General features: G+C 46.2%; 3 protein-coding genes and 3 long non-coding RNA genes across 21 annotated transcripts; 4 read left to right on the top strand and 2 right to left on the bottom strand.

Moving 5' to 3' along the window:
- The first annotated feature begins 13,748 nt into the window (after positions 1-13,748).
- WNK2 (WNK lysine deficient protein kinase 2) lies at positions 13,749-108,299 on the top strand. Of its 10 annotated transcripts, none has more exons than XM_064723816.1 (28): positions 13,749-14,912; positions 48,023-48,195; positions 49,177-49,397; positions 52,458-52,615; positions 59,640-59,728; positions 60,538-60,757; positions 63,184-63,472; positions 65,545-65,741; positions 66,307-66,450; positions 68,582-68,779; positions 69,788-70,291; positions 73,180-73,494; positions 76,236-76,285; positions 76,903-77,068; positions 77,149-77,265; positions 77,418-77,585; positions 77,795-77,840; positions 78,022-78,138; positions 78,583-79,538; positions 81,152-81,224; positions 81,636-81,691; positions 81,765-82,456; positions 82,947-83,161; positions 84,663-84,878; positions 85,791-85,889; positions 91,299-91,343; positions 92,830-93,083; positions 108,046-108,299. In XM_064723816.1, exons 1-28 carry the CDS (start codon positions 14,199-14,201, stop codon positions 108,151-108,153), a joined length of 6,600 nt encoding a protein of 2,199 aa, XP_064579886.1. In that variant the 5' UTR covers positions 13,749-14,198; the 3' UTR covers positions 108,154-108,299. The 10 variants fall into 10 exon arrangements, with proteins under 10 accessions (XP_064579886.1, XP_064579888.1, XP_064579879.1 ...); XM_064723818.1 differs by having other exon boundaries at positions 92,830-93,028; positions 108,046-108,147; XM_064723809.1 differs by lacking the exon at positions 108,046-108,299 and adding an exon at positions 100,075-102,448.
- Positions 108,300-119,438: 11,139 nt separating this feature from the next.
- On the bottom strand, positions 119,439-129,784 carry LOC135453113 (uncharacterized). 3 transcript variants are annotated; one of them, XR_010441772.1, is made up of 4 exons: positions 129,701-129,784; positions 127,310-127,400; positions 126,073-126,120; positions 119,439-121,906 (listed from the first exon to the last, which is right to left on the bottom strand). It is a non-coding gene; the product is annotated as an uncharacterized LOC135453113 (long non-coding RNA). The 3 variants fall into 3 exon arrangements; XR_010441773.1 differs by having other exon boundaries at positions 126,073-127,138; XR_010441774.1 differs by lacking the exon at positions 126,073-126,120.
- Positions 125,636-131,767, top strand: LOC135453114 (uncharacterized). Its single transcript, XR_010441775.1, has 5 exons — positions 125,636-125,885; positions 127,639-127,692; positions 127,999-128,089; positions 130,624-130,749; positions 131,114-131,767. It is a non-coding gene; the product is annotated as an uncharacterized LOC135453114 (long non-coding RNA).
- A 3,192-nt stretch (positions 131,768-134,959) lies between these two features.
- LOC135453438 (uncharacterized) lies at positions 134,960-140,336 on the bottom strand. 3 transcript variants are annotated; one of them, XR_010441860.1, is made up of 3 exons: positions 140,201-140,336; positions 137,428-137,589; positions 134,960-136,819 (listed from the first exon to the last, which is right to left on the bottom strand). It is a non-coding gene; the product is annotated as an uncharacterized LOC135453438 (long non-coding RNA). The 3 variants fall into 3 exon arrangements; XR_010441859.1 differs by having other exon boundaries at positions 136,911-137,589; XR_010441861.1 differs by lacking the exon at positions 140,201-140,336 and adding an exon at positions 139,284-139,688 and having other exon boundaries at positions 136,911-137,589.
- Positions 139,716-188,573, top strand: FAM120A (family with sequence similarity 120 member A). 2 transcript variants are annotated; one of them, XM_064724484.1, is made up of 18 exons: positions 139,716-140,675; positions 146,125-146,371; positions 151,036-151,118; positions 159,288-159,416; positions 159,886-159,982; positions 161,050-161,150; positions 161,442-161,725; positions 162,452-162,539; positions 165,777-166,001; positions 168,221-168,395; positions 173,948-174,197; positions 174,908-175,022; positions 176,575-176,784; positions 177,633-177,816; positions 178,672-178,809; positions 180,214-180,355; positions 184,113-184,209; positions 186,668-188,573. In XM_064724484.1, exons 1-18 carry the CDS (start codon positions 140,202-140,204, stop codon positions 186,977-186,979), a joined length of 3,351 nt encoding a protein of 1,116 aa, XP_064580554.1. In that variant the 5' UTR covers positions 139,716-140,201; the 3' UTR covers positions 186,980-188,573. The 2 variants fall into 2 exon arrangements, with proteins under 2 accessions (XP_064580554.1, XP_064580556.1); XM_064724486.1 differs by lacking the exon at positions 178,672-178,809.
- Positions 188,574-194,318: 5,745 nt separating this feature from the next.
- Positions 194,319-249,947, top strand: PHF2 (PHD finger protein 2). Of its 2 annotated transcripts, XM_064723958.1 has the most exons (22): positions 194,321-194,902; positions 219,117-219,202; positions 225,456-225,570; positions 227,902-228,062; positions 228,543-228,684; positions 230,998-231,184; positions 231,750-231,912; positions 232,763-232,850; positions 233,383-233,489; positions 233,782-233,873; positions 234,273-234,362; positions 235,107-235,469; positions 236,239-236,358; positions 236,957-237,075; positions 237,406-237,584; positions 237,787-237,860; positions 238,975-239,132; positions 243,412-243,689; positions 244,702-244,797; positions 245,677-245,786; positions 246,939-247,200; positions 248,906-249,947. In XM_064723958.1, exons 1-22 carry the CDS (start codon positions 194,805-194,807, stop codon positions 248,992-248,994), a joined length of 3,177 nt encoding a protein of 1,058 aa, XP_064580028.1. In that variant the 5' UTR covers positions 194,321-194,804; the 3' UTR covers positions 248,995-249,947. The 2 variants fall into 2 exon arrangements, with proteins under 2 accessions (XP_064580029.1, XP_064580028.1); XM_064723959.1 differs by lacking the exon at positions 246,939-247,200 and having other exon boundaries at positions 194,319-194,902.
- Positions 249,948-285,173: the final 35,226 nt, after the last annotated feature.

The raw sequence follows: 285,173 nt of genomic DNA on the forward strand, positions 1-285,173 counted from the left end.
GGTGGGGAGGCCCTGGTACAAATTGCCCAGAGCAGCTGTGGCTGCCCCTGGATCCCTAGCAGGGTCCAAGGCTGGATGGGGCTTGGAGCAGCCTGGATCAGTGAAAGGTGTCCCTGCCATGGCAGGGGTGGAACTGGATGGGCTTTAAGGTCCTTTCTAACCCAAGCCATTCTTGGTTCTGTGATACTTGTACCTTAAAGTAGCAGAAGAAGAATATGGGCTTAGGGCATGATAGGACCCTATCTTTTCTAGCTGTTTCTTCACTGTGACTTTGGTAATATGTGAAGGGCAGCACTCCTGGGCTGCAGAGTGTTTTCCCTTTGTTTAGCTTCTGCTATGGGATAGAAGCTGTAACACATAGTTCTGAAGAATCATGGGATATGGAATCATCAAGGTTGGAAAAGACCTCCAAGGTCAGCCAATCTTCAGTCAAAACCCAGCCTGGTCACTAAACCACATTGCAAAGTGCCATGTCTGCTATTATTTTGAACAGCCCTGGACTCCACCATGTTCCAGGGCTGTTCCAATACCTTGCCACTCTTTCAGTATTTTTTTTTTTTCCCTAATATCCAGCCTGAACTTCCCCTGGTGGGACATGAAGGTGTTGCCTCTCATCCTATCACTTTTTAGGTGGGAGAAGAGATTGAGAAACCCCCTGATTGCAGCCTCCTGTCAGGGAGCTCTGGAGAGCGAGAAGGGCCAGAGCTGCTGCCTGAGAAAGGCAGATGTCTATAAATAAAGTGCATCAGATGTAGCACCCGATAAGGAGAGAGGAAAGTGTGCTCTGTGACTCTGTGAGCCAAATGAAAACATATGGCTTAAGCTTGTGTTGTGTGTGCTGCAATTAACACTGTAAAGGTTATCTGAATATTTTCCTCCCATAGCAAGAACCTAAATTATCCCTTTTATCCCAGAATTAGCAGAAACAAGAAAAATATGGACTCTTCAGGAGGTGGTTTGCAGCCCAGTCCCCTGGGAGAGGAAGGGAGAGGGTGAGACACCCCTGACATTCAGCAGAGGAATCCCAGTTATGCCTCCTCTTTGCCAAGTCCAAATCTGTCTCTTGTGAGAATGCTGCTGGATTGGTAACATTCAGCATCAAGGAATTTGTGCTCAGCAAGGCACTGGCTCCCAAATGGAGGTGTCTGGGGTCTGATTTCTGGGGTCAAAGGGAAATGAAGAGCCTTTCTCTCCTCCACTAGCCCCTGATGCACAAAGACAACTTTTCCCCTAGAGCCATTTCTGCTTCACATTTGCCCCTAATCAAAGAAAAGGGACTCACATCCTTATTGGCCTGTGGAAGAAATCCCTGAGGCAGGTGCATGAATTCTCAAAGCAGTTGGGAGTGGGGTCATGGCTCCCTTTGCAAGGAACTATGTGTTAGAATTTTTCTGGGCAACTTTGGCTCCTCTGCCTAGAGATCCCATAATATGCAAACATTAAGGAGCCGCTAACAAGATCAGGTCCATGTATAGAGTATATTCCCTACAGCTTCAGAATGACATGTGCTATAAACAAGCTCAAGGAAGGTTTCCTACCTGTCCTAAGGCAACTCCAAAGCCTGTCCAGCCCTTGGCAGAGAGCTTTGTGTGCCAGTGATTGACTCCTGGCTTTGTGCTCTCTGTGGCACCTTGCAGGGTTCAGAGCTGGCACAGCTGGTGTGAGGCACCTTTATTAATGGGATGGGGCACTGTAGAACTGCTGTGAAATGAAGGAATCAAGATGTATTCTGCAACATTACAAATTAATTTCTCCTTGTAGGAACTGAGTAAATTGAAAGTAATGTTCTTTGAAGCTTCTCTAACTCAGTCTTGCAACCTGCTGTTGAAGGATGCATTAAAGCAAATGCTGTATCATAAAACCACAGACAGTGTGGTATCTCAGCTGCTTCTGCCTACCCTTGTGTTTGCAAAACTTCATTAGTATGTTTTTGCAGTAAATAAGTGAGAAAGAGATCACAAAAGAGCTCACATGTTGCTCGTAGATGCTGCTGTGTAGGCTGTTCACTAGCAGCCTGCCTCCTTGCAGTCAGGGCTGGAACAGCCTGACTTAGCAGGAAACTGATGGAAGGAAATCCCACTGCCCTCCCATTCCTCTGAGAGCAGCAAGTGCTCAGGGCAGAGTTCATGTCCTGTTAGGATCTGGATTATTTAGCCTTTGCACATTGTATGGTTCCTAATGCCACAAATTCTCAAATGTTCCTGGGAACTGTGAAAGCCAGAAGGGGCTGCACTTCCACCCAAGCTACAGACAGCTCAGTAGAGAGGCCCTGGCACAGATTCCCAGAGCAGCTGTGGCTGCCCCTGGATCCCTGGCAGTGCCCAAGGCCAGGCTGGACACTGGGGCTTGGGCAGCCTGGGAAAGTGGGAGGTGCCCCTGCCATGGCAGGATGGCACTGGATGTGCTCTAAGTGCCTTCCCACCCAAACCAGTCAGTGATTCTGTGATATCCACCCTTCAGTTGCTGAGAACCAGCTGCACCTCAGTGTGAGGAAGGCACTGTTCCCTCTGAGACTGTGCAACTTGTGTTTGATCCCTAAACATGCCTTTCTGCTGGTATCCCCTGCTTCCAGGGGAAGAGCAGTACCCACTACTGGTATTTCCAGTATTTTTTCATGTTGCCAGACAGACAGTTCTCTGTTTGCACTTTACAATCCTAGCATTTGGGCCCAATTCCTCCAATAAATAGTCAGGGGTGAAATTTTTTTTTCTCCTCTCAACCTTCACAAATTCCCCAGCATCCCATCTCCCTGTGAGTGCCCTCCCTCCCTTTGGTTTCTCCCATGGTTTCTCTCAGCACTTGGAGAGCCCTGATCATGAGAGGGGAACCCTGGATAGAGAGGGCAGCGGTCTGGTCAGGATCTGCTCCTGGGAAGAAGAACCTTCTGTCACAGACCTGAGTCTCCACACCCACACTCCAAAGGATTTTCCTCAAGACTTAGTGGCTTGGCATAACCTTTTGGATCATGATTCCCTTTTAAAGGAATTACAGGATAACCCTTACTCCCTTCCTTCTTCCTTTCCTTCTTCTTTTTTCCTTCTTCCTTTCCTCCTTCCTTTCCTCCTTCCTTTCCTCCTTCCTTCCTTTCCTCCTTCCTTTCCTTCTTCCTTCCTTTCTTCCTTCCTTTCCCCCTACCTTTCCTTCTTCCTTTCCCCCTACCTTTCCTTCTTCCTTTTCCCCTTCCTTTCCCCCTTCCTTTCCCCCTTCCTTTCCCCCTTTCTTTCCCCCTTTCTTTCCCCCTTCCTTTCCTTCACTTTCCCCTTTCCTTCTTCCCCAATCATATAAAAACCCCAGTTTGCTAAGCCATTTCCTGTGTTTATTTCTCTTGTGGGATGCAGTTCCTGATGTGGAAGGTGCTCCTGCTCCCTGTTCTTGCTCTGTGTTCATGCACACTGCTGGAGGATGTGATGCTGCAGGTGGGTAGGTGCTGGTGCGGGTCCAGGACCATCCTTCTGCTGCCCACAGCTCTCCAAACACAGATAAAAGGGCTGCCTAGTTTGGAGCATGTGCAGTCTAAGTAATGTGAGAGCCAGAATTACTCAGGAGACTGATACTCAGTGAGGGAAAAGGAGATGCCCCCTCAGAACACCAAAGAAAAGCAACAGATACACATCACTAGACAGGGGTGGGTAGATGTTTTCATGTGTAAGAGCAAAGTGGGAGACGGTGAGAGAGGAGCCTGGGGAGGGGAGACTGCTGCTCTGTAGTGCTGTGGAGGCAGGAATGGCAGCAGAGCACAGCGACTGCCTCAGATGGAGACAACGCTGAAAGCATCACTGCCTCTGGAACATGTTCTGGGCTCAGAACACAAGTTGCTAGGAAACTTTTATATTAAAAGTCATTCATCTTTAAACCCTGGGAACACAGTAATAGCTTCTCCTCTATGCTAGGGAAGCTGCTTTAATGTCAGTCCTGACATTACTGAGACAAGTAATATGTGAGAGAGAGAAAAATACCTTGAATTATCTTGAGCAAAGATTAAAATCTAACATTATTTTTAGATAGCTTGCAGGGTTTAACTGAGGTTTAGTCATTCTGGTGTGACTAGCAAGACACTGATGAAACACAGAATCACACAGCTGTAGAGTACCCCAAGCTGGAAGGAACCCACAAGGATCATCCAGTCCTGCAGTTTTTTCACTCTTTCGCTTTTGTTTGGGGCTGTTTTGTTTGGGCTGTTTTGTTGAGGGTTTTTTTCTCTCAGTTTTTCCTTCCTTTCCTCCCTGACTGGTGGTACAGCCATCCCAACAGTGCCAGACAGACGTGATTACCAGCCAGCAGCCTGAATGCCTGGTGGCTGCATTCTCCCTGTTACCCCACTGCATCACGCTGGTCCACTCAGGGAACTGCACAGTGCTTGCTGCTTTTATTTCCCCAGTGCTCTGGGCACACCAACGTATACCTGGCTTATTTCCCATGTCAAATTCACAATTTAAAACAACTTATATAACATGTAATGGTCCCCTAAAAAATAAACAAAGGGTAAAACATCCCCCAAACCACTGCTGATAACAGTACTGTGAGTAGTTGTAGTGGAGTTTTATTATTACTCTCACTATGGGACCTGTCCCAGGGTGTTGGCACCTTTCCCATAGTATGTTGAGCCTCTGTCGTTGCTCTGGGGGAGCACTGCAATTCTGAATGATTCACTGAGAGAGAGAACACCCTGCTGGGGTTGACATTAAACATGTTAAGGGATTCTAAAAGTAACATCCTTGGAGCTCTGTGCAATGAAGATTGTTGGGTGGTTTTTTTCTGGATGAAAATGATGGCCTTTATCACATCAGCTGATAGACCTGGAAAAAGCAGACATGTTTTTGAACTCAACCCAATTCTAACTTAAGACTTGTGTAATGACACCGGGGTGGAATTGGCAACCAGCAGTTCTGCATGAAAAACATTTACTACATGTTTGCCAAAATTACCTGTAACATGCAGGTGTTCTTAACATGTGGTTTTGAACTGAGAAGGTCACTGAAGTACTTGGCAGTAGAGCAAAGTAGACAAATATGCACTCTATTAACAAGGAACTTGTTATTTTTGTTCATATTTATTTGTAATACTTATCTAATGGTCTACATTTTAAAGGACATGATGTGTCCACAGCTCAAAATACAGACATACATGGAATTGGACTTTATGATCCTTATGGCTCCCTTTTAGCTCAGGGTATTCCATGATTCCGTGGATGAGTAGATCTGTACTGCAGGATCACAAGTTGAATAGTGGATAATAATTATATTGCAGGGAATCTCTCCCTCAGTGCTCTACACCTGCCACATAGGTGGCTGCAGACTGAATTATGGCAGCATAAAGAGAGATCAGTTCCTCTGAAACCATCCAATGCTTCAATGTTATGGCAACACCTTCTCTCTTATGCCACTTGGTGGTGCTTAGTGATTTTGGCTCTCACATACATAATTTTGTAAACTTACTCTTCAATTACACAACCAGTTGTCACTGTGGCTTGAAAACGGGCCAAATCCCTGCCCAGAAAGTAAACCATAAATTCTAATGAGCAAGGTGCTGGTGCCTAGCTGCTAATGACTTTGGTAATCATCTCTTCTTCTCAAAAGCAATAAAATATATAGTGTGCTTATTTCAAGGAAAAAGTTAAAATATGGGCTTAGAATCTTTGAATGTATGATATCTAGGATGAGAGATGGGTAGAATTGTGTCACATTTGGTTAATTTTTCAGATTAAAAATCATGTGTTAATTTCCCTTGCAGATTTTTGGGATGTATCTGGGTGGGAGACCCTCCATTCTTTTGAGCGCATGTTTTTACTCAACAAGCACATGCACAGTGAGCAGACACACAGTTAAACTAGGAAATTATTATATCACATGCTGATCCTGCCTTCATTTTAATCAATGGCCAGTCAGTGCCATTAAGCCAGAATTGGGACCTTGGCTCAGACACAGATCTTGTGTTTAGAGCCTACCTGGAAATTCAGGACATTGCACCAATTTCACTCTGTTGTCATCTAAACTATCTGTTGTTAAGTATAAATTAGTTGCTCTGCAAATCTTATGGAGTTCTATTTTTGTATTTTTGTCCAATGCTTATTCTAAATTATCAGACAAATACTACTAACCAATGAATGATATCTGATGTTTTGAAAACACTGAATTTTACCATCTGAACCTGAGCTCCAGACCTTGATGTTTGGTACCCAAAGTGAGATATGTTGCTTTTATTTTTGGAGGTATGTTGTAACTGAGAGGTCTCAAAGGCTCCTCCTAAACCCTCCTCGTGCAGGATGCCAACTGTCTTGGCAGAGTCCCGAGATCAAGGGTTCATGTGCAGCCTTTTGCTGCTGTCAGGGAGAAGAAGGAAAAAGAACAAAGGACTCAGTCCTGGAATCTATTGTCTGTGGTCTGAGGTAGGATCTTCAATGGATTTTCTGGCTTCTTCTTGGGAACTGGAAACAGTAATTTCTTCTTCTTTATACTGTGGTATTTCTCACTTTCTTCTTTGTTGTGTTGGACTGACAGATGAGAAGGAAATTTTGACATAGCAATGTGCCATGCTTATTCATCAAACACTGAAAATTGGTAATATATCAATGCTCTTCTGGAGTATTGTTCTGCAAGGCATAAGAGTGATATTCTATTAGGACCTCTAAAAACAATTCAGAGGTAGCTGTGACTGTGAATATGCACACCAGTGGCTCTCCACTAATTCTTATTACAAGAAAAAAAGCCACACATGTAATTCTGCCCAAAAGGGTGATGCAGCTTAACCTGAGGTAGCTTGGAGAAAATGAGGCTCGTGGGGAGGCCTTTTCACCCTCAGCACCTCCCCGACAGGAGGGTGTCACCAGATGGGGGGTTCTTTTCTCCCAACTAACAAGTGACAGGACAAGAGGAAACAGCCTCAAGTTGCCCTGGGGGAGGTTTAGATTGGGCAATAGGGAAAATTTCTTCACTGAAAGAGTTGTCCAGTTCTGGCACAAGCTGCCCAGGGCGATGGCAGAGTCACCATCCCTGAAGTGATTTAACAGATGTGTAGATGTGACACTTGGGTTACTGGTGATTAAGGTGGTACTGGGTTAATGTTTGGACTTGATGACCCTAGAGGGCTTTCCCAATCTGTGGCTTTTTCAGATGTTTGCAGGGGATCCAGCAGAGAGAAGAGCAACACTGTACTAAGCAACTGCACAAGTCTGCAGGAGACGACACAAGGCCACCTCTCCTGTGTAGCCCACACTCCGTGTCGGAGCACTGAGTCCATGGATGCACCTATTTATCCTGAATGTCCTGCCTGCTTTCCAATGATTCCAGCAGAGCAGTCAGCACTGGCTGAAAGGCCTGGTCATGTATCTCAGTCACCCTGGGACTCCAAAAGGTTCCTTGTCCTTGTTGTGACCCCTAAACAGGCTTGGAGCTCTGTGTGTCTGTGTGGTGACTCCCCTCAGGAAGCCAGTGATGTTTGCTGCTTACTTAAAAGCTCTTAAAAATGCAGTGTCAGTGTACCAAACAGGAGGCTTCTCATGAGGAGGGTGGAGGAGAAGGCTGCTTGGAGCACAGGTGTTGGCTCCACAGGTCTTTCGTTGCCATCCGTGTGTGACACAGTTTCTGTATTCCTTTAGTGGTTAACCTTTGTAAATATTGTTTTAACTTCAGGTTAATGCCATGATAGAGGTACTTGTGACTTTTGGGTGTTCCTCACAGTGGTGGTTCAGAGGCACTGGGACCAGTCAGGCACATGGGTGCAACCCTCACAGCACAGCACCTGTTCAAACTCGTTTGTGACAGGAGCCTGTCACTAAATGCACATTGCATGAAGGGAGGATTTTGTGCTGAGGTTTTGTGCTCTCACCCTTTCTTCAGTTCATGGAAAAGCCAGGATCAAAGAGCTCGGTATAACGAACAGCATTGCATGGAGACCAGATCAGCAGATGTTCTTATTGAAGTTAGAAGAACTTATGCCCCATCTTTTATGTTAAGACGAATAATGGCACTGTCGTTACATCTTAAATCTGCATATTTTGTAACACAATGTGTTCGATGGGCTTTTTGATAAAATATAGCTTCATGCTAAAAATAAAAATAAAAGGTATTCACTTGCTCAACTTATTTGACATTTAGGAAAGTCCTAAGCATGCTATTAAGTGTCACATTTAACTCCTTGATTTGGTCTATTTTGCTCTGTTCCTTGTTTTGATCTAATTCTTACATTGCTCTTTCCATCTATTTTGTTTTCATTATAAAGGTACCTGAGGGATCACAGCAGGAAATGGCACAAGAGGTGAAAGAGGTTTTCAAAAAACCCAATCTACTCTTTGAACTCTTGCAATCCCTGTGGCCACACAGGAGCATTTGGAAATTAATTGGGTCATTCATTTGGGCTTATGGCAGGCTGAAAGCCATTGTTTTCTGGCAAAGAAAAGCAGATAAATAATTAAGTACAAACTTTGAAATTACACAGTAATTTTAAAACGACTATTCATCATTGGTCAGATTTGGTGACGGAAAGATGACAGGCTGCCTGTCTGAAAAATAAATCTCACCTTTGTAGAGTGGTGTGGAGAGATAATGCTCAATGCAAATCATGGAATTGTAAAATAACAGTGTTTTTGCTGACTAAGCTGCCCTTCAGGGAGGCCTGAACACAATTCCCTAGGCACAGCTGGTTCCTGGGCTGGGGAGCAGCAATCACACCTCATAAATCCATACAGCAATGAAGATACTGTCCATTAACTTCTGTGCAGCACCATTAAGCTTGTTTATTTAAGGAACCTGAGAGGTAATGTGGTGGCATATTATTATGCCTATTAAAATCTGTAGGAATTAAGAACATTTTTTTCTGTCTAAGCTCGGCATGCATTTTAGAATGATGTGCTGTACCAGTGTCACACTGCAGGGCAAAGGAAGATAAACGGAGCCCAGCCTGTCCTGAGGAGGGTGGCACACACCTTCCCACTGCTCACTCCCTGCCCTTGCCTGGCTCCCCGACCTGCAGGGTGAGTTTGCCAACAGCATCCATCGTTCTGACATAAAGAGATGCTTGTTTATGCCTTTGTGATTAGTTTGTATTAACTCAATGACTGAGTATCATAGAATCAGAGTTATTAAAGTTGGAAAAGACCTTTAACATCAAGTCCAATCATCAAATTGAGATAACTGATACTTAGGAAGTTCTTTACTATAAAGGTGGGGAGGTTTCCCGAGAGGCTGTGGCTGCTCCTGAATCCCTGGCAGTGTCCAAGGTCAGGCTGGATGGGGCTTGGAGCAGCCTGGGACAGTGGCAGGGGGTGGAATGACATGACCTGGAACCCTTTTAGGATACTTGGACCACTGTATCTACAGTCTCTATAAACAAATGATTAGAACAGAACACAGATGACCTAATGGAGAATATATTGGGAAGTTGGGTTTTTAAATGGTCATTATTGTTCTTTCTAAGAAAAAACGATTACTACATAACACTACATTAGGGCCCATAGCACATGTGCAGGTGTAAGAGCATACCCTGTGTGCAACTGAAAGTAGCTCTCAATAGGTGTTTGACCTGATTTCAATCTGGTCATAAATTATATAAAAAACTGAGTTAATAGAAAACTGGAGGCCAGTACAGAGGTTTCCATGGTGTCCTAAGAGCATTTATTTTAAACAAATAAAAAATTTCTCAGTATCTGAGAACCTGAAAGGCAAGCTGGTTGAACAGGACTGAACTTCCTCACTCAAAACTAACAAACATGGAAGGAAAATAAAGGCTGTTATTAAGTGAAAATGGTTCTTCTTCTCCCTTTTAAAACTAACACTAGCTGTTATCTGGGACAAGCTGTCCTGCTCTGTGTCAGTGAGTGACTGACTGTTCCTGCCAGAAGTGAGGCGAGTCACAGACAGACAGACCTGCTGGTCAGGTGCAAATGCCCATCTGTGCTCTGGGGTCACATGTGTCTCACTCAGCACTGTGCATGGAGGGAGAACTCCACCGGGGGGAGGAGCATCCTTTCATCCCTGCAAGGAGCAGTTCTCCAAGTCAAAGGCTTGATTAAGGTCACAGTCTGAGGTAACACCTTTGCTGCCTGTTAGTTGAAACATGCTATAATTTCCAATGCCATCTGCATACCAGTCATCTCTGAAGGGTGAAGCTGCTTCTAGCTTGCTCTGATGATGGTTGATGATCCAACATTCAGGAAAACTGCAACTGTTCATCTTTTTTCATGCCCTTTGGTAACACAGCACACTGGTGTAGTAAGTTGTGTGGGTAGAACAACATCCTTGTGTCTGTGTGTCTGCTGGCTTGCACAGGCTGAAACAGGTGAGCAGGAAAATCAATAACAGGCTTCTGTCTTGGGTAAACTGAGGAAAGTAGAGGCAACCCCATAAAATAGCTCATGACAGGATGGAGAAGGTTGGAGGGGAGCACAGTGGGTCACCAGGTGCTCCAGCTCAAACAGAGTCATTCTAGAGCATAGGATCGTGTGCACAGACAGCTCTGGAGTATCCCAGTGAGGGAGACTCTGCCCCACTCTCTGCAGCCTGTTCAGTGTGAGGTCCCCTGGCCAGGATGGACATTGTCCCTTATGGACAGGTAGCTTGTAGGTGACTGTTCCCAGTGCTGGGGGCGTTGGGTAGATGGCAGAAACAAAGCGTGTGCCAGTCTGTATTTTGGGTGCCATTGCAGCCCACCCCATATGCCTGCTGAGCATTCCTCACCCATCAGGCATGAACCTTGGGACAGGGGACTGGCTTGGGACTGCACAGGGCATGGCAGAACTGGGCACTGGATCCCTCCATGGCTGTGTGTCCATTGTGGTCATTGACACTCGGGAAGGCTGGAATGACAGCTCCTTTTGGCTGAGGAAAGTTCTCTGTCTACAGGGTAGCATCCCTCTGCTGGGATGGGCCATTGTTTCTGCCGTGGAGTGCTGGATCAGACCAGGGCCAGTGCCAGAGCTGCCCGTGCTGTGCCATGCTGCTCGGCAGGGTGGCACTGCCCCAGCGGGGTGTGGAGTCCGGCCCGTGGTTCCCGTGCTGTCACACCTGTGCCCAGCTCACCCACCTGGGCACACCGAGCAGGCAGAGGGCAGCATGGAAAAGGCCAAACAGCTGTCTGGGAAGAAGCATTTTCTTTCCATTTTAGAATGTTAAAGACCATCATGTAACAGAGCACTTGATAGTGGATCATGATTAAGTGTGTGGCATGTGAATTATTGCCAAGTTTTCCGTAGACATATGGACACAGGAAAAGCCGTGGGCACCATGTGGCACTGGACAGCACAAACACTCAGCTGTGAGAACAGGTCTTGTTTCATCTGTGGAGCCCTGGGAAGGGGTCAGGGGACACTGGTGCAGCATGACAGTGCTCCTCATGTATCTTCCTGAGGCAGAGGTGGGATGTTCCCTACACCTGAGGGTGTACAGATTCCCTCTTTCTTCCTGCAAGACCTGGCAGACAGGGAAATCCACTCTCCTTCCCTCCCTCCCCATATTTTTCTTGATTGTAGGTTTTGGGGTTGGTATTTGGTCAGCTCTAGAATATACCCATTTTATCCTGTCCACCTGCAGAGCAAAATGCTGCCAGCTACATTTAGCCCTCTAATTACCCTGAAACTTATTCTTTTTCTACATGGTGGTGAGAATTTCTGTTGCTCTGAAGAGAGTTTTAGGTCAATTTATGTAATAAGTAGGAGAAGGTGTCAGAGCTCTTCCCCTTCCCTTCTTTTCTCCTGGTAGCTGCAGACTGCTCTCTGTGTACCAAATCTCCATTTGTGCAGAGAGGTGCAGAGCCCAGCATATAGGACTAATATTCGGGAATTCGGGTTTCTATACAGCACACAAATCCGTGTTTCATGCCACAATTGCAAGTCCTAGAAATATCACTGATATTTGAACACTTCAAAAAGCAAACCACTAAAAGATCAAATGCATCCATGAGGCTGAATTATTAGTGAAGTGTGAAAAATAAAACATCCGTACAATAACTACCCAGTTTCTTATTTTAAAGGGTTTTTTAAAAAATCATTCTTAACTGAAAATTAATTAATTAAAACAAGAACTAATTATGGTTGCCTGACAGTCAACTTCCTTTCCTTCAGAAATCTCAGGGATTTTACTTGGTAAAACTTAGCTTTTTATTTTTCTTTATTTATTTAAATTTTAATAACAAAAACATACGGTATGTTTGTATGAACGTAATACTTGAAAGCAGCTTGGCAGTAGTGGCAACTAGAGTCCTTTTGTGAATTTACAGAGCAGAAATGTCACAGCTGTTACAGGGCACAGCCTTTGGCAAAGCCAGTGTCCCACGTCTCTGACCTCACCCAAAGACGGATTACAGAAGTTTGGGTTGGAAGAAATCTTAAAGCCCATCTCATTCCTAACCCTGCGATGGGCATTCCTAACCCTTCCTCTATCCCAGGATGCTCCGAGCCCCATCCAAACTGACCTTGGACATTTTCAGGGATGGGGCAGCCACAGCTTCTCTTGGAAACCTCTTCCAGGACCTCCCCATCCTCACAGGCAATAATTCCTTCCCCATATCCCATTTAACCCTGCTCTCTGGCAGTGGGAAGCCATTCTCTTTTGTCCTGGCCCTCTAGGCTGTTGCCCAAAGTCCTTCTCCAGCTCTTTTGGAGCCCTTCTTCTCCAGGTGACCATCCCCAGCTCTTCCAGCCTGTCTCCAGAGCAATGGGCCTCCAATTATTCTTGTGGCCTCCTCTGTCCCAGCTCCAGCAGGTCGATATTCTTCTTGTGCTGAGGCCCCCAGAACTGGAGGCAGTGCTCCAGGGGGGTTCTTCGAAGCACAGATGGGTGTCGAGATCAAAGTTTCCCTCTATGTAGGCTAATTTGAAGTGTTGGTCACAGTGAATGACGGGGTCAATATCCATAGACTGATTATTGAACTGCCTGGAATAAAGAAAAAAACCACAAAAACGATAACCCAAGGTCATGAGGCCTGTCATGTGTTGTGACCTACCACGCAGCACATGGCTGGGCTTGTGGTGTTTGCAGTGGCCACGCCCGAGTCGGTCCCTGGTCACATTTTGCATTTGAGGAACACTGATGCAAAGATGCTGTGTGCAAAGAGTATCCAGTTCCCTTCAAGTCACCTTCCCTTTACTTGCAGGCATGATAATCGGCTTCTTGGCAGAGCCACCTCCTGGATCCAGAAATCCGAGGGAGTTGAGGCCAGCGCCCTGCACTCATCGCACACCTGCGCGGGCACTGAGCGCTCGGGGGATGCTCTGGGGGGGTGCCTGGGAGTGATGCACTCGGGGGGTGCTCTGGGAGGGATGCTGTGGAGGGCAGGCTCTCGGTGGATGGTCTCGGTGGGCTGCTCTGGAGGGGATGCACTCGGGGCATGCCTGTCGGGAGATGCCGTGGGAGGATGCTCTCTGGGGATGCTCTGGGCCCGTGGGGGCACCTGCCCAGGGGCGGACGTTGCCGGACGCGGAGCGAGGTGGCGGCGGGGCGCGGGACCCTCCCATTGTCTGCGGCGGGGCCGGGAGGGGCGGGGGAAACGGGGGCCGAGGTCGGGGGGCGGCCGCCCACCCTCCGCAGCCTCATTGGCGGTCGCCGAGAGCCGGTGCCCGAAATGGGCGCTGCCCGGGAGCTCTGCCATTGACAAAAAAGCGGCGGCGGGCGGAGGCGCGGCGGGGCTGCCGCAGGGTGCCCGCGGGCAGGGGCGCGGAGCCGCCGGGCGCGGAGCGGGAGGTGCGGCAGGGCCGGCGCTGCGGCGGGGGCGGGCTGCGGCGCAGGGGCGGGCCGAGCTGAGCCGAGCCGAGCCGAGCCGCGGAGCCCCGCACCGGCAACGGCTCCCCCGGCCCCGCCGCGCACCCGGGCAGGCGCACGCTCGGCGGAGCCGCCCCTCCTCCGCCGCCCGCCTTCCCCCGCGCATGGCGCTGAGCGCGGCAGCCCCCGGCTCCGCACGTAAGTAACGGCCCCGCCGCGCCTTTGTGCGCGGGCCCGCCGCAGGTGAGGGGCTGCACCGGTCGTCTGGCGCTCTCGGCCGCGCCCCTGCCGGGCACCGGGGACGAGGGGGAGCCCGGTCAGAGCGGCCGCGGCCCGGCCCGGGGGCCCGGCTGGTCGGAGCCCCGGGGCCGGGGGAGGTGCCCGGGGGCCGGGCCGGGCCGTGGCGGCGCCTCAGGGCTGCGCTCTGCCCCGCGCAGGTGGCGGCGCGGGCGCGGCTCGCGGTGACTCCCCCGGGCCGGGGCGGCGGCGGGCGCTGAGCCCTCGGCCCGGATGGAAAGTGGGGGTGATGCCAGAGCGGCACCTCGGCGCGGCGGCAGAGGCGGCGGCCGTGGCGGGGTTCCAGCCGCTGCCGAGCCCGGCGCTCCGCCGGCCGCGGAGACAGGCGTGAACATGGATGGGCCCGGCGGCGGGCGGAGCGGGGCGGCCGCAGGCACGGACGCTGCTGCGGCGCCGGCAGCCCCCGGGGCCCCCACCCCTCCGGCCCGCGGTCCCGGCTCCAGGGACCCCAAGCTGGTCCATCAGCGGTTCCTGCGGAGGAGCGTGGTGGACTCGGACCAGGAGGAGCCCGCCTTCGACCTGCCCGAGGCGGAGCACCAGCGGAGAATCATCCTGCTCCCCAAAACCCGGAGGATAATCGCGGAGCGGGCCAAGGTGGGGCAGGGGGCGACGGAAGCGGCGGGCCGGGAGGCCGAGTGCTCCGGGGAGCCGCGGGCAACGCCGCCCGCCAGCAGCACCGCGGGCGCCGAGGAGCAGAAGGAGCCGGGCAAGGATGCGGAGCGGAGAGAGGCGCAGGATGCTGCCAAGGACCAGGGCAAGGCTAAGAAAGAGGAGCCCGAGGAGGAGGCCGATATGAAAGCGGTTGCCACCTCGCCGGATGGCAGGTTCCTAAAGTTTGATATTGAACTCGGGCGGGGATCCTTCAAAACGGTCTACAAGGGTCTGGACACGGAGACGTGGGTCGAAGTCGCGTGGTGTGAACTGCAGGTAAGCCTAGCTGATCCTCCGGTGCTTTTTTTTTTTTTCTGCCTTATAAGCCGGGAACTAAAGGCGCCGTGCTGGTGTCATTCAGAGCAGCTCAGCCCTGAGCAGCCTTTATGGTCACCATCGCTTAGAATCCAGTGTCTAACTATAGCGCAATATCCCCATTGGCTCTGCATCCACCACCTTATGTACACTCCTCCCACGCTTAACCCCCTCGGCCCGGCGCCGCTGCCGCCGCGGGGGCCGCGCAGGACCCGCCTGGTGCAGCGCAGGTCACGCGTGGCTCCCGCGCCCTAGCAAGGGCGGAGCGGGGATGCTCGGCCCGGCCCCAGCCCCTCTCGGGCAGCCGCTCCCGGTTAAAATGACACCGACAGTCGGTGGTTTGAGAGCGTTTGCAGGGGCAAAATTTCCTTTTGTGTTATGGCTTCATAAAGCTGAGAAGCTGCTCTCCCCGACCTTCCCTCTCCCCTGCCAGGAAATTGTCGATGCCCTAGTGAATGAAGCCTCCTAATATGCCCCGGTGCTTGCCCTTTTCTAAGTACCACGTTTGCAGTACTTTGGTTAGGTCAAAGACTTATCTGTCCAAATACCTTTGAAAAGGCAGATTTTTACATTAAAGTACCAGATCTTCAGAATGAAGTAGTATCATCCAGTAAATATCTAAAGAGAACGAAGGTTTAGTTGCTGTCTTTTGCTGTTACCCTGTTCTTGGTGGATTTTGTAGCATTTAGTAAAAATCACAGTAGTGCATGCCTATTTTTTTTTTTTCTTATAGTGCCTGTTACCTCACTTTTGTTGGCGTCCATTGGAATGAGGCCTAATAGAAAAACCTAATACAGAATGGATATTGGTTTTGTTTTCAGCCTGAGTTACTCTGTAACTTGGGTGAAAGGAAGTTTAACTCTTATGATTTGGGGTCTTTAAAGTTCCATTGGATGGCTGAGCTTTATGGCCTACAAGACTGTTTGAAACTGATATGGAAATAACGTGTTATTGTATGTCTAAGCTCTTGGTTGTTTATATTTAAATGTTGGCCCAATCTGTTTGTAAATTACTCCTGGCTGCCTGGGATAGCTGGGGATGGATGTACAGCCACATCTTTATTCTCTGGTGATTTCATTACACAACATAATCATAATTCACTGCAGAAGTGCTCTCTTAATAAGAATTATGGGGACCACTTCTCAGTCTTCATAGTCGTGCATTCCCCAGCTTTTATCAGCCAGGGATGCAGAATGGGAGGCACAGCAGTCGGGCAAGGTATGGAGGGCTGGTGCTGAGGGGCTGAACCCCTCTCTCCTCCAGCCCGGGGGTCTTGGTGGGTTTGTGGTGAAAGGGGGTCTGGGGGATTGTTAAGGGGATTTAAAAGAGAGCTGCTGGAGGAAAGCCTGGGGGCAGTCTGGCTTTGCTGGGAACTAAATCCGGAGTGTGTAAGGCTTCTGCTTCAGCAGCCTGACATGCACGAGGGGTGGTGGCTGGGTGGAGGGCAGGTGGGGAGAGGCTGATGCTGCTCCTGTCAGTCCGTGCAGCCCAGGCCAGCCCCATCACTGCAGAGCCATAGCACAGACCCAGGATTCAGCACGATGCCGGGTTTTCTCAGAGGGCTCTAGCAGGGGGTTGACAGAAAGGGATTTTCCACGTATTTTCTGTAATGGAGCGGCTTTAACGACCAAAGCCTGCCAAATGTATTGGTGAACGCTGCTTGGAAGTGCTAGTCTGCATCATGTACACCTAAGGAAGAGATTAGGCAGGGAAAACTGCAGCGTGAAAGCTTTCTTACCTGGTGAATGGCCTTCATATTCTTAATTACACTTGTTTAGGAATTCTTGTACTGACTGTGTGTGAAGAAATCTGTATAATGCTCAAATTCCTATTAGTTTTCACTATATGCGCTTCAGCCCAAATCAGGTCTTACTGCTAGATATTTTCAATGAGATACAGGATTTGCTTTAGGCTTCTAATTGTGGAAAGAAAATTATTGTTTGGCTGCTTTAGAGAAATTGGTGTGAATCCCTCGGAGGCAGGGGCTGCTGGGTCTCTTAAACTCTACTGGGTGCAGTTTTGGGTGATGCCGAAGGTAATGTGAGATGGTATGTGACTTTGGAAGCCAGTACTTGGGTCTGGATTGGGAAAGCCTCATTGAATGACAAAAGCCTTTAACTATAGGATTAAAACCTGTGCCTCCGGACTGGATTTGCATGGAGGAGGCAATGGGAGAAGAGTGAATGGCTGTGTTGTCTCTTTGACTTGTAGAATGCTCTCAGTTCAGCTGGGGAATTTTAGGGAAAACATTCAGAGGATGCTGTCAAGTAAATCACTTTATTCATGGCTGTTGGGGGGCTCTTTTTTTTATTTTTTTATTGTGAGCTGTGTCAGTTAGATCTGCCCCATTTGTGTTTCTCTGCACAAATTTGAAGTTCCCTATAGGTAGCAGGAGACTGAGTGGAAGCCATCATATCACCATGCTGTTAAGAGACAAAATGCCTTCCTCTGCAGCCTCACACCATCAGAACCCAGGCCACAGCCTTTTTGTGGAAAAATTGCTGCAACCTGTAGTATTTTTTTTTTTTTTTTGTGGAGATGCGCTTGTGCTTGTTCCACTTGGAGCGGGGAAATGAAAGTGGACAGCATTGAGGTTCCAGGCATTAATCCTGTCCTGGCTCAGTGGTTTTTCAGCCCACTTGTGCTGTTGCCTGTGTGTCTTTGTCCATCTGTACAAAGGCCTTGCAAGCCATTCTTGTTCAGTGGCTTTATTTCATTGAAAAGTGGCTTTGGGGTTCAGAACTGAAGTCATAGCTCTGATTAGGGCGGGACCCAAGTGCTAGCCAAACGATCTGGGCTTTAGACCTGTCTGAAGAGGTGAAAGCTGTGGTTGAATTCTAGCTAGAAAATAAGGCTATTGTTCCTTCATGAAGCTGAAGTACTAGAGCAGGATTAGTGTGCCCTTGCAGTTTTGGAAGGGTTTGCATTCCAAGGTTTTCAGAAGCTATAATTAATATTAATTAATGGTGTACGGTCGCTGTGTGCTGAGGCTTTGGCATAACAGTATTACAGTGTTGCACTCCTGGGTAAAGTGTTGGGTCATGAATAAGGAATACAGGCTTTACCACTCCCCTGCTTGCAAGCCAAATATTCTCTTTAGTTAGATGAATGGTTTCAAAATCACATCATGTTTCCCTTTGGGAATATGTAGGGACCCTGTAAAGAGTCAGACCTGGAATTGTGAAATGCAGAGGCCTCATTGTACTTTATGGTTCTTGCTTGGACTGTGAATACCACCATCGTATTTAATTTTAATTTTTTTTTTTGTTGAGGAATGGGGAAAGGTTGGGCTGTCTTATCCTGCTGCCACAGGAAGGTGTGAGATGCCTGGTGATCATCACAGTCTTATGCCCCTGTATCAAAATTCCAGGGTTTTTTTTTCCTGAAAAGGGTAGTAACTCCAGGATTTCAAGTAGTGTGGTAGTTTGGCTTTTGTTGGTGTCCTTGCTGGCTGGCAGCTTTCATCTGATGTCGAAATAATAGCAGGTTACTATCTATACTGGTAATTTATTGGCCAGATAGACTTTGTAGTGTAAATGCACAGAATAATTTAGAAAATCTGAGAGAAGAAAAGAGACTGAGACTATGCCTGAAAGCTTGAGTCTGGTATTGCTGTCTGCTCACACTAAGTGAAGTTCAAGACCAATTTTGTCTGTTTCCAGTTAATTCTTGTGAATATGACTTCTGTTTAAATTGAAACAATTGGGATTAGCTGTGTTCTACAGTGTCAGTATGAAAATGTGTGCCTGTATCACTGGTGTTTGCTACCCGAGCTGTTGCCCTGGCATGGAGAAGCAGGGCAGGGATATGGTAGTGAACTATTAATAGACTGCTTCTCAAATTCAGTAAATGAAATAGAGCTGGGTCAGGCTTCACATTCTGCTCGTGAATCACACAAGACTCCTTTCTTTTGCTTTGAGCACATTGTGCCTCAAGGTTGGTTGCGTGCCCTTAATTCTGGTGAAATTCTTCATGCTAAATGTGTGGGTCCAGCTGCCATGAGAAGAAATTACTTCAAATCAGAGCCGGGTGTAAAGGATATTTCTGGTCCCTTTGCTCATCTCATATCCACAGCTGATGGGGGGTGCAAAAAGTTGATGTTGCAAGCTGTCACTGTGGTGATCCTTGCAATTGATCCGCAGTCTGACATGAGTGACACGTGAGTTTACACTGGTGATGTTTTATGGCTGGGGTGTAACAGGTTTAAGAGTTCTGAGGCAATGGTAATGATGTGCTAAAAGATGCTGGCTGTTGGAGTTAATGCATTTTGGTAGTCTCAGTGATTAGAGATGCTGCAGAGGTTTGAAAGAGTGTGTCCTGGAAGGTAGGAAACTCACTGTAAGGGTTGGGAGTGAAAGCATTGCTGGGGAGGGAGGCTCCTGCCTCAGGAGCCCACTGCAGCAGTGCATGCGGGTTCAGTGAGAATTGAGAAGTTTGGTTTTTGGATTTGCCGCCATGTGGCTGTTGACGGCCAGCAGCAGGACACCTTCCTGTGTGTGCATTAAGCTGTGGATTGGGTCTGCTGGCCAGAAGACATAAATATGAGCTGAGTGTTGATGCGTGGTGCCTGGGCAGGCCGTAGGTGCCAGGCAAGGGCAGCCAAAGGCGTGTCACACAAGATGTGTGACACTTGGCACTCCTGCTGGAAGAGATGTCTTGGTTGCGCTGCAGCAGGAGGAGCTTGCAGAGAGCAGCTGGAGAATATCCAGAAGGGTCATGTGGAAGCAGAACTGGTTTGCTTCATTTATATGTGTATATATATGTATGAAGTTATGTTTGGGAATGTATCTTTTCCTTCAAGTGACACTTATAGACAGTATGGGTGCTTTCCATCCCAGTGTTGATTTTGGTGTGCCTGAAACAGAGGTTGGCCAAGAAGGGCGACAGAAGATTTTCTTTGTGGTGTTGACAAGTCAAGTGGAAATACCTTTCAGTCCAGTACCTTGCTATTGCTGTGTAGCTCTGAAAGGAGAGAGCAGGTCCCTGACTGTGCTGCCCTCCTGCCTCCTGGGGAGCAGAGGTCAGCCATCCTGCAGGAGGGTCACAGCCACCTTCTCCAGCGCTGCCCGGCTGCAGCTGCTTCTGCCTGCACTCTGCGCCACTACAAGAGTGCTTGTACATTCTTCTAAGCCCAGTTTCTACATAAACCACAAAACAGAGCCCCTTTTATGTGTCACTGGTCCCTTACTCTGGAATGTACTGATCTTCAAACCATAAGCAACTTCCTTTATCCCTGATTAAAATTTCATCGTCCTCCAAAGGAATCAGGTCCATATCTCATTCTGGCATTACACTTATCCCAAACAGTGTGATTGTTAGGAATTTTGTCCATTCAGATTTAGCTACATAGCTACTGAGAGATTCTTTTCACATGCAAATGGCCATGTTCTGTAAAAGACACTGGGGGATTGGGACATGGGGTGGATCACAAGTCCTGCTTGTTCTCCCCATCCTCTGCCATCACCTGTGTTGTGAATACAAGTTGAGACATGTCACTGAACACCTCTAAGCCTTAGGAAGCATCTTATTTCCCAGCTGGTTGTCTGTAACAATTGGTGAACCTTAATTGAGTTTCAGATCAGATGGTAAAAAATGTGCTCTGAAAACTTTCTGGAGTGACTCTTCCATGATGTTCAGGTAGTGGAGGGAGTGGTGATGTCTCTCTGCAATCCCTTAAAGAAATATAAGTAAACTCATACCTGTACTCATCTTGAGTTGTATTTTATGGGAGATGCTCCATCTTGGTCTTGAATGTTCTTACCTGTGCTTTCAGTTCATCATAATCCCCAAAATGCTTTTTTAAAAAAACTACACCCACTGGAAAATGATTTTACTGTATAGTGTTAGTAGAGTTATATGGCTGTATGATACAGTGCTTAAATGTGCAATGGGAATAATGGGCAAAATGAAAGACCATGTTCTGGGAATGTCCATCTTGTTCAAACTGGCAAGGAAGGAGTAACTGAAGACCTAACACTATCCGTTCGTCAGTTTGCTGCAGTGGACTATAAACTACTTATTCATGAAAACTGAAGGGAGAAGGCATGGTTAACACTGTGGGGAATTCTAAGTTTGTCATGTTATGTGAATTCAATCTGATCTTCATTCTTGACCTTCTTAAAGGAAAATTAAATGTTCTTAGAATGGTATTTGATCCTGTGATGTATCTCAGTACCACCTACTAAAGTTAATTTGAGTTTTAGATATTGGTTTGATTAATATTTTTTGTAAAAAAAATTGAAAACCTAAAAGGAAATGAGCATTTTGTTTTGTTACACGCCAGTCCTGTTTTGTAATGCTTTTGTGTGGGAGGAGGCTGTACAGTAGCTAGTTGCCAAAGCTATTTATGAATATCTTTTTCAGATTCTGGAAGTCCTGATATAGTTAATCTCTCTCTATTTTAAAGGTCTTTTATTTTCTCAAAATTCAGAGAATTTGAATGTAAACCTATATGGATTATGGCTGCCTTATTGTTTGTTTGGGAATGTTTTTGTTTATGTATGTGTTTGTGTTGATTTGGGGAACTGTCAAGTATTTTCCATTAACTTTTTTGCAAAGCACGAGCCTCTAAACTGGTTCAGAACTGAGCATGGTAATGTTATATTTTGTATTCCTGAAGTAACAGGACTTGTCCAAAGGCAGTGTTAGTGCATTTCACGTGCTTAAACTGCCTAAAACCCAGTCAGGCTAAACAGATGGAGAAAGGGTTTTTTTCTTAGCTGAATGATAAAATTTGTTCTATATTCTATAAAATAAGGCTTTATTAAAAAGAACAGATGACAGTTGGTCATCTCATGTATTGAGAACCGAGTATTGATTTTACAGAAGCAGGATTTGATTTTAGCCACACAAATACTATCTGGACCAGGCCTTGCCTCTGTCCGCTTCTGAAATGGATGTTCCCTTCTCTCACTAGTGCGTGCTCAAAGGATTAAAGTTGTGGTGTTTATTCCAGATTTTCATGAAATAAGCAGCTTTTTCATGTTGCCTTGTCTGATGCTGGGCTGCTTCAGTTAGAGGAGCATTTCAGGTGCCCCATTGTGTGGCCAGAGCTGGTGCAGCCGTGGTGCTTGGCTGAGCAGAATCAATCCTGCTGTTCAAACAGAGTGCTTTGGAACGTGGGGGGGGGAATCACAACATTTCCAGGGGATGTAGCTCTTTGCTGCTGGCCTGTGCAGTGCTCTGCTAAAACCCTGCAATCAGTTTTACAAGAGCCAGATATTATCAAAATAGGCTTGTTTGGTTCCAGGCTTTGCTGATTAATTAAGGAAAACAGGCATGGTTGTTTGCATCTGAACTTGTTTTGTTTCTCTTTCATATCAGTGTGTGTTTGGAGAGTTGTAGATAATAAAGTAAGTGTTACACTAATGAAATGGGCTTGCTTTTATCTCAGTTATGACACTTATATTGCTAAGAATGGCAGAATCTTCTGTTTTCAGAGCATGAAATTGCAGGAGCTGTGCCCCTCGCTCTTTCCTTAGCTGCCAGGGTAGTAGTTTAAGGTGGTTTGGTAAAGGCTTCAATGAGCCTTGCACACGTGAGGGGAGCTGGGAATGAATCTCCCCTTGTGGTGTAAGTTCTTCAGTCTAAGTTTGGCCACTGTGGGAGGGGAGATGGGCAATGCCTCTGCCAGGTGTCACATCAGGGGAGAGTGGGTGCCATCGCTCAGCTCTGTCCCCATGGGATGGGTGTGCGGTTTGGGTTGATTTCTGGGTCCCAGCTGTGCTCACACAGGGGGGGCACACACATTTCAAGGCTGGGGCCGTTTGGGGCACATGCTGGAGGCTGGAGCTGTTGCAGGCACCTTGCCTTGAGGCACGGCACAGAGCCCTCGGTGTGCTGGCAGCTGAGGACTGGCTGTCAGAGCCCCAGGTGCCTGCAGCAGAGTTCATTGGGACCCAGGGCAGTTTTATGCCTTATTTTTACAGTCTCATGTTAAATGAAGCCGACTGGATAGTTTCCCATGTGATACCAGATACTGCTGTGGAGGCAGGCTGTGGCTTCCTCTAGGCTATAGACAGCTCTGAATCCCTCTCTGAGCAAGAGGATTAAGCCTTCTTTTCAAAGTACAGAAAGTAGAAACTTGAAGCAAGTTGCTGGTTAGGAGAGGGAAGTGAAATGTCTTTTTAACTTGCTGGAATAAATGATAATTTTTATGTTTAGGACTTGACAGCTTGAATTTCTGTCCTCACTCATGAGTACTCTGCCAGAACCTGTTCTCCTGCCATGCAGTAGGTACACAACATCCCCACAGGGGCTGCTATCATGGAAGGCTTTGATGAGAGGCTGACATCCCTGACCACAAGAAACAGTTAGTGATTAAAAAGTGTGTGATTAAAATGTGTATCTGTTCACTTGGATGAATCTATAATGACAAGTTTGTAACCAGGAAAGCTACAAAACTATTAGAGCAATTCTTTCTCTAAACTTTAAGTGCGGCTTAATTTACTGAAGCATGGATATACTTTTTTTTAGTATATATAAACCATGTTTTTTGTTTGAGGGAAGGAGATAACAAGCTCAGGCTTATGCACTTGTGGGCTTCGAAGAATGTTTGCTGCATGGCTGTGTTTTGGGGCTTTTCAATGTGAAATGAGACACTTGGTATAATGAAGCCTGGATATTCAAAAGTAACTGCCACAAGGAGGGGACTGGGGATTTGATTTTAGCCATACAAATACTATCCAGCCCTTTTCTTCCTTTTATTTGTGATGTTGCTGAATAACAACCCCATTTATAGCTAGCACTGCTGGGGTTGTAGCCATACTGGGGGGGAATCTCAGCACGGAGCTGCTGATGGAGAGTGCCTGGAACGGGAAGGTCTGTGCCTGGGGCAGGTGGCTTTGTCCAAGCAGGACCCCACAAAAAATACACACTTTACAGACTTGGTTCCTGAGAATGAAATCCAGTGTTGCTGCTTTGGGTGTGATATGTGTGACTTTGGGTGTGATAGGTGTGACTGATGCTGTCTGGCTTTGTTACGGGTTAGGGAATGGTCACAGGGTGTTTGTCAGTCCCTTCCTGCCCGCCTTTAACATTTTTTAGAATCACAGAAGGGTTTGGGTTATAAAGGAACTTAAAGACCATCTCATTTTAGTCCCCCGCCATGGGCTTGGATAATTTGCACTGCACCAAATTGTCCAAAGCTCCATTCAACCTGGCCTTGAGCATGTCCAAGGATGGGGCATTGGCCGCTTCTCTGAGCAATCTGTGTCAATGCCTCATCACTCTCCACTGCCTTGTTAGGAAGGCTTTATTGGTAAAATGAATGCTACCTCACAAAAGCTTTCCAGTTCCAGTAGGCTTTTAATAAATGACTTTTTTTCCTTCTCATTCCTTCTCTTTCCTGTCTTCTGCCCTCTAAAAGTTAAAAGGGCACAGTCTGCACCTTGTACACTGCCACAGGGTATATACACTTATCCTTTTTTCACATTCCTTGTTTTTCTTTAGAGGGTCATCTCAACAATTGCATTAATTATCTCATGTGATTAATCTGATGAGATGCCATTTCACCTGAGAGCCTCCCAGTTGTGCAGAGTGTTTCCTTGGGCACTGCTTTGTGCAGCCTCAGGACTGTCAGTCAGTGACAGCTGGGACAGCATCTGGTGTCTCTGAACATCCTCATGAACCTGGGACAGAAATCAGAATTTGCAGAGAAACAAAGGAAAATAGGGTGACACCTAGTGAGACAAGATACAAAGGCAATTTATGATGTCTTGTGCAATAATTGTTTCTGATTCTTAGCAGAGACTGATAGTTGTTATCTTTCTGCCTGTCTTGTTGTTACTTTGGTACTGCAGTTCTGCTCCTGCAAGTACAGTCCATGTGCTGGAAGTGCTTTTTTTAAAAACAAGCTTCCATAAAGCTTATATGTTGTGCATTTTTGTAGGCGTTATCCTGTTTGCAGTATCTCAGAGTTTTAGAATTGTAATTTTCATTTATGATTTCTGTTAGAGAAAGAAAAAAGTCATTAAAACATTTCCACAAAGCTAATTTTTGAGTGCAAAAAGAGATAACAATGTAATGTTTTGTGAACTGTGACCTTTGTGCCTGGAAAGATGTATAGGGTGTGTTTCCCAATGGGTTTCTGACAGCAGGGTAGCTAATGAAATTCTCTGGCAGTGGAGACCTTGGTACCTAAAAGGATGTGAACTCCCCGTGTGGCTACTTCAACACTTTGGTTATTTCTGATAGTGCTCTATCAAGTTTACCAAAAATTGAGAAGTGCTTTGTTTCCATGTGTTGCTGCCGTGATTTACTCGCTAAATGTATTGTGGAACGTATTTTCCTTAAGAAGCAAAGTCTTAAAATCAGCCTTTTAAACCTTGTGGTTTTGACAACCACTATAAATAACAAGAATGGGTGACTTTTTTTACTCTTACAGTCACACAGTGGTGTTTTAGAAGCAGCTTAAATCCCCTCCAGTGCCACCCCTGCCATGGCAGGGACACCTCCCCCTGTCCCAGGCTGCTCCAAACCCTGTCCAGCCTGGCCTTGGGCACTGCCAGGGATCCAGGGGCTGCTCTGGGCACCCTGTGCCAGGGCATGCCCACCCTCACAGGGGACAATTTGTCCCATAAAATAATTCTTGCTCTTCGTGAGTTTAAGTTGATGCAAGATAACCAACTCCCAGTAGTTTTGTATGTATTTCTCTTGGAGGATCCTTCGCTAATCTATAATCTGTGACACAGCAAAGTGCTTAATTGTGTGACTGAAAAAAATGGATGGACTGGTTTAACTGGAAGATCTTACGTACATTGGAATGTTAATTAGTCTTAGAGGTGTAAGACAGATGAATAATTAGTCATGCAAGCCTGTTCACCTGTTTTTAGATGTTCAGTTAAAAGAAAAAAAGTTAAAAAAGAAACACTCTATTTCTAAGGTGTTCCTGTACCCAAGTTTTAACCCCCTGAGGCAGGGTTTATACATGTTTCAGTAAGCATTCTGTCTAGTCTGTTCTTTAAGGATGTGACATATTTTGAAATGTGGTAACAGTCTCAGAGCAGAAGCTTTTATTCTTAGGTCGCGCAAAATTCCCATGTAAATTAACCTGCTTTAAAAAACTGCATGCACTAGTTGTGCTAGAATGGTGGCAGGTCTTGAGAGTCTGGCATGATCAAAGTGAACACACAATTGTTTTTAGTTGGTGGGAGGCATGAAAAGCCCCACTGTAGCTTAGTAGAGTATGCAGCAGTGTGCAGGCCCTGCAGGAGAAATCTCAGTGCAAAATCAGTGTGTTTGCAAATACCTGTATTTTTATAATATAGATATAGTTGGTGGTTCTGGGGCTTAACTTCTCCTTAGGCTTAGATAAGGAGGTGGAAATACAGACTCAAATGCTTCCTTTGCTTTTCAAAGAATATTCTGGTAATTCTGCCTTTCTGTATGAAGCTGATTTAAGGAACATTGTAGCTGCTCTCTGGCTTCATTTTTTAGTGTTACACCTTGTTTAGTAGCTGATGTGGGATAAATCTGGGAACAGCACTGCAAGTGGAACCCCTAAAAAGATGGCTGTGGAGTGATTTGACTTGATTTAGGTTGCTTTGGTGTCAGTGTTGAATTGCTGTTTTCTTCCATACTCATGGCAAGCATTTGCCCTTTGTGTTCTTGGGCTTTGCTTAAGGCTTGTCCCTAACAAGTATGTGGGCATTACTTTAAAAGGCCACACAGACGTGTGGAATAATTTCCATAATGAAGCATTTGGACAGGTGACATAAATACAAGAATCTAAATTTGTCAGTGTCCTCCTAAATTTAAGAACTTGTAAATGAGATTATGGCAGTGAGGATTATTCTTTGTTAAAAGATGTTTTGAAGCATATGGGCTTTGAAAACTAATTGCAGTACATGGCATTCATAATGGAATAGGTAATGTGCTTCTGGTAGGTTGAATGATTTAAAAAACCCCAAATCTTCTTTAGCTTGTGAGTTCTCAGGTGCTTTCTTTTAGGAGTGCCTGGAGTCATTTAGGTGGGCTGTGAACTGATTAGGCAGTTCTGTCTAAGGCTTTTACAAACATCTGGAAGTGTCTTTACTCTGCAGCTGATAAATCAGCTTTCCTTTGAGTGCTGTGTGTGAGACATTGCTAACATTCACTGTCATACTCTAAGGTGCTAGAAAGTTAAGAAATTTGGGGTTTAAAATGGAATTGCAGCTCCAGTGAAGGCTGTGCTAAAACTTGTTTCATTGCAGTCAATAAATTTTTCATGACAGTTCTAATTTTGAAAGCTTCTGAAAACAAAGCTTTAAAATATTTTAAGTGAATCACTTCATGACTCACAAGTTTTTTTCCCATCTTGAAAATGTCTGGACTTTTGTATGGGATGGTAATCCATGTCTAGATCTTGATGTTTTATTGTTATCACTTTTGTGATATTGAAACCATTGACTTCCATGAAAATCAGCTGGATCTGATGGCAAGACTAATCCAGCCTCCTGCTGCAAAAAGCCCTTTGCTGAATCCCTCTGAGCACCCTCTTCTAAGAGATCTAGAATTTAACTACAGAACCTCTACTTAGAACCTCTTAGAGCTCCAACTTGTACATTTTTAATCTTGTGGACAAACATAATCTACAAGAGCTGGAGTATTTACTGTGTTTTTAATCTTGTAGTCTAAAATAGGGATACCAAATGGGTATCCCTATTATAAAGGCATCCCAGCTTACTAATGTCACAGAAATTATTTTAAAGTACTCTACCTGAATTTTACCTTTGCAGAATAAAAAAACATGTTCTGGTAAAAGAATGCTCTTTGCAGTAGATCATATTCTGTTTGTTTTGAGTGTGCCAACACAAACTGTGTGGTCTCTGAGAATTTTCTCATCTAAAGCTCTCACCAAGCTTTTTTCCAGATGAAAGGCTCAGCATAGTGTGATGCTGCTTCTGAGTACCCAGGGAGGCTGAACACTGCTCTAGTTCTTCACACACAGCAGAGGAATCTCACAGATTATTTCTGTAATCAGGGTAATTGAAAGAGTGGAAAGGGCAAGGAGAATCTTTCTGGATTTATAGTTAAGGGGGAGTGGGAAGCACTGCTGTGGCCTGTGCTGTGTGTTGGGAGCCAGGAGTTGGGAGTGCGTGCTGGGGGGCAGTGCCTGCAAGGTTCTTTTAATAACACGTTTTTCACATGTATATTATTACAGGGGGAATTAATGTGGTTTTGTCCCATAGAATTGTCTAGTAAGAAAGGGATATGATAAGAAAAGTCTCTTCAACCAGCCTTGTCTCAATTTTCAGGGGAGAAAACTCCCTGACTCTGGAGTTTCTCCCACTGTAGGAGAGGTAATGGGAATTAAACACAAAACAGAAACTACCCTGGCATAGTTCAGTTTTTTCCTTTTCACGTTAAGTAGGACGTTTATCCTTTTCATGTTAAGAGTGTTTATTTTTCACCTTGTATTTCCTGGTACCTCATAGAAGCTGTGGATGGGGGCTGGTCTTTTACCTTTATCACCTGCATAGTGGAAAATGGGAAATATTGAATCCTATTCCAGGCCAAGCCCACACGATTTGTAGAAGAAATTCGTTGTGTATGTTTATTAAGCTGCAAAATCTTATTTTCATGTGAAATGTCTTAATATTGTGGTGCATGTTCTTGGTATTTGGTGCTTGTAGGGCTCTAGGTATGTCATAGCAAGACCAAGGATTCCCCTTGCTTACCCACAGGGTGCACATCTGGGAGGTTTGTCAATTGAATCATAGCCCAAACCTCTGTTGACATATTTGTTTCCTATCCTATTTTCTCCTGTGTCATTTGAAACTATTTTTATTCAGGGTAATGTTCTGGAGAACCTACTGTGTTAGTTAATAGGTTTTTTTAAAAAAGAAAAACTGACTAAAAATGTCCCATTGGGAATGAAGGGTCATCACAGAGCTTTTAATTTGCTATCCAACCAAGCAGCTGTGGTATTTAATCTGTCCTTGGAACAGCAGCCAACGTATAAAAGCCACAATATGAAAATTATTAGTTATATCCTCCTCTCAGTTTAATGGGACGTCCTCTAACCTAACTGTATGGGCCTGTGGTGGCATCCTTTAAATGTAGTTTTGTTCTCTACATTTTTAATAAATAACGAGAAGCTGTCTGGGCTTTATGGGATAACTCATTGTGCTTCATCTCTTTATTTCCAGGTAATTGTTCTTTGCAATGGATATCTCTATTGTAAGGGATTCCAATTACTAATGGCACAGAAAATATTTATTTATTCTGAACAGACCTGTTCCTTTAATTTCTTCAAAGTCCTATTTTAAGTTAGTTAAGCTCTGCTGAGTTACTTAAGAGGTGTTTTTTGTTCTGGATTCAAGTGCACACCTATTTTTTTGGAAGAGATTGTTTATATTCTCTCCATCTGTTTTACATAGTTTTTTAGGCTGAAGTGTTCCTGAATTTCTTTCTCAAGAGTCTGCAAATTAAATTGAGTGAGGAAAGTTTTTCTTCACTTTACATAACAATTTAAATAAACGATTGCATGTCAAATCAAGCTTTTAGTATAATGAATGCGAGGTGCACCGTAAGACTTAGTTGTGCCATGTAATACTCTGCAGTTAATAAAAGATCTTCTGTCTGAAGTTGAAAATATGAAAAAAAATCAAGCAGATTCTTCTGTGACAGACAGTAGTTCTCAGTTGCTGCTGAGAAATTGAAGCTGTCTTGTGAGGAATGTATTCAGATATCTTTTTTTATCATCAGAAATGAAACTTATACAGAGATGGCTGCAGATGTGTCTCCCTGTGTGGTGTCTGCATCTCCCCATTCTGCCTGAGCAGGGTGGGCTGGGGCATCTCCGTGGGACCAAGCTGTGTCTGTGGGGCAGCAGCTCTGGCCGAGCAGGGGTCATGGGGCGGAGCAGGAAGGCAGGATTAGTTGGGTTCCCTGCTGTGAAATCTGTTTAGCAGGACCAGTGTGGGTATTTTGGGGATGGGAGATAAACTGTGATGGGATCAGTGGGTGGTGGTGATGGCCATGGGGCTCCCAGGGGCCCTGTGGGCACTGCCCTGCTGTTAACTGTTGTGGGCAAACAGAGTCATACTGAAAAACCAGAAACATTCTGTTAACTGCCATGGGCAAACAGAATCATGGACACAGTAGAGCTGGAAAAGATCTCTTAAGACCATCGAGTTCAACCATCCCCAGCACCACCTTGTACACCAGTAGACCATGTCCCAAAGTGCCACATCCACACATTTTTTGTATACTTCTAGGGATGGTGGCTCCACCACTGTGCTGGGCAGCCTGTGCTGGGCCTGAACAGCAATTTCTGTGAAGAAATTTTCCTAATATTCAACCTGACCCTCCCTTAGCGCAACCTTAGGCCATCTCCTCTTGTCCTGTCTCATTTGTTGCCAGGCTTGTTACCTGCATAACTTGTTGCGTGAATAACTTGAGCTGTTTGGAAACAGGGAGTTGTAACAGAGCCTGTTGTCAAGCAGGGCTGCAGGTCAGTCTGCCATTAGGGCCTTTTCTTCCCATGCACAAGTTGTTCTTGCACTGGCTGTCGCTTGATTGCCTGTGCTATTGAGGAAGAGAATGATTCATAGGAGAGAGTTCCTAATGTTCCTTCCTCTCAGAACTGCTGTGAATGCACTTGGGGCAATGCAGTGCAAGCTGGTCGTGGAGAGCTCTGTCCACGTGCAGAGGCACAGTTACACAACGTGGGCATGAGGAACAACAGGAGCTGTTGTCTGCAGTGGAACCGTGAGTGGTGGAGAGCAGTGGGCTTGGCATTCCTCACCAACACACAAGGCAAAGGGAATGGGATTGTGACAGACACTGATTGCTCTGCTTGATCTGCAATGTTTGCATAGTGTTCACTACTGTTTGGACACAGCAGAGGGATAATGCAGCTCAGGAAAGAGTTAATCAAGGTCTTCAGATGAGTGCACTGTGTCTGCCTTGTTGGGCACGCCAGGGCTTTCTGCCCGGCTGGCTTCTCATGGGCAGGTTGTCCTTAGGGCTCTGCAGTAGCCTGGAACCTGACACACCCCCAGCTGGTGTCAGGTTGAATTTGGCTGCTGCTGGAAATCATGTTGCACTGCTCGACTCTTTGGGTTTGGGTTTGGGTTTTTTTTTCTGGGAGGTAAATAATTAAGTAATGTTAGTGCAGCAGAAAATTGGGATGGCACTCCAAGTGTTTTACCAGGGAAGATAAGGGAAATGAATGGATGCTTGCAAGAAGGGTGACTCAGGGACTCAGGATGACTGAGGGAGGGATGGAGGGAGGAGTTGGGATGTGTTGGGATGGATGGTGGTTATGGAAAGGGACATGCTCACAGTTCAGGAGCTGCCAGCAACATGCAGTCAGAGCAGGGATGCCTTCTTATCCCCCTCTCCTGGGATGCCTGAGCCCTCTCCTGGTTCCTTCACCTAAGTGGAGCTGGCTTGAGTCTTCAGTGTGAGGTGGGGCTTGGAGGATTTCTTCCCTCTGGGTAGGATTTTGCCCGAATTAGTCTTTCTCCTTTTGTATGACATTTGCAGTGGGTTGTGGAGAAAGTCCTTGCCCTTTCTCTGCCTTCCAGGTGAGGTGCAGGATCAGTGCTGCCCTTCAGCTGCTGCTCTGAGCAGCACCTTTTGTGCCTGCCTGGCCGCCTGCCTTGCTGTGGTGGGCAGGACACAGGTACCACATGCATGGAGCAGTGGGGCTGGGGGGAGATGTGCACACGTGGGCCGGCCCAGGTGGCTTGGATGTGAATGCAGTCACTGGGAGAGAAGGTTGCAGAGCCTCCTCTGGGGTGTTGCTTTAGGAGGGATGTGTCTAATTGGGATGTATGAGCCTCTTCAGGCTGTTCTGAAAAGCTGTTTCTGTTGAAAGATTAATATCCCAAATGCTGCAGTGCCTGTTGCCTTTCCTGGATTTTCCTTCTAACTAGAGTGCCTTGTCCCATGGTTCTAAGGCAGAGCAAGTGCACCAAGACACCAAAAGGTTTTCCAGAAAAGAAGTTAGTGCTGTATTGTGTACCTGGTCCCACAAGTAAACTAAACCTATGGCTCAAAGTCTGAGCACTCCCGTTGACCTCAGCTGGTGCTGAGTGTTGCAATGCAGTGTCTGCTTTTCAGGTTCATTTTAACTAAGAATCTGTTGAACACCTGCTGGGGTTCAGCTCTTCCCAAAAGCAGGGATATGTATCAGCAGGGGAGTTGTGAACCATGAACTCTGCTCTCAGATGGTGTTCCACAACCTTATTGTAGAAAATGTTGGGCACTTCCCTTGGATAACTGGCCACAGGCTGCTGGTGCAAACCACTGCAAGAAACATGTGGAACTGGTCCTTCAGAATCCAGCTTGTGGTTATGGCAGCACAGAGAGATCTCAGGTCTGTGGCTGATAGTGTGTCCATAGATAGTTTGTCCATTTGAAGAACAGTATTTGAAAAACAACCCAAACAGTTTGTTAAAGGAGGACTTGTGTGAATGAGTCTTCTTGGCCACCATGTACAGGCAAATAATGGGTTCAAAATGAAACCAAGGACATGTAGGTTAGAGAACTGGGAGGCCTTTCTGACTATGAGCAGTTGGGCATTGACAAATATTCCTTAGGAAGGCTCACTGGAGCTGTGTGCAGGTCTGTCAGGAATAAGGTAAAAATCATTGCTCCTATTTTGGAGCAAGGAAGCAGATGTGGTATTTCCTGGTGACTTCCAGATCCACTTGCTGCAATTCTCTCACTCTGTCCCGTGGCATTGGTCACACACTCAGTGTCACAAGGTTTGCACTGACATTGATATGGTCACTCCTGTGAGCTCTGTTATTTCAACCAGCACACAGATATTATAAGTTTTGTTTAGTTTGGTGAGGAGCCAGCCTGAACTGAATAGTCATCTCATCTTTAAACTGAGATGTTGGCAAGTTCTGTTTGCATTTATTTCATAAACAGTGGGCTGAACTGCCTTGAGACCACGTTAAGGCTTATGGTGCACAACTGCAAATAACAGCCAGTCAACAAAAATCATCCCTGCTCTGCTGCAGAGGAATCAAACACCCAAGAGCAGCAGACTTGTCTGGGTGCGGGGAGTGCCCTGACAGTTGTCCTTAAAATGGAAGAACATATCACAAAGGGCCACCAGAGTGAGTGAGAAAGGAGAACCTTGCTCTTAAAGCAAGGCTGGACCTCATCTCAGTTAGCCTGGCAAGCCAAGAGTCTGTAATAGCTCTGTAGAAGGGAAAAGGCACTATAAGAAAGAGAGCTGTGAAGGTTAGAGGATGAAGTTGGCTTGGGAAGGACTGGCTTTGAGCAAACTAAACGAGGAGGAGTAAAGGTTTAGCACAGCTTTGCTTTAGCAGTGACATGACAAGAATTGTAATTGTATAAATATGAAGGTTGCTAAATTTATAAGCAAGATTGATTATCTGGCATGTCCTGCACTTGACTTTGGTTGCTCTCATGAGAGAGGCTTCCACAAGAAGAAGCTCCTTCTTCTAAGATCTTGAACTACTGGTTGTCTCTTTTTTCACATGTCAGGAACATATTGTCAACATTTTTAGGTTTCATCCAACACCTTGTAAGTAATGAAGGTGGAAACTTCAGAAAGAGAAATATTAACACACCCCCACACATTTTATTTGTAAATATATTTTTTAAGTGCTGATATTGCTTCTGAATTGTGAGTTTTTGCCTTTTTGTTTTTAAAGAGCTGTATTATCCTGACGTTATGTCAGGTTTCCTCCTGCAGGAATCCTTGGGTTTTGAATATATTGGTAAACACACAGATTTTCTGTTTTCGAGAGTGCTTCCTATTAAAAAAGAAACAGGGCAAAAGGCTCTTTTTCTGCTGATGAGCCTTCGTGCCTCTAAGGTTGTGCATTTACACTTTTGTTTATAGGTTTTATTTTTGTTGGAGTTCTTGGTGATGGCTGGAGGCTCAGAATCAGAAAAATCACCCAAGCGTCCGATGCCAGTGGAGCCTTGAACCTGAGAGGAGAGATAAACTGGTGTGGCCTGGTTGATAGTGGTTTATCCAGCACTGGAGGATTGCAGTGGTTTTAAGGAAAATGTTGCTCTACACAGGAAGAGTGTGTGACTTGCTCAGCGTGCGGGGATGGTCATGGAGCCTCAGAGCCAGGAGTGCAGCATCAGGGCCTGGCCCTGGCTCTTGGGGTCCTGCCATTCCTCTGGGATTCCAGCCCAAAGCGATGGGGTCACATGTGAACTAATATTGTCATCCTTCATTTATCAGCCTTCATTGTTACAACTGGGGAAGTGATGGTAGGGTGTTCCCAGTAGATGTTGGTGTTTGCTGCTGTCTTTCTGATCTTGTTTTAAATAGCCTACTAGGGGTGATTCTTTTTCCTTTTTCCTTAATGACAAGGTTGAAAAAAGGTTTTCAACCAGTGTTTTTATGATTTAATTTGCAAGGGTACCTGGACATCATACAGAATCCTGCAGAATGAAGGAGCCTTATCTTGATATCTTCTAGAAATGCTGTGTCTGGGAGCATTTGCCAAGGTCACTGTTTGTAAGAATTCAATCTTCCCAAGGATGCTGTATCAAGTGTCTTGCTGCCTTCTACTCAGCATAATCTGAAAGTGTCAAGCGAGTGCCAGTACTGTCACAGCTTATATGGTGGGGCTGGGTTGTAACAGAGGAAAAATGCAGCACTTAAATCTCAAAAGCAGTGAAATGTTAATGTGTCATTTTTGGCTGGTGCTAAAACACTGAGGTTAGTGCCTGCTTTTTTACAAAACTTTGTATCTTGAGAGTAGGTCTGTTCCTGGCTCAGTGTGTATTTAGTGAAGCAGCCAAGTAAAAAAAGACTTGAAGAAATTGTTGGTTATTAACTTAAGGTTGGTAAAGAGAGACAGTAATAACAAAAGAGGAACTGATCTGATTTGTTGTAGTGGTAAATCAGCTCTAAATTAATTACTGTGTTATCATTATGTTGAAGGGTTTGGTTTTTTTTTGTGAAATAATAACACTTTATTGGAAAGACTATCAAGTTATTACTGTTTTTACTAGGCATTATTTTACCATACAGTATGGTTTCTATAAGGACACAGTATGAGTATGTGTTTGCCCTCCTCCCTTTCTGTTATGGTAATATAATTGCTTTTCTTTCTTCTTGATATAGCCCAAAATGAAATGGAAATGGTGTTGCTGTTGTGGCCAAGGTTTACAGTTGTGAACCATCTCATCAATCACACCTGCTTTCCTTCCAAATGTTTCCTTTGGCAAGAACATCTGTTGAGAATAGCTTTATTCCCTAGGGCACCATTTTCCGTATGCTCCCATTTTAGGATAAAATTAAACCAGTGGACCTTGTCAGTGTTTTCATAACCAAAAATGGGTCCTTGTACTTCTGTTAGTAGAACATGAGCAGTATTATTTAATAATGGTATCACTTCCACTGGTGCTCTTCTGGAGAGTGGTGCTGGCTGGCTGTGAGTGGAATTGTTCTTTGGCACACGAAGCAGATGGTGTTTAGTCAGAGAAGTGTCATATGTCCAATCTGGTGCTGCCTGGCTTGCTGACAGGGTAGTGGTTTGTGGAATTAAGAGCTTGGAGGTATGGTAAGCACCAGGAGGAGAAAACAGGGCTCCTGTGTATTTCTTGTGAGGCTAGTAGAGCTGTCAAATGGCCAAATTTCCATGGGCATCTCCTCTTGATGAGCCTGTACATTTTGTGCAGGAAATGAAGGGCTCCCTGCATGGTTGGCAGGAATGTGAGACGAGTGGGCAGGCTGTGCTGAGCCCAGCTCTCAGGTGTGGCATTTTAATTTATTGTACATGCACGGTCAGTACATGCTCTGGGTGATGGTGCTCACAGCGTGAATCAGGCTGGCATCTCTGCCTCTCTGGGGTGGACCTGTATGGAGAGAGACAGCCCACGAGGGTTCAGGCTGGTGGCCATTTCTCACTGCATCTCTCTCCTCCTGCAGAACTGTGACCTGGCAGAATCGGCATCTGTGGAACCCTTTGTGACGGGAACACTAAAGCAGTGCACAGCTTTATCTGCAATAAAGCATTTGTTTGCAAAGGAGTATGAGGGCCCAGAAATCCCTGGCAGCTTTCAGGGAATGAAGCCCATTGATAGTGTGTGCACATGAGGATAGAGAGTTGCCAAATTGCACAGTGATGTAAAAAACAAACAAACCCCTTTTGTTTAAACTGTGCTTTCTGAACTTTTTCAGTACCTCTCCCCAGCTACACATCAGCATGAGCTGTGAAGAAAAGCAAAAACTGCTGTTCCAGACTTCAGCTGGACTTTCAGGTGGACTCCTAAACTGCTGTGTGTGCCTCCTGCTTGGGTACAGTCTATGGCAAGCAGGTGTGTGGCCCTGGGTTTTAATGTGCCACTGAGTTTTAATGACAGCCCTGCCCTCTTATATAAGCTTTTAAGGCATTTTCATGCCTTGTGCTATTTATCATGGTGTCGTAACTGCATTTCCTCTGCAATATTCAAAAAGGATATGTTTCCTGCAAGGTCCTATCCTACAACTTTTCTTTTTCCCAGGGTGGGGCAGGTACTGGTGATACATGGTTAATACACTGCTTGCATTTTGTTCAGACAACGCTACAGAGACATCGGTGCTTTCATTTTTCTGTACATGTACCATTTTCCCCAAGACTGCACAATGACTGTTGACTGATGAGGCCCTTTCATGTACTCACCTGTCACTTATCGTGGGGACTGTGGGAAACACAGTCCTGGGATTTAAATTCCATACAGTGGGTATCCATTACTACTGGTAATTAAAAAAGTCCTACTCCAATTGCTTTTTCTCTTTCAGTATTAATAAGGCTGTTGTTTCACAGGTGGAAAAAGCTTTTATCCTGTGCAATCACAGGGACCTCAGAGATACCAGTCTTTGCAATTGTAAATGGCCATATTGATTGGTCTTTCTTAATAGAAAAGCCTTCATCCTCTAAGGAGAGATGAAGCACCTGAATTTTGTAAAGTTAAAAAAATAATTACAGAGCCTTTTAAAGTCACATGGGAGCTTTGCATAGTTCCTAGGTAGTTTCTCCAAACTTTTAGTCATGTTTTTCATGACACTGTATTTTGTTTTTTTTAAAAGTTTTGCTGAGCAAGGAGATAGATCTGCAGAGAAAAAAAGTTCTTTTTAAAAACTTCTTGGCGAAAGTGTATACCAGTAATGCCATTTATGGATTGATGGATTGAACCATTATAAGGTGCATTGAACCCAATGGTTCTTCAATCCTACATTTTGCTGGCAATACAATTTTCTTTAAGAAAACAAATCTAAGCAATCAAATGCAGTGCTGTTCATTCCAGTTAATATGATATGTGTATGCACTACTGTTCTTTTCTTCAGATGTCTTGTTGGAAGAGATTTTAGTACTTTTATTTACCAAAATTGATAAAGGGCAAATCCTTCTGTTGGTCTGTCTCTCTGGGGGTGGGTTCTTCAGTTCCATAGTACCTTGTTGGTGTGCCTGAAGTCAAACAGCCAGATGAGAAGGATTTTTTGTTTGCTTTGTGCGGGTGCACGTCAAGGTAGCCAAGAGCAGTGTCATCTCTATAGATCCCCTCTTAAGGGAGTTGATAAAGTCAGCTTTTGCTTTTTCCTGTCAGCTGAAGAGAGAGAGAGAGAACAGAGCAGAAGGGTTCCGTATGTTTTTCTAACTTGTATTGGGTTTTATGAATGTAGGAAACAATATGTGATTAAACATACAACAAACCTTTTTGGCAAATAGTCTCTGTAAACACTGTCCTCTTGCACTACTCCATGAAATTGGAGCGTGAAGCTCAAACTACCAGGCAGTTCTTTCAGAAAATAAAATGTAGTGTTTCCTAATTATTGTTGTTTCCATAGAGTCTCTGTCAAATGTTGTTTGTTAACTACAGTCCATATAATAATTCTTCCATCACATTGTAAAATCCATACTGCTGTAGGCCACAGATTTTAAATTACAAAACAGCTGTGATCAAAGCTGAACACACCAACTCATAAGGAATGTGTCTGTGCCCACCAGTTTGGAATCGGCAAGTACGAGACATGGGTTGTTTTTGTTGGGTTTTCTTTTCTTATCCAGTTTTCAAATTCTGGTCACGATAGGCTGCAGGGACTCCTATGACTGAGCATCACTCACTTTTGTTTAGATTTGGGACTGCTGACTTTGTTTTCAGGCGTAGTGTCTGGCCAAGATTTGAACTTTCTTGTTTGCGTTTGGTGAGGACCATTTGAATCAGTATCTCGGGCCTTAGCCAAGGCCCTGTAACATAAGGGGGGCTGTAACAGAATAGTTTCACAGACTTCAAGTTACAAAGTACTTCTGTGGTTGTCTGATCAAGCCTCCTGTGTGTGCCTTGGTTTGTAAGAGTTTCTTCGGTGAATTTGGTAATCCCTGACCCTCTCAGAGACGCTGTTCAGCCTGAACTGCCCAGCATGGACAGCACAGCCCAGTGCTTTACTGGTTCTCACAGCCCACCCCTCAATGCTAGGGTCTGTGCTGAGGGGCACGGTACTCTCTGCTCTGGGAGCTGCTGCTCTTCCCTGTTGGGATCAGGCCATGCCAGGCTGGCTGTCTAGCCCCAGCATTTTTGGGCTGCTCACATGCAGTTTACACAAGAAGCTCAGTCCCTCTTTGTGGCCTGTCACTTTTATGCTGCAGAATTCTCCTAATTCTTTCTAAATTTCGCATTTGTTACTAGCGATGAGCCTTTTTTCCACGGTTCTTTGTAAAAATTCAAACCACTTTGTTAGAATAAAACCTCAGCCCTGCAGAACCTCATGAAAAATCCTCAAGGATGTGTATTTTTATTGCTTACCCAATTTTTAATTATTTAATGTAAACAGATATTTTCTGTTTCATTAAAATTCTTAATGCGAAGCAAATGCATTGCAGAAATCTGAGTTTGTTATGTCAATGTTATTATATTTATCAACCCAAACATATAATCTCCTTGGAAAATGGCCCAGATCTGTTTCTCACATACTCATATTGATGTTAGCCCTTCATGCCTTGCTGTCCAAGGGATGGGGAGTAGTTCAATTTTTAACTATTAGTGTGTTTTAGTTGACAAGCTCCTGTTATTCTTTTGAGCGGGGCTGTAGAATGTCAAGCTTTGCAGGAGGGAAAATCAAGAAAAAGGAACTATTTTGTTACAAAAGGGATGCTTTCAGCTTCATTCCTAACCATTATGGGAGACTGTGATGAATGTATCCTGTCTGGGAGTGCAGCATTTGCCTTGGAGTGTTTTCTAACAGGTTGTCAAGTGGTGTTAGAAATGCACCACAAGTGACAGCTCCTTACAGCACTTAGAAAGGTTCACAAGGAAGACATTTCCAAACTCCAGACACATAGCTCTGTTAAATATTTAGGAGCTGGGATACCCCAATCTGAAGAGTGGCTTTGTGACAGTGAAAGGTCCCTCTCCTCAATTTCCCAGGGCTTTGCAAGCATTGAATGCTTGTCCAGTCTCTTGAGTTGTTATGGCAGTTGGGCTATTTGCTTTTTCCTTCGTCTCAACACTATATTCTTCCCACTCATGTTTTCTTTTGAATTTTACCTCCAGCAGCAGCAGTAAGCAGTTGGTCCTTTCTTGGGTGCTGCATGCTGTGGAGCAGGGCTGGAACAAGAGCAGTGTTCCTGGAGCAGCTTCAGGGCTTGAGGCTCATGACTTTACAGATGCAGGAGTTTATGGAATCTTAGGATGGTATGGGTTAGAAGGGACCTTAAAGCTCATCCTGTTCCACCCCTGCCATAAGCAGGGACACCTTCCATTAGACCAAGTCACTCCAAGACCTGTCCAACCTAGCACTGGGCATTACCTGGGGAGTTAGGTATTTATTCTAAGGGAATATTTTCTGGTATTTCCCCTCAAAGGTCCCTAGCTAAAACTAAAAGCAGGTTGGGATGAGAAGAGCTCTCAATACTGCTGGTTAGGTGTTGGAACCCAGGACATCCCTCTGGCTGCCCTGGATGGCCGATGCCCTGCCAGGGGGCTCAGGGACCTTGGCACAGTGCCCAAGACCTCTGTGCCTTTGATTTTGACCCATGGAAAAAATTACCAACCTTAAATGAGGAATTACAAGCCATGAAAGTTTTAAGTAGAATGATAGTTTGTCACAGGGTGAAAAGTAGAATTTGGGGGTTTTTAGAATGGGGACTCGGGGTCCCAAGAGGAAGAATTTGGGCATGCCTTGTTCTTCTTTCTCCTTCTTCCTAGCCTCCACCTTCTGGGTGATGGTGGCGCTTTTGGATTGGTTTAGAGTAGGAACACACTGTCTAACATAGGTGATAGGTATTGGAAAATAATTGTAAATAAAGTACAGGTAGTTTTTAGTATAAAAAAGGCAACACTGGCCTGAAGGTGGGGAGTGTGCCACTGACTGACCTGCTGAACGGACCTCAGCAGGTCAGGGAAAGAATGTTATTATAGATAACAGAAAATAAACATCCTTGAAAACCTTGAATCCTGACTCCTTCAGTTGCTGGGCTGGGAAAAGAGACACATCTTGGGGTCATCCTGACCACAGAGACCCCTGAGATTTAGGGTGCTGCTCTTCCATAGATCTCCTGGGTGCACTGAGGAACTCCTTATCCTTTTTCTGTGTGCGTTAGAAATGCAAAATGTGGGCACAGAAGCATTAAATGACTTGGTGTAGGAGGCTTAGTAGGCCGCAGTGTGAGGGAAGAGCTGAGAAAGTTTCTCTCCAGGATTCATTGAGCTACTGTTGGAGTTTAAATTAAGATCTGTGCAAAGACTCATCACTTTTCTGTTTTCCAGCTATTTTACATTCCTATCCCTCAGTATAATTAATTACAGCATGTCAGTATAAAGGCACATATGAACTTGATCAGTCTTGCATGTTTTGTGGAAACAGGGACATGAAAATTTCTGAGATGCTGAACGTACACTGAAGGCTGTGCAGGCAAGTTTTCCATGCTTGCCTGGCACCAGGACAGCTCTTCACTGGGAGCAAGATAAAATGTGTCCAGCTCAATAAGGCTAAGTCATTGACGTGATAAAGAACGTGGATGGTACAAGATGTTCTTCTGCATGGAGAGCTCGAGACAGCTGCTGCAGCTCTGGCCAGTGAGACTGATGCTGGTGACAGTGATGGTGACGATGACAGACCTCACTGTGGTCTGCAACTTCCTCCTGAGGGACAGGAGAGGGGGCAGGCGCTGATCTCTTCCTTTTGGTGACCACTGATAGGACCTGAGTGATCACCATGAAGCTGTGCCAGGGCAGGGTCAGGTTGAATTTTAGGGCAAGGCTGTTCCCCCGGAGGGTGCTGGCAGTGCCCAGGCTGCCCAGGGAATGGGCACGGCCCCGAGGCTGCCAGAGCTGCAGGAGCCTTTGGGCAGCACTGCCAGGGATGGACAGGGTGGGATTGTTGGGGGTCTGGGCAGGGCTGGCATTGCATTCAATGATCCTCATGGGGTCTTCCTAATTCAAGGGATTCTGTGGTTCAGTGGCCAAGGGGATCTCCTCATGCTCAGTGCTCTCCTGGGGCTCAGCATAGAATCAAGTGAGAAATGGCTTTTTAGTGCTGCTTTTATGTGACACAAGGTGATTTTGTTAGAAGAGTAGTCATATTAGAGGTATATTCATAGCTGTGTAGGAAAGATGATTTGAGGAATTCTGAAAAATCTCACCTACAGTTTACTCCATCTGTCTGTTTGGTGGGGAATCTTAGGGTGTTTTGTGGGTTTGTGGTAATTTTTTTACTAATTTGAACTTGAGGTAGTTTCCGAAAATAAATGTACTTAGTGTGTAATTGAAGACTGCCAGCCCTTCAGGGACGTCATCACAGTGCTTGAAGGGCTATTCCATGGGCATCTTCTAGGATTGCTAAGGCTGCCTGACCTGGGATTCACTGACGAATGCAGCACAGTCCAAGGGCTTTATTTGGGAGTCAGAAAATATATATTCTACTCTCCATCCTGCCCCAGAGGGTTGGGGGAAACAGGAGTGAGAGAAAGCAGCGTTTGTCTTGGACAGTCTCACTGGGGGAGCTGAACTAAGCCATCATCACACACACCAGCTGAGCATCCTATTGCCTGTTTAGGGTTCCTGGTGGACTATGATTAATTCACTGGTACTATGATTAATTTCACTTTAAGAGTGTTTTACAGATTGAAGTGTGCAATTGCTAGGTTATAACTGGATGGGAAATGGTAGCAATAATGGGATGAAAATGCTGTTTTCTTGTTAGAAAGGCAGGATTGAATGCTGCCCCAAGACTAAACTTGCCAGAGCAAAGCTAAATCAAACTTTGCTTATTCTGCTAATTCTTCACACTGTATTTATTTTGGTTGGTGAAGCTCATTGGCCAAGGGAGCGTCGCATGCTGTTTGGGTAAATAACAACATTTGGTAAATAACAACGATTTTGGTGCCTCTTCTCAGACTGCAGAGGGTGGTGGGGCTTCTCTGGCAGGCTCTCAGGTGAGCAAGAGGTGGCATCTCTCTTCTTTAGGAAAGATACCGTGTCTGCGTAGCAAACACACAGCAAAGAGAATAATGGAATCCTTGAATGGTTTGAGTTGGAAGTGACCTCAGAGATCATCTTCCAGCCCCCATGACCTTCCACTAGACCAGAAAATATAAGGGAATTTCATATCCATACAATAAGTTAATTTGCAAACTGCCTTAGAGTTAAGGAGGTGAGATGAATGAAGCACGAAGGGGATGGCTTATCCCAGCTCACGAGCACTCTGCACTGGGCTGGTGCTGAGACAGCTTTTAGTGGTCACAGCACACCAGGGGTACAGCCCTTCAAGGGCAGTGAGTTCTCTCTGCTCCTGTCCCCCATTTCTACCTCTTTGAAGGTGATATTTTAGGCACAGCACTGAAATCTCTCCACTCCTGCTGTGGGCCAGCCCAGGACTGAGCCTCCAGGGGATAGCTGGAGCATCCTCCTGTGCTGACAATCCAGCACTGGAGCGAGGCTAATTCACCTGCCCAGTTACTCTGTTTGTGGGTTACAAGAAGTAGGTTGAAGCAGAATGCTTTTTGAAAAAACAACCAATTGTTGCTTAAACTTCAGTAAATGCTGGGGTCAGATGGGATTCCAGAAAATACTGAAACACCAGGTTCTCGTGACATGCCTGAAGTGGTTTTTTTCGTGGTTAGGGCTTTTTCTTTCAAGGGGAATCTGGTATTGTGGAGCTTTTTTCACACATTGCTTTCAGAGCTTCCTTTGAGAAAGGCAAGTCAGAACTGTTTTGGTGTGTCATCCGCATTCACAAGCTTATGTGGAACCTGTGAAGCACTGGTAATTAAGGAAGTTGAGGAGGTGCTACCTGAAATTAATTTAATTGCTTGTGACAAGAACTTCTTTTGTTTAAGCATTGGTTGTCACTGTGTGGTTATGTTGGGAGGTTTTCACCTGTAAAACACACTCTGCCTGTGGTGTACAGAGGTTTTCACCTCTAAAACGCATGGTCTGTCCATGGTGTTGTGTTTCTTGGGTGTGTTTGTGGCTCTTTGGGGATTGGAGATTTGGGGTATTGATCCCCCTTCCTCCTGCCCTCGCAGGATGAACTGCTGAGGTTCTGAGGTTCAACAGAAGATGTGAATCCCACTGTTCCTCTGCTGTAAGGCTTTGAGGTATGCCTTAATCAGTTGAGAAAGCAGCAAGCTATATCCAGCAATAAACCACACTTGGCCTCTTCTACTGTGCCAAATTTAGCCATAAAGGTCTGAATACAATTCCTAATTTTCCATAGATTTCTAGCAATGAGTCAGGCAAATAAGTAAATCTTCCTCAGCCTGTTCCATAGCTCCTGTTCAGTGAATTGTGAGTATCCACGGGGACAAGGACTGCTTTTATGCCTTTGGAAAATGAGTTCCCCCTGGGAAAACCTCCCTGCACTTCAGTAGTGCCGCTGACAAATAGCAGGCTGTAACTTGGCCGGGGTTACCGACTGAGGAAGAATGTTGGCTGGATTCTGATAGGGAGTGAAGCTGTAAAATCTTTTTTTCTTGATTTGCAAGTTGTCTCATGGCATCTACCATTTGTTCACAGAGAAGGGATTTTATCCTTTAGGATTGCTGTCAGTGCTAAGTGCTTATAACTGAGTGTATGGGGTGTGGGAATGAAAGGTCCTGGGTGCTATTAAACATTTATTGCGCAGGCAGGATAATACTAAAGATATAAGGCTGATACGTGAAAGCAGGACTGCTACTGTCCATAAATCCACAGGAAACTGACAGACAGTTCCACAGGAGACAGCTGGCAGTGGGTCCAGGCTGACTTCACACTTGAGGCCATCCCTGATTAGAAGAGTAGTTGCAGTACATGTACAAAAGTGTGGACTTGGAATGCAGATGTGAAAACGGAATGATCTGAACAGATGTTCATTCTGCTGATGTAGGTATTTGATTTCTGTCCCTGGCTCAGAAGTGCCTCTGTTTTTTTTCCTTCATCACCAGCGTGGCTTCTGCATGATGGAGGTGAGCTCTGCCCTCGTTTCTGACCTGGTGCTCCTACTTGCCTTACAGTCAGGCCTTCATCTGTTCAAAATGAGAGAAAATTAAATAACCATCAGTAAATGCAGCTATGTCAATTTAAGAATTTAAAAACAAAACAAAACACAAAACTTTTAAAAAACAGTATTTATAGGCTAGCTGGACACAGACGTCCATAGGCCAGGAAGTAGGGAAGGTATCCAAGTGTTTAAAGTAGTTTAAAATTTTTTTACATTAGTGAAAATTCAAGACTTTAAAAGGAGAAAATTAAAAAAATTCTGTGAAACTGCAAAGCAGCACAACTTTCTAGTTTGCAACAGCTGTGCTCCAGACCCTACTCCTACACAGGTTCTACGTATTGAATGTGAATTGAATGTCTTCTTTGCAAGGGCCCCTTTCTTCATGGTGGGGGGATGGAGTTCATTCCCAAATCGATTTCCTCCTTGCAAGGAATTAGGCAAGAAACTTGACCTTGTTTGTTAATCTTGGAAATCTTCTGAAGGCTCAGGTGAAAGCCAGTCTCCTGCTTGTATAATTTTCAGATCCTTAGTCAGAGCCCATATGTTACAACCTGGAGGAAATGATGCTTGGGGATGACTAACTGAACACGTTCCTGCTGTTAATTTGGGTGTCATTCCAGAAATTTAATTAGTAACTTTTCCCTTTCCTTTTGTTAACACATTTACTCACTGACTCCTGTCTTTGCTGTTGTTCCCCATAAAGGAACTTAATGAAGGGATAAAATTTATATTAACAGAGAGAAGCATTTTCTTCCCAGCTGTGATGAGTAGGGAGAAGCAGAGAACATACATGTGTTGCATTAGCAGAAATTTGGTAATAGACAGAATATTCACTTCTTTGTATCTTCCTGCTGCAAATATCATGTTAATCCAGTTTAAATGAGCGTGGGATTTACCAGAATTGAGGCTCTGAAGTGCTGATCAGAAATTCATGGAATCACAGAATGGTTTGGGTTGGAAGGGACCTCAAATCCCATCTTGTCCACCCCTGCCATGGCAGGGACACCTCCCACTGTCCCAGGTGCTCCCAGCCCTGTCCAGCCTGGCCTTGGGCACTGCCAGGGATCCAGGGGCAGCCACAGCTGCTCTGGGCACCCTGTGCCAGGGCCTCATCACCCTCACAGTGCAGAGTTCCTTCCTCATACCCAGATGATCTTTAGGGCCCCTTCCAACCCAAACTATTCCATGAGTCTATGACCACCTTTCTTTGTCATAACCTTTGTCATGACCTTTCCAAACAATCCTGTTTTTATGTAATTACATTAAAATGTAATGCCTGGAGGTTGTTTGAGGTTTACATCCTTAGTTTCAGGATGAGGACATTTTGCCTTATGTGGATTATATGATGGGGAATGAATGTCTCTGACCCCAGCGAAGGTTTCTTTGGATTAAACCCTGAGTGAGTCATGCAGTTAAACAGGTGTTTCTGCTGCTTCAGAGTAGAAAACACTTCGACCTTTAAGCCCTTTCAGAATCAGCTTATGTTTTTGCCAGTGACTCATGTCAGGCTGAGCCTGGAGGAATTTCGAGGAGGCTGTTTGAGCCCTGATGGCACCAGAGACCCCTCCTGTGGTGGAGGCTGCAGCCGCAGGAGTGGCTGCTCTGCCCTGGCCCTCACCTTGCCTCTCCAGCTGGAAAACAGTGCTTAATTCTTCAGCAGTGCTCAATGCTTTTTCTTCAATCTGGTTTAAAAAAATCCAGATTTTTTTCTACTGTAATTACAAATAAAACACGCATTTGCCTTCCAGAATCACTTTGTTGCACTTGCCAAAAATGATCCTGCTTGCCATATGTAGAATATACAGAATATGGTTGTGTGCTGAAAGATAGTTTTAAAAGTTACCAATGAAGTAGCAGTGGAAAAGTTCTCACAGTGCTCAGAAACCTGGAAATGAGAGTCAAGGACTATGGTATTACTTTTTTTTTTTTTTTAATTGAAAAATATTTGCAAATCTGCTGGATCTCTGAGGCCACCTTTCCTTTTCTCTGCCAGCTCCCACTCTACTCTGCTCTTCCTGCCTTGAATGGGGACTTGCTCCTTCTCCTTCCTAACAGCAGTGTGTCTGATTTATTCTACAGGTTTTAAATTAGAAGGAAACTCATCAGTAGGGAAGAAGTGGTGGATTTGAGAGCAGTTCTGTGGCTCTTCTTGCCTGACTTGTTAGACAGCTTGGGTATTTTGTTGGTTTTTTTTTTAGCTTTATTCTTTTGGTGTAGAAGAAAGGTGGCTGGTGCAGAGCAGCAGAGGTGCTGCCTGGCTCGGCTGTGGGTGTTCTGTGTGCTGCTGTCCCTGAGGGGCACGGGGGGCTCTGCCTGCCCTGGGCACCCTGCACTGCCCAGCCCCTGGGCTGCTGCTGCTGCTGGGGCAGGGTTTGCTCTGGTGCTGCTGCACGGGTCTCAGAGTGAACAGAGAGCACCCTCAACAGCCCCAGTGCCAATGGAAACGCTCCCCCTGTGCACACACAGCGCTGGGGCAGGGCTTTGTCATCCACCAAGAGCCAGATCATGGCTCCAACCCTGTGTTTCCTGTGATGAACTCTCCGTGTGAAGTGTTTGTAGCCATGGGAATTCTCATTCCCATCTTGAACTGTCTGGGATTGTGGGTGAGGACAGGCTGTGGAAATGGCAGTGGCTGATTCTTTTGCATCTTGGCTACAAGTCAGCTGTGTTCCCATTTAATTCATTCTGTGTGCATAGGAGTGCAGCTTGTATAGATGTGCCTAACTGACTTGAGAAAAGAAAGAAGTCTGAGGTCAAAATACAGACTAATTAATCTTGCTAATTGATGAGCCTTTGGCTTTCTGACTAAGAGCACCTTATAAAGATCCCAAAAGCTCAATTTCTAGGGCAGGGGTGGGTGTCTTTGAGGTGTCCTTGTGCTGGGGAGGTCAGGCAGCCATGGAGCCATGGGAGAGACAGAGAGTCTCTGCATGTGCTGGACAGGGTCACGTCATAGCCTGGAGGGGAAATGCCCTGAAATTCCCCAGGAAAACCAGAGTAGTAGAACATGACATTTTCACATTTCCAATCTAAAGAATTTCCATGCATATGCAGCCTATGCGAGAAGCTGAAGGACAGTTGCAAACACTTCCTTTACCAAAAAGAAGGGAAAAGTCTCCAAAATGACGCAGAACAGCAAACACATAGAAACATTTATGTGTTTGAGTTTTTTTGGGAAGTAACATGGTTTTAATGTAGCCTGAGGTGAACAGGATGGGCTGTAGAACCCAGTGTGGTGAGCAGCAAGGACCTCAGCTGGTGCTTTGTACCAGTGCATCCAGGAACAGCTGAGGGCAGTGGGAGCCGTCCTGGCTGTGAGAACACCCCGACCTGGAAATGGCATCCTGTGGCTGTTTATCCCTTGGATGGGGAGCCTCTCAACACCCAAACATGAAGAAATAGCTGAGGGTTGATCCATCATGCCACGGCTGTGTTCGTGGTGCCTGAAATATTAGTGCTGTCACAGGAATGGCGTAGCACAGGCATCTCTTTGTCTTCTTGATACTGGAATTAGGCCGAGTGCCCTAGTTCATAATGCTGCTGCTCTCTTACATAAAAGATTTTATGATTGCTCTTGACACGAGCATAATACAAATCTAAAATTCTGAACACCCTGGCAATGCAGGGCCTTTATTTTTGTCCATCACTAATAATAATGTCTCGTTTTGGCTTATAGGACAGAAAACTCACAAAAGTAGAGAGGCAGAGATTTAAAGAGGAAGCAGAAATGTTGAAAGGTCTACAGCACCCAAACATCGTGAGGTTTTATGACTTCTGGGAATCCTGTGCAAAAGGCAAAAGATGCATCGTGCTGGTTACCGAGCTGATGACCTCTGGAACGCTGAAGACGTAAGTACTGCGCTCCTGCAAGGGGCTAAGAATAGCAGCAGACATTTATAGCAAAATCCTACTTTTGTATGCTGAAAAAAACCATCTCCAGATAAAAGCAAAAAATGGAGCTGTTCTCTGGTGTCTGTCATTTGTCCCTGCATTTGAACCGCAGTGGTTTGACGGGCAGAATTTTGGCCTCCATCTCTTTCTGCCTGCTTCCCTATTTCGGTTATGCAACTCAAAGCTGTTCTCTGGCGTGTTTCATTTTCTGCCTGTGACGTTTGGATTTGTCAGGGTGTGTTTTGTGCTTGCTCTTGGGCTTGTATTTGCATGTTTTGTTAGGGAATTCAAATGGAATAGCACTTGAATGGTAGAATCTCTCAGAAGCTGAAGGTGCTCTAGGTTATCTCCTAAACAGGATGAATTAATAGCTTCTGGTACTGACAGTCTTGTTAAGGCTGATATAAAGCAGTTGGCATGAATTCTGGAACAGATTTTCAGCCCCAATGGGAGCAGTACTCACCCAGTGTGCTGCTCTGCCAGTGCATTAGCAGTTCCTACATCTTCCCCAAATGTCCCCTCCTAACCAGCGCGTCAGGTAAATAGACAGAAGTGCAGGTGTGTGGTACAAAGGTCTAAGTTTGTGGTTAAAATTAAACTTCAGTATTCTTCTGATTCAAAATAGATGAACATATTCCAAAGCTCTTCTCTTCATGAAATGAATCACTGAACAATTAGACTTCAAAATATTTGGTTGTATTTGCACCAAAAATGCTTATTATCATTCTCCCTAAAACTGAATGCTCTAATTCCTCCTTTGAAAAGATCTATTTCATTCAATTTTGGGATATTTCTGTGCTGCTTTGGTGGCATCTAATAAGGGGCTTTTATCCATAGTGGAGTTTCAGAAAACTTAAGCTGTGCTGTTGAAGTCCCTCAAATCTCTAACAAAATATTTTCGCTTCCTTTTTACCCATTTGTGTGTGTGTTGTGCTCCAGGTATCTGAAGAGGTTTAAGGTGATGAAACCTAAAGTCCTGCGGAGTTGGTGTCGGCAAATCCTGAAGGGTCTTCTTTTCTTACACACAAGAACTCCACCAATAATTCACAGAGACTTGAAATGTGATAATATTTTTATTACTGGACCAACTGGATCTGTGAAAATAGGAGACTTGGGTCTGGCAACACTCAAAAGAGCTTCATTTGCCAAAAGTGTCATAGGTAATGCTCCTGTTCTCCTTGGCTTCCCTTGGTCAGTATCGTGGCTGTCTGTTTAACATCTTCCTTTCCCATTTTGCATTAGTGATTTTAAAGTAGCAAATTGGTAGTGGAAGTTAAAGTGGAAGTGTTGCCTCTATACCCCTATAAAAATAGGAATCAGTAAGTAATGGTATCATAACTTCCTCTTCTCCTTCCTCCTGTATCATCCTTAATGCGTAGGGAGCCCAGAACCAGTGAAGTCAAAACAGTAGAAATTTCAGATATGTACTTGGCTGCTGTGGATCTGCTTAATTTCATTGATTTTAATGAACTCGTGTTTGTTTATATTTGTTGAGTTTCTCTCATTTTTAACTTCTAGTAACTGGTGGTTTTTTTCTCTGTTGAGGGTCAGTATTTCTTCAAATAATTTTTTTGCAAGGTAACAGTTGTTCATGGGACATATTGGAATAATAACAACAATAACAATACTGGGAATAATATAAGTAATACCAATATTGGGAATAATTCCAGAAGTACTAATACTGGGAATAATATCAATACTGGGAATAGTATCAGTAGTAGCAATACAAGGAGTAGCATCAGTAATACTAATATTGGTAAGAATACTAGTAATACTTACACAGGTTTTTATAAAATCAGTTATGAACAGAACACCATCAGAATACAGTCATGTCTGAAAGGAATTTGATACTGTGAGGGCTGCAGGATGCTGGCAAAGTGTCTGCATTCATTTTGGCAATCAAACTAAGCTTATAATTTTCATGAGCACTACTGCTCCAAGGAGAGGATAAAGGAGGCTTGGAAACACTGGTGATGAGTAATGCTGCCCCCTCTGCAGAGGGAGTAGCTCTAAAGGCATATCAGTAGCTGCATTTCACGTTGGCTGGAAGGGATGAAATCAGCACACTGCAGTGTCTCTGCGGGAGCCCAGCCAGGGCAAACCTGCTCCTGCCAAAGCAGCTGAGTGGGTGCTGAGCAGTCTCACGTTTAGCTGGGCTGTTAGCTTGAAGGATGCTTGTAGGTATTCCTTTCCACTCCAAGGAATGGGGGAAATGTCATTTTTGTTCTGTTTTGGAATGGTGCCAGGTATTCCATTTGGTTCTTAGACTATTGCTATCACTTTTTCAGATTTGTTTTAAATGCTCTGGAATCCACGAGATTCACTGCTGAGTTGTGTTCCTTCTAAAGCAGAGCAGCAGCTCCAAAATAATTTCCTGTGGCAGCTGTTAACCTTTTCTGAGCAGCAGCCTCTGCCTTAGTGACAGATTTAACAAACACCCAGAGAGGGTGACTACACTGAGCCTCCATGACATGGGTCTGGCTGATTTGCTGAGGCTGTAGGCATGAGTGTCTTTGAGGTGGAAGGACGAGGCAGAAGAACATAAACAAGGGAAGAGATCAATCTTGAATTTTGCAAAATTAATTTTACAGAAATGCTTGTTCATAAGTTGAGTCTGCTCCAGAAATGTGTGCAAAAGCAGACCCTAATTTTGAGGGTTGTCCTTTATGTTGCCATTTAAAAAGAGTTTTGGACAAGTCAGAAAATCCTAGAATGGTTGGGATTAGAAGGGGTCTTAAAGATCATCTTGTCTGCCATGGCTGGGATACCTTCCACTACCCCAGGTTGCTCCAAGCTCCATCCAGCCTGGCCTGGGACACCTCCACGTATGACATTTCCTCAATTTCTTTAGGGATTTGGGTGATGGCTTGTAACTGGAGGAGAGGAGATTTACACTGGCTATTAGGAAGAAACATATTACTGTGAGGGTGGGCAGGCCCTGGCACAGGGTGCCCAGAGCAGCTGTGGCTGCCCCTGCATCCCTGGCAGTGCCCAAGGCCAGGCTGGACAGGGCTTGGAGCAGCCTGGGACAGTGGGAGCTGTCCCTGCCATGGCAGTGGGTGAGGTGGCTGGGGTGGATGGGATGATCTTTAAGGTAAATCCAATCCAAACCATCCTGGAATATGCCAGAACTACTTTTTCTGATTCTATGTTGTTTTAATTAGAGTTGTGCTTTTGCTGCTGATTAGTGATGACATAACAAAGCATTGATGGGATCTGCCAGGGCTGTGGGCAGTTTGGGTGCTGAGACTGGACAGAAAGAGTTTATCTGGGTCTTTCTCATGGTCCAAAACCTGCCACTCTTTTTTTGGCATCCCAACAGCTTGCTGCTACTGTCCCTTGACACACCATTGCACTCATCTCTCTTCCTTCATCTTTTCTATGTAGAAAGGAAAGAAATGAATTACAGTATGAGATACAGTTCCTGGAAAGAATTGCCCAAATGTTAGTAGTTTTCTGTTTTGCTTTGTATGCCCTCCCTTTTCAGAGTAGTTTGCTGAACAAATGTTGCCGGTGTTGGGGTTGCTGCTTGTCCCCAAGCTGCATCTCCCAGTGCCTCACTTCATATTTACCAAGTTGCATCAGATTCCTGGTACCCTAATTCCTATTGAGTAGGACCTTGTTCTGTGTGTAGCCTCATTGATTTGTCCCACTAAACCAGTGACAGAATTAGGTTTGATGTTTTGTGCATGACTCTGTAGGTGATTTGTGATACTTCTGGCTTCCAAAGTGCTGTCTGCCTGCTGGTGGTTACTCTGTATCTCTGGAGGAAACAAAAAAAAAAAAAAAAAAAGCAAATTTGCACTGATAAAAGCAAGAGTGAAGGTTCTCGTTTCTTCTTCCCTTTTCACCTCCCTGGCCCTTTACTCATCCTTCTCTCCAGCCAGACAGAAACCATTCTATCACTTCAATATGGGCAGGAAATGAACCATGGCTCATTTTCTTGTTCGTTTTTGAAATTTTCTGTTCTTTTCCTTCCCCCTCCCCTCTGTCCTGCTTCCCCTCTGCCCTGCTTCCCCACTTTGGATTATTGTCAGCAAGCCATGGGCATGGAAGTGCATACATTGACTTTGGATTTGCTCCCTGGGAGATGCTTGAGCTCTTTTGAAATTATCTTGTATGCACCTATACACAGTTGTACTGGGCACACTTCTCACAGGTGAAAAAGCTTTTGGTAAAGCCATTTGGACTCCTGTAAAAAACCAACATTATCTTTGTAGGTACACCAGAATTCATGGCCCCGGAAATGTACGAGGAGCACTATGATGAATCTGTGGATGTCTACGCCTTTGGAATGTGCATGCTGGAAATGGCTACCTCAGAATACCCTTACTCAGAATGCCAGAATGCTGCTCAAATCTACCGAAAAGTAACCTGTGTGAGTACATGTCCTTAACTGGTATTGGATCCTCTCATTGGAAGGTTCAAAAGCATATTTTGGTGAGGTGTCAGTACCGCTGAATGTATACTGCGTTCTAGAAGTTGAGGTATCTGAGCTCTGGCTTACACAAACCTGTTTCAGGCTTATGTGTAAGCTTACAATTCTACACTTGGAGTGTGTTTTGATGCAGCTACATGAAATATTTTCGGTTATCTTTGTCACTGATTTTATCTCCATTGGCCACAAATACAGCCCAATGGGCTGATGTGTGGTAGTTTAATTCTTCTTAAAGTGTTGCTTTCAACCCAGAGCCCCTCAGAAATAATTTTAAAGCCCATAAAAGGCCTCAGAAGCTGCTCAGCAGTGCAGTTATCTTCATCCTCTGGCTGTAGCAGCTCCCTTGGCATTGCAGGGAGGTGAGTGTGTGCAGCCATGGATCTGCTGGATGGTTACCATGCTCTGCACCATGGGGTGGCTGCAAACCATGCTGCAGCCTCTCAGAGACATGGAATGGGTTTGATGGCTCAGGTGAGTTCCTTGCCTTTATCTCTGTTATTCAAGGCTAGGTTGGGCAGGACTTGAAGCTACCTGGTCTAGTGGAAGGTGTCCCTGCCCATTACAGGGAGGTTGGAATGAGATGATCTTTAAGGTGCCTTCCAACCCAAACCATTCTGTGATTCTGTGATCCTAGAGCTGCATGGTTACTCGATGTTGTTATTCCATGTTATTCTTTATCGCAGTGTTTATTAGCTTTGGCACAAGGGATGTTGACTCTGTTTTGGTATCGTACTTCAGATATGGCCTAAATGCTACCAGTGTGGGCAGCTTAGGGGGCACTTCCTTGGACTCTAGGGGTTCTTGGGGTGGCACAAGAGGCTCTTCTAATTTCAGGCTCTGTAGCCTCATGTCCTGTCTGTGAGACTGGTGAGGTACTCAGTGTACCTGAGCAGTGGGAGCTGGTATTGCTGGGAAGGTGCGTGTGCACCTGGAGCCACGGAGAACATCGAGCTCTTCATTGCTCCATGTACCCAGAGAAGCTGTGTGCACACCTTGTAGCCATCTGGAATACTGGTAATTAAGACTTTGCCAGGCTCCTAAGCCTCATTTATCAAAACAATATCCAAGATGGCAAAGAATAATGATTAATCAGAGCATTCCTAATTAGATGTTATATTTCAGTTTTTAGACTTTAAGTAGCCGTTGTTTTAAACCCTGATGGAAGAAGCCTGAGCCAACTCATTTTCTACGGCAGTAACATTTACACAGCTCAGAATTAGATGGTAAATTATTATAGTTTTGTAAAACTGGCTTTATACTGGCAGCTCCAGAGAGGTGGGAGATTATATTTGTCATATAGAAAAAGCAACGGTGAAGAAGGTGTTGGAAGGTCCTTGTTGGGGGTATTTTTGAAGCAGAACTGTCTGGCAGGGAAAGCTGAAGACAAAAGCATCAGGTACCAGCACAAAGGGTGTGCAGTTTTCATCTGAATTTGGGGTAGTAGCAGTGGGAGCAAAGGCACCAGGATTCCTTAGATGGCAAAATTGGCATTACTGTTTTTCCAAGGAAAGGGTTAACCAGCTCCCCGTGGAGTGGAGAAAGCCCTGTCAAATGCCATGAGCTGCACGACTGTCAGGCTGGAAGGAGGAGCAGGGGGTGGACCTCGGGGTGAGGGTGCAGGAGGAGCCTCTCCCAGGGGAGATGCCGTGTCCCAGGAGGAGCCTTGTGGTGGGCTCCACGTTGTGGTGGGCTCCACAGCTCCTCCCGCAGAGCTGCATCTGCAGGGGAGCTGCCGACGGAGGGACCCTGCTCCGAGCAGCGTGAGTGGCCTGAGGGGCTGAGGAGAGCTGGAGGAGTTTGGGGTGTGGGGTCGTGAGCCAGCGCCAGGCACTGGGGTCTGCCCTACGCTGGGGCAGGGACTGCAGAAACACAAAGTAACTCTAAGATCACTTGGAGTAAGGGTTAGGTTTGGTGATGCAGCAGCTTGTGAGAGCCTTGGGGCTTATAAACTGAAATATAGTCAAAAACGGAGAGTAGGCTGAAACCAAGAAGCTGAATTAGACTGTTTTCTTCCTGTATTAGATTGGTTTTGGGGCTCTCATTAAGAGCAGAAGGTGGCTCTGACCTTCTTGGATGGAGAGGGTGCAGAGCCCCCGAATGCTGCAGCTTCTCAGTGGGACATTTGCTTCTTAATGAAGCTGGGGCTTTTTTGCACTAGAAATATAAATACTATTTCTAGTGTTTTAAATTGAGGGTCAGTGCATTGTGAAATGTGTTTGCTGTGTCTAGCTGCCTGCTGCCTTTATTTAAAAAGTATAAAATAAAATAAAATAACTTTCTTTTCCTGCCTTGGGCTCAGCATTGTAGTAGCAACTACCAGAGGTATTGATAGCATTCATAGGGGTTGAAATTGCTGGCTGGAGTTTGCATCAAGGAGTGACAACCAACAAAAAGTTTAGACTGCCTACCTTCTGTTGGGTCCCACTGAGCTGATATTCCTTCTGCTGCCCAGCACAGGCAGGGCATGATTTGGGTTTTGCCACTATAATATGTTGTCAGTAGTTTCTACTCTGTGTTCTAACCCTCTACCATGCCCTTACCTGGTACTAGGACATGAGATACACCTGAAGACCCAGCTGTCCAAATCACACGTGTTGGTCATCCTTATCAGTGTAGAAAACGTAAACATTACCTTTCTGAGACATTATTTCAGCATATGTCACATTCTGCATGTCTGTGGTGTAAGATTATTATATTTAATTTATTTCAGCGACCTTTTATTCTGCCCGACTGTATTCTTATGGCTAAATTGCTGGATAAATTTTTGCATTTCTGTTTTTCTGCGTGTGCCTGTATGTTTGCAGTTGTCCAGGATAAGGAGGTGGTCATGTTTGGGAGGGGCAGAGGGGCTCATTTCTGTGCCAGCCAAGACATGCTTGTTCCAGCCTGTCACCTCTCTCTGCCCTTTCAGCCTGAATGACGGAGTGTAAACATTTCAAAAATGGATATGTACCATAAATAGAAAACACATCTTTCCCAAGCAGTGGGGCCAAGCCACATTTACCACAGTTCACTTTGAAGTGATTTCCTGGTCAGCATATTTGCAGTGCCCTTCGTTCTGATGCCATAATCTCATTTTTCATGCATAACTTGATGGTTTTTCTTACTCAGATTTTTTTTGTGTTTAATCATTCTGCCAAGTGATTTTGATGTAGACAATAGTGATGAAACATTGGAATCCGTGACCTTCCCAGGCTGCTCCAGCCTAGTGTTTTCTTAGGCATGTGCTGCAGAGTGCACAGCAGAGCAGCTGCATCTCCAAAGTGTTCCTGGCCATCTCCTTGGGTTCAGTGGTACAAACCTGTGCTTCACAACACCCTGTGGCAGTGTTCTGGTTTGCATGTAAAGCTTTCGTACTGTTTGTTCTCATCAACCATTGAAGGTTTTCTCAGCATATGCAGGCTCTATGCCATGGTGCACATATACAGAATTAATGCTGCGGCTGTGGCACAATGACAGCAGGCAAATCATGCTGTCAGTGTCATTGCATGGACTTCTTGTGGCTTTTGGAGATCTTCTTAGATCTGCAGGTAACCCTCTTAGCTTGGCATTAAGATGGAGCACCATTCTGGAGGGAAACAGAGATGAGTTTATAATGGTACACTGTGATGTCATAGAACAAAATTCTGGTAAAATTGAGAGCTTTACCTTCATTTCACTGACATCAGAGAGTGTGTACCAAGGTGCAGTTTCAGTTGGAAACATGGCTTCACCTTTTTTGGTAGAAGGTTTTTTCCTTTTTTAGGAATGACACGAGCCTGGAAGGTGGAGTGGCAGCCCAGAGCTGGCTGACCCTGGGGTGCCCTGGGGTGGAAGGGCACCTCTAGGGGCCAGGAAAGGCTCTCAAGCACTGACTGACGTGGGCCAGACGTGCCAGTGACTTGTGTGGCATTCGCTGTGTCCCTTCAGAGCATCACGTGCTGCTCTTCCAAAGTGTGCTCTGCTGATGGAAAATGGCCAGTGGCTGTTTTTAGACCCTGCAGAATAAGCAGCACGTTTCTTCCCTCAGCATGAAGGATGCAACTTTTTCTCTATGTGTCTGGCTGTAGACTCAGCTGCCTTGTACTGGAGGGCAATGGATCACAAATCTAATTTCTTCAGAAAGAGGGGTATGGAAATAAGTGGTGGTGAGGGAGTCAGAATAAATTGTCCTGTTTGGTACAGAGAAGCTCTCAATTTGATCTCTCATTTTGATGTTGGTTTATATATGTGTATATATATTTCAACATTTAAGGAATCTGTATTATCATTATGCCCCTCATGGCCACCCAGTGAGCTCTGCCTTTCACATGTGGTGGCACTGAATTTATTTTAATTTAGAAGAGGCTGTACAGCTTTCAAACTGTCATGGATAATCTCTTGGCTAATACACTTTGAATTTTGGTGCTGTGTTTCCTTGGGAATGCTCAGGGAAGACAGATGGCTTTTGTTTAGGTGAATGAGATGAGCCCTTTGATGGCAAATAGAATCCCTCTTCATTGTCAGGGGCACTGTGCTGCAGGGGAGGGTTTGCAGCATCCCAGTGAGCTGGCCTTGGAGAGTTTAATGAAGAGTAAGGAAGAGAAGCATCCTATAGCACAGGGACAGGGAGAAAACACTTTGCCAAAGCAACTCTGTTCAGTACTTCACAATTTTTGTCCTCATTTGTTTCAGTCATCTACTCATAGCTTAGCTGTCCAGCAGATGAGCACAGTGGATATTTGAGAGGAGTCAGTGTTCCATCCAAAGATGGGAAAAGTGTTGGTGGAAGAGTTGCTGTTTTTTATTCGTGGAAGCAATTTGTAAGGTCAATATTGGGAACCAGTCATCGGGGATCTGATGCTCTGGGCTCCCTGTGCCAGGGCCTCCCCACCACCACAGGGAGGAATTTCTTTCTTGTGTCTAATCTAAACCCGTCTCTCTTCAGGTTAAAGTCTTTATTAGATCTTATTACGCTTTCTTCCTGGACAGTGTCACACTAATATGGAAATCAGTTTTCTCATAGCAAACAACAGTGAATTGAAATGTATAGATTTATCCTTCTTCCTGATGGCGAACACAGTAGACTCCTGTAGATTAAACATGAATTATGGTGCAGAGGAGTCCTGCTGAAAATACATTGTGATGGTGCTTTGTTTTCTTTCATTTCTGATTCAGGTATCAGAGCTCTCCTAAGAGCTCACTGTGGCACATTGAGCCAGCCTGGGCTTTGTAGCCCGGGCACTCCAGTGCCTTTTGACACATTTTTCTAATACACAAAATTTGAGCCCTTGTCTCATCAGTGAGATTTAGGTTTGCTTAAGCAAATAATTCTTTTTAGTGGGTCACAGCCAGCCAGCCACGTGTATGGATTATTTTGTTTTGTTCTCACAAAAATGGGTTTCTTTAGATCGCTGCAGCTTTCTGCTGAAACAAAACCAAGGAGCTGAGTCTTTGAGTTACTGTTCTGTATATTTATTATTATTTTTTCAAAATCTACAATTTACATATTTCATGCTAGAATTTCAAGACAAATAGGGGGTTGTTGATCTAAAATTATTAATTAATCAAGTTTGAAATAGAATCTGAGGCTTGAACAGAATGTTCATAAAAGGGTAAAAATATAATCTGATGCTGAAATATTCAGAAATTCTGAGAGAGGCTCCAGCCCTCACTGAAATTCATCCATAAAAATTATTCAAGACAATTCAGTGTATTATTTCCAGACCCTCTTTGAAAATACTTGTTTTCTTCTTTCAGTCCACTGGGTGAGCTAAAAGTCTACTCTGTGGGGCTCCTTATCTGTGACTGCATGAGCCATTATTTACTGTTATTTCAGAGTGAAACTTTAAAAGGATTTGTATGGAGCTAAATGTTCAATTGCCATTCAGTTATGTGCTTAACCACATTCTGTTTTTTAGATAAAGGAAATTGTGTTTCCTTTTTGTTCTGCTCATTGACTTCATTGGAAGTACTTGGGTCCTTAAGTGATAAGGTCCAACTGCATCATCTCTTCTTAAATAAATTTTGTCATATTTTCATCCACGTACATCTTGGTTTAGTAAGTAGAGGTAATAACATGTTTTTAAAAGGGAATCAATTAATTCTGTGATTTATGCTGGACATCAAAAATAAAAAAAGGAACTTCTTGCGTTGCCACTTGTCACCTGTAGCTGAATATAACCATGGATGTGGGGACGCTGATTCTGCTTCCCAGGGTTTTCTTCTGCAGTGGGTAGTTGGTTTTTCTCCTTGAAAGGCCACGCTCATAGGTTGCTGTTCCAAATCTGTTCCCAGCAAAAATGCTAACATTTGACAGAGATTTAACTAGATTTATAGGTTGCACCTGTTCTATCACATATTCCCAAGGGGTTTCTAACAACATCCTGGGAAATTCAGGAGCAGTGCAGAGATGTTGTATTCTCCTGCTTCCCTGCTTGGTTTTGGAGTTGATCTTTAATTTTTTATGCAGAGGGGAATACGTTGGAGAGTGTTTGGGTCGTGGAAATGCAAGAGGTTTTTGGGAAACAGGAAAATGGAGTATTCCAAGGTATTTTTCACTCATTTTCAGTACTAGCCCTCTGAAGAAAAATGTGATTATCCGTCCTTATTCATTTAGTGCTTTGAGAGTTGAGACAAAAACATAAAAAGAATAATTTCAGAAAATGGTTATTTTTGAAATTTAAACTTAGCTGTTTCTTGAATATTCACTTTAGAGTCCAGAGGATATAAAGGTAAAATTTGCAAAGGTTGGTAAAGAAAAAGGGATACTTTGCCTGTGTAGGGCTGAGCTCGTGCACATTAGTGTATTAGTTTTGAAGTGCAATGGTATTTAGAAGTATAGTACCCCTAGATCCTTAACTCAGTTTTGCATTAAGGCTAGCAACTTAAAGGTTTTAATAAGTTCCTGGGTTGAGTTACCTTTAAAATGCAGAGAAAATATGCTTAATTAAGCGGTGTAATGTAATTCTTTTTCACATTAAATTGTTTTTCTTTATGCTTTTAGGGTATAAAGCCAGCAAGCTTTGAGAAAGTTACCGATCCTGAAATTAAGGAGATAATTGGGGAGTGCATCTGCAAAAACAAAGAAGAAAGGTTTGTTTCAAGGGACTGAGTTTTGTCTTAAATAACGTGTATGCAGGGATTTCAGAACTGTCTGTGGAATTTCTGCTCTGGTCTGTGGGTCTGCCCTGTGCAGAAGAAAATGCAGCATGGAAGTGCAGGTCTAAATTATTTCCTGCTTTCCTGGCATTCAGTGCAGGATAAGCAGTGCTGTTGTGTCTCTCAGCCACTCAGCATCACTGTGGAGCTGAGCTAGGATATTCTTGCAATTTCTGGTTCAGCAGTCCAAAAAATGCCAATGGGAAGGTTCTGTAGGGGGCAGGGAGGGTGATAAAAGCGGTTGTGGTGGATTCATCATGAGCTGTAATAGCAGATTTCATTGCCCTCTGGATATGGAGACACGTTATGCCTAGTTTCCAGCTTTGGTTTTAAAAATTAATGTTTTACTGGTCTCTGCCAGTTTGTCTCGTGCTGAATATCTCCTGACTTTCACAAATACAGTTTTTAGAGACTGCAGCTCACAGCCTAGAGAGAATCTCTTCTCTGGTACTCTTTAAGCTCAGATACTTAGGAAAAGTTGAACAAAGCTATAATCTGCATTTCTCTAAGTGCTTGTGGTGTATGAATATTGCTAAAGCTTTGAGAAATAGGAAATGTCAATTTTTTCTTTTTCAATTTCACTTTCTTTTCAAAATCCCACATCTTTTCAGAAAGAACACAAATTCATTATGCGTGAACACCAAACAGTGTAAATATTTCCACTTTTAACAGCAGTTTCTTTTTACAAACCTTTCTAAAGTTGTGGACATGCAGTGTTTGATTCTTCTCTATATCCTTTGCAGATATGAAATTAAAGATTTATTAAGCCATGCCTTTTTTGCTGAAGATACTGGGGTAAGAGTGGAACTTGCAGAAGAAGACCATGGTAGGAAATCCTCTATTGCCTTAAGACTCTGGGTAGAAGATCCTAAGAAACTGAAAGGAAAACCCAAAGATAATGGAGCCATTGAGTTTACTTTTGATCTGGAGAAGGAAACTCCTGATGATGTTGCACAAGAAATGGTAAAATACACTTCTGATAAAAATGTGTATATATAGAAAGTAGTGCATGAATCCCAAGGGACAGCAGGAACAAGCTGAGTAAACTAACTTCACTTGAAGCACTCCAGGTGTCCAGTTTAGGCTCTTTGCATTGATTTTGGAGTGACTACTGCAAGAAAGGGATGAACGGGGAGCAGCTAACTGAAACATACTGTTTGAAAACAGATGCCTGAAATCACAGTTTACATAGCTTAGGAACTATAGAGGTCTGGTCTACTTTTATATTTTGCACGCTCTTCTGCCAGTTTCTATAGGCTGTTGGATGTCTTTGAATTTATTTGGAATCTATTTAGTTCCAGACAGCAGCTAGAAATACATTAGAAGAGTTCAGAAGTTCAATCACAAAGTATTCTGCATTGAATTCTCCAAAACACTTTCCCCCATCTTTTCTGTTGGTGTTCCTTTGAAGGAATGTAGATGAAGAAGGTCAGTGGTCAGCTGCTCCACCCCCAAACTTTGATAGGAAATTGGATTCACTGAGTTAGGAGTAAGCTTTGGATTTTTTAACTGATAAGTTTCACTTGCTGAATTTCTTTATACTTGTGGGGTTTTGTTAGGGCATCTGTGTTCCATTTTCACTACATTGTCCTTGAACTCCTATTTTGATGATGTCTTTGCTGCAATTGTTTTGGTGTTCTAATGTCACAGAGGCTCAGGGTCAGTAAGCACTGAGCCAAGGGTCTGAACGTTCCTAGGCTTGCAGAAACATTCCTGTGCTTGCAGAAATGTTCCTGTTAGACTCTAAATCCCTAGGGATCCCATTTAATGATGTCATCACCACTCGTGTTCTGCTCAGGAGGCGCTCATTTTGGTAATGCTGCCTTGTTCAGCTGGAACTCATCACCATCTACTCCGAGTTTAGTGGGAGGAATTCAGGCTCCTTTGTCTTCTTGTCGTTAGTTTGCAGTAGGTCCAATGTTTTTCCAGCAATATATTATTACAGAACTCATTCAGTTTAAAAATTGCTGTGGTACCATTACTTACTGTTATATTTTACATTTAAATATTGATAGAAATATTTGGAGTTTCAGAGTTCTCTTAAGTTGCTTGGTCCATAGTTGTGATGCTTTATTTTGAAGAGGAAATAATTCTCATGAAAAGTATATTTAAAAGGATCATGCCCAAACTACAGTGGCACTGTACCTATTCCCAAATAATTCAAAACTCTGTTTTCTACATTAATGCATACCTAAGAGACTGCCCATTAAATGCTTTCAAACCTGAGGCTGTTGCAGAGGCAGAAAAAGAGGACGTTTATTGCTAAATGTCTTTTTCTAGTCCTTATGAATTGTGGAACACCAAAGCCATGTGCTTTCATCTGTTTGTTGCTTTGTGTGCTGTGGAAGAGAGGAATGCAGGAGACCTTCTGAGTACAGGGAATTATTTATCATTGCCGACGGGATTCTGGCAGTCCCACCTGCCCAAATGATATGGGCAAAGGGAAGTGGAAACACTCTAGTGGGTTTGGAAAGTGAAGTTAGCTCTTAAAGCTGTGTTTTAAGGTGCTTTGCACCCATTAATTTTAGCAGTGAAAATCTAAGCTGTGAAAGTGTCTTATGTTTGGGCAAGAGCAAAGCAGGAAAGCCTCAAGATTTCCCCATGGATGTAAGCGCTTTCAAATCTGTCAAATGTGCATGTTAAGAATGTAGGGAGAGCAGAGACAGCTGTGGTACGGCATTATCAAATGAAAATTTGTACCCTGCACTGCAGGACATTATGCAAACAAATAACACGAAGATGAATTTCCATTTTATCTGTTGAGCAGTTGAGTTCTGAGAAGCCTCATCCCCTTTTCCATCAAATGGGAAGAGTCTGCTTTCTCTTTGTAAAAGTCAATCAATCCTGACTGACTTCACTATTTAAGAGAAGTTATTTTGAAACATAATTCTGTTAACCTCTTGTCCTTGATGATTTGCTGTGCTATTAAGCGGAGCAATTTGGATAATTCTGTGTGTTGGACGAGTTAAGATTCAGATTTAGGGGCAGTTTGATTCTCGCCAGGTGCATTTTTTAGAGATTCTTTTTCCTGTTTTGTCTATTCTTTTAGTGTTAAAAAGGAAAAAAAAAAGGAGGGAAACCCATCTGCCATTAAACTTGCTCTCCTCAGTGGAAGTTCAGTGGTGGATAATTAGAGCCAGTATGTAGTCAGGTCTTAGACATTACATCCTGGGTTTTTTTAATGCGTTGGGAGTAGAAGTTTTACTGAGAAAGAACCCCACTCCATCAAGCTCTTGAGTTCCTGTTCTTGTGAGAAATAAATTAATATAAATTCATGTTGTTTCAAATGGATGTTTTCTTTGTTGGGAAGAGGTTCCAGTGTCACGTGTGTGCTTGTGCGCGTGCCAGCCACGTGCTCAGGACCGTGCTAAGTGTGTGTTCCCGTGCAGATTGACTCGGGCTTTTTCCACGAGAACGATCTCAAGATCGTGGCCAAGTCCATCCGTGACCGGGTGGCGCTGATCCTGTGGCGCAGGGAGCGCATCTGGCCCAGGATGCAGTCGGAGGAGCGCCGTGACTCGGAGTGCCTGGACAAGCTGAAGGCACCGCCGGCGCAGCAGGTCCAGGTCACCTACCTGTCCCACACGGGCCACCACATCCTGTCGGAGCCCGAGGAGCCCGAGGCGGACCAGCACCCCTTCCAGCAGAACCTGCCCGCCAGCGTCACCTCTGTCGCCTGTGAGTGCCGTGGTGGCTTCGCGGGCACGCGGGGATGAGTGTCTGAGGGGGGAGCCCACTGTGGCCTGAGCTCAGGTGAACTGCTGTGGGTGGTTTTGCACAGTAGCTCAAAACCCACAAGCATTTGGGACAGATACGTGACAATTTGGAAAGCAATGAAGTTGCAAGAAAACAGTATTATATAGATATCTTTATATAACTCTCTATATATTTTGCTACTAAACAATCATCACAGAGTTGCTGTTTTACTCTTCTGGACTTGTATGTAAGCACATTTAAGTAAAAGATGCATTACATTTAGCAAGACAGCTGCTGCTTCAATTCAGGTATTTTATAAAGGGCTATATTGAGGTCTGCTTTGAATACTGAAATATCCATGTGTACCTGTACAGGAAAAATCCCCTTACATGATATGAGAAATAGCTACATTTGATTAACATTCACAATATTGCCACATTCACAAAGGTTTTTATCTGAAGCTAAAATGAGCTCATTTCATTTTTTGGATCATAAACTTATTTCATGCTAGTTCCTTTGAGGAACACTGCAATTATGGCTCTTTGTTTCTAGTGCTGCAATGAAGTGACTTGTGCTTCCCATGGCCGTGCTGGACATGAGTTCGCAAAATGTTATACTAAATACAACCTCCACCATTTATTTCCTACCCCTCCTCAACTTTTAACCAGAACTTGGTATTATTTGGCAATTTTCTATCAGATTATTTGGACATTTTTCTTAGCATAGGACCTCTATAAATTAGGGGAGCACCCATTCTTATAATTTGAGATTAAATGTAAAAGTGGAAATTAATAACTTAATGTGTGCAATGTACATTCTATAAAAACCTGAGACTGACTCACAGCTTTTCCTATATTACTCTACCATTAGATTACTCTTTTTTTTTTTTTTCCTTTGAGGTCCTGAATAATTGTTTGTAATAAAACAGAATGTTAGTGCAGCAGAAATCCCATCATGAGAGTAGGGCTATGTTGGCTCTTCAGAAATGAATTGAATAAATAGAGAGGGGAGTTTAATTTTGGAAAAGAAAAACAGTTGGGGGAATAGCTTGGGAATACCGAAGAGAAATGTCATCTCTGGTGCTATTAAAAAGTAATTCGTTATTTAAAAGCCAAATAAGTAAAACTTTATTTAGAATATGGAAAAAAGAGACAGAGGAAGGTGTTGGGAAAAGAAATACTCTTTAAGCTTAGCTGTAACTTAAGATGGTTATTGAAACTGTGATGCAGTTTTCTTTCAGTTTTGAATTTTAAATCCCTATTAAAGCTATTTGTCCTTGGGATACATCTAGCTGCAGCCTGGTTGTCTCACTTCCTTTCTCAAGTGAAGAAAGCAGTAATTTAGGCTTGAACAGAGTTGGGCACTTGTATTTTACACATTTTAAAAGTTGTGAAAAGACTTTATAAAGTCAGTAATACCAATATTTCCAGTTCCCAAAGGACCCAGTGCTTGCCCAGTGCCCGTAGCCGTGCAGTTCCATAGGTTAACTGGGCAAATGCTCCACCAGAAACTCCCACAGATCTGAGCGTGCCAAACCCATTGGAACCTGCACAGGGGTTTGTGTCTGACCTTAATTGCACTACGCTCAAGCAGAGCATGACTCGCTGAACTAAAATCATACAGCATAAAGAATTTTGTAATTTTCAGGGCTGCTGATAAAAGTAGTGTTAAAGTTGGTGCATCCCTGGAAGATGGAACTCTGAAAGACCCCACGATCTGCTCTGGACATGAAAATCAGGGTTTCCTCTCCTTTTATTCTACAAAATCTATAAGCATCTGCAATTCTGAATGTCAGCCTTATGCCCTTTAAAGGATATAGTAAAGTGCCTGAAATATCAGTGTGTGCAGAAATCCATGGGGATGGGTTTTGGCTTAAGAGAAGCAGTGTGTGCCTTTTGTAGAGAATAACATTGGTGTTGTATAATTTATTTATATAAAGAAAGGGCTAGAGTAGTAAAAATGCTAATTACATAAACCATGGTGACCTTGCTCTAAGATCATCATTTGAGCACGGGGAGCTGTTGAACTTTTAATAAAAATGACTGTTCTTGCAGCTGACAGCACGTTTGACAGTGGCCAGGGCTCCACGGTTTATTCAGACTCGCAGAGCAGCCAGCAGAGCGTCATCTACTCGTCCCTGCCCGACACTGTCCCTCCTGCCATCCAGAGGGTGTACAGCCCCCCCCTGAGCGAGGGCCAGCCCGTGCCCCACAGCCTCCCCCAGCTCGGCCACTACCAGCAGCCCTCGGCAGTAAGTCCAAAGCTTTCTCAAATAGTTCTGGATCTTGGGGCACATTTCATATTATCAGTTATGCTCTTGTTCCCAGTGGGTATGGGTTCCAGGGCTGTCTGTATGCACTCCTCACTCACCTCTGCACATAGTGACCTGCTCAGTCCCTTATCAGTCTGTTGGCATTAGTTAGTGGCTTTGCAGCAAAGCTCAGGAGGGACATGGAGCTGTTGGAGTGTGTCCAGAGGAGGTCATGGAGATGCTCTGATGGCTGGAGCCCCTCTGCTCTGGAGCCAGGCTGGGAGAGCTGGGGGTGCTCACCTGAACAGGAGCAGCTCCAGGGAGAGCTCAGAACCCCTGGCAGGGCCTGAAGGGGCTCCAGAAGAGCTGGAGAGGGACTGGGGGAAAAGGGATGGGGGGACAGGACACAGGGAATGGCTCCCACTGCCAGAGGACAGGGATGGATGGGATATTGGGAGAGACTTGTTCACTGTCAGGGTGGGGAGGCCTGGAAGAGGTTTCCCAGAAAGCTGTGGCTGCTCCGTCCGTGGAAGTGTCTGTCCCTCATGCTGCCGTCTCTCTGCAGCCCGTGCTGCCCGCCGTGCCAGCCACGCCCGCCGTGGTGCCCCAGCACTACCAGGAGCCGGCGATGCCGTTCCCCGTGGTCCCCAGCACCGTGGCCTCGCTCCCGCTGGGGCAGCCGCCGCCGCCCGTGCTGGCCGGCCAGCAGGTGAGAGCTGGGCTCTGCCATGGAGCTGTGTCCGTCTCAGCCCTTCCCTGTGGCTGCTCTGCCTCACACAGTGTGCCCAGAGAAGCTGTGGCTGCCCCTGGATCCCTGGAAGTGTCCAAGGCCAGGTTGGATAGGGCTTGGAGCACCCAGGGGCAGTGGAAGGTATCCCAAGTTTCTCTGCAAAACTTCCCAGAGCAGCTATGTTCCTCAGAGACAGCAGTGTCCAGTGAATGCCCATGCTAAGGAGGGTAGGGCAGCAGAAGAATGGAAATTAGGGTGAGAAATTCACTTACCTACAGAATGAATTGTTTTGATCTTGTATCAGTATGCACTGGTGGATCAGACATGTGGAATCAATGTTGTATCTCCTAACTTTTATTTATTTTTCCAATTTGGATGTCCGTGCATTTACACTGCTAAAGTTATAATGAGGCAAAGTTACCTAATCTGCCTGGATATTTTCCCTTCCCTGTGCCTTACCCAATTCACAAGCATTTCTTAAGACACAAGCTGGATTTGAGAGGGAGGTTTTAGGAAGCAGATCCATTCCCTGAGCACAGTTTTCCTGCTGTAACGCAATGTCTCCTGGAGTGGGAGGTGGCTGAGCCACAGTGCCAGTACCCTCTGTCCCCTTGGTGACCCGTGGGCAGCCGTGTGAGCTGCAGATTAACCCAGCTGGGGCGCGAGAGCAGAGCTAGCTCTGGGAGCTGACAGCTTTAGGAGCTCCAGCCCAGCGCCGTGGGCATGCGGCTCTCCCACCCCAGAGCTGGGGCTTGGTCCTGCAGGAGCTCCTCCATGGAGTGAGTTCCTCCATCCTTCAGACAGTGTTCAGGTGCCTCCACCTTGGCCCTCAGTTTGCTCTGTGCCATCACCAGAGCCAGGCCAGATCCTGCACTGCCGTTCCTGTGTGTTTGGGATTGTAACTGGGGAGATCTTGCCCAACATGAGATGGCAGAGGTTCTGTGTGCTGCAGGGCCCGATGAGGCCAGCAGCCCTGTGGTCCCAAGTAAGTCACCTGAGCCAGCCTATGCCTCAGGGCCATCCTTTCAAACCAGAATGGTATTTTAAGTATTTCCAGAACTAATTAGAGGAACTGAAATAGAAGATACCAATAGTACATAAAATCTGGGGGGTTGTTACTGATAATTTCCAGCTTTAATGCAACTTTTCTCTGTTCTGCTGTCTAAAGCCTGGCAGGCCAGGGGAGCACTGCTTTCTCTGGAAAAGTAAAGCTGCTTTTTTGGCTACTGCATTGTCACTACAGTACATCAGAAATATCTAGAACCTAGCTTTTACTGCAATTATTGTGGGTGATTGTGTCTCAGGTAATAAGTGTTATATTTTCCATGCCTGCTCCATTATGTAGCAACTTCTGCTTGCCAGGATGAGCTGAATATCAACTGTATCTTGTAAGTTAGTGGGTGGGGATTTCAGGGGACCAACTGGAGCAATCTCTGGGATTTCAAGAGTCTGAGTCATTACAAATAGCCTCTCCAAGACAGTTATCACTTATCATTTTAGGTAATATATCTTGCATTTAAATGTGTTTTAAGCGTGGGCTCCTGTGCAGTGTTTGAATTAAGAATGCTCATCTCTCCTGGGAGCTGTCCCTGCTGGAGCATGACCAGGGCAGGGAATGGAGCTGGGAAGGGGCTCCATGCCTGGAGAAAAGGGGGCTCAGGGAGGACCTTCTGGCTCTGCACAACTCCCTGACAGGAGGGGCAGCCAGGGAAGGGCCGGGCTCTGCTCCTGGAGAACAGGGACAGGATGAGAGAAAATGACCTCAAGCTATGGTGGAGAAGGTTTAGGTCGGATATCAGCGAAATTTTCTTCACTGAAATAGTGGTTAAGCATTGGAATAGGGTACCCAGGGGAGTGGGGGAGTCACCATCCCGTGAAGTGTTCAGAAAACGTATTGATGCAGCCTATGGGGACATGTTTCAATGGTGGACCTTTGAGTGCTGGGTTAGGGGTTGGACTCAGTGATCTTGGAGGTGTTTTCCAATCTTAATGAGCCTGTGATTCTGTACTGCAAGCAGCAGGTCTGTCCTGACAGTGAGCTGGGGAGAAGTGGGGAGCGTGGCCAGCCGTGTGGCTGTTCTGCAGTAACCCTTCCCTGTTGTGCCCGCAGCAGCAGCAGCAGCCCATCTCGCAGGCAGCCTCCCTGCAGCAGGTGCTCAGCAGCCAGCCCGTGTGCCCGCTGCCGCCCGCCCCACACCTGCTGCCGCCCTTCCCGGCGCAGGGCTCGCAGGTGCCCGCCAGCAGCACGCCCCTGAAGCCCCTGCAGATCTCCACCGTGCCGCAGCTCCCAACCGTGGCCCCTTCCCAGGTAAGCGTGCCCATTTGAGGAGAAATTTCCAGCTAATCATTAACATGATTTGCAGGTTTTGTGTGGCTATTTTGACTGCATGCCGGTTTAATTAGGCGATAAGAATATTATTGCTCATTCCTAATTCCTCTATATTTCTTTGTTATTTGTTTGGTGAATCAGAAATCTCCTTTGTGCCCAACTCTACGCCATCCAGTTAAACGCAGCTCCAAAATGGCAATAATTGTTTTGGGGTTGTTTTGTTTTGGTCTTCTGCACTGTTCCCTCTGGCACAATCTCTTCCCCATCCCAGGCTTGAGGGCATGAGCAGTTGCCTGTTTTTATTGCTATTTTCTGACCTCCTGACTTCACCACTTCCCTCAACACTTGCCAGCCGTGTCGGTGTTGTTCTGCTCTGGGTCTGTTCTCTGGAGCAGGGACAAACACTTCCCTTGGCCTGGGAAGGTGGGTGGTGCTATGTGTGATAGTGACAGCACCATAATGGGAAGCAGCTTGTGTCAAAGGGCAGGAGCAAGCTGCTGCCGTGATGCCAGTCTGCTCCATCACTGGGAGGTTTTGATTGTAAAAACCCTTTCTCTGGGCTCTTCCGTGCTGCCTGAGTTGCAGCTTGTTTGAAAAACAAGGGTTTAAATTGCCCCACTTAATTTTGCATGAAAGAGTTTTGCGTTAGGTCTGGCCCAATTCCTTTTAATTTCTGTTCAAATGAAAGCCGCTTTTAATTAGGATGTTGCTTGAAGTCTTCAAGCTGGTGTTAGAAGTAGTTCTAAGCTTCTAAGGTATAAAAGCATTCCCCTCAAATGTATTTTTTTGCTTTTACTAATGATTTAAGCGTAAATCAGTTTTTATTACTGCTTGGGAAGCTCAGGGAATGAATGGAAGTGATTAACAAACAGACATAATTATCCTCCTGGCACAGGTGGATTTTGGGGACTTGTGTGGCAAATGAAACTCCTCTATACCATCAGTGAAAGCACTGATGCAGTTTATGCAATATTATATTTTTTTCAGATTCCTCAGTTTCCTGTCATTCCTGCAATTACTCCTCTGGCGGGGCTTGACAGCCTTCCTCCAAACCTGTCCGACATCCCCGCTGCAAACGTGCCCCCCATTCCTGCTCCCTCGCAGTACTTCGCTCCAGCCGTGATCCTGCCCAGCCTGCCCATGAACCCCACGCTGCCCATGGCGCCCAACTCCCCTGCCCTGCCCATGCAGGCCGTCAACCTGCCCCACACCACCGTGGCTCCCCTGGTCCTGCCCTGCCAGCCCATGGTGCCAAACATGCCAGCGGCCACCATCCCGCTGCTGGCCGTGGCGCCGCCGGGGGTGCCGCCGCTGGCGCCGCACGCCGCGCTGCCGCCGCAGCCCGTGTTCCAGCCCGCCTTCCAGCCGCTGCTGCCCGGCGACGCGCCCTCGCCCCACCACGCGCAGAGCTCCCAGCCCGTGGGCCAGGCACCGCCGCCTCCTCCAGCCCTGCAGCCCGGCGTCGTCCACCCTCCCGAGCCCGCTCACCAGGTAAATCCGCCGCAGCGCACTCCGGGGCACTGCCCGTCCCGGCGTTCTGCTCCTCGCCAATGTTAATCCTTGTTCTCAAAAGGTTTTGTTCTTCTTGCTCTCCGTTTGGGAGGTGGTGGCTGAAGCTGTGAGCTGTGGGTAGCAGGTGATATCCTCAGCCAGGGACAGGGGTTATCAAGGGTATAGGGCAAAATACAACTGGCTTTGACAGTAAATGAGCAGAGCGCTTTCTGAATTTCCTCTTCCTTCTTGCTCTCAGATCTTGGGAAGCGTGAGTCATGGTTCTCCCAGGTCAGGAGGGCGTACCAAGCCTTGCCAGTGCCTGTAGCTGGTCCATGTAGGATGCAGGGGTTGCTGGGTGCACACAGCAAATACAGGGGAGCTGGCAGGAGCAGCGGAGTTGTTTTGGTCTAGAATATATTTAAAACAGCAAAGGGAAGTGGCCCTCAGGTAAGGACTCTGGAAAACTCTGTGGAAAAGCACTGTCAGACCTGCAGGGCAGGGATGGATTCTAGCTGCAGACCCTTTCCCCCTTGAAAAAAACAAAGCATAAACGAGCTCAAGCAGTATTTACACGGAAACTGCCTCAGGACTGACAGAGTCTGTAAATACTTCTCTTGCCACATCTGAGATATGTCAGCATGAAACAGTGTGACCAGAGCAGGAGAGGACACTCAACCTGTTAATAAGGCATTTGGAAAATCTGTATTCTGCCACATCCCTTCACCATAACACCCTAATTGAAATTTGTAATATCCCATCCCAACCTGTCATGGCATCTTCAGAGCAGTACATAGTTTTTAAATTTCTCTCTTCAGCCTTATATTTCGTACAGGATTACTGTTGTTGAGAATGTCAGCAGCATGGAGTTTGGGAGTGTTACCCAGTGTTCCCAATGGCTTTAGAGGGAATGGAATCAAGCACACTGGACACAGTGAGCATGGCAAATACCAGAACTGGAGAGCTGATGTTCCCAAACCATCCTGATAAAGTCATTAGCTATCAAATATGTGTAGGAGAATTGCATATGGAAGAATTTAGGTTAAAAAATTGCTATTACAATGTGCAGAGAAATATTTTTAAAAACATTGTTTTGATTTGAAGACTTCTATTGGAGAGGTATTTCTGTATATAATGCCATGCTGCTTTCACAATTGATGTTTAGCACCTCTGAGTTTTGTTTTGGCTGGGTACATCTATATGGACATTCACTTAAGAACTGCACTTGATGATCCTTGTGGGTGCCTTGCAAGTCAGAATATTCTGTGATTCTGTGATTTGACATTGAAATATTTTGTGAATTATTCTAGTTATATAAGATTTAAAATTGAACCACCCTTCTGTGGCATTACACCACACTTGTCAGTCTAACAACCCCCTCCTTGGGCAGCCATGTAACTCTGAGGTGTTATGAAGCACATCCTGTCTTTACTTTTATCTACATTGAAACCTGGAATAATAGTTTCAGCCATACCCAGAACCTGCTGAGAGCACGCAGCAATGAAATCATGTGGCCTAGTTCTCATCTGAGTCTTATTTTTTTTAATGTATTTTCCAATAGCCTTAAGTCTTTATGTAATGATACTTCAAAAAAAGTAAAAATTGGGCACACTTTTACCTAGTACTAAAAGTCTTTTTTTATTCCATATGCTTTTTTCTTTCCTTTTTCCTCTTTCCACAAGCGCAGTCCCCCTGGAAAAATACATGATGTACCTAAAAGGAGAACATTCTGATTTTAAATGTACAACCCAAAAGGACTGTTATGCAGAATAACAACCCGGTCTCTAAGGTAGCTGGCATCCTGTTGCCTGGATCTGGTTCCCACCAAGTGCTTACGCACTTGAGTTATTTTAATGCACTGGAGAAATCCACTGAGAAAAGTGAAACTCCCTCTGTCCACACGAATGTGTTGGTAGGATTGGGGTCTTGGGGCTTGGCACATCAAGGGTTAAGTTGAGACTTCAGTGTGTAAACTGCACTAAACTGAAGTAGGACACTGGTGTATATTCAGTGAAAGAGTTAATTGTGTCATTTGTGCCAGGTCCTGGTTCTATATATTTGGCAGATTTCTTAAAATATCCTAAGTTAGGTTATGGGTAGAATGTATTTTTCTCTGCATAGACAGTGTGGAACTGTTGAAAGCAGAGCAAGGTATTCAGGAGAATGAATTCATCACCTAAGATCTTAAAAGCAAGTGCAGAGGAGGCCATGGAGATGCTCTGATGGCTGGAGCACCTCTGCTCTGAGCCAGGCTGGGAGAGCTGGGGGTGCTCACCTGAACAGGAGCAGCTCCAGGGAGAGCTCAGAGCCCCTGGCAGGGCCTGAAGGGGCTCCAGGAGAGCTGGAGAGGGACTGGGAACAAGGGATGGAGGGACAGGACACAGGGAATGGCTCCCAGTGCCAGAGGGCAGGGACAGATGGGGTATGGGGAAGGAATTGTCGGCTGTGAGAGTGGGGAGGCCCCGGAAGAGGAGCTGTGGCTGCCCCTGGATCCCTGGCAGTGTCCAATGCCAGGTTGGGGCTTGGAGCAGCCTGGGATAGTGGAAGGTAGGGGGTGGAATGAGAAGAGCTTTGAGATTCCGTCTATCACAAACCATTCTGGAATTCTGTAATTTTTCCTTTCTTAGCAAAATCTGGTTTTGTCCCTACTAATAAACTAGTACCTGATCAATGCACCTTGTCATAATTGTACAGAAGGAATCCTTAGCGCTTTTTTTGGTTATTTCATTGGAAGTTTATCTCTGTAGATGTTACTGAGAGCATCCAAACCCAGTTGCACTGCAAAGTTTGAATCCTTTCTTCATGAACACCAGTGGCTTTGCTCCCCGTCACGTTCGTGTTGAGCCCTTGGCGCAGAGAAGGTGCTAACAGCTCTCGTTGTGTTGCAGCCCATGCCTGGACACAGTCAGTTTGCCCTGGAAGCTGGAGCCCAGGTGCCCGTGCTGCCAGTGCAGCCCTCCATGGTCATGTCACCGCCGTTGCAGCTGCAGCCGGAGCTGGTGCCGCCCTGCGTCGCTCCCGAAGGCGCTGCCCAGGCCCACGGCAGCCTTGCCACAGCTGCCCCGCCTGCCCCCATAGAGCCTGGCCTGCCTCTCCAGCCCTCTGCTCTGCTGCAGCTCCAGCCTGATCTTTCGCAGCCTCTGGGCCAGCAGCTCCCAGCTCCCTGCTTGCCTGTCACGGCGGGCACAGAGACATCTCAAGAGGTAGAGCCCTTCCTCTGAAGTAACTCACCAGCCTTAAGCTTGATCTTCTTAGTTACTCCTGTGTGAAACTGGGCTTATTGCACAAGGGAGGTTATCCCCTCGGTGTGTTGAGCTGCTGCTCTTTGATGCCAGCAGTTCTGAGTCAGCAAATAATTGGCTATTCCAAATGAAACCTCATGTTGCAGCTCAGGAAATATCTCACTGAATTAATGAGGCAGCAGGACTAAGCACCTCCTTGTCCGTAGCTGAGCACAAGCACAGAGATAGAAATCAAGAAATTCTCACTGTGGGTGAGTTAGAAGTTGTTCTGTAGAGTTTCACCCATGTTCTGTCCAGTCTTGTTTTGAATGTCTCAAGCACTTGTTCTACCAACCATCATGTGCCTTAAGAAACTACTCCACAATCTAAGTCTTTGTATTGTGGAAGCCCCCTTCATCCTCTTCAGTTTGAGCCCTATTCTCATTTCATTTAGCATTGTATCCTCCTGTTTTGCCTAATGTCTGGGATTTTTGTTTCTTAAGATACTCATAGGCATTCCCAATTCTCTGTGGTCATAGAAGCAGGATGCCTTTTATTGTTTTCCTTACAGAATTGTCAGCTCCTTGTCTGCTATTTTGACTTTTCTTTCCACTCCCATAATTGTTTAATCTTCAGTCTTGACAGAACATCACAGAACATTTCTTTCTCTTCAGCTGCCTGTTAACAAAACAAAACAAAAGCTTTGGCATTTCTACCTGATTTCAGGAAATAAGTCTAATTTTTTTCTCCACTCCTGGATGGAAATGTCCTGCTGTGATTCTGCATTCAGAGTGGTTCCTCTTGAGTCTCTGCTCTGAGTTATCTTTCTTCCCAAAGTATGTATTTCACCTTTTCAAAATTAATCTCTTGGTTTTGCCCATGTTTCCATGGCTTGTCACATGCCTTGACCCCAGTGCAGCCTGAAATTCCATTGGACATACAACTCAATGCTGCCTCCAGAAGATGCTCCAGAAGGGCTGTGCTAACACTAAAAATGAATTCTAGTTCTCCATTTTTCCTGTCTGTCAATGGCAATTTAATTCTGACTGCATCAGCGTTCCTGCTGTGATGTAGGATGTTTCCTGGTGAATGTGTGTATCCTGTTGGTTAAGTGTAGCAGGAATGGTAGAGCCTGTCTGCAGTGCTTCACCTGCAGACTCCCCAGAAAAGCTGGGCTGGCTCAGGCATATCCATCACTCAAGGTATTCCTTCTCCAGCTGTCTTTTTTCTGAATGCACAACTCATGGCAAGGTCAGTGCTGGTGCCTTCAGTGCAGAGTCCGTTCCATGAGAGATTCTGGAAATATGAACAAACCTCCTTGTTAGGCACTGTGACAGGGGGGATACAAGTTCTCCTGAAAAACTCATGGCCACTGAGGCACATGTCTGTCCTTCACATCCCACATACCTCAGAACATTTAACCACAGGTTTGCTAATTTCTTTCTCACATCCATCTCTAAGTTGACCCCTTTCTCTCATTCACTTAAGAAATGAAGCAAGTACCAATGCACATCCTCTCCATGCTGGTTTTCTGGCATACATTGCTAAAGTTTCCTTGGATGTAAGAGAAGTTTCATACCTGTCTAGATAATCAAGACACTACATTTTGTTTCTACTCTGCCATGACATTTTTATCTCTTCTGTTGTGTTGAGGCACGTTGCAGCACTTGCATCCAAACCAACCTGAACCAGTCAGGCAAAAGAGGTTTTGTAAGGCACTTGGTGGAGTGCTTTACCAGAACATCGATACATTATGTCTGTGTTCTCACTGTTCATTGATGTTGCAGTTTTATTGAAACTGCACGTAAGCTTGGCATGGCTTAGGTATGGTGTTTGCAGCCAAGGAGTGGGGCTGGCTGGTTAGCTGCAGAGAACCAGTGATGGCCACTTCCCCTCTGAGCTTGTAACCCCAGCTCAGCACTGCTTGAGTCCTCCGTGCAGCAATGGCAGTCGAGGGACTTGTTTCTAGCTCTGCATCTATAGAAGGATTTCATAGACATGTTTTAATAAATATATATAAAATGATATATATATTTATGGGTGTATCTGGTGTGAGTGTATATACACAGCTATATACATGTACGGGTGTGTGTGTCTTTGTGCATACATGGTAAGTTTGTTACAGCAGGGCCTGAAGCATTGCCACAAATTCTGTGAGAATGGGTCTGCCCAATGTGAAAATCATGCTATGATGTCTGTCCCAGAGCTGCAGCCAGTGAAGAGGGAAGCTTTTAGGGGAAATTCATGTAGAGGACAAGAGGACATGATGCAAGGGTGGTGTTCTTAAATGATGCATTTTCATCTTTTGTTTGTAAGTTCCTCAAATTTTCCCACTAAGCCAAACACAATGAAAATACTGAGCATATTTTCAGGAAACTATATAAAGCAATGAGCCAAATTAGCAGATACATTCAAAAATAAAAGACAGTGGAATTGTTCCTCAGTCAGATTTTGCCATGGTGGAGAGAACTGTTTTATTCCTTTCACCATCTCATCTGCTGTGGACAGAGGAAGGGAAGTGGCAGGTTAGTGTCTCTAAGTGGTTGGTGCCTTGGACAGAAGTGATGTTGAAAGGATAAAATAGGGCATTTATTTTATTTCTAGGTTCCAAGAACTGGCTAAACAGAATGGTTTTAGAGTTACTGATGCCAACCCTTTCCTAAAGGTGTTTTTCATCTGCTAATACAATGTGTTTGCTTAAATTACTTTTTCTTGCATTTTAGGAGCAGGCAATACAGGACAAACTCCAAGCTCTGTCCCAGAGTTGCGAAAGGTATTATCACTTTTTTGGCATAAGAAATGCTTGCATTTTGGAGGCTGTTTTATCTGACATGATCAGAAGAAGGACTGGGAGCATGTCTAGGGAGAAGCTGACAGTGTTCTGTGTGCAGTGTGCCCATTCTGGCACCTGCAGCTCTTTTAATTCCTTAGTTTGGATGCAGCATCCTAGCCTTGGTGTATGTACAGCTGTATGGATCTTCTCTTTTCCTCCCTCTACAGCAAACCTTACCTGTTTGACCTTCTGCTGGGAGGGCAGAAAGACAGGAGCTGAGAAAACTTCACCTTAGATAAGTAGGAACTAGTGCAGTTCAGAGAGGGGACTGTCAGGGCCCCTTAAGGGATATATTCAGAGTGATGGGACTTCTGCTGTGTTGCTGCCAGAAACATTCATAGATCATTTCTTGGTAGGTGTTGTAGCCAGAGTATGTGCCTGGTGTAGAGTAGTGCCCTTCGCTCACTGAGTATCTTCCAGTTGACTCAGTTTGGGCCAAAATAAAGTGCAAATGTGCCCTTTTTTGCAGCCTCTCTTATAGCTTACATGTGATGCATGACTCCATTGTGTGTGACTCTGCCTTTATTTTGGGGCTGTTCTTCCTTTCTCTTGTGAAGCTACATGAGTCCAGATGTTGCTTCTGGCAAAGAGATGAGTGACAGCTTGGAAGGAGCAACAGGAAGTGGAAAGCAAGAAGGAAAGTCTTCAAAGAAGCATAAGAAATCCACACGCGCTCGTTCGCGCCAGGAGAAGTCCAACAGACCCAAACTGACCATACTAAATGCAAGTACAACCTGTTGGAGGGTAACTCTAGGTTTCCTTTGGCTTTGCCAGGAATAAGGGTTGTTGATCTCTGCATGCAGGTGTGTAACACAGGGGATAAGATGGTGGAATGCCAGCTTGAAACCCATAACCACAAAATGGTGACGTTCAAGTTTGACTTGGATGGTGACGCGCCGGAGGAAATTGCCACTTACATGGTGAGACGTGGCTGCCCACGGGCTCTCAGTGCTCCCAGTTGCTTCAGGCAGCTCCTCGTGTGTGCTTGTTGCCTGAGCTGCCTGGCAGCTGTGGAATGAGGCATTAATAAAAAAATGTCTGGTTTCCCCTTTATTTTGATGTGGCCTTCTAGGTGGAGAATGAATTCATCTTGCAAAGTGAAAAAGAGACTTTTATTGAACAAATGAAGGATATCATTGATAAAGCAGAGGATATGCTCAGTGAGGATACAGAAGGAGAGCGAAGTTCTGACCAGGGAATAAGTCCCCAACAAGATGCAGATAGGCTGGAAATAAGCGAGGTAAGAAACGCTGAATACAGATTCCTAGTTTGATTCCTTTTTTTTTAACAGCCAGATACTTAAATTACTTTTGCATCTTGTGTTAATAAAACTAAAAAGGTTTCTTAACTAAAAAAATAATGCTTTTGCTCTGTTAAGCCTTACAATACAAATGGGATGCCGGTCCTCTTGCACTGATCCAGCTATTTCTTGTGTTGTCTCTTTAACAGGAGAAGCGTCAGTCTCAAATGAAGACGCCTGTGTATCAGCAAAATGGTAAGAGTGCCTTTGAGTTGAGTTTCTAGTGGAAGGTGTCCCTGCTCGTAACAGGGAGTTGGAACTAGATGGCCTTTAAGGTCTCTTCCAACCCAAACCATCCTGTGTAATTAAGACAAAGTCATAATCTGGAGACAATGGAAATTCATGTGTTTACTTGTAATTTTCTTTTCATCCCTAGTTTTGCATACCGGAAAAAGGTGGTTTATTATATGTCCAGTGGTTGAAAACCCTACTACAGATGCCCCTGAGTTTTCTCCCCCGGTGCCTCCCAGTGCCCAGCAGACAGACGGGCCAGGTATCTCCAGACTTTATAGAAAATGTCTTCTCAGAGCTGCTGTGTTGTCTCTCTTCTGTCCTCACCTCACTCAGCTGTGATGGTTTCACTTAATTTAGTCAGAGGAAGAAAATGATGAGTTTTGTTAAGCTGTGCATTTAGATGTGCACGTGCATTTACATATGTTCCTGGCATTAAACCAAATTGGGAATCTTTATCTGAGTTTCAGTAAAGTGTCAGTATTTTAGCTATACCTTATGCTGCGGGGTAGCTGAAATTCTCCATCACTATGTGTCTTTTCAGTGAAATATTTTTTGCTGAAATAATCTGAAAATTCTCGTTTGATGTACATGACAGCTATTTGCTGGTGGGAATTGCTAGTGGGTTGTCCCTGCAGCTGACCAGGGGGCTTGGCAGTGATTTCCTTTCCTTTCAAGGTTCACCTTTTGCTTGTGTTCTCTCTAGACGCGGAGCAGTCAGATGACCAGCCGGTGAGCTCTGCGGTGACAGAGGCGCCTGGGCTCGGGGCTGGCCAGCAGCTTCCCCTGCACACAGGGGTCAGTGACAGCCCCCTTGGAGCCGCCCTGTCCCTGGCACCGGCTCCTGCTGCGGCAGCTCCTGCCAGCGTAGCAAGCCAGCCGGAGTTCCCAGCGCCAGCCCCGCTGGCACCTGCCCCGAGCATGGCGGAGCCCGCGGTGGCCGGCGGGGCTCAGCCGGAGTTCCCGCAGCCCGGGGCCCCGGCCCCCCGCGCCGTGGGGCTGGAGGAGCCCCCCGAGGCGCCGGCCCCGCACCTGCCGCCGCCGGCGGACGAGCCGGCCTGCGTGCCCGACGTGGAGATCGCCTGCTGCAGCGTGGGGCCGCCCGCGGCCGCGCCGGCGGCTCTGGGGCCGCTGCCTGCGGACGCCGCGGTGCTGGAGCGGCAGCCGGCGCCGCAGGGGCCGCACCTGCTGGAGGGCGGCCAGCCCGGCGCGGGGCCCTTCGGCAGCCAGCCCTTCCCCGCGGCCGCCGGCCCCGACGGCCTGGCCCTGGCGGGCTCCCAGCTCCAGAGCCCCACGCAGGTGCCACTGGCCTCGTCCCAGCAGCCGCCGGTGGCGCAGAGCGGCGCGGGGATGGCCGGGGCAGGGGTCGGCCTGCTCCAGCAGCAGAACCCCCCCGGCACCGCCGAGTCCGACGGCGAGGGCCCCCCCAGGGTGGACTTCGTGGACAACACGATTAAAAGCCTTGATGAGAAGCTGCGCAATTTGCTGTACCAGGAATATGTTCCAACTTCTTCGGCATCAGCAGGGACGCCAGACACCTCTGTGCCACCCGAACAGGGCGACAGTGAATTTACCTTACCCCCTTTTCCTGAAGAGCAAGCTCCTGCCCCAGCGCTGGATGGGAGAGAACCGAGCTATAGCACTCCGGACACCGGCCAGGAGGTGACAGCTGCTGCCCAGCCGCTTGTGCCCCCCTGCCCTCAGGGGCCTTGCCTTGCCCACCGCTGCTCAGTCCCCCAGGGGCTCTGCCCTTCATCTCCCCAGAGCTCGCCTGTTGGGCTGGCCCCAGAGCTGAGCTCAAGACTCACTCTCCTGCAGTAGGCCACGTGTAGATCTTTTGCTTCCCTAAACATTTCATATCTCTGTTCCAGGGTTTGTTACCTCTGCCTGCTGACTGCTTTCCAGTGTGAAAGCCCACTTAAATTTTTCTTGTCAGATGCATCCCAATTCATTTTTCAGAAATGCTTATTAGTGAACGCCAGACTTTCCCTTTGGGTTTAGAAGTGGTATAATACTTTAATTCATCTCCTCTTGTGTCCTATCCAAAGCAGGCAGAAATATGTCCATTTCTTTGTAGTTTAAGAATGTAAAACACATGCGTGGTGTAGTCATTGTAGTTCTAATGAAGGTGATTCTGCTTCAATTTTAAGTATAAATGAATAGCAGTGGTACAATTACTGCCTTAGAAGTCAACTTGGATAAAGCAAACATTTCAAGTACCTTTGCCTTGTCCACATGCTGCAGCCAAAGGCAGGCATTCCATGGGCATGAGTTTCTTCAGTTTCCTGTAATAGTTTCTTTTGTCTTCTCCTGAGCTTGGTGCAGAGCAAGACTGACACGGAAGCCTCTAAGGAAAGAGGTAGCAGGCAGTCAGGGACAGTGGTTCTTCTGACTCAGTTGAGCCCCCATGTTAGGTTTTTTCAGATAAAATTCCAAGTTTATGAAATCATCAGATTTGCAGCACATTATGCTAGATCAGTGTCTGTTCTAGGCCCTGGCACGGGTTACCCAGAGAAGCTGTGGCTGTCCCATTCCTAGCAGTGTCCAAGGCCAGGTTGGATGGGGCTTGGAGCAACCTGGGATAGTGGAAAGTGTCCCTGTACATGGCAGGGGAGGGAATAGGATGAACTTTGAAGTCCTTTTCAACCCAAACCATTCTGTGGTTCTATATCTTACTCAAAAGTAGCATTTCTGGAGATAATTCCATCCCTAGCAAGGCTGAGCCTGTTCTGTGTAGCATCAGCTGGAGGCACTCCTGTCAACTGCCCAAAAGATGCTGTGTGGTACAGGAAAGCAGCTGTACTGGAGTGAATGTTGTTTTCTAATGATAAATTACTTTCTACAGCAAACCCAATTCTCTCTCTGTGAAAGGTGCTATGTCTCTCGATTAATTGGAATTCATCCTATTAAAATCTGTGTCAGTAAGGAAAGTGACATAGAATTTCTGAGGACAGACGTACAGATGAGGAATGTACAGTCTGGCTGGAAAAGCAAACCAGAACAAAGCCCCCAGCATGTGTGTATATATAATATACTGGGTTTCAGTAGCTTGGGCTGCAGTTCTAACTGCACTGCTGCCACTGCTTTATTTCTTTCAAGGAAGAAGGAAAAAAAATGGGGGAGTTGGAGGCAAGACTTGAAGGTCCCTCCCCAGGCACTGTGAAATAGTTCCATATTCTCTGGTAGTGCCAGGGCAGCAAGGGGAAGTGAGGGAAGGAGAACACATTCTGCTTTGTGAGACTGAAATTGCGTTTCTTTTTTCCTTTTACTGAAAGTTGAACAAGCCAGAAGTCACTGGTGTGAGTGCTCATCCCTCAGAGGCAAGAGGTGGGTCAGCAGGCGGAACAGGTAATGCTCCTCCAGCCATCCCTGCTTGGTGTCAGTGGGTGTCAGTGGCAGGAGTGGGGCAGCAGCCCGGCCACGTCCAGCAGCCCTGTGTGTCTCTGAGACACCAAGAACACCAGAATATTTCAGGCCTAATGTACCATGCAGATTTCATTCTTCTTCTCTTTTTCTCCTTAAAGTTTTGAACTGAGTAATGAGATTCCACACACCTGTTATTATTTGAATTCCCCAAATCACTAGATCTGCCAACCTAGAGATATTTTATATTGCCATTGCTATTGCCTCCTGCATTTTCAATCCTGTATTACAAAGACCGGGGTTTTAAATTATTCCTTCATTATCACAATGAAACACTGTTTTTTATTACATTAAAGCATTTCAGACATAAATATTTTTTTCCCAACTTTAAATCAGGTCCAGCCACAAGCATCACTTCAGCTCCTGCTGCTCCAGCAAAGGGCCTCCTTCAGGTAATCAGAACTAGGAGCAGTTTTCTGCTTGATTGTTACAGTTCCTTTTGTTAAACTCTCTTATTTTTGCCAGGTTGCACCTTCATCATCAGGCACAGCTCCACAGATGGAGACTTTCCAGAGGAGTGAGGAGGCAGAGAGGACGGCTTCGCCCGCACACGCAGAGAGCGTAACGCGGCGAGTGACGGCAGATGGGGCGATGAGTAACTTCCACAGGGATGGTTCTCCGGGCTCTGGTCCCTATGGAAAACAGGCTGAGGCTCAGGAGAGCGGCACGCCAGCCAAAACCATTGGCAGGTTTTCAGTCATCAGCACGCAGGACGAATTGACTTTAGCAGCGCCGCACTGCTTGAGGTTCTCGGCGCCCCCAGACGTGTACCTGGACGAGCTGCCCTCCAGCCCGGACATGAAGGCCGCTGTGCGCAGGGTGCAGACGGCCTCGTCCGTGGACGTGCTGTGTGACCAGGCCTCGAGCGACTCGGCCGACGAGCCCTGCCCGCGGCAGCCGGCCCCTGCTGCAGCTGCACAGCTCTCCCCGCCCAGCAGCAGCACGGCCACGGACCTCATCAAAAAAGCGGCTGCGTTTCTGCAGAGGTCTGCCAAAGGTGGCTCCCCTGGCCCAGAGTCTCCCAATGGGCAAGGTGCGAAGATTCCTACGATCAACATCACGTCCTTCCACTCGCAGTCGTCCTACATGAGCAGTGACAATGACTCAGAGTTTGAAGATGCTGATATGAAGAAAGAGTTGCAGAACCTGAGAGAAAAGTACGTTGAGTTGCAAGTGATATAAGGGAAGCTTGTGTTACTGTACCTGAGCAGCAGCTCAGCTTCGGATGAGCAGAACTGTAAGGAGTAAACTGGTTCTGGGCAAATCAGGCAATGCCAGGACCTTCCCCCACCTTCCTGCTGTGCATCGCCTTATCTGCCAGTTCCAGTTAGAAGAATAACTCATAGAATCCCAGACTGTTTTGGGTTGGAAAGGACCTTAAAAATCATTCCAACTGCTACCATAGGCAGGGACACCTTCTATTACGTAAGGTTGCTCTGTCCAACCTGGCCTTGGAGTCAGAGACTCCCCCTTCCAGGGCTGGGGAGTCACCACAAATAGCTTGTTGTAGCTTTGCATGCTTAGGGATGAGCAGCTGATTGTTTTATAACCAACAGTTGTTTTGTTTCTTCTTTTACAATTAATTACACTGTCAGGATATGGTGCTTTATCAAATACATTGCTAGCACAGTCCTTTTATTTTTTTAGGCATATGAAAGAGATTGCTGAGCTGCAGACACAGCAGAAGAACGAGATAGAGGCACTGTATATTCGCCTGGGGAAACCCCTTCCTCCCAACCTGGGCTTCCTTCACTCTGCCCCGCCAAGCAGCCGGCGCCGAAGAACGAGCAAAAACAAATTGAAAGCCGGAAAGCTCTTAAACCCTCTGGTCCAGCAGCTCAGGAGTGGAACATCAAGCACAAGTAGGTACACTGGGTGCTTGCCTTTGCCTGTTGCTTGTGTCAGTCGTGGCTGTGCTGTGTGATGTGTGGGACTGCTGGAAAGGATGGAATGTTTGTTGGTTTTAAGCTGGCATGCTTTTGGACAGGCTTGTCCCAGGTCCTGGTGGCAAGCCATACCTGCCTGCTCTGCATTGCCTACAGTCCTTGGTAGAGGAATAATATTCCCCTTTAATTTGGAAAACAGCCTGGTTACATCTCCTCCATTCTTTAAATGCAATTTATTGATGTTTGTATTCACTTCTTAGATGCTGTTATGCTGTGTTGACTAGGTGCTGTATCTTGTTTCCTTTTTGCTCCAAGATGCCATATATAAAAGATGGGATTCCATTTGCTCCCCCAAAGGATGGGAGGTAAAAGCATTCACAAAACTGTGGTGGATGCTTTGACCATGAAGTAATGTGAGATTTTCACACAGCATTACAGTCCTAAGTTTTTATCTCTTGGAAAAATACAAAAATAAAATTTACCTGGGAAATATCGATAAAACCCAGTACCTATTTCTTCAGCAAAATGTACAATAGAATATGCATAATTTTTCTCCAGCTTAGATTGTGCTGTTACTTGGGGGAGCAGTAGCATTTCCAGCATTCATCCTTTATTTCAAACCTGATGGCTCTTGTTTTCAATATCACTGCATCATAGGGCCCCTTTGAATTTTGTTGCATCAATCTTTATAGACAAGGTGTCCAGGAGGATTTTGCTTTTAGCTAAGGATTTCAGCTGAGTTGGGAAACACAAATATATTCAGAGGCAATAAGTTCTGTGGCCCGTCTTGAGGCTGAGTGTTCTTGCCCACAGGGACTGAAGCAGTGCTGGATACTGTCTGTACTTCTACATCTATCTAGATAGTTACATACTGATACTTATCTGTAGATATCTAGATAAATGTCTCTATCTGTGCTTTTGTCTACACAAATATCTCAGGTAAAGCGGCTTAACAACCAAAATACTTTTGCAATCATGTGTTAGATGAATTTATCTGTAGAAGAATCTGAACGTGGCAATGACAATTATACTCAAATAGCTATAAATAAAAAGTTCCTTGTATCTTTGCTGCAACTTTTATTCTTCTCCATTCACTTAATTTCACCTTTGGTGTGGGAGAGCAGATCTCTGTGTCCTGCTTTGTCATTCTGTGTGTTCATCCTCCTCCTCAGCACCCCAGCAGCTCTCTCTTCATTCCAGCAGTGCTCCTTCTGAGGCTCCTGAAAACACAGAGGAGAAACTGTGAAAATCAAACCTGCTCCAGGAGCTTCTTGGAGAAACAGGCTCAGGCATAGGAGATGTGGGTTATTTTCTGGTGCAGGCTCTCCCCAAAGCTTGTCCTCCATCCAGTACATCAGAATAGGAAACGGCTGTTCCTCTTGGGGTCAAGATACGGATTATTTTCAGGCAGGGATTTTTTATTCAGAGTTTTCCTAGCTTTTGCCATGGCATGTGTTGTGTTTGTTTGCTCTTTCAGGTAACCTCTCAGACTCTAAAGACTCGCCCCACAGAGAAAGCAGTACCGCGCAGCCCGGTTTCCCCGCAGCCGCCGCGGTGCCGGCCGGCGCAGCGCCCGCCCTGGGCAAGGCTGTGCAGACCCAGCAGCCCTGCTCTGTCAAAGCCTCTCTGTCCTCTGACATCTGCTCCGGCCTGGGCCCCGATGCCGCCGACGCCAACGCAGGCGCTGGCCAAGGTGATTCTTCCTGCTGCCTCGTTTGTGTCTCTTCCAGCACGTGCTGAAATTAGTTCCCTTCCCTTAGGCTGGAACTTTTTAGGAGTGATAGAGGAATCCAAATTACTGGCTTACCTTTAAAAAGAGCATTGCAGTATTGTCAGAAGAGCAAAAATTAAGTATCTTGTGGAGTGTTACCAGCACTTGAGAAGGCATGCACCAAGACATCCCTAATTCTTAGGAAAGAAATACCTTTCAGCTTTGCCAGCAGTGGCTCTATCCTTAATACCTTCTCTGGAGTCTGCATTACAGATTCCTGAGAAAAAATGAATGGAAAACAAAGATACAAAAGGCTAGGAGAGCGTTTGCTTTGTTTCATTTTTTTAGCACCTTGATTACAGTAGACCCCAAGTTCCTCATTATAAACTACCAAACTGTCTTGGGCATGAGAGAAAATAAAAATGAATAATAGAAAATAATGAATGAAAAAATAGAAATTAAAAGAAAACCAAACCCAGAGGACCAAGTTATATTTCCTTTCTATGAGGGGTTCACTTTGTGCATAATTTTGGAGTCCCAGCCACAGGACTGTGCTCCCATGACCCCAGTTCTGAGACCTCTGTGTATTGCCCCCGTCATAGGCTTTGACTGATCTTGTTGCCATGCATATGGGAAGTTCCAATGATGATTAAAATACCTTCCTCTCATTGCACATCCTGCCAAACTAATCTACAAAATATCTATCTGTCCTCTTCTGCTGTTATTGCATCCTTTGTGTATGGTCAGTGAACTTGCTCCTCTTTGGCAAAGTTAAGGGGGAGATGTGGAGGTTTAACTAACAAAGCTGATTTGACTGATGGTTTAGGACATCTGATCACAGCTACTTGTACTTTATAAGTGTCTTTGTTTTCTTCCCTTTATATTCATTTACAGGCTGGACGGTTTTCCACCAAACGTCTGAGAGAGTGACCTATAAATCTAGTAGCAAACCTCGTACCAGATTCCTCAGTGGACCTGTGTCTTTGTCCATCTGTTTGTATTTGTTCTTTTGTATTTTATCACAGTCCATCTTTCTTTTACCCCCTTTTTCCAATTCCATGATTTAAATCTCTAATATGTTTGGCAGGATGCCCCTTTTTCTCAACCATCTTTTCTTTCTTTTTCTCTTTCTTTTAAGTAATCATCATGAACACACCTTATTTATATTAATTTTTCATGTGAAAGCTTTTTTTGCACTGCTTTTGGCTCATGCCTGGGCACCAAAAGCATGTGTGGAAGATCTCATCATTTATTATATATAGCCTGATGGTAAATTTTACCCTGGAGTTATCAAAGCTTTTGTACTTTATGTGATTTCTGTTGAAGTAATTTTATTTGCAATGTGGCAAATATACATGTCTGCTGTCCCGGTTCCAGCGACAACAAAACGAAATCCATCCTTCTGTAGACGAATGGTCTCTTTCACACATGTTTGGACTCTGAAGACATGCATGTAGCAAGCTGATACAATTCTAGAAGGTCACTGGAGGGTATAACTTCCATACAAGGGCTGTATTAACTCGATATACAGTACTGTTTATATCCACTCTATTTTCTTTAATTTTCTCCCCGCTCTTTGCATGTGGAAATGCTGAGACTACAGTGCTCCAGCTAGTTCTTTCCAAATCTCTGTCCCAGGTGGGCTTTTCCCCATGCAGTCACTTTAATTACTTTAAGTGAGCGATTTTTTTAATGGAATCATAAGGCACAGGAAGATCTGGTTACTCTAAGGGAGAGTCCCATCAACTTTTTGTGTAAGCTGATCTGGCTGAAGCACTTGACTCAGTTTATTTTCTTATGACCTTATGTGACCTCAGAGATGAAGTCAATTAGCAGTTCATCAAAACATAAATAAGTAAAAAGCAATATCAGATATTCAGATGATACTTGGAAATGGATTGTTAGGAGTTTTGTCTCAAATAACTGTGCACCTTCTATTTGTACCCTATTTGTCCGACTTATAAAGTAATTGGCAATTCCACCAAACAGTATCAAGCTATTTAATGAAAAAAATCAGACTTTTTTACCCAATTGTAGATGCTGCTTTTTAGGCAAACGGATTTTGCTTGTACAATAAAGATATGTTGTGCTGAACAGGTACTATAGGCCACTTACATATAACCTTAGAAGGGCTGATAACGTTTTTGAGAAAGTGTTTGGTTAAATAACTATGGGTTTACAGGAGTATCAGATCTCCCCTTGGAGTTCTGCACTGCTCATTACTATCCAAATGGGTCACATCAAAGACACAAGACCACTCCAATACACTCCTCCTAATTTTATGAATAAACAGTATTTTAAGAAATAATCTCGAAACTTTTTTGTTTGAGCTCCCTGAAAGCACAAACACTCAGGTGACTGACGTTTACAGAATTTATTATCATGTAAGCTTTTCATGACTCATGATGTTGTGAGACAATTTTGCATTTAGGGATTTTTTTCTTGAGAACCTGAGGAGAATTCTCAGCTCCCAAATATTCCTGTTTGGTGTTATAGTGGCCACAGTAATTTCTTCTTCTGCACGTGTAATTCCCAGAAGATGCTTCATTAATCTTCCATGGAATTACTATTCAGTAGGATGCAAAAGGTCTGGCAATAAAAATCTGTTACTAAAAATGTTTGGGTGCATGGATGTTGTGAGTGAAACCAAGGGAATATGTAAATCCTTTGAATCGTGAAGTTTCCTCATGCTTAAATAACTCAGCATGACTAATTGCTTTCTGTTCTCAGCCCGTGTGCTCTCTCAGGGTTTGGCCTCCCCCATCCCTGAGTCACACCAAGAGATGGGTGCAGTTCAGGCACTTAACGTGACACTGCAACCCTAGGTCACCCCTGAGGGTCCCAGTCCTGGAGCACAGCTTGGCTCACCTGAGGTGCCTCTCACCTGGGGAGCTTGGCAGGTGCCCATGGCTGAGCTGTGGGCAGGTTTGGTGGGGCAGGAGGCTATTCCAGCTTGTTTGCCTGTGAGCCCAGCAGGTGGGATGTGTGTGTGAGTGCAGGACTGGGGCTGTGTGCATTCCTGTCCTTCCCCAGGGTGCCTGGGGCTGGGACAGCGGTGGGCAGGACGGGCAGAAGGATGTTCTGTGGAGCTGGGATCCAGAGCAGCTGTGTCTGGAGCCTCAGGAAAAACAGTGCTCAAGGAAGGCCAGGTTGGATGGAGCTTGGAGCAGCCTGGTCTAGTGGAAGGTGTCCCTGCCCGTGGCAGGGTTTTGGAAAAGGATGTGCTTTCAAGATTTTCCAACGTAAACCATCCTTTGATTCTGTTGTTTGAAGGTGATGATGTTGGCAATACCAGCTGCCTCATCTTTTTTCCCTCTGCAAGAGACATCAGTGCACCCAGCAGGCAGGCAAAGGCAAGCATTTGCATTAAGTGCTAAACATGTTAGCATCCATAGCCCATCCCTGGAAGTGTCCCAGGACAGGCTGGATGGGGCTTGGAGCACTTGGGATAGTGGAAGGTGTCCATGCCCATGGCCATGGCAGGGGATGGAGCTGGATGGGCTTTAAAGTCCCTTCCAACCCAAACCATTGCAGGTAGGATTCCATCCTCTGTGCAGTTGTACAGGGCTGGGACATGACTGCCCAGTACCAGCAGCTCTGGGCACTTCCAGACAGAAGGGAGTCCTGGGTCTATTCCATTGGTCAAGGTTTCCCTGGTATTTTTTTTGTTTTGAGAGCTGTTGGGAAACACTGTGCTGCATTTCAGAAATGCTCTGAATCCGTGTGTTTGGTTAAGGAAAACCAGCCCTTTGGCAAGGTGGGGTATGGCAACAGGAGACCTGCTGCACTGGCAGAAAAGTTGGCAACTTTAAAAATAAATGTTCAGATGGATTCAGGACAGTATCACAAGGATCTTGCTCTGGTTACAAGATCCATCAGACTCGAACACTTTCACAGTGTTCTGCAGGACATTTTGATCCATGTCCAATATTGACTTTGCCTTTGTATTTTTCATGAAATAAAATATTTTTGATGGGCTTTGGCATAATGTTATCGTGAAAAAAATTATTTTGCATAATTTTGCCTGGGCTAAACTGCAAGGGTGCCTTAGGGGAGACTTTTCACTGATTGTGAGTGGAATTTTCAAAGCTCCATTTGGCTTAGGCTTGGAATCTTGTGTAATGCAATTTTTTGCCAGGTTTGTAGCAATTCATATACTGTATGTGCATATGCAATTATGGAAATGGTCTAGCAGTTTATTGCCATTTCCATTTTTTTGTAGCTTTCCAGCTTTTTGGCAGCTGTTAGTGCAAATATGGGACAGTGGATTTTTTCTGTTCTGTATAATAGCTATTTAATTCCTCAGATAAGAGATCTGGAATTGGAAGTAAAATGCTCTGCTGAACTTTCACAATCTTACATTAAATCTTAATTATGATTCATCTCTTTAACTTTACTGTTCTTAAACATGTTAATTTTAGCAGTAATACAATTAATTGGGTGAATTAGATCTACAAAGTGAATTTTTAATTGAATTTGAGTTCATAACCAACCATGGCTGATAACTGTCAGTCCCTGCTTGAGGCAGTCTCGCCGCTTAGGGAATGTTTCCCATCTCCCAAGCCCCACACTGGAGTGATGCTGCTGGAAGGAGCAGCTCTCTTCTCAGTGCCTGAGTCTCCTGTGATATTTTCCTCAGAGCTGGAGCCCCTCATGCAGGTGTTTCGTGAGTGTGTTGAGTATTGCCACTTCTGTCACTTCCCCAGGTCAGGTTTGGCACCTGAGGTGCTTGGAAACCTGTGCCTGGCTGTGCAGGAAGCAGAGGGGTTGGCAATGAAGGTGATTTCGAGCACGTCCTGCAGTCAGCTGCCTGCTTTTATTTCTCGCGGGCAGGTGCTTTTCATTTGCATTCCTGTTGTGCTAAGAAGTGCCTGTTGCTGCAGGAAATAGCCTCTAGGATTGCTGCTGTGGGCACTTGTTTCTATTGTGGGAATTGGTAGCTTACTTTGGGATAGGCAAGGTAAGGTATGTCTGAGGGAAAAGAGAGCAAAAGATAAAAGAATACAAGACGGATGGTTGAGTTGTGAATGTGACTGTGCTTGTTATCTGGGCTTTGAAATGAGAACTGAACTTGGTCATGCTTGTGTTGTAGTAGTCACGTCCTGATTTTCTCAGGATAGAAAATCCTGAGATTGAACTGTATGAAGTAATAAGCAATTCTTTCAGAGCAGTCCTCTGTTCCTCATGCCACCCATATCTAAGCACAAACATCTTTTCTCCCTTACTTCCTCCCTCCCTTGTTTCTTTACTTTCTCTTCCTCAGTCTCTGACTGAAATCGCTTCCTTCTCCTCTGAAGACTCATTCAGGGCCTGTGTCAGCCTGGACCTGCAATCTCTGAGTTTAAAGCTGCATTTCTGGCACAGTAACAAAATGTTACACCACTGTTTACTCTAGAGAAAAAGCACATCACCCTCTATCTTACTTTTTTTGCCCCAGTCTGATTTTGCTCATGGTTTCAAGTGCTTCTTCCCAATGAACCCACCATAGCCCATGTCAGACACTCATCTCCTCCCATCCCATAACAATATTCTTCTTATCAAGTCCAAAATACCTTTCAGGAAATTTTGGCACCCAAATAGCAACGGTGCCAATGTCTGGCAAGATCTGACAGTCGAGTCGGGGTCTCGGCACACTTCTGGCACTCTGCTATCTATCTACAGGCTGTAAAATCATGATGAATGATGGAACAAGACAATAATGAAAAAAACAAGTAGTTTAGTTAAATTAAAACTTGGCTACCCTGACGGATTATTTTTCTGCACTCGGACAAGGCATAAGGGAAACTCATTCACAGTTCCATTCAATTGAAGTTCAGAGTCTCACATTTAGACACAAATCCTACAAATAAACTATTTGGAAACGATTGGCCTCAGACCTGCAGAACAATGTATCTTTTTGGACTTGTAAAACAATATTTTTAGGGTTGTTTTATGGTTTGTCTTTGCAGCCAGACTAGCTTGACTTGTTCCTGAAAGAATTTTTGGCCTCCAATCACAAATTAAATTGACATTATTTCCTGCATTAATAGGAAACAAATCAAAACCTTCTATTAGGAAGCCAAGGCAATTTGGGAAAAAAAAAAAAAGGAAAATAAAATCAATTTTAAAAACAATTAAAACCAACCAACCAAAAAAAACCAAAAAATGCATCTTTAAGTCATGAGCCCTTGCTTTTGGCATGTTGTGGTACTTCCCAAAGCTTTTGAATGGCTGCACATTAAGAAAGGTTTGAGCTGTCCAGTTATTTAGGCTTCCTTTACTCACCTGAACTGCTGACTTTGTCTGTCCTTTCTTGCATAATAACTACTTTCTGATTGCTTAAAAGTACAGAAGCTTGTCCGTCTGATTTGTTGTGTTTAGTCTTACCTAATTCTGTGTGTCTTGTATTGTTTTACCTTGTAGGGTCCACCTTGAAACGACTATGTCTAGGCAAAGATCACAGTAGTAGTAACTATCCCGTTTTTGTTTCTCAGTATTTCCTTCATGGCATGGGATGTTCTTTGCTTTTTTATTATTATTTTTTACTAAAAGCTAATTGTTTAATAACTAGAGCTGATGCACTTAGCAGAAGCTAGACTATAAATGGTGATACTTTGAGAGTAATGCATGTGCTGTGATTTGTTGGGAACCTTGCATGCTGCAAGAGAGTCGTGGTGTTCTGTGTGTGAGACTGTGCACGCATGCGGCCAGGGAACTGGGTCCAGTGTCTGTCTCTGAAATACACACCTCTGTATGAGTGCAGCTCTCTGCTGGAGGAATTGATAGCTTAAAACCTCTCCAGCCCCCTTGAGCTGCATGAAATATTAAACACCAATTGAAGAGCTTTCTTCTAAAAATCCTTACTTTTCTCACTTTTACCCCAAGTGAAGGAAAAGGAATTGAGCAGTATTCACTTAGAAGTGACATTGCAGGCTGAATGCATGATCATTTAAAGGTTATTAATGTACTTTATATAACTGTAGGACTAATTAGTGTACTTGGTTTCATTGGCTGGTAACTGATTAACAGAGAAAATATGCCATGTTCATGTTTGCTTATACAGTCATTTTACCACAGTTCTATGAACTTTTTGCTTGGAGAGATGGTCTTTATTTCCAAACTTTAGCTGTCTCAAGTATGTCAGCTGAGAAGTTACTTTACATTTTCTGTTTAGGTCAAACTCAGACTCCTTCCGTTGCAGTCCCCTGCTGAGCTTGCTGTGTCAGACTTGTAGTCACTAAGCAGAAAAAGGGCAGAATTTTTTTTTTTCTGGTTCTTCTAGGAAGAAGTGAACATACAGAATTAAATCTCTATCAGTACTCTTCCTGACTGCTTTTGTCTATACCAAAAGTTCTCTATCTTTGTCTCAAACAGTCACCCTGCCCACTACAGCCTCTCTCCTCTCTCTTCTATACTTTCATGGTCCTGATGGGGTTTTTTCCCCCTAAAATACACAAATAGCCATGTGAATGGTCCTTGCATCATCGAGAGAGGTGGTGGGCTCCCAGAGGAGCAGGAACCAGCCCTGCCTGTTACCTCTGTGACAATAACATTTTTCCAGGAGGACAGTAAACTTAGGCAAGTGAAATAAATGGTAAATTAATTTTATAAATGCTTGCAATGTTAGCAATACATCCCACCTCCCTCTTCCTCATGGTAGTGTCTGAGGAGATGTTGTATGGGATGTCAGCTTTATGGGGCTGCATTCCTGGCTTCAGTCCCTGTCCCTAATTTCACCCAAGACAAATTAGCAGCCAAGGTAACATGATGTGATAGAAAATGCAAACCCATTGGACTTGGACCATTTCTTTAAGCAAAGGTGTTCTGCAGCCAGGAGGGGGAGGGTTAGAAATCCAAAAAGCCACCACTGGAGTGGCAGTAGGTGAGAAGGGGTTTGAGCTGCAGGGGTGAGGAAGGCAGAGACACCATCTCAGCTCTCTGTGTGATTTTCCAGGATCCTCGACCAACAGCCTGGTGACGTGTCCTGAGCCCCTCCCGCAGTCGACGCTGCAGGTTCAGGCCAACAACAGTAACAACAAGAAAGGGACGTTCACAGATGACCTGCACAAGCTGGTGGACCAGTGGACGAGCAAAACTGTTGGAGCTGCACAGACAAAACCTTCTTTAAACCAACTGAAGCAGAACCAAAAAAGGCAAGACATGGAGCCAAAGGCTAACCCCATGCAAATGCAGAATGAGACATGTGGAGTAAGTGGCCCTCCTTGAAGGACATACCTTTTGCTATGTGTCTGACAGCCTTTGCAGAACTCAGATGTGGAGGAGGACATAGACTAAAATTACTCCAGATAAATGCTTTCTATAAATGTCCAGCTCTTTTCATTCAGTACTAAATCAATTTTTTTTAATTGTCCTTTGGAATAATCTTAAGGGATATATGGGCAGCAATATATATATAAATATATATTTTAAAATTCCAAACTGCTTATTAACAGCGATGCAGAGCAATACTCCGATCATTATCATCTGTTGCTCAACCTCAGTTTCAACTATTAGTAAAGTTTTCTTTTTGGTCTTTAATATTAACTTTCCTCAGAACAGGGACTGGTGGCTCTGTGGGTGGGAGCCATTGTTTGAGTGGAGTTGGAGTGAGTTCTGTGCTGGGAGGGGACAGCTGGGAGGGTGCTGACCCTTACTTGTTGGACAATGCCATCCTCAGAAATGCTGTCAAAGTACCCTACAACAAATAAGGAACTGGAAAGCCCCCATTGGTCCCTTTCTGTTCTCAGCAGCAGGACAAAGCCATTGCAGGTGCATCATGTCTGCATTCAGTGCTGCTGAGGGCTGACACAGAGGCAGCACAGCAAGAAATGAGCGCACGTCCAGAATCCTAGTTCACCATTCTGGCCCACCCTGGTCTGGGTTTCCAAATCTCCTCACTAGTTGGAGAGTAATTTGACTAGTAATATGACTAGTGATTTTTGCTGGGTTTATTTTCTTGGAAGACTGCAAATTGAGCTAAAATAGAGGAAAATAACAGTGAGGAGCTGTTTTGTAATCCCCTAAAAGCAAGAGAACAAGATCTGGATAGCAAACCACTGCCTTTTTGGGATGTAGAGGGAAAAAGTCCTGTAGCAGTAGTAGCTCTGTAGCTGTTGGTGAGGTAAAATGTACCAAAGCAGGAACCTCAGCCATGCATCTGCTTTGGTAACTGCTGCTTCCTGAGTCAGTAAATAATCCTTTTGCTCAGTAATGCTTTAACCAGCTCAGGAGTAAGCAATGTCTACTTAACACCCTAACAGTTTTCATAAAATAAGTCAAAGTTGGTGCTAGTAAACCCAAACTAAAGATTTCCATAACGAGGTGGGAAGGGCGTAGATTTTTTAAGTCACTTCTTACTTTCTTTTGATGCACTTTTTGCAGCATTTTGGTGTCCTTCCCCTGAGACCGCTGCAGAAGTTTGAAGTATTAGATGTGGATGTTTTGCCCACCTGTATCTCTGGAGAAATGAGTGGTTATTTTACATATTTAAATCATCTGTCACTATCAATTTAGGGTTAATTTTACCTCCTGCAGTTTTGGTGTCTCTGTCTCGAAGCCTGTGGAGAAGGCAGTGTGTCACTGTGAGAGCAACAGGAATGTCCCTATCTCAGTAGACTGGGTCTTGGAGGGTTTGTGTCTTTCTCAACCATGGCAGTTGTTCCAGGGAGTCAGCAGAGCTGACTGAAGTTTTTTGGAGGTGATTTACCAGGAGCATGGAGAGGTTGGGATTCCCTGCTCTTCATTTGTCATTGTTCCTTGTTGTGTGGAGGAGTGGCATCAGCTGGAGCCCTGGGGTGGGTGAGACCTGGGGTGGTTTGGGGCATGAAGTCCTTGTGAGGACCGTGCTGGCTGCAGCAGAGATGCAAGGGCAGATGGCAAACACTGCTGCTGTACTTTTTGTTGAGTGTTTTGGCCACAAAGATGGCACAGGATGCTGCAGGTGGCAGGTATGATATACAAGTGTTTGACAGGGGTTGGTTTGGGAGTTCAGCATTGTTTTGCTGTTTGTACCCTCTGAAATTGGCCCTAACTGGGAAATTGAAGTTGAGGGAGAAGAAGGCTGCATGGTGTTGGAGAGAAATAGCCAAAGGAGGAGGAAGGGAGCAGCATGAGAGAACTCCTAGTGTGGACAGCTGGACAAGTGACCTGTGTATCGGAGGGATGAGCTCCATGGCGAGATGGCCATGTGGTGAATCACAGCTGAGTCAACTGGAAAGACAAAAAGAACTTGGGAAATCACGTAAAGGATGGAAAAAATAGCTTTCCAAGAGAGAGAGAATCTGAAGCTCAGGATGTACTTCTTCAGTTCATCTGGTAATGCCATCTTTTGTCGCCTCTTTTGATCAAAAATGCCTTTGCAAGAAAAGAATAAGGAGCACTAAGCAGATTTCCAGCCCATCAGAGAAGGTTATAAGGTTTTATGTTGGAAATAAAGGATGGATAAGTAGGAAACAAGGTGATTCTTATGCTTTTTGTGGGTTTTTTTTTTAACTGGAACAAACTAGTACAGAGTTCTTAGGGTGGGCTGTCTCACATGGGCTTAGTTTTGGGAAAAGCTGTTGTTGTTTTGGGAAAAGTGGTCCCTTGTGATAGTCACAAATGAGGGGCTCGGGGTGGCAGGATTTGTACCTTCACTTCTGCCTTGTCTCTGGGGATTATTTTAAAGAGAAATGCCTCCCTAAAGGGTTCCATACAGGAGTAGGAGTGAACGGAGTTGTCCCACAATGAAAAATACATTAAACAAACAAACAAAAAACCCCAAAATGTTATCTATACATTTAAATAGAAAAATACATTTTTTACTTTAAAATTTTCTCTTGCTGTTCACCTACTGTTATAAATACACAGAGCAGTTTTGTGGCTGACTCAAAATCTTCTCTTTCCCCCTGGAACAGAGAACTCACTTCCCTGAGTTATCTCTTTTTTACTCAAGACTCCTTCTACCACTAGCAGCAAATTGTTTACTGTGAATAAAATATATTCTTTTTTAACTAAGTGAAAGCTACTCTTTAAGGCTGGAAATGGAAGAGAAACTGGTAGTGTGTTAAATAAGAGTGAGTGGTTTTCTTTTCATCCTCTGCCATCAGAAGTGTAGACAGCAATAATGTAATTGGCATGTAAAGGAAAACTTCACATTCTGCTTTGTTTCTATGGAAGTTACCAGTCCATTTGCTTGCAAATCCTGGTTGATCATATTAGAAATCTGGGTGAGACCTTTCATAGGAGGAGGAGCCTTCATCCATTTGTGTCACAGGAGCATTGAAATGTACCTTTTCAAATGGTTTTATGAAGCATGTAAATGCAGGTAGATTCTCAGCAGCAGCAGTATGAAATGCAGCAGGAAATATTAGAACCAAGGTCAAATTGCCTGAGTGATTTCTCTATGTGATCTTTGGGAAGATATGATGAATCATTTTTACAGGTATTTTGGTTAGCATTAGTCAAGAAATAAGTTTAGGAATATGAGCTGCCTTCTGTGGAAAGAATACTGAATATTGTGTACTTAAAGACACTATCTGGAGAAGCCTGAGAAAGAAGGGCTTGCAAAAATGTTGTCTGTTCTCCATACTGTGTGTAGCTCCACGGGTTTTACAGGAAAAACATCACCTCCAAAAAGGCTGAAACATGTTCCCAGTGCACAGTGAGGTTGTTTCTGAAAACACACAGGTCTGTGTCACTGGGTGATGGGAGCTGGGGGCTTGGACACCTTCAGCAGCACCTGAACCTCTGCTGGCATTTCCTGACTCGTGGGCTTGGCTGTGCTGCCGGGAGCAGCCGGGCTGGACATGGCCACAGTGCCAAAACCAAGCCATAGCCCCTTCCCTGTGCCTTTCCTCTCTGCTGGATTGGGAAAATAATAAAAAATGAATCTGTGTTTGAAACTATTCAACACTGCCTTGGTCTGAATAGTTTTCCAGGGAATTGGAAAAGCATACACACATCTCTTCAGGAGTGCCTAAAAGCTTTGGGGTTTCAACAGACTGGGAAGAAGTGATAAAAGAGATATCCATCTCTTTTATCATCCTGACCAGCTCATGTTGGCAGCCAGCTCTGAGCCTGCCCTGTGACTCAGTTTTGTTTCAGCAGTAGTTGGTCCATACAGAAGGAAAACACTGATGTTAATGGGGTAGCCAGCAAAAGGAAAATTGTCTAAATCCTGCCTTTTCAAATGGGTTGTGATAGTTATGGTCAGCTTTCACAACAGAATTACCTGGTTTCCTCTATTCTGATATAAACCCAGAAGTATTTATGGTGTTGGTATGTCACACCCAGTGCTTGGCTCTGTAGTAGTTTGACAGTACTGGAGCTGTGAGTATCACTGGGGGTAATAGCACTTTGAGATTTGCCTGGTAGAGCACAGGAAAAATTATAACAAGTCCCAACAACAGATTTGGGGTATCTGAACTACCCTAGTCTTTGTCTTGTGAAGTTTTTCCATTTTTACCATTGTTTTCTGGTATGTTGTTCTCTGTGTATGTATTATTCTTGTTTACTAAATGAGTTTGTGGGATTATTTGGGGGAAGGGGAATAAACAGCCCCAAAGGAAGAACTGCCAGGAGAAGGCAGGTCTGGGGGAAGCAGGAGCTGGTGGCTGGTGCCTGCAGGGACATGTGCAGGTGCTCAGAGCAGAGCTTTGTCAGGGCAGGGAGAGTTGGGTGCAGGTGAGGAGGTGGCACGAGCAGAGGTGTGAAGGTGCCACTGTCTCTCTGGGCTCAGGGAGTTCATAGCTTCAGCAGAGGAGCCTAGTGGAGATGTGGAGGGGAAGAGCTTCCCTTCCTGCCCACATGGCACATCTTGCTCTCCTGAGAGCCCACGCTCAGCACTGCCTGCAGCTCTGGGCTCCTGAGCACTGTGAGGGCCAGAGCTGGCCAGGCAGGAGGGACAGGAGCCCACAGGGGCTCTCAGCTGGGCTGGGCACCCCTGGCAGCTGGGGCTCCTCCTCAGGTGAGCCCTGGCCATGGACACAGCACTGTGCTGCACAGGGACATCCCTGGCTGTCACCCCCCATCAGCCTGGCTGTTTGAGCTGCTGAGCCAGTCCTGTTCAGGGCTGTGCTGTGACCCAGCAGAGCGATGCACAAACCTCTTTCTTCACTGCCTGAATGTCCATCTGCTGCCCTTTGAACAGCACCTGCAAAGGGACTCGCAGTCTTACGGCTTTCCTGGAGCTGGGAAACCCACAGCTTTGGGGCTGCTTTTCTGGCATATGTTAATTCTGATGCTTCAGTCAGCATCTCCATGCAGGAACTGATGGGATGTGTGGGCCTCCATCAGTGTTGAGTCATCAGAACTGGTTAAAAAGGTGATGGTTAAAAAAGGCCATACCCAAGAGGCTCCTACCGAGGGAAAGATGCAAGAACCAGGTGCCATGGCTCTTAAAGTGTGTATTTAGCTCACTTGAAGCATAGGAGGAAGGTAGAAGAAGCAAAGTTAAACCATTAACGTGTGTTTGTCGTGACATTATCAGGTTTAATGTGTATGGGTAATGTTGGGTTTGGGGCATGACAGTTTTTTTCTGGTCACACATCCGTAGCATTAAATGCAGCCACTGCTTTACTGAGGAATTCAGCTGAGAAGGAAAAAGTTCAGAACTGGAATGAGTCAGATTTCTCAGGACTTTAAAAGAGCTGAAAAGAAGGTTTTTCAAATTAATTTTAAAAAGGGCAAAAATGTAACCTCACATTTTTAGTGCCACTGAGTTATCTCAGTAATCTCTTGCTAGTACAGTCCAACTCCTGGCCCTGCACAGGGCACCCCAACAGCCCCACACATGCCTGAGAGCATTGTCCAAAATGCAGCATTTTCACAAATGTCTGTAGGCATTCCTCACAGGTGCTTAGTTCAGTAGAAACCACCATTTTGAGGATGCTAAAACAATAATCTAATAACAGCATACAGAAGTCTGCAGCTCTTAAAAATATATCCTTGATTCCTCTGTTTCTTGTTCTTTGGTTTCTGTTAATTTTGGTGAGGTTTTTAACATTATTGGTGTTAAATTCATGATCCCGAAGCATCTCCTTCAGTTCAATGTTCACTATCAGATTCGGGCTTCAGGTGAGAATGAGAGACAGGGAAGTGAAGGAGAGCATCAAGTAGTCCTGTATTTTTCTAAAATTGCCCTTAGAACAGAGGTTAATGCCCCAAAGTAGGACGTCCTGGTGGACATTGCAATTTTTATTATTAATTGAGAAATTAAAATCACAAGCATGGAGTAAGCATCCCACACAACCTTAACCATATATTCATTTTTTCTGCTGAAATTTCACCTTCACACCAGTTTTATCAATTGAATGTGAAATATCGCATTGATGGGAGGCTCCCAGAATTAAATAACACCCTTTTCTCCTTATGCCATAAATAGATGGCCTGGTGGGAGCCCTGGCAGGGAGCTGTAAATTCTGTCACATGAAAAATGTAATGAAATGCTGCAGTCATTTGGGGTAGCAGCAGTTCCCATGGTGTCATGCACGATGGAGTGTGTAATTTGGGAAGCTCTGCCATCCCATATTGAGGGAGGAGAGCTCTTTCTCAGCCCCTCGCGTGCCAAAGCTGATTAATTGAAGTGTATGTTAACAGAATTTTAGAAAACCGTCTGGAATTGGTCCTGGCAGCCCATGAGGCGGAGCAGCCCTGCTGTGTCCCCACTGGCTGTGCCTCACCTGGCACGGCAGCAGCAGCGCCAGGCAGCGAGGCACCCTGAGGGATGTGCCACCCTCAGCTCCCTGCGGCTGGCTGAAACAATTTTGCACAGAAATAAGGGCTGGAATTTTTAAAGTTCTTTTGACGCTGGCTGGTAGAGCAGGGAATTTGGGTTAATTCTGCATTTAGTGAAGTTTATTTACTTTCATGCACAAGTTAACACTGAGTTCCTTTGGACATGCGAGTGTGTTAATTTTCACTTGTTTAATGATGCTGCTTGTCTTTTTAAACAATGAGGTTATATTGAGGTAACTTTCTTCTCTGCCTCATATCAGCCTTTTCTATTAAATTCCAAATATTCTGTCTTTAAAAAGCAAAAACAAAACCCAACCCTCCAACAAAAGTATAAAAGGAAAAAACAAATGAGCCCAAAGGAAAGGCCCAAGGACACGGTGGCACCCCTGAGCTTGTGCCCGCAGCTGCCCCAGGGCCCGGCGTTGGGCTGACATGGGGAGAGCGGTGCCCTGTAGCAACACTTGTTGTGTTTCTCTTTTTGTAGGTAAGTTCGGTAAGGACAGGACTGGGGAGCAAGTGCCCCGTTCCAGTGGCTTGCCCCATGCCCACAGGATTAGCTCCTGGAGCTGCGCCATCCCTGCCCGTGCCCGTGCCCGGGCCCGCCCTGGCCGGCGCGGTGCCGCCGTACGTGATGCCTCTCTGTCAGTACGGAGCCGTGTTCCCCTCGCCCGTGTACGGAGTGCCGTGGCCGGGCCCGGTGGCGCAGCCGGGGCTGGTCCGGGGGCCCGGCATCGTGCGCTTCTCGCCGCTGGGCCGCACCTGCCTGCGCATGTACCCGGGGCCGCTGCAGCGCCCGGCCCGGCCCGCCAGCCCGCGGCTGCGCATGACCTAGCGCGGGGCCCCGCCACAGGACCCTGCCACAGGGACTGTGCCATGGGACCCTGCTATGGAGACTGTGCCATGGGACCCTGCCACAGGACCCTGCCGCGGGGACTGTGCTACAGGACCGTGCCAAGGGACCCTACCACGGGACCCTGCCACTGAGACTCTGCCATGGGGTCCTTCACACGGGTGACCCTGTCAGTGGGTGGCCTTGCCGTGGGTGACCCTGTCAGTGGGGGGCCTTGCCGTGGGTGACCCTGCGCTGGGTCCCGGTGGTTTTGATGCTGTCACGCTGGAGTGTTTGCTCTGTCCATGCCATGGTCTGTGTGGGATGAGGCGGGCCCGGGGCACAGCCATGCACTGCATCAGCAATCACTGTGAGGCGGCGGCACCACAGATCATTTGTTGTCAAGGCAATACCTGCTTCTGTCCCATTGCTGAAGACACTTTATTCCTTGTGTTCCGTTTCACACTTGTGATCCTTAACATCATTGTACTTGAATTGATAATTAGCAAATTGTACTAACCATGCAGGAGTTCAGTGCCTTGAATCTCAGCTTTCCAGTCCCAGCTGGAAAGAGATGTACAATTATTTGAAAGGTGTATTTTATTTACAATCTGCTTGTGAGTTGGAGGTCTTTTTATTTGCAAAGATATTGCAGGTTTACAGTTGATGTTCCTCATCAGTTTCATTCTGCTGTAAATGCTTTGTTTTTATTCATGGGTTGAATTTTCACTTCTGAAGCTTTTAGAAATAAGAATTGTGAGGTGAGATTTGTTTGACATGCTTGTTTGATGCACTGATCGTAAAATTGTTGGTGTTTGTACAAGGAGTAGTGAAGTGTACATTGTAATGTGGAGCATTTACAGAGTGATCTAAGGAAGGTGTATACAAGGACAGGGGTGCAGCTTCAGGCTGCGCTCTCCGTTCTCCCCAGCCTGTGGTAAAGCCATTGGAGATGACGACTTAATTCTGTAACGGGCAGCAAATGCTGTTTTCCTCTGGATCAGCAGCACACTGGATTTCATTTCCTTTCCCTATGTTGTGATTTTATAATTAGTTAAATCTCAAGCTCATGCATGTTCCATAAGTGAGGACAAGTAATGGAGCTGTTGTTTCTAGCAGACCGTGTCTGCAGGTGGCTGTGGGCCTGTGTGAGCAGAGCACACGTTCGGTTCTGCTCCGGCCGCTGCGCTTGAGGGCGATGTCTGCTCCTTGGTGTGCCAGCTGTGGTAATGCTGGAACAGAATAAGAATGTGAAGCTGTTCTTTTTCATATCTGACACTTCAAATTTGGTGTCTCACTGCCTTCTGTTTGGATTTTTTTTAAATTTATTTATATATTTATCTTTGTTTTTACTCAAGTTTGCGCTCCAGGTGGCATGGACACCTCTCTCCTGTTTGAAAGTTGCTTTTTTCCTATTTTACTGTGATAGAGCCTCCACCTGCACTTAGTGTAAAGGCACAAGGTAACCACTAGAGCTGGTTTGCCATGGTAAGTCTCCTTCCTTCCCTGAGCACTACGGGCAGCACTACAGGCACAGGACCCAGCTGTGGCCATACCCAAAGGCCCCACAATGACATTTTGTAGCCCTCTGCTGAGGGGCAGAGGTGTCCTGTGCTGCCAAGCTGTGAATTGTATAGTTCTATTGTACTTCAAGCATTATACCTGTCTAAATTACTTTGTTTGTACCCTTTGAATATATTATTCCATCAATTCAGTTAGAATTGAATTTTATAGACAATTATGCAGAGTCTTCTGCCTGGGCAAAATACTTACTGCAGTAAGAGATTTCTGTTCTCTGTACCATGTATCTTTAATTTGTTTGGGTTTTTTAGATTCATGTCGGTATGCTTCATGAGCAAACATGGAAAATATGTTCTCACACCGGGTTCCCTTTGGCTCACACTGAATCCTACAGTTTATGTTGCTATTGCCTGTATAGTCCATCCCTTGTATGCTGACAAAGTCAGTGGCACTAAAAGTCCCAAGAGATTGTATAGATTAAAAAGAAAAATAAACATTTTGTGCTTGAAAATGGTGTGAAAAACCCAGTGTTTTCCTAAAACATAGAGCAGTGTCGATTCCCAGCTATTGCAGGTAATTCTGTGTTTGTTTTCCAGACTCGTTCTTGTCCCTGGACTGTGTAGCAGAGCAGATGTGGTGCCTGCAGCAGTTTTTGGGTGCTCCCCGCAGTGTGCCCGGGTGTGTGCTGGCACCTCGGGCCCGAGCCCTGAGCCCTGCCTGGGGCTGCAGCCTCGGCTGCTTCCCCGGAGCACACGGCTCCCTCGGGGCTGCGGTGCTGCTCATGAGGCTGCTCAGTTTGGTAGGTGGGAAAGAGGCCCACGAACTCTCTCCTGAGCTGCAAACACTAGGGAAGCCCTCCTGAAGGATCCTGTCATCATTTCAGTGTGAGGAACTCAGTCCTGTGGCCAGCACCCTGTTGGCAGTCACCATCGTTGGGTGAGGCTGCAGGAGAGAAGAGAGAAGGGCACGCAGGTGTGGCACCCCTGCTTGTGTCTCCGTGTGGCTTTGCTGTCTGTGCTGTGTTGGTTGGAAGCCTCTGCCCCACGGTGGCTGCGTTGCATGGCTGTGCTCCCTGGGCTGGCTGGGGAGCAGGGCATGGGGGCACCTTCCAGGGCCTTGGGGGAGTGCACCTGCCTGCTGCACTGGGGCCGAGCAGGAGCTCAGAATGTGTCGCTGGCATTGTCGTACTCGTGATTTTTAATTTCCTGATGGCCCTCTTGGCTGCAGCTCTTCTGGCTGTTCACTGCAAGCCATGGGTTTTTTGCCCTCGGCTGTGAGGATTGTGTCACAGGGTGCTTTGACCTAGGTGGCAATTAAGCAAATGACATGAGATTAAATAAACAGAGCAACTTTTTGAGCAAAAGGTGAGCCAAGAGTAAGACAGAACTGAGGGATCCATACTGCACCTAAAAAAGATCCCCTACAGATCCCAGAACTGAACTTGTTTTATTCCTGACTGAATATTACTTCAACATGCAGCAAATTGGTCAAACCTGCTGGTAGAATCCCTGGTCTTGCTGGTTCCAGTCCTGCATGTCCTGTAGCTCTGCCATCACCCAACATTCCCAGCCAGCACTGTGCTGCAGGGACATGTGGGAAGTCAGCACAGAGGCTCAGCTTCAGATACCAGGTTTCAATGAGGGAGCTCACAGATCCTCTGATTTTCAGTCTTTCAGTTATAGAAATTTAATACAAATCTTGAAAAAATGTTTAACCCCCATAGTCACCCACCCAGCAGTGGGAAAGTTTTGCAGTTTTCAGTTTGGGAAGTTAGGAAAATAGTTGAAGTCTGCCTGTGTGCCTTTCATTTGGCCTTCTGATTGCCTTACGTGGTGATGGAGTATCTTAATGCATGACCACATCCTGCTTTCCCACTGCATTCCCAACTTGCTGGAGTAACAGTGGACATGGAGAGGAGCAGCTGCCATTGGCACTGCTCATCTGCCATCTGGGATGCAGGGCTGGGCACTGGAGATGGCAGGGAGAAACTGCAGTGATGTAAGGCTCTTTTGCAAATCTGGATCCAACCTCCCTGGAACAGATTTCGCTCAAAAGAATGATGCAGCACTGGCCCTTGCAGATTGCTTGCATGTTTAGCTCTGGTTTCCAGTCCACAACTTCAAAGAGGGAATATTTTTAAAATTCCTTTAAAAAAGAAAAAAATTAGTTTGAGAAATTCATTTAAAGAGGAAATGTTGCCCAGAGCAGCTGTGGCTGCCCCTGGATCCCTGGAAAGGATCCTGTCCAAGGCCATGTTGGATGGGGCTTGTAGTAGCCTGGGATAGTGGAAGGTGTCTCTGCCCAGGACAAGGAGTGGGATGAAATGGGCTTTAAGGTCCCTTCCAACTCAGACCATTCTGGGACTCTGTGATTACTTAACCATTACTCCATATCTGTCTTTACAGTGCTCCGCTTGTGCCTTCTACTTTTCTCTGAAATCTTTGACATTAGCTGAGGGCAAGACAAGGGACTGAATGGGTGAGGTGTGGCATTCTCTGTGCTCCTGCAGAGTTACTTGTGTTGGGAACAGGGTGCCAAGAGACAGGATTCCTGAAATGAGCTTCTTCCTCCAGGGAAGAAGCTGTTGGGTGTTTGTGGAAGGAAATCACTAATACTTTGAATCATTGGTTTAACTTGGCTTTGCCAATGGTAGCTCTTTCCCTTTGAGCCTTTTTCATAATCCCAGTGCATTACTGGGAACAAGTCAAGTCTGGGAACATGCAGAATTTTTCCAGAGAAGCCCTATGGATGGTTTTTGGGTCTGTGTTGATTTTGTTCGATTTGCAAGTGTTTGAGCAGGAAAAACATCTGTCTTCATATATGCCTTAAAAGTTGGTTTTGGAGCATTGTAACCAGAAGTCTCCTTCTAAAATTTATGTGATGTCAGTATTGCTTTCCCTGTCATCCCCACTTCCCCCACCACCCCCACTGCAATGAAGGAAAAGGTTCAAGGCTTTTGGAGTGAGATCAATGTTTAATCATCAGATAGCAGCTATTATGGCAAAAGCTTGCCTTGTTTTCTGCCTTGCTGCCAGCTAGTTCCCCTCAAGTTTTCCATGGATGCTGTTGAAATTGTTGCCTCAGAGACAGTCACACATGAAACAGATTCTGACCGTGTGTCATGTGCAGTAAGGTTTCCTTGCCTTCTCCAATTCTTCCTCTGCCCTCCTCTGTCCTGATTTTGGGTGATTCATGTGGAGCAATGTGGGCATGGTCTCTCTACAGAGCTTCCGATGGGGAGCTCACACTCTTCTTGTCATACTGGATGAATGTCTGATATGGGATTGAATTTATAAAACAACAAAACCATGATTGTGTGTTATTTCTGACTATGATCATTCACCATGGGTTGAGTCCTTGCAGAGCACTTCAGTGGTTCGTGGTGTTGGGCACCTGGCTGGTGCTTGGGCAGACTCAGTGTCAGTGGAGTTGTCTGGTGTGCTGACTTCTGGTATTATTTTATCCCTGACAGTCAGTTTCCTGTCTGTACACCCCAGAAATGAACCAGTTTGTTGATCTGGTGGGAATTGTGCTGTGACTCACGTGTGTGCCTTTTGGCAGGGGCAGCATTTCTGGCTGTGGAGTGATCCCTGTAGATTGAGCAGGACAGGGATGCTCCAGCCCCAGCCATGCTGCTGCCAGGCTCCAGAAGTGCAGTGTAATGAGATAGATTTTAGGGGCTGTTAGGCTACAAATTCTGCTTTATGAAGGGATGTGGTGCTCAGAGTGGTGTGGATGTGCTGCACTGCTGACTGTGAGCCGTGGCTGTGTGAGCACAGGGATCACTCACACCTCATCCAGGTGCAGTCAGTGTCGGAGCAGGAGGTGGCTGCTGTTGGGAATGATGTGATTGTCTCTCCTCCCTTCTCAGGGATAGTCATGTGCTATCAAGGCTGTCTCTGCATATGCTTGGGCTATATTTGATTATCAAACCTTTCCCTTTAAATAATTTTCTCGTGTGGACTTTGGGCTCTGCATGGGTCGAGCCTTCAGTCTGACACACAAAGTCTCAGGAAGCTTTAGGGCTCACGTGGTTACTGTGGAGAAGCTGTTCATAGACAATGCCCTATGATTTGATAAAGTATCTGTTAAAACAGTGAAATGCTTGTGAGAAGCTCTTGGTTTTTCTAAATCTGGTGAGCAAGGAGCACTTGGATGAATTTCTCCATGCAACAGGATGAATGCATGGTGAATATTGAGCACATTGTTGTAGTCACAAGGCAGGGGGAAAAGTTGGGATTGTTTTTTTCCCCTCAGAAAGGAGCACATCCCTACACTTTGCCTTTCATGACTGAGGCACCACTTGAGCACCAGCTATGGCACTGTGGCTTTTGAAGAGCTGGGCATGGTGAGAGCCTCTCCAGCCACTCTTCAGGGGTCTTCTCTGGGCCTGTTGCAGTTTTTGTGAGGCATTTAGGGCCCTGACACGTAAAAAAGAAATAACCATCTGCCAGTCCTTTTCAAATGGGGATTCTTCAGGTCTGACATAAAATATCCCCAAAAAGGATTTACACTGGTGGTGTTGTTTTTTTTTTTTTTTCCCAATGACTGCAAATAAAGTAAAAAGTTCCTCAGCATTTCTAGTTTGTTTATCTGACTAGACAGACTGAATCTGGTATCTTTGTCCCAGTTAGGCAGCCACTACAGGGTGTGCCATGGCTGCCTTTCCCCACAGTTCTGCCGTCACCAAGAAAACTCGTGGGTAGCTGCACTGCCCGACCTGTCCAGCACTGCTGCCCACCCAGCCTGGGAGAGCTGAGGCTAACAGAGCCTGGAGTGAGAGGTGGGGTGGTTGCCCATGGCTGAGCTCCTGTGGGGGTTTGTTTTAGGAGCTAAGTGCCCGGGGAGCTGGCTCTGTTCTGGGTGTTGTGGCTGACCCATTGCTGCCAGATGCTTTTTTCCCAGTTACCTGGAGATAATTAATTTTGTCCTATTTTCCCGGATGAAACTCCATGCCAAATGCTGGTTATCCAGTTATCCACCATGAGCAGGTGTTGGGGTGGATCCAGGCAGATCTTCAGAGCTGACAATCAGAAGCTTGGGGAAGAATTATGAGGAAGACATGATTTTCCTTCCCTTAAAAGTCAATTCTTCCTGTGAACAGGCAGAGCAGGCAATACAGGAGGGAGAGAGCTGGGATTGCATCTAGCAAGCACAAAGCCCAGGCCACAGAGACCCAGCAGGAGCTGTGCCAGATGCTGGCAGTGTCTGCACTGGGCACTGTCCCCAGCGTCCCCCGCGTCCCCCTCCGCTCCCTGCATGAGCTCTGGGCGCTTCCCAAAGCTGTCTGCTCCGTCACAGCCGTCTGTGCTGCCCCTCCTCAGCCGCATGCACCTGTCTGTCCGTCTGTCCGTCCGTCTGTCTGTCTGAGGTGCATGTCCCCCAGCATGACCAGTGGGCGTGTGGTGCTGGCAGGGGGACACGAGGGGACAGCCCGTGCTGCTGCTGCCACCTCAGGGTCGCGCTGCTCTCGGCACCTGCCCTGCCTCTTACCCTGCTCCTGTCACTGCTGTGCCCTTGCTGTCTGTCCAAGCACCCTCCCCGAGCTCTGCTCCTGTGGCAGCAGATGGACCCCGGCGCTGCTGGCGCGGGGCACGGCATCCCAGGGATGCTGCTGGGAGATCTCTTCCAACCCAACCATTCTGTGATCCTGTGGTCCAGGGCTTGGCTCTCTATGGGACAAGGGAGCCAAGCCTGCAGGCGTGGGGAGCTGGTGCCACGACCTGCCCGGGCAATGCCATCCTGCTCTGACACCTGCACACGGCCCCACATCCATCTCCCTTCCCCAACAAACTGAGCCAAACGCTGCTGGCTGCTGCCTCTTTCCATCCCGGCCTCCTGGGAGCCTGGCTCTCTCCCCACAGCAATGAGAGCTCTGCTCTGAGCACCCTGTCAGGTGCTGAGGTTCTGCCACCAAAGGAAATGGTTGACACGGCTGAGCTCCCAGCACGAGTGCCCACCTCGGTCCCTGTTCCCAGGGAGTGGGACCAGGAGTGCGCTCTGGCAGCAGCACCTCTCACACACGTGAGGTGCCCTAGCTCACGTGGCCTTTTTGGGTTTGGTTTGGGTTTTCCTAGATGTGAAATCCATATTTTTTTCTTTTAGATTCTGAAAATGAGACCATCAGTGAGTGACACGTGGCCCCCACAGCTACGGTGCCAAGCGCAAGGCCCCGCCGCAGCCAAGGAGGAGGAAGAGGAAGATGGGAAATGATTTGTCGTGTGTGAGGAATTCTGTGCTGTTCTGGTCCATTCAACGCTATTTTGTAACTTCTTTCTAATCATTTTTTTATTTATAGTTGGAAATACAAAAATGTTATGCAATAAAAAATAAAGGAGAATTATTTTGGGGGAAAAGGATTTTGTTCCAAATTGTTCCCTTCTGTTGTGAGCCAGGTTTCCGTAAGCAGCAGATGGAGAAGAGGGAGGAGGAGGAAGAGGAGGAGGCACTCCTTCAAATGCTTTTTGTTTCACACAGTTAATTGTCATTTAAGCAATTTTCCAAGTGATAAACTAGGCACGCATACAAGAAAGAGAAGATCCAGTTCCATTTAAATTTCTCACAGTTCTTTTTTAAAGATGAGATTCTATTTTAAATCAACTTAAATTGAGTTAAAAACCTCCGGATCCTGCACCAGAGAATGAGTCTGCTTGTCACTTCCCTTTTTACCTCTTTTTTTTTCTCATAGACTGACCACATTTTCTTGCCAGATTTAAATACAGTCTCAAGTCACTGCTGATTTTAAATGTAAGACTAAAATCCTCCCAAAGATGAATGGGTAATTGGAGCCATTTTTAAGACTCTAAAGTGCCTTCAATGATCTAAGCCGATGCAGTGGGGGTTTCTTTCTCTGGGTTCCCTGGCAGTGGTTTCAGCTGTCTCCTGGACTGGGGTGATGGACAGAGTAGTTCATAGCAATAATCTCATGAGTAACCATTTATAAGGACTACTCACCTGGTTTTCAGAAAGCTGGGTTAGCATTGTCCTGAGAAGTGGGAAAATGCTGCTCCTGCTGTTCCATCTGGGCCCCAAAATCTCTGCACCCATGGCCTCCCTTGCTCCTGCTGCGTTCCCAGCCCAGGCTGTTCTCTCCCTTCTCTTGTGGTTGATACCAGAGCCAAGGAGCCTCCGCTGCCCATCCTGGTACCACCCTCCCTGCAGCTGGAGCCAGCCGTTCTTTTGGTTGTTACCTGCCATGTCTGTCTCTTCCAAATCTTGGTTCTGAATAATAAATCTTATTTTGATGCTGTTGTTCCCTATTTCCTTTCCACCATGGCCCCTCCTGTCCACCAGCAGGGGTGAGGAGAGCGCAGGGGGAGGTACGTGTAAAGCTCCAGAACCATTCAAACGCTTGGTTAATTCGGAATTTTTATGCCCCAGGGCCAAAATATACATATTTATGGTAATTTTCTGCTTCTCTGGGGTGCCTCCTGCCCTGTCCTTTCCTGAGGAAATGGGAGGGATCACCTGCATAGTAGCAGGGACTGGTAAGTGCTGGATCATTGCTGGCCTTGGGCTTCCCTGCCACAGGAGGTACCAACCTGTGTCCCTGCCCTAAAGGGAGACCCAGGTGAGTGGGGCACCTTCCTGCTTCTCTTTGGGCTGTTCTCCTTCCCCTGGCTGGGAGGGCAGTTCCTGCTGGCCGGGGGGACAGGGGTGTCGTGTCCCTGAGGTGCCTCTCCAGGGACGTCACTACTCCAGTGATCACAGAAACAAAACACTGTGCCCTTGTCTCAGATTTTTATTCCCAAGTTTGAAAGATGGTTTTCTCCAGGGAAATCTGTTGCAGGGTCTCCTGGGGTCCAGAACTTCCTTCATCAGTTGTTCTGAACATTTTCACTGTTTCTACAGACCCTTAAGCTCCTCCACAGCTGCAGGAAACCAAGGGGCCTCTGTCTCCAGATCAGCATTTTATAAATATTCTATTAATATTCAGATTAAAAATAAGGATTAGCACCAGGATTAAAGCTCAGGAGTGGAAGCTGCGGCAAGCCCTGGCTGGTGGCTGCTCCCCACATCTGCCCAGACCACCTGGCTTTGGATAATCTCTCCTCTGAAGGATGCTCCCTCTGGTTGGATGGTTTGGAGCTGTTGAGGGTCCCGATCCTCTAATTCACCCCATTATTCTGTGAGGGGGAACAGGTTTAAACTAAATAAGAAGAAATTTAGGTTGGATTCTAAGAAGGAATTGCTCCCTGTGAGGGTGGGCAGGCCCTGGCACAGGGTGCCCAGAGCAGCCCCTGGATCCCTGGCAGTGCCCAAGGCCAGGCTGGGCACTTGGAGCAGCCTGGGACAGGGGGAGGTGTCCCTGCCATGCAGGGGAGTAAAAGGATTCTGGTAAAGTCCCTTTCAACCCAACCCATCCCAGGATTCTGTGGTGCCAATATTTCATCCCAGCCTCCCTGCTGGGGAAGAAGGGATGTTACTACTGGGGGTTTATGGCAATGGGAATAAATTCCTGCAAATGTTGAAAGCACAGCTCAGTTCCTTGCAACTTCAGGGGCTGCTGAAGCAGTGAAGTGTTTGGGTGGCTGCTGATTTTGAGGGGCAGGGAAGACTGGAAATGTTTCAAACCCCTCTGGATTTTTGCAGTTTCTGTGAGACTTTAAAGGATGTTTAAATGGTTTATTTTCTGTGCAGTTTCTCGGTGCTTTTGTTGTCTGAGCAGGAGAAAATCTGGAATTAAAAGAAGGAATACATTTGGTGAGAGAGTGATGTGACCTGAGGGCATGTGGAGATGTTTGAGGCTGCTGGATGTCTAACAGGGATTCCAGGGGCTGGTGCAAAGCCAGTTAAAAATGTCAAACACAGCAACATCGTCCTCAAATGTTTGCTGATGGCACACGAGCTGCTGGACTCAGTGGTGTGTGCTGTGGGAGAGGGATGGCTTGGGGACTCCACAGGGCTTTGCAGCCCTAAACCTTTTTATTTGGGGACACTTTGGGAGGTAACTCGTGTTTGTTATCCTTCTCAGAGCATGCATTGGTTTTTTTAAAAACCCCATGAAGTGGCATCAGTGGAGCTCTGCATGGCTGTGCTGCCTGTTGGTGGCAGAATGAACTTTCTGGCTGGTGATGCAGGGTGGGAGAAGGCATCTGGAGAAAGACTCCTGCCTCCCAACACCCTCCCTGTGGGTTTGCTCTCACACATGACAAGTGATGAACACCTTGAAAATCACTGGCAGTATGCCATTTGCTGTTGCAGCAGGATTCTAGGAGCATATTTCTGTATTTATTTTATATTTATTCAACAGTGAGAGGTGTTATGAAGAAGCTGACAATTAGCAATGCGGAATATTTTTGTTTACTGATGAGCAAAGACAAGAAATTTACGTGCAACTTGTAAAATTCAGCAGTTGGAGACTTTTATTTGTCCTTTTCCTTCTATTTCCTTCCACCTACTGGAAGGTGTCCCTGCCTCTGTCAGGGGGTTAGAATTAGAAGAGCTTTAAGGTCACTTCCAACCCAAACCATTCTGTGATTGTATGATTATTCTTCACTTTTTTCTACCACCTCTTATTACAAAAGCAGACAAAGAAAATTGTTCAGAAATCACCTGCCTGGATGGTTATGGGAAAACACAATTGCTGTAAAGCAAACCCAAATCCACTTCAGCTGGAGCTGGCACTATGAGCAGGTTCCTGTGTCCAGCTGAATTAGAAGTGCCCAGAGTGGGGCTGTGCCCCTGTCCCAGAGCTGTGGGACCCTCTCAGAGCTGGCCTGGGCTCTCCATCAGTTTTGGATCAGCCCTGAGATGCTTTGAGTTTCCTCTCTTCCCTGGGTGCTTCACCTGCATTCCCACACCTGTGGAGTTGGTCCTGTTGGGAAAATGCCTCAATTCCGTGTCTTTCTCACAGCACTGTTTGTTTTCTTTATTTAATCTCTCTGGGTAAACTTTGGCTGTGCTCAGCACCAGCAGCTCAGGCTCTGGTGGGGAGCACAGTGTCCCCAGGAGGGATGGCCCCTGTAGGGCAGGTGGGACTGTGCTGCCCACCCATGGGCAGGGGATCCCTGCTGGACCCCGATGGTTTTTAGATCAGGTTTTAATGAAAAACCTGAGATGACGTTTTCCAGATGAAAAAGCAAAGTTCCCCCTTTTTCTTTCCTCTGCTTCTTGTTGTGCAGAGCTGGAGCACCCCAAAGGGAAGGGTGCTGTGGGGAAGGGTCTCAGGGAGCTGGGGCTGCTCCGCGGGGGCAGCAGGGCAGGAAAGGGAGCTCTGGGCTCTGGAAGGGGCACATCCTGCACACCCTGTGACAGTGCCATCCCTGGGACTGCCAGCTCACTGCCCGGCCTGTCTCTCACCACAGAGCGAACCACAGGGAAGGGCTGGGAGCAAACAGGGAATTTTTTCATTGTCCTTTTGAATCAGATCTAGGACAAAATGTTCAAGATGTGGAGCCTGGAGAATTCCCCTGTGCCAGGCCAGGCTGGGATCTTGGGGCAGGCAGGGCCGCAGCATTCTGTTACTGGCCTCCAACTATTCAAATCTCTATTTTTTAAGAAATCTCTGTGTTACATCCTGGCTTCAGAAGCTACTGCTGTTACTGTTCATGAAATGGCATGGACATGTGTGAGCTGACCAAACCTGTTCCCAAACACTGATTTTTGCAGAGGACTAGAACAGGAACATGGAGTACAGCAGTGCAGAGTGGGTTTGTCAGGGCTTGTTTTTCAGGGTGGGTTTTTCCACTCACACCGAATGGGCCAGAGCTGGCTCTCTGTGGCAGCAGCCCTCAGCTCTTTGTCATGGTGATCAGCAATGCTTCACTGTTGTCATGGTTGCAGGGTTACTACAGAAGCCAAAGCTCTGCACAGCCCCTTTATTCATAGTTTCAGTGTATAAACTAATTAAGTCAACTGAAAGCATCAGTCTGTTCCCTGTGCCTTGTTTTTCTAACATGTGGGATCAGATAGACCTGATTCCTGCTGTCCTCCAAAATATCCAGTCTGACTCTGCTTCAGCTCCTTGGCTGAGTTTTGTACCTTAGCACCAAGCAAAGTCCACTGATCATTTAATTGACCAGAAAACTCCTTGCAACATTGAAAAGGTCTGTGGAAAATGTCTTTTGAGCTGCTGAGATGAGGCTGAGAGCCAGTGTGTTGCAGCTGTGCTGCATTCCTCATCACTGCTTTGCTCGGGGCTGGAACCCGGTCACTGTGTTTAGTTTCTGAGTTTATGCATTGCTGGGTGAAAAAAGAAATGGTGGCAAAATGCCCCGGGAGGATCTGAGCAGAGCACCTCAGTGCTGCCCCAGGATGGGGAGGGACAGGGAGGGACAGCCCTGTGGCAGCTGGCAGGCACAGTGTCCCTTGGCCAGGGCAAGGTGGGCAGCACAGTGACACACAGGCTCATTTCTCATTAAAACCTGCTCTAAGCAGGAGCTCTGTGCGAGCCCAGGAGCAGTGGCAGGAGCCCCACTGTCTGTGTGAGGCAGCAGTGGTGTCAGTGTCAGCCTCTGTCAGGGAAGGATTTGGGAGGTTTGGTGTCCCCACTTGTGTCCTGGTCACTGCTCAGCTCGTGCACAAAGCAAAACCAGACAGGGACCCCAAAACTCCTGCCAGGTCTGAGCGCTGCTGTGGTGTCTCCCAGCACACAGCCCAGGAGGGCAGTGCCAGCCCCTCACCACCCTCGCAGGAAGGGCAGCAGCGATGGGGGAGATGCAGGTGCCATTGCACTTTCTCAGGGTACGAAGGCACAGGGGGATAGAATATAAGAAAATATAGGAAGGAATCTCACCCCTAAGGAGATGCAGCTGGGCCAATTATCAAAGATTAGGAACAGGCCTGACGTCAACAGGCCACAGCTGTAAGCAATGAGAAGCAGAGTGCTGTAAAAGAGTGGGGTGGCTGGGTGAGAAGGGAATTGGAGTCAGTGCTCTGAGGAGCTGCCCATGAGAAACACCAAGAAGGTGTGGAACTTTTGTGATAAGGTGACACCAGTGTGGAAGCCCTGCAATAAGATGACAGCACGAAGGGAGCTGGGATTTGCACCCTTGTTCCACGAGGAGCTGCTGGCGGTGGCCAGCACAGTGTCTGGAGGACATGTGCCCCTTCCAACTCTTTGTTGCTCCATAAACACACAGCAATAATTGCTTTGGTTGCTTTCTTACCAAATATTTTTACTGTTAATCTCATTTTGACAGAATATTTGTGGGGAGCAAATACAATGGAGGCCCAAACACACCAAATCTATGAGTGGGAGGTGATCTTCTCTAGCTCCAGCCCCAGCCTGGGGTGCTGAGTGCCCCAGCTGGAGTTTGTGCCCCTCCAGATGTTCCTTGGTGGCGTTGTCCTGGCACAGAGGGGTGTGAGGTGTGGGATGGGGCAGGGCTGTGTCCTGCCCAGCAGAGATCAGAATGTGTAGGGACTCACTGCAACACCTCCATGAGAGACAGCAGGGCTAGAGATGACAGAGCAGGGTGTGAAGAAGGGCATGGAGTGCAGAGCAGGGACAGAGCAACCCAGCAACCGCCACAGAGAATTTATCCAGAACTGAAGGAAGTGCTCCCAAAGGCTCTGCTCTTTGCTAGTCAAAATCTGCCAGGATAAACTGTTTTTAAAAAACAGCAATAGTGTAGGAAAGTGACAGAGCCAGGTCTGCAGAGGGAGGTGACGGTGACTCTGCTGCTGAGGGATGCTGGCACAGCTGAGCCCCCCAACCAATGTGGGGCTTTGTGAATTCACTGACCAGGACTCCTACCCTGGTACCTGATCACCTTCACTGCAAGCCAAAAATAAACAACTTTTACATGCAGCTGAGATTACTGCTTTAGCAAACTGCAGACCCATTCTGGGCTCCCAGGTGAAGGGACATACTCATTCCTGTTAATGAAGGATTTCATAAACATCAGTTTCTCGTTTTCAGCCCCACCAAACAAAGCACAGCAAAAGACAACTGTTGATAAATACCCTTAGGGATAAGGGTATTTATCAGGCTGGAAGAACTACATCAGCTAAAAGTTAACTCCTCCCTTTTAACAGGAACCAATTAGTCTTGAATTAGTGCAGGCTGGCAATTAGAATACAGCTAATAGTAATGGGAGGATAAAAATTCTGGAGCACCTTGTGATTGCAGAGGTAGTTTGAGAAGCTTGTGGAAGGATTGTGCAACTAAGTAGAAATTTCAGAAGGGAGAAAATGGCTTTTTGTTGTGAGTCCTGAGGGATTTGGTGAAGTGCTGGGAACAGAAGGCACTTTTTGTTTTTCCCCTGCTAGATTCCTAGGTATCTGTGGGGGTAAGAAAAAAAAACCTGTTGGTAGATCATCGAACTTGGGGCTGTTGTTTTTCTTTCCCATCTTCTCAAGCACTGAAGATTGGTCTTAGCCAGAACCAAGATGCAAGTGAGATTTGCTGAGTGCCATTAAAGTCCTGGGGTCTGGCTGGTGGTGCTGCCCAGTGTCCTCACAGTCCAGACAAGGTCAGGGCTGGGGTGGAATTGTCCCTTGCAGACCTCAGCCTTGGCAGAGGGTGCCAAGAGCCAGTCCTGGTGTCCTGCTGCGTGCAGGGACGTGGGACACACCCCAAGGGTCAGCAGCCACTGAGCGGAGGGGACACGCCAGGAACCCGTGTGAGTGTGCACGTCCTCCTGCAGGGCACGGGGCTGCCGCGCCTGGGGCGGGTAAGCAAAGACCCTTTGTCCTCCCACACCTCTTGCCCAGCTGCAGGCAGGTGTTGGGGCCTCGGCTGTGTCACCCGCTGTCCCTTCCCTGCCTCAAGGTGAAGCAAAGTGAAAATTTTCCAGGACAGAAATCCATTCTAATTTAGGTGAAATGTACATTTTTGAATTGAGTCTGTGGTTAGAAACCATAGTTATTTAGCCAGACTGCAAGGCTGAAGCTCAATGAAGTTACTTCAGCGAAGGACAGAGATAAAGGGGGGGAGACAGAAGATGATAGAGAGAGACAGGGACTGCTGTAAGGGCAAGTCAACCTGACCTCGGAATTCTTTCTGATAAAAAGGAACTAGTGGTAAAAGTCACACAAAACCCATAAAAATGAATATGTATGAACCTATTGTGAAACTGTATGCATATGTATTTGAGAGGGGGATAAAAGGAGATCTGAAGTTCTCAGAGGTACGCATGCCTTTTGAGGAGAGTTTTCTCCGCATGTGTCTGGCGCCGTAATAAAACAGACCGAGCTTTACAACTTTTATAAAGTTGTGAGGTTTCTTCTTTTCTCCACAAAACAAAGGTCTGTGCAATCATCTCACAGCCAGCGCTAGGCGGGCAGCAGGTGTCTGTCTGTCTGACAGGGGTCTGTCTGTCTGACAGGTGTCTGTCTGCCTGACCGGTGTCTGTCTGACAGGTGTCTGTCTGTCTGACAGGTGTCTGTCTGACAGGTGTCTGTCTGACAGGTGTCTGTCTGTCTGACAGGTGTCTGTCTGACAGGTGTCTGTCTGTCTGACAGGTGTCTGTCTGCCTGACCGGTGTCTGTCTGACAGGTGTCTGTCTGACAGGTGTCTGTCTGTCTGACAGGAGTCTGTCTGACAGGTGTCTGTCTGTCTGACAGGTGTCTGTCTGCCTGACAGGAGTCTGTTTGTCTGACAGGTGTCTGTCTGCCTGACCGGTGTCTGTCTGACAGGTGTCTGTCTGTCTGACAGGGGTCTGTCTGACAGGTGTCTGTCTGTCTGACCTGAGGTGAGGGAGGTGCTGAGACACGTGCCCGGCACCAGGTGACACCGAGGGACCGTGCTCAGTGTCGGGGACAGCGTGGGGTGGCCGCTGTTCCCCCCAGCCCTGCTCACCGCCCGGGCCCGCCCGCTTTGGCTCTGGCCGAGATGGGGTTAAATGTGGGATCTCAGCACCTCAGGACTGAGGTGCCGAGTTACTGAGACCACCTTTGGGGGGCTCGGGAGTTTTGGAATGTTGCTAGAAGTGTTTGGTGGTTGGACTTTGATTTTACACAGGAGACGACACTTGTATGAGCATAGGAGGATTTTACTGGAGTGAATGGTGAAGGGATAAGTTAATTAGAGAGTGAAACACAGGGTTTAAGATTTTCGTATAGGAGGGTTTAGAGAAGTAAGATGGAGGAATTGGGGCGTGTTTTGTTTTTCTTCTTCTTCTTCTTTTTTTCTATCTTCTGTGGTGATGTTGGCACTTTAAGATTGGTTATTACTAAAAGTGCACTGGTTAATAAGAGTAAAAAGTATTGGAGAAAAATGATAAATATTGTATACGTAACTTTGAGTATAAAGATAGGTGACCGCCCCGGGGGGCTGGGAGTGTGCTCATGGCTGGCTGCTGAGCAGACCTCTGTCGGGCCGAGAGAAAATCTTTTAGATAAACAATTAATAAACACCGAGACCGAGAAAAGATCTGAAGCCTCTTCTCGTCCTTTGAAGCGCAGGCAACCCAAAGCCACCCCGGGCCTTTCCAGGCCATCTAAACAGCCGAGAATCCGACAGTTAAAGGGTTAAACACCCCGGGCAGGGCCTGCACGCCCAGAGCATCCCAATAAATGATATATCAGCCTTCTTCCCACAACAGAGAAATACAATCACAGGCTGATATTTCATTTATTAAAGTACATATATTTTTGGAATAAAATTCCACGTAGCACTAGAGAGTGATGTGTTGTTACACACCGTAAACTTTCCAGCTCTCCCATTAATTTCTCTGGTCCCCTGTTAGCAGCCTCAGGACTGGTTAAATGTTCTATTTCTGCCTGTTCTGTCACAGCCATAGCACTTTTGTGGCCTCTCAAGTGAACACCCTGCACTGTCCAGGCCATTGTCCTTTCTTGCTGTCACACAGCACAAGCCCAGAATATTTAAAGTGTGTGTGCTTTGTATCACATCAGGCTGCTCTTAGAAAGAGCTCTTCACTGATTGTGAAGTAATTATGGTGGACAAGTCTCACTCAGCCCCGGAATAGCCTGACACCAAATTCTCAGCTGAAATAAACTGCTCTCTTGCCATTGCCTTGGGCACAAAGCAAACAGGATGGAGAAGGACAGGGCTGATCCCAAGTGGGAGCTGTGAATGCGGCAGAAGAGCTTGGTCATAAAACTAATGGTGACTTAGGCTAATTTATTTTATTTCATTTATTGTTATGTTATTTCATCTTATTCAATTGCTTTTACTTTATTTTAGAAACTGCTGTGAAGGCTGAGATTAGTGGGGCCTCTCAGAATATCCAGGTCAAATTAGTTAATTATTTAAACCAAAGAGAGCTTTCTTCTGAGCCCTTTTAAGTTGGTGGCAAAAAATAACCTCTGGTGGAAGGCTGGGAAAGCAGGATATGAGGCTCATGATTTAGCACTGCAGATGTTCTGCACAAGGATGACCTGTTCCTTTGTGCCTACACAATATAAGAAAACATGAATAACAAAACCAGAGTATTCCTTGTTCTAGCAGGAGAGGACTGGCAGACAGATGAGCCTGCACTTGTTCAGATTTAAGCCCCATTTAGGCAGTGAGGGTTTCTGCCTCCTGATCTTAATTCCTATTCTGAGAAAAGCTGCTTTTCTGATACATATCCTGAAACAAAGTCTCCTTGATAGCCCACAGGATCATCAATGGTGAATGCTGCAAATACAGGCAAGGAGCTGTAGTTGCCACCCTTTAGGTATAACATGAGTTTCAGTGGTTGCTGAACTTGGGGACTGCTGTGGGTCAGGATGCTGCTGGCTGAGAGCTCACAGCTGTCATCTGTTCACTGCTGCTCCTCTAATTTTGAAGAACCACCGTGGTTCAAGGAGAAAGAAGTGTTGGGACAAGTGGCTTTACAGAGAAAACTATGGGATTAAAGGAGGGGGTCAGCTGATACAATCAATAATCTAATTGAGCTGGTGATAGAGCAAGGAGGCACAGCTAACTGCTGGGTCTCCAGCTGTTTCTGAAGGAGGACTAGAGAGGGATGAGGATGAAGACATCTCAATAAATAATGTTCAAAAAAAAGGAGCCTCCATAAGAAAGGTGCAGAGCACACAGCATCAACAAGGGTGGCTGCACCTGGTGGTGGGCAAGGAGAGACACAGGGGGATGGGACCTCTTCACAGTAAATCCAAGGATTCAGTCACTTTACATCTTTTACTGCACTCTGAGAATTTTTACTGGGTCACAGTCCTCCAACTTTCTAAATGTTTTTTCAATTTTAATAGTATTTTAATATCAAACCAAGTAACTCGTGAACAACATCAGGTTGCTTGCAGTCAAGAACATTAATGCTGTAAATGAGAAAGCAAAGTGGAAGACTAAGAGAATGAGAGTGTATGACTGTGACAACAGTTTGTGATGTCAGGATTATCACGTGATAGCTGGATAAAAGGCAAAATATGTTTTCTATTAATTTAGTAAAAGCCATCTGGGTTTTTTTTTCACATATTGTCTCAAATTATTTTGTCTTCTCTCAGTGCCAGAGCTGACCCCTGTTGACTAAGTGTCTTGGATTAGGGCAAATTTGGGAGAAAACCTCCAAAGGGGTTTCTCTATAAAGCAGATTTAAGCAGCCCTTCCTTTAACTGGTTTGAGAAAAGATTTCTTGGGAGGAAAGTGGAAAAAGAATTCTTTATTTAACAGGCTAAGCATTTACCAGCAGAATAAAAAAGGAACAATATTGAACAATAAAACCTCTTGCCATTTAGAAGAGGTGACACACTCAGAAAGTGGGCTGTAGCTCTGCTAACTCATTCTGTTATCAGTCCCTCTCGCATTGGAAATGCTGCAACCCTGGCCCAGTCCAGTGGGCCACAGGTGTGAGCTGCAGGTGCTCTTCTGGGTTTTCAGTCCAGAGCAGGTTCAAAGAGTTCCAGAAAAAATGGAAAAACACAGTCCAGAGAAATTCTCGGCCTCAGCTAGCTAAAAACTAATTAAAAATCAAAGGAGAGCTCTGTCCCTCTGTCTGTCCTTGCCGCAGACTGCATAGTGCAGGAGAAGGATGCAGGGGAGCAAGTGCAGTTCCTGATAACAAACTCATTGCTTCTTCTCACCCCCCCCCACTCCCCCCTTCACTCTTGGAACCAGTCCTAAAGGTGCAAGACTTATTTCTAGGTTAAACTGACAAATGGGGATACAAACATCATCAAGTCACCCCAGGACACTGAGATATCTCTCACTGAAGAGGTTTGTGCCCCAAAATAGCCCACTCCTTTTCCTCCTGTGAAGAAAATAGCATGAATTATGTTTTTCCAAGGTTAAATATTTCTATATTTCAAGGTTAAATATGTCTTTATTTCTATAGGCAGGAAAAGACTGCTTCTCAGTAGTATACAATTGACTAAAATATGAAAGGATAATTATTTTTTTCTCTATCAAAGGACCCTTTTGATTAGCATTTCATCAAACAACGGCATAGAGGCCTAGAATCACCCTGTCATGAACTAATGAAGGTATTTTCTAGCCCAGAAAATGCTTCTCATTACCATTAGGGGCAACAGAAAAGTGCATATGGGGCTAAGGGTTTGTTCTCAAGTTCCAAGATCTGCATGTTGCTGTAGCAAAACCTTGAACTCCTAATAATGCAAAGCTTTTTCCAGAAAAAAGAAAAATGCATAATTAATGAAGAATGATAGAACTGACGATAGAAGAATTGATGAGGAGGAATGATAATTGGAACTTCTCAGATGTAAAGGCCATGAAAAGATCTTGCATTAGATCCATATGATATGGATGATTCAGACGGCAATGTCTGTGCTATAAACTGAAGGCAAGGCCAGACATCCCTGACATGGACAGGACTGCGAGTCCAGAGTGCTTGCATTCATGACTGGACTTCATCATCCACAGGAGGCAGCAGGCAATCTGCAAACCTGAGAGTTGCAGATGGATTACCACTATTAGAAAAGGAAGTGCAGGTAGCTGGGAAATACCTTTACTTACTTTGTAAACCTGACTTTTGAATTACTGTCACCAGACTCATGGGGTAAATCAGGCTATCCTGATCTGGTTTTGGTCTAATATGTAAAATTATATCAACAAACAGCACATGGGTACTAGTGGGAATGATTTCCCACGTTCACTGGCATTGCAGTGCTTGAGAACAGGCTCCAGGGACAGATGCTCTGAGAGACCCACATTACCAATATCCCAACAACCAAAGCATGTGCACAGAGAAAAGGACTACAATTCCCAGGAGAGGAACTAGCAGGGAAAGAAAATCTCATTTTCTGATTTCCATTTCTAGCCCAAAATAGCCTGTCTGCTCTCCTGGTCTTTGGGAAAACAGCGATTATGAAGACTGGTGATTTTCAATTCCTGGCAGTGTTGCAGCACACTCATGGGGTAACCGAGTTGCAAATTCTGCCTGGCAGAAACTCAGTGGAGTTAATAATATGTAGCAAATTAAGCAAACAAACAGAAAAGCTGGTGCGTTTAGGAGGATCTGCAGCAACCGAATCTTTTCTTACCCTTTCTAGGCAAACATTCACAAATTGCAGGGAATGGGGAAGGTAAAGACAGAGGGCAGTGCTGGGTTTTGTATCCAGGATCAACCAACCTGTATATGTATCTGCAGTTCACAGACTGAAGCAGGTTGAGAAATTTGTCTATATTCTTGCAATAGTCAGAATTAAAGCTCTCCTGCAGTGAAATAGTTGAAGTTAGTCCCCCAACATATCAGCTGTGCTCTGACAATGAGGTGATGAGCTACTGTATGCCCCAGCTGCTGTCCCAAGGAGGCAGGTGTTGTAGAAAGGGCTCCTAAAGCACCAGCAGTGGGCAGGATGTTCACCAGCCATGGGCTGGCATTGCCAGCCACAGATGTTTCAAGCACTCATGGATTTGCAGCATGGAAAGAAAGATACAGGAGGCAGGAAGTCAAGGTAGTTTTGGCACAGCTCAGCTGGATGCAGTTATCCTCACCTTGTATCCTAGTGGGCTGGTGGAATGGCTCCTGAGCATCACCATCTGCAGCACATCCTTCTGTGCTGAGGAGGTTGCCTAGAACATTCTTGCAGAAATGCACCTTTTTGCCATTGCTGACTTTGGTGACATCAAAGAGTCTCAGTCCCAGTATCTTCCTCTCTAAAACCACAGAAAGGGTAAAATTAATCTCTGGTCAATGGTTAGGGTTAAGTTACAACAAGCTAACTCAAGCTCAGTGTAACTAAGGCCAGAACTTACAATAGAATCCTGCCAATTAGCATTTGTGGAAAGGAACACATCGCTGCTTTAAAGAAAAACTGTTTTGCCATTAGCTCAAAGTAGCTTGTAGAAGCTTTCACTGTGACTAAGATCTGCAGTAACGTTGGAGACCATTCAGCCAAAGACTGTGGGATAATGCCTATTTATGGCTTTGGCATTTTAAGGTTTTTGTGAAGTGAAGCAGTAGGGATGCAGTGGGCTCCCTTGCATCTGCTGTGCCACAAGGGAGCGTGTGCCTGCTCAGGAATAAATCAGGAGTTACATATTCAATCACAAATACACATGGAAGGAGTTAAGAAGAGTTGAATGCTAAACTCTCATCCACCACTGCACAGGCATAAACAGAGCACGCTGTGGTCACTTCCTTTGGAGAAGAAGACAATCCTGCTGGCATCCCACTGCAGCATCCCAGAGCCTCTTACCAAAAGGGTGCCTGGTTCCATGCCAGGAGCAGGGAAAGAGAAGCAAAAGGTGCTCTTAGCTCAGAGATGTCCCAGATGTGCTCTGTGCTCTTCCAAGAGGGAAGTGAATCAGTGTTTGTACCGAACAATGGGCGCTGCAGGTGCAGCTTACATAAGGCTCCACAACTCAAAGGTGCACCAAGTTTAGACCCATTGCATGTCTGTCCTGGAAGATGCAAAGAGGATTGTGATGGCAATGCCCTTCCTTAGGCAGGCTTTGGTTTTTTTTCCTGGCAAGAGAGATCTTTTCTAATAAAAAACTGCTCTTTCTTACGAGCTAGCTGTTGTCAGTGTCTAGAGGACATAAAATAGATCCTATCTGCCCAAAACAGCTCACAGAAATCAACTATTATTTTGTTTTCTTTACTGGGTAAAAGGAGGAAGATGGCTTTTAAATTAGAAGTTGAAGCCCTTCCAGAACTGCAATATAAGATACCAAACCAATCATTCTTCACACAGTTACCTCCTACTCCATGAGCTCCTACTACCACAAAAATTGGTTGTTGCCAACTGAACTGAGTGAATAATTTGCAGTTTCATATTTGTTAGAGGAATTTTTCCTTTTTCTCTTTTCATTATTTGTCCACAAGCAGATTGATTTGCTTGAATATATTTTTTCCAAACACATGTGCAGAAACCATTCTGGAAGTAACTCTTGCTGTAGAACATTTGTGAGCAACCTGTTGCAAGAAGTCTCCAAACATTTGTCCCAACTCCATTCATTGTATGTATACACTTGCATCATGTGTCTATTTCTGTGAACAAAACATCAAAAGAGCCAGTCTTGAGTATTCTCCCTAAGAACAATTGAAATTATGCACAATTTCACCATTTAAAAATTACTTCATTCCTAGAAATAATGGCAGGATTCTCCTGGTTGTTGTAACAGTTGAATGAAAAACAAGCCCAGCTGAAGAGTTTGACCAGGACCATGCTGGACTCAGTGCAAAGTTCTTCTTTCTCCATTTTTTAGATGGAGGAAAGTACTCTTCTAGACTGCTGTAAAACACTATCTTTTAAGAGAAAAATTCAAAGGAATGATGGCACCTTTCAATGGGAGCTGGGCTGGGTACCTTGCATCCTCTCACAAAGAAAAGCATTGGAGTGGCTCTGACAATATGGAAAAGGAGGTAAAAGTCAAAGCCTGAGTGCTGTGGTATGCCAGAGCTAAGGAGCTTTCGAATTTCAAATCCAAGTCTCGCAGCTGGCCTGAAATGTTTGCTTTGAAGGCACCTGTAAAACCCAGGCCTGGCTCTGGTTGGTGTGCCAGGGAAATGCTGTGCTCGTATTCCAGCTGCTGCAGCCACCACCCAGCACTCTGTGATGTTAAGTAGGAAAAATGGAAATGAAAAAGTCGTGGAATTTACGGATGATGATGTTTGTGATTGTAAATGGGACATGGACAGGCATCTCTTCTGTTATTCCTTACTGTCCACTACGAAAACAGAAAGATTTTATTTGAAAAGATTTCCATTTAAAAGATTTTAAAATTTAAATATAATTTTAAAATCCACATAAAAATAATGCTAGTGAGAAAGCAATTACCATTTTTTCAAATATGAATTTTGGAAAAGAAGTTTTATTTTATTTTTGTTCTCTAACTTCTTCTGAAATGATTTTTAAATCTGTCAGTGCAGAAAAGACTTACTGCACTGTGTTCACGTCTTTAACCAGAACCACCCGAGATGGACTGAAATATTAACTCTCACTGCTCATGAACAACTCCTCAGATAATGTAGTTTGTGACAGAAATAAGTTATTGATGTTATGCATCAAAGTTCCCTGAACCCAAGGTTCAAACAATCAGTTTTAGGCTTGTCCAACAAGCTGGGTGCCAGATGCAGCCCAGCCCTGGGGATGGGGGACCCTTGCCAAGGTCAGCAGAGCCCATAAAACCCCATAAAAACCCATTAAAACCACGAGAGCCCTGGCTGTGGCACAGACTGAAATCACCGTGAGACATTCCAGTGTATAATGGCAATTTGTATCTCCTTTTGGTGATGCAGTTGAACACTGCCAACACAGAGCTGGAAATCAATGCTGGCCCTTCAGAGTGAGAATCTGTTAACTCTGTACTCAGAAACCAAGTCCCTTAGGACAGGGAAATTATTATGAAGTTGAACAACAATAATTTACACTTAGAAAAGCTCTCTACTTTTCCTTCCACCCAGAGCAGAACAGGGAACTCTAACACGGTTTTATTGTCCACTGAAGTGAAATTTTACACCTTGGAAACAGCAAATAAATTCATGTTTCTTCTGCTGCGTTGCTTAACTAGTGTGGTGCTGTATCCATGCTCTAGAAAGGCCTGTGCATTGTCCTCAGAGAAGGCAATACTGCATGCAGGAGTGGACAATCTGCTCAGGAGCAGTGGCACAGCTATTTCTGCACCAAATGATGTGTATTCCCCTTCCTGTTAGATGTGGATCTCAATCATAATGGAAACTTTAAATTTAATTTCACTTATAGTTTATGCTGACTCACACGAAATGTGATCAACTCAGAGGCACAGCATTATTTCTTTGCAATTTTCACCACTTGCTGGTATTTTTTTCCCAGCACCTTCGTGCTGCAACTTCACATTTGGTACTGTGATACCAATGGAGTTTTAGGGCAAAGCAGTGAGGATGTGCTAGCATCAAATAAACTTTAAAAAGTTTATTTGAGAAGATAGATTCTTTCAATGGATTTCCTTAGTACAGAAACTGACTGTAGTATACGTCAGAGGGGAAAGTTACTGTACTAAAAAGCCCCAACTCCGCCTGCCTGACTTTGAATGTGCTGGTTGAAGCTGACCGGGTCCCGGCGAGGGCGCAGTTCCAGCCCAAGTCCCGGAGCGCAGCGGGCGGGCTGTGAGCCCCAATGGCAGCCCGGCTGTGATCCCGGCTGTGATCCCGGCTGTGATCCCGGCTGGAGCCCGGCTGTGATCCCAGGTGTGAGCCCAGGTGTGATCCCAGGTGTGATTCCGGCCGTGATCCCAGGTGTGAGCCCGGCTGTGATTCCGGCCGTGATCCCAGGTGTGAGCCCGGCTGTGATCCCAGGTGTGAGCCCGGCCGTGAGCCCCCATGGCAGCCCGGCTGGAGCCCGGCTGCGAGCCCGGCCGTGAGCCCCCATGGCAGTCCGGCTGTGAGCCCCCATGGCAGCCTGGCCGTGTTCCAGGCCGTGTTCCCGGCCGTGTTCCCGGCTGCAGCCCCGCGGCGCCGCCGCTCCGCCCCGCTCCCTGCGCGCTCCCGCCGCTCCCGGCCGGCGCTCCCTCCACCGCTGCAAAGGGAACTTCTGTTCGCTGGGCTCTGCTGTGCTGCTGTGAAACGGCACAAAATGAGGTACACCGTGTGCTTCTACTCTAGAGAGCAGGTATAATGTCTGTAATTACACCACAACTGCACGGCAAATACCAGGTAAATACAGAGCTACTGCGTGTCCCTGCAGCTTACTTGTTAATTATGTACCACTACTAAGGAGTTCAAAGATAAATTATCATCGCAGGATTTAGGTGCCTGCTAAGGCGGGTCATAATGGAATTCATGCTATTGAAGGCTTGCTTTTGTTGATTTTCCAGCGGAATGGGGAAGGGAAACAACTCACCTCACATGCCCAAAGGCTTAAGTGCATATCGTGTCCTCGTACAGCACACTACCATGCAAAATAACATGGCACAATTAGGAAAACTGAGTGAATAAACAAACAGAAATAATTTCCAATAATAAATCATTGTTCAAATTCCATTTAGTAATCCTCCTAAGCAAATGTGTTTAAAAATCACTGATATTACATGCAGTATAACTGCTATGGGTTTCCTGGCTCAGTATTTAAACTTTCATGGGCTAAAATCAGAGAAAAACATCAATTCACTGACATCACTAGCAAAAACTATCCTTGCAGCAAGGACAGGGCTCTACCTATACAGCTTGCCTGGGCTCGTGAAATTGTGTATTTCTTATGGTATCAGACATAGAGCACCATGTGAGGCCAGTTCATGGCCTGTGCTAGCTCTCCTCTGAGCTGCACTGCAGTATTTTGGACTACAACTTGTTACTTTCAATAGGTATTTTAGTAGTATTCAAAAAGATAAAATTAGCTTCTCTATAAACATTACTCTTCTCCAAAGTGAAGCTTCCCTTTAAATTATGACTCCATGACGGTTGTTTGGTCAGCCATTTACAATGACTTTTACAACCTGTGTTGCATCACCTTGGATTTTATTTGTAATTTTTTTTTCAATTTCATTAATCTCATATTGATTTTCTTCCTGAAAGGTGTTGTTGATGTTTCTGAACCTTTCTTCTATTGAAGTTCTTGATCTATTTCTTCCCAAAAATGTGTCAATTGCAGAGGAAGATGCTGGTCTTTAGGGATTGCAAAATCAGGACCAGCAGAGACAAAACAACCAACTGTTATTTTCTGTTACTTGTAGAAACCTGAGGTACAGAATAAGACCTCACTGAAACTGGTTGTGCATAACTGCAGATGAAAACATCAGATAGCTTCAGATACAGAATGACTGTTGGTTTGAATGAGTTTATGTTTATGTAATGTACATTGACTTCAAATAAAAGGGAACTTTTTGTCTCCAGCACTGTGAACAGGGCAATCCAACAGAGGCTCCTTAGCACAGCTGCTGCAGCTGATGGAATCTTCTGAAGAGGGAAACCTAGACCATACGGAGGATGAAAAAGGAGAAGGCAACATGCCTTGTTTTCTTTCAGTCATTTTACTCCCTCCTCCCTCCCTCCTCCCTCCCTCCAACCCAAGAACTGTTTGTAGGTTCTCCTAGAACACAGCCATCTACCAAAGTGAATGCAAAAGGTGTTTCTTCACTCACAGGGTCTGCTCTTGCTCTCCCTGAAATCTGCAGCGAGATTCTTGCTGTCTTCAGTAGTGCCAGGACAGGTTAACCAGGCCTTGAAAGTCCCCTAATGAAAAAGAGCTAAGAGCACTGAATGGGAGAGAACATGGCTTCCATGAAAGGCTAATTATTTTGAGAGCTACCCATTCAAAAAAAGTCTGATCAATGGGAGAACAAATTAAAAATGAAGAATCTTTCATAAAACCAGACAGTGGAATTCAAGAGGACAGTCACAAATTAAAAGAAATGTCAACATATCAAGTGGCAGGAACTTCAAAAGGCAATTTTTTCTCTCATTTCCATAGGCATTCTTCATGAGCAACATCAAGAAGTGTAACATGCTAATAGCTAATAACAGGGTAAGATTCACTAATTTACTAACTGAATAACTTAATGTGTATCAAAGGAATAGTTTTCTCATTTAATTCTTTTTTTTTTAGATACAAACTAAGTTGAGTATTATCAAGTAGATAAAAACTGCATAGATTACAAGTCATCACTAAAATAGCCATTTTAGAATTAAGATTGCTTTTTTATGTTGGATGTCTCCTTTAGGTTTAAGCAATCACATATCTTTTATCCTCATTAAAATTCAGATTTCAAAAAAGAATCAGGAAGGTATCTTTGTGGACATGTGATGTTTTGCTAAAAACAGTGTTTTGCAGGGACAGACCTGTTGTGATCTTAAAATCTGAAAATATTGAGGACTGCAGAGGGAAGAGGTTACCCAGAGCAGGATAGCAAACATTTGGCCAGGTAAAATGACAGCAGACATAATCCAGAGTTGGTTCAGTCCTGCTTTGAGCAGAATGCAGGAGCAGATCTAAAGGGCCTGTCCAATCAGTATTTCTACGGTATAACTCAAGATTTAAGCCAGTGGTGTTATCAAAATCTTAACATAGATGATGTCAAGCAACTAACTTAATATTCACACACAGAAAAGAGGCAGGAAGACACACCTCACACCTCCCCAGCTGGCTGGTTTTCTCAGAGCCAACCCCTGGCCAACAGGGCACACCGCTGCAGTGTGTCACACACTGGTATCACCTTCCCTCCTCATACCTCAGCCACAAACATGATGTGTTGTGATGCCCCTTTAATGGGGAAGGTCAGGCTGTTGGAACTAATGGTTTTGTGGCAGATGGAGCAACATTTGCAATTGGGAAAAAGCAATCTCACACTGCCAAAACATTAATAATTCCACTTTCTTGGAAATATTCTGTCACTGTCACCGCTACATGTAAATTTGCCATGTAAATATGACTTCTTCCAAGGAAAAAGGCATGGTTCAGCAGGCTTTCTGAGGACAAGGACCTCTCTGCACCTGCTTTTTCTCTCCTTCAAAACCATTTGCTTCCAGTCACAAATTTTCAGAGCTGCAGCACCATGGGCATGATACTCATGGTGATTTCAGTGAGAGCAGGGCTGGTTTGGGCAGGCTGTCCCATGGTCCCCACTCAGCTGAACCAGGCAGTCAGGACACAGTGAGACCTAGCAGGGAATGGCTTTCTTTGGTTTGTTTGCATATTTTTGCACACTGTATCTCTTCGTGTGAATGCCTGTGTTCCTTACACTGTGAGAGAAACAAGAATTTCCTGATCCTCCTTTATACAACACAGTATTTTTTATAGCCTTACAATGTCTTTTATTAATTTATTTTTAGAAATAGACACTCACAATCCTTTCAAATTCTGCATCTATACAACGTCAATGCATTTCAGTGAATTTTCCAGTCCATTTATATTCCAGCTGCCTGGCGCTGGAGTCAGACATGTGGTGGTAGTACTGCAGGCAGTAAAGATGTCCAACCTCTCTGCAGTTCTCCTTGCTGTAATTATTGATCTCTGGGGAAACTGAGCCTCAAACACCAAAAAACCTTTGTGTGATGCCTGACTGTTTAGCAGAAGGTAATGGGACCAGTGAGCTTTTAGTTTAAAAAGGCAACCATTGTCCCTCCACTGAACAGGAGCTGAGATTTAACTTCACACTTTTCTATACATCATGACAAAAAGCCGAATAATTCTATTTTCGTTTAGGAGGAAATTATAAGACAGAGAAATAGTCTGATAGATTTTAGATTAGAGCTGCTTCCCTGAGAACAGGGGCTGTTGCAATGTGGTTCCATGCCAGAGATAATATTTTTTGCCCCAGTACTGTCAGCTGGGCCAATATATTTTCAAGAATCGCTGCTCTAAACTGAGAGTTCTCCAACATGATGCTTTGGCAAATTTAGATTTCTCTCTCTCTCTTGTCAGTGCTGAGATTAAGAACTCATTAAGGTAATCTGCATCATAGTGATATTTTAATGATTGCTCTGAAATGGAAAAATATCACACATCTGTTTGTATTCTGCAACTTGAGACATACCTTTAGGAAGTCAGTTTGTGATGACACGTTTGGGCAAATTATGCTTTATCTGCATGCTTTTTCCATGCATCATCCTGATTTGGGAACCTGAATGTCATAAGCAGAAAGCTATGTTAATTGTACAGTTTTGGAAGTCAGTGTAGTCCAAAACATATTCGTCAAGACCATCAGCCTCACCAAGTCTGCTCGAGAAGGTGGAGATGTTCTTTGTCTGTTAGAGGAATCACAGACAGTCTTTGTCACAAGAATCTCCAACAAAAAGCATCTTGGCCTTATGGATATGACATATTTCTGTTTCCTAAACCTAAAACCCATTACATATATGAGCTACTGTAAACACAAGTGCAAGTAAAAGACTTCTACTGTTGCTGGATTCCTCCTCCTCCTCAATTCAGGCAGTCAGCAAAATTACTTTCTCAGTATTGAGTTACAGTTAAGAATTGTTAACTGTGGTGTAACTGAGAGCAAAGACAAAGTCAACAGGGTTTCCTTCACTTGTGACACAAATAAAGCCTCTAAATTAGTTTAGATCATAAAAATGAAAGCATGAAGTATAGAGAAAATCATCATAAAAGTATAGAGAAAATACGTGCTACAAAAATAGAAATTTCTTACTAAAGCAGTTTTCATGGAAATGCTCACAGTGAGTTAGTGTTATTTGCCTCTAATTTGGGCTTTATTCTCCATACTGTATGTTAACAAACTTAAGCCACTTAATGCCAAGTGCCTTACACATTTTTCTTTAATTAAATTTCTCCAAAGAATCACATTGCACGAGCATTGGCCAATACAAAAGCACACTGAGAGATTGTGGGTAAAATCCAGGCACCCCTACAGTCACCAGTAAAATTCCCATTGAAGACATTATTCCACTGTACAGATCTTTACTATATATGGGTAATAAAAATTATCTTGTCACTTAGGAATTAAGTTCTCCAGTACACTATTCTAAGAAACTCAGCTCTGAATGAGCTCTGCACCAGGACTTATCACCTCCCTTACTGGACAAAACCAACGTTACTTCAGAGTCCAATCATGTCCCTTTTCAGGTATGTTTAAATTGCTGGAATATTCAGCAGATGCCAGTTTAGACAAGCTTCCTGCCTGTGGATAGAGGTAGGTACTCAGTCTAATAATCTGCAGTTTTACTAGAGTTTGAGCACAGGATTGCCTGCACTGAGCTCTGGAAGAAACCTGAACCATTGGAATCTAGGGATTCTCTCAACGGTTCACTAATAAGCTATAGGTGATTAGTACATGAAAGTAGTGCAAAAATTAATTAGATTTAGGATGATCTTTATGACCATTAACAGAAGACCAGATGTAACAATTTACTTGTATTTATTTTAGAGCTATTTTTTTTCTGTGTGAGATGCTGAAGTGGATACTTCTGTGATTCTTCCTCTGTCACAGGTTTTTAGCACCATTTTTTCTTCCATAACTCAGCTATACATTGCTGTGGAATTTGATATTGAGGAAAAAAATTGATCAAGTCTGCTCTAGGCCAGCACTGGTCAGCAAGGGCACAAGCAGGAGGGTTTGAGCTGGTGCCTGCTCCTGCCTTGGCTCTTGGGACATCACCATCCTGCAGCTGCAAGAAGGACAAAGGGCTGAGGGCAGCTTGTCTACTTCACTGCAAAGTTACTTTCCTGACTGGTATATTTTTGCAGCTCTAAGATGTTACCTAGTTACCAGTGAATCATAGCCTGGTAACCACTCAGAGAATTCTGGGGTTTATTTACAACAAGGTAAGTGACCCTGAATAAGTCAGGCTGGGGACACTTAGGCTGTCCGATTGTACAAGAGGAAGAGACTCACACGAAATTTATTTGAAGTGTTAAGATTAAACCTGCAGCATGAAATTCATTACCATTAGTCTTGACAACATTAACTCTATTTAAAATCTATTGAACTGGTTTAAAATTAAACTTCAGGTTCCCTTCACCTGCAACCCAGCCCTGAAGCTGTCGAACCCTGTGTTGCCCATCCCATGCCAGATTTTCCCATTTGGTTGGAAGATCGCTATTAATAAGTGGATTATTAATAAGTGGATATTAAAAAAAGAGGAAAAAGTGAGATTACCCAATTCTGCAAACAGCCATGTTTGCTTGCTTCAGTTTTGAGAAAGATTGTCCGAAATTTAGTTTCCTGATGGGTCTTAATCTTCCCCTTTTGTGGCTCTGGACCATCCGTCCCTCCTGCCTCCCCCAGTGCTGGCTAAGCGGGGTTGCTAAGCGACATGTTCTTCTCTTCTGTACGTTAGCAGAGAGAAACAGATCAAAGACACCCACAGCCCTGAATTATTTTATAAATGAATTTAAAGAGACACTCTCCTGTGCTGTACTATGTGGGGGGAGACCAAAAAGTTGCTGGGTGTAGTGAGAGTAACTGGAGAATTAAACTGACGTCTTCTGGAAGATAAGAATGCTCTCATAAATGAAAGCTGTGTAGTATTTGCCTTTTTTCTTGGGTTTTGGGGTTTTTTTTCTTTTTCAGAACTAGATTACAAATGTTTTATGCTCATTAATGTTTCTGGTTTCATGGCAGTCAAGACACTGAGTGCAGGCCAGGCTGCATGTGGGTACAAATTTCACAAGTCAGGGTTTCTGTCATCAAGTGACAAGCTTGCAGGGTTTAACTCTTTTCATCTCTTACAAAAGAGATTATCTATTATACAAAAATGTTTAATTCTTTAATTTTTAAACATTTTCCTGACTGATCTTAGACAAGAAAGCCACAGGACAAAGTTCAAGTGATGTATATTTGAAAGAATAAATGAAGATATGGAAGTCACCTGTGAAGATCAGACAGAAAACCTACGACACTAACATCTCAAATCTTGCTGAAAAGAATGAAAACCAAATGACTAACCTGTAATTACAAAAGCTGGGAATACACAAGTTTAAACATTGTCTTACAAGACCTTCACTTTCCTGGCATCAGCTCAGCTCAGCTGCTGTGTGCAAGCTGTGGGGTTTGTAGGAGCAGGCTGGTGGCTGAGGCAGGTGCTTGATGAAACAGAAAAGGGAGGAATTATTTGCCCCTCTATCTACTCAGTTTCTACCATCAACGACTTAAAAGGTAAAAAACCCAGCACTTGGTAACAAAGTGCAAGAATTTTTCACGACTTCTCATTTCCAAAGCTGCCACGGCTGGCACAGCCCTCAGAAAACAGAAGACACACAAAAAACACACTTAAAACCTTCCTCAGACAAGCAAGACAGACTGTATATAAAAAGTAAAACTCTTAGGTAAGTTTGCTGCAAAAAATTCCCTGTAAAATTTTTCCCCCATGCGAATCCTGTTCTGTAGCAGCCACCTGAGCTGCACAAGCGTCTCTTTCAAGGCTGTTGCAGGGGCTTGCTCAGGCAGAGGTGCCCCTGCAGCTCAGGCACAGCATCGCTGGGGACACAGTGCCAGAGGATCCCACCTCTGCCCCTGTGCCTGGTCAGAGAGGGGAGCAAGCTCCTCACTCTTGTCCTAGGCCAGAAATCTCACATCAAACTGAGGGTACATTAGTGAAACTAATGCAGTCTAGGACTATAAAGTGATTAATCTCACACAAATCTTCACAAAAAAAGCCAAACAGCATTAGGATCTATTTACATGCATTTTATTTTCCAATGAGAAAACAAGCCTCCCCTTTGTTCCTGCATCATGGTAAGTCTCTTCCAAATTCTGACTGCTTAGGTTTGGCATGTAAAATCCATTGTACTACAGCTAACCTACATTCTTGTAAAAGCACATATTTTAGAACAGGGCTCAGCCAGCTTCCCCATTTGTAGATATCAATTACACAGGCAAGATATGTGCTTTACTCTCACTGACAGAGTGTTTTATGTATAAACATCTTGACCAGCACTACACTGCCCATGGATAGCACATTTGGTGTGTTTTGGCTGAATTTCTGAAGGGGAAAACTGTGACTTGCACTCTAAATATTTTTTCTGGAGAATAGATTCCTTCACACACTATGAGCATCTTGTACAGAATACAAGTAAATATTTGGGAAGGAATTTCATGCTTATGGCAGGTATTGATTTGACAGCCTTGGAAACTTGACTCCCTTGGATGAACTGCACAGCACAGCTCTGCAGGATGGCCACGTTTCCACCACATCACTGCTCCTGCTGCAATGGCAAGGAGAGAGCCAGAGAACCCTAGAATTGAATGGCTTGGAAGGTACCTCAAAGATCATCCAATGCCACCCCTGCCATGGGCAGGGACATCTTCCACTATCCCAGGTTGCTCCAAGCCCTGTCCAACCTGGCCTTGGCACCCTGAGGGATGGGGCAGCCACAGCTCCTCTGGGCAGCCAGTGCCAGGGCCTCCCCACCCTCACAGCCAAGAATTTCTAATTTCTTTCCAATATCTAACCTAAACCTGTCCTGGGTCAGTCTGAAGCCATTCTCCCTTGTTCTGTCACTCTGGGTCCTTGTAAATAGCCTCTTCCCACTTCTCTTGTACGCTCCCTTCAGGTACTGGAGGGCTGCAACTGGGTCACCCTGAAGCTTCTCTTCTCCAGGCTGAACAACCCTAATGCTCTCAGCCTTTCCTTGTAGCAGAGGTGCTCCATCCTTCTGACCATCTTGGCAGCCTCCTCTGGACTTGCTCCAACAGATTGATGTTCTTCCTGGCTGTGCAGGCAGCTTGTTAGGATCTGCACTTCTGGCGAGGTAATTCAAACACTCTGACCACACTGTGTTCAGGGATGCAGTTCAACTGAGCTAGTATTTTATCTTAAAGATAAAATGATCTGAAGTGGTGGTGTTGGAAGGGTGTAATCTAATTTTTACTAATATTGGTAGAATTTTATTTAATGAATATAAATAATTTTGATTCACTGCTTCTCTTTCCTTACTTCCAGAATGCTGCAAGAACTTGTGGTGCAGCTGGGCTGCTGGATCCCAGATGTGAGCAGCCAGGGCTGGGCTTGGGCCTGGGAACAGGAGATGATGCCTTTGACATGTGGGAGGGCAGTGAAGGCCTTTGAGAACATTACTGACATTACTTGATGCTTCTACGGTGCTGTGCCTGCGCCTGCTTAAAGCTCAACATAGACTATGAGTAATTAGTGATCTGGATGTCTCTGAAATTATCAGCAGCAGCATTTAAATCATCATTAAATTACAATTAGCAGCCCTTTGAACAGAATGCTGTCGTTCCCAGCAGTCTAATTGGTGGCTCGTGGGCCAGTCCTGGACAACAGGAGGATTGTCTGCTTCTCCAACTGCACCAGCTCAAGGAGCACCCTGTCCCAGGAGTGGTGGCTGTGCCTCTGGGATGGACATGGCAGAGCCATTATGCGACAGGAAAGGCAACAGCACAAAGTATCCCTTGTGTCCAGGCTACTACTTTGAAAACACTGGATTTATGGACCTCATTTCATCCTGTGTGCTGATTCAAGCAGGCACAGCACCAGAACTTTATACTTTGCAATTCAAATAAATTTAGGGGGATTTTTATACTTCCTTTTCAGACTCTGTAGCAAGAACTGCAGGGGTGAAATACGGGCAGACCATGGTAAGACAAAGAACAAAGTGATCCACATCTACGTGTGGCACGCTGGCAGACCGTGCTGCTGTGCACTTGGGCAAGATGAAGAATTCAGCTGCTGTAGCAGACTGAAAGCGAAGGTCTGGCATGGATGGTATTCCCAAACCAGGCAGCCCTACCCACATTTAGGAAGCTAAATCTGTTTCTTTCATGCCTGAGATACTTGTGTTAATTTCATAAATGCCAACAAAAATGATGCGTTTTTAAAGTGTTGGGAGTGTAAATAGTTGCTCTTCTGAAATGGCCACAGTAGATGTATTTTAGCTCAGATATGCTCTCGCCATACCACTGGCAAGCGCATCTTATCTGTTATAATATCAACCTGCAGCATTCTATTAGTATCTTTTCATCATATTATTATGCAGCATTCTACTAGTATCTTTTCATCATCATATTAATGGTCCTGCAAAAACTGCAGTAGGATAGGCTTTGAATATCACTTTTTGTATGTCTCACACAACTGCCACAGGAACAGCACACTACTGTTCCAGGTTTTTGAAGCTGCAGTGCTACCGCTCCCCACCAGCTCCCACTGCCTGCTCCATAATGCCCTTATTATTTATGCTTTTTCTCTTGAAAATTCAAGTTTAGAACTTAAAATTTTCATGCTTTTGTTTCTTAAAACTAATCAAAGGCAGCAAATGGCCCCGATGTAATCTGTGTAGTGTGTGCTGTGGCTGAGCATCCACTGCTGTGAAAGCACTGCTTGTTCTCTGAAAGGAGGAATTCTTTCAGCCAGCGTCATTGCCCCCTCCTCCTCCTCCAGCCTGCTTCTCCCAGGCACTCAGAGGACTCGCTGCCAGTCATGTTCTTGCCCTAAAACTTTGCTGGAGCAACACCATCATTTACCCCACATATGTCCAGGGCCAAACCCCTCAAGGGTTGGCCTCTATGGACAATCAGAAATTTTGAGTTTGAGCATAGCAGTGGCTCTAGTAAAGTATGCTACCTTTTGAATCATCTTTTCTTTGAATTGGTGGTCCCTAGAGAGCTGATGCAGAGACCAATAAATGTTTTAAGTATTTATTTATATAAATAAACTCAGCGTGTGCCTTCTACATGCACATCTTTGTCCTAAGAGAAAAATGTTCCATCCGAAGTATCACAGAGATTTGAAAAAAGTTATTGCTCAAGCAAGATGGTTCTTGTTGATATTTTGTGGAGATATCTGAACATGAAAAACCTCCTTCTATGAATGTTGTGTGATGGTGTATAGTTTAATTGCAGCAACGTAAGAGACAAGAAAGGGATGTCACAGGTGGTAGAAAATACAATGATACAAAATCAGAGCACGATTGCAATAAGTGACAGACTTTATCCCCAACACTTTTTTAAACCTCAACATTTTTTCTTCAATTTCTTTTATTTTTGCAACTTTTTTCGACTAAGTGACCTGCATGCCTAGAACTGTGAGTGCTGAAGTAGCAATGCAGAAAAGCACTTGCCTGCAGGGTGAGCCCACAGCCACTTGTAGACCTGGCAGTGTAGAAGGCTGGGAGCTCTTCTACAGCAGCAAGAACAGGGAACTTCTGGGGCAGCAGGTCCACAGCAAGATACACCAGGCTGAGAAAAGAGGAGAAATATTAAGGGAAATTACACTGAACAAGTGTTTCCCACGGATAACGTATGCATTTATTCCCCCAGGCAGACGTACCTTTCAGGTCCCAGTGGCTAGTCTGTTCCACAGGCTGTGTCCATGCTCATCTTGCTGTGGGACTGACCTTCCTTAACAGAGGAACCAAGACTAAACTGATAACATTCATCTCTGCTCTTGCTCTGACATGGTTATTCGTTAGTTCTTCCTAATGACTGTTCAGTTCCTTCCTTTGAGGGAGCCACTCCTAATTCGCCTCTGTTCAGGTTGGATAATGAGTCACTGACTTTAATACCAACTGCTATTAACCCTTCCCTTACACAACCAACATCTGGGAACTCTGGAACACGTGTCTCAGTGTTGAAGTAGAAGATTGATGAATCCTGCATGCTTTCTGCTGCTGGTGGATGAAAAAACCACTTTGTTTGCCTTGTGTCTTTGATTAATTGCTCTTTAAGTCTAGCTTAATCTACCTGCTTTCCACAGTAATTTTGTTTTTCCATAAATTTAACTTATTTTCTATTGTCTTCTTGTCTGGCCAAACTTTTAGTTTATATTAAATAAGTTCTGGAAGTACCTTGTTCCCCTTCTGCTTTTCCTCTCTCTTCTCGTTGGGGAGGGAGGGTTGTGTGTGTGGCTGGGCACGAGCTGGCAGTGCTCAGTTCTGCTGTGCTGCCCTGACTCCAAGGATGCTGGCAGCCAGGCTCCTGGTGGCACATGCTCTGGACTAGTTTCCTTCCTAAATAACAAAACAGAAAAAGACACAAGCAAATTTATCATCTTTTATTTATAGATTATTTGCCATTCCAAAGACTATAGAAATTAAAGACCCTGTGAGACAATTAATGACAAGAAGTGAATTCTTCTTGACTCAGTTATTGCTCACAAGGCTACTTAGAGAATGGCTTGTTTGTGATCAAGTTTTGCACTGCTGGAGCATTGGATACATGCAGGGCTGTCTGAAAGTCTGATTTTTAGGCACCTCATGTATGGCAGTACTTGTTATTTTGACCAAATTTTGGTGATTTTTTTAGGATACTTGAAATTCTGAAGTTCTTTCTTCTTGATCCACTTTCCTTCTATTAGCACTACTGGCCTCCTACCATGTTTTGTGTGTTCCTCAAAGTTCCTTCCAAATTCTTTTATTATTTCAATGTTACTAGAGCATATCTATTCTTATAGGATAATCTAAGAATTCTAAGGGGAAAGTAGTTCAGAAAGAGATCAGAATATTTACTTAGGAAACCACACTCTCAGATTACTGCAAAAAGAGATTTCCAAGAAGAAACAAGCACTTGTCATTGATTACTTCCATAGCTTTTCCAGGATTCTTTATTCTATCATGCTGATGCTGCACCAGTTGGGCTCAGACACACATCCAGGGCACTCACTGCCTGGGAGTGAGCTGGCCCACCCCTGCTGCAACAGCTATTCCCTGCTGGGAATATTTACTGTGGGTGTCAATCCAGCCTGACTGAAATCTCATTACCAACATGCTTTTCCTCATTAATAAAATATTAATGTGAACATACACCATCAGCAGTTTGACACTTTCCATAGTTTTCCAACACCTAAACAACAAAGAACTGCTCAGGTGCTGTGGTATTATTGCAATGATAAACTTGCAGGCAATCTCTGGAGCTTGGGCACTTTGGCCATTTAAAAAATAATTTCTTCTGGTACAACCGGAGACAGTTAATTCCTCACTGCAGTGCAGTGAAGAGCAGGTTTCTTCCAGTAATTGATAGTAATGCTCATTTATGGGTTTCTTCCCTGGTAGTGGATACTTATGCTCATTTACCATTGGCTGCCCTGTGGATGGCAGCTCTCAAGATGCAAGCAGTTGCCACTTCTAGCATGTCTAAGGTGAAAAGGCTGCCAAAATCATTGAGGGAGGTGATTGCATATCCCTATTCTGCACTGATGCGGCCTCACCTCAAGTCTTGTGTGCAGTTTCAGCTGCTACGATACAAGAAAGATCTTAAGCAATTAGAGAATGTCCAAAGGAGGGCAAAGAAGATGGTGAACGGGCCAGAGAGGCCCTACAAAGTGTCTGAGGGCACTTGGTTTGCTCAGCTGGAGAAGGGAAGATTGAGGTCACAGCTCCAGGGGCTGCAGCTCCTCCCGAGGGGCAGCTCCAACCTCTGCTCTGGGACAGGGACAGCACCCAGGGAACAGCTGGAGCTGGGCCAGGGCAGGGTCGGGGGGGACATCAGGGAAAGGTTCTCCCCCCAGAGGCTGCTGGGGCCCTGAACAGACTCCCCTGGGTTTGGTCATGTCCCCAAGGCTGCCAGAGCTCCAGGAGCATTTGGACAACACTGAGGGACAGCCAGGGTGGGATTGTTGGGGTGTCTGTGCAGGGCCAGGGGCTGGACTCGATGGCCCTTGCAGGTCCCTTCCAGCTCGGGGTATTCTACGATCTGGAAGCTTTACCAGCAGCAGCAAACGCTCAGCCGGGAGAGGCCAGGCCAGCCGGTCACCTTCACCGGAGGAGCTGTGGCCAGGCCGGGCGCGGCACCGGCCCGGGAGACCCCCGGCTCCCCGGGCGGAACCGAAGCGCTGTGGGACCTCCTCTGCCGCCCTTGCACGGCCCAACACCCCCGAGCAACAGGTGCCCGGGGAGCCGCTCTCCCGAGCGCCGTCCGCCACGGCGGCCGCGGGGCTGATGGAGCGCCGCTGGCCAGCAGCGCGGGGCCAGGACCGGGCCGGGCCGATCCGGGAGACCCCTGCCCCGGTTCCCCCGCCGCTCCCCGCCTCCGGCCCCCTCCCCTTCCCCGCCACTCGCTTCCGCCGCGCTCCCGCGCATGCCCGGGTTATGCAACGGCCGCGGCGGGCGGGCCGGGCCGGGCCGGGCCAGAGCCGCAGGGCAGGGCAGGGCAGGGGGCCGTGAGGGGCTCCGGGCTACGAGCACGGGCGGCGCCGAGGGCGCTCCGCTCTCCCCGCGCTCCCGCCGCGGCCCCGCGCGGTGTGTGAGTGGCAGCGGCGCCGCCGCCAAGTCCCGCCCGTTCCGCTCTCGCTGCCGCAGGCGGCGGCGGCGGCGGGTTGGTTTCCTGCGCGCCCGGCCGCTCCCCCGCCCCCCGGCAGTCGGAGCCGCAGCCGCCCGGATCCCCGAGCCATGGCTCTGTGAGCGCAGCACATGGCGGCCGCGGCAGCCATGAGCCCCCCACTAATCCATACAACTCCCCCCTGATCGGCCACTGACGGCAGCCAGCGCTCCCACCCGGCTCCACCGCTCCCACCGCCCGCCCGCCACCGCCGCCGCGCCGCCCGGCCCGAGCCCAGACCCCGCTGCTGCCGCCGCCGCCGCCGGGCCCCCGCTCGCCCGCCCGCCGCCGCCGCCCGGTCCTCACCATGGGAGTGCAGGGATTCCAGGACTACATCGAGAAGCACTGCCCCAGCGCCGTAGTGCCCGTCGAGCTGCAGAAGCTGGCGCGGGGCAGCCTCGTGGGTGGGGGCCGCCAGCGGCCCCCCCAGACCCCGCTGCGCCTCCTCATCGACGCCGACAACTGCCTGCACCGGCTCTACGGCGGCTTCTACACGGACTGGGTGAGCGGCGGGCAGTGGAACCACATGCTGGGCTACCTGGCGGCCCTGGCCAAGGCCTGCTTCAACGGGAACATCGAGCTCTTCGTCTTCTTCAACGGCGCCCTGGAGAAGGCCCGGCTGCACGAGTGGGTGAAGCGCCAGGGCAACGAGCGCCAGACGGCGCAGCAGATCGTCAGCCACGTCCAGAACAAGGGCACCCCGCCGCCCAAGGTCTGGTTCCTGCCGCCCGTCTGCATGGCGCACTGCATCCGCCTGGCCCTCATCCGCTTCCACATCAAGGTGAGGAGGAGCCCGGAGTCCCCCCCGCCCGGGGGTCCCGGCGCCCCCTCCCCGCCGCTCCCTCCCGGCTCCAAGATGGCAGCGGGGGCTGCCCGCGGGGGGAGGGAGGGCACCCTCAGCCGCTCCCCTCAGCGCCTCAAAATGTCGCCCAGACCCGCGGGGGCGGCACAACTTTCGGCGGCCTCAATCCCCGGGGGATTTTGGCTTATTTACATGGCGTTGCCCGCCGCCCCCCCAAGGCCGGAGGCCGGGAGGCCTTGGCGGGGCGACTGGCAGCGCCCATGGCCCGGCCCGGCAGCAGGGCGGCTTCTGCCTCCATGTTCTTTCGCTCCGTTGACTCAAAATGTCCCTTCTTGCCTTGTGGGCTGTGGTACCGCAGGGGAGAGCGGGTGGGCGAAAAGCATCTCTGTAATTAATTATTGAGGGGAGGAAAAAAAAAAAACTAATCAGTTCTCGCACAGGATGGATCTGCAACAAGTTCCCGGCTGAGGCGAGGTGTTTTAAACTTGGGCTGAAGGGGAAATGGCTCGCTGCAAAAAACGCAGGGGTGCCACTTTTGGCTTTATGGAGGTTCTCGTGTTTGCTCAGCGTTTTCTCAGTATCAACAAGCTTTTAAAAACAGTTGTAGACTAACTGGCTCCTTACTCCATAACAGCGTCACTTATAGTTTTGGGCAATCAGCAGTGCCAAGCTGGCAGTTCTTGTTTTAAACTCCTTATTTTAAGGGACAACCTCAGTTTTCCAGCCCCACAAACAGCCCTTCATGTCGGAGCTGGGCTTCATGGCCGTTTTGCGCTCAAAGGCTACGATTTCAAAGGTTGCAGGATATGACCACGTCGCATCTCTCCACATGGCGTTCCTGATTTATGATGGTTTCTGTTCAGCTGAGCGATTGTGTATATTGAAACACAAGACGCTGGAAAAGCAAGCCCAGGGATGAAGCTGCAGTTTTAGGAGTTGCCTGCTCACCTTCCTGCTGGGGAGGGAAGAGCAGCAGGAGGGAAGCACATATTCATGCTTTATTATCTTAAATTACTTTTGTCGGTAGAAAAATATTGTGTAATCTTGGGAATTGCTCGATCACTAGCAGCACCTTAATGTAATTTGGCCTTTCAGCGGATGAGAAACATTCTGGCTGGGCTGCAGGCCTGGGGTACAGAGGCCTCTCTCCAAGGAGCTCACCCCACAGGTGGCTTTGGGTGAAGTTTCTCCTAGTTCTGCCAACAGGGCGGGAATGGTGCTGCTCCCTCGTAGTGCCCTGCTCGCTGGGCCAGGCCCATGTGCGGAGGAGCTCTGAGCTGGAGCGCAGCCATGCTGAGTTCACTCGGCAGTGGAGGTCCCACCCTGTGGGCCGTGGCGGGGATTGGGTCAGCAGGCCGGGGCCGCTGCGCCAGGCGAAGCGTGTGTGGAGCAAACTGGAAGTGGAGGCGAAGCTCGTTCTTGCAGGGCACGTGCAGCCCTGCCAAACGTGATGCCTTGGGCTTGGCCTTGCTTGGATTGAGGAGGTTATGGCCGCGTCTGCTGCAGTCATTTTTCCTGGTCATCGTAGAAGCCAAATGGTGTTACGTTTTTTGGATGGTGGGAATTTGCACAATAAGTAAAACATCCTATCATTTGAATTTTTGGGGACCTTTTGTTGCTAGGAAATAGTTTTGTGCTTTCAGGAAAAAGTTTTAGGGCCCATGCAGTGAAGGTCCTTACCTTGACCTGTTTCTGGGTGCATTATAAATCTTCCTCATTTCTTATTGGGACCCAGAGATCATTAGTTAAAACAATGAATGGGGTAAAAGAAGGAATTTTTTTTTCTTTTAGTGTTTTAAAGTAGAGACTTGATTTAATGCAACATAAAAATGCATAGTACCCAACAGAAAGGCAGCTATTTTGATATCAGGGGGAATTTAGTGCTTGCAATAGTTTTGTGGTATGTTGAGGTGGCTGTTAGTTTGTTAGGCATTTTCTGTTACAGATCTGACTCGGGTACATTACATCTGAACCGAGTTGCTGCATTTGACAAAGGTATTACCCTGTAGGATTCTGTTTACTTTCCAGTGCTGCTGCTTTAGCTCCTTTATGGTTTCTTGGTGACAGGCCTTATTCCTAATCTCTGGAAGCAGCTGTAGGAGTGTGAGCACACTCATACTGACTCCCTTTTCATTAAAAAAATTTTAAAAATACCCCAAACTTGCAAAATCTCAGTAAATACAGTATCCCCTCCAGTTTGATAGAGAAGGTTTATGAGGTGTATATTTATTTGTCTGTGTTGGGTTAGCCCCAGGAGTTGACAACTTCTTACCAGATACTGAGGGGTGTGGGAGGAGAGAGATTGTTGCTGTCCAAACCACTGAGCCACCACCATGCATGTCCCAGCTGCACTGGTTCTCTGCATTGCTCAGATGTCCTGGGGATGGGAAGGATATCAGCAATTTCTGTTTGATGCCTCAGTTTTTTCAGTTGTCCAGAAACTCTGATGATAAATCTAGTTGTAATGGGTTAATTTTCAGGTTAGGAAGGATGTTTCATGGTTATAGTGGTCACATGCATAATACACATCAAAGATACTGCTGAGCTTAAAGCACTTTCCTTCTCTGCTGTTCTTCTTTTCTTACATGATTCATTATATTTCTAAATCTGCTTTGTTACATATATTTTTCTCTAAATCTTCCTTCAGTTTTATTCTCACACACTCTGGTGTAGCCCTCCTGAGCCACAGAGCAAAATGCATCCTGAAAGTGTGATTTTTATTTACTTGTATAGGTGATTTAAAAAATCTACATATGCATAAAACAGTTTTTAAATGATAGTGTTTTCTTACTTTGTTTTGAGGCGTTGGGTTGAGAATACTGATTGACTTTAAATGTGAAACTGATTTTCATATTTTTATGAGCATTTGAGTCTGGAGTAGGTTTCTGTGTGAAGCTAGGAAGTGGCCATGAATTTAATCCATTTTGGTAATTAGGGAGGAGAAAAAGTAATGTCTTCTATCCAGAACAATTATAAATCACTCACAGATGGTTTCAGCAGGATGTAAAAATAACAGGTTCCTCCAGGTTATAACAAATATCCTGCGGGTTCTTAGTTTCATGGTGACCTGGTAGTTTTCAGTTTGGGGAGAATAATTCTTAAAAGAAACTTTTATGCTAAGTAGGTTTGCTAAAATCGAAATATTTAGATAGTGGAGTTCTTAATAACTCTAATACTTGGGGGGACTGTTTTGTTCCCAGTACCTTAAGGTGCTCCTGTGTGTTTACTCAAGCAGGATTCTCTCTTTCTGAGCCAGCACCATTAATGTTTACACAAGATTTAGACTTGAGAATGGTTCCACATTCCTGACTGTGATTCCCACCACATCCCTCTCCTTTTGAAGCCTGCTGTTCTGGGTACCTCTGCACTTTGAGAGCCATGAGATTTATCTCTTACTTCCATCTTGTCAGAACTTTGTGGGTTAACTGTACTTTGGTAAATGCCACTCTTTTCCTGGTGATGGTTCAGTTATTTGAACATGGATTCTGGTATTCCTTGAGCACACAGCAGGTTCGTGCTGGGTTAAAGAGCTCTATAAAATGGGGTGGGAACTACAGGCTGTGGAGATAGAGGAAATAGCTCATAAAAAATCAGAGGAGCTGCACACAGAGCTTCCTCTTGCGTTATCTGCACACCCATGTCACACCTAGTGCTGCAGAAGAAGTTCTCACTTGGCTTTTTATAGATCAGAGCTGCTTGTGCATGCAGAGAGGTTGGGTTTAGAGATATGGACATAATTTAAATCTATCTACCCCTAATTAAAAAACATTGGAGGGATTTTTCTAATTTAAAACCTGTGAAGACTGGTGGGTGGGGGTGGGGTAAAGCCTAAGTTGCGTTCCTTTAGTTAGGAACTATATAAATCTGATGTCTTTAAATTTTTTCCAAAAGTGTTTATGGTTTCTCCCACACCTTATGCTAGAGGGCAGCATCATTGTGAGAAAAATGAGTTGTGTGTGTGTTCTTGTCACAAAGTAAATTTCAAAAACAGTCCATCGAGGAAGTTTCTGAAGAAATAACATTTTCTGAGCACTATGGGATGGTAGGATTAGTAGTAGGGAGAGCTTAGTGAGCTGGTCTTTGTTTGCAGGAGCAGGTGAGGTGCTGACTGTTTCACTGCTCAGGGTCTGGCTTGAAAGGGAGCATCTCGCAGAGGTGCACAGGAGAAGTAACATTTGACATACCTCTATACCTCTCTGGAATATGGTAGTTCAGCAGCAGCCTCAGCAAGTGCAAGACCTGAGTAGAAGAGGAAGGGTCACTGTAAACTTGCTGTGGGTGACTGCAGGGGCTGTGGACCTTGTCTCCTGTCTGCAGAGGAAATAAACAGCCTTGCTGGCACTAAGGCTGTGCTTATTCATGTATGCTGTGGAGACTGAAGCTAATAGTTTTGTACTGGTCTATTTTGGGATAACTTGCTATCTGTATTGTTGTTAAAAGGGGTAACTCAGTGAGGATGGGTTATACCAACACCCAACTTGCAAGAGGATTTCTGTGTGGCTGAATGTGTATTGTGTCTGTGGATGGCAGAGGCATTGGGGATCCAAAGGGATCCCTTCCCCTCCACTTTCCTCAGCTGGCTCTTGTTGAGTGTGCTTGTATGCATACTGTAATTGTACCAGTTCTGAAGGTGTGCTGGAATGCAGGGCTGTAGGTCCTGGCCTGTCCTCATGTGACTTTCAGTTTCAGTATAAGCTTCTTGATCAGAAAGAGTTCCTTTTCTATATCCAACATTAGGCATTGGCCCATGTCTCCCTGCACATGTCTATTCAAGTCATCTGATTTCTGTAGCCTAAAATATGGGCTTTGCTAGGCAACAGGAGTGGAGAGGTGAAGTTTGGGCTAAAAACTCAAAGCAGTTTGCACCATCAGATTCAGTTGGGCATGAAGGGATTTGGCTGAAGGTGGAAATGAGAAAAAAAGTTGGCTTAATACAGCAAGGTTTGCATTTGAAGGGTCAACAAAGTTATCTCTGTTCATCTGTGGTTGTGTTTGGCCCGTTTAAAAGGCTCAAAAAACTTCAAAAGGTACCATGAGTTTGTTTGATCGTGGGGGGCATCTTTATGCACTGAACTGCTGGAGTAGTCACATCCTCAAGGCTTTTCCCATGAGCTGGTACAGATGCTGGAACAGTAATATCTTCAGAGTTGAAATGTTTCTGGTAATAAGCAGTTTTTTCAGATGAGTTCACTAGTGCACAATGCCAGTGCAGCACGCAGGCTTGCAGAAGTGTGTGCTGTGCTTCCAAGTGCTCCTGAGGTCCTGTCTGTATGTGCTGCATCACTGGATTTTTTTAATTACTTCAAAAATATCTCGAGTATTTTAAATTCACGTGTATCATTTCAGAACAACCCACTATATCATAATAGTTGTGATCAATCAGTGCTTCCATTTATGCTGAAGCTAATTGCTCTATCTTCTACTCTAGGTTGCACAGAGCATTGAAGATCATCATCAAGAAGTAATTGCTTTCTGCAGAGAAAAAGGTTTCCATGGTTTGGTTGCATATGACTCCGATTATGCATTGTGCAACATCCCTTACTATTTCAGTGCCCATGCCCTAAAACTGAGCCGGAATGGGAAAAGCCTCACAACAAGCCAATACCTAATGCATGAAGTTGCCAAGCAACTGGACCTGAATCCAAATCGCTTTCCTATTTTTGCTGCTCTTTTAGGTAAGTGAAGATGCTGCTAGTCAGCCTTATGATTTCAGTTGCTATTAATGGGTTTAAAATAATGTGTGTGTAATTTGACAGAGTACCTGGGGAAAGGCATCCTTTTGTTCCAGACATTGCTGCTGGGTGAGGTGGACTGCATGTGTGTTTGAGGTCAGACATGCCCAGTTTATAGAAACCTTCGAGCAATGCAAATTGTGGATGTCTAGAAAGAAGAGCTGAAAGCAAGGGTTTGACTGAGCTCTGCCTAGCCAGAGTGTTCTCTGTGGGTGGGGGAAATCAGGACAGTTTGGTTTTAGTTTGGGTCCTGTATAGTGTATGAGGTCTAGTTTCAGTGGTACACTTTCCTGACGGGAAGTATGCTTTTGTCCTGAATTCTACCTAAAAATAACACCTATGGAGTGAAGGTGCTTGGTTTGCTGGGGCATTTTTTCTCCTCAGAAATGAGTATTGGACAAATATGGCAGCATGTCAGGTGCAACAGAAATATGCTGAGCTATTATTGAGTGGAACTCTGCATTTCTGAAAGCACAAGTGACTGACCTGGTACCATTCCATTGGTTTTGGCTGTATACTTTCTTAGCACTCCTGCTTCTCATGCCCATGAGCTCCTCACACTCAGTAGCATAGGTGGGAATGTCTCCAGTTTCACTTTTCTGCTCAAATGGGAGAGTTTCAACACACACATTTCCATAGCAGTGGTAGGGAATAACTGTCATACTCTCTCAGACAGAAGAGTGAATTAAGTACTGACAAAGTTGACTCCAATGAATAAGATTTATTTATAATAGCATTCTAAATGCTTTTTGGGAACAGCCATGTTCTCAATCTTGTCATGCTGTGCAAACAAATTAAGAATGGTAACAGGATAGAGGAATAAAACTTCTTTGAAAGCTCTCAGTGAGAGAGACTTTGTGTTACTGTTTAAAATGCTAATATTTTAGTGGTCCTTAACATTGTTCCCAGTCCAGGAAGGCACTTTCCATATTAAGAGGGAAAGATCCAATGGATCTTGCAGTAGACAGCCACTAGTATTTGGCTAGTTGGACTTGCTTTTTGTCGGTTGTTTTTCCTGTGTGCACAGGTGTAGGGGGGAAGGCAGTGGTAAGGATGGCTGAGCTGCCATTGCAGGAATTGCATGACAGACGACTTGCTTGGCTTTGTTTTGGAGTCTATAAATAAGTTAGGGCATGCCAATTCAGTGAGTAATAATTACTGCTGGAAAAGCAGTTTCCCAGTTGCAGATATGCTTTATGGACTTCATGGGAAGTGTGGCTTTAATTTGGCACACAATTCCAGCTGCATGGTGTGCTGGGGCTTTGCTTGCTTGTATCAGACAGTAGGTGAGATAAGTTCTGATAAAGTTTCTGAAGGTTTTGCAGTTTTATGCAGGAAACTCTTGGTTGTTTTTTCTCTCTTGTCTTTCATGACCAAATAGTTTTCAGCATGTTCTTAGAAGAAAGAAATTTGAGGTAATTTCACGTGATTACTCTAGAGAGATTTGGTTGCTTTCCTCCCTCCCTGTCAAATTGGTACAAAGGTTAAAAACCCCCAGGTCAGCTACAAGTTTAGTTCTGAGTATTCCTTTGCATTTCTTATGTGTATGTATTCAGTATGAGTAAGCAGAATAAAGTTCATGGAAATCAGGGTTAGAAGAGAAGATACTCTCAAGATCTTACTGTGCTTGGAGTTTTTTTTTATTATTTTTATATGAATGAATTTTAGGAACCTTAGATATTTGGATAGGAAGTGATTATATAAGCTGACAACAAACAGATACAGTTTGGCTTGAAGTATGGGCAACATGTTTTAACTTTTGCAACCTTGGTAATACAGTAACTTTTTTTTTTTTAATAGAATACTAGGTTCCTACGTGCATATAGGTGCGTGAAGCATGGAATGTGTTAAAATTAGGCTGGCTCATTTTCTAATCTAATTTTTTATATTTTTGTTGAATATCTGAGGACTTCTCTGGCATCACAGGTTATTCCATCCTTATTCCTGTGGCCTCTTTGAATGTTTTTCAATTGTGTTAAATAGAATAAAGAAAAGCACAATGGGAGGGAATGAGTGAGCATTTGGTGACATGGGAAGGCACAGGAATTTTTTTCTGGGTACAGCAGTATAACTCCCCATGCTAGTACTTTGTGTAGGAATAAAAGAATGTGTTCTGAAATAATTATAGTTAAGTTGCTGGTTTAATGTTTGCAATTCCAGCAGGCCCAAACTATCACTATAGCTGTGATACCCATATTCAGCTTTAGGGCTGCAGATGTATTTCCCTCTATCCAGAAGACTAAAGTTTTCTTTGTGTTCAGAATGTTTCTTGTCATTAACTCCAAGAATTAATTTGAGAAATGCTGAAAAAGGAAAATCATCCTCCAAGTTTCACATTGAGCAGTTGGAGATGCCTGAGGAATGATTCTAAACTGTGCAGTTAAAAAATTGTTCTCAATGGCAAGTGATTTGGGATTGAGTTCTGTTCAGGGATAAAGTTTCTATTGCAATATCCCCTCAAAATATTTTTCTGACTGTATCAACAAGGCAAACTTGTAAAGATTGCTTTCAGATGAGGTTCTGTGTACACTGTGGTTGGTTGGCTTGGTTTACAGTTTGTTTTTTTTCCTTCTTACAGTTCTCATCTGGAAGGGGTTTATAGTTGTAGCATTGTAATATAAAGGGTGTTCTTGGAATGGGTGGTTAAATTGTGGCCTGGATACTGCATCCTCTGAGCATGCTCTTAAAATTTCTGTTCTAATTGCTGCTGATGTAAACAGGGAGTTGAACTGGGTTCTTTTGTAACTTTTGACTCAAATACTTCAGAATAATTTTTAAAAAGGTAAGCACCCAAGCTTCAGCAAGTAGAAAAACAAATCCAGTGTGAGATATAGGCTCCAATTCAGTGAACTCTTAAAAAGGACAGCGACTTCAATTAGTATCTAATTGCTTTAAAAAAAACCTAAAGCATACACTAAAATAAGCCATTAAATTGGGAAAAATCAATATATGTTGAGGTTGTTCAGCCAGGTCAAGAAATAGAGGTTGCTTATATAACGCTGATCTCTTTCCCACTGTGACAGCACTTTGTAACATGTTTAGTTATGGAATCCTGTTCTGCTCATCAGTAAAATTTTAGAACTACATAAGGTGAGTACAGGCATCACTTCTTAATCGGAGCACAGAAGAACACTGCTGCATTTCAGTGTGCATGGTGAGAATTGATTGAACACTGCCTGTATGTGTTCTGGGTCATGGATTAACTGCAATGACAGATGGAGACCAAACAAAATTGGAGTTTTGGTGGAAGGGAGAGAGACCCTGACTGTTTTAGAAGGTAGCATCTGCAGGAGTGATTGTCAGTTAGCACGGAATTGTCCTGCTCTGGCTACAGTAGAATTTTGCAGGCCTGTACTAGAAAGACTGTCTAATCTTACCTTGACCAGATTAGTGAGTGTGGCTGTTGTATGCAAACTTGTTGAATCTTTCTGATGTGAGATTAAAGTTTAGCTCCTAATGAAAAAAAATGATAACATCTCCTTGCTGGAGGTCTCAGTAGTGGGTGAAGTATTGATTGGACACAAAGCCTTCCCACTCTGAGAGGACACCTGCTTGTCACCAGGCAGCTTGCTGGCTTTGCAGGTTAAGGAGCATTAAGAGCAAACTAGATGATTTTACAAAGAAGCTAACAAGAAAGAAAACAATTGTTGTAATAGTCAGAGAATCTTTTCATATTCTTTATGAACAGTGCATTCACTAATAAACTGCTGCTCCATAAAGCCAGGTTTTGAATAGATCCTGAAATTTTCTGCCAGAATTGTGTTAACACATCTGTTTAGCTCTTTGTAAAGTTTGGGTACACAGCCACTGAACTCCATCAGAGGTTGATTAGTTACGTCTTTGATTAATACAAATGTTTTAAATGCTTCCTGGTAATAATTTTTTTTTTTGAGTGTGATGTGCTTTGGAAAAAAAAACAAACAACAATGTAGGTGATCTTCCATTAGGCATGAGCAGTGTGGTAAATACAGTCTCTCTCTCTCTGTCCATGGAAAGAGCAGAATAATTTCCCAATTCCTTCCCTGTTGACAGCACAAGGTCCCATCTGACCTGGTCAGATCATGAAAAGAACCTTCAGGAGCTGGGGATCTGCTGAGTGTAGCTGGAGCTGCTGGTGTTCCTGAGGGTTGGATAGACCTGGCTGCTGCCTTGCTGCTTGACCCATGCTTGCACAGTGCAGGCTGCAGGGGCAGCTCCCACGTGGATCATTAATGGCACGTGCTGGGCTGCAGAAAGGCCTCACCAGCCTGTGTCAGGGAGCAACAGAGCAGCCTCTTACTCTCTTGCACCTGCAGTGTGAAATCTGTTGAGGATTTCCTAATAGGACATGCTAGCTTGAGGTGGGTCTGTGTTGTGCCTGGCCCTGTTGCTGGTGTCAGTGAGCTGGTTTCATGGAAGAGTGGTCCTCACACACACCAAGGAGCTGTTGCTGCTGCAGCAGTAGCATGCTAATTAGGTTTTTCTGGAGTAACAGAATGCTATCTGCAAGTTTAATCTGTTAATCCTCTTGATCAGGAGTTGAGGACTGAGTGTGGATTTGTTTGCTGTACGTAGAAGCTGTGTAATGTTTTACAGTGCACTTAAATGAGTTCTGCATTATGTTCCAGGTAATCATATTCTACCTGATGAAGATTTGGCTTCCTTTCATTGGAGTTTACTTGGTCCAGAACATCCACTAGCTTCACTTAAGGTACAAATTTAATATAACTAGGAGAAATTAAGCTAAAATCAATACTACTGGTTAACAAGAGCAATGTGATAGCTTAATTGAAAGCAGCTCTGCAAGGCCCTTGTGCTCAGTCACCCTCAAGTGTCCCAGTGCTGCAAGGATACCTGGGGTCATTGGCCTTACAAGGCTAAACTTAGCCTGTGTGATCCCCCTCAGTGCCCTTCAGCCACACAAGTCAGAGCTCCAGTGTGATTTGGCTTGCAGAATGCAGCTTCTTGTTCTCCTCTTTCTTGAAAAGGAGAGTTTTTTTGTTTGGTCATGTTCTTCAGCTATCAAAAACAGTGAGCTGCATACCTTCCTACCATCTTGTTTTATTTTCTGCTGCTCTGAGTTTGTGTGTAATAATCTGTTTTTGGTACTTAAAGTGTAAATATGCTGGAAAACAGATTGCATGAGAAAGCTAAAGTGGCCTTTGGTAGGTTTGGAGGGGGGGAGTTGAGACAAGTAAATTGCCTGATGCTCTTACTTTACAGCATGTGTGTTCTGCTGCTTCATCACACTTGCCTCGTGCATCTGCCAAGTAGAGGGCTATAAAAGGGAAACTGGACACATCAAAGAATGGGATCATAGTGACCTTTCTCTCTGCCACAACAGATACATATATTTGCCTTTCTCCTAAGGTGTACCATGTAGCAAATAATCTGCTTTTTGTAAATTCTCTCAGACTGCTTAGTTTTCTCTACAGCAGAAATAGATGGGTTTTCCCCTTCTGTTCTGGAAGTTTATTAAGCCTTGAAAACTTGTTTTGCCAAAGGTAGAATTTAAAACAAGATTCCAGGTTTTCAGGAGAATTTTCAAGGCTTGCACATGCATTGCTTAGTGAACAGCTGTGACATTTGATGTTACACTCCTCCTCTATTTTGCTGCTGCTCTGGTGTTTAGAAAGGTAAGTGTCAGCACATTCTAGTGGCAAAACAAAGCCTACATGCATGTTTGCTCCTTCCTCTTAAAATTTGAGGCGAAAAAATGAGTGAGTGTGCCTTTGTTTTCATTTTTTATTAAAGAGGTTAAAATGTAGCAGCTTTTGCCAAGTGTTGGTAAACTTTCTGGTGATTCTTTCCTGTGGTCTTGCCTGAGTAGACTTGTCAGTCAGGTCAGATTATGACTTCAGATGCCTAGACCTTCTGGAAAGCCCTCAAAATTGATACTGAATTACTTAAGTGAAAATTAGATATGTCATATTTGCATGTAGATGTACCTGTTCAGTGAAAATGGCAACTGGGCTTTGTGGCTTGCATCCCAAGGAAGTGAAACGTGTACCCTCAGAGCATCCTGGCCTGCCACAGGCACTCCTCCCTGCTGGGTTTTATCTGTGGGCCAGTGGGATCAGATATGAGAGTAGTTCCTGTTTGGCTGTTAAGGGTTCTGTGAGAACTGCTGCACTGAAAGCAATGCAGAGCCCCAGATGAGTGCCCTGACTGAGGAGAGACTATCACAACACAGGATCTGTTGAATTTCATGGCAGCTTGCTGGCCATTTGTTCAGTGCACAGCCCCAGACTGAGCCCCCTCTGTCTCCTGCCTGGCAGGGCCGTCAGGTGGGAGAACATACCTGCAGCAAACTAGTCTGCTTCAGTTACTGGTAATGGAACAGCTGCCTGTTTGGTTCAGCTTTAATTTTACAGTGCCCATGGTTTGAAGTGATGACTTGTTTCAGGAGCTCATGAATTGAGTTTCATTTGCTTGACATGCTGGTGAATCAGTGATGTCACCACAGCTCTCTGTAGGGATATCTTCAGTGGAGCTGTGTGCAAAGTGATATTACTTGTAAATTTTATGAATGCCTAAAAAAACCTAAAAAACATTTCTGTTAACCACAAGGCTGATAGCAAGGAGTAGTTTCAGAACATTCCCAAAAAGCACAAGCCTTCATGAGACCTCAAAATGGGGGGGAAGTTGTTGTGTTTCCCCAGGATGTCCTTCTTGGGCTGTGCTTACAAACTTTGTTTTGTTGTGTCTATTTAGAGTCACAACTGAGCGTTCTTCATGTTCAGGAACCAAGGGCTTTAATCCCACCTTATTCAGCTCAGGATTTAGAAAGCTTTTTCTCATTGTGTAAAGATTTTAATCTTTTGTCTTTAGAGCAGTATGGTCTTGAGCATCAAAGCCGACAGATTCTGTTCCAGTGGCCGAATTTGTTGCTTCTCAGGGAGAACTGTGACAGCTAATAAAATACAGTTTATTTCCTGCATTCTCTTTCAATCTTTTATTATGCTGTAGCAAAAGAGGTACTTTTTCACTGGTGAACTGGCAAAGCTTCTCTTGCAGGAAAAGGGTAACTTAAAAAAGAAACTACCAGCTTTGCTGGTAGAAATTGCTGGGTCTCCCCTGGAGTCACCTTGGGGAGGGGAAAAAAACAAACCAAAGGAACCCCTACCTCTGTTGTTATTGGAGGGGTGTTCATGCAGGAGCAGCTGAGTAGAAATGGGAAGATGGGAGGAAAATTAAAAGCCTGACTGAAGACTCCATACCTTAACATCTGGAAGGAAATGAACCCAAGAGTAAGGACAAGGTCTTGTGTGCTGGATGAAAAGCCTTTCAGCAGACACCAACAATTACTGTCAGCTTAACAGAACTGGGAAGATTCCATGACCAAATATAAAAGAAGAGATAGGAATTGCTGTTGCTGCAACAGGGAGAAGGAATCAAAAGTTGGCTCTGTGACCTGATCTGAGTCAGGATCTCATCTGTCCAAATGTCCCTGTGGAAAAATCTCATAAGAGTGCAGACCTGCACTTGAGTCCTGTCACCTCCCTGAGATCAGAGTTCACTAAAATGACCACCCAAATCAGGGGTTTGAAACAAGGAGAGTTGATAGATTTTCTGAGGAATCATCTGATTATTAGACCTTGTTTGTAAACCAGCATTATCTTACCCTGCTTTTTATTTGTGTGCTTTGAGATTTATCTTTAAGACAAAGACAATTTGGTTCTTATTCTGGAAAAACTGGTTACAGTATGGAGCTTCAAGATCAATGTGTAATACTGTCAGAATGAATTTGGGAGGGCAGTTTCTTACCCCTGGAAGGAATTGGTGCCTATTTGGGAGCACAGACCACGGAAGAAGTGCTGACTCTTCATTCACAAGGTAACCTTAGAAACAAAGCTTAATGCAGCCTCCCTTTATAAATAAGAGGAGTATGCAGGGAAACTCCATTTCCTTCATTGTTCCATTTCGGTGGAGAGGCAAAGATGCTTCTAGAAAGCAATCCAGATTATGCAGGTTAGGCTTCTTCTCTGAATCTCTCTAGGAAATTCCTGTCTTGCTGTTTGTTGACTTCCGAGGGTGTTTGCCAGAGGGAGACCAATATTTGAAGTAGGTGCTTAGGTAATTTGCTGCTGCTCAGATGACAAAGGTGACACTATTAGGATATACTTCAGGTCAGTGCCTTGTTGGTGGGGTTTTTGATGCTAAGGGTCATCAAAATGCAGGACAGAAAGGATCTCAGGAAGTCATCTACTGATGAGCAGCCTCCTGTGAAAAGTGTGGTGAGCTTGAGGTCAGAGCAGATTGTTCAGGGCACTGCCTAGACTAGTCTTGAAAATCTGCAAGGTTGGAGACTGCACAGCCTGTCTGGGCAACCTGCCCTGTGGTTTCGTGGCCCCACCAGTGAAGATGCTTTGCCTTGTGTGCCGAGCCCTTCTTGTTTCAGGGTATGTCTGCTGTCTTGGCTCTCTGTGCGCAGTTACCTTTCTGTGGGTAGTGGAAGGCTGTATTTACAAAGCCCTGTTTTTGCCACTCTGGATAAGCCCCATTCCCTCAGCCCTTTCCAGAGCAATTGCTCCTCTCTGACAGTCTGGGTGGCTGCAACCAGCTCAGCTGTTCTGACCCAGGGCTGGAGCCCCAGACAGAGTTCAGTGCTGTGCCCTGAGGGGGGATCCCTGGCTCTGCTGGCTGTGCTCCTGCCCAGCCCAGGGTGCCCCAGCTCCTCCTCAGCCTGCTGCATCTTCCAGCTGTGGGTCCCTCTTGGCACACCTGCAGCCTGTGGGGCAGCCAGGGCTTATTCCTGCCCAGGTGCAAGGCTCACTTCTATAGCTGTAGAATTCCTCTAGGTTCCTGTTGGCTCATCCCTATGGCTGGTCAGGGAATTCTGGATGGCAGCCCTGCCCTCAGGTTGGGAGTGTGCTGGGCTGTCCATGGGTCTCATGAAGTCTGTCTGTGTCACATCTTTGGCTTGTGGTTCTGCTCTCTCCTTTGCTTTCTGACATAATTCATGTTCCTCTTCATATCTTCAGCCTTTTCACTCACCAGTGGTAAAAAGATGTTCCCTGTGTGTTGCCTCATAGCAACCAAGTGTTCAAGGTCTCTTTTCTGATGTTTTGAAAATGAAACTGAACCAATGATCTGTTTCCAGCAGGCACAGTAGTAAATGGGGTGTTGATTAGTCTCTGCAGGCTTTGCTTCCTGAAGACAGTGGGCAGCTGAGGTGTTCCCAGAGCCAGGGAGCTTTTCCCAAGTGTAGCTTAGGTGCTTCTACACTGTCCTGATCATCCCATGGAGTTGTGCTTATGTGAGTCTGTTCTCTTCCAAAAAAGCATTTTTGCAAATTTATTTTGTCAAACACAAGACATTTTTATTTTGCTGCTTCTGTGTTTGTAATGCTACTCATTTTGACAAACACCGCTATAGAATTCATTGCCTTTCCCCACTTAGTCTTTTCAGAGTGCACAAATAGTGACTTGTGATTTTTGTCAGTGCTCTGTCACAAACTGAAGGAGTCCTTTTACAACTAGCAAAGAAACTGGGCTCCTCTCAGGTGTAAGCTCTCCAACCTGATTGCCTGCAGGTGTGGGACCCACCTCATGTTTGCCTTCCAGAATTGATTTTCTGTGTTCTTGCTTGTGTGAAACGTTTCTCTAGAGGATAAGGGAAAAAAGTAACTTCTAATAAGAAATTGGTAAAACATGCTGCTGTTTTTGCTCTAAAATGCTTTGTGTGACACTGAAAGTAAGTTTGAACCACCAACAAACACATGCTCTGTAACTTCTGCTGCAAGTCTGAAATTTTCCTAGCCCTAACATACTTAGCTTGTATTTTAATGCACACAGGATTAGAAACATGTTATGTTTCAGTAGAAGACCTACAATTTTGGATTTCTGGAGAGTTCTGAAATTAATAGAATGATATTTTACTCCTTAATATCAGGAAAGTACTTTTTATTTCACAATTTTCATTTCAGAATTTTGTGTAGCATTGGTTATGATATTCTTAGTTTTGAGGATGTTCTCACATCTGCACTGGATGTCTTTGCAATAGAAGAAAGTCCAAATAGGTGAGATGTCTCTAGGTCTATAAAACATACTTCCAGGACATCTCACTTCAGCATTTGAGAGTATGTTCTGGTGAGATCTTGAGGCTGTTTACAGGCAGCTCAATGGGAGCAGTATGCCAGGTGAGCCCTTCATAGGCCTCACTTGGGCTTCAAACTTGCAGGGCCTTTAGTGCCAAAGTGATGTGATGTCTTCTTGTGATGGCAGCTTTGTATGGTTTATTCAATATTGCCATCATGGAGAACACATGAATTAACGGGAGATTGCTTCCTTCTGTCATCCACTGGGTTTCCAAGCAGAGATTGCAGGAACACTCAGGGAGCAGTGCAGGCTTTCTACAAGGGCTCTGCAGAGAGCACATCCAGCATGACACAGCCATGGAATGATTCAGCTCTTTCAGAGATGGGTAATTGTAACACATAGGAGGAAAATGGGAGGTGTTCAGCAGCTGACTTGGATTACCAGGGAGAAGAAAATCTATTCCTCCTTCTGGCAAAATGCAGGCAAAAGTTCATCACCAATATTTGTGACTCTAAACTTACATGTGAGTGTGATCTATATTTAGTATTCTTGTCTATATTCACTAATGTAAACTTAGATTTTAGTATCTGAGTTAGAAATAATTAGCCTGCCACTGACTACACTAAACAAAACTGTTCTTAACTGTCCACTTTTCACAAGGGCATGGACTGATAAAACATGAGGGAATGGTCTTAACCTGAAGGAGAGGGCAGGTTTAGGTTTGTTATTAGAATGAAATTCTTGGCTGTGAGGGTGGGCAGGCCCTGGCACAGGGTGCCCAGAGAGCTGTGGCTGCCCCTGGATCCCTGGCAGTGCCCAAGGCCAGGTTGGATGGGGCTTGGAGCAGCCTGGGACAGTGGGAGGTGTCCCTGCCATGGCAGGGGTGGCACTGGATGACATGGGTCCCTTAACCATTCTGTTCCTTGGTTTAATTTAGGCTTCTAAAATATAGAGCTCATTTCTGGTACAGAATGGCCAGATATAGACTGTGTATCCTGACATTTGTAAAGAGTTGACATTAGGAGAAGGAAATTAATAAAAATGGCTATCTGGCAAGAATTCCATGGTCTAAATATGAAGAGAGCAGTGTAAGAAATCACATCATAAGTAGATCAGATAAGGGCAGGGAAGAAAATAATCACATATGTTAGACCCCATATAAAATGAAAAGGAGTTGTGGTAAGGGTTTTAAATTTGCAAAGATAAAACTAACAAATTATTAGTCAGAATTTTGCATAAATATTTCTGACAAGTCTGAATTGCACTATTTTCTAGTAAAATGTGATCTCTCTGTGTAGAATGCAGTGAAGACTCAAAGATTTTTTAAATTTCTTTTGTGTCTTAAAAATAGAACTGTTGAGTGGTAATAGTCACCTCTCAGGTTCTGAATCACTGAATTTTGCAAACAGATTGAAAGATGTTAAAAGCAAAAACCTAGCTGCTCCTATAGGCCCAAGAAGAGTGCTTCAGAATTGTGCAGAGCTTCCTGCCAGAATTTTTAGAAATTGCTCAGGCTTCCTCTAGAATGTAGGACACATGTTTGGAGACCTCATTCCTGTCTGTGTGAGCCTGTGCTGCACTTGGGCTGGGAGCAGAAGCTGCTGATAGTTGAGGAGTTCTTCAGATCCAGCTGGCAGCCCTGCTCCCTGCCTGGAATTCAACAGAGGTCCAGGATGGCTCCTTGGCCTGAAGCTTCTGTTCCCCACAGAGGATTACACAGGGCACATAGCAGCAGCCATTCCCATAATCATAAGCCAAGTCATCATTTATTTTCAGGAGTAACCAATTGAATGCTGAGGTGAAAGTCCAGAGTTTCCAATGGGTCTTTTTCATCAATTCTGCTATCACTTGGAAAATAAACTGTGTCAAAATATTTCCAAAATATGTGAATGTATAGTGAAGATTATTGTGTATGATGAATTAGATGAAGCATTTTGTACTGGAGGAAATGTGCAACTAGAAAGCAGTAAAGGAATCAGCATTGTTGACATTTGTTGTTGGAGCTGGTACTTAACCAGCCGGTTTACATAGGGGTGAGTTGGAATTGTGTGAATCCCTGTTGAAGGTGACATTTTAAAAGCAAAGTGGAAGGCCCAGAAGTAGCTGGTTCATGTGGGCACAGGGCATTTGCTGCAGGTGCTGTCAGTAGGGGGTTCCTGTGGGCACAGGGCATTTGCTGCAGGTGCTGTCAGTAGGGGGTTCTGCTGCAGGTGCTGTCAGTAGGGACTCAGCTGTGGGCACAGGGCATTTGCTGCAGGTGCTGTCAGGAGGGGCTCAGCTGTGGGCACAGGGCATTTGCTGCAGGCGCTGTCAGGAGGGGGTGCAGCTGCAGGTGCTGTCAGTAGGGACTCAGCTGTGGGCACAGGGCATTTGCTGCAGGTGCTGTCAGTAGGGGGTTCAGCTGTGGGCACAGGGCATTTGCTGCAGGTGCTGTCAGGAGGGGGTGCAGCTGCAGGTGCTGTCAGGAGGGGCTCAGCTGTGGGCACAGGGCATTTGCTGCAGGTGCTGTCAGTAGGGGGTTCCTGTGGGCACAGGGCATTTGCTGCAGGCGCTGTCAGTAGGAGCTCAGCTGTGGGCACAGGGCATTTGCTGCAGGCGCTGTCAGTAGGAGCTCAGCTGTGGGCACAGGGCATTTGCTGCAGGTGCTGTCAGTAGGGGGTTCCTGTGGGCACAGGGCATTTGCTGCAGGCGCTGTCAGTAGGGGGTTCCTGTGGGCACAGGGCATTTGCTGCAGGTGCTGTCAGTAGGGGCTCAGCTGTGGGCACAGGGCATTTGCTGCAGGTGCTGTCAGGAGGGGCTCAGCTGTGCCCCGTCCCCACTCACTGCCTGTTTGCTCACAGGTACGTGCTCACCAGTTGGTTTTGCCGCCATGTGACGTAGTGATCAAAGCCGTGGCCGACTACGTCCGCAACATTCAGGACACCTCTGATCTGGATGCCATAGCAAAAGATGTTTTTCAGCATTCGCAGGTAAAGCATAAAGCCAAATGTTGTCTTGTTTTCTTTTTTTAAACCAATTTTACTGTACATTTGTGTTGAAGAATTGCACTTGATAAAATAGTGATTTGATCAGTTGATAATAGGAATCTCTTGATATTTGCAGTGGCTCAGCTGTCCTCATTTCATGTTCTGTGCTTTCTGAGGGTGAAAATACTGCATTTACCCTCAGTGTTTTAAATTCTTGGTAACCAGAGGGGTTTTTAGCCTAGCTGTGTGCACTGCCTTTGAGATTTAGCTGTACATGAAGATTAAATGTTTAAACTTTACCCTTACATGGGTTGATAGAACATTTCTTGTACTGGAGCAGTGCTGCAGCCCTGGAGGGTCCATAGGCATTAATTCTGAGATATGGTACATTATCTACTGTACAGCCCTGTGCTGACCTGCAGGTGACAAATCTGAATGTGCTTGTGACAGATTTTTTTTTTATTTTTTTTAGTCTAGAACAGATGACAAAGTTACTCGGTTTAAGAGAGCAGTTGCTTATTACTCAGCAACTAATAAACCTATGCCATTTCATCCACCACATTACCTAGGTAAGTAATGACAGCAGCCATGCCTTTTGTTTTAATTAAAACCTGGGGTAACCCTAAATCAGAAATTATATTGCCGGCAGCATCTTACAAAAACGTTTATATCTTCTGGCAATTCCCATTGACCTGCAAAGATGAGGTTTCAGAAGAAGGTTTTCATAGAATATGTTGTGTTCATGTTCCAGAAGAGAACAACCTGGATTACTTTTCTTCTTGGCTGTTGCAGCATCCATTCTGGCATTGGGACTCTTGAGAGAATGGTGCTGTGAACAGCTGAAGTCTGATGTCCACTCCCATTCATGAGTTGCCATTCCTAGTTATTAAAATATATTTACTATTTCTCACTGGCCTTGCTGGCATGTTTTAGAAATTCCTTTATAGTTTTTTGGTTTTTTTGGTGTAATAACAAACCTGCTCAAATTGCAGCCACACATTGTTGCAGTGTTTCAGATTATTCTCAAGGCTTAAAAATTAAAATGTGTGATCACAGGATTTCCTACTCATGCCCCAGTCTTAACACTAAAATGTCATTTTAGCTGAAATTTTCTAAAAATCTTCAGTTACCATACTAGTACAGTGACCCAGATTTTTCCTGCTCTTTTGGAAGGCGTTGGGGTGTCTTGATTTACTTCCAAAGGCATGTATCAAAGGGTTAAGAGGCTACTCTAGGTCAGATATTCAAATGACAAAATGTCAGCATTCTGTGTCTGTGTGATGTTGGCAGTGTCTCCATTATGACATGTCTTGGGGTTTATTTTCTTGTAAGCTCCCTTTGATTCCCAGACAAAATAGGAATGTGCAGCAATGAGGGATACAAAGATCTGAAAGAAGGTGAGACACAGAAAATACACTTCACAAGCTACAAAGTATTTCTGTTGAAAGGTAAAAATGAATAAAACTGACTTGAAGGCATAGGAGAAAAGTAATGCTAACAGAACGAGAATAAATAAACCATAGAAGCAGAAGGACAAACAAGGTAACATTTGTGTCAAATACTGAGTGTTTTCATGAGTGCTTGGGTTTTTTTCATTTTTTTTCCTTCTCTTTTCCCCTCCTCCCCTGCAATACAGCAGCCAGACCGAATCAGTTTGGTATGCCTGGGATAGTGCCACCATATGTTCCTTCTCAGATGCTTAACATTCCACAGACCTCACTACAAGCAAAACCTGTGGTGAGTACAGCTTCTGCCCTGCTCCTTGGGGAGAGGTCTGCAGTGCTCAGCAAACTGGAATCCAGGTGGGAAAGGTGGAGCCAGCTTTTTCAGTGTGGGCAGTCACTGACTGAATTTTAAATCTGAAACTAAAGTGATGCTACAGCCTCTGGTGGAACAGTTTTTGTGGATGCTCAAGATGGCTGAGTTTCAATGCATACATTTGGAAAAGGCCACTTGATTAAAGAATGTATTTTGTTTTCAAAGCAAAGCCTTAGCTGCCTTCACTCAAGAGAGATCCCTTTATTTTAGGCCCAGCAGATGTCCAGTCAGGGTGGGGCCCAAGGCCAGGGTCCATACCCATACAGCCTCTCTGAGCCAGCCATCACCTTGGAAACAGGTGGAAAAAGTCTGTCTGAGCAGAACAATTACAGTAACATTCCTCACGAAGGAAAACACACACCATTGTATGAACGGTCTTCTCCAATAAATCCAGCCCAGAGTGGGAGCCCCAATCATGTGGATTCAACCTATTTTCCTGCCTCTTCTACATCTTCGTCCTCTGACAATGATGAAGGCAACGGAGGTGCAGTGAAGTAAGTTTCTCATGAGGATATTTGCTTACTCAGCTTCTGTTAAAATGAATTTATTTTCAAAATAGTTTACCTGTATGCTGAAAGTAAGAATCATAGAATTAATCATTGAATACCCTGAGCTGAAAGGAACCCACAAGTGTCATTGCAGAAATCTGCAAATCAGTGATGTGACAGACCTTAAAAAGATAGTTTTGGGTCACTGTGACTGCGGACTCTGCATTGTTCTATCTCATTGCTTTGTTCCTTAAGCAGAAAGCCAAAAGCAAAAAGTGTTGAATGTTTTTCCTCTTCTGCCCTTGGGTTTTATTGAGAGAGTGAGATTTTGGTAAATGTCATAAACCCTTCCAGTCCTTTACTTTACTTTGTATAAAAAATATTCTTGCTTCACAGTAGAATTCATTAAAATTTCAGAAGCTATAATCTGCAGAACTTCACTGAACTTGTACTGTTTGCACATCCTAAATTTGAGCATAAAATGAAAAGGAGTTGTGGTAAGGGTTTTAAATTTGCAAAGATAAAGCTAACAATGTATTAGTCAGAATTTTGCATGAATGTTTCTGACAAGTCTGAAGTTCCAAGACTCCTGCAAATGGACATTTTTAATAGAAAGCATCCCTTAAAATCGGAATATCTTGCCCAAAATTCCAGTCACAGACACCAAGGATTTATTTCACTATCTCTCAAACTGCATTTTAGCATGATGTTTTTCTTTCTGTTGTCCTTCAGCCATGTCAGTGGGAACAAAATAGGCTGGGAAAAGCCAGGAACCCAGTCAGAAGGTCAAACACGTGGAGAGCTGGGAGACCAAACAAAGGTATTTCCTGAAATTCACATTTTATTACTTTGTGTTAAAACTTTCCAGCAGACTTGGAGGAGGATTTCCAATATTGATCCACAGTATTTAGTGCAGACCTGTATGCTTTGTTAGTTATGAAACAGCAGCTTTGGAATACAGGAGGAAGTTTTCCAAGGACATTGTAGCATATACATAAATACAAACATGAAATATGATGTTTTAGAAAATACTAGATACAAACCAGGAACAAATCAATCACTTTGTTTGGCCCTTAGCCAACCATCTCACCCTCAGATGTTGCTTTCTGGGCTTCCAGTTGTGCATGTTGGAATTTTAGGAAGGGTGGCAGTCTGAGTGTCCATGGAGTCAGAGTCCACGTCTGTAAGCCACAGTGGAGCGAGCACAGCTCTGACACCATCAGTGTTGGCCACAGGCACTGCAGGTGCATTAGCACTCAGCTGAGGAATTAAAGGTCCTTTATACTGCATGGTAGGAATTTCACATAATACTTGTAAAGTAACTCCATAGGGCCAGTTAGTGTTGCTGTTTAACTCAGTAAAGATGAGCTAGATAGCCCTTGATAAAGATTTATCATTATTAAATTTGAGATTTCAAACCATATTCAAATCAAGAACATGATGATCTCTATTCCAAGTTTGATCTGTGTTTGGAAAGAACATTCAGAGCATTTGCACTTAATATCTGTGTCTTAATGTTAGAGCTGTACACCAACTTAATTCTGTCAGAAAACCCTGATCTTGAGTTAGTTACACTGTGAGCAAGCAGAACATTTTCCCTGTACTTTGGGCACAGGAATTCCAGTAAACTTGGGCTTTTGTGCTTAAAATATCAAGTGGATGATTTCATCCATCAGCAGTTATTATTTCTGCAGACCGTGCCTGTAGCTGTGTCTGCCTGGGATTAGTCACTGTATGCAAATGCTAATTTGACCTATTACATTCCTTTCTCCTCTGCTGGGCTGGGCCCTGTGTGCAGCCCTGTGGCTCTCCCAGCCCCAAGCATCCTTTCACAGAGACAGTCCCTACACTGAGCCAGAGATGAACCAGCACTCACTGAACTTTCCAGGAGATGTATGAACAGGCTGACTTAGATGTATACAGTTTAATGTAGTAATGCTCCTGAGCTTTATGCCTGTTTGTTTTTGATTATCAAACCACTTTGTCAGCCCTCAGTAGCTGGAGAAGGCAGAAGTATCTTTTGAGCAAAAAAGGAAGGATTGTGAGTACATTTTGTAAATGAACTCATTTCCTGGAGAGGTGAAACATTAATGATTGAGAAAAGAGGTAGTACTTCCTTAAGAAGTTGCCCAGAGAAGCTGCCCCATCCCTGGAAGTGTCCAAGGCCAGGTTGGGCAGGGCCCAGAGCAACCTGAGATAGTGGAAGGTGTTCTGGCCATGGCAGGGGTGGGACAAGATGGTCTCAAAGGTCCCTTCCACTCTGTGATTCTATGAAGTGAGTGAGCTAGGGGGTTTTCTGAAGTGCTGAAAATCCAGCATGGCTCAGTCAGGTAGCAGCAGTGTTGACACTCCTTTCACTTGACTTAAATGTCAAAATTAAATGTCAAAAACCAGTTATCTCACAGTGTGAATTTTACATGACAAAGATAAGCTCCTCTCATTTGGCTGGATGCATATTTCAAAAGAAAAGAATCACCCTTTAACTGTGGTGTTTCTTCAGCTTAGGTGTTGGAATGTTGCTGGAGCAGATGCAGAAGGAGCCTGGGTACTGTAGTCAGGGAAAGCATTGCTGTCATGTGAGGGTTTTGTTTTCTTCCCTGTGTGCCCCCAGTAATGGATAGTTCTGTAAACTTCTCGTGGTTCAGAATTGCTGACTTAGACTTGTTGGGGTAGGAGAACACAGGGGAAGATTCTTTAACCTGACATGGATATATTTGATACTATAACAGATTTAATAAAGGTGTGATATAAAAGCATTTGTTATTAAGCATATTGTTTTGGAAATATTCTGGTTTACAGGTTTTAACCAATTCATCTATATATTTTCATTTTTATAACTCAAATTAAGTCTATATTACCAACTAAAATGCAATCTTTCAGTAACATCCTCTTGGATTGTGTGATTAAAAGATCATCTGAAAAGAAGGTTGCCCTTTGATATTTTGCTACTTTGCTAGAGCCTGTTTTTACTACCTACACTTTTCTGTAGAAGACTTTTGAAAGTTGTGTGGGGGTTTTTATTGTTTGATTTAGGTTTGAATTTTTTGTGGGTCTGAGGAGAACCACCTGAGTTTGTTTGGGCTTATTTTTTATGTTACATGTTCTGTGGGATTTCTTGCTTTGGCCATTTCCATTTCAGCCTTGCTTTTCAAGTCTTAGGAAGCATGTGAACTTCTTTACTGATACCATGAAAATACTCATACATGATGTGTCATCAAGTGATGAAATTTTGCTCTCAAAAGTTTTTACTGTCTCTGTGATAATTGATATGCATGAAGCTAACAGGAACTCTTAAGCTAAAACCAGCTTTTGGTTTTGAAGACCAGGATTTTCAGGAATGAACTGCAAATTTTTTTGTTGTATCTGGGAGAAATCAACATAAAGGGTGGAAGGTTTACAGTATATTTTTGTGCATTGTATTTTTCCCATAAGTTTATAAACTGCATTTCTAGAACTGGAATAGAATGCCACTTTAGTTTGCCAGTCAGAAAACTTCAGCATTTTCTGTTACAGTCTTCTGAGACAAAGAGCTTTTATGTTAAAAAAACCCAAACAGCCAAAAAACCCAACAGCATTTACCAGGTTTTGAGTTTGGACACTATGTATTTTACATGTTATTTAATTGAACCATGTAATTTCCCCTGTTTTGAGTGGAATTGCAAGCTGAGAAGGGCTATGTTTATGGAAATCTAGATAAATTACAGACTATGTGACTCTCAGTTAACACATGGAGTTGGGAGTCCATTAGTCCACTTCTGCATTAGGCAGTTAAAATTTTTAGAAAACAGTAATTTTTGCTGCTGTTAATAAGTTAAAAGCTTTATCATAATATTTATTTTCTTAGTAATTTGGTTCTACTAGCAAACAATGGCGGAAGGTTTACTGAAAACCTTGCAGCCAGCTTTGGATAATACATTCTGCACACTGCCACAGTGTGATGTGAGGATGCACTGTTTTCATTAGGGGTGAGGGAGGAAGTTTGCTGTTTCTCTTGGTTGATCTCCTGTTATGTTTCTGGACACATCCAAAATACTTTATTTTGTGTGTTCTGTTACAGGCAGAAGGTTCCTCTAGTGCTTCTTCAGGAAGTCAGGCAGCTGATGTCAAAGGGAATCAAAGCAGTAATCCACAAATCCCATGCCTGCTGTCTATGCCCACCAGAAACCACATGGATATTACCACCCCTCCATTACCTCCGGTAGCACCCGAAGTATTACGAGTGGCAGAGCACAGGCACAAGAAGGGGTTAATGTATCCCTACATCTTTCATGTCCTAACCAAGGTATGACATTTTAAAGTGAGCTACTGTGAGAAAATGATTCTGTGAAGATAATTGCCCTGGCATTTCTGGCTAGAGTATCAGATTTTTACCTCCTTTTTAACGCTCTAACTTCTGGTCACTTTTTAGTTGTTTGAACCTGTTTCCCCCCTGTTTTCTAAGCACTGATATGGTACATTGTTCCAGTAAATATGAGATGGCTATAATTAGAAGTGTTTTATTTACAAAATTATTTTTCCCAACTATTTGCAGTTATTTGTATGTATCTCTATGCATGGGTGTATATGTCTGTGTGCGTGTGTTTATGCAGAGTCCATTTCCATCTAAAAATTCCTGCATATGTGCTTTGGTGTCTGTGCCAAGTCTTCTCTATTTTCAGTATTCAAAAGTACTGAGATTGTTTTCTCTCCCAGTCTGATCCCTTCCATTACTGGTAGCTGGCCCCTAGAGAAACACAACAGCTCTAAGAAATCCCTTTTGTATCAGCAGCTAGCAAAATGGCACTGTCCCCTTGCCTGTTAACTTTTATTCACCTTAAAAATCCTCTTCAGGACAATAAGGACCACAGGCAGATCTGAAATCCATCAAACTAAAAGTTACTGCATCAGGGTTGAGGTTTGGATTTCCTATATCCCATTTGTTTATACCATAGCTCGTGTTGCTGTTGTGTTCTTACACTTTTTTGCCAAAGACAAGTGAAGAAGAATCAGAAGGTCTGTGATGACCATTGATGCCAGTTCTGTTTCACACTTTGCGTAGCCAAATATTCTTAGCATGTTTAAATGCTACTTGATGTTTAATCACAGAATCATTTAGGTTAGAAAAGATCTTCAAGATCATTGAGTAAGATTATCTTGATCTTCAGGATGAACTATTAACCCAGCACTGCTAAGGCCACCACTGAACCGTGCCCCTACGTGCTGCATCTGCGTGGCTTTTAAATCCTGCATGGATGGGGACTCCCCTGCTGCCTGGAGCCACTTCCTTTGTCCTGGAAGCAGAGCCTGCCCCTGCTGGCTCTGCTCTCCTGTCAGGGAGCTGTGCAGAGCAAGCAGGTCCCTCCTGAGGCTGAGCCCCTTCCCAGCTCCGTTCCCTTCTCTGGACACACTCCAGCCCCTGCAGCTCTTTCTTGTTGCGAGGGGCTCTAAACTGACCCCAGCATGTCCAGCACAGGGGTGGGCACTGCCCTGGCCCTGCTGCCACACCAGGGCTGAGCAGCCCAAGGTGCCCTGGTCCTTCTTACCCACCTGGGCTCCTGTTCAGCCACTGCCACAGCACCCCAGGGCCGGCTCACCCTGGAGCTGCAGGAGGTCTCTGGGACTCTAGTGCAGAACTCTTGAACCTTGTGGTGGGAGAGACCTTAGACACATAACCTTACATCTAAGGTAATGTTGTCCAGTTAAACCTGATAATATCCTAATGTAACCACTTCAAGGTGTCACCTTCAGAATTCATTACTGGGGTAGTTTAAATAGGGTGTTTTTTTAAGAGAAAGTAGCACAACGGAGTGTTTTCTTGTCATTGTTAAAAATAAAGTTTGATTTTTGGGGACAGTGCAGTCAGTCATTTTCCAAGAATATCTTAACATGTTTGGATGTGCAGTTACAGAAAGCAGTGTTGCTGTTTTGAGGGAAAATGTTGGAAGGTTCTTTCATGCTTTTTTTTCTTAAAAGGTATAAATGTTAAATTTTTACATACATGTAGAAACCTAGCCTTATTGTAGTAATTCAAACCTAGCCTTATTGTAGCAATTCCTAGGTAGGTGGGTTTTGTCCACATGTGCTCGTGCATTGTTTTTTTACAATGAGTCCCCAATAGTGTTTCAAATCCTGCAGCAAAAAGTCAGACTGGTGTTTTTAGACCACATGAGTATTTTTTAAGATAACTGCCTGAAATCTAGATCAGCTTCAAATGTGCTTTGGCTGTCTAAAAGCACTTTGCTCTATTTCCATGTGTGCTGTTTTTCCAAGTTCCTGTGTTAAAAGAGCAATATTTAGTTAATCCTCACATGTCTAGACAAATATGTGTGTGATGGAGAGGGAAAAGAGGAAAGCAACAGAACCTGGAGGAAATGAAGCAGGCTGGGCTAATCCTTCCCTGAGATCCACATTTGTCTTGACTAGCTGGACGTGTATTAGGGTTGGATTGGGTTGCTGTGCATCCCTGAATGCTTCTTGTTCACTGTAACATGTCATATTTCTCTGCTTTCTTTCATGCCAAAGGGTGAAATCAAAATCGCCGTTTCTATAGAAGATGAAGCCAACAAAGACTTGCCTCCTGCTGCTCTCCTGTATAGGCCAGTGCGTCAGTATGTTTACGGAGTCCTGTTTAGTTTGGCAGAAAGCAGAAAGAAAACTGAAAGGCTTGCTTTTAGAAAGAACAGACTTCCACCAGAATGTACGTACTGCACAACCCATGCTTTATTCCTCTTCTCTTTGCTGTGGTTTCAGAGCCACTTGTACCATGGTGTGAATGGAAATTGTTGCTAAGATCCCCTCAAGGTAGCTGAAGCCAGAGGAATTTCATGCCTGTTGGATGCTGTGGATAAGAGAAAAAGATGTTGCTACTTTGAAATTTCATTTCTATCATAGTTTAAGAGTTATAAATGTTGCTATTTCTAAGCAAGCTCTGAAGCTTGGTTTTGAATCTTTGCTTAAGCTACTGCCAGACCTGCAGTGAGTGATGTCAGCTTGTGATGTCATTTCTCTGTATGGCAGAACTGGATTTTAGGAAACTTCTATTCTCTGCACATGTACAAATCTGCCTGCTTTTTTCAAAAATCAGAGGTGCACAGGTTAACTTGCCCTGACTTCCCAAATGTGTCCCTGAAGGTACCTCAGGGAACTTTGCAAGTATCATGTGACCTTCAGGTATTGTCATACAAAAACCTAGTTTAATTAAACGCCACAGAAATCAGGGTGTAATGTAACCAAAGGTAGCCCTGGGTGAGGACAGACTAGACTTCTGCAAACAGCCTTGTCAAAAGATCCTTTGATTTGTTCAGAGATACAGATGTTAATCTTCTCATTAATCTGAAAGTTGTCTTTTAAGTCTTCAGTTTCCAGGAATTACTGTCATTTCAGTCCTCGTTCTAGAGTGTTTTTGTTATAATGAATGCATACAAGGAAATGACAGAACTTTGCAGCAGCAGCTTATAAAGGTTACAGGAATGCTGAAGCATTCAGTGCAAGGCAGCAGCAGCACAAGTATTTAAATGTGGGAGTCTCCTGTCACTATGGTAAATTTAAGAATCAGATATTCAGAATGTATGAAATCATCATTCACAGGCTTCATGTGTAAAAGGATAAAAAAAACTATCAGTTGTAAACTTCATGTTCATTCCCTTCCCTCTGCTCTTTCCATTTGTGATTGAGAATGTTTTTGTACGTTTGTAGTGACGATGGTAATCTCCCAATGATGTTTGAAAAGCTGTTTATCTTTGCCAGTTACTTTGTGGGAATCAGTATTTACTATTACAGTATTTAGTATTACTGCTTGAATAATACCTCAGCACACCTACTCACAAACTTCTTACTTCTTAAGACTCACACAACATGGTGATATTTTGGGTTACAAGGTCATTTCAGGATTAAAACAATGATTTTATTTGCAGTCATCGTGTATCCTCATGAGAATTGTGTCCTGAAAAGCGTACTACAGCTGTCTTGTGGTGAAGTGGCTGAGTGCTGGAGGTGTGCTGGAGGTCTGCTTCAGGTTAATCTCATAAACCTCAAATGTTCTCTGTAGGCTACTGGGGAAGCCTATATAATCTCTATTTTCTCTCCATTTATCCTGCTTTCCAGAGTTTACCTCTGGAGGGTAAGCACACTGCTGCTGACTTAGTTTAGTTACAAGAGCTCTGGCAAATCTTGCTGCAGGATGCATTCAGCTAATGACCTACTTCTAGCTTAGGACTGACCAAGCTCTTAAAAAAGCAGAAGCCGATTTGAACATATGCCCAAAAGTTCTTGCAAAGCTGGCAGTGCCAGTAAAGATGGATTTGGGCTGCTGTGCAGGTGTGGGGTGTGAAAGGGCTCTGGTGCAGGAGTGCCTTTATTTTGGTTGGCTCTCTTACAAGGCTTGGGCAGTCTGTGCGAGACATAAGGAGAGAACAGTGTCTGAAGCACTGATTAGCCTTCTCTAACTTTTTTGAGCACCCAGACTATAATGAGCTGGTGATGCTCATTCTCCTCCAGTGTCTACATTATTTTGCTGCTCTCAGAAATGAGTATGTTATGAAATGCTGTAATGAAGACAATAAAAAGAAAATCTAGGTATTAAGATATGTTAAGAGAATCAATAAATTAGTTTCTGAAGAAATGTAAATGATCCTTAAGATTTATGTAGAGAGGTAATGAATATTAATATCTAAAATCTTGTCATCTTTGTTGTACAAACCAAACACTGGCAACTTAATAATAGTTCCTGAATAATTGGCAAGGATATTGTACATGAGGGTTATGGGAAGCTGGGAAAAATGCATAATAAACTGACACATCAGGATTACTACTAAATATATAGATGGCAAGATAGTGGATCTATCATGAAATGGATGGCTTCTTGACTTTTAAATCATTATTTTTTCTATGAAGTTTCAAAGCCAATAAGAAACAACAGCAGCAGCAGTCAGTGGGGTTCTTCAGTGATCAGTGTCTGTGTACATGGCCTCATCACTGCTCAGAGGACAGGAGCTGCTGGGTCACAGAGTGCCCCATTGTGTTTGGCTGCCAAGGGCACAGTGCTGACCGTGCTGCCTTTCCCTCCCAGGGCTGGAAACGAAGGCTCTCCCTTGCTCTGCTTGTCAAGCCCTGCACCAGGTTATTGCCATGTCCCGATAAATCCATGTGTGTAGTGAAGCCATCTGCTCTCTCTGCTCAGTGGCAAAAGGCGTGCTTGCACAAGCTGGCAGAGCTCCTGCTTGGATCCCAGGGTTTGTTACTTTGAGCCCAGCCCCAGGTGACCTGCTGTTCCCATCACGGATGTACTCAGCCAAGAGGAAAGCCGTGTCTCTTGGGCAGTAGCCCTCGTGCAAAATCAAGTGTGCTGAGCTCAAGCTGTGCTGTCAGGAAGGATTGTAAGGTTAAAAATCACAGTTAATGAATAAGACCAGAACCTGGAGCTGTGCTTGGCAACCAGAGCTCTGCTGAGGTGCAATGGCTGGTGCCTTCAGAGTCTGTAATGGCACTCAGGTGTTCATTAAGCAGGTTACTGTTGTGCAGATTGATGCTGACCCTCTGCTTGGATTAGCCTCAGCATGTCATGAGGGCACTGTTGAAAGCAGAGGTCCATAGATTGTGTGGTGCCTTAGGCCTCAGTGAGCATCCAAACGTGCTGGTGAGCAGTAGGATGAGGTTTGGTATGAAAACTGTAATATGCACCATGGTAATGGGGCTGAACATGCTGATCCTAGTAGTAGTCTGTGTAGCTTTCAGGGGAGGCACTGCTCATTTCTCAGTGGAAGTCTCCATACATGATTCTGTCAGCTGAGGATGCAGGGAGTTTGGCAGCAGTCTCAGTGGAGATTTTTCAAAGGGTTAAGGAACGCCCTGGAAAAATTAGTGGATATGGACAACTACTGGATCTATCTGTTAGGTTAAATGCTAATTTTTGGTGGACAGTGCTAGAGTTGCTTGTTAGTGGATTCAGCTGCAATTCCTCATGCCCATCACTCAGAGAGGAAACTCTTATTTGCCCATCACTCAGAGAGGAAACTCTATTCCAGCCCACTAGATTGACCTTCGTGTTAAACCTTTCCACAAGAAGCATGGTTACCTGCACCCAGCTGTGTGTCCTGCACAGGGCATGCATCTGCAGGAGCAAGTCCAGAGAGGGCTATGAAGGTGTTCTGAGGGCTGGAACACTTCTGCTGTGGAGACACTCTGGGAGGACTCTTTATCCTGGAGAAGACAAGGCTTAGGGAGAATTGGAGCCCTTTCCAGTACCTAAAGGGACTCCAAGAGAGCTGCAGGTGGACTTGGGACAAGGGCTTGGAGTGAGAGTGGTGAGGCCCCAGCACAGGTCATCCTGCCACACTGGGGGATGTAACAAGGTGTTCTTTAAGGTCTGTTCCCACTCTAGCCATTCTAGTGATCTTGTGTATTATTATTTAACACAACATAGAAGGCAGTGTGCATCTCTAGTGTAACCTTTGTAGCATGTGGCTGAATAAAAGGCTGAGGTATTCTTCCTGTGACCTTCATGTCACAGGGTTGTGGAAGTTTTCATCCACAGATTAAAAGCTTTGAACCGTATTTGAATGTTGAAACGTAAGGTAGAAAACATAGACATAAAACATTCTGTTCTTATAAGCTTTAGAAGTGTGTTCAGTGTAAGTGAAAGAAACACTGGGAAAACACTGGTGGTGTGTACAGCTTTGCTTCTGATATCTAAAGCAATTACAGAACAGTTTGAAAGCAGACATAAAAGACATACTTTTATTTGTATTTGCTGTTCTGGGCCTAAGCAAGCAGAGAAACCCAGAGAGATGAGCTGTGCACCAGGGCAGGGTAGCTCGGCTGGCTATTAGAGCCCATCTTTCGAGTGTGGTGGTGCATAAAACATGGAAGCAACCAAAATAGAACATGATTTTATAGTGAGGTGACCAACTAAATATGTCAGAGTGTTTATTTGTGTTGCTGTGTGTGATTTTGTAAAACTGCCCTGAGCTCTGTGAAGAGTAACTGTAATGCTAGGCTGGGTTTGTTCATGAAAAGCAGGAGAGCTCTTTGGGGTGTTCTGGAGCTTTGCTCTGTAATCCTGACCATCACCTCTGCTGTGGTTTGCCTGCCCTTGGCTATAGAATCACATATTAGGTTGCTGCCCCATTGCTTTGTAGCCGTGCTGGCACCAGTGGGATGTGTTCCCCAGGCTGTATGCAGTGGATTTCCAGCAGAATGAGCAGGTCTGGGCTCCCTCAGGGAATCCCCCTGGGCTGTAACCTGAACCTGCACTAACAAGTTCCTTGAACCTTTCCACACTGCATAACTGGCTCAGAGTTGGCAGGGTGCAGGCACACTGTGAACTGTGTCAGGCTCGGGTTGCTCCAAGGCCAAAGGTATAGTGTCTCAGCCTTGACTTGAACTTGTCTTCTGTTCTGGCTGTCTTCAGATGGAGGAATGGAGATGATGTAGTAGCAATGTAGAGTGAACTGTCTTCGTGCCGATGCAGATGAGAGGGAGATTAGGCACAAAACCACTAACCTCTTCATAGAAAGCAGTGCAATCAATGGGAAGGCTTAATATAAAGTAATGTTTTGTAAAATGTTTAGGGAGAACTCCACACTTGCCTATATTTGACATCTCATTCCATTGTAGTAGCTGAACAGCTGCAGACAAGTATAATAATACCAGGTTTAAATATGATTCAAATAGAATCACTATGATCGTATTGTTCTTAAAAGACCACCTCTGGAATAGGTTTCTGATCATACACAAGTGTTGTTAAATGTGACAGTATGATCACAGACAGATATAACACAGATATTTAAGGAGAAAATTGCACTTTTAAGTTAAAATCACAGAATGGTTTAGATTGGAAGGGACCTTAAGCACCATCCATTTCCAATCCTGCTATGGGCAGGAACAAATTCCAGTAGACCAGGTTTCTTTCAAGCCCTGTCCACCCTGGCATCGAACACTTCCAGGGGAAATTGTGCTGTTTGTTTTAGAAAAATGTGTGTATTCCCTCTATGTTGTATATTCATTTGAAAATATTAGCATGACATTCCTAGTGTATGCATGTCTGTATACACCTAATTTGTAAGTGATCACAATTAAAAGTATTTCATGCAGGGTTTAAATTACCTGTTTGGCAGTGTAATCCAGCACACTACTGCAATCTCGAAGTGATGCTTTTTCAATCAAAATCTCTTCCATGTGAAGTTTGAAATAAGTGCTGGAATATGAAATACTAAGTCAGGCTGATTTCTTTCTGTTGTTGCCACCCTGCAGTTTCACCGGTGATAATTAAGGAATGGGCTGCTTACAAAGGCAAATCTCCTCAGACCCCTGAGCTGGTGGAAGCCCTTGCCTTCAGGGAGTGGACCTGCCCAAACCTGAAGAAGCTGTGGCTGGGCAAAGCTGTGGAAGACAAGAACCGACGTATGAGGGCGTTCCTGGCCTGTATGCGATCAGACACACCAGCAATGCTCAACCCAACTAATGTGCCCACTCATCTTATGGTGCTCTGCTGTGTGCTGAGGTTAGTGTCATCTCCAGGGCCATCAGAACCGAGGAAAGGTTTTACTCTGGGATCTCTAGAAAGTGCTAATTCATATTTGCAGCCTCACTGGGGGAGGGGGTTTGGTTGTAGAAAAGCGTGTGTGTAGTTCTGTATCAGTCTCTAAAGGATTGAGGGGAAGATAATAAAGGTCTTGTGTTGCAGAGAGGTTTTATCATTTGAATTAGTTTTACCTTAGTGTACTCAAGACTTCAGCTCAGTAAAAATAAACAACTTTTGGGGCCTCAGAGGCTTCTGTGGGTAAAGTTGCACAACAAAAGCTTCCAGATTTCCAAAGAAAATGTCATAAGTTCCAAAATCCAGAACTATTTAATTTTCACATTGAAAATTGACAGATGAATTGGGAGATGCTTACATTTGGGGTAATTATTTAAGACAATTAGCTTATAGTTCTTTCAGAATCCAAGGTAAGCATCTTAAACATGGTAAAATTTAAGCCATTTTTGAGAATGATAGATGTAAATTTGTCTTTGGTTCTGTTAAACCTCATCTTGCCTTTTGAGCACTGTTTCTCCTTATAGGCTACTTGGTATGCAAAAGAAGTGGTATCTTAGAGCTGCTCTTTTCCCTGCCCAGCATGTTTGTGTGGTGTGCCATGTCCCTGTGTGTGTGCCCGGTGCTTTGTGCCGTGGCCGCTGCGGGGCGCTGACGGCGCCGTGCTTCCCTCGCAGGTACATGGTGCAGTGGCCGGGGGTGCGCATTCTGCGCCGCCAGGAACTCGATGCTTTCCTTGCCCAGGCGTTGTCTCCAAAGCTCTATGAACCTGACCAGCTTCAGGAACTCAAGGTAATTCTTAACTAGGACTTAGATAATTTGAGAGATTTGTTTGCAGCTGATGCAGGAGTTAACTGTAGTTGGCTGATCTGTATGTGCCTCACTAAAAGCCTGTACTTTCCAAAATATTAGTCATAGCGGCTTAAAGTGTTGCAGAGATGGCTGCAATGGTGTGCAATGTCCATTTTCCAAATACAACACAATGCATCAAAATCACCGTCTGGGTTGGGTTGGGAAAGACCTTAAATAAGGCCCATCTCGTTCCACTCCCTGACATGGGCAGGGACACATTCCACTATCCCAAGTTGCTCCAAGCCCCATCTAACCTGGCCTGGAACACTTCCAGGGATGTTGAGCCCATAGCCTAAATGACATCTAGGGTATAGATTTTGGCAAAGGTATCTACTGTAGAGTCACCAAGTCTCACTTCTCTCTTAAGATCTGATGCATAGGGGAAGAAACTCCAGTGTGAAAATCACTGTTCTTAGAGACCTAAGAAAGGAATTCCCAGAGAAAATATTCTTGCCATTCCAACACAAACCAAAAGGCCACTAATAGCAGATAATGTTTTGATTTAGTAGTATTTTTTTAAATTTTTCAATCATACATAAGGTAATGTGGATTACTTCCATAAGATATGTTGGTTAGCTGGAAGATGCACTAATTCCCTCAGGGTTGTTACTGTCCTCAGAGGAAGCAGTTTGTGAAGTCAGACATAAAGAGCAGTGGAAATTGATTGAACCCAGCCATGTATCTGCAAAATGAGCAGGAGAGTCTTTGGGCTCTTAAAGGTTGCTTATGCATAAGGAAGGTGGTAATGGAGTTTAATTTTAAAATTTAATACCAAGGTCTTGAAAATGTTCCCAAGCAAGGGCTGATATTTTGAGAAGTATTTCAGAGAACACCAGGAGTGATATTTTCTTATGCTAGAGCTAAAAATTCACTTGCTGCAAGCAAATCCTTTTTGCTTTGACCACTACGTATTATTCACTGTTTAGTTCTACCTTAGTGTGCCTATCCTACCTCCTAAATAAAGCTGTTGTGTGCATACACACTACTTTTTTATAAAGATATCTTAAAGTGTTCTTAAAGCAAAATCTTGAATCAAACTAATAGAAAATCCATTATATAGGAGTTGAGGAGGAAATGTATTACATGGGAAGAAAAATGGAATTTTGCATTGAGCTCATTCCTGATATGTTCTGCCACACATCTAAGAAGCACTTAATTATTTGGAATAAAATTTTGAATGAAGTTCTCTAGTGCTAATTTCCTGTAAGTGTCTGTAGAAATAGTTTCCTGCACTTTGTGTTGAGAAAATAGGGGTTTGTGTTTATCTCTGGTCTCCAGAGCAGGTGGATGGGACAAGAGCTTTTCTGAAGATGGCAGCTCTGCATGCACAAGTGTGAGGTTCTGGTGCATTCTTCTGCTCAAACCTCTGAAAGTCTGGGTGACCTTTTAAAATCCCTCTGTTGGCAAGAGTTTTGAAAAGAATGTAACTATTGGAATAACTTTGAATTATATCTCACTGCGATCTTACTGTATTTACTCTGGTTTTAAACAGATTGAGAATCTGGATCCCCGTGGAATCCAGCTGTCTGCTCTCTTTATGAGCGGTGTGGACATGGCTCTTTTTGCCAACGACGCCTGCGGACAGCCCATTCCATGGGAGCACTGCTGTCCCTGGATGTATTTTGATGGGAAATTATTCCAGACCAAGCTCATCAAAGCAAGCCGGGAGAAAGTTCCGCTCATCGACCTCTGTGATGGTCAGGTGTGTAGCTGGCAGGGTGATGGAGTGTCCCATGTGTGCACAGGGGTTCCATGGCCTGGCTTGTCATTTACCACATGTGTCACCTCTGCTTTTAAAGCAAATATGAGGGGAGTGGCTAATGGGTGGGTTTCGCTGTTTAGTTCCTTATTTCTTGATGAGTAGGATGGCATTTGGGTAGATTTGGAAGAAGAGGCATCAAGTTGAATTTGATTTTTTTTTTTTTCTCTCTGAAAACGGAAACACTGATATGATGAATGGCCAAGTTGGAAACTCTGCTCATTTGTTCAAGTCCCACCTTTTTGGGTCAGACAGTCCAAAATACTAAACTGCATTGGGTTTGTAGTGAAAGAAAATTGGTGTTTTCTAACTGACTTGACAGATTGTAAAGTCATTCCTGGGGTCCTCAGCTCAAAATCTTTTAACATTTCTTACAATCATCTTAAAATACGAACGAAGGCCTTTTTTGTGTTATCCAAATCATGCAAAGTTACTGTCCACCTCTAAAACCAGGAAACTGATAAAACAGTTTACTGAATGACCCAAACTTTTTTGTTTTTAACTTTTTGAAAGATATGAAATTGTATCCCTTCTTTTTTTGTGAATTGAGGGAAGCTGATCCCAAGTTTGCTTTTGATGGTGGCTGTGGTCCCTTCTCAGGGTTGTAACCCTCCAGGCATGTTTCAGCCTGTATGCACGGACTCTGGGTTGCAGTCCAGGTCTAGGATGATGATTCTCTCTCTACTTCTGTAATATTTTGGGTTTTCCTTTGAATTTGTTATGTAAATGTAGCTTTATACAATTGAAATGAGAATTTTAATGTCCCTCTGTGACCTTCTCTTTATTCCTAGGCTGAGCAGGCAGCCAAGGTTGAAAAGATGCGTCAGAGCATCCTAGAAGGATTAAATTTCTCCAGGCAGAACCATCCTCTCCCTTTCCCACCTCCACCTGCCATGCCTTTCTATCCAGCTTCTATGTATCCTCGACACTTTGGGCCAGTCCCACCACCTCAGGGCAGGGGGAGAGGCTTTGCTGGTAAGTGATGGGACAGCGGTGCCACACGTCACCGTACCTTGCACATTCCCAAAACTGCCAAGTCTGCTCAATTTCATAGGGAAAATACAGAAAAGCAAGTGGTGGGCTTGTGTTGGCATGTGCCTGCCACTTTGTTTTGGGGTTGCTTTTATTAGCCCATTGATATGGAATGTGCTGTATTGCTACATATTTTCATCAGGATTTTAGTAACTGTGCCAGATCAAAATATTTTTACTGTTTTTGTAGAAGTAGAAAAAAGAGGAATAGATTGACACTGGGCGATATGAAAAAACTTCTATTTGCACAGTAAATTGGTTCAAAACATTTATAAATTATCAGACACAGTTTAACTGTCAGGGCTAAAGACAACCTTTCCCCCTCTCCACTCCTCTGTGTTTTGCTGCAGTCATATAGCCAGTGGCACCCTCAAGTGTAAATACTGACATAAACATTGCAGGCTGTTCCTAGAATTGCTCACTTCCTCAAAATCTCTCCGTACCAAGGCCCAGAGGTGTAGAGATACTGGCCACAGGCATTTCAGGGGTGCCATGACTGTAGCTACCAATGCTCACTGCCAAAAAATTGTCCCAAGCCTTTACAATGCCACAGAAGCTGGGATCCCATCCCAAGCCCCAGCGCCTGCCCTTTGGATCAGAGCTCCCTGCTAGCTGGGACAGCAGGATGCCTCTGGCCAGGGCTCCCTCGGCAGTGTTGCAGTGTTGCCTGCGGGAGCGCGGCCCTCCCGCCTGCCTCTGCAAGGGTGGAAGGAGGCAGCCACCTCTCCGCTGGGGCTTTCCCAGTTGCCTGGCCCCCTCACAGCTTTTCCCCTGTCTTTCTTTACCCTGGGTCTAACAGGAGTCTATGGCTTTGGAGGCCCTTATGGGGAAACAGTAGCCACAGGCACTTACCGGGCCTTCCGGGTGGCGGCAGCGGCAGGACACTCCGGAGCCTTCTCTGGCAATGACAGCAACAGGACTAGCAAGTTTCAGGGCGGTAATTATACCCAAACCCCTTTTCTTAGAGCTTCTGGCAACGCCTTCCTCCACTGTACGGGCTGGTCTGAGGCTTTCCTTCTGACTCCCTGTCTCCTTAACTGTCTCAGCTTCCCTCTCTAGAGCCTGCCCGGCTGCTGTCCGCTCTGCTCCCATCCCTGCCGCAAGCCCCCAGGCTCCTCGTGCCAGAAACCTCTTCCAAACACAGGAGGAGAGCCCAAACCCAGCAGGGAGCCTGTCTCCCACTGGCCAAGAGGGCATCTGTAACCCATTGGCCTCTGTATTAACAGGCATTTTCCAAAATCTGGGGACAGTTGAGCTTTTTGCAAAGACCTAGCATAGAAATGACTGTCTTTGGTATTACTGCTGAGCCCTTCTTTGCTGGCATCAGTGCTGGTGTGGACACAGGAGTGGGATTTACTTCCCTACCTGTGTGCCCATTGCTTACTTCCTGTATGTGAGATGATGGAAGCTTGTTGAGGGTAAATTTTTCCCACATATTTAGCTGTTGTTTCTGGCCTCTGAGCTTTTATTCTAAGAGCAAACATACTTCTAGTGCTTCATGTATGGATAACTCTGGCCCTGCAAACCATCTGCATTTGGAGCTGAAGGACTTGCACAGGGAAGTAGGAACCTTCTGGATGTAAGCAGTAGTGTAGTTCCCAGCCTGTAACATTTGGAGACTAATTATGGCTGCATAAATGCTGTGGTTTGTAACCCTTTTGGTGCTGATGGTCTTACCAGTAACATCTTGCTCAGTTCACATACCTGGATTTCTTGAAATACATGTTATGCCCCAGAGCTGATTTAGTATAAAGACATGAGCAACTTGAACAGAAGATGTAGTTGCATCTTAGACAACTGTAACTTCAGCTGCCTTCTTTGAGGAGAAATGATAAACACACCTTTTAAACCAGATCTGTTTGAATGCTACATTTTTATAGCAACTTAAGTGTTAGTACAGCTTATCCAGCCTAGTAAGTTCTTTATTGCCAATATAATCTGTGTGATCTATGCTGATACTTACTGTTGGCTAAAAAGTGCCTTGAGCCTGCAAGAATTCCTTCTTCTTCAAGAATGCAGGAAAAAAAACAGTCTTCAGCCAGCTTGTAAAACTCCCCTGGTTTCTTGAGGCCTAGCTCAAGTATATGTTCAATTACTGAAACTGAAGCATTCATGTCAGACAATTTTTCTTTTCAGAATTCATATCTATTTTGAAAAAAGGGTGGGGGAAACAGGCTCTTGGAGTTCTAACACTTCTGGAATACTGCAAAATGAGCAATAACCTCACAGTATCCCTAGAGGAAATGTGGTGATGAAATCTGGGCAAGCCAGCTTTCCATTCTTTTGGAACTTTACTGTGATGATTGTGAAGATCAAAGTTTGGTTTTGCTTTTATGTGCAGGAGTCCAACCTATTCCTTCTCAGGGAGGGAAACTTGAAATTGCCGGCACTGTAGTCGGCCATTGGGCTGGAAGCAGACGTGGACGAGGGGGTAGAGGGCCATTTCCTCTGCAGGTGGTGTCCGTGGGAGGACCAGCCAGAGGGTAAGTGCCAGCCTGGGGATGTGCTGCTCACCTGGGGTTTAATCACTGGGGAAACGAGGAAAGCAGAAGCTGGAAGCAGTAGAGATTGCTATGACACGCTTTAGAACACATAGGGTGAATTATACCCACTGAATATTCGAGAAAAACATTGGCATTCCTTTTAAGATGCTTTTCACCAGTTATTTGTATAAATATAAGCATTTTTATGTGCAAATAAAATTCATACTCAGTCTGAAATACATATTGGTATTATATTATATGTGTATATATATATATATATATACACATATATATACACACACACAAACACAGAGGTTGCTTTTGAGTGAGGAAATGACTTAGAGACTTTTCCCTGAAACCAGTAGATGCATTACATTAAACACCTTTCCTTTTTGTGGAAGGACATTTATCAAGAAGCATGATAACAGTTTTAATAACTGCATTATGTAATCCTGTGAAGCAGAAAACACTTGAAGGACATTTCTGAGTTTAATAGTTCTCTGTTACAGTTCTCATGATGGAAGTGTGCTTAAAAGAATATTAATTTCTTTAGCTCTTCCATTTCATTTCACTACAGCTGAAGTTATAGGTGCACAACATGTCTGAAACGCAAGTACTTTATTACAAAAATATCTAGTTTGTTACTTTTAAGATGGTATTTTTTTCCATAGGCTTGCTGGTTCTGTGCCTTACAGAACTCTATCTTTCAGTAAGGTTGTGTCTGTTACAGGAGACAATCCTAAAGTACTGTGTATTGTGTCTGTCTGTATTAGTGCAGTAAAGATGATGGATTTATTGCCACCCAGAGCTAGGGAGCAGCAGTGTGAAAGACTGCATCTCATGAATTTCATCTCTCTGCTCGTTTACTCCAGTGTGCACTATGGAGCTTCATGCTGGAGTCAGCCAGAGCTGTTGGAATGCGTGTTGTGTTGGGCTGAGTGAGGAGCTGGGTTAATCTGAAGCTCTGGGAGAACTGGAGCTGCTGTGGGGCCAGGGAGAGGCAGGAGCTGTGGGAGCAAATGTGAGCAGGTTCAGTGACTGCAGAGCTGATCTTTTTAGGGGACCTCATTTAGCTAGGACTGCCCAGTTCTCAAGAATGAGATCCAGCTGCCAAAACAGAAGCATTGAGTGTTGTTTTAGGTGTTTCAGACAGCTGTCAGGTGCCTGGGTGGGTGTGGGGGCAGGTTTGGGAGCCCTGCACTGGTCCAGAGCAGCATCTGGAGAGGGGGGGAGTGAATAAAGGTGGGGAGGAATGAGGTTTGCTTGGGTACCAGGGGACAAAATAACCTTTTTCACCACTGAAATGAGGCTATTGGATGATTATCGGTTCTGTTTTTCGTGAGGATACATGAACAGAAGCTGGTGGCTTCTCCCAGTGATGTGCACTGTGTGTCCTGCCAGAGCCAGGGTCTGTGGGCAGCCTGGGTCTCAGAGCTCACTTACATCCATCCAGGACAGCAGTTCCTCCATCTCCTGAAGGGGAAGTACCTGGATTCACACAGAACATCAGCAGCCAGGAACTGAGAACCCTCCTTGTCTGAGAAGTGAACAGATCACTGAAAGGGTGTTCCTGGTCCTGCCAGTACCTTTATGACAGAGAAATATAATTTTTCAGTAGTAGATTGCAGTTTGAGATAAGATGCCTGAAGTTTCTTTTTGTTGGAGGTACTGTCTTAAGGCAGTGTGGTTTGGTGCAGATTGTCACCCCAAAGAGCCAGGAAAATTGTCAATGCCAGATCTTCCTCTCTCCATCAGATCAGCACTGATAGGGCACTGGTCACATGTAGAGTTACTAGAATAGGCCAGAGGTAGAATGACTGCAGGCAGCTTTCCTGTTTGGTCAGTTGGTGCTAAAGTAGAACCAGTAGGAAAACATGATCATGTTAAGGGTTCTGCCTAAAGACAGAACCACAGAAATATTTTGAGTTAGAAAGGAGCCACAAGGATCATGGAGTCCAACCCCTGGCCCTTTCACAGACCCCCCAACAATCCCACCCTGGCTATCCCTGCCCAAAGGCTCTGGCAGCCTCGGGGCCGTGCCCATTCCCTGGGGAGCCTGGGCAGTGCCAGCACCCTCTGGGGCAAGAGCCTTGCCCTGAGATCCAGTGCTTTAACAGCAAGTTCATGTTGGCAGAGGTTATTTCCTACCAAAGGTCACAACTAGGAAACAGCACAGCAGGTTGTCTTAGTTCATGGCCCAGTTTTGCACACTTGTATTCCATTTTTATCTCTTTCAGCAGAGGGGATTGAGTCAGGCTTATTCACCCCATTGCCTCATGTCTCCGCAATGCTGAGTTCAGATGTTGTTCTTCTTGTGTAAAATTGTAGCAGCTGCTTTGTATTAGCCTCGATCCAGCAGTGGATTTAGTGTGATTTTCTGGGCGGGAGAAGTTTTACAGCTCCTTGAAGGACATGCTTTGACCTTGTAAAAAGAGAGCCAGTGGGGTTGGCAAGGAGGGAACACAGTGAGAGGGACTCACGTGCAAACCACAGCTCCTCTGTTCATTCTCTGCTGTCACTTCTAAACCCCAGAATTTGATCTCTTAATGCCCAGTGTGGGAATTCCCAGCATATGAGAGGAGGCTGGGGGGCACAGTGCAGTTCCCCTGGGCTTCATTCAGCTCAGGGGCCTGAGCAGCACGCAGCCAGCCCCAGTGGAGTCAGGGCTCACACCACCACCTCCTACTGCCAGGCAGCACATCCAGAGCAAACATAGGGCATTCCCAGGCTTCTAGAGCAATGCAGGATCTCTGGTAGAGAAAACAAGGAATTTTTAGGAGAACATTTACATAAGAGTTCTTGACATAATGATTGGGAAATTCAGTTTCTGCAGCTGATGGAGTTAAAGCAATTGTAGCTGCATCCTGGAATTTCTGTGGTTGGAAAAGACCTCTGAGATCATCAAGTCCAGCTGTCAACCCAGTACCCACCACCATGCTCACCCCTAAGCCGTGTCCCCAAGTGCCACATCCATGTGTTTTGTGAACAGCTCCAAAATTATGACTCCAGCAGTGCCCTGGGCAGCCTGTACCAGGGCTTGACAACCCTTTCTGTGAACAAATTTTTCCAAATATATCTAATCTAAGCCACCTTCCCTGGCACAGCCTGAGACCAAGGTGGGAAAGTTTGGTTTCATCTGATGTACTCTGTACTGAATCACACCAAAAACCATTGCCTAATGTGTCTTAGTTGGGAGTCTCCATTGAAAGGCAACCCAACTTCCCAATTGCCACATGCCAGATAAAGGTGAAGCTCATTTATTCCCTTAGTTTCTTAGATAATTTTGTACCTACACAGCTTTTTAATTCTGCCTTACTTTCTTTTATCAGGGCCTGTCTCATGTTTACGTTGGGAGCTGTTGCTTAATGGGGGAAATGTCTTTCTATGTGGTTCAAATTGCTATTTTTGTATGGTGAAAGTATTTTGAGCTCTGGTTTTAAAGTGCCATGAGGATAATTTCACATTTGGAAGATGTTTCTGCAAAGCTTGAAAATACCATTTATTGTTTCTTTTGAAAGGAAATCTAGAAAGAGACATTTTATTGCTCCGGACCCAAAAGGTTTGTTGGGTTTGATACAATTGCAAGCAGCAGAACCCTCCAATTCCGAATTAGGTATCTTTCCTCTTTCAAAATGTGTTGATGATAGGCACTAGACAGTAAAGCTAGGGAAATAATAGTCTGGCAAAACTAAATGCAAAGCCGTTGTAAACAAAACTGACCAGTGTTTTATTTTCTCCCCTTGCCCCACCCCTGCAGGCGACCTAGAGGAGTTATCTCCACTCCGGTGATAAGAACTTTTGGAAGAGGTGGAAGGTACTATGGGCGAGGTTATAAAAGCCAGGGAGCAATTCAGGTAATGAAGCCATGTGCCTGACTGCAGCACGCTCTGGGACGGGCTGGGCTGGGCTGCACCCCAGAGCAGCAGCACTTTCCCAGCTCCAAGTGCTTCTGGCGACCCGTGGAAGCTGTGAGCTGCACAGCGGTGACGGGACAGGCCGTGTCACAGCTCACTTAAAGCAAACTTTGCTTCTAAAGACAGATGTGGAAGAATGTATTTTGACATGAATCTTGTGCCTACACAGCTCTAACCAGCCATGGGAGTAGAAGAAAATTTAGAAAATGGGAGAAATACAAAGCTGAAACAAATTAGCAGTTCTGTTCCTGCCCCCATTCTTCCCCAGTTTTTTTTCTGGGACCACGGTCCAGACTCATGAAGGAAAGTTTGTAGCAGTGAAGGATCTTTGCTGCTGCCGTGCTCCAGATCTTAAAGGTCACTCTAAACTTCTTGGGAATAGCAGAGCAGCCTTTCCCCCTGAGCATGCAGGTTCCTTCCTGGTGATACCCTGCAAAGCGTCCGTGGATCATGACTTCTGTCTGTTCCATGGATCCTTCAAATATAGCTGAGGCACACTGCTGACCTGTATGAGATGTCAGTTGCTTTCAGAGTTCTGTTTTTCTTCCTTTTCCATGGTTCTGGCTGCTATGCAGTTTGGATGAATGAGTAGTAAATAGATGGAAAAACTTCCACAATAAATATGTCATATGGACATGCCATTTGTCAGAGAGACCTGAGAGTAGCGGGGTGTTTTCAGGTGTCAGACAGTAAAAGAATGTTCTCCAGTAGATAATGAAGGAACTATTAACTTCCAGTAAAACTGACTGTTTTACAGGTGTAAAAATTCAAATACTTCTCTTCCTTGTTAAATTGCTGTGTACGCAGACTATATGTCTACAAATGTACCTGTGGATCTGAAACTTTACGTTTTAAGTAGAAGAGAAACCACTGTGTTAATAATAGAGCATCTAATTTCTGATTTAAGCTTTGAAATAAAGGAAATCCTGAAAACGAGCTCCCAAATACTCCAGGCTTACTACAGGTGTACATATGGGAGTATAGTTCAGGTAATAGCTGCAGGTGTCTTGACAAGTGCCATCAAGGTTGGGTATTTGCATTTTTAATAATGATCTGTAATTTGGATGGTAAATACTTGTGATCACAAGGACCTGTGTGTAAAATTGTGCCTGGAGAAGATAAGTGGCATTCTCAATGGACCCGAGCTCATTGCATTTTGTGGTCATCAGGGCCATATAGGATGTTTCTTGTATGGGAAGATAAAAAAGATTATTTAAAATGGACATGGCAGGGAGAATTTGGGAAAGTTCCCATGCAGTGAGTGGACTGTGAGAGCCAGGTGAGGCTGGGAGGTGCCAGTGGCCCCTCTGCCTCACTGAGGCAGTGCTTGTGCAGGACCAGGCTCAGCCAGAGGCACTTCCTCCCCTCAGCCTGGGAATCTGACCAAAACAATCTCTTTGGATTTATCCAACACACCAGACTGCTCTGGTTTGTTCCAAGATGAAACTTTTCACTCTTGTTCTGGAAAGAAACTAAAGCATGTCCTGAAAGCTGAATTTAAGGATGTCTGTAAAGAGGCACGGTGACAGTGATCACCCATACCTGTGCAATGGGACTGAGAATTGTGATTATCTGGATAATGAGAATGCTGGAGAACAGCAGTTCTGACTCACCTGCAGAGTTCTGTAAAACCCTTCAGCAGCTTACTGCAGGTGTTCCAGTAGGTGACAGTGGAGGTTTTTATACTGCAGAGCTGTTTGCTGCTGTTTGAGGCATCCCTGTCATAAGCCATTTCTTAGCACTTGACTTTGTGAACAATGTGACAGACCAGTGTGCTGCTTCTTAGCAGCCTAACCTGCTTATTTTGGTTTGTTTAAAGGCTATTATAACTAAGATTAATTACAAACACATAACTAATTGTATGCTGCATCAGTCTAGTTTTTTTGGCTGTACTCAGTCTTGTACAATTTTACTATATGCTTTTTTATGAAAGCCTTTCCTAATCTTGCAAGCATATAGCTTGGTGCAGGGAATAGTGCATGGTGCTTCTGCACTCCTCCAAACGCTGGCTGGAAACAGTCGTGTTTGTGTTTGAGTAACACAGAGTCCTGCCACTGAACCACAGCACACATGAACTAAGGAGCAAAGTGCAGCTGGACGTTGATTCTCAGTTTTGGTGTTTCAGACATTTATGTAGCTCTGATGTTGTAAAGGAGGGCAACAGCAAAGTTAAAACTAAAGCATTGCCCCAGGGGCATCAGAAGGCTCTGGGGAACACCGAAAATCCTCTCCATGTATTTTGTGGGCCACTTCTTTCAGCAATGCCTAATATTTGGTGTTCACTCACGACCCTGTGCCCTGCATGCTGCCTGTTGTAGTGTCCTTATATCAGACTGTACATTTATATACATTTTTAGCACTGGTTCTTCAGTAATTCTCTTCTTTTTTTAACAACTAGGGCAAACCTCCTTACGCTGCTTCAGCAGAAGAAGTAGCCAAAGAACTTAAGTCAAAATCCGAGGAATCTAAATCCTCACTTGTGTCTTCAGATGGATCCCTGGCTGAAAATGGAGTTGTGACTGAGGAAAAACCAGCTTCCCAGATGAATGGGAATACAGGAGACATCAGGGCTTCCAATCAGTCTGAAAGTGCCTTGAGTAATGACTCTAAAATGTGCAATACGAATCCTCATTTAAATGCACTAAATGCAGACAGTGTTTGCCATAAAGATGATGCTCTTGAGGCCACTGTCTTAAAAAAAGAAGAGTAAACTTATTTTTTATAGAGGGTGAAGGATGTTGGGAAGGGTCAGGATTAGGAATATCTGGAAAGAAAGAGAGCCTACAGTTACGTACATTTTTTCCTTTCCGTAAGAGAAAAATGAGGACTTTGGAAATTCGGATCCCTCTTTGATGTCAGAGATTTAAACAACACATTTTTTTAGTTTTAACCAGTTGTAGTCAAAATGCTACAATAAAACAAAAAAAAAAAAAAAAGAATGAAGAGCATTTGACTCCCGCACTTAAAATGAAGTATACATAAAGTTTAAACTGGTTATGACAAAAGCTTGTAGTTTTGTTTTTTGAAATATAAAGAAAACAAATTTTGGCAGTCTTTAAGTATATATAGCTTAAAACTATAATTTTTAGTACTTGGCACCATATGTATGCCATTATATTTGATTTTGCATTACTGTGTCACAATAAAGCTTTCTTTAAGGCTTTGATTTCATGATTATGGGGGGAAAAAGGCACAACCACAGTTTTTTCTTTCTGAAATCTCATCACCGTTGCCGTGGTTCTTTTGTGTTAAAAATGTGCAAACTCTCGAAACTACCAATTCTCAGTAACACTGCAGTTCTGCTGAGTTCAATAGACATCATACATATGTTACGAGCGAGTTAAACGGAGATAAACTTGAAATCATAGAAGATGCAAACGACCTTTCAAAACAAACACAATGTGTTAGGAAACTTTTTGTGACTAATACCATGCATCCGTGATCAATGAACTATGTGGTTTTGAATCAGACGTAGACCATTAGTACTACTATTTGAGCTAAACTTCTGCATGGTTCATGATTTTTAAAGTGTGTAGTTAATATTATGCATGTTATTGTCCTCTTTCTTCCATTCTTACAAGTACTGTGCCCATTTGCAAAACAAAAAAAGCTAATAATCAGTAATAGTCCTATAAAAGATGTTAACTATGTTTAGTCATTGACTGATCTTGCTCTAACCTTAAAATTTTGTGATTATTGACCTCTGTTGCATTTATTCTAAAACTTAAAAAAAAAAAATTATCTAGCCGTTTTGAATATCAACGTTACCCTGGTGTACTCATTGCTGTATGCATTATTGTTCTCTGTTGCTGTTTTATGCCTTCATATTAGCAAATATGAAATTCTGTGAAAAACAAAAAAAAAACGCTTTGATCTTCAAAAAAAAAAGTACCCCCCTTCTGTAGCAGGAAACAAATGGCTTGTTCTTGAGAACTTTCCCATCAAGAATTTAGTATAAGCAAATATACCTGTATCATTTTGATGTTTTTGTTAGTGTTTCCAAACTTAATGTACTTCAAAATCAGAATCATTTCTTTATATTCGTTTTCATATAATTCTCCTGATGCTCTTCATCACACATTAGTGATCAGAAATGAGGTGTAATTCCCCATTCCCTGCCCGCCAGAGCTAAGTAGGTATCTTAATGTAAGTTGAAGGGAGTTCTGCCCCAACTCATGGATTGTGCAAGAATGAACTACTGTTGGGTTTGGCTGGTTGTAGATGGATTGTGGTGTGGTGTCTTTGAAGGCTATTGAATGCAACTTACAGTGCTTAATAAAAATCTTTATTCTTTTAGTATAAAATACTGTATGCCTTTTTTGTCAAGTATTTTTTTAATTAACATGTAAATAAAAGTTTTTCCTATGCCCAAGTCAAGTGGTTGAGTTGCCAGGATCTGTGGTGTCCTCCTAAAAGGCAGAGAAGGGAAGCGTGGCCTTTGGTTGTGGCTGCCCCTGGGTCCCTGGCAGTGCCCAAGGCCAGGCTGGACAGGGCTTGGAGCAGCCTGGGACAGGGGGAGGTGTCCCTGCCATGGCAGGGGTGGCACTGGAGGGGCATTAAGGTCCTTCCAACCCAAACCAGTCTGGGATTCTGTGATTCACTCGCTGCTGGGGGACACCACACCTGGTTGGAGTCATGCCCTGGCTTGTTGGTGTGTGCAGCTCCTTTAGATGTCACCTTTAAATGTCAGATGGGTGGAGAGATGCAAATAACCCAGAAATAACGGGGCAGTTTAAAGGAAAAGAACTGCAGGCACTCACAGAGGTTGTTGGGGGTGGGCAGTGAGAGTGGTGGGCAATGCCTCTACAGAGCTGGGATCCAATGAGTCTGTTACACAGATCCAAGTGACAGAACACGAGGAGCTCCAGATTTACACCTTGGTGTAAACTGGGGGGCTTTCTCCCCTGCTGTGCCTGTCTGCTCGCTGTTAGCTACAGCCTGGGGTGAGCAGTGGGCACAGCTCCCCCTGCCTTGCCCCGAAACACAGCTGTGTCTTCCACAAGGGACAGCAATCAGTCTCTCCCTCCCGAGACAGGTCCCCCTGCAGCAGCCGGAGGGGTCGCATCCCTGCCCTCCCTGCTCCGTGCACTGTGACTCGCCCCATGCCAGCCCTCCTCTGCTCTGACAGCATTCCCACTTCTGGTTCCCATGCAGCTGCGGGACAACCCCTGTCCCATTGCCCAGCAGGTTTCCTTTTCAAGCCCAGACTGGGAGCCGGCATGGAATAGCCAGCACCAGCAAAGCCAAGGTGCACGGCCGTGGTGTGTGTGGCAGTGCCAGTCCCCGGTGTGGGTGCACTGGGAACGGGCTGGGACGGGTGGGCTGTGAGCGCCCAGCCATGTTGTGTGACCCCGCAGTCCCGTCCTGCCTGCTGTCCCAGGCAGCTCCTGCAGGACAGATGCGTTTAGCACTGCCACAGTCCTCACAGAGAGCTGAACTGACTCCAGCGTCGGTGAGCCTATGCAATGACTGGCCACTGCCTGGGCTTGCTCCTGAAAACCATCTTTGACACCTGAATTTATGAATAGAAATAGAAATAGAAAATGAATAGAATAGAATAGAATAGAATAGAATAGAATAGAATAGAATAGAATAGAATAGAATATGGGATATTTCAGTTGAAAGTGATCCACAAGGATCATCGAGTCGAACTGCATGATCCCTTCAAGGCTAACCAAAAATTTAAGCTCATTTTTAAGGACATAATCCAACTGCCCCTTGAACACTGACAATTCGGGGCACTGACCCATTCTCCAGGACCATGATCCAGGATCTGACCACCTTCTCGGTAAGGAACGCCCCGGTGTGACCAGTATCTCATTAGCCAGCTCCCACACAAGAGTAGAACTGGGAGAATCCACTCTTTGGGTGGGACGTGGGGCCACTGTCCGTTCTGTGCCATCAGCGACAGCACCGGGGCTCTTCCCTCACAACCCGTCTGTGTTAACGAGCGGCGATGCTCGGCGTGTGCCGCAGCCGGTGCCGGGCAGGGCAGCGGGGAAGGGCTCGGCTCGGGGCATTCCTAGCGCAGAGTCTCGGCCCGCTTTTGTTCCGGGCTCCCGCCTGCTAGGCGTGTCCGGGCGGCGGGGAGGGCAGCAGGGCGGCCCGGGGGCAGGAAGGCCTCGCCACCGCCACCGCCACGGCCATGGCTATCGCCACCGTCACGGCCATCGCCACCGCTATGGCCACGGCTATCGCCACGACCACCGCCATCGCCGCCGCCATGGCCGCTCCGCCTCTTCCTGCCCGGGGCCGGCAGGGGCGGGCCCGGGCAGCGCCGCTGCCGCCCGGGCTGTTCCCGGTCGGAGCCGCCGGAGGGGTGCGGGGTTACGGGGGCCGGGGCAAGCCCTGCCCGCGGCTGGGGCCGCTCTCCCTGTCAGTGAGCGGCTCTGGGACCGCCGGACGGAGCCCCAGTGCCTGGTGCAGCCAACAGGGGGAATGGGGAATGGGAAATGGGGAATGGGAATGGGGAATGGGAATGGGGAATGGGACGTGCAGCCATCGCTCCTGCGCTGGGACGAGATGAGGATGAGGCCATGCGCGTCTTTCAGTGCTGCCCGTGGCCAGGAGCACCGTGATCCAGCCCCGCAGTGATCCAGCCCCGCGGCAGATGGCGGTACCGGCGGCGACGAGAATCTGTGTGATCCTTTAGACCGCACCCAAAGCCTGTGAAGTGAATCCTACACTTCATCCCATCTCTGTCCAATGGGTGAGACCCCAAGCACAGGCGGGTCTCACCCGTTGGACAGAGATGGGATGAAGTGTAGGATCCCAGAAGATAACGGGCTAGTAATGCGTGTGTCTCAAGCACTGATAGCTGGAATGGCTGTGGAGCCAACCAAGGATTGTTGGAATAACACCCCATTGGAAAAGAACAAGATGTGTCTGGAGAAGGGGTGATGCAGAGGGAGGGCAGCGCTTTCCTGAGAGAAACATCCTTGTTCCAGTCCCTGGGGATAAACAGAACACAGTCCAGTGCAGGCACAGGACCGAGGCTGAGGAGTGAGCATTGGCTGCAGGAGGTGATCAAAACCACCCATGTCCCTCGAAGCCCTCTGAACCATTTCCAGAAAGACCTGAAAGAATGGACTGCATGGGATGGGATGGGATGGGATGGGATGGGATGGGATGGGATGGGATGGGATGGGATGGGATGGGATGGGATGGGATGGGATGGGATGGGATGGGATGGGATGGGATGGGAGGAGTCATTTAACAGTGTTTTATTTCTCTGTTATCTTACTCCAGTTTCTTGTTCTTAACAGCTCTCAGCAAATAGAAAAGGTTCTAAACACTTGAAAGTCTCTTTTACCTGGGAAATTCGTGGGTGCTTTGAATTTGGGAAACATGAACATTCTGATGCCTCAGGAAGTGTCCTGATCCCTAGCGAGAGATTAAATAAGTGGGGATCAGCCTGAGGCAGTGATGGACTTGTGTGTCTCCCTCTTCTGTGGAGTTTTGGGCTGGAGAATGCTCATGGCCCTGCACAGCAACACTGTGAGGGTCACTGTCCTCTATTTGGGCCTGTGCCACTTTTTTCCAATCACTTTAAAAATACACATTAAAACGCACTTCAGGATTTCAAACAGTGAACTCTGATCAAATGGTGTTTTGCTGAGGCACCTGGGTACAGCCCCATGGCTCACCCTGCCCTCCCAAGGGCAGCTGGGCACCCTCTGGATTGAAATGCTCATGAAGAGCTCAGGACGGTGGGACAACCGCACCCATAAGTCTCTTAATTCACTAATCCCTGTTAAAACAATGAGTAAGATGCCTGAGCTGCCAGAACAGAGCTTCTGCATTTCCATGCAGTGTCAGCTCCAGCATCCTCCAGCACAATTACAGATGGCCCAACTGACTGTGGCACTTGGCAGTATCCATAAAAACATGGGCACTATAAAAACAGGAGTAAAACCACAGACACACCACTCTGCTGCTAGGCATGGCATCACGTGAGGGCCAGCAATGGACAATGGAAAGCTGGATGTGATTCCAGCCCCTAGGAGCACCTGGCTGCACTCAGGCATGGCCCTGCTGCCCTCTGTAGGGAGCACCAAACCCCCAGGGCATCCAGAGGTTTGGCTCACCCACTGCAGCAGCTGGAATTTGGGTAATGATAACACTGGAATTTGGGTGGTGCCTTGGAAATAAAGCTGTTTGCATGGAGATGCTCGTGGGACTAAGGAAAATGAATGAGAAAAATTCTTCACAGCTGATATGGGCTGGGTGAGCAAAGCCCATAAACAGCTGAGAGGGGGAACATGGGCACAGAACGTGGTGTGGAGGAGCTGCTTCAGGGAATAGTCATTTTGTTTGGAAGAGGCCTCAGAGACCACGGATTTGCCCTGTGCTTCCATGCTCTGTAGCATGACAACACTGGTTCCAGGAAGGGAGGAAGGCCCCTCAGGCTGCAGCTGCTGCTGTGCAGGGTGTGCAGAGGCCCAAAGCCCATCCTGTACCAAAGGACATGCCAGTCTCTAAGGCTCGTTTGCACCCTGAGCTGAGTGGTGTGGGGAGATGTCCTTGGCATTGAGGATCAGTGTAAAGGTGTCTGAAGCTCTGTGATGGCTCCCAAGCCATTCTGCCCCATCCTGCTGTACTCCCAGGACCTGATCTTCCACTTTCTGGCTGAAGTTCTGAACCATTAAAGCCATGACCAATAGATTTAAACTTAAAAGAGGGGTGGTTTTAGGGGGCAGGTTCTTACATGGTGCATGGTGATGAAGGAAGCAGGTCCCTTGGTACACTTGAGACACTCAAAAGCACCAAGTGACAGTTTAGGATGCACGCCTGGGGCCTCCCACTGTGTCACTGCACTTGAGCTGTGTCAGAGGTGACCTGTGGCAGGGCTAAGTGTGGCAGTCACACACAGCCTCTGTGTGACAGTCCTGCCTGTGGCACATACATGCAGTGGGCACGGGCAAGCCCCTTTTCAGCCATTCAACAACAGCTGCCTCTCCGTAGACAAACTTGAAACTGAAGTTTTTTGGCTTCAAGAATCACTCTTTTCCTCCACAGGTGATTCTGAGGATTTTTGTAGAGAGATGAAGAAAGTCTGAGATATGTCAGTTTTAGTTTTTTGCTCAAAGACAAATCCCCTGCCACACCACCAAATGTAAAGGATTCAAAATGCTGAATCCACCGTAAGAGAGTTAAAATCCCACCTTGGTTGGAAGGCCTTTTGTGAACACTGTAGGAAGATCTTGCTCCTTAGGGAAAAGTGCCACTGGCCTTTGAACACTCTGGGAAGAGAAGTTATTCCAAAAGCCCCCAGCCTGTTTGTTTAACCCCTGTCAGAGCCTTGGCATGGCAGGGCAGCAAGGTTCGGCACCCTCAGCCCCAGCTCACACTCTTTGTGTGTTCCTCTTTGGCCTCTGCACGGCAGGAGGTCCCTGGGGCTGTGCAGTGCTGGGGTTCATGGTCAATCAGGCCTCAGTGTGCCCCCACAGCCCACAGGCTGCTGTGATCTGGTTCTTGGTGGGCACAAGGTGTTCATTGCCATCCCCTGGGAGTCACAGCAGGGAAAGGGCTGCTGTGAGCAGAGCTGGTGACTTTAAAAGCAGAAATTATACAAATAGAGAATCACAGGGTGCTTTGAGCTGGAGGCGACCTTTAAGATCACCTCGTTCCACCCCTCAGTAAACCCCCCAGGTGGTTAAAGCCCCACTAAGATCATGTTACTGAAGAGAAAGAAGCTCGTTCTTTTGGGTGCTTTAGATGCGGACCGGGCGCGCTGTGTGTCTGGCTGCCCCCTCCGCACACCCGGCCGGGCGTTGTTCCGCGGCTCGCTCCGCACTTGCGGCCACTTCTCGGGGCTCCCTCGCCCCTGGGGCGGCCCGGAGCGCCCCGCTCCTCGCTGGGCTCTGCCCGCTGCGGCAGAGAGACACCCCGGCGGCCCGAGCGGGTCCCCCCCTCGGCACAGCCCCCGAGCGCTCCCCGCTCCCCGTGCCCCCGCACCGCCCCCCAGGCCCCCCCGGCTGGGGGCAGCTCCCTCCCGGCAGGCGGGGGTTAACAAAAACACGCGCGTTCCGCCGAGCCCCCGCCGCGCCCCGGCCCCGACCGGGGAGCCCCGCTCCGCCGCGCTCCGCTCCGCCCGGCCCGGCCCCGCTCGGCCCCGCTCCCTCCGGGCTGACGCAAGGCCGGGCCCGCCGGGGAGGCCGCGCCGGGCTGTCACCAGGGGGCACCGCCGCGATCGCCGAGCACCGGGAATCACCATCCTGGAGGGACAACAACAACAACAACAACAGAGAGCCCCGGCCCGCGGCGCCGGCGGGCGGCGGGACCTGGCCATGGCCCCCGGCTCCGGGCAGCGCTTCCCTGTCCTCCGGCACCGCGCGCCCGCCCCTCTGGAGCCCTAAATCCGCTGTCGCGGTTTTATAGCGTTTTTTATTATTTTGTATTCTTTCTGTTTTTCCGCTCTCCCCTTCCTCCCCCGTGCCGCCCCCCTCGGCGCCTCGGCCCCGCCGCGCTCCGCTCCGCTCGGCCGGGCGGGCGGGCGGCCGCGAGCGGAGCGGATCGGCGCGGTCGGCGCGAACATGGCGACGGTGCCCGTCTATTGCATCTGCCGGCTGCCCTACGACGTGACCCGCTTCATGATCGAGTGCGACGCCTGCAAGGACTGGTTCCACGGCAGGTAACGCACCGCGCCCGGCACCCCGAGGCCGGCCCCGGCCCCGCCGCCCCCGGTGCTCCCGCCGCCGCGCTCCCTCCCGCAGGCCTTCCCGGAGCGGGGAAGGAGGAGCCGCGCTTCCCGGCGCCGCTCCCGCGCTCCCCGCGCGCTGGTTTTGTGTGTTTTGTGGGTTCGGGGCCGGATTCCCGACACAAAGCTGCTCCCCCCGCGGTGACACCGGAGCCCCGGGCTGGCGGGGGCCATTGTGCTCGCCCGGGGAGGGGATGGGGCCGCCCTGCGCCGCCCGCCCGTGGCTCCGCGCCGCGTCCCTCCCGGAGCCGGGCCCGGGGCGGGGAGCGAGGGGCCGCGGCCGCGGCGGCGGCTGCGGGGCTCGGCCGCGCTGTCAGCGGGCTCGGCCCCCGCGCCTCGGCCTCCCGCCCGGGCAGGGCTCGGGCACCGCAGCTCCCGCGGGGCTCCCCGGTGCCGGGGAGGGCCGGGGGCCGCGGGGAGCGCCGCCCTGGCAGCAGCCCCTGGGCGCCGGGGCCGGGCGGGGCGGTGGGAGCGGGCGGGGGAGCCCTCGCTGGCGCAGCGCCCGCCCCGCGGCCCCGCCGGGCAGCGCCCCCGCCCCCGGGGACCCCCGCGCACCCCCGGCCCTGCCCGGAGCCGGGGCCTGCCGTGGCGGGGCCGCGGGCAGGGGAGCGGCGGGCAGGCCGGGCGGGGCGCAGGACTCGGCTTTTCGGCTCGTTTCTCCCCAAAGCGCCTCCCGGCGCGCAGACAATGGGCGGCCGCGGCGGAGTTGCGGCGGGCGGCGGAACTTCGGTGGCGCCTGGTGTGATGAGGGCGAGGGCGGCGACTCGGGGGGCACCGAGAGCCTCAAGAGCCACCGCGCCGCCCGGGCAGCCGTGCCGGCGGAGGGGTCACTGGGCTAAAGGGGGTACACGCGGGGACAGCCCGCCGACAGCACCCCTCGCTCCTTTCGGATGTGAAGGAGGAGGAGGATGGAGTGTCAGCGGCATCGCAGCGATTCCCCAGGAATGACTGAAGTGTAAAAAGTGCGATTAAAATCAGGTAAATCACCTGGATGAGCGCTTTTTACGGCAGGGGTCCGGTCAGGTTAGGCTGTCGCTCTTTCATGGCAAGCAGAGTCCCCGCACAGCTGGCGGACGAGGCGGCGGCAGAGGCTCTGCCCGAGCGGGCACCGGGGCACCCGCGGATCCACCGTGCGCAGAATAAAGGACTCCAGACGCTTGGCTGTGACATTAGGAATGATGTTCTACCCTTTACATTAGGAGCTGTGTAGAAGCAGGAAGGGAAATACAGAAATAGACAGTGGCGGTGCTGGCGGAAGGGTGCTCCGCACTGTGGTCCGGGACAGGAGCTCGCAGGAACCGCGCTGGCCCGTGCTATCGGGCACAGCCGCTCAGGTGAGGCTGGAGAGAAGCCTCAAGTATGTGCACCTGAACTTAGACACTTTAAAGACATGAAAATATCAAGATTTTCAGGCAAAGTAATGGCAGAGTGAACTGCTGAAGAGTAAACAGCGGCAGGAGGTAAGCTGCCTGCGCAGGATGGTGAATTTCCATTGAAACTGGCAAAGAGACGTTGCTTGTAGCTGATCAACCAAATGATCATGTTGTGGGCAGCTCAGGGTCAGCAGCGAGAGGAAAGGTGTTTAATTTTGTGGCATAAGGGACGGAAATGATTTGTAGTGCTGCTGGGGCTGGGGGGTGTGTGTTGTACTCTTTTTCCTTCGTTTATAGTAGTGCCCAGAGATTGATTTTTAGAGAGAGAAAACTGAGTTTACTTCTCAAAGTGTCAAAGCCTGAGATAATTGTATCAGAGAAATTAATGGAGTATTAGGAGCAAGCAGTTTATCCATGACACTGTTTGCTTTTTTTGGTAATATGTAAGTAAATAAATAGAAAAAAACCCCCAGGTTTTAATTGTATGAAATCCTGTCTGTCTCAGACACTCAAAGCACTGATGTTAACATTTATACAAAACTGCAACAAAAATATTCAATGTTATATAGTACTGCGACAAAAAATACAATGTTACATAGGTTCGGCAACCAAACTTGAGACAGTGTGCCCAGCCGTACAGTGCTCGGGAGGATTGCTTGGTGTTTTAATCACACTTCTGTTTGTTTTTAATATGATGTACAGCGTGCAATTCAGAAAAAAAAGGTGTCATTTCTGGTTTGGTTTTGTAGAAGCAGATCAGGTGTTTTCATGTTTCCCTTCTGACGTGAGTTCCCAAATATCTAAAATAAATATTTTTCATGGGTTATCCCTGCAGCAGTCGCAGTCTCCCTCTCATCTAAGGCTGGGCAACGTCTCTGTGACAACTTCAGCAGTTCTCGTGGCAAATTGATATTTTAAGGTACCTAAAGTGTGTTAAGCTTATGTGGTGTAGTTTAGAAGTTGGGCACAGGGCAATGGAGCCCTCTCCACTTCTGGGACAAATGTGCTGGGGGCTCTTGGACACTGCTGAAGTGTGCTGAGCCCTGGAGCTGCTGGTGTGTTCACAGAGCCCTGTGACTTCTTGTGAAGCTGAGGTTCGGTGATTCCTGTTCTCTGTGTTTGCCTGAGCTGCTCCAGCTGTCTGCAAGGCCAGAGACAATCTTAGAGGCAGAGGACACTGAGCACAGTGGGCACAGGGCTGTTTGTCCCCTGTCCATGTGCAGGTCAGGTGTTCTCTGGTGCCGCTGTTTGGGCTGGGGAGGTCTCACACACCTCAGTGTTCTGCTCTGGTGCTCTGGGATGTCCTGGCCCCTCCATCGCCTGTGCTGGCTCCTGTCCCCTTGGGTCCCATCCTGACGAGGGGTCCTGGTGTTGTTCTGCCTGGCAGCAGGTCTGAGGCGGCAGGGACAGCCAGGGTGCCCACTGGTTGGCATGGGAACTGGCTCTGTGAGGGCCAGGGAAGGAGGAGGAAGAGGGAGGGATCCTGATGTGTGAAGAAGCTGACACTCAGCACTGCCATGGGTCACTGCTGCCCCAAGGGTGGGCCTGGCTGGACGCAGGGACTGGTGCCAGCTGTGCCACAGGGTCCCTGGGCAGCTGCTGGGGCACAGGGGGTGCGGGACAGGGGCGCTCAGTGGTGTGCTGGGAGGAGCTCTGCCTTCTCCTCAGCTTGCAGGTGTGCTGCTGCAGGTGTGCTGCTGCAGGTGTACTGCTGCAGGTGGTGCTTCTGCAGGTGATGTGCTGCAGGTGTGCTGCACAGGTGATGCTGCAGAGGTGATGCTGCTGCAGGTGATGTGCTGCTGCAGGTGCTGCACAGGTGCTGCTGCAGGTGATGCTGCACAGGTGATGTTGCTGCACAGGTGATGCTGCTGCAGGTGGTGCTTCTGCAGGTGATGCTGCACAGGTGTGCTGCTGGCTGTCCGTGCTGTCCATACTCCTGACCCTGTGCAGGGGCTCCCTCCATTCCCCCTCCCTGGGAGCAGCTTCTGGGGGCTGGGGAAAGCTGCCCATGGTGACAGCTCTCCAAGTGTCTCATGTGCAATGGAAACCTCGTTACAAGGTTACAGAACCCTGTATCCGAGACAAGGCAAGTCTTTTTGTACCGGTTTGTTCAACTAGAAATCTGTACGGGGTTACTCATTACGGCTGTAGGTGAGGGAAGGTAAATTATTCATTTTCTCGGCAGTATTTTGTTACCTGTTCTTATAACCCACACCTGGTGCCGTAGGTGGGATCATGCTCACTAAATGAAATAACAAGTATGGATTTTATTACCCCGTGTATATTTAAACTTTGAACCTTCTTGCTCCAGGCCTAGCAGTGGTCAATAACTCAGTAAAAGGTTTAGTTCCCAAAAAGCAGCTTGTGCAGTTCTGAGAGCAGCCCAGAGTGATGGTGGGAGTTACTCAGGACGCCCTGGCACACAGAGTGAACGTGGCTGGGTTAAGAAAAGCTCTTCTCTGCTACACTGCAAAGCTAAACTCGGTGCGTGGGCAGATTTTATGCTCATAACAGAGCATTCAGCATTTTCCCTTTCAAAAACAGGTCTGATTTTACACAGCAGCATCTAGTTCCACTCTTTTACGCAGGCTTATCACTAGCTATGGGCAAATTTGGAAATTTGGGTAAAATTTGAAGATGAGGATATCCTAAAACTAGAATGCTATTTGCTTTGGTTTTCTCACAGCAGAAGGAATCCCTGAGGTTAATCAAGCTGTGCCCAGAATGATTTCCTTTCATGTGCTGAGTTCAGATAGGACCAAAGTGTGTAAGTCTTTCAAACAGCTAAAAATCTCAGGTTATTTCAATTTTTCCTGAAGAGTTAGTTGGGGTGAATGACAGGCTCAGTTTTTCTGGGAGCCTGCCCACAACAGGGATCGTGAATGAGCCATGCTAATGCCTGCACTGGAATGCTTTGGAAAATCCAAGTCTAAGTAATACCAAGAGTGGACAGTAGTGTGGAAAGGCCTACATGAACCTCCTGGTACCTGAGAGCCAGTATAGATCACAGAAGACTTTTATATATAAAGATTCTTCTAATTCTAGAAGCTCCTACCCAGCTTTTACCTCTGAAAGGACAAAATGTTAGAAATATTAAACACAATTCATGTTTAATTTAAAAAAAGACAAAATACTGTGGTTTAATGAGTTCTGTCCAGCAGCCCAAGCCTTCAGGTGCCCTGTTATGTGAGCAGCCCTGTGGGCACCTGGGTACCTGTTGAGCTCAGTATTAGTGGGATGGCAGCATTATCAGCCATGTCACAACAGAGAAATGAGTTCTGGAAGCAAAGGGGAGCTTTTTCCTTAGTGCTGAATAGCTCCATAATAAAGGAAATGGGTAAAGATGTCTTGACAAAAATTATCAGAGGAATGTAACTACATATGGGGAGACACCAGTGAAGAGAAAAAGTGTTATACAATCACTGTAAGGCTTTCCAAAACTCAGAGGCCACCATCTTTAATATTACCTTCATGTATTTCCTTCCTTCTGACCAATAGAAATTTTGTAGTAGCAGTGTAATATATTTACACTGAAAATGGAGTGTGTTCTCCTTGCCCACATAGCCCTCTCTTGTATGGCAGCCTCTGGGTCTACAGTTCTGAAAATATTTTATTAAAACATGGTTTGTGGCATTGGGGGTGTCCTGTAAAGGTGCTCTGAAGCAGTGCTGGAAGTTTGTTTGGGCTGCAGGTGAGCTGATGCTTTGGAATCACGTGGGTTTCTCACAGTGACCATGTCATGCATCTTCTCAGTGACTGATAACTCTGTAACATGGGTGTGCATTATCAAATCTTACACTGGTTGATAGATACCAATAGTAATTCCTTTCCAGGGCTTTATCTGAAAAAAAATAGCCTGTTCACAGTCCATTTTACGACTTTATGCATGGCTATTTTTAGATGTTACTTGGCTGTTGCATCCAGGTCCCTCTGGTATACAGTACAATGGCAATAATGTGTTTGGCCAGTCTCAGCAGGTCTCTCATGAAGATTTTTCCTGGGGTGTTGGTCCCAGGAAAGTGTGTGTGAAGGCTGAGCATCTCCCCACCCCCAGAAGGGACAGGGCTGTCCTGGGGACCATGGTCTCCAGCAGTGTGCTGTGGTCAGGCTGCAACACCTTGAGGCAAAAGGCTTCAGGTTGTGCCAGGGGAAGCTTCTGTTGGATATTGGGGAAAATTTCTGCATCAAAGGGGTTTTCATGCCTGGCACAGGCTGTGCAGGGCAGTGGTGGAGTCACCATCCCTGGATGGATTTAAGAGAGGTGCAGACTGGGGACATGGTTAGTGCTGCACTTGGCCGTGCTGGGGGGATGGCTGGACCTGATGATTTCAGGGCCTTTTCCAACCCAAACCATTGCATGATTCCATGACTGTTGTATTCTTGTTGTATTCCATATTTCTCAAGTCCCATACTGTACCAAGCTGTTCTTCTCTGCAGCACAGTTCTTCATGTGTCTTCTCAGAGGCTCCTCCTGGGCTCTCGACCCACCCCTGTTTATTCCAGTTACCTTCACGAGCTACAGCTGCTGCCCAACTAAGGACTTTGCAGCTGTAGCTCGTTTGGAGTAACTAGGACCCACACAGATCTTACAGGGACTCTCTCCATAAGGACCCACTTATTTAATACATAGATCTTACAATACATAGATCTTAACAGGGACTCTCTCCCTAACAATACATATATGCAGGCCCCACATTTCCCCCCTTTTCTTTTAACAATTATACAATTGTAATACACATACAGTCCCAGCTCTCAGGCTGCCACAGCTCTTGGCTGTCTTAGATACATACATAGAATATATACGTATCCCTATACAGTCCCAGCTCTCTGGCTGCCACAGCTCTTGGCTGTCTTGAACACATACAAATCTCTAGATGTTCCAAGGCTCTTTTCCTTAAAGGCCGTATTCTTACAGCTTTCTGCTGTTACAGCTCCTTAATTCAAAGGCCATATGATATTCTAAAGTCCCAGCTCTCTGGCTGCCACAGCTCTCAGCTGTCCTATCTTTTATGATATTGAGGGGGTCCATACCTTCTTTCAATGTTTGGCTGTGTGTTCTTCATCACGCCAGGGTCACCAGTTGTTATATTCTTGTTGTATTCCATATTTCTCAAGTGCCATACTGTACCAAGCTGTTCTTCTCTGCAGCACAGTCCTTTATGTCTTCTCTGGAGCTCCTCCTGGGCTCTCGACCCACCCCTGTTTATTCCAGTTACCTTCATGAGCTAAGGACTTCACAGCTGTAGCTCGTTTGGAGTAACTAGGACCCACAGATCTGACAAGGACTCTCTCCATAACAATACATATATTCAGGCCCCCACACATGACCTCCTGCTTTGTTCTGGTGCTTGGTGCTCTTCAGCCCTGGGACCACAGCCCAGGACATGCAGGGATGTGCAAGTCCCTCCTTGTTGCGCTCTCCTGGGCCTTTGGAAGAGGCTGACAGCCTGTGCTTGGCTCCAATCTGCAGCCCATGGAGGAGTTCCTTCTTTTCCTCTCAGGCTCATCCCCAAACCTGATGGCTGCTGCTCCTCCAGGTGAGGGCTCAGTCCTGTGCCTACAGGCAGAGCAGGAGTGAGAGTGCTGAGTTTCCCTGGGTGTAATTGTGCTTCCCAGCTAACCAGGATAGACTTCTCCTGGGATATTCAGCAATTTTTAGTGCTTCATCCATTTGTTTTAGCAAGTAGTCAAGACAAGCAGAAAGTTAAGCAATAGTGTATTTTGACAGGAAAAAACAAACCAGAATTGCAGAAACAAAGATATTTTTAAATTTCCTGTTTGCAATTGTCAACCCAGTAATCTGGAAGTATGTGAGAGCTGCCTTATTGTTTTTATGGAATTGCTCATGGATTTCATTGTGTTTTCCTCTTTTTGCAAAATACACAGTACATTTACTCTCAGAAACAGCAATTGCCTCATCTGGCAGACTGGAAGGATGTAACAAGTGAAAAAAGAAGTGAAATATTTCTGCTAGATATCAGTAGCTGTGATTTTTTATTAAACCTCCATTTTTGCTGTTAGCATCCCAATGGAAGGGAATGGAAATGTGGAAATTGGCTGGAATGCTGTTCCTGTGCCAAATGTGCTGGGTCCCTTGTGGCAGCAGCAGCACACAGAACAGCCCAGGATCATTGTGCAGGAGCACAGTCCCCACAGCCAGGTTGTAAGTGAGATTTAATGTCTTTATGGAGCATCTCAGCAAGGCCTGGCTTGGGGCAGTGGGGGAAGCAAAAGGTCTTGCAGTGCTGTTGGCTGTTGGGCTCGTGTTAACAGGGACAGTGTCTCCTGATCACCATCCTGTCCACCTGGGATTTCCTCTCCATTCTGATCACTAAATACCCTCACATTGATTGCAGCAGTTACTAAGGAATGTGGAGGGTATCTGGTGTACTCTTAATTTATTTAGCCAGAAGGAGCAGTTCATTGGCCAGGAGCTGGCAGCACCACTGGAACCCCTAGCTCCTTACAGGCCATGGGGACAGCGTGTGAGCAGCATATGAGCTCCTTCACACCCCAGAAATGTTTCCCAGGGAATTGAAGAAAGAAAAAAAAGAATTTAAAAAAGCTGTCCTCCTGATACCTGAATGAGGAGTCATTGAGTAAAGAATGGCAAACACGTGGGGCTGCTCAGTGTTCTGTTCCACGATCACTTCAGAAATCTGAGTCACAGAGGTGCCAGCAGCAGCCACAGGAGAGCCCAGGAGCCGAGGCTGGGAGAGCAGGAGCCCCTCTGACCCTCTTCTCCCATCCCTGCTCCTGCCTTGGAGCACTGAGGTGCTGCTCTGCAGCTGCTTGCTGATAAGGGATTCATCATTCCAAAGACTTGACTAATTCCTGCCCTGGCATTGCCTCTCAGTGAAACTCCCACTGAAAGGTGAAAAGGTGGGTGGAGGGTTGGAAAAGGTGAGGATGCTATTTCCTTACAGGCGAATGTGGAGCTTGCTCTAAAAGAGGTGGGTTTGCTCTTGTTGAGATGGCTGAGGAGGTCTTAAAACCCTCGGATGTGTTCTGAGAAGATCCTATGAATTCACAGCTTTTACTGCCAAAGTGGTTATTGGCAGTATTTGGAACTCTTATCCCCCAACTCTTTTGCATCAGGACAAACACATTGGCCAAATGAAAGCACAGCTGCTCTTGAGGGAAAGGCAACACATCCACTTATGATTTGTCCCAATGTTTATTAATTTATTAGTTTATTAGTCTAAGAAATTTTTAGACTATTGCATGGGACAGTGACAAAGTTCAGCCCAGTGCAATCACAAGGCGCCTGTGGTGGCTGCACAGCAGCTCCTGCTGAGGGAAGCCTGCCCACAGCTCTGGCCTTCCAGCACTCATGGGAGCAGGCTCCACCTCAGCACAGGCAGCACATCCCTCCTGCACAGGCTGCATCCCAGCCCAGCAGCAGCACATCCTTCCCTGCACAGGCTCCATCCCAGCCCAGCAGCAGCACATCCCTCCTGCACAGGCTCCATCCCAGCCCAGCAGCAGCACACTGTTCCCTGCACAGGCTGCATCCCAGCCCAGCAGCAGCAGCACATCCCTCCTGCACAGGCTCCATCCCAGCCCAGCAGCAGCACATCCTTCCCTGCACAGGCTGCATCCCAGCCCAGAGCAGCACTTCCCTCCTGCACAGGCTGCATCCCAGCCCAGCAGCAGCACATCCCTCCTGCACAGGCTCCATCCCAGCCCAGAGCAGCACATCCCTCCTGCACAGGCTCCATCCCAGCCCAGAGCAGCACTTCCCTCCTGCACAGGCTGCATCCCAGCCCAGCAGCAGCACATCCCTCCTGCACAGGCTCCATCCCAGTCCAGCAGCAGCACGCTGTCCCCTAGCCCTCACTCGCAGCCTCCCCAGCACAGCCTCTCACCCTGTGCTCAGCTGGCACTGCTGCACAGCCCCAGCTCCAGGTGCTGTGGAAGGAATGGCTGTCTGCCCATGGATGCAGCAGTGTCCTTAGAAATCAAGCATTGCTGGAAGGTGTGGGAGTGAAACTGCAGGGGACTATGAGCAATACCAGAGGGGAGAAATGCAGCTGTGGGTGAGAAACTGTTACTATTCCTGATGCTGCTTGTAAATCACAGACTGGAGCACAGAGGCAGAGGCACAGTGTGTCAGGACACTTTGCTGGAAGTGGATGGAGCAGGCTCACAAGGACTTGGATACATTATTTTCCTTCATTCTTTGGACACAGACTTGCACAGGACTGTTAGGAACTGAGCAAATGCTTTCAGAGACACCCCAGCCCCGCTCCTGGGCCCCACCAGGCTTTGCAGGACCATTCTCCCACAGCACTGTCAGTGCCTGTGGCATTTTCCAGTTTTATCAAGTTTTACCCTCTTTTTGACATTGCACCAGATTGGCCAGAGAACAGGACAATTGTGCCCCAACACCTCTGTAAAAGGCAGAGTGCTGAGGCTGGCTGCACAGCAGTGATTCCTGCTCAGCCCCACGGAGGAACACCTTAAATCTCAGGTACCCTGGGGGTTTGGGTGTGATCAGCTGTGTGTGAGCTTTGGGTGTGATCAGCTGTGTGCTCCTCCTGCACTGTTCCTGCTCCCCATGAGCAGCTCACAGGGAATGTGGGGGCATTGCTTTGCAGGCAGGACACAGCCCACTGCCTCTGTGGGATGCTCTGGGAGTTACTGAAAAGTGGCAGTTCATGTTTCAGGTTCACTTGAGGTGTTTGCAGACTGCATGGAGAGGGGAGCAGGTCAGGAAATGTGTGGGGTGAGTGAGGAGATGGTGTGAGGAGCAGTCCTGCACCCAGGGCGGTGCTGGGCAGAGCCTTCTGCTGCCAAGCACCATCTGGGGCTGCCCTCAGCTGCTGCTGGCTGCTCCCTAAGTCCCACATACAGTTAAGTCCCTTTTTACCATACTGCTCAATTTTTCCATTTAAAAATGCTGAACTGAAGTAGGTGCTGGAATTCAGTTACAGTCCTACTTGAAAAATACCCAAAGGGCTGGAATGAGCTGGAGCTGGGGTTGTTCCTCATGCTTCCAAAGCAAGGGGCTGTAGGAAACGATCTATTCAACATATCACTTGCAGTCAGAACTGCTGCTGCCTGTAGTGTTCAACAATGAGCCAAGCCTTCATGTTTTTAAGTTCTCAGACCTAAGCTTTTTCCCAGGAGGATTTCTGCAGGGAGGGTGGGCACGTTTTGTTTAGTTTGTTTGTTTAGTTGGGGGTTTTTTGGTTGCTTGGGACTTTTTATTTAGAACAAGAAAAACTGTTGTTTTATGCTTTGGTGCAAGGAAGTTTTCCAGATACAAAGCACTCACAAATGTTCTTCAGAATAATTATTTCTGCTTTTTTGTGGTGTGAGAGTTGGTGAATGGTTTGAGGAAGGAAAACGTGTGTCAAGGAGGTGTTTCTGAAGAGCACTTACCTGGAATCTCACAGTGAGTGGGAGCAGAGCCTGTCTGGCTGCCTGCAGCCACAGCCTCCACCTGCCAGCTGCTGCTGCCTTTGCATCGTTCCTTCTGAATTTTGTGTGTCTTTGCATTCTTAAAACTCTGAAATCCCTTTCAGAGCAGAACTGATTGCTTGAACTGCAAACCATGCTGATGGGGAGGCTCAGTGGCACTGGCCTGCTGGCATCCCAGGTCCTGCTCATGCCGCAGGGCTTCTGTGGGACAGAAATGTCGCAGAAAATGCCACAACCATTTTTTAAAGGAAGGATGTCTTGTGGAGGGCTTTTAAGGAGTGTCTTATGGAGCACATCCTGCATGGGCTGGAAGGGTTCAGTCAGGTAAGGTTTTCCCTTTGAGAAGAGCAGGGCAGAACTCTAATTTTGTGTTGATAAGTCACAAGCAGTGAAAGAATATTAACACTTCATGTGGTGTTTGTAAAAAGGCAAGAAGAGTATCTGGAGAAAAAGAGGAAATTTATGACTTCCCACAGAATCCCAGAATGATTTGCACTGGGAGGAACCTTAAACTTCACCGTGTTCCCACCTCCTGCCAGGGTGCATTGATGTGCAGATGTCTGAATCAGCTGAAGGCAAGAGCACTTTACATCAGTAGAACAACCAGCAATCTCCACTGCTAACTCACTGCCAGTGGCACTGGGTGTTTATTCTCAGCTGTTGCTGCTCCTCCACAGTGCAAAATCATGGGTGATAAAGAAATATGTTGGGGTTTCCCTGTCAGTTACCAGGAGGAGCAAATCCTTACAAGTCCATGGACGGAAGGGCATCATTTCATACCAGCCCAGTGCCCAGTCTGAATGCCTTATCCAAGGACACTCATGTGATTTATGGCTGTTGCTACCATGGTTTTCCTTCTAACCACGCAGGTTCTCTTTGTTTCTCTCTCTCAAGGATGTTGTCCATCACTTCCACACACACATGCCATGTGCTGTGCCAAGCATGATGGACCATCCCCACCATGGCTCCTTCACGTGGGGCAGTGCTGAGCACGCCGTGGGCAGGGGACCCTTTGCTGTCACCTGGGTTGGTGATGGTGGAGGTGAGCCAGCTGCAGAATGGCATGGGAGAAGCACACAGAACACAGCATGGATGTACAAAGCCAGTTTGCATATTGAAATAGGAATAAAATGTGATAAAGCTGTAATTGGGTCATTTGAAATTTGATGTTAATCTTTTGGAAATGTAGTTGAAGTGCTGAAATGAAATTAAGGTACAAGAGCAGGTTATGTGTGTCAACAACAGGAACAGTCAAGAATGGTTTGAAGCTTCTGTTAATAATTTATCATTCTTAATTTGTGTGGTTGTTGGGTTTAATATAGTAAGTTCTTTGTAAATATGACAATGAAAATCATTGCTGTTCCTTCTCCCTCCTTGTTGTACTATCTGCTCATTTTGGAGCTTCTCCTCTGAGCGTTGCAGTTGGTTCAGAGTGTTTGCCATGCAAAACTAAGCACAAAAAGATAACTTTGGGGTACTATCAAGATTGCCATGTGTTTATATGTTTATATGTATCTATAAAGAATACATCAAAATGGTCCTGTGACTGAAAAGGACAACCAACCATTGATCAGTATTTTTAGCAAGATCTGAGCATGCTTATGCAAATTACAGTGATAAGTTACCTCAGATTTAAAAGTAAGTTATATAAATGGTTATATAAATGGGTGTCACAATTAAAGCAAATCAAACACACACAGTACTCATATTTGTATTAATGTGTATCAATACATACATGGATGTGTAAATACACAGGTACAGGTAGTTGTTGCTGTACAAAGTCAGTGATGTCTGGGGCTTTGCTGGTGTTTAGTTTATTTGCGTTTATCTGCCATTTAGTCAGGCACTGCCCATGTCCAGCCTGCTCCTGCTGTACGTGTGGCTGTGGATGTGACACGCAGGGGGAGCAGATGCTCAGGAGGGGTGAGAAGGAACGTGAAAGCAAAGGAGTGGTGTTGCTCAGAGTGCTGTGGCTTTTGGAGGACAAGTACACAAAATCAGGAATTCCAGAGGGATCCATTGGTTGCGGGTGTGGGTCTGTAACAGGCCAGTGTTACAGGGGTTTGGTGAGTTGTGGGTCCTGCACAGCTGATGTTCCAGCAGTGGCATTTATTTGCAGTAATGTTCCTGTTGGAGGGAGAAATGGAACCACAGGGTCAGGGCAAGGCTGCAGTCAGTGTGTAAGGGTTTACAGGCCGATTTCCTGGAGTGTATATGCTCATTTTTAGAGGTAATTCCTGGAATTGCAGAGGGCAAAGCATAAAGGATGTTTTACTGAGCAGTACTTGGTAAACACAGGTTTGTACTGCAGCACAGCTGATCCTGGCTGCTGCTCCCCAGGGCTTAGGTTTAGCCCAACTTTTGGGATTCCTTCTGCTGTGGGGCTCTCCCAGAAAGATGGCCTGCCTGCCTTGCCACTTGGCGGCTGCTATTCCTGATAGAGATGCTTATAATCTTCAGATGCTTGGGCCAGCAAGGAAAGGCTGAGGTTGAATCCAGTCTCATTTGCAGTGCTGCCACGCTGGGCTGTGGCTCTCAGGCTCACTCTGCCATGGCCAGTCTGCCTTGGGAGCTGGCTCTGTTGGTCTCTCGGGTTCCAATGCATCCTGGTTAGAGAGTTGGCAGCGTCCACCCTCTTCATATGTGATGTGTTGTACTGAAACTTGAAACTGAGACCTCATTCTGTAGGGTCTCAAGGAACTGAGCAGTGAGCCCTGCCTGATTTTGGGGGTTCTGAATTGCAGCTCTGAATAACAGATTTGTTGCTGGCATGCACAGGTTCTAGTTAGGCCACATAACAGTGTGATGCTGGCAAAGACTTGGGCTGTGCAGTAGGTGCAGGTTGCTGCAATCTAGAAACTTCATTTATTTCTGTTTGGTTGATTTCTTTTTTTCCAGGGTGGGTGATATTTCTTTTATACAATGTCACTGGTTGGTTTTTGCTGAGGAACAAAAGGCACATGCTAATAGTAGATATTTTTGTAAAGTTTGTAAAGTAGTTTGACCTGTGCTTGGGAAGAAGGTGTCCTGTGAGTGAAAACACATGAAGCCTGGATTCCAGCCCATCTCTGTGGTGGGTAAATTGTGCTGGGTTTGTGCAAGGCTGGTCTGACAGGGGGCTGTTCCCAGGGGCTGCCTCCTGGAGCTCTCATGGAGCAGTGGGCAACAGCTGAGGTGACACATTGCATGAGGAAGGAGTGCTGAGACACCAATATCACAGAGTTTTGTTGGTCATACAATAATTCAAGGATTATTTTCCCTCAGACAATTCTCTTTCCTACTCCCTTCTGCACTGGGCAGAATACAGCCTGTGGCTTCTAAAGTGCTCATGAAAATCAGTCATTCCTGGGATCTTTTGTTTCCTGCTGTGCTTGCCTCAGTGTGTGTGAGAGAATCTGCTCCATCACTCCAGTCCCCAATTATGTGCAGCAGATAAACGAGGATTTATTTGATCAACCCAAGGACTAATTCCATAGAGAAGTTTTGCAGTATGTTTGGAGACAGAAAAGGAGGTTTTTAGGGTATGGAGAGTTGTCTGTGCAGACTGGGATGAGCTGGGAGCCGGAGGAGGAAGGGTAAAGGTCAGTTTTGTGCATGAGCCCACTTTCCAGTGTGTGGCCACAAACCTGGCACAGCGTTTGCACCTAGGCAGAGCCCCAGGGCAGGAATCCCCTTGCAAGTGCCCTTTGCTCTGTAAAGCTCTCGGTGACCTCAGCAGCAGAACCTTGGTGTGCACCCCATTTGTGTGTGGATCTCAGCCATGGGGAGGCTCCATGTGAGAGGTTACTCTGCTGGCAGAGGCTCTGGTTGGGAGTGTCCTGTGGGATGGCAGTCTGAGGAGATGCAGCTTGTGAGTGTCAGGCTAGTCCGTGGAGCAAACTGGCAACAACCCCCAGCGCTGTGGGCTCCATCAGGGTGTGGAGCTGCTGCCTCCCTGGGATGGAGCAGAAAGGCTTTGGGGACATGGATCAGTGGTGGCACTGGCAATGCTGGGGAACGGTTGGACTCCATGTCCTTCAGATTCTTTTCCAATGTAAGTGATTCTGTGATTCTGTCATTCTGCTGGGCCAAGGGTCCTGTGTGGGCGGTGGGTGGAGGTGTGCCATGCTGTGTTGGTCCTGGGGCTGAGAGCCTCAGGCTGGGGAGATGAGCTGTGGGCAGGGCCCTGCACTGCCCCTGGCTGTGGCTGAGCTGGCGTGTGTGCTGCCTGCTCACTGGCTTTGTTTCTGAGCTCTGTCGAGTGCAGTGTGTGCTCAGGTGCAGCTGTGTGCAGCTGTGTGGAGCAGAGCTGTGTTGTTGGTGTCACCCCGAGTGGGATGGGTGTCAGCTCTGCTGCCTCCGTGCTTCTGGCTGACACCTGTGTGTCAGTTGAAGATGAAATAGAAACTGTACACAGAGAACAGAAGGTGACTGGTGAAAGGAGTGGGAGAGAGGAAGAAAGCAGCAGAGACAAGGCATGTGCAGACCAGTTCACTTCTCACACCTGCAGCCTGTTGGCTCAGCCCCTGGCCAGGAGCTCCTGCAGCACCTCAGGGCCCGGATGGGATGCCCTGGGCTGCACAGTGGTGGTGTCTGCTTGGTCACCTCTCCTGCTCCCAGGCTGGGATGAGCCCTTCTTGCTCCCTGCAGCAGCAGTGTGGCCACCCAGCCTGGAAACAGTTTTGCATGTGGCCAGATTTCCTTTGTGGACCAGTGCCACTTCTTTGAGTGAAGTTACACAAGGAATAAATGAAACCTAACAGAATGATTTTGAGAGGAGAGATATTTTTGTTCTGTTTGTTTAATGGACTTCTTGACCTTTTGGGTCAAGAATTTGGGACCTTTAATTTGGGCTTGGCAATTTTTTCCTTCAGTTTTGCTTTATTCCTGCTTTTTACCACTCTCTTTCTCTGTTTCCCTCCCTCTTGGCTTATTTCCCATCTGCTTTTGGGAAACCCAGTGCTGAGGAGGAGAACAAACACCAGGGCAGCTGTAATCACACGGGGCTGAGCAGGTTCTCTGCTGGACAGGCTGAGCCCAGTTTTCAGCAGCAGCAGCACCTGGCACAGCAGTGGCTCCACAGGTGTCTGTGCCCAGCTCAGGTCCTTCACGTGGCAGAGGATGGGGCTGGCACTGCCAGGGGATAGGGCAGGAGATATGTTCCTGTGCAAAAAAGGGCATGGGACATTCTCCCCAGTCAGTGATGAAGGTGTTCACCTCTTCAAGGTGCTGCCTCTGAGGTCATCGAGGATGACAGGCATTGCAGTCAGCTGGAATTGTGTGATGGATTGTTGGGGTCAGTCTCTAGGTCTTTAATTATTTTCAATTATATGACAGCAAGATTGAATAGAATTGAGTTGACATAAAATAATTAGGGGGAAAAGAGTCTCATCCAGCACTTTTCGGCCACGTGTGTTTCATGAGAGAGTCATCAGCCAGCACTAGGGATCAGGATTCAGAGTGGGCTTCACTTCTGCAGCAGGGTGTTTTTCCTTGCTCTGTACATTCCCTCAGTGAGAAGAGCTTGTTGGAAAATGTAATTCATTCTAAACTAAGCAGTAATTCTCCTTCAAATTATATCTTAATAAAAAAGATAACATCTTAGGTAGTCTCTGATTTAGGCACACTGCATTTTAAATCTGTCCTAATTATAGTACTCATCCCTTAACATTCCTTTAATGAAGATCCTCATTTATAAGGACAAGGTTGGCAAATAGGAATTAATGCCATTATAACCCGTGAGTCTCCCAAAGGAAACAAATCAAAAGCTCTGTGAAGGAAATGAAACCTTATTATTTATAGCAAGGCAAAGCCCAGAGTCACCAGCTGTACCTTTGTGTGTGTGGCTCAGGGGCCTGCAGCAGATGTGCTTTGGAAAGGACAGAGCCCTGCTGCCGTGGGCATCTCTCCAGCTGGGACACAAGGGCTTCCCTTGAGGAGCCCTCAGTCCAAGGCTGCTGTCCTGCAAGTGGACTTTGGTTTTGTTTGGGTCTCAGTTTCTGATTCAAGACAGAGCTCCTCTCGTCAGCCCCAGAAATAACCATAGTGGTTCACCAAGGCCCAGAAATAAGGATGGAAGGAAGACATCCCAGTTGTTGTGGTGGATGCACATCTCTGCTGCTGTTGTTTCATCTCATGCTGGTATCAGAACTGCATGGTTTGAAGGAGCATTGTCAAATTGTCTTTGTAGCTGTTGATTTCAACACATACAGGAGATGGATGGTTCCACTGGCTCCCTAAAAACCTTGGTCATCCTGAACAATGTTTCACTGGTGGAATTCAAGTGATGGCAGTGAGAGTTATGCACCAGCCTTAGAGCCCTTAGAGCAGTGCAGACTTGCAGAGACCCCTGCAGCCCTCACAAATATCTCCTTACTTATTTGGAGGCTCTGAGTCTCTGGTGACTCGAGGGAACAGCTGGAGCTGTGTCAGGGAGGGTCAGGGTGGATCTCAGGGCAAGGCTCTGCCCCCAGAGGGTGCTGGCAGTGCCCAGGCTGCCCAGGGAATGGGCACAGCCCCGAGGCTGCCAGAGCTGCAGGAGCCTTTGGGCAGCACTGCCAGGGATGCCCAGGGTGGGATTGTTGGGGGTCTGGGCAGAGACAGGGGCTGGGATCCATGATCCTTGTGGCTCCTTTGAGCTGAGGATATTCCATGATTTTATGAAGCCTCTGAAAGCTGTCCGTGTGGGCAGCAGAGCTTAGCTCTTGCACAGAGCTGGACATTTCCAAAGCACTGAATGAGGGTTTGTCCATTCCACAGCAGCAGCCTTGGGCCCTGGGGCAGGTGCTGGTGGTGCTGCTGCCTGCAGGGGGGAAACTGAGTCAAAGAGCTGAGCTCATTTCCTGGGATGAAAAGCAGTTCAAGCATCTGATAAGCTGTGGGGATTGTCCCTGTGCCTGCATCCAGGTGTGGCTGAAGCTGCTGGGCTCCTTGCAGGGACTGTGCAGATGCTGTTCAGTTTGCAAGAGGAGGCCTTTTCCCTTTTCCCTTTTCCCTTTTCCCTTTTCCCTTTTCCCTTTTCCCTTTTCCCTTTTCCCTTTTCCCTTTTCCCTTTTCCCATCCCTTTCTCTCCACATTTGTATTTCTGTGAGTGAATGGGAGGTGATGTGAAATCCTGTCTGTCCAGTACAGCTTGAGTTCTCTCTCATTTAGGCCTTAATTAGAGATGTCCATGCAGGACACACTCAGCCCTGTGTGGGCTCCTCCTGCTCTCCTTGGTCTTGGGTCTCCTGCTGGAGTTACACCAGCTTGTGTCCCTGTTCTCCTGAAGGACTCCTGAGCTCGCTGCTTTGCTTTAACCCTAGCTGACAGCAGTCCTCAGCTCTCCAAAATCTCTGTTTCGTGAAAACATGTGACTGATTAGATGAGACAAATCCTTCTTCGCTTAGGAAAAGGCTCTGGAGACACTGGAGAGCACACAGGAGAGAGCTCTGGTCAGAGTTCTCTCTCACCCTGTAAAGCCACCAGGACAACAGCCCAGAAGACACGAACTCATGGAACAGCTCATTTCCTTGCTCCCAAAACAGCCTCACTCTTTCCCCTTCTTTTATTAACTTCTCTTGTGCTCACAGTGTTGGCTGTTGCATTTCTGGGTGCTGGGATGGACACTTAACATTAGCTTGGCATCAAAACATGAAGTGTGAGCCTGTCCACTGCAGGACAGTGCTGCTTTCTGCAGCACCTATGGCTTTGTCCAGGTGGTAGAGGCTCCTGGAACTGGACAGGTTCTTCTGTACAAATTACTGAAGTAAGTGAAATGACACCTTGTTAAGGAGGAGCGTTATTGTGCACGCTGTGACTGGTGACACACCCAGGGACGAGCTCAGGGTAATCACTAATTGGGACCTGTAAAAATGCTGTGAGCTCCTCTGAGCTTCAGAGACCTTTGATGATTTGTCCTCATGAGCTGGGGTGGGGAAGGGAAGGGATGTTAGCCGATATTTTTTCTTCAGCTCTATTTCTGTTTTCCTAGACTTGCTTTTCTTCCCCATCTAAGAGTCTTTTTCTTGTTTATTTTTTTTTTCATATTTTTCTATACTGTCTTCTGGTTGATAATGGAGGTGACATGGTTTTGATAGAACAGACACTATGTGGGTTAATTTTTCTCCTGAAGCTACTTAAAATGTCACCTCCCTGCAGATGACAACCTAAGGTTGCCAGAAACATTCATGCTATAAAACCAGTTTAGTTTACTCACCTTTTATTAGTGTTGCCTGCATAATAAAAAAATCATTGTTAACTTTATCAGAATATTGAAACTTGAACATCTCTTCACTGCGAACACAGAAGCAATTTCATTTTGAAGTGGCAAAGGGCAGAGTTTCTAATAAAAATGTAATTTGTAGCCTCTGACTGCAAAAGCTTCTAATGTGCTAATTCTCCTTTAAGTCTGTGTAACGTGGGTGAGATATCTGCTTAAACAGCTGCAATATCAAAGCCTTTACTTGTCATTATTATTTTTTTCCCTACAACAGTTTTGGTGAAATTTAAATACATTTTTAATAATAATTTCCTTTTATCTCATTATCAAATTAGTTTTACACTCCCTCAACATGAGTTAAATCACTTAACGACCATTTAAAAATCAACCATTAGGTCGGTTGAAATGGTTCCAACAAGATTCCTGGATGCAGGACAATTAATCTCTTAGGCCATCTTTGCTGTGTTTGGGCAGAAAGGCTCTTTGAGCTGTGAGAGGTGGTGGTGGCTGCTGCTCCAGCATCCCACATCCCTGCCCTGCACTGCAGGCGCATCCCCAGTTCCTGCTGGCAGGGCTGCAGCCCCTCAGGCATCAATGACCATGGCACAGCAAGGGAGGGGCGTTGTGGGGTGTCTGGGAAGGGTTTTCTCTCACAAAGGAATTATCCAGCCCTGGCACAGCTGCCCAGGGCAGTGCTGGAGTCCCCATCCTTGGAGGGATGAACAGCCCTGTGGATGTGGCTGCTGGGACATGGGGCAGTGCTGGCCTTGGCAGTGCTGGGGAATGGTTGGACTAAAAGGTCTTTGAGGGATTTTGCCACCTAAACAATTCTGTGGCTCTGTGGTTCTGTCCTTCACCAAGCAAAATCCTTTTCCTTCTAACTCAGTGCTACTAAAAGCTTTTCTCAGTTCTTCCTTGACAATGGTAATGCACCCAGGTCCTACACTGGCACTGTGGATCCTGCTCCTGAGCACACTGCCTGGATCCTGAGCACACAGCCTGATCCCAAACACACTGCCTGATCACAAACACACTGCTCAGATCAAAAACACGCAGCCTGATCCCAAACACACTGCCTGGATCCCAAACACACAGCCCGATCCCAAACACACTGCCCCATCCCAAACACACTGCTCAGATCCCAAACACACTGCCCCATCCCAAACACACTGCCCCATCCCAAACACACTGCTCAGATCCCAAACACACTGCCTGGATCCCAAACACACTGCCTGGATCCCAAACACACAGCCTGATCCCAAACACACTGCCTGGATCCCAAACACACTGCTCAGATCCCAGACACACTGCCCGATCCCAAACATACTGCCTGATCCCAAACACACTGCCCCATCCCAAACACACTGCCTGATCCCAAACTCACTGCCTGGATCCCAAACACACTGCCCGGATCCCAAACACACAGCCTGATCCCAAACACACTGCCTGGATCCCAAACACACTGCTCAGATCCCAGACACACTGCCTGATCCCAAACACACTGCCTCATCCCAAACATACTGCCTGATCCCAAACACACTGCCCGATCCCAAACACACTGCCTGATCCCAAACACACTGCCTGGATCCCAAACACACTGCCTGATCCCAAACACACTGCTCAGATCCCAAACACACTGCCCAGATCCCAAACACACTGCCCAATCCCAAACACACTGCCTGATCCCAAACACACTGCCTGGATCCCAAACACACTGCCTGATCCCAAACACACTGCTCAGATCCCAAACACACTGCCCCATCCCAAACACACTGCCTGGATCCCAAACACACTGCCTGATCCCAAACACACTGCCTGGATCCCAGGGACATCCCCTGTGATCAGGCACTGGCTGTGATCCCATCCCAGCTGCCTTTAGCTCCATCTGATCATTTTCAAATGCTTGGTTTGGGTCTTTTTGATGTTTCCCTTGAGCAAATGGGGCTGAGATAAAAGCCTGGAGGGACCAGAGTGAGAGTTCCCATGGGAAACCCCAATAGCTGCAAACCACCGAGTGCCAATTGTGCTGCACCTCAGGGCCGAGGGGGAGAACGCTGTTCAGTCACTGTAGGTGACTTGGCTTTCTTCAGCTGGAGAAATGCTTTCATTCTGGGTTATTGGTCATTAAGCCACCCTGGGAAAAAAACAGTAAATTGGGTAGGAGATGCTTCAGAACCAGGCTGCGCTTCTGCCACAGCTGGCAGTCCCCTTCTGCTTTTTGTTCCCAGGTGGAAATGCACAGACCAACCAAGGGTCAGTCACGGCCCCCTGCCACCCAAATCTTGCTCTGTACACCCAGCACAGGCAGCATGGAAACAAGGAAACCAACAGGAAGAATCTTGTTCCTCTGCTGGCAGGAATGGTTGCCTGGGGCTGTCTGGCAGTCTGGCTTTAGCTTTTGGTGGGAATTTGGTTTCCTGTGCCTCTATCCATGTGGAAGGCACCAAGAGTCCTGCTGGAGGCAGTGCCTGGAGAGCCCAGCTGTGCTGGGTGAGAGGGGCAGCACAGCCCGGAGTGGGTTGGTGTTTTGGTTCCTGATGTCCCACGGCAGTTCAGCTGGGAGATCCCTTGGACACTTCCCAGTTTCCCACACAGAGAGGGCAGCAGCTTCTCCCTGTGAGCAGCTGTAAGTGGCCAAACCTTATTCCAAAGCCATGCTGTAGTCGGAAAAGTTGAGTGTGTCTTGCAGGGGCCCGCTGGAGTTTGAGGTCAGTTATTTTTACTTCTCTGCGTTGTTCTCTCAGATGTTTGACTCTCTCAGAACAATGGCTCCCACCACGCTGCAGCCATTGCCCTGTGCCACAGCTGCTCCAACCTCCTCCCATGCCGTGCCAAGGATCTCATCTTCTTACTTTAGCTAAATATAGTGTTTTCAAGCTCTTGTGGAGAGCCTAATCCATACCTTTACTGAGCTTAGCCAGCTGAATCCAGGGGCATAAGCAGCTGACACAGCTTTGTGGGTAGAGGAATCCTCTACATTCTCTTACACTTGCCCTAATCTACCAAGGTTTGTTTAATTTTTCTACTGATTAATCTGGTATTTTTCTACTATTTTTTCTGGTATTTTCTACCAATCTGATTTTTTTCCTCTATATATGTACAGGCTTCTGAGGACTGGATAGTTGTGATGGTGATTTTTCCTGTTGGCAAACTTCAGTTTTCTGTGCTGGCTTCCCAAGGACACACAGTAATTTTGTATTTTTCCAAGTAACTGTTTAATGAAAAAAATTCCAAAATAATGTTTTCTGTTCCCAGTCTGGCTTCACAGAGATGAGAGTGTCTCTGGCTTTAGTTGCAGAGCTTCTGTCAGCCTGGGCTCTTTGTTTTGAAGGGAGCTGGCTCCCACACTGACAGTTGCAACAGGGGCACCATACCCACCAAGGTTTCAGGCAGGATCTTATTCTGACAGAACAGTTACAATGGATATAAAAAGGATGTGCTGCTGTATCTTAGCTAGTTTGGCCTTTCCCAGCGTGGTTGCAGCCTTGGTGTTGTTGCTGCTGTTCTGTGCAGCAGGTGTGGCTGTGGTTTGCCATGGTGACGTGCGCCACCGAGGGCCTCGGGGTCAGCAGGGTTTCAAAGCCACCTCTGGCAATGGGGGCTCACATTTGACAGCTGCTGCCCTGCCCCAGGTGCGCCTGTGTTGGCTCTGGGACACCTGCACACCCTGCCAGGGGCACCCAGAGCCCTCAGGGAGTGGGTGCAGGACTCTCATGGGAGGGGTGGGCACAGGATTGTGTGTTATCCTCCTTTATCAGCACCCAGGTCAGGGCTTTCCTGCTTCTGGACCAGCACCAGGTGCTGCTGGTGTGTCCAACCTGTGTGAACTTCTCCCATTGCTGAACGATTTTTGGACACACTGGTGTCCTGCAGGGCTTGAACGGAGCGAGAATGCTCTGGGAGGTTCTGGGAGGTGCTTGGTGGAACTGGCTCACTCTGCTGCCTGGCTTTGGGCTGGAGCAGCCATCCTCTGCTCTGCTTCCTCCGTGCAGAAACAGGAACCATAAACTCTGAACTCCTGCTCTCGTCAGTGCTCAGCCCTGCTGGGGAATGCCAGGAGACAGAATGTGGCCTTGTGCATGGAGGTGGCACTGTGTGACCCCTGCCCATGCCTTTTCCTTGGCAGAAAAGCAGTGCTGTTGCTCTCTGTGAGCTGAGGGGCACTGAGAGGTGCTCTCTGCTGATTCAGAGCAGTGGCAGCTCTTCCCTGCGCCCTGCAGAGCACTGAGGAAGCATTTCAGGAGATGGAGAAAGCCCAGGAGAGCCCTGGGCATGGTGTGATCCAGCCTTCCTTGTGTAGGAGCTTAGGGTGCCTCTGATGCCCGTGGTGGGTGACCTCACCTATCTAAGCTCCCATGGAGCCCAGGCACAGGGATGGATCCCACAGCACTCCACAGAGCCCTTTTCCCCTTTTCCCTGTGTGCTGCCCTGCAGCCTGGGCTGCTCCTGACTCAGGCAGCAGGAGCAGAGCCCCCTTTGCCCTTCCTCCGTGGCCAGGACAGTGCCACACTGCACCTGGATTCTTTGGCTGGCTGCTTGGCACTTGGACTGTGCAGCAGCTTCTTGTTTTGGGTGCTTCAATGCTCAGCTGTGTGCCTGGCTCCTCCCAGCCTGTGCTCCCAAGGATTGTCCATGGGCATGCCCAGGGCTGCTGCTGGTGCGTCCCATCCAAACCCACCTCGGTGGGAGTGCTGGGCTGGGTGTCTGCTCCACCTCCTCATCCTCCTGCACTGCAGCAGAGGTGGGACCTGTGGAAGTTGTGCACATGGCATCCCTTGCCAAGATCCCTCTGGTGCTTCACAGCTGCCCACACATACTTTGTGAAGGTGTGTTTGTTTTGTTAATCGGGTTTGTGTGGGACGGTACTGGGAGAACTCTGTGTAGGTGCAAAATAGTCTCCTTGGGGAAAAAGACCAGCTCTGGGTCTCTCTGCCACATTTTCATGGAGTTCCACAGTGGGCTACTGGGTGGGCTTCTGGCTGGCAGCTTTTGGAAGCCCTCAGGAATGTAGGTTACAAAAAGCCAGTGTGTACCAGTGTGCAGGGGCCCAAAGCTGGCACGGGGTGCTGCTTGTCAGTGCAGCTGCATGGCAAACACGTGGGGCTGTATTCTTCATTGGCATGTTTGAGCATAGTCAGGCTAATGTCAGATTTACCTTCTTGTGTTCCAGCTGTGTTGGTGTGGAAGAAGAAGAGGCACCAGACATTGACATCTATCATTGTCCAAATTGTGAGAAAACCCACGGAAAGTCGACCTGTAAGTACCCCTGTGAGCCAGTCCCTGACACGCAGCAGGGTGGGGATGTCTGAACAACAGGAGCTTTTTGTTTCGGTCATTACCAAAGGCACGCCTCAGTATCATGTGCCACAAATATTGGAATTCAAACCAGGAGGTGAAGAAAGATGTTGGTGGGAGGAAGCTGCAGGTTGGATCATGGAGCTTTTGCTGCAGCCTTGGGCACAGGTGTGAGCTCATGCAGGCACTTACCTGGAGAACTGCAGTCCCCAGCCCCACAAAAACCTGAGGGTCCTTCCTGGGTTGAACTGTGCCCACGCTCAGTACTGTGGGCTAGAGAAACCCTGTGGAGGCAGCTAAGTGCTAATACAGGGAGTTTTGGAACCTGCGTGGGGTTTTCTGTCTGCAGAGGAGAAGAGTAAGAAGCAGTTTGTTGTGCTTGGCCTGGATGTAGAATTGCAGCGATTTCAGTGTCAGTCAAAATTGTAGGATACACTGAGGGTGCCAATTCTTGCATTTCTTTCATAGGAAAAGGATTCTCCTGAGCAAAAGTGACAGTTGATCTCAGTGGGTGTTTTGTCTGGGAAGGAATCGTGGGATGTGTTTGCTTTGGTCAGATTAATTCACAAATTCTTTCTATTATACAATGGAGAAAAAAAAAGGAAACCAATGCCTGTGAAAGATGAAATGCTTTGCTTGAAAACCAGTTATTATAAATAAGAAACAGTGGCAGGGAGGATCCTGCTGCTCTGCAACCTGAGGGCATCCTGCAGAGGAAGAGCACTGTGCTCATCTGCTGGAGCTGAGGGAATCCTGATGACCTTCTATTTAGTGTGAAATAAGGGATGACTGGGAAGTGACTCCTGTTGTGTTAAAATTCAGAATTTTTAACCCAAGCAATTATTTCTATATTGCCTTAATTGTTAAAGTTTAAGAAATTTCTAGCGGGAATGTGGTGGAGTCTGAAGTGTTTGTTTTGTGGGCAAAAAGTAGAATTGTATTTCCATGGGATTTTTTAAAAATCAAATGTGAACTGGAAACCTGAATGACCTGCAGCTGCTCCTGTCTTCCAGAGGGTCCAGCTGGGAAGCTGGCAAAATTGAGAAGCTGGCAAAATCCCTGTCGGGGGGCTGGTTCTGAAGGACTTAAGAAAATCAGGATGTCCCTACAAAATGTTGTGGTTTGAAGGGATCAGCCTTTCTAGTGTTTTGTTTTCCTGGTTACACAAATAACCACAAATCATTTTGAAGTGAATGATTTGGGATTGGAGGGGGTGATTGCAGGCACTGTTCCTAAGCCAGGATCTCCACCCCCTGAGTCTGTCAGTGCACAACCCTGAGATGTGTCTGATACTTTGATTCTTTCACTTTTTAAAAAAAATATAAATTATGAAAGGCACCTACTTTTCAGGGCAAGGGGGAAAACCCAGTCAGAAGCAGCAAAAGCTTATAAACAGGAATTGAACATCAGTTCTATAAAAACTAGGGTGCGTCATCCTAGAATTCAAGACATGGCAGTTTTGATAAAAAGATTGCAAGTTTAATATACCAGTTATGATGAGGAGAGTTGAACTGACAACAACATTCTGATGCTTTTTAAAAGGTTTCTGTCTATCCAGTTATTTTTATCCAAATAAAAATCCACAGATGTGTCCCAGAGCATTCAACCCAGCAGAAAGTGCTGCCGGAGCAGAGTTCCAGCCCTTGCCATGGGCTCAGACACCTCCCCCTGTCCCAGGTGCTCCCAGCCCTGCCCAGCCTGGCCTTGGGCACTGCCAGGGATCCAGGGGCAGCCACAGCTGCTCTGGGCACCCTGTGCCAGGGCCTGCCCACCCTCCTAGGGAACAATTCCCAATTCCCAATCTCCCATCCATCCCTGCCCTCTGGCACTGGGAGCCATTCCCTGTGTCCTGTCCCTCCATCCCTTGTCCCCCGTCCCTCTGCAGCTCTCCTGGAGCCCCTTCAGGCCCTGCCAGGGGCTCTGAGCTCTCCCTGGAGCTGCTCCTGTTCAGGTGAGCACCCCCAGCTCTGCCAGCCTGGCTCAGAGCAGAGGGATCCAGCCCTTGGAGCAGCTCTGTGGCCACCTCTGGGTCTCTCCAGCAGCTCCACGTCCTTCTGATGTTGCTGCCTGCAGATCTGGGGCAGCTCAGGGTCTCAGAAGGCTTCCCTTGACCCTCTTCCCTCTGGGGATGCAGCATGGTGGGAATACAGACCAACATCCATTCTGTAGGGCAGCAAGGACACTTCCTTTTCTCTCTTTGCATACAGCACAGGCAGTTTAATGACATGCAACACCAATCTTCAAAGAAGTGAAGTGCAAAAATTTTATTTAAATATAAATCATTGCTATCCTTACCTTGAGTTTTGGTGGCAAGCTCACAAGCTGCATAGTAATTCTCCCTGATAGTGTGTAGAGTCGTGGATTCTGTGGGAAAAGGAGGCTGTTCTACTCTAGCCCATCCTTGCAGGGTACTCCAGGCCAGGGGAGTTGGAAGCTGGAGGAAGTGAAGGAGGGAGCGGCTTGGCTGGTGAATTCCATCTCTGGAATCTGCATGGAGGATATCCTGCTGCAGGGCTTGGGCACTGCTGGGAGATCGCTTCCTTTGCTTATTAACTGCTCCAGAATCTGTTCAGACCCGTTATCCAGCACTATCAGCTCTGCAAAGGAGTAGGAGTTGTTCCAGCACCAGTAGTTCATGGTAGGATTTAATTATTGTGAGATTAGCAAAGGGAAACACAGACACCAATTGTCTGTTATGCAACTTGTCTGGATTTAAAAATATACATGTATTTCTGGAGCTTGCCTTCTACCAGATATGTTTTCCAGATGTCAAATTTAAAAATCGTTTTCCTCTCCTTACATTTTTCCACATTACCACTGTGGCCAGTGGCTGCTCTCAGAAGATTGCTTCCTGTCACATGGCATTTTAAGCCATTCCCGCTTAATGAAATGTGTAGGGACTTCTCTTTGGGAAAAATCATCCATATTCATCCAACATTTTCTGACATCATTTCAAGAAAATGTAAGGGCTTCATTTGGGCAGGCTTGGCTCGTTTTCATAGCACAGTCTGAAATGCTGGGTTTGATTGCTGCCTCATTTGCCACCGTGAAAATCAGGAGAAATCCTTTGGAATCAGTGGAGTTACAGAGCTGCAAGTGAGCGAAAGGCTGTGGCTGGCTTTAAGTGCTTCCAGCCTTGGCTGTTGATCAGTGGAGAGCTCACAGGGTGCTCCTGGGTATCCCTGCTCTAGGGAAGCTCCCTGGTCATGGCTAGAACACCATGGGCTTTAAAGCCAAGCAGTCATTTAGGTTGGAAAAACCTCCAAGATCACCTAATCCAGCCTGTGACTGATCACCAGCTTGTAAAGACCAGAGCACTGAGTGCCATGTCCTGCAGTTCCATGAGCACTTCCAGGGATGGGGACCCCACCCCTCCTTGGCCGCCCCGTCCCATGCCTGACCACCTTTCATTCTTGCCAACAATTCAGGTTGATGATCCCTTCTACACAAACAGCTTTTTAGTAATATATGTATACCTGTGAATTACTCATTTTGAGATACAGTTTTGTAAAAATGTATTCCCTTTTTCCAGTGTTGGACTTTCAAGGTTAAATCTGGATCAGAAAGATCTGGAGAAAAAGAAATCTGTGATAAATTACAAAAAAGTAGCTTTTCTGGCCCAAGCTGGGATCTGTTGCACATGAGAACGAGCCTTTAGTCCTTACTGTGGTGCTCATGGCAAAGATAAAATACAGAAAGTGTGGCTGAAAATGGCCAAGGTCAAGTGTTTGATGCAGTGTAATGGACTCCAGCTGCTGTCCAGGAGACAGCCCCTCGTGGGGAATGCTCTGGGGAGAGAATCCAGGCTGCCTCTGCAGGAGGGCTGGGTGGGCAGAGCTGGATGGGAGACCTGGAAGGGAGAGCTGGATGGGCAGAGCTGGATGGGCAGAGCTGGATGGGAGACCTGGAAGGGAGAGCTGGATGGCAGAGCTGGATGAGAGAGCTGGAAGGGAGAGCTGGATGGCAGAGCTGGATGGGCAGAGCTGGATGGGCAGAGCTGGGTGGCAGAAGTGGATGGCAGAGCTGGATGGCAGAGCTGGGTGGGCAGAGCTGGGTGGCAGAGCTGGGTGGGAGAGCTGGATGGCAGAGCTGGGTGGCAGAGCTGGATGGGCAGAGCTGGGTGGGCAGAGCTGGTTGGCGAAGCTGGGTGGGAGAGGTGGATGGGCAGAGGTGGGTGGGCAGAGCTGGGTGGCAGAGCTGGGTGGGCAGAGGTGGATGGCAGAGCTGGGTGGCAGAGCTGGGTGGCAGAGCTGGGTGGCAGAGCTGGATGGGCAGAGCTGGATGGCAGAGCTGGGTGGCAGAGCTGGATGGCAGAGCTGGGTGGCAGAGCTGGATGGGCAGAGGTGGATGGGCAGAGGTGGATGGGCAGAGCTGGGTGGGCAGAGCTGGGTGGCAGAGCTGGGTGGCAGAGCTGGGTGGCAGGGCTGGGTGGGCAGAGCTGGGTGGCAGAGCTGGGTGGGGAGGTTCATGGGGAACTTGGGCCCCTGCCAGCTCTTGGTGCCAAGGCAAAGAGCTCCCACGAGGCTGTGGCAGGTTTGCAGTGGATTTGTTAATTCAGCACTGATCCGTCGCCTTCGTTTCCCGACGCTTTGTGCTATCTGGTGTGTAATAAAGGAACGTGCTCAAGCTCTCTAATTTTCCTGTGGCAAGTGACACCTCTTTCCCTGGGACTTGTACTCAGAGTGCAATCAGCACACTCGAGGTGTGGATTGGGATGTGCTGAGAGGGGGAGGCAGCGGAGGGTGGGAAGGGAGGGAGAGGAGGAAGGTTTGGCATTCAAGCCAGGCTTGTTTCCTTTGTTACCAGGAGCATTGAATTAATACACTAAGCCTGAGAGTCATTAAGATAAAGAACTAGCAGCTTTAATGAATATCTCCAGCTAGGCTGGAGCCTGCATGGAACTAATAAACCCAACATGCTTTGTGCAAAACCTGGGATGGACTCCCTGGGAGATGTCTTTCCTTGAGTTGTTCCAGGGCTGTGGTTGGGAAAGCAAAATTTGCTCTTTCCAAATTTCATGTGTTATATCTCTAGCCTCCAGATTCCTTTCTTAATGGAAAAGTGTATGGATCTGTGTGTGTGCAAAGAGTGAGGAGTGGGTGCCATCCGTGAGGAGTCTGTTGCCTTCCCTCACTGTTTTGATAAGAGGTCTGGACTTGGGGTGAAATACTGAGTTTCGTGATGTAAAACAAGGGTGGAAAATGAAAGTATGTGACATATGAGAATTTTATTAACAGAGGCTTTAAATGATACAAATGAGGAAAAACCTGGTTTCCTACCAAAGGGAGTTTCTCTGCACTCACTCTGGAAGCAGTGCTGAGGGAGATAGTGCTGACTCAGGGAAAAAGCAGGACCAGTTTTTCTTGCTTTGTGTTATCTGGCTGTCAGAGGCAGGGCAAAACCACACTGAAACCTGACTGGCTCACGTGTGCTCATTCCTGCTGGCCCTTTATCCCTGCTGGACTGTCCTGTGTGTCCATCCCTCACTGGGAGCACCGTCAAGGGGCCTCAATCAGCTGCAGCTCTGAGCCATAAGAAATTCCCTTCCCTGCACTTCTAGCAACTACTTAATTTTCCTTTTCCTTTTCCTTTTCCTTTTCCTTTTCCTTTTCCTTTTCCTTTTCCTTTTCCTTTTCCTTTTCCTTTTCCTTTTCCTTTTCCTTTTCCTTTTCCTTTTCCTTTTCCTTTTCCTTTTCCTTTTCCTTTTCCTTTTCCTTCCCTGTCCATGCCGTGTGCAGGGCACACTAAAATCTCATCAAACTTGGTGTCAAACGCAGCACTACTGGACAGAGCTTTATTCTGAGTGATTCCTGACGAATGCAGCAATCCCACAGAATGATAATTCCCACTGATCCATCCTGCAGGTTGTGCCAAGGCGATTTCAGGGAGTTTCCTGGTGAGGATGAGGGTCAGTGTGAGAGCCCAGGGTGTCCAGAGCCAGTGCTTGTGTGAGGCTGCAGGCACTGCAGCTCAGCAATTACCCAACTGCTGCCCTCAGCTCCAAAATGCTCACTGCTCGCTCTGTAATGGATCTTCAGCTGCACCACAATTGTCTAATGGGGCACTGAGAGCAATATTAAAATCTGCAGGGCAGCGTGGCGGGGGTTCCCTCCACTCTGCTCATGAGAGAAATTAAATGAAGATTCATCCTTCCTGCCAATGTCTTAATAATTACCTTCAACTTAACATAGCTGTCCAATTCGTTCTCTTTCAGTGAAAAAGAAAAGAAATTGGCATAAGCATGACACAGGCCAGCCAACGGAGGTGAAGCCTGTGCAGAACGGGAGCCAGGTGTTTATCAAGGAGCTGCGGAGCCGGACATTCCCCAGGTGGGTTTGCTGTGCACGGGGTGCAGGGGCAGAGCTGGGCGCCTGGGAGGCTGGGGATGCTCTGTGCTGGAAGCATTGAGCAGTATTGGTGATTAAATCAGTGCTGTTTGATTGCAGGTGTCCCAGGCTCTTCCCCTTTTCACATTTGTGCATCTGTATTCAGATCTCCTCTCAGCTGAGCCCAGTGCCTGCGCATTTCCATAGATGCTGGGGTTTGGGAAGGCAAGGATGATGGAATCAGAGAATAGTTTGGGTGGGAAGGGACCTCAAAGCCCATCCAGTGCCACCCCTGCCATGGCAGGGACACCTCCCACTGTCCCAGGTGCTCCCAGCCCTGCCCAGCCTGGCCTTGGGCACTGCCAGGGATGCAGGGGCAGCCACAGCTGCTCTGGGCACCCTGTGCCAGGGCCTGCCCACCCTCACAGGGAACAATTCCCAATTCCCAACATCCAATCTAAATCTCTCCTAGTTTAAAACTCTTCTCTCTTGCCCTATCACTATCTGCCTCTGGAGAAACTCACTCTTGCTGTTCTTTGTAAGCACCTTTAGGCACTAAAAGTGGGTCTGGGAATTCCCCAGAGCCTTCTCTTCTCCAGGCTGAACCAGAGAGTGTTTGGCCCCTAGAACATCCATTTGCATAAGAAACTAACCCACTTATTGCATAGAATTCTCCAGTTCTTAAAATTCTACCGACTTTGCTGAAGCCTGTGCCCATCTTGGGCAGAACAATGACATACTCAGTGGCTGGGTGACAAAGGCTCTCTCACTGGGCTAATGAATGGTGCTAATTGTTAGGTGACATGTCCCACATGTTATTAGGCTGCTCCACAGCCATTTGCAAGAGTGATCATTTTCTTTTGGCTCTTTAATGTAGGCTGTAACCAAATAAATCCTTAATTATTAATAACTAATTATTTTAGAAGAATCCTTGGAGACTGGCAAAGTAAACACAGAACTTCTTCCTTTTTGTGGAGAATTTAATTTTACACTTTATTTAAGATACTAGTCTTAGGCTGCTTAAAGAAAAAACTGAAAACAGTCCTGTAAAGTATTTTGCAGCTTATACAGAGTGTTTTGTGTTTTGCTGAGCTCAGGATCCAGTATTTTTACTTGCCTGGCTATTTCCATTGGGGCCTGCAAGGTTTTTTATCTTTGCTGTTTGTCTTTTTCTTTTTTTTTTTTTTTTTTGTAATTTGTAATTTGACAGGTTGCACAGCTCATTTTCAGAAAGATTTATGGCCCAGGCAGACTGACTTCAGTAACCTCAGGTGGCCTCTGCAGTCACACAAGCAGTATCTCTGAGTCACTCCAACACTGTTATAAATAATACAGCCCCCCATTTTTTCTCTTTGTTACTCATTAATGTATGCATAAGAAAATCCTGCTGCCATATGAAATCTCCTGAGACAGGAAGGTCTGCAGAACAAAGAAATGCCTGCAAGATCCAGGACTCAGACACAAAGTCTTGTGGAGGAATTTTCTCCCCCAAAGCAAATGAATAGGATGTGCAGATGGGACAGACCAGGCCCCAGCACCTGGAGGCTGCTGCAGGGCACAGGGGTCACACCTGGAGCATCACTGGTGACCCCCAGCATGAGGCAGGGAATGACAACCCCCAGTGAGTGCTTGGGAGGGGCTCAGGTCAGAAGGAACACTGAAGGGAGCAAAAAGGCAAAAAATATTATTCATGTAATTCTGTTCTAAAACATTTAATACCAAAATAGTGCTGGAGTAGCAAGAGTAGCAGTGAAAACAATTAAATTGATTATTCTCTGTGAGGGTGGGCAGGCCCTGGCACAGGTGCCCAGAGCAGCTGGGGCTGCCCCTGGATCCCTGGCAGTGCCCAAAGCCAGGCTGGACAGGGCTTGGAGCAGCCTGGGACAGTGGGAGGTGTCCCTGCCACTTCAAAGTGATCTGCAGAATACTTCCTGAGCACATTATTCAACTGCTTTACAATTATTTGCAAAGCATTTCTAGGGCCGTTTATTTGAGATTGGGTAACATTTTTAACCTCATCTTCTTTAGAGTGAAACATTTAACATTAATTCTTTAACACTGATCACTGGTAGCTCGACTGATGCTACAGCTGAGGAAAATGGTCTTTTGCCATAAGCTGTTGTTTTAGGACTTCCCAGTAGTTGGAGCATGAGGCTCGACTGATTGCATGATTTTTTGTGCCCTTTCTGCTTTGCAATAAATGGGGATTTGGCTTATGTACCTAATTTGCCCACAATTCCTTTTGCACAGTGTCTTCCTTTCCGCAGTGAAGTGCAGAACATCCCAAACTCGGCGTGGAGCTCCTCACCACTGAATCTGTGTTTGCTTTTGCAGTGCTGAAGACATAGTGGTGAAGGTGCCAGGCAGCCAGCTGACAGCAGAGTATTTGGAGGAGAAGGGCTTTGCTGAGCCCATCCTGGTGCCCAAGAAGGACGGGCTGGGCCTGGCTGTGCCTGCCCCCACCTTCTACGTCAGCGACGTCGAGAACTATGTCGGTGGGTACCTGGCATTGCAGTGCTTGCAGCTCAGCTGCTCCGCAGAAATAATTAGTTGTGTGGAAAATTGTAAAATGCATTCTAAAATATTGTCTGTGCCGTGTCTGTGCTGGTCTCGGTGCAGCTTTTTAGGTAGTGGGGGGTTGTAGTTAGCAATTAAGTCATTCTTGTTTTGTGAGCCAGCCTGCTCTGCTCTCCACAGCTCTGCATAAGCAGTACAGCCAAAGTAGCATCAAGGAATGGTTTTTCCAAATTTAGGACTACAAAAGCACCATTGGATAGGTATTTATATATATGCAGGCCTTTCGTGCATGTCTGTGTGGGTGCATACAAAAGCAACAGGGAGGATCCAAGAGCTGAAAAGGTCAGAAAATCAGAAGATTGAGATATTTCTGGGCAGGTTAACTCACCCCCAAGCACAGAAAAGGGGGCAAGGCAGGCTGTCCATCAACCTGTGCTCTCCACTGAATTCATGTGCAGGGCCGGAGCGGAGCGTCGATGTCACTGATGTCACCAAGCAGAAAGATTGCAAGATGAAGCTCAAGGAATTTGTGGATTATTACTACAGCACAAACAGGAAAAGAGTCTTAAATGTCACAAACCTGGAGTTCTCTGACACCAGGTAAGGGTCCAGCCTGATTCACAGTAATTACTACAGATTTATTTTGATTCATAATTTTTATTTAATCTATTATTTTGTATATAACATATTTCTATATAATAACATATCTGTATACTATACTACCCTATGTGTTTATTTTTGAATTATATTAATATTGCTCACATAGAATTATATCTATAAATTATAATTTTAAATTACTGAATCTCACATTGCGTCTGGGATATGTGGCTGGGTTCAGCCTCTGCTTTCCCCAGTGCTTTTCCTCCTTAGGAAAGCTGTTTAGCAGCTTCTGGTTGCTCTGACTTTAGGTGTAGGGTAACATGTCACTGGGTGTCCTTTGAGGAAAATAACTTTGGAATTTTGTTATAATTCTGTCATCCTACAGCATGTGTTCTAGTTATGCTTTCAGTGCTTTTGCCAGCTAACCTGTGATCTGTCTGACAGCAGCTCAGGGTCAGGGTGGTGCCGGAGGTGATGGTGCAGATGAGAGAGATCAGATATTGGGAAGGAATTCCTCCCTGTGAGGGTGGGCAGGCCCTGGCACAGGGTGCCCAGAGCAGCTGTGGCTGCCCCTGGATCCCTGGCAGTGCCCAAGGCCAGGCTGGACAGGGCTGGGAGCAGCCTGGGACAGGGGGAGGTGTCCCTGCCCAGGACAAGGTGGAAATGAGCTGCTCTTTGAGGTCCCTTCCAGCCAAAGCAGCCGCTGATTCCATGATTAGCTGATGCCAATGCTGAGGGCACTGCCTGCTGCTCTCTGCAGCTGTGCTGCCATCACTGAGCACTGCTTTCCTTGCAGCAGTGGGCAGGGAGATACTCAACCCCAAAAGCTGTGCAGGTTATTTTCACAGGCCCTGGATCCTTTGGGGTGGCTGGTGCTTCCAGAAGGGAAGCACCAGGAAGAGGAAAAGATCCTTTTACACACAAACACACTACACAGATGATAATGAATGTCAGCAGAAAAACAAGGAATGGTTGTTGTGGGAGCATTCTGCTTCAGCACGGAGGCTGGAAAGGAAGCCTGGTGGATAATGACAAGCTCATTTTTCCCAGGCTGGGATTTAGTGGCTCACCCCCATCACTGCAGAGAGCAGCTTTGCTCACTGCAGGTTTGGGACCACTGGGATTCTCAGCAGAGATTTTTTCAGCTTTCTGCCATTTCCCCCAAATAATGGGATGTCTTTTTTCCTGAAGGACTGCTGCAGCTGTCGTTCATACTCCGCTGATCGAGACATAAATAGCAAATATTTTATTTCTTAGCATAGACAGTGACAGTTTAATTGAATGCACAGCTCCATCTTCCCTGCCATGGAAATGGAGTTATTGTCATTAGGGCTTGACACTGAGCACAATGACATGTGGGAGCATTTAATACTGGCTTGAAGTGCAGATACTTTTACTGACATGGTATTTTAGAGTGCCTAGCAGTGAATCTTCACCTCCTGCACTATCAGCTCAAATTTTGGACTATTTGAATCAAAAATTTAGCACATTCTAGGATGAAACATTTAATATCTGGTTGTCATGCCACTGCATTGTCTTAGCTGTGATTATAGTATATGTTATGTATTTGACAAAAACATAATATATGAATGACAAAAATAAATAAATAGGAACATATGTTCAGTGTGAATTAAGATAACATTTTGTATAAATTTAGATACATATCCACTAAGAGTATGTTCTTTATGTACATAAATAGATTAATTCATGTAAATTATAGAAATATGTATTATATATCTTATATTTTAAATATATTCACATTTTCATCCCAAGTTAGACCTTTTCCTTCTTCTGAGCTTTTGACATAATTTACTCCATCTAAATTAGATTGCTGATTTTCAGCATCAGATCAAGAGTTATTTACCGACAAGCATTAATGTTGTTGTTATTTGGAATATTAATATTAAGCTTGACTTGCTAATTTTTCTGGTTTACCAGGGGAGTTCTATCCAAGTGCACACATTTCACTTTCTCTTCTGGAGGGGGCTGGGAAGGTGACTGTGATCACAGCAGTGTTGGTCCCTCAGCCTGGGTAGCAGGGGCTGGAAAACTACAACCATCACATATTTGATCATAGATGACACTGCTGAAAGAAGGCAAAGGATAGTTGTAAAGTCATCACACTTAAAAAAACCTTAAATCTTTGTCTGTAAACAGTTTTCCCTAATTTTCTGAATGACGAGCAGTTTCACGGCCACAAGAGGAGCTGCTCCAGTTTACCATGCAGGTTTTGTCACACTTGCTTCTTGCTGTACCAGGGTCCTGGTGCTCTGTTTTAAAAGCTGCCTGTCTGTTCTCCACTCTGTCTGTAAGGATGTCCAGCTTTGTAGAGCCTCCTGATATCGTTAAGAAGCTGTCCTGGGTGGAAAATTACTGGCCTGACGATGCTCTGCTGGCCAAACCCAAAGTGACCAAGTACTGCCTGATCTGCGTGAAGGACAGCTACACTGACTTCCACATAGACTCTGGGGGGGCCTCTGCCTGGTACCACGTGCTGAAGGTGAGGGAGCCTGGCTTTCAGCTGGAGCTAGTGACAAACTCCATTTTATCCACAAAGGCCATCGCAGAATTCTCTCCAAAATTCAGTTCTCAACTTTTTTCGTCATTGTCTTGTTGCATCTGAGCCTTAACTGCTCTGAGTGCCCTCCCCAAGGTGCCAGGGTCTCCTGAGTGAGAAAGCACTTGGAGCATGGAAGTCCTCTGTGTATTTTCTCTCTATTAGGATTTTAATATTTGTTTAGTGCCTTCTGCAAAAATATCACCCTAGGCCTTAAAGATACCACGTCCTATTTTTGCAGTGTGATGGAACCTGGCGCTGTAAACATTTTGCACCATCACTCCTGCAAATCTGAGCAGATGTAGTCAGGTGTGATTTCATTATTTCAGCCCTTCTGTAAAAAGCTGACTAATTAATTTTATTTAAATACCGCCAAAATACACATACATGTATATTTAGATAACTATTTTGTGTGTGTGTGTGTGTGTGTGTGTGTGTGTGTGTGTGTACGCCAGTGCAGTGTTGTTTGATTTGGCTGCTCATTGCTAATTTTATGTTTCTAATTCAGGGAGAAAAGATCTTTTATCTCATCAAACCAGCCTCTGCAAATATTTCTCTCTATGAACGCTGGCAGTCAGCAGCAAATCACAGTGAGATGTTTTTTGCAGACCAAGTAGATAAATGTTACAAATGCACTGTTAAACAAGGCCAGACACTCTTCATCCCATCAGGTGAGCAGCTGGGGCAGGAAGGCTTTCCTCATCCTTTAGAGCAGCACATCCAAAATGCCAGAGGGGTGGGATTTGACAACTCTCTCTGACAAAGTACGGAGAATAATTCTCAGTAGAGGTATTATTGAATGTCCTTACAAACAAAACAAATCAGAACTTTTACTGCTTTGTGTTAACATTTTAGCAGCCTTTTAAAAGTTAAACTTGTAGGGAGAGTGTTCCACTTGTGGTCTAGCTGGTTTGTAGTAACTCATGAGTTCTCTTTCTGTATCCACCATGGCATTGGTGCTTTCTGACATCTAACAGATTATTTACATGGAGTGAATCTGACCATGCATTCTGACCATGACACCCCCAAATCCTTGTCACAGACAGTAATCCCCTGTGACACTAAGGAACTACAGGCCACTGTGTGTGAGTAGATTCCTACACCAAATGTTAACGAACTTGAATTTTACCTTGGGTGTAGAAGTGGGAAGTAGATGTTTCTCTTATGACCATCTGTGGAGCAGATGGTGGAACAAACACAGAGCAATTTACAGAGATTCACGAACTTGAGTAGATTTTTGTATGAAAAGACATGTTTGGAAAACACCTGATTGTGACACTGTGATAAAGCACGTCAGGGGCTGTTTCAGGTCTTTGTGGAGACAGGAAAGCAGCTGCCATTATATAGCAAAACAAAGAAGGGACCAGAGGCAGCTCTGTTCAAAGTGTGTGTGGTTCTGGGGCTGGGCTGTGTCGGTACCTGTGGAGCAAGATGTCAGTGAAGTGTAGACATCATTTGGGATTGAAGTCTGTGCTAATGGCCTTTGAGTTCTTGTCTTGAGGATTCTTCTCTCTCTTTTAGGCTGGATTTATGCAACTCTAACACCAGTAGACTGCCTGGCCTTTGCAGGACATTTTCTACACAGTCTAAGTGTGGAAATGCAGATGAGGTAATCTGTCTTTGAAATCTCATGTTATGTAGAGCTCATTTTTTTAATAAATCAGTAATAATCAATCACTGACAGTAATGCCGGTGTAGCTCTTGGGCAGTTTTGTCCCTCTGACCGTGCTCCCTCGTGCTGATTTATCCTGAGCTGTCCTTACAGCTGCAGACAAGGCACGGAAGGTGTCTGAGGGGCCTGGATTGATGTGGCCCCATCCTGAAGGCAGGTTACTCACTGCCTGGAGTTTTACCCTGGCACCTGCCACTCGCTGCTGGGTCAGCCCCCACCTGCTCAGCTGGGCTCTTTGCCCAGTGTAAGACAATGCAGTGAGTTCTTTACTGATTCTGGGCAGATAATGCCATAAAACCATCACACATCTGTATCTCAGTGTTTTACCACTGCTGTCATGGTTTGCTTTTGGCCTGAGGCCAGCCTGTGTGGCAGCAGGACAAAGAGGGAACCCACTGCAAAGTGACCCTGCACTTCTGTGGCACACCATGCTCTGTCATGCTCAGTTTCCTGTGGCTTTTTCTTGCAGGGCCTATGAAGTGGAAAGGCGACTGAAAATCGTCAGTCTGACCCAGTTCCCCAACTTTGAAACGGCCTGTTGGTACATGGGGAAGCATCTGCTAGAGAAATTCAAAGGTAAAACTGCATTTGCTTGCTTGCCCTGATGGCTCAGCTGTGGGATCTGGGACAGCTCCCCTGAATTTCAGAGCCATAACTGACAGGAGCACAGGCTGGGAAGGCTCAGCTGGATTTGGGACACAGTAAAAGCACTGCTTACAACCATCAGGTTGTAGTAGGGATTCATTTGTGGGATCAGCTCTCAAAGAGTTAACTTCAGCTTTCCCAGTTACAATTTTCAAATTAAATGCTTTCTACAAACAACTGGAGCTGTCAGTGGGTGAATGACACTGTTTTTTTCTTTGCTTAGGTTTGCATAAAGCTGGACAACAACCTCCTGCTCATCTCCTTCAGGGAGCAAAGATTCTAAATGGTGCTTTCAGGTCGTGGACTAAAAAACAGGTAGGAGAGGAGGCCTAGATTAATATTATGTGTTTGTCAGTTGCTGGAGCAGAGAGGAAATTCTGGAATAAATAACGTCTCCATTGCAAAACATCCAATTCTAAGATGCCAAAGAGAAAGAGTTGGGAGAACAGGGGGTGAACAAAGCGATGTTGCAGTTGTGAAAATGAAATAATATCTGAAAAAAGATGATTGACTTTGTTGTTCTCCCAGGACAACTTGTTACAATAACATCCAGAATAGGAAAAAATCCAATTTTTTATTCATTTGAATGTCTAATGCAGTCAAGATTGATTTAAATACATAGGAAAAAATATAGACAAGTCACTTCAAGAGATTTTTTTTTATTTTTAAAGAAAGCATGCACAGAAACAGCAATTTGACTTTGTTGTGTTTCAGGCTTTAGCAGAGCATGAAGATGAACTACCAGAAAACTTCAAACCAGCACAACTCATCAAGGACCTTGCCAAAGAAATACGATTAAGTGAGGTTTGTGCTGTTTTTATAATATTTACTGTATTGGGGGTCCAGGCTATAAAATGCATGGAGGTATCACCCACTGAGTGTGGTACCAAATCCTGATGGGTGGTGATGTGTGACAGCAAAAGGTGATCAGAGCTGGCTCAGCTCCTTCAGGAAGACATTGTGCTGCATTCCACCCTGTTCCTAACCATATCCAGAAACCTCAAAACTGAAATCTTCGTGTCTTTTGATCCTCTTTGATGTAGTATTTAAGTTTTCTGATTGTCAGAATAGCAAGTTAAGCAGAAAATAATTTATTTTTAATTAGACTGTGTTAATTTTAATTGGGCAGCTATTTTACTGCTAATTTTTCCTGAGGGCGTGAAATGTGATTCTGCTATATTTATCGCATCAGAATTAAATGGAAAGGGTTTTTGCTCGAGCCAATCAGCATTTTAAGCAGAAGGCTGTTCATTTTATCCATCCTGTGTGGACAGCCCACGTGAGGGTATACAAGCCAAGCCTCTGGAGGTACTGCAGGCCAGGCTGGAGGATGTGGGGTGGGAACTGGGGGTGGGGATGGGTGAGCAGAGCGTGTTTGTGGCCTTGATGGGATCTTCATTCCTCAGTCAGACTGACCCGTGCTGCACATCCCCTCCACCACATCTCTGGGCATCCTGGGGTTGTTCCCCCATCTAACAGAGGGTGCAGGTGGATATCAAAAGCAGCACGGGTGTGCTTGAACCCCGTGTGCTTTGTGCCAACCCACAGAACGCTTCAAAGGCCAGCAAAGCAGACACGAGTGCCAACCCCCCGGCCGAGGAGATCTGTCCTGTGCAGAAGGAGGAGGCTCCGTCGCCCGTCCAAGCCACCCCTCCAGCCCCAACTCTAGAAAAGCTTCCTAAAAAAAAGACTCCCAAAACTGTGAAAACCCCCAAACAGCTGAAGCCATCCAAACCCCCGAAGCCTCCCAAACCCCCCAAACCTCCCAAAACACCGAAAGTGAAGGGAGAAGGCAAAAAGAAAGGAAAGAAGGCGAAGGAGAGCCCACCACCAGCCATCCCCAACCTCGACCTGCTGGAGGCACACACGAAGGAGGCTCTGACCAAGATCGAGACGCCAAAGAAGGGGAAGGTGGGTCGTGCTTTAACCTCTCCCTTTTCTCCCACCCTCAGAGAGACAAAAGCACTCTGTAAGTCCCATGCAAAAAATAATATCCACTCACATTAAGAAGCAAAGGTTTGTAACTGCTGGCTCATTGCCCTTCTCTTCCCCAGCTGCTGTGTTTGATTGGACTCTTTGCTGGTGGTTCATTGATGTGGAGCCTCCCAGAAACCCACTGATATCAAAAGGTGTTAGTGATGAAAGAACTTGTTTCTAAAGTATCTCATTTGCTTGAAATGTTGCTCTAGAATGGGTGACTGAAAACAGAACAATAGATTTCTTCCACTTTGCCCATGTAGGACAAGTTTCTTTTTGATGTCCTTTAATTCTGATGCCCTGTAATTCAGCATGAATTTTGCTGCTGATTTCAGTAGGGGCCAGGATCCATCAAGGCTCTGACAGAGGAAATGTTGTACGCTGTTTGCAAAGAAATATCCATGTTTATGAAGAAAAATCTTTCCTAAAATGTTTTTGCAGTTCTAAGAGTTTGTGTGCAGTTTGTGAAACCTGTCATGGTGTGACAGACAGGGATAGGAGAGTATTGGTGTATCAAGAAGTGCAGCTGCTATTCTGCACACTCTGAAGGAGCAATATTTAATTGAACCTTAATTTGGGATTCAAAAAGGATAAATGGGAGTTTTCAAAAATATGTCATGTTATTACCCAGATAAAGCCCGTGTTTGTGACATGCCAGCACTCCATCCTCATTGAGAGAACTTTTTCTTGACTTTTTTACCAGGCTGCAAAGAATGTTTTAAGTGTTCCCAATAAGGAATCTGCGAGCAAGCAGAATGAGGTGGAGAAATTTGAAGTTCGAGAGCAAAATAAAAGCAAAACAGAAGCCAAATGGAAATACAAGGTAATGTCTCCTGTTAAATTGTGCCACATGATGATAAGCCAAGGGTAGGGAAATGCTTGTGGCTCTGCCTAAGCAGAGAGAATGAGACACCAGTTTTTAGTTCCCAAAGAAAAGAAAATTAAGCAGAAATAATCAATTAATCCCAATTAAAGGAAGAGGGGGTGGATGGACTCTTCAAAAGAATGTGCTGAATTGTCCATTTGTCCATAGTGACACCAGGCTGTTAAGAGTGAGATGGTTCAATGTGATCCCTGTTCTGACATAGTCCTACTAGTTTAAGTTTGAAATCAGTAACTAATGAGAAATCAATAACTAACTAATGGCTAATAACCAATAACTAATTTTAATGGCATAAAATGAGAGTTAATGAAATCTGAATTATGCCCTATGGATTAAAAGCTTGCCTTTTTTGAGGGCTAATGCAGGGTGAGTGAAATTCACCCATGGAATAGAACACTTTGTCTGCAGGGAAAATATGATAGGGTTTTTAATACAGGAAAATTTAACAGGCTTACATTCTGAGGGTACCTGGGATGCTGAAACATAAAGGACTCATTTAACTGATTTATTTATTTTGTTTTGGTCTTTTGCCTTTCAGAACAGCAAACCTGATTCACTTCTAAAAATGGAAGAGGAACATAAATCAGAAAAGACACCTTTGTCCGGAAATAAAGACAACAAATTCACATTCTCTTTCTCTAATAAGAAGTTGCTTGGGTAAGTAAAAATATGACAACACACATCAACTGAAAAAGGAAATTGAAAGTTCATTGTTTATATTTTTTTATACAAGATGATGAAAACCTGCCTTTCTGGTCAATGCAGAAAATACCCTCTCATTAAAACTTCTAGTGCTCTAGTCAGAGTACTATTTTGAGGTATAAATAGTACATTCAGAGATGTGTTTGTAAAATTATTCTAGTTGATTTGGCACCCCTGAAGGAATTCAGTTTGACTGAGATTTCTGCATAGAGATACTCATTGTCTGTCAAGTCACAAGCTGTTTTCTACTCAGAGTGTTACTAATTTGTAAATATTTTTTTTCAGTTCAAAGGGAGTCAAAACTCATCTGAATACCAGCGTGTTTGGGTCACTGCAGAATTTTAAAGAGGACAAAGCCAAACCTGTACGGGATGAATATGAATATGTGTCAGATGATGGTGAACTAAAAATTGATGAGTTTCCAATCAGAAGAAAGAAAAACACTGCAAAAAGAGAACTGCCCTGTAAGGATATTTCCTGGTTGATCTTTATCTGCTCAACAAAGTCTTAGGTGGTGATTGTCCAAAACAATATCATCTTTAAAATCTATGTGATTTAGAATAAAGAAAGCCATGTCTTACCTATCAGTCAAACGTGAGTAGAATGGTAGGGCTGGTTTTTGAAGGGAAAAAACCCATGACTTTTTGTTTCTTTTTATTTATTCAGTTTTATCAGATAAAAAGGAAGCCCTGCATCACACTCCTGTCAAGAAGCCAAAGGTGGAGTCGGTACCATACAAGGTATGAGGTTACTGTACCTTCACAAGGAGACTCCTAGAACATGAGGTTCTTTAAGGCCCTTTCCCACCCAGACCATTCTGTGCTTTTCTTCCTGTCATGTAGCAAGTCAAGTGTTTGCTTTGTGCCATTGGCACAGCCCCTGTGCCCATTATGGGCTGACTCCAGAGCCCTGCTAACGCAGGTGAGCCCGCCCAGCCCCTGCAGGGACAGAGAGCCTGGCTGGAGCTCACCTGCAGCATGGGACAGCCCAGGTGTCAGTGTGCCCTGTGTCTGAAGCTCAGTGCTGGAAATCAAAGTACATGGAAATTAAACGTTTTGCCCAACTGTGGTTAATACAAATTCATGTTATAATACCAGAATAAGTCAGAAAAAGCAAAATAGTTTGTTAAGACAGAACCAAAGATGACCAAAGTGTTTGGCCTTCAGTACTAAGGAGTTACTTTCACCCTGGTTTGTGTCTGGGACATTCAGGGGGAAGTACAGACCTGTGTGTGAGTCAGTACCTGAGGGCTGGGGCTCTGTCCCTGTGCAGGAGCCTAAGGAGGGAGCACCTGGATACAAGACTGGCACCCACAGCAATAGGGGCTGGTGCTGCAGCAGCCTGAAAGCAGGGCAGGAAGGGGGGAGAACTTGTGTTCTTAGGCACCAAACCACAGTGCCTAGAAATCTGAGCCCCAGAGAGAGGGCCAGATGTAGGCAGCTCCCTCCCAGAGCCTAACATGACACTGCTCTACATGTCTGTCCCATTCCTCTGCCTAACATGACATTGCTCTACATGTCTGTCCCATTCCTCTGCCTGGGGAATCCTCCCACTCTGCTGCTGTGGGGATGGAAACACCGCTGGTAAAGGGAATAGAGCCCATGAACAGGATCAGATCTCAGAGCTTTGGACGGGAAAAGAAAAACCTACCATGCCTTCAGGCTACAAGGAAATGGATTTTTACCACGTACTTGGTTTTGTTCTTTTTTTGTTTTGGTTTGTTTAAAGAAAGCAAATTCCAAAGGCTAGGCCTGTGTCTTTGGAGGAGCAGCAGGCTGCAGAAATCACTGTGCTGTTCTTGGGGACCAGCTCAGTGAGTTTCCACTTTTTTTAGCCCTTTCCTTGTTTTTGCAGAGCGAGGACTCATCAGATGAAGATTTACTCCACATTGACACAGAAGCAAAGCCAGGACGCAATTCCAAAGTAAAGAAAGAGAGTGGAAGTTCAGCAGGAATTCTTGATCTTTTGCAGGCAAGCAAGGAAGTTGGGGGTTTAGAGTATAACACCAACAGGTATGCACCAGGGGATGCTTTTCCCTCTTACCTGTGAACAAAATTGCCCTTTTGTGGTTGTGTGTGAGTCAGAATGAATTTTGCAGCTTGGTAACTGCTTTTTCTCCAATAAGCAAACTTTTCCTTTATCCTGTGACCTGGAGGGAGAGGGAGGAAAGACTTTGGTGGTATAATTTGAACAGAGGATTTCACATCTGTAGATGCTGAAGATCAGTTTTAGCAATAATGCTGTATTAGATTAATAATTCAAAAGGAAAGAGTTCAGTGACTGCAGCTTGCCTAAATTCTCCTAAAGTTAATTGTACTAAAGTTATCTAAATGGCATTTCTCCCATAAGGAACTCTAAGGTGCCACAAATGCCAGGTGTTTGAAAGAAGGATATGGGAAACTGTCTGCTCTCCCTAACCTCCCTCCCTCCCTTGGTTATCATTCTTCTTCCCACCAAAAAATAAGGCTTGAGGGAAAAAAGCACACTCTTTTGTGGGCACTTCTGTACCTGAAATGGAAATGTCTGCCTGGGCCAAGTGGTGTCTTATGTGGAATGTGGAAAGTGACTGGATGTTTTGGGCTATGGCCAGTAAGGTACAGCCCCAGATCCTTCAGTGATCCAAACAATGAGCAGTGGAAAGAAATAACCACATTAACACTTGCCTGCTTGACCATCCCTGTGAATTCCTTTTCCATTCTGCATTATGGTCCATAATAGGATGAGTGTTTATGTTGATGTTACAGTTACATTTTAGCAGGTGATTAGACACACCAAAAAGTAGTTAGGTGTATCTGACACTGTCATAAAGTTGCCAGGTTAATAAAACTCCCATACTGGAAGTTTGCAGTAAAAAAAGGAAAATTATCAGCTATTATAGGAACTCAAAAAATCTTCCTTGGCCCTGTGTACACTGCTGGCCATTCTGTGGATAACACAGCTCACTGCATGCTTTAAAATGGTTCTTGACAATTGTCTGCCTTGCTCAGGGTGTGTTTTGCTGTCTGCAAGGGGTTAAACCAGAGCCGAGGTTAAACTCAGGCCTTTGCTTTCCCCCCTCAGCCTGGGTGCTGTAGCCAGAGTGTTGGGAGGCTCTGTGGTTTCTGAAATCCAAGTCCCACCCCAGACTCGGCTGAGTTATTGCTCTGTGTGGGGTGCTTCAGTGGGAATGTGTCATATCAATGCTGGCTCTGGGATAAACACTGGCTTGTGGCAGTGTGTGCTGCATCCTGATTGGAAAAAGCCCCTAGTAAATGTAATTGCTGTGTTCCATTTCATAATTAGGCTTGGCTTTCCCAATGGCCATAACGTGGTCTTTTTGAACGTGAAGCGGAAGAAACGCGATGTGCAAACACACTGTGTCACAGCATGGGGCCAGCGTGGTCATGTCTGACTCTCAGGAACAATCCCCACCTTCCTCTGCTTGCAGGGCAGATGAAGGGTAGGGGATGTGTGTATTTATAGATCTGTATGTGTACATTGTGGGTGCTGTGTGCAGCCCTATGTCACTGTGCGATCTCCTCCCACACAAGCAGCCAGTGCCTGCATCCTTGTCAGACCAGTGCTGGATTCCCAGGTCAGGGCTTTTTGTGATAGTGGCCTTATCTGAACCATGCCAAGCCTTATTCTGTAAAATACTGAGCTGTCACTAGCAGCTGGCCACCCCAGAGACCATCATGGCATTACCTGAGCTGCAGCTCAACTGTGTGTGTCTGCAAGACAGGAGAGGGAAGGACAGGGCTCCTGCAGAAAGGCTGCTCTGAGTGTGGGAACAGGCTGAAAGAACTGAAAGGGAATATGCAAAAAGCTTGGAGGGCTGGTCATCACCTGATCTTGAAAGGAGAAAAATCACTCATGTCCAAGTCTGACTCAAAAATGGAAGAAAACACTGGGTTTGTGCTTGAAACTGTTAAAGTGACTTCCCCACAGCCACTGCTCAATCAGTAATACTCTTCTGAAATATTATAAGTTCAGTTTCTAAATATGAGGATACAAGTAGGAGACTCAGTAACTGCTGATGGAAGGAAGGAGATGACCTGCCTAGAGAGGGTGAGAGAGATGGCAGTGGCAGAGTTGGTGGTGAAGAGCATGGCACTGGCTCCCTACACAATGTCCTGCATGATGGAGGGTGCTGGGATCATTCCTGTGCCCTGCTCACTGAGGAGGTAAAACCTGAGTCCATCAGTGCTTGTTCCTGTCCCCAGCACAGCTGTTTGCCTGCTCCAGCTGCTCTGGGACGTGCCAGGGACAGAATGGCAAACCTGGCTACCACAGTCTCCCTGAGCCTCCTTTTCTCAGACTGAGCCCCTTTCCCATCTCCCTCAGCCACTCCTGGTGCTCCAGCCCCTTCTCCAGGTCTGCTCCCTTGTCTGGACACACTCCAGCCCCTCAATGTCCCTCTTGTCACAAGAAGCCCCAAAGTGGCCCCAGGATTCCAGGTGGGGCCGCAGCAGCGCCTGCGCAGGGGACGGGCACTGCCCTGGGGCTGCTGCCACCCCCGGGCTGCCACAGGCAAGGTGAAGGCACAGAGTGCTGCCAGCGTGTCTGTCAGAGTGCCCTGTGCCCCCACAAGAGCAGCTGTCAGCCCCACATGGGACAGCGAGGCTGCTGGGCTGGAGGCGGCTCTGGGCTATCCCCCAGTGCCACCTCCTGTGTCTTTGGAGATGGCTGTGGGCATACAGCAGGGACAGAAGCACTTTGTTCCTGCTCCAATGCTCTTTTAAAACGATTTTTTAAGCCATAATTGTAACTCACTGATAGTTTACTTTCATAAATGTGGTTTTTAAAAAATCATTGCTGAAGCTACAGAAAGGGGATATGGCTCTTCCAGAGCTTCAAAATTGCTTCCTGCGTCTTCTTGAATTTTTTTTGGATTAGAAAGCTGAAATACTCCTGATGGAAGCACACCAGAGCACATGCCCTAATGAGAAACACTCTGCCCCATGTGCAGCTCTGAGACATTTCCCCCTCTTCAGGTTGGTGTTTGAGTCTCAGAACCACTGGTTTTGATCATATCCCACCCTTTATTTCTTGAAGTTTGTGTTGCTTAAGGCAGTTCCTCTCTGATTTGCCCATTTAGTGGTCAGTATTTGATGGTCTGTTTGCAGTGTTTTGAGAGTCCGGTGTTTGGAAAAACAGTTCAGGGAAAAAGGCTGGAAGAAAATATGATAATTCCTTGTAGATGGCGCAAAATATTTCTTTGCCAGAGAGAAGGCAGAGGAGAAGGCATGATATTGGAGGGATTTAAATGGCTGTTTCCTAAATAAGTTTTTTGATGTTCTTCTGTTTGTTGAGTTGTGAATTAGTCTTAACTCATTTTCAGGATTATGACTAAATGCCATTAGTGCCCAGAAACTTCCCTTATGGTTTTGTACATTACTCTATTCAGAGCCCAGATTAAGCTCAAGTAGGAGAAAGTGACATGGTGCTGTTAATTTTCTTGTACGTTTATGGCTTCTATTGCACAACAAATGTATAACAAGTGTAACAAATATTATTGTCACAACAGAGCTTTTTTTGCATTTCACTACTTGCCAAACTCCAAACTTCTGTAAATACTGGATGATGTGTTCTGCCAGTCTCAGAAGTAATTTCCAGCAGCTCCTGGAGTGGTGACAGCCCATGATGTGAACTGGGACCAAAAACTTCCAGGCAGTTTTGAGTAGAGCCCCCCACGACATCCCCCACCAGTGCTGATGCATAAGCTCTCCTTTTACAGAAGCTGATAGTGTAGATTATAAATAATACTGTTAAAATATGATGATGAGGAGGAGGATGATTTGCTAGTACAGAAAAATAACATTGTTAAAGATAGGTGAGATGGATGGATGGATGGATGGATGGATGGATGGATGGATGGATGGATAGATAGATAGATAGATAGATAGATAGATAGATAGATAGATAGATAGATAGATAGATGGATGTTTAAAGATGATGGTGAGAAGGAGGAGAAGGAGGAGGATGATGATGATGGTTGGTATAGAGACACTGCTCTGTCAGGGATTCTGCTGTGGGCTTTGGGAAGTTTGCTGAGCTCTGCCCAGAGTCCTGACAGCCCCAGGGGCCTGCCCACATCTCCCTGGCTCCTGGGCTATCTGCCCACATCTGAGGTGCTCTTTGTGCTGTTCCTGTCCCAAACAATTTCCCACTGGCCCTGGTGGTATGTGCAGCTACTCATAGGAATCAGGGGGTCTCTCCTAGCACAACTGCCAGGCAGGAGCAAGCTGCCTGTGAGGAGTTGGTGTTTCTGGAATCACTGAGTGCTCTGGCATCTCTCCCTGTGCCCCACAGCCAGCCACCTGCCTCCCCCAGCACGCAGGAAGCCATCCAGGGCATGCTCTCCATGGCAAACCTCCAGGCCTCAGAGTCCTGCCTGCAGACGTCGTGGGGCACCAATCAGGCGAAGAACAACTCCTTCTCCACACAAAACTTGAAGAAAACTGGTGGTGGTGGCAGCAAAACCGCTGGGAAGCGGCTGCTGAAGAAAAGCACAAAGAACAGCATCGACATCGAGGACTACGACGAGGACCAGGATCACTTGGATGCCTGTTTTAAGGACTCGGATTATGGTGAGTAAGGGGAGCAGAGTGACACACCTGGGACACACCTGTGCCTTGCTGAATGTCCCTTTGCTCCTGGGTGCTCCCTCTTGCTCTGCCACCCTGGGATCAGCTGCGCAAGGAACAGGGCCCTGCACACCAAAGGGAGCAAACACATGGGACAGCAGACTGGCTGCAGAGCCCAGGGTCACACAGCCATCCAGGCAGGCTGGATTTGAGGCATGGCACAATGAGAAACTCTCAAGAAACATGGAGAGCCCCAAAACTGCAGCAGTCAACCCAGAACCAGGGGACTGTCCCAGAAATGTGGGTCAGGTACTGCTACTTGTGACAGAAATGTCCTTGTCTGCACAGTAGCAATTAAACCTCCAGCTGAGAGGAGTGAGAAGTTGAATTTGTACATGGAAAAGGGATCTAATGCTGTTTTGAGTTTTGGCAGAGAAGGCAAGCATCTGCAGCAGAAATGGACACAAAGAGAGTTTACAGCAGTTACATCAGTTCTGCCATAATTATTGTGGAATCATAGAGTGGTTTAGGTTGAAAGGGACCTTCAAGGGCTGTCTAGTTCCACCCTCTGCCATGGGCAGGGACACTTTCCACTAGGTCAGGTTGCTCCAAGCCCTGTCCAGCCTGGCCTTGGACACTTGCAGTGATGGAGCAGCCATAGCTTCACTGGGCAGCCAAGTTGGTCTCGATGATTCTTGTGGCTCCCTTGCAGCTCAGGATATTCTGTGATTTTAGAGGAATATAGAGGGCCAGACACAGTTTAATGACAGCAGCTCCCAATAGTAATGTGTGGATGAGAGCACAGGAAAGTCCCCAGAGTGTCACAGCAGTGACAGAAGTGCTCAATGACACTTGTGGAGATCATCTATCTATAAATTATATCTATAGATATCATAGATAGATATCTATCTATCTGTGATGCCTGTGGTCGCTGCACCTGGACAGAGCAAGGGCCCTCTGTGCAGGGTAGAGCTGTTTCCTAAACTGAAACTCTTGCCTTTGTTTCCTACTGTAGTTTACCCTTCTCTTGAATCAGATGAAGATAATCCAGTATTCAAGTCCCGATCGAAGAAAAGGAAAAGTTCAGATGATGCCCCTTACAGTCCCACGGGTAAGTTGGTGTGGTCTGTGCTGCCCAGACTAAGTCATGCAAATCTCTAAATTTTTCAGAGTGTGGAAACTGTAATACACAATTAGTGATTTCTTTATCATGCGAAGTTTAACCCTTTTCAGGGCAGTGGGAGGTGATCCAGGCACTGGGATTCCTGCCAAGCAGTTTTAGCCTTCCTCCTGCAATCAGCTGGCAGGAGAAAGTAATTCCTTGGTTGGTTTAATTTTTCCTCACACTCTTAGTGATAGATCATTTGGTTGCCACCTTAGCAGTGGTGTAACAGTGAATCAAGCCCTGGACAGCTGAGTTGCTGTGGATTTCAAGTGTTGGCTGTGGCAATAAGTCCAGGAGAGAGAGCAGGAATGGTCTCCTCCAGGTTCAGCCGAAGCTCATGATCTGGAAGGATTTGGTCTGCCCTGGGTTTGTTGGAGCTCACCAGGGGCAGTGACAGGCAAGAGGGCCCCTAGACCCCTTTGACCCCTGTGGCCCATGAGCAGGGCATGGTCTGTGTGTGCTGTGTGTGACAAGCAGCCCATGTGTGTGCTCTCATCAACTTGTGGCCCTGCATGTCCTCCTGCAGCTGCAGGTGAGCACAGTGCTTTGGAGATAACTCTCATCATCCAGGATGTGGGCACAAACCTGCGTGGCTTTGGCTTCAGGTGGCTGTGGAGCTGCTCAGCTGTGTGCCATCTCTATCAGCAGCCTCTGCCCGTGCCACCGTGCCTGAAGGCCGCTGGCTCTCGTGCCCTCACTCGTCCCTGGGGAAGGGAAGGGCAGAGGCTGTCCCCATCTCTCCTGGCTGGGCAGGGTAGAGCCTGGGGGCTGTGCTGCTCCCTCGGGCACATTCCTGCCCCTCACCTGCCTCTGCTCTCCCTGCAGCACGGGTTGGCCCCTCGGTGCCCCGGCAGGACAGACCGGTGCGAGAAGGCACGAGAGTCGCCTCCATCGAAACGGGACTCGCCGCCGCCGCCGCCAAGCTGTCGCAGCAGGTGAGAGGCTGCCTGGGGAGTAGGAGCTATCAGGAAAGCAGAGCCCTGTCCCCAGCAGCAGAGCTGTGCCCGAGCCTGGTGCTTTGCTAGCCCTGCCTACTGTTTGGTCCTGCCAGTGACATGAGGCTCTGCAGTCTCAGGGAAATAAATGGGATCCAAGCCCAGCGGTGTCACAACATACCTGAGCATGGCACAGGGTAGCAAGGGACAGAGAAAAGCACAGGGAAGGATGGGGGGTGTGAGAATGGCTACTGGGATAGAACAGGAGAAGGCTGCCTCAAAGGAGTATATTTGATGTGTATCTGAGAGCCTGACTGGTGTGATTGCCTGTCTGTGCAGATTGGCTGCTGGGAAGTGTCAGGGTTTGCTTCCGAAGGATTGGTGAACTGAGAGCAAAGGGCGAGTTTAGGAAAGGAACTGGAGCAGTTGGGATGTTTGGTAAGTGTCTGGTCTCTGAAGGGGTCAGAGAAGCCCTGTAAAGGTGACGTGGTGAGATGCTGAGGTGACAAGGTCTGCTGGAGCGAGGTTGGTGAGGCACCTCAGCAAGCTGGCGGAGATGCAGGTTGTGGTGGCCTCGGGCTTCTGCGATGTGGACTATGGAGTAGAAGAGCTTTAAGGATGGTGGCAGGGTTCCAAGAAGAAGGAACTGAAAGTAGACAAGGGACACAGGACAGTAGCAGACCTCTGCCATGCCAGTGTGCATGTCCAGGTGCAGTTACAGGTCAGGAGATGATGTGTGTGTCCTAGCAGGAAGCAGAGGCTGAATCAGTGGGATGTTCAATATCCTTCATGCTGTTGTGCAAGGGTGTGAAGATCCCCGAAGATAGGAGGTGCCAGTTTTTGTGGAAGATGGAAAGCTTTGCCCATGCTGACCACGCTGCTGTGCCAGGGCGGTGTCGGTGCGGCCCCGCTGCTCCCGCTCGCCGCAGTGTAAGGACGAGGAGGCCCCGCACAGAGCGAGGATGTAGAGGCACGAGAGGCAAACGTGTGTGTGCAGCTGTGAGCCAGACGTGTGGAGCAGCCCCCGAGCGCTTGTCCGTGGCCAACTCCTGGCGTGTCATTGTATCAGGACCCTAAGCAACGCCGCTGGCCCTTGCCCTAGCTAAAGGTCTTCTGGGGATTAATCTGAGCTTCATCTTTGTCATTTTAAAGGAGGAACAAAAAGGCAAGAAGAAAAAAAATACCAAAAAGAAGCTGTCAGCCCCCAACGCAAGCAAAGCGGCTCAGGAAGGCAGCTCCCCCGAGCCGAAGCTGGAGTCACAGGCCAGCAGCCTCACAGATCACGAGTACACCGCAGGGGCCAGCACCTTTGGGGTCGCCCAGCCTAACAGGGGATCGCAGCCGATGGCACCTGGTGTTTTCCTCACACAGAGGAGACCCTCATCATCCTCGCAGAACAATGCCTCCGCCAAAGGTACCAGGAAACGCCTGGCTTGTGGTGCAGGAGTGGGGAAGGGTGAAGGGCCATGGAACCCGAGCCTTCCGCAGGGCCTGCACTGCAGTGTGTGGTGTGGGCAGGCACAGGTGCAGCTGTGTGGATCCAAGTCAGATCTGGTCAGGGATAGGACTCATGGCCGGGACTGTCCTGGCACTGCAGGGCCAGGCAGTGTTTCTTTGCTGGGCTCTTGGCTGCAGGCTGTGAGGTGTCCCTGGCAGGAGCGCTGCCCAGCCTGGCCCCAGCTCAGGAGGAGCACCTGCAGGGTCACATCCAGACAGCCGGGCCAGGGGAGCCATGGCCAGGGCAGGATGCATCCATGAAGGCTGTTCTGCCCAGGGCTGGGGCAGGCACTGTGGTGTTGGTGCTGGCTGTACACCAGCTCTGTGCTGGCTGTAGCTGAGGACAGTGCTTGCAGGACATGTAGAGCAGGGCACACTGCAGATCTCTCTGGAGGGTTGCCACAAGGAAGCAGAGGAATATCAAACCTTGGGAGTAACACAGCTACAACCAAAGGCAGGAGAGAGGAAGAGATTGCTTGCTGTCTGTCATAGGGAAAGTGTGAGAAAGCTGAGGCTCTCAGAGTCTAGGCTGGGACCACCTGCTCTCCATTTGAACTTGGCTCAGGAAGTGTAACTGAGGCAGGTGTGTGGGACAGGCACTGCATAGCATGAGAATTTTGTGTGATCCCACTGGGAAAGGCCCCAGTGACAAGTGAGGCAATGTGACAGATGTTTCCTGAATTCCATGTATTCGAGTGGAGCAGATTAGAGGTAGTGCACAGTACCTGGTAGCTTGGATGGCCATAGGGCAGGATATGTGTAGCCTGTGGCAGGGGCTGGGGTCCTACCAGGAGCTGGTGGTACCTGTGGCTCTCTGCAGGGCTGGAGTGGAAAGAATGCATTTGCCTGGAATTGTGCTTTTGTGGTGAAATGGTGGGAAACAGGTTCAAGGCAGAGAGATAGCCAGGAGCCTGGAGCTGTAAAGAGCTGTAGGGCATGTGTCTGTGTGTCTGTGTGTCTGTGTGTCTGAGTGTCTGTGTGTCTGTGTGTGCAGCCTCTCCCTGAGGAGCAGAATGGCACTGGCAGGGCTGAGTTTGACTGTCACCCTGTGGGCAAACAGGTGACCAAGAGCAGTGAGCCAGGGCAGGTGAGAGTGCAGGGCAGCAGGGCTGGCACTGCAGGGCCAGGAGGGTGCCTGGCAGGGCTGTGGGGGCAGGAGGGTGCCCGGCAGGGCTGTGGGGGCAGGAGGGTGCCCGGCAGGGCTGTGGGGGCAGGAGGGTGCTGGCAGAGCTGTGGGGGCAGGAGGGTGCCCGGCAGAGCTGTGGGGGCAGGAGGGTGCCCAGCCGAGCTGTGGGGGGCAGGAGGGTGCCCAGCAGAGCTGTGGGGGCAGGAGGGTCCCTGGCAGGGCTGTGCCTCCCCGGAGCAGGTGTGGATGTGTCCATGAGAATGGGTGTGCACTGTGCCCTGGCTCAGCAGGGCTGGCTCTCCAGGGGCTGTGCTCCCAGCCAAGCCCTGTCCTGTGGCCAGCAACGCCGTTCCTGAGGGGTGCTGGAGGGTGTCCTTGAGGGTGCTGGGCAGGGCTGGTGGCAGGGCTGTGGAGGCAGGGGCAGCTGGAGGATCTGTGCCTGTGGGGTGCTGTGGGGCGGGTGTGGGTCCTCACCCCAGCCCTGCTCTCCTTCCAGGGAAGCGTACGAAGAAGGGGATGGCCACGGCCAAGCAGCGGCTCGGCAAGATCCTGAAGATCCACCGGAACGGGAAGCTGCTGCTCTAGTGGCCCCGGGGACACTGCCACCCAGTTCTGGGCCACCACCACAAGAATCCCTTTAACTTTCAGCGGTCGAACTGTACAGAATCCTGCTATAAATATTTTTTAATATAGATGTCCTTTCTCAGAGTGCTGAGAGCGACTAGCCGCAAAAAGTTAATACTAATCTCGGCCACGGAGGAGCGCGCCGGGCCCCGCTCTGGCTCCGGCTCCGGCCTCGGGCCCCTCGTCCCGCCCAGCGCACGGGCAGGGCAGGGCGGGCGGCCGCGGCCCGGAGCGGGAAGGCCTCGAGGCCCCGTGGCGGGAGGGGAGCGCGGGACTCGAGGCGTGGGGCGGCCAGGCGGCGGGCGCCTTTCTCAGGCACCGCCGCAGCCGCATGCCAGGCCCCTTTTCCTAGAATGTAGCTTGTACATAGCTTTTGGAATAACCACCGCCGGGTTTTTATACGGGGAGGGTCTCTCCGGGCGCTGCCCGCCGGTACCAGCTCTTTGCGTAACTTCTTGTACGAGGAGGGAGACAGTTATTTTACTAGCACCTTGTGGAGTGTTTCCGTGTTTTGTGACGACGTAATTTATTAATGTTTGTAGCTTTTTATATTTGTACATTTCTTATGGGCTTTGTTTATATACACACATTACTGGGGCGCGGCGCCTGCGGGGAACCAGAGCCACCTGCTGCCGTGTGCCAGGGCCACCGGGGCCACCCCCGGGGCCACCACCAAGGCCTACAGGGCCGCGCCGGCCCGGGCGTCGCGCCGGCTTTTTTTATTATGATTATGATTATGATTATTATTATTAGTATTATTATTTTTTCGCGACATGTACATTTCTAACAAAGTTTATCGTGGCTATCTATCTATGACGGTGTTTTATTTACCGATTCATATCAAATGCTCTTGTATCGACTTCACAAAATCTTAAGTAAATCTAGAGCAAAGTTTAAAAAAAGAAGAAAAAAAAGGAAAAAAAAAAGAAAGCAAAGTAAAACTATTTCAGGTTTTGTACACAATTGCCTGGGCCTGGACTTTTTGTGGGGTTGGTGAAGGAGGGGTGGGGAGGCAGGCAGGGGTCCCTGAGGGTGGGTGAAGGAGCGAGCAGGGACCCACTGCTGGCACAGACGGGGGTGGCTCTGCTGCCACTGCCCCATCTGTCACCCAACCCCATACTCGCTTGCTACATTACCAGGAGAAGCCCCGGTCAGTTTGGCATAGTCTTGAGTGTCCCGGTAAGATACCTACCTCATGAGCCACTCAAAGGTGTCCACCCACTGCCCAGCCCATCATCCACCTCCCCTGGACAAGCACACATGCCTATTTCCCTCTGCCTCCTCCCTCTTGGGGGTCACCAGGTGCTCCAGCCTTTCCCCTTCTTTGTGCTCACTGAAACATGCAGCATCTCACCATTTATTCCTGACCCTCGGGGACACGTACAGCCTGCGTTTTTCTCTTTGCTGTTGCAAGGCCATTCCCACCTCTCACTCTGCTCCCTGCTCTTGGACACCTTGTGCTGGCAGCGGCCCGCTCCCTGCAGCCTGCACAGTTCCCTGTTCCCTCCGATGGCCGCAGCAGCCCTCAGGGGCAGCTCCGGGCTCAGCCCCGGCTCCGCGGCTTTGGGGCAATCCTCGCAGCTCGTCCAGCAGGGACATTCCGGGCGGGCTGCGGCGGCTGCCGGCGATATCGAGCTATCGCCAGCTGGGGGAGTTCACAGTTCAGAAACAGCCGCAGCCGGGAAAATGGGGCCCGTCGGAAAGGAACCTCGCCAGCACCTCCCGCGGCTCGGGGACACGCGAGCAGCGATCATAAAATATCCCGAGCTGGAAGGGACCCGCGAGAACCACCGGCTGAGGATGCGCTGGGCGACAGCGCGCAGCCAGCCAGGGCGAGCAGCCAGCCAGGGCACCCACCCAGCCAGGGCACCCACCCAGCGAGCACCGCCGGCTCTGCCCCAGCCCCGCAGAGCCCGGCCGGGAGGAGCCGCGCCTGGAAAAGCGGCGCACAGCTCCCATCCAGGGACAAGGGGGCACAGCCTCTGTGCCAGCCTCCCTGGGCAGGAGCCCGGGGCTGCCACAAGGTCCTGAGTGCCGGCACGGGACAATCGGCTCACCTGCAGTGAGTGGCACCTGCGAATCCACAATCGTGCTGCTCGATGTACAAGGGATGGATGGCCCGTGCAGGGCGGTGTTTTCTGTGCACACGGGCAGAGAGGCTGTTGGCCGCTCCTGGGGAACCGCTACTCGCAACATTCATGTTTCTGTTGTTTCTGTCTTTATACTGACAAGAATCACTCCAACCCTTGTGACATTTGGCACAAGCACACCTGAGTGTCACAGAGCTCACATTCACCCTTCCCCCGGCCGGGGCAGGCTCTGCCCGGGCTCTGGGCTGCTTCCAGCAGGGGCCTGATGCCATCCCGGGCTGCAGGCGCCGTTCTTGCCATTCCATCCGCCACGGACCTCAGTGCCCGCCCCACAGGACTCACGGCATTTGTGTAAACTGTTTGCAAGTTTTTCTCTGCATATCACAAGAGAAAGCCTGCTTCTCCTCTGATCTTGGAAGCATAATAATTATAATGAATTCGATTTTCTTCTGTTTCCAGCCTGCAGGGAAGACACACTTTGGATTCATTTTCAGGTCATTCTCCTGTCAAACTCCACATACTTCTGTGCCCCAGCTCACTGTATTTGCTAAACATTGAGCTGCACGGTGCACTCTTCCTCGGGGAGAGGCACGGACCAGCCTGGGGCTGTCCACCTCCTGGCTCACTCCCTGGTTCACCGAGCCGGCTCCTGGCTCACTCCTCCCATCACACACTGCAGGTGTTTGCAGACTGTGTGCGACCACGAGTCTTCCTCTCACCTTCAACTCAATCAAATAATCAGCAGTCACTTAGAAGTCAATTAGGTGACACATCTTGAAAGTCTTTGTGTTTCCCTAATTCACATGAGCTCTGTTTAGCAGCCCAAGGGAAACCGTTTCTTCTTGAGGTCACCAGGGCACCCTAGGTTCATCTTTGGGCTGAAGAAACGTTCACACTCATTTCTCACCACTGGCTGGGCAGTGGGCACCGTGGGCCAGACCCCTGCTATGGCCACAGCTCTTTTGCCTCGCGCTCTCTCAAAACCCACTGTCCCTTCACAAGGACCCTGCCCTCCTGCTGTCTGTGGGGAGCATGTGGCTGTGCAGTAGAAACTCCCCTCCACTGGCCATTCTTTTCCCTTTCTTTGCTGAACTCAGCAGTTCCAGCCCACAGCCACTTCATTTGCTGCCATAATACATATTTAGTGGGTTGGTTTGGAGAACAAACCTTCCACACAATGTGGAATGTCAGATGTCTGAATCCCGAGGAGACAGAAAAGGAAGAGGGGGTGAAGGTTTTCTAGAAGCACTTATGTATGAATTTATGGGAGCAGACCTTAAAATAGGACCTAGAACAAGTTATACAATTAAAACCGTGCACTAATGCTGTATGGTTTGCATGTCCCTTACCCAGGGTTAAAGACTGCAGCAGCTCCTTTCAACATACTTTCCTTATTCCAGATCCCCAGCCTCAGTACTTTGCCTCAAAATGTGCAAACCTTTAACTTCCCCCAAGGGATAACTCACTCTGAGAATGAAATATTAATTAGAGCCTCGTCATCCGCCATCACTGTGTGGCCTCTCAGAAGCCTGGGGAAGCCAGACATGCTCCAGCCCCAAAGTGCTCCCTTTGTGTAGGGCTTTTGTTCCCCACATTCCACCCGTGGGGCCCTGTCACAGTGGATAAGAGCTCCCCAGGCCTGAAAGGGAACTGTCAGGCTGAGTGTAGCTGGCTGCTGACAGGGAGTATCACCATTAACCAGCTTGTTATCTTGAGTGGGGTTTGCACAAATCGCTCCCTGCCTGGCTTTTGGTATCAGTGGTGATGACAGCTCTTTGACAGATGCTGGTGAGGAGTGAATAAAGATGCTGTGGCTAAAGACCATCTGCAGGGATTAAACCTTCATCACATTCGATGACTTTTCTGCTCTTGAGACAAAGGGAACCTTTCTTTTTCCCCAGTCCCACACCTTAGTTTCTCCAAGAGGCTGTTTCCCTGCCAGACACTTCCATTGCAGCTTGTCTATCATGGAGACGTTTGAAAACCACCTCAAACTGACTGTTTGCACATTTAATCCATGATTCTCTCTAATGCTTTTCCAAATCTCCAGCAACAACCCTTGTTGGACTCGTCCAGGACTGCTTCAGGTAGTTGCTGATGGCAACTAGGGCCACCAGCTTCCAACACCAGCCACAAAGGTCGAAAGAGAAAGTGGTGTGTGACCTTCAGATTCATGTCTTTCCATCTGAGCCATGTGCAGAGAGGGAGAACTAAATCACCAAGAATGTTGTGATTCTCCATCTTCTGAGCAGTGACACAAATGTGATTTGAGTAACACAAGAACCGTGGAATCACAGAATATCCCGAGCTGGAAGGGTCCACAAGGACCATGGAATCCAACTCCTGGCCCTGCACAGACACCCCAACAATCCCACCCTCTGCCTGAGAGTGTTGCACTAACACTTCTTAAATAAGATTCGCTGTTTAAAACAAGGAGAATATTAAGTCTTGAGTTTGTTTGTCCAATGCTTAAAACTGAACAGGAGGGAATTAAATAGACCCAAGCAAAGCAATTAACTGCAGTGAAGAAACTGCTGTTTGTTTTCAGTATGTTTTTGCTGTGTGCAGTAGCATATGAGGAGGAAACAACATCAGATGGGGTTGTTTATCTCATGCAGTGACTCACTCCTCATGCCTGATGCTTCTCAAAGCATCACGTCTCGCTGCCCTTGCTGCAGTCCTGTTTCCATTGAACTCCTGATGCTCACTAATGCTTTGCACTCTTATTCTTTCCAGAGCCCTGCTGGGTGTGTTCCAGGTAGGACTCCCTGGATCCCTACAGATCTCACACTGACCTGCTTGCAATAGAAAAGGTTTTATTGTCTCCCTGTGAGGGTGGTGAGGCCATGGCACAGGTTGCCCAGAGAAGCTGCAGCTGCCCCATCCCTGGAAGTGTCCAAGGCCAGGCTGGACTTCTTCATTGTGTAGTCAGTAATAAAAGGGCCCTGACTATGCTAGCTGTCTTGTCAGTAGTAATTTATTTTTATGCAGAAATTGAGGAGATTTCTGTCTGAAATCCGTTTCCCTCTGGCCCCAATGGTCAGTAACTGCCTGGCTGGACAAGGATCTTCCCACACACCTGCCTGTCCTGGGAAGCCACGGGAATCCCGTGCACAGAATGGATTTGCACAGGCATAAATAAACAGACAGTTCTGGGCTGCAGGTCTCCAACGCCGCCACACTGTGCTGCATGAGATAAACCTTGGCCCAGGTCCCTTTCCCAAGGCAGACCCTGGCTCAGGCACTGAGGTGAGCTCAGGAGGTGAGCAGGGGCAGGAATTATGTGTTTTCCATTCAGCAATTCCAAGAGGGAGAAGTGTTGTTGGTGCTGCTGGTGAAGGACTTGCTCTTTCTTGGAGCATTGTTCTTGCCAGCATCCCATGAGCTGATTCCGTGTACCCAAGGCAGGCTGGCAGGACAGAGTGGAATTCCTTCTGGAAAAGTGTGCTTAGCTTTCGTGTGAGCCAGTTTGTGACTGATGGATCGCTGGGCAGTCAGTCTGGCTGCGCCCCTTCTGCACAGCTCCATGGGGGAATTCTTGAGCTTGGCTCTACCTATGGATTCACAAGACATATTACACTTCTTCCTAGGCATTATTTTCCAGAATGATTTGTTGAGAAATCTAGAACAGTTGGAGGGTTTATCTGGAAATGCATCACTTTGCCCTTAGGTATATTCATTTAATATACAGATATGCATTTATTTATATAAAAACCAAACCAACCTTAGGTAATAATAATAGCTAAAAGCCAAACTTGCAATTGTTATTCAGTGTTATTGCTATTAAGTGGCTGTTACTCATAACACAGCCGTACATACTTTGGATCTTAATCTCCTTTTGTGGTATTAAATGGGCCAAGCAGCTGCTAAATGGAACAAAAGTGTCATCCATCAGGATCACTGGGATAAACATAAACATCCCATTTCCTTGCAGACAAACATGGCATGGGCTGACCAGCTTGCTTTGACCATCAGAATGATGTTCCTGGAGCTCCAGCAGCATGGAAAATTGGGGTGTTCACCTGACCTGAGCCTGGCACGTGGCGCTGGGGAACTGGGGGCTGTAAAAGGCTGGAACATGTGATGTCCACGCTTTTTGTGAGGATGGGGATTGGGAAAGATGACTTTCTAAGGTGCACCTGGAGCTTGGCTTGCACTGCCAGCTGTGCCAGCATTGGAGGGTGCCCACGAACCCTGGGGCAGATCCCTGCACTGCACACAGTGCTTAGCATGGGAAGTTCCAGGGCTTTGACTCTGGCACGACACGGCACTTCCTCTTTATCTAAGCAGCCAGCCTCTTGCAAAGGAAAATTATCAACAAGGCAGCTCTGTCAATAACAGATTTTAGCATATCACAAGTGGGTGCAGGGAGCCTGTGTGCCTTGACCTACCAACATCCAGCCTCAGAGCTCCATTCGAGAGTGATCAGCTGTAGGGAAGTAATTGGAAAAATATGGCATAAATTGTGTGTGTACACATGCACATGAGTAAAGCAGCTTTCATTAAACAGCATTAAACACAGAACCATATGCCAGATTGAAATCACTGAAGTTTCCTCTGATTACTACAACCAGTACTGGGCCTGTGGAGCAGGACCTAGCTTGGCTTGGTGGTGGGCAGCCCTGGAATGTCCCAGCAAAGGGGTGAAGTCAAAAATGAGAGGTGGCTGGAATTCTGGGAACTGACAGCTAAGATCTATGGACATTCAAGTGGCACATGACCCCTGTGAGAGTGAGACCTCCTCATCTGCTTGCAGCAGAGGTCAGTGCAAGGTCTGGTGAAGATATAAACTGATTACATTAAGTGATTGTTCCACCTGTACCTGAAGGTAGCATAAATTGGGTTTTTCCTACTTCAGCTTCCCCTACACTGAATTCTTTCCCCTTCCCTCTCCTGTCTTTTCCAAGCTGTTCCAAGGACATGGGATTTGGGATGTCCCATGGCACCATAGACACATCAAGGAAAGGGCTGAGAGCCACTGCAGAAGAGACAGGAACAACCTTTGGAGCGGGGAAAAATGCTGTGCCTGTAATGGCCCTGTGATGCTGAATATTTAGAAACATGAACCCAAAAAAGCCAGTAGGTTTTTTTAATTGGGAGTGTAGAGTTTTATTATTTAAAAGGTTTTATAAAGAAATTTTAAACAGACCATGGAATTGCTGTAGCAGGTTGCGTTTTTTCCTCTTGGAAATTACTCAGCCATTTGGTTTCTATTCTTGCACAAAGCACAAGCTTTTTGAACAATCATTTGATATGCTTGTTGATGCATCACAAAAAGGAGATATGCTTTGAATTCTCCTTAAAAACCCCACATAAACACAAGGTTTATGGAGCATTGCAACAAAATACCATCTCCTTACTGAGTGCTTTCACATGTGATTTCCTCCCTGACTACTGCATGTAAACATACTTATTGTGTTTGGGAAATTCCAAAACCTCCGACACGATCAAGCTCAATAGCTCAGCAAAGGCAAGTTACAGGTTTAAAATGTCCACATTTTGCAGCAAGATGCCTGGATGGTAGCAGAGGAAGGAAGAGGGGGGCATTTTAATACAGCAGAGTGGTTGGATAGCCCCATTTTTCACTCCTTGGAGTCAGAGGCTCACCCTGCACACACCAGCAGCATCCTCTGCACCCAGGGACTGCTGGTCCATTGTCTGTAGGAAAGACACCGGGGCCAGGATCATCATTTCACACAAACAAGGGCATGCTCCTCTCCAGGCCTTTAACTGTCCACAGTTTCTATCTTTTTGTAAAGAAAAGCCTTTCATACATAGGGGTTGTGCTCCTTTTTCTTGCATTGATGTTTCCTTAAGGCTTTATATTAGAAAAGCCATAAAGAAATAAGCAAAAATACCAAGACATTACACAGGTGAGAAGAAATAGCAACAAGTGTAAGATTCAGCATGACAATAGACTGTGAGAAAATTATTAAATACGTCTGAAATAAGCGGATTGTCTTGTTTCCCACTGTGCACATAGCAAACTGCAAGCACAGGGGTGATCACTGCAGGGCTGGGCTCCCTTCAGCTTCCCCTAGAAGTCAGCCAGGATGTGCACACCTCTCCCATTTCCCAATCTCCAGCGTCCCCATGGAGACCTGCGAGGTCTTTTTAGTTTTAGTACATAAGCCACTGCCACCTCCCTCCCCACAGCTGAGCCTTCTGGAAAAATTGTTGAAAGTTTAAATCCTACTAATTTGTAAATGAATCAACATGAAATTCTCTTTGGTAAGTTTTAAATCACGATTTGTGCCCCTAGGGCTGTTTATGGTTACAATTATAGAATCATCACAGATTGGTTTGGGCTGGAAGGACCTTAAATATCATCTTAAATATCCCATGATGGGCAGGGAGACTTTCCACTATCTCAAAATGCTCCAAGCCCTGTCCAGCCTGGCCTTGGACACTTCCAGGAACGGGGAGCCACAGCTGCACAGTGCCAGATCCATAATGATCATATGCTTATCATTTTCGTCTGCTAAAACTAATATTCAAATTTAAACCAGACATTTCTCCACCTGTACCTGAAGGCAACATAAATTGGGTTTGTGCTTCTGCAGCTTCCCCCACCCTGAAGTTCAGGCTCTGGGCTCTGCCAGCCCTGCCCCAGGGCAGAGCAGGGGCTCTGTCCATGCACAGGCACTCAGCCCCAACACTGTTTTAGGGCAAAGATCTGTGTAACGTGAGTAACCTGCAAAAACGGCAGGGCTGCAGCATGAAATGACTCCCCCCTTCACTCTCTGTATATTTTTTATTTTCAAATTTGTTTCTGCTATGCCCTGATTTATCAAAGCCCTAAAACACATGCTTGACTTTAAATACCTCACTGCAGCTAAAACTAATTGCATACTTAGTCTTTGATGGCTCAAGGTCATAAAGAAATCACTGGCTTTTCCAAACAAATACTTCAGAATTTTAATTGCTTGCAAGCCAGATCCCACAGCCCCTGCAGAGGTGGGTGTAGGACTGTGTGCCTGACTGGAGGGTGAATGCCTGGGATTTCCCTGGCCAATTCAGGCACTATGGTTACCTGGGCACAGCGTGTCCAGAGGGGTCGGGTCAGGCTGGACTTGGGGCTGGCCTGTGACAAAGCACTGGGAAGAACCTGGGGCTGCCCTGATCCTGCTGGCAGCGGCTGGGTGGGAGATGCCTGCTGTGCCACAGTTACCTGAACACATCTGGGAAGGTTTCAGCATCTCTTCAGCAGGCATTTCCCATATCGGGGAACCATAAATAAGATATGAATATCCCCACTGGGGAACTTGTTAGTGCATGTAAGTAACTACATAAATATATAAATATGGAAATCATATAGAGAATCTAAACTTGCACATACATAAAGAGGTGGAAGCAGTACTGTACCAGCAGAGTTCCCATCAACATTCGCTCTGATAGCCTGGGGATATTCACTCCCTCCCTCTACACTGGCTGCTTTTCCCTCCAAAATTCTTAGTAGAATGATAATATTTTAACAGTTGCAGCTTTAAAAACCATGATTATGACCAATCATTTCTCCCAGCAATTGTATATTTAGCAGAAGGGAAAAATTAAACTTCCCAGGAATGAGGTTATTTAGGGCATAAAATTCAAGGAAATAGGTATTTAGGTCATTGTGGGCATGGTTTTTATTTTCCCTAATTTTCAGATTACTTTCAATTAGGGTCTGCTCAGAGTGGAAACTTCTTGATGTGAAATAGATACTATCTAAATCATTAGAGCTCATTCATTGCCATGTGCCACCTTTTAGAGCAATTAAACCTGACCTTGGGGTTAGGGAGCTGAGCACTCACCGACCCAGGGCACTTCCTCTGAATATGAATAAGCTTGGAGCACAAATACAGTGGGGCAGGATTGCTCCTGGCACAGATAATGCCTTTGTTAGAGCACGGCTCTTCGAGCCCTTAACTGTGGAGTCCATTGATTCAGAACATTCACTGTGGGATCAGTTCTGGGAATTTTTTCCTGTCTTTTTTTTTTTTCCTTGACATCTGGAGTCTATCTCTTTGCCAGCCTCTCAGCCCTCCACTCAAAAAGAGAAAGTGAGGGAAACAGATGGACAGGCTCACAAACACATTGAATAAGTACCAAAAAATCTGACAAAAATTTTGCAAGAAAAAGAGGGAAAAGAAGAAAAAGAAAAATCTATAAATTTTTAAGTCTTTTGGACATTCATTTTTTTGCCAAGTATTGCCAGATGAACATGAGTTCAGTCTAAAAATCTCATGATTCTCACCAGAGTGGTTTTTTGTCACTTTCCAGCTTCAGTAGCTCTTCCAATGGCAGTGCCCACCACCTGCCCACCACATTTGGAGTCCTGTGATTACAAACAATGTCCAGGGCAAGGGCTGTCCAGGATGGATTGGCTGATCTATCCCTAGGAGTTACTTCAATGCCTTCCTCGTTTGGCAGAAACAATGGGGAAGCTGCCTCTACTTACAGGACACAGAAAAGGAGATGCTGGTCAACAATCAGGTGGGCTCTTGTTTAGAGAACAGAGCTGTTCATGCCCTGCCAAGCCATGTTAAACAATAACTGTCAGAGCCTGTTAGAAGATGGAAAATTGGTATTGCTTGGTACAGACCCAATTCTGCTGGGCTTTGTTCACAGACTGCATGGCACTTTTAGTCCTGCTTACCCCACAGCAATCCAAGACAGCTCCAAACGCTTTTCTTTCAGCTTTCATCATGTGCTAAGGAGGGGAAAAAAGCCATCTGGCATTCCTTCACCTGGCAGGGCCACTCCTCATCAGGCTGCTGACCTAAAACATAATCTCCACCATGACCTATGGAGAAATGGGCAGGACCCACCTGCAAAGTAAAAGCCCCTTCTTGAGGCACAATGCCAGATTCCTGCTGGCTGCTGTGTGCACGTCCCCCTTTAGGAGACTTTGGCAACTTGTATTTCTGTGCCACGGTGTGCAAGTGGTTTCCAAGCAGTCATTCTGCTCATTTGCAGGTAAAAGTTAAAGATACTGAGGGAACTACACCAAACCTCCTTGCTCTCCACTGACTTAGTCCAAGAGGACAAGACATGGAAATACTCTGTGTTGCACCATTTCTGAATTCCTTTACACATCTTGTACACAGCATGAAGAAGCAAGGTCAGGACTTTATGTGAGGGCAACATTTTCCCACTACAGCCTATAAAAGTATAAAGAATTAGGAAATATTCTCAGCCATAGCAGATTGAGGGATTCAGACATTTTTTGCAGGTGTAATTATACAAAAAAGATCATTGAGACTATTTTAAATCAGCTTTATCTAAAAATTTCATCCCAAGTAAGCATGCAGCTGAATTAAGTTGTTGCAAGAAACCAATTTCCTGCGGTGGCTGAACAGCTTCAGGATGAAGTTTTGGCTTCATGTACAAACACGGAATCAAACCAGCCATTATTATCCATTTCCAAGTGCAGCACTTGAGCTCATGAAAACAGCACTTCTCTTGGAAGTTTCTCTCATGGTATGTTCTCATCTTCGAGGGAGCAACTCATTCTCTGTGTTAATGTTTTATTTGAGAACCATGATGTTTCTGTGTAATGAGTGTAAGGAAATGCTATCCATGCTGGATATCACACTGGGAAATGGGGGCCAGAGATCCACACCACTGTCATCCTTCACAGAGAGCCAGCAGAGCCAGCAGGATATGAATGAAATTGTATCTGCTCAGTTAAAATTCTGCAGTTTTACTTGATTAGCCGACTTTTTTCCATGGGCACAAAAAAAAAAGAGGTTAATTAACTGACTACAAAATTGTACTTTCCATGTCAATATGTCAATGCAAAATTAAATAATAAAAAAAAAAATTGAAAAAATGAGTACCACCTGCTCTGTCCATGAGGCAGAAAAATGAGGCCATTATCAGAAAGGAGCTGCAGAAGGAACCTGTACCCTGACAGGGAGACTGAGAAATATGCCTCAGTGGGTCATAAAATCACAGAGTGGTTTGGGCTTGGGCTGGAAGGGACTTGAAAGCCGCCCAGTGCCACCTCTGCCATGGCAGGGACTCCTCCCACTGTCCCAGGCTGCTCCAAGTGTCCAGCCTGGCCTTGGGCACTGCCAGGGATCCAGGGACAGCCCCAGCTGCTCTGGGTGCTGTGTTCCTGCACGCGGGAGGGCAGATGAACTGTCTTTAGTGGCTGGAGTTTATCTGCCAGGGAAGGCAGGATAAATGTACTGGCAGTCTAATTCCCTTTAGCTGAATATGGCAGCTCCAAAATCACCCACATGAGCTGGGAGCGTTGGAAAAATGACAGACTACAGCTCACTGTATTTTAGGGGCACTGCTGGAATCCATGTGTTTATAGTGGCTTTCCATCACTTTTTAAACTAAATTGCATTTTATCAAACTGGAAGTTTGATAAGTCCTATTGCTGAGTAGATCTCTCCTGTTCCAGGCACAGAATCACTGCTTTCATGGGAGAAACAAAGCAGAAAACCCTGGTTAAAGCCAACCCATTTCTTGCAGAATTTGAAATATCTCACTTGGAACTCTGGCTCCCCTTTTCCACGTGCTGGGAATGGGGGCTGCAGAGTGAGGGCTGGCTGTGAGCAGGCAGGGGGCTGGCGGCAGCAGGAAAGGCAATGTCTCCAGCTCCACTCTGGTCATTAGCAAGAGCAATTTGCCCACAAACAATCTGGAAAGAGTTTGCTCAGATTACAGTAAAAGTTAATGGAGTTGGAAATTCCTTCTCTTTTGGATCAGCTCATCCTTCTCTGTGCAGCCCTTAAGTACATGGTGAAGTGAAAGGAAGGTTTGGTAGCAGCAGATGCAGCTGAGAGCATAAAACCCATGGTGGGGGGGTTCCAGAATTCCTGGATCTCCTCACTGCTCCCATTAGCCCAGGTGGGAAGGCTCAGGACCTCTCTGTGCTGGTGCCTTTGGAACCGAGGGGAAAATTAAAGCTCTTGTCAGCTGGTTCTGCTGCCACTGGTTATTTAACGAGTGAGGGGAATTGGAATAAGCAATACAACTTTAACAAGACACAGCATCATCACTTCCATATTAGGTTTTGCTGACAGTCAGAGTGCTAAGCATGGAGAAAGCAGTTGAGAAGACAGACAAACAAGAGACAGCAGAAAATGCTCATTCTAGGTTAAATAAAACTAACTTGGTTTGAGCCACTGAGCCAAAGCCCATTAGGTGACACAGATTAATCACAGCATGAGAAACCAGCTCAGTAATCCTGCACATCAGGTTCTTCCACATCACAACATTATGGATTCTTCAACTCATCCTTTCCAATATACCTTTAGGCCTCCTAGAGCTCTTGTTATTGTGTCAAAGTAACCACTTTCTAAAAACCTGAATGTCATCCATTTATATCAGAAGAAAATCACAGCTAAACTGTGTTTACACTTCATCTTTACTATGTCTCAGATTTGATTTTTAAAAAGTGAGAACTCTGTGTGGTCAGCAAAGACTCTTTCCACTTAGAGGTCAGCAGAATTTCCCCACCCGTGTGCTTTACTGTCCCATTGCAGCTGATCTGAAGCTGCCCCTTAAACCCAACCAGCCTAGAAGAAAACAAGTCTCCAGATAAGACAGGGATAGGCTGGGTTCAAACCCAAGCACAGACCTCAGCCAAGCCTTTTCTAGCTGAGCTGCAGAAACACCACTGGCCAGAGCTGGGCAGAGAGGTCTCACCCAAACAACTCCCTGAGCCTGGGAAATCCAAACCCCAGTATATCAAACTCCTGGCTGTTTGCTGAGGTTTGTTGTGTGTCTGTCTGTCTCCACCCCACGACCCCACACAACACTTTACCACCAGGGGAGACCCAGCAGGGAATAAATGAACAGCTGCTGGAATCACCTCTGCCTGCAGAAGAAATGAAAAAATGCTGGTGCACTCTAGTTAATAGATGGAAATCTCTTGCACTGCATGAACTTGAGCCAAAGCCTGCCAGAGTCATTGCTGCTCACTGAGGTCACAGGGTTCGAGGTCTATCTCTACAACAGGACATGTCTTCTTCACTTAATCACCAAATCAGACGAGGCAGAGCAGGAACAGGCATTCATTCTGCTTGAAGCCAAGTGATGTTCACCAGGGATGAGCCCACAGACAGAGGTGACCCCTTTCAGTCATAGCTGGCTCCTCCTCAGGATGGATGGAAGCTGCTGAGGACATATCCTCCCTTCTTTATCCCCGCCTCCCCTTTGTGTTTAAGTGCCATTACATTACTGAAAAAATACTAATAGTTAATGAGTGCTGCTTAATCCTGTCCTCTTCCATCTGTGCCTCTTTGCAGCCTGACACCTCTCCTGTCCCGAGGCCATGGAAAGCACAGGGTATTTAGTGTCCCCAGCCATCCTGTCCACATCCCCGTTCAGTCCCAGATTACATCTTGTACCAACAGTTTGTGTGTGGGGAAAAACCAAAGCTGCCAGAGCTGTTCCCAGGATGTGCACGGTGTGCAAGGTGCCCAGGCAGGGGGCAGGGCCCTGACCCCTGTGCTCACCCAAAAAATGAATGGATGGGGCAGGTTCCCAGCCTCCTGCAGCAGTAGTCATGGCATGCACAAGCAATGAAAGCAATCTATTGTTAACTGCCTGAACAGGCTTGTCCAGAGACCCCAGACTTCCCCGTTCAGGCATGTTACACAATGGCAATTTTCTTGTTAAAGGAGGAAAAAAAAACCTCAACAGGCTAAAAGATGCCTCCTCACAGCCTTCCTTCCCCAGTCCAGTGCTTCAAAAACAATTGACAAAAAATCCAAGCATGAAATTTCAGAAAGCATGGACTGTAATGAAAGTGGAGTAAGTCCTAATGGACTAGGAAGAGCTGATGACAAAAAGCATTTCTTTAATATTAGTCCTTCACCCAAGCTCATGATGATAAATCTATTGAGTTACTCACATTCACTGTCCTGGGAGGGGACTGAAGTCTTTAGTTATGGCTGAGCAGGGTGTTTCTGGTGGATTGAAATGGAAACACTTCTACAATGGATTTGAGGGTGCAGCTTTCAACAATAATTCATGGGCAACAACATTCTGTATTTTGGGTGTCAACTAGATAGCAGGCAGCAGGACCAAAAACTTGCTGCCTGCTGAATTTCAGCTTGCCAGCAGCAGCACTGGCTCATCACATCCCAGTTCTGTTCTTCAGTACTCACTTGCTACCAGTAGTTGCATATCTACTATTTTATTTGTCAATTTAGCATTAAATTAAGCATTTAGTCACAGAAGGACCAAGCACCACAGGATTCCTGCACACAGATGGGCTGACCCCACATGGCACTGCCTGGCTTTTGACTTCTGGTTGTTTTTAGCTTCAAACATGAACCTTTACACCACAGTATCTTCAAAAACCATAAAAATGAAGATTTTTATGTGTGTGTCAGTAAAGGACAGGGTAGGGAATGCCCAGCTAAGCTCATGGCACCACCTGAGCCCCCCAGCAAGCAGATTCCAGAACTCAGGAAATGTGGGTAAGAGCTCAGGGCAGGCAGTACGAGAGGACTGCTTTTATTTCTTTGAAATATTAAATATTCACCCTCAGAGCAAATGCTCTTTTTTCACTGCAGGAACACCACTGCTGAGGATATCAATGGTGTTGCTAGATAAACCTGTCAAAACTGGGTAATACCTTAAAGTACGAAAATATTTTGTAAGGTTTTTAAGCACTTTTCCCCAGTGGCTCCTCTTCCAGCTTGGCCATGGAAATGCTGCTCAGTGCCTCGGTCACCTGAGGAAAAGGCACTGTTATTTTATCAGCAGAGTGAGATGATGCTATCTCTTGGTTCCACACTTCTGCAGCTTCCTGTGGCTGCTCATGCGCAGGTATTTCGCAGGATTGAATGACCTGATGTTATCGAGTGTCCCTCTGTCAGTGTGTCCCCTCTGCAGTGCCCACAGAAATCCCATTGCTCATGGCACACGCCAGGAAACATTGTCAGGCTAGCACAAACAGATATTTTGACAAGGAAATTTAGGTTTTCCCACTGTTATTTTGTCTAATACTTCTCATGTTTTGTCTATTGTGTTGCTGATTGGTTAAAACAGGAGTGCAGGCAAGGGCAAGATCCACAGAATGCAAAGGTAATGTCCACTCCATTTTCCTATCAGGCAATACTCAGGGCTTAAAAGTCTACTCCAAATTAGGAAAATATTTGCATCTTTCAATGCAAATGTTCTCATGTTTCAATGCAAACTCTCAAAAATGAAGTTTAACACTGGAAGTGTATATGCCACTTGACACTGACCCAGTTGTGCCCACCGACCCAACTCAGCCTGGTTATGCCTGAAAGGTTTCACAGAATCACAAAATGTTAAGGGATAAAGATCCCTTAGTCCTAACCCCAACACCTCCCACCAGACCAGGGTGCTCACAAGATTTCCACAAGATTCAATTTCCACAAGATTCAAGACTGTCCCAAGGACACAAGACCCTCCATCCATGCCCATCATATAATTTATCTGCAATAATTTTGGTTGTCCTGCTACATCAAGGGCCATTCCAGACCCTTGGGCATCCTTTAGCAGAAGTTACCAAGCATAGGAGAAACAAAGAACAGAACTGTCATTAATTGGAAACATCTACAGTTGTCTCCTACCTCGCTTGCAGATTTTCAGTATTATTGTCACATATAAATGTATATTCTGTCTCATGTCCTCTCGGGAGGGTGGCTGAAGTTCTCACTGCAGAGACCATTCTCCAGTGCACACCCCCTGGTATTTCTGCCCCACCCTGTTGGTCCTCCACCCCTTACAAGGGCACAAAACACAGAACATATTTCCTAAAGTTCCAGTCACAGTCACACCAGTGTCAGAGCAGCAGCTGGGGCTGTCTTCTTCAAAACTGAAACCCAACTGTGCCTTGAAAAAAGAGAACAGCTCACAGAGGAGGAGACCTCGGCCCTTTGCAGGTGAGTGGGAAATCTCAGATGGTTCCAGCAGAGCTTGGCCTCACACGTCTCTCTTGGGCTGGGGACAAAGGCAAATAATGGGGCTGGCCTGGGCCCCTCTCCTGGAAGGGAAGCTGCTGGCTTTGGGGTCTCAGCACTGGTGGTACGTCTGCAAGCAAGCTCAGAGCTGATGCAAGCATCTCCAGTATAACTTACGGAGTTGTTAATCCTCCACAGGTTTTAATAATCATTTAGCATTTAGTGAATATGCTGGACTATAAATGTGTTATTAAACCTAAATTAAATGCAGATTTGGAACATAAATGTGCTATAGAAATTTATGAGGGATCTTAGCAGTGAATGATTTTTTTAGACATTGCTGTGAAAGCTACAGAATATCAGTTTCTGAATTAGTACAAAATACTGTGTGTTACTTGTCCTTTATTGGAGACTGTGTCTGTGGAGGTATGTCCTAAAACCCCCATGCAGTCCAAAATTTAATTCACTGGCAGGAATTTCCAGGTCTGTAAAAAACAAATGGACCATTTTCATGTCAGCACAGTACTGCTCCACCTGGAATTGCTTTGTGTGGGTCCCAATTTCTCCAGGCCTACCAAGCTCAGAATGTGCAGAAATCACAGAACCCAGGACCAAGTTGGGTTGGAAGGAACCTTAAAGATCATTTCATCCCATTCTGGCATGGGCAGGGACACCTTCCACTGTCCCAGGGTGCTCCAAGCCCCATCCAACGTGGCCTTGGGCACTGCCAGGGAATATGATTCACATCCCAAAGACCTGAGGATTGTTTGGGCTGCCAGTGCTTGTACATTCCGCTTCTTTCCCCAGAACGATCGCCAGAGAGCCCTTCCTGCAAAGCCTGGAAATGTGTTGTTGATAAATTCAGAGAAGCCATTCCCAATGATTCTCAAGCACCTCACTCACCATGAGGTATCAGAGGGCAGTGCTGTGTGCCTTGATATGCCCTTGGTTGAATTTACATCAATAATACTAAATTAATTTGAATTGAGAAAGGAGAAAAGCAAACCTATAACAATTTCAGCCAGCTTACAAACTTGCTGATTGCTGCAAAATCTGAAGATCCTGCACACTGCAGCCTTTTGGTCACTCTGAGGTGCAAGAGGATCCCATTTCCTGCAGGAGAACTGCAAGATTTAACAGCTTTGGGCAGAACAAGGCTGTTAGCTGAGAAATGAACCTCATCAGTATCATAGTTAGGAAACAGAATCTTCCTCAAACTCTGCAGTGGCCAGTAGGTCAGGGCAAATGTTAGAAAAGACAGAAAAGTGGAGAAGGTAATTGAGCTAATGATGGTGTTTTATTTTAGAGTCGTGCCAAATTTCCTTCGTGATCTGCATCGAAAAGTGAACACCCAGCTGTGACGTGTAACACACAGCTGTCCACATGTGGATTTCCTAAAGGACCATCTCTGTTTCTAGTAATTCCAGATGCAATTGGAAACCTTGCCTTAATCAGGCATGATGGAAATCTGCTCCCACTCAGGGAAAGAATGGGAGAAAGGAAGCAGCAGTGCAAGGGCAGGGTCCTGGAGTGCTGGCTGAGCACTCGAGGTGGTTCCTGGAGGTGCAAAAGGGACATTTTACATGGGCTAAGTGCTCTCAGCAGAGCACATCTGTGTGGATGGCTTCCCCTCATTCCTGAGACTGCTGCATCCACTGTTTCTTTTGCCAGCCTTGCACTTGATTAAAGGAGGCTCCACATCCAGAGCAGTGTTGTTGTACAGAATGCATGTGCTAGCAAATAATAAACTATCTGTCACAATATTGGCTCAAGGTTTGGGAATTTTCTAACGTAGGAAGATTAAGATGATTGAACTTCAAATAAGTACCATTTCTGACTAATTGTTTGCAGATATGGCATAGAAGCAAGATGGCTTCTTTTGGGAAAGTACTGTCATTTTACTTTATAAGATTCTAGATGAAAAATAAATGCTCAAAGCCCAAACTTGCTTAAATCTGTACATTTGCAGTCACATGAAGGGAGACTGCATTTAGGGCACTGGAAAGTGTCCCAACATGCTGGGCTCCCCTTTAAAACTGGAATAAGAAGCAGTCACTGTATTAGATTTAATCACCTGGGCCTAGATTTTGATACAACCACATGGGCAGCTCTTCAGATCTGCTCTACAGACCAGCCTTGACTTGTGAAGTCTTCCCTCTCCATACCCGTGAAGATGCGTGCAGAAATTCACTCCACAGAACTCACAGGGGCTCCTACCTCTTTTTCTAACCATTACTACATGGCCTGTCCTGCATGGGAAGGTCACAGGTGCCACCATGGCTCCATCCCTCTCTTGGTATTCTCCTGATCTCCACAGGGTGACCTGCACAAGCATTTTCTCCCTGCAGGACATTGATCACCACAGCCAGAAAGATCTTGGTTCTCCATTCCTGCTGGGTCACAGGCTCAACATGTGACCTTCCGTCACTCGGTCTTCTCATGTCAAAATCAAAACTGAGTTAAAATCTAAGAGCACACTGTGAACCAGATGTTCCAACTGAGCCAAACCTTTCTGGTAAATACATTGCAAAGAGCACAAATCATCCCACTTCAAACTTTGGGAATCTGTATATATCTAAATGTATACAAAATTCTGCTGTTTCTTGACAATAGGTTCATGCTCTAGAAGAACAGAAATTCAGCAGGCTGAAATTAATAATACATTCGAATGAACACCAGTGCATTGTTTCCCATTTAAGGAACTGCCTGGATATAAATAAATCCTTACTCATATTCTATGATTTAAATAACAGAACCATTCTTACCATGAGTAATGATTGTACCTTTCACAAAAATAAGAGGTAAAAATTAGTTTGAGAAGAGTCTTTAACTTTGATGCTCTTGATGTCAGTGTATTGAATGTGGCATGGGTCAACACTATCTGTTAATGTCCCCAAAATGTCACTGTTTAACCCCAGCCAGCCACCACCCCCCCTCAGCCCCTCTCTCACTCCTGCACCTCTGGGATCAGGGAGAGAATCAGAAGGGTCAAAGCTAGAAAACTTGTAGGTTTAGATAAAAGACAGTTTAACAGTGCAAGCAGAAGCTGGGCACACAAACACTGCAAAGCAAGGTATTAATAACACTGCAAAGCAAGGCATTAATTCAGCGCAAGCAAGGTTTGATTCACTGCTCCCCATGGCTGTGCAGGTGTTCAGCACCTCCAGGAGGGCAGGGCTCCATCCTGTGCAGCGGTGACTTGGAAAGACAAATGCCATCCCCTGGAATGTCCCTGCCTCCCTGTGGGTCCCCCAGCTTTATATCCTGCGTGTGATGTGTGTCACATGGGCTGGAATATGGCCTTTGGTCACTTTGTGTCACCTGTGCTGGCTGTGGCTCCTCCCAGCTCCTGCCCAGTGCGATCACACAAAGCAGAAAAGGCTTTGGCCCTGCCCATGCACAGCAAACACATCTCTGTGTTATCAACCCCGTGTTCAGCACAACCCCAAACCAGCCCCAAACCAGCCAATTCATTCTATCGCAGCCAAAACCAGCACATCAGGAAAAGACTGAATTGGATGAGTGGAATTCAAGTTAAGGCCATTTCTACTTTTGATGCTCTACCTGAAGATGCTGTTTCCACCACATGGCCAAATCACATGTTGCCTAAATTTGTGCCAGCATTGGCATATTTTGGAGGTTTCCTCTTGAGGAATGCAAGGAGTCTGCAGTGCATGGAAACATGGACACAAATATTTGCCCAAAACAACAACTGAGGGAAGAAAACAAACAAACAAAAGAACATGGATCAGCGATTGTGAACCCTCACTGAGACAATTTTCTCAGTGATGGTGTCTGGCACTGGTAAGAAAGTGTTGCTTTGCATATGAAGTCACAGCCTGTAGTGAGAGCTACTCCTGAATATTCAAGTTCACTGGACAGGAGGCAGCTGAATTATTGCACATTTACGTGTCTCCAGCTATACTTCCAAATAACACCAGAAAGAACTGAGGCAAATACTTTAAAAACATCATTTTAAAATATGAAACACTAAGATTTCAGTTTAATAACTGTTTGTATGGTTCCAAAAAATGTAGGGTGCTATACATTCAAATCCAGTAACAAGATCCTTTTACCACAGCAGAGATCCTTTTAATTCCACAGCAGAGAAAATTGGTCCTAAGGTAGATTAATTAGCCACTTGACTTTTTTTATTTGTGATATGTATAAGCCCAGAGTATTCTACTCTAAAATTCACTGCAGCATTTGGAGTGAACAAGCAAAAAAACCTCAAATCAAAAAGTATTTTCCTTTGCTTATATTATCAGTGTGTGAAAACTAGGATCTGGTGGACAAACCCGTTTAAACAAACAGGGGTTTAGAAGTGCGCAATACAGAAAATTGTGGTGATTTCTCACATAACTTTGTTACATGCCAAGCACTGATTTCCTTTTTATATAAATGAAAACCTATAAACTGATGCAATTACCCTCCCCACACACATTAGTTTAAATGCTAGGGTGTTACAAACCCCATTTATCTTTCGTGCTTTCTGTTAGGCTGAGAGTCAGCTCTGAGGTTTAAATTTTGTTTAAAAGTTCTTGGCTAATTGATCACTTTAGAGATGCTTTAAACACAGGTAAAACACCGACAAAGACGTTAAAAGTAAGCTTTCCTAATGGATGAATTGCAGCTATCCATCATCCTGCAGCTACTTCCCCACCACCCTCCCATTAAACCTAATAAGTTCTATTAGAGCTGTTAACATGTGGCATCTGTTAATGGAAAGTGTATAATGCACAAGGTGTGACCAGACCTGAGGGCTCCTAGAAGTGAAGTTTGAAACAGAAAAACGAATTCTGGCTATTCCCAAAGTTAATGTAAAGCCAGGTCAGTGTTCCAGGCCTTTCTCAGAAGCAATTCCCATTTAAAGCCTTGCTGGAGCAGAGGCAGCGAGGCTTCGCTTGCCGGCACAGTGCACATGTTATATTTCAAGTACAACAGCAGGCAAAACGTAGAAGTTGAAGGAAAAGGAGGAAATACATTTATTTTTGGGTTGAGAAAACAGTGTGACACATGACAAGCCTGGATCTCTTTTGGAGAGGCCGTGCTCTGCATTACTGAGATTGAGTTTGATCATTGCTGAAAGAAGGCAGAAACCCCCCAACCTGGATGGCAGGGCTGTAATAGGGGCAGGTAATGTCTGCTGTGAGCTGGTTCCTGACATCTTGAACGCATTGCTGGGGCAGCTCCTGCGAGCTCTGCCATGGAGAGCACCCAGGGAGGGAGAGGCTGGCTGGGAGCTTCAAGGACCGTGTCTCATCAAAGGCTTTGAACTGCTCCTAACCTGCGAGACCACTTTCCTTGGTACTAGGGGGGCTATCAGAAGATATTAAAATGACCAAAGCCAGCCCATGTAGTAACAGCTGTGAGTGTAATCCAAAATTAGCTCATTAATTCACGAGAAAGTGTTTTCTACTCGTCTTTCATTACAAAAAACGTGTCTGCTTGTTAGCAAAACCTAGAGCTTTAACTGGAATCTTTAAGACATTAGCAATGCACATGTGCTTTTCTGTGCCTTAGTGGGAGATTTATTGAGTTTATTCTCTAATCTCTGTTTACAAGCAGAAATATGATGAACATAAATCATTTGAATAAGATTTCAAGCTACAAATCCCCTTTGCTATTTTCCGGCATCCTCATGTTATTTCAAACCTGCAATTAATTCTTTTCTTTGCTGGCCCGTTTGTTTTTAAAACAATTTCACTCCACTTGACCTTTGTGTTTCTTGGAAAAGTGTTCAAAGTTGGAAATAACTCTAGATGTTATCTGTTAGTGCTTATTTACCATGCACAGTGAGCTCAACTTAGGAGCTCACAGTGAGCTGGATCTCAGGAGCCCCACAGAGGTTCAAGATGAAGGGGCAAGTTCCTACCAGTAGGAATTACCATTGCAGGGATGTTGTGATCATTATTAAGGACAGTCAGGCTGCTCTCCAAGTGGTGGCCCTTATGAAAATCTCAAATATTTAAAAAAGAATGGAAAAAAATGATGTAACAAGAAAACATATCTCTAGAGCTCTGTCCTGCAAGGTGCTGGGCATACTGCCTACAACCTAAGCAAGCACTGAAACAACCATTATGTGGGCACAGGTACAGAATTGGGCCCAAAGCCCTGAGACAGCAACAAATTGTCATTTTTGTTAATCAGTTCCAGTTATTGTCATGGACCAGGACAAAAATGCAATGTGCACTAATTGCATTACAGCAACTTCTAGAAGCCCAGAATTCTACAAAGCTGGTGATTTCAGGGATTCTGCAAGAATAACTTTTGTCTTTCTAGGAAGTTTTGCATGTTTTCAGTGGGAAATGTGTGGCTTAAAAGGGCTGCTCTGGTTTTGCAACTGCTGCCAGCTAAGGATCTGCTGAAACTTGTGTTTTCAGAAGTGCAGCCCATCTATATTGGATCAACAACAGGGCAACAGCATTAACTAAACTATTACATCAATGGTATATAGTCCAGGCACACAATCTCCACTTTTTTATGCTAGAGGGAGTTCAAGTCCTGCCAAAAAAAAAAAAAAAACCCAAAAAAAAAGAATACAGAAAGCCGACAATATTTACATTTAACAGATTGCAGCATTTTGGTTTTCAAAAGACTGAGTCCAAGGCAATTAGAACTTCGGTGGCCTTTTGGTTTTTAAATTGCACGGAGAGGGTAGCAGGGCGGAGAGGGGCTCTGCAGCACATGTGGCTGTCAGCTTTGACAGGTGTGCGCTCGGGCGCTGCCGCTGCGCCGCTGCCCAAACCCGGGAAACCTGAGAGTGTTTGTAAACAGTCTGTGCTTTCTCAAAAGTGCCCTGGAGATTTGCTGCAGGAAGTCAAATTGCTCAAATCTACCTAATTTGGCACGATACGTTGAAAGCATGCTTGAGTGATCATAATTGCACTGGGACTGACTTCATTTAGCCATCTCTGGGCATACCTTTCCAATAACAACTGCAGGCGATATAAATTCAATCTCTTGTTTGTTTCTGAAAGTGATTAGCCTAAAAAATTTGGAATTTAAACACTCATAATTGCAAAGTGTTATTTATATTCAATTTTGATTTATTAAAGAAAAAAGTCCCCTCACTTCTTCTTCTTTTTCTTTTTTTTCCCTACCCAGGAATGGTTTGATTTGCTTTGGAAAGTGAAAGTGATAGAAAATAGAAATGAAAGGAAAAAGACATGTCTTGTTGGTGGTGAACATTGCTCTTACAATGGGGTCTTTTCTCCTACAATATATAGTTTTGCAACAAGAGCATAAAAGGTTCTGATGTTTACTTCAAGTCTGGGCTTTTTGCTGTGAAATATCTATGGCTCATCAGGATTAATATAATTTTCACATCTATGCAGAAATACGTGCAAAAATAAGACAAATCAACTGTGCTGTACAACTGCAAGACCAGAAAGAGACCTGGAAGAGTCCCATTTACATTCTGAGTACAATAACCAGCATTGTTCAACTTGAGAAGCATGGCTGAAATAAAGATATTTATTTGGTGCATGCATTCAGGTTTTTAAAACCAATTCATCTAATACATACTTGCACCCTTTTTATATTTGCCTTCTCAAGAAACTCTCAGGATAAACCCTATGATGGGCAAAAATTTTCCTGAAAGTGAATTTTGGGAGATCTTCAGAAAGAAAATATTAATTCATAAATGTAGGCAAACATTCATAAAGACTTTTCAGCAGGATGCTCGCTCAAATACGTAAATTCATCACCCAAAAAGCCCATAACATGTATAAACCCCAGATGTCAGATTTCCAATTAGAGAAAAATGCCGTGAACTCTTTAGAAATTTACTAATAAATTAATAAATTAAACTCCTGACAATTGTCTTGCAAAGAGCAGCTTAAAATATCCAGAGAAAACAAAAAAAAATCCATTAGAAAAAACTGTTTCCTGAGAACATCTTGCTTTGCCCTAATCACAACCAGACCTGTGTGCAGCTCCTTTGCTCTAATTAAAACCAAGAAATGAGAGATGAAGCAAAGCAGCAAGATCTCCATCAGGGCTGACCCTGTGGCCCCAGCCCTGCACGGCCAGGAAGGGCTGGGCTCTCCTTGCAGGAAAAACAGAAGCTGGACAAGTCTCTTTGCCACAGTGGTTTTTTTCCATGTCTTCTTTATAACCTTCTCCTCCTCCTCCTCCTCTGTGCCTGACCCAAACTCTCATTGAACGCGGCCAGCTCTGTGCCCACAGGGGTGAAACGCTGTGCTCAGCACCTGGACCGGGGTGTCTGTGCCACCCCTGGGTGCCCCTGAGCTGAGCAGGACAGGCAGGAGCAGCCCCAGCCCCAGCAGCAGGGGGACAGTAAGGATGTCACCTCTGGCCACCTTCAGGAGCCCATCTGGGGACACCACTGCTCTCCACAACCTCCCCAGAGGATGGGGAACCACAGGGTGGGCTCTTCTCCCAGATAACAAACAGGAAATGGCCTCAAGCTGTGCCAAAGGATGTTCAGGTTGGATATTAAGGAGAAATTCTTCACTGAAAGAGTGGTCAGGCATTGGAACGGGGTCCCCAGGGCAGGGGTGGAGTCAGCATCCCTGCAGTGTCCAGAAAGCTTCAGGATGTGGCATTTGGAAACACAGTTCAGTGGTGAACGTGCCAGGGCTAACTTAATTGTTGGATTTGAATGCCTTTTAGAAGCCTTTTCCAGCCATAACAATTCCATGATGCTCTGGGATCTCTCCTGGCAGTGGTGCCCACCCAGGTGCTGCTGTTGAGGGATGCCCACAGCCCACCTGGACGCCTGGCTATAGGAAAGGCAGGGGAGCACACGGAGGCAAAGGCACCTGCACACACTGACATTCCAGTGGTGCCTCTCAGACATTTCTGAACACCTACAGGGCCCTGTGGCAAGTCATGGGATCCCATCGTGTCACCAACCAGCCTGGTGCCAGCAGGTGTATCCAGGGGGAACAGGTCACCTAAATGGTGCTGGAACAGGGAAGGAACAGTTCTCAGACCCATCAAGCTCTACCTAAAGTTTAATTTGTTTTTAAAGTAACAAATTAACCTAATCATCCCTAAAATAAAGCCAAGCCTCAGGGTGGATTATTTAAAAAGGGTCTGTGCACAGAGTGTCTCAAGTTAGGTGGGACCTTCACCTCCTACACAAATAATTTGGTGCTATAATTATCCCATTTCCCTGTCAGCAGCACTACTGCTTACCCAAAACATCTCCATTTTGTTTTAAACCAAACACATTATTTACTTGATGGGAGGGAAGAGAACAGAAAGAGCAGCACAACCTGAACATTCATCAGTGTTGTTTGTGCACCTTGAAGGACATTGTTGAATTATTGCTGTAAACATTCCACATTTGGCTAAATGTTGTTGATATAAACAAGGATTTTTCCTCATTAAGGTAATTTGGTGCCGTTTGAGAAACTGATTTATCAAGAGAATTAATTCAAGGCAGATATGATTTGTGTCCCTTTGTACTTGTAGATGTTTCAGCATAAACATCCACATTAAAATTCAATTACAGCTAGTTTAATCCTACTAACAATAGTTTTCAAATACACTTCACAAATGCAGACACTATGCCCTTGCTGCAATTTGGAGCTGTGCAGCAGAGCCCCAAGCTCACCATTGTCATGGTGCTCCAAGAGGCAGAAAAGCTTGGCAGATGCCTTGAGTGGTGCTGGGGACCCTCACATGGAAAGTTTGTTGGTTTTCAAGGTAAATTCTGTTTTCTCCTCCAGTTTTCCCATGAGATACTGATTTAAAAGGACTTTTTTGGCCTGGAGAGTTAATTACAATAAAAAGCCTCTCCCTCCTTCTGTAATGTGCATTTTATGTAGTCCACAGAGGCAGGGTGAGAATCCAGTACCAGTGAAACCAAGTGCCCCTGAACCAAGCCAGATTTGTCTCCAGCACCTTGGTACAGGGGCCTGTCCTTTCTATAACATTTCCTGGTCTTCTTTTTATCAGAAACTGGAGAAAAACAGTCACAGTGGCAGATGGTTGGACCTCAGGACATGCATCAGTCACTCACATTCTCAGTCTTCCCTGACCCTGTGGAGTCCTGATCCGGCTGCAGAGTTGGCACAGGGACACTCAGACCAGGAGCCCTGTATCCCCCTGGGACAGCATCTGGAGACCCAGCCAGAGTGAATGGCACCAAACCCTGGTTCTGGACCCTGAATTCTGCAGGTTCCTCAGCCCTTCTTTGACATAAATCCCCCACAGAAAGATTCACAAGCACTAACCAAAGCTCCTTAACTGTTGCTTCTCATCCCCTTATCACTGGCCCTTGGAGCTCCTCCACAAAGCAAAACTGAAGTGCAAATTTGGCCCAGGGCATCCAAATGCTTTGAAAGGTGCATGAAATGAGCAGCAGCAGCAGTTGTACCAGGCTGCCTGAAAAGCAGGTTTCTGCTCAGGGAGGTACTGAATAAAACTCTGTTACCATTTCTTTTGTTTTCTGTGCTTGCTGACGAGAACTGGCGAATGCCCGTGGTGTGTTCCCCTGCTCCAAATGACCAGTCCTTGCTCCTGAGAGTCAGGGGCACAGACCTGGGGGAGGACACTCTGCTTCCTGTGCTCTCACAGGTTGGCTCAGATTCCAGGGTAATCAGCTATGATCATATCATACTGATTTTCTTGCCAGCCAGCAATACAGAACATAATTTGATAGAGAAATCAAAGTCTTCTAATCTTGACACAGAAAGAAATCAGGCATGAAAAGGAATGGGGAAACAGATCAATCTAGCTTAGGTCATGGACATACCTCATGCCTTAACTAACAGCCTCTCAAAGACTGAAGCACTTGCTGTTCAAAACAAAGCTGAAAATGCTTGGATTTATCTTCACTCAAAGGAAACAGGCAGCTGGTGATTGAGGACAAGCCACCTCTCTGTTCCCAGTCCTGCAGGGATGTTGATCATCTTCAGGCCACTGTTAATTGAGTCTGCTAATTACGGTGCTCAGCCATTCCCAAGCCATGGACGTCACATTTTTACAGAGAGGGCCCTTGGGACGCCCGGGGTAGTCCCAGCACAACTTGAAAGGAAAGATAAGGAAGCTTAAGGGGACTCTTCCTCTCTTGCAGCAGACGAATGAATTAGCAGAGAAGGCTCCAGCTCTGGTCAAAGGGAAGGGATAATGTGGTGATGAAGTAGGTCTTCAATCACTGTGATGTATTTAAATGTCACTCTAAAGAAGATTTAGAGATGCAGGGAGAAAACAAAGTATCTGTCAAAATCACTAGGCAAATTTGAGGACACCACAGGTTGGTTGAATACATATTCTTCCTAGCATAAAATTCCTTTCACTTTTAAAGGTTCTTTCATATATATTGTTCACTGAAGCGACAGAACTTTCATTCAGTCAAGTTATTAATCCCATTTTATGATCTCATTTCTCTCACAGTGGAGTCTCACATGAAGTCCTTTATTTCCATGCACAGAAGGTGTCCCAGGGGCAGGAAGGGAGCTGTGCTGCTTGGCCAGGAGAACACAAACAGCTGTGGGGACCCTGGTGGCCCTGCCAAGGGGACAAAGTCCTTCCCTGGTCCCTGCCACTGGACAGTCTGACATGTGGCCCCAGCAGCAGAATGTGCTGCAGGTGCAGCAGCAGCACTGGAGTCAGCGTTGGGGTGGCATGCAAAGCTCCCAGCTGAGGTGTGGTGAGGATTGAACACCCTGATGCCCTGAGAAGGGGAGTGTGGTGAGCGTCTCAGATGCTTTAGGGGTGATCCAGCTTCTGAACCGCCAAGGGGCAGGAAAAGAGCAGTGAAGCTCCTCTGAGGTCACTGGTGTTAATGCAGGACAAGAGCATCACCTGGGATGTGCAGGGAGCAGAACAGAACCACTCCAGGGCTGAGCCCTGGCAGCAGAGCCCCCTTGGGCCAGGCTCCAGCTCTGGTCCTTGCAATAAAGGCAACAAAGACAACACATTGTGCTCTTCTGTTGGAGGTTTGCATTTCACATCCTCTGGCATAAATCAGAAACAAGGCTCAGGGGAGCACAGGGTAAGATAAACTTCTTCTTGCATCTACTTTTTCAGGAGTGACTTACCCTAGGATACACACACAGCTGAGGCACTGCTGTATGGAAATTAAACATAGAATTTCACTTAGAACTAACTGGTAATTAACTGGCAATTCATTAACATATTTGGCTTTCATAGAAATACTTATTTCAAGGAAATATGATGCATATACATCATCTGGGAGGGGAGAGGGGAAATGAAGAACTCATCTCTGGGACTTGAGGAGATACAGGAGCCTCGTGGCTCCACGCTTCCCATGATGGTGCTGTCAGCAGCTGCAGTAAGTGGCTGCATCCATTACAGGGATGGGAGCTGTCAGCAAAATGGATGAGAGGCTGCTTGGGCTATGGCTGCATTTCACACCCTCCTGGCAATTCTGTCTCACAGGCCCATGAAAAGTAGACTGGGAAAAGAGGGCTCTAGTGCACAAGAACACAAAGCATGTAGATTGTTTTCATAATGGAATAATCTGGGCTTTTACAGCAATTTAAACACACCATTTTTTTTTCCTTCCCATATAACCCACTACTAAAGAGCAGTTGTCATCCTAAATCTTAACTAAAGATTATTTAGAAAGCATAATTAATGGCCGTGAGATAACATCCCATCCACAAAGCTGGGTAATTAATGAGTAATAACTGATGCACTTGTGACTGCCAACTAATGTGTGTCCACTTTAAAGTGAAGAACAGACACAAATCCTAATTCATCTGGATTAGGTGAATCCAATAAATGGGCACAGCAAAACTCAGATAGGAATGGATCTGGCCCCTCACACACCAGTTCTGGAAGAAGGAAAAAGAGACAAATAAATTTGATTTTAGTCTGCCCCTACATCTCAGTGCTGCTGGTAGTTTTGCTGGAGCAGAACTTGTACAGTGTGGGGAAATACCCATGACCCAGGTGGGGTTCTCTGGAGAAACTCACCAAGGGCCCTTCCGGCTCTTCCCAGCACAAGGAGACCATGCTGCTCTTCCCAAGAGGGCTGTGCAGCAGGGATGGCAGTGAGGCTCACACAGCAAAGCAGGGTAAGGACTGCTAGGGCTGCATCCCCCTCCCCACAGCTCTTACAGCTTTTGCTGCTTCTCTTGCCTGCCTCCTGAGTGACTGATCAAGGTAACTGTCCTAAACTTTTTCTTATAGTTACCAAAAAACTCTCTGCTGCCTTCTACTGTATTGAATCCAGCCTCTAAATGCCCAAACACATAGAAGGATCACAGGGAAGGTGCTTGTTTAGAAGAAATGAATATTTTCTTTTAATATTTTAATATTTTAAAAATATTTTAATATTTTAATATTTTTTAAAGCTTGAATAACAAGTATTTTAGAATGCAGCATAGAAAATGTAGTCTTTACATGTGGGCATTTATTTTCTGCAGTTACCTAGTCTTGGGGGATGGAAAAACTGTAGTGCAGGTACTTTTTACCAGCAAGGAAGAAGGGTGGGAGGTAAGAGGGGGAAATGCCTATTGAATGAGCATGTATCTGTCTATTTTGGTTCCAAAAGGCTGAGCAGCACTGAGTGTATGGGCAGAACATCACAGCACCCAGCAGTGGAGGGGAGCAGCCTGTGTGGAGTGTGCAGGCTCAGGAGGCAGGTATGCACCTTCACAGCTCATTGGCAGTGTGCTGCAGGACTGGGATCCCACAAAGGCAGAGTTTCCTTCCTGGGAAGGTGCAAAGCCATTCATCACTTTCGTGAGAGCACAAAACACCCACAGACTTTCCTTAATACAATGAGCTGTGTGTTGGAAATGTGAATTCCCCGTGTGGGAAGTGGGGCCGTTGGACCATTATGGCCTCTCCTGCAGAGAACTGAAGACAAAACTCTGACAGGACTCGAGTGGAAGGGTCTCACATGCTGCCACATAAAGAAGCCAACGCTGCCCTCCCAATTCTTCTCGTCAGCTCAGTCCCTCTCTTGGCACCATTGCTTGTGGCTGAGCCCACTGACACCACCTCAGGGAACAAACACCCAGAGCATGGAAGTTTTCCCTGTCAGTCCTGGTCCATCTGTTACCCCTGAGCCTGTGTGCACAGTGTGGTGACAAGGGCTCCGTGCTCTGGTGGTGCCACCTCATTTTTCTGAGGGCTGGGGACTGCTCTGCAGCACAGTCTGGGAGCTCTGGAGTGTTGCAGAAAATACAACACCACAACTCTGCTTAAAAGTCTCCAAGCCTGCCTGGGGTGCCTGCATGCAGTTGTAATAGGAAATTAATTTTGAGCTTGGGGTTGCAATGTGAATGCAGCCTAGTAGTCAAAAGAAAGACAACATGGTGTAACAAACAATAATTCAACAAAATGGGTCAAATTCCCAATCTAAGTAAATGGATAAATGTAGTGATTGTATTTTTCTCATGCTAACCAGCGCAACACAATCAACAACAAGTTATATACACAAGGTTGTGAACCTTCAGCACCTCTGAGCTCCTTCCATGCAATCCATCCATCCTTCCAAGGCAAGAACTCTGACAAAGAGATGAGGTGGATAATTTCTCAATTCTGTAAATCACAGAATCATCCTAAATTTGTTAATTTGCATTTGTGAAACAATACCCTGACTCTCCTTCCTTCTGAATTAGCCCCAGATTGTGTTCTGTCACAGTTCCAGGGTGCCCAGAGAAGCTGTGGCTGCCCCTGGACCCCTGGCAGTATCCAAGGCATGGATGGCACATGGAGCACCCTGGGACAGTGGAAAGTGCCCCTGCCCATGGCAGAGGGTGGAATGGGATGATCTGTAAGGTCCCTTCTAACCCAAACAATTCTGGGATGCTCTGAAGGAGTTTTGCCTCTGTGTCTCATGATCCAGAAGAAACAACCCTTTAGATCCAGCCATTTGTATTTGGGCTCCATCAGCCCAGCTGCAAGTACAGCCATGACCTGCACTCTTTGGACTCAGAGTGGTTTTCCCCAAACTGAAGACTCAGCAGCAGGAAAAGGGAGCTGTGGGGTTCGCAGGTCACCTCTCAATGCAGATGAGTTTATTGCAACCCCAGTGAAAAGCTCCTGTTGTGCAGCAGGCCATTTCCAAGTGCTAATCAAGGAGCCACTTTTGCCAAGCAGCACTCTGGCTCCCCAGGTTGTCATAAATACTTGAGCATCCTGCCAAATTTCAGCGTGAACAATAAAGCACTTTCTGTTGTCAGAGCACAAACCCCACTCTCAGCTACTGTGAGCTGCCCCTTAACTCCTGTTCCAGGCACCCCAAAATCATTATCCTGGCAGGCAGGGCTGGGAGCAGCAGCAGCCAAGCCTGGCCAGGAGAGCCCCAGGCCTGACATTAATAAGGTGCTCTATGCCTGAAAGACCATAAAGGGAAAACCTTAACTAGGTGTTATAACAAGGGGATATGAAGTGTCACAAAGTGTGTAAATGTCAGAGCTCTCTATGAGGCCTCTCTGTTAAAAACCTGCTTCATCTCAGCTCCTCCGGGTAAAATATTTCCCTTCTGCTGCTGCTGTTTGTAAAATATTTTGATAACAAGAATGAAAATGATAATTTCAGTGGCCTGTGTGCTGGCAGCTTTGTGGGGGTGGCAGCACAGACCAAAGCACTGAGGTGGAACAGAGAGCACAAAGCCTGATAACAAAACCCAAACATGTATTGCCATTAAAAGCTGTTTACAGAGGGCTGCAAGCATTTCAGATACAACATAAACCCTGCCACCAGCATTTACACCCTCACAGTTGGGATGTTTGTGACCTGATGCTCTTGGTAAACCCATGGGAAGTTTCTATGGTTGATGCCTGTAGGGCTGGGGGCTGTAAATTCAACCCTGCAAGTGCTGAGCCCCCACTCCAGCAGAGCTGATCACTGCACCTACACTTCCTAGGCATCTGTGGGCACAGAGAGCCCTGTGAGGCTGTGTGAGATCACAGGAGGGACATCTCTGCAGAGAAGGGTGGATTTGGGGGGTTAGGTTGGGGTTTTGTGACAGATAATGTGTTGGAGAGATAACACTGTGAGATTAGAGAACCACAGCAATCACCTGAGCTGGAAGGAACCAACAAGGGCAACCAAGGCGAAGCCCTGGCCCTGCCCAGACACCCCAACAACCCCACCCTGAGCACCCCTGGGAATGGATGCTCCTGCAGCTCTGGCAGCCTTGGTGCTGTGCCCATCCCCTGGGGAGCCTGGGCAGTGCCAGCACCCTCTGGGGGAAGAAACAGGGATTTGGGACGGTGTATTAAGGGTGATGTGATGGAAAATAGGCATGTAGAAGTTGATTCTACCATTCTCAATGCATGTGCAAAGAACTGAAAAAGTCACCATTACTCTCCTAGGGCCAAATATTCCACAGTAGCTTTTAGGGACTGCTTTAATGCCTAATTCCTGGTACAATCAGAAATCTTAGGCTAACAGAATGGTTTGAGTAGGAAATGACTGAGTTCCAAACCCCTGTCCCAGGCAGGGACAGACCTCCCAGGCTGTTTTTCATTCTGCATGTGACCAGGGCAGGTGCCAGCACACAGGGGCCACCTTTGGGGTTCTGCTGGCAAGTCCCATGGGCTACCACAGCCCTGTGCCCACTGCCACAGCAGCCAGGGAGGCTCTTTTCATGCCCTGTATTAATGAGGAGAGAGCTGAAGGGCTGTGCAGATCACCTTCCCCAGCCTCACACCTCCATGCCAGCCTGTGATGAACTGTGCTTGAGCCTAAAGACCAGCAAATTAACAGTGAATTACGAGATGATAAATAGCAGAGTCACACTGTCCCTGTGGTTTAGGCTGCGTTCAGCTGCTGCCCCTCTCCCATATCTTGACACAGCAAGTGTTTATGTGCACCAGCAAGTGCCTGGCCTTCGTCAGGGCCGGGGCTCCCTCTGACACAGCGGCTTTATCAGCATTTATCCCCCAGATAAAGAGAGGGGACAGAGCTTTCAGGGAGAAGGTGGGCCTGGGGTGGGAGGGAAGGGCGTGTTTCCCAGTCCATCCCTGGGTAGAGCCTGGCTCACTTCCATGGAGGCACTCCTGGTACAGGAGTCTCCTATCACCAGGAATTATATCTCATCTGACCACTCGAGACAAAGCCTTGGCTCTGAAGGGGGTGTCAGAATAAACCAAGGGGACTGCAATTCATACAATGACAGTTTCCTCAATTCCTGCAGAATTCACTGGAAGAAGTTCTCCATCCAGTGGAGCTTCACTCCATCCACCTTGGGCAAAGAAGAAACTCTGTAAATCTGGAGCTCAGCATCCTCTTTCACATCCTGGCACTGCTGGTGGCTGCAGAGCACCAGAGGAAGATGCCAGGAAAGGCACAGGGTGCCCAGAGCAGCCCCTGAATCCCTGGCAGTGCCCAAGGCCAGGCTGGACATTGGGGCTTGGAGCACCTGGGACAGTGGGAGGTGTCCCTGCCATGGCAGGGAGTAGAACAAGGTGACGTTTAAGCCACAAACCATTCCATGATTCTGTGATAAAATCAAAGTAAAATAATAAAATAGCTAAATTTTGTTAAACCTGTGTAGGATTGGAAGAGGTGGATATTGGCAGGACCATCCCAGGCCCACAGACCCTGATAACTGAGCTGTCTGCAGGGTGCAGGTGAGGGTGTTGGTGTCTACAAGAGCACTCAGACCTCCTTCCTGTGCTCCTGTACGTGATAAGGCTGGAATAACTCTTTGAACTACACAGCTGGTTTGGACAGGACCGAGATGTGATTCCAAAATGTTGAAGGTAATAAGGTTTTTTCCTTGTGAAAAATTAAGATTTTTTTCCTTATGAAGAGGAAGCTGTAAACTCATAGAATAACGTAGGTTGGAGAAGACCTTTGAGACAATGAAGCATAACTTCCATAGACAAATATCACATCACGAAATATTCCCCTTTACTTTCCCTTTTGATTTTGTCACATTTTTTCCCTAGCTGGTGATTTTTTTGCCTCTGCTGGGTATGGGGTCTCCAGCAGTTGATATGGGCTATATAGCCCATACCAGAAATTACTAGATTTGGCAAAACCCCACGAGAATAGATCCAAAACACTACTCTTAATTTGAAGAGGCTGTATATTCATGAATCAGGATCTAAAGGTACCCTGGTTAATAAATACATAAATCAACAAAATCCCTTGAGAGCCTTAAAGGTGATTAAACCCACCCTCAGATTAAATTAAATTCACTGTAGCTTTTATGCACTTCTTTAAGTGACTCAAATAGGTTTGTTTTCCCTTGGAGATAAACAGAACAACTGTGTGACATTCATACAAGAACATTGCTTCAGTCAATAGAGGTATATTCAATCCAATCCAGAAACTGAGATTTAAACAATGTTACAGCTGGGCTTAAACCAGCAAGCAGAAAAAGGTGCAGTGAGGCAGTGATACCACCTCCCTCCCTAGTCCCAGTTTATAAAACTCTAAAGGAGAAGAAATTTCCAAGTTTTACTCTGGGAGCCTCTGTGCCTTTGCATCTGAAACACTTGGCTCCAAGATCCATGCAATAGTTTATTGTACTCAACTGTCATGCTTGGAGCTGTGAAACAAGATGGAAGCTTGTTTTGGAAGTTGTTTAACAGTTATCAGTCTCTGAGGTGAATGATCATCTGCAAATGCTAATATTCACTCTAATCAATGGCAGGGAGTGGACATGGAATACCAGTTATCCCTTTCCCATCCATCCTCACCTCCTGAGCAACAGCACAGAGGAACTGGGCCAACTCAAATGAATGCCTCTGGACTTGTAGGCTGCTTTTACTATCAGAAATGTAATATTTAAGAACTTGAAATAAAATCCAGGCTACTGAAAGAGTCAGTAGGAATTCCTTCCATAAGAAGCAAGTGGACTTTGGACCAAAGATCTTAAGAACTGCCCAAGGAATTCTCAGTTTTCATCTCTTGCCTGTTCTGCAGCACCCTGTACTTCTTTTCCTCAGCTTTTATTATTACCTGCAGATCATATTAGTGAATCCTTCTTCATTTTTTCAAATAAAAAGTTAAGTTCTTAGTATTAACGGGCGGAAAGTAAAATGTTTCCTCTGACTGTAAGTGATTATTTAATAATATTTCTATATCCCTGGGCATGTCCATAATTTGAAGCAACAGGTTTAAACTTATATTTATCTGTCCTGAATATTCCACACCACTCCTCTGATTGCTCTCTGAGATTTCCCCAAACTGCTCTGAAGAGGATGTGATCGTTCAAGGTGTGAGCTCCCAGCAGCAATCCCAACCTGCTGTTATT

This window comes from Zonotrichia leucophrys, chromosome 12 (genome assembly GCF_028769735.1).
Source record: "Zonotrichia leucophrys gambelii isolate GWCS_2022_RI chromosome 12, RI_Zleu_2.0, whole genome shotgun sequence".
Classification (NCBI taxonomy): Eukaryota; Metazoa; Chordata; class Aves; order Passeriformes; family Passerellidae; genus Zonotrichia; species Zonotrichia leucophrys.

What these genes read in the sequence shown, in the direction of transcription:
- WNK2 (XM_064723809.1), top strand. Translation starts at nt 14,199, where the DNA reads ATGGAAAGTGGGGGTGATGCCAGAGCGGCACCTCGGCGCGGCGGCAGA. An exon ending in AGGAAATTGCCACTTACATG is followed by an intron (nt 77,266 to 77,417) that starts GTGAGACGTGGC and finishes GTGGCCTTCTAG; the next exon opens with GTGGAGAATGAATTCATCTT. An exon ending in CCAGCAGACAGACGGGCCAG is followed by an intron (nt 78,139 to 78,582) that starts GTATCTCCAGAC and finishes TGTTCTCTCTAG; the next exon opens with ACGCGGAGCAGTCAGATGAC.
- FAM120A (XM_064724484.1), top strand. Translation starts at nt 140,202, where the DNA reads ATGGGAGTGCAGGGATTCCAGGACTACATCGAGAAGCACTGCCCCAGC. An exon ending in AGCTGGGAGACCAAACAAAG is followed by an intron (nt 162,540 to 165,776) that starts GTATTTCCTGAA and finishes GTTCTGTTACAG; the next exon opens with GCAGAAGGTTCCTCTAGTGC. An exon ending in GTGCTCTGCTGTGTGCTGAG is followed by an intron (nt 174,198 to 174,907) that starts GTTAGTGTCATC and finishes CTTCCCTCGCAG; the next exon opens with GTACATGGTGCAGTGGCCGG.
- PHF2 (XM_064723958.1), top strand. Translation starts at nt 194,805, where the DNA reads ATGGCGACGGTGCCCGTCTATTGCATCTGCCGGCTGCCCTACGACGTG. An exon ending in CTGGAGTTCTCTGACACCAG is followed by an intron (nt 228,685 to 230,997) that starts GTAAGGGTCCAG and finishes TCTGTCTGTAAG; the next exon opens with GATGTCCAGCTTTGTAGAGC. An exon ending in TTTTAAGGACTCGGATTATG is followed by an intron (nt 243,690 to 244,701) that starts GTGAGTAAGGGG and finishes TTCCTACTGTAG; the next exon opens with TTTACCCTTCTCTTGAATCA.